The sequence below is a fragment of the Aquarana catesbeiana genome, linkage group LG09, assembly GCF_042186555.1.
Source record: "Aquarana catesbeiana isolate 2022-GZ linkage group LG09, ASM4218655v1, whole genome shotgun sequence".
Taxonomy (NCBI): domain Eukaryota; kingdom Metazoa; phylum Chordata; class Amphibia; order Anura; family Ranidae; genus Aquarana; species Aquarana catesbeiana.
The window spans coordinates 305,730,532-305,953,065 of record NC_133332.1 but is presented as its reverse complement, the minus strand read 5'-3'; the positions used below and the strand labels follow the sequence as shown (position 1 = coordinate 305,953,065).

Below are 222,534 nucleotides of genomic sequence, written 5' to 3'. Positions count from 1 at the left end.
GAACGACCGCTGCCGCTATGATCGTTCTCATGGTGCACAGAATCGCGGGCTGAAAACAAGGATATCTGCAGGCATTATTCAGATATTCACACTGAAAGTCAAAGACGTCATATGAAGTCCTTGGGCTGGAAGTGGTTAAACAATACAAGGCTGAGTGGTCATCATAAGCATTCCAACTTTACAAAGAATGTAATAAGAAATGTAAGGGTGTAATCAGGGAGGCTAAGATAGAACACGAAAGGCACATAGCGGAGGAGAGCAAGAAAAACCCCAATAAATTCGTAAAGTATATAAATTGTAATAAGGGGAGGTCAGAACATATTGGAACCATAAAGAATGATGAAGTAATCTGGTTACAAAAGATGGAGAGATGGCGAAGGTTTTCAATTTATTCTTCTCTGGGTGGGGATTCAGTAACTAAAGCCTCATACACACAAATCGGATTGTTGGCCAACAAAGCGTCAGACTTTACAAGAATCTGGTCTGGCGGCAACTGGAGTATGCTGTCCGGTTCTGGGCAGCAGTCAGGAGGGATGTGCTGGAGCTGGAAAGGGTCCAGAGAAGGGCAACAACGCTAATAAAGGGACTGGAGGATCTCAGCTACGGGGAAAGACTGCAAGCACTGAACTTATTCTCCCTGCAGAAGAGACGCTTGAGAGGGGAATATGATTTAAAATGTACAAATACTGTACTGGTGATCCCACAATAGGGATAAAACTCTTCTGCGCAAGGGGGATTTAAAAAGACACACGGCCATTCACTAAGGTTAGAAGAGAAGCGCTTTAAGCTTAAACTGCGTAGAGGGTTCTTTACTGCGGTAAGGATGTGGAATTCTCTTCCACAAGCAGTGGTTATAGCGGGGAGCATCGATAATTTCAAAAGACTATTAGATAGGCACCTTAGCGACCACAACATACAGGGTTATACAATGTAATATAAACAAAGCACGCACGCACGCACACACACACACACACATGTTGAACTTGATAGACGTGTCTTTTTTCAACCTCACCAACTATGTTACATAAAACTGGCTATTGTCTTTTGTCACATTACACTAGTTTTTGGGTGAATGGGTAGCCCCTACTCATTCACATGGGGGGGTGAGAATGGGATCTGGCCCCCCCTTGTAAAAGGGGGCTTCCAGATTCCTATAAGCCCCCTACCCGCAGTGGTTGTCGGGAAGAGGCTCTTGTCCCTATCAACATGGGGACAAGGTGCTTTGGGGGGGACTCCCAAAGCACCCTCCCCATGTTGAGGGCATGTGGCCTGGTATGGTGCGGGGGGGTGAGCGTTCGCTCATCCCCTCCCTTATCCTGACTTCCAGGCTACATGCTCGGATAAGGGTCTGGTACGGATCTTGTGGGGGTACCCTACATCAATTGTTTTTTGAATTTATATCCATACCAGACCAGAAGGGCCTGGTATGGACTGGGGGGCTCCTACGCTGTTTTTTTTCCTTGATTTTTCACCTATATTGCCGGGAGCTGTAATGTAGTACATTACAGCTGCGAGCAAGTTTAAATGACATTTTTTTCCCCTTTAGAAATATCATTACTAGGGGGCAGGAGGCGGAGCCTATCGGAGCAGACATGCATTGTTAGAGCTCCACACCGCTGAGGAGAGAAGAGAAGGACAAAGCGGAGCCTGCAGGCTCAAAAGGTATCCATTTGAACCTTTTTGCCCCAGGGAACAAACTGTGAAAGTTTGGGCAGGAAATATGGTACTGGGAGGAAACCGTGGCAGAAATAAAAATCACCTCACAAAGAGCTCACAGGCACTCACTGCAGCTGAAGCAGCTCCAGTCACCTCACAAGATACAGCATCAGGGCGCTCTCACAGACAGAAAATGTCACAGCAAGACTCTCCATTTGAGTCAGATACAGAACAAATCCTCTCACAAACTTCTCCACAGGCCTCCTCAGTATCCCCAGTAATATTATTACAATTTGAAAAGATGCTTCATAAGGCTTTAAAACAAACCTCAGACCAAATAACAAAAAGCCTAACCAAAGAAATAAGAGAGCTGGGAAACCGCACCGCAGCCTTAGAAATAAAAATGGATGAAATTGAAATTACAACCCAAGAAAATATAACAGAATTGGAACAATTAAAAAAAGAGAATTTAATACTTCAAACTAAGCTCGAAGAGTACGAAAATAGAGCCAGACGTTCAAACTTGCGCATAAGGGGAATACCTGAAACTGTGACAGACCTGCAATCTACTATTACTGCTCTATTACAAGAACTAAAGCCAGATATCCCTATTGAACGTTTAGAACTGGACAGAGTACACAGAGCCCTCACAGCCAAAAAGAAAGATGGACCCCCACGTGATATAATCACAAAATTTCATTATTACAGAACGAAAGAACAAATACTAATTGCTGCAAGAGAAAAAAAGGAACTTAATTTTCAAGGACACAATTATCAAATTTTTGCTGACCTATCCCAACTTACTATTACTAAAAGACGATCCATGAAACCCCAACTAATGGAACTGCAACGCCACAACATTATGTATCAATGGGGCTTCCCCTTTTCAGTCAGATTTAACTACCAAGGTACAATTTACAGAAGCAGATCAGCAGATGAACTACAACAAACCCTTTTAAAATTAAATCTGACAGAACCCACAAGCAGCAACACCCCCACACGCAGAAGAATGGCATCATCTTCACCTTCAGGCAGCACCCAGAAAATTTCAGAACAAAATGGGAATCATCATTCTCACAAAAGAGACCGTTATGCCACATCATCCATGGACCAAGAAGATTCAATGGACTGACATCCTAATTCCTGATATCTCTTCATTTATTATACTAAGAGATGGTTCTCTATAAAAAACCTATATTTATAACTGAATGTAACTGCATTCTGATAGTCACACACTGTGTGGGATCATGTTACATTCCAGTTATATTTCTTATTACTTCTGATTCATATAGCCTTAGAATATATAAGTGAAATAAGGAAATTCATGTTCAGTTATATATTATCAGGTAATAACAATAGATTTATTACTTTTTAGGACAAATATGTTCAATAATCCAGAAGTAATGGAAGCTTTTTCTTTCTTTTCTTAAAACAAATATATTATTACTTAACTAGTTCCTAGAATTATGTTTTTGTTTATTCTAATCTGAAGCAATACAACCTCAATTTTATGAGTTAACATATCTAAACAGTTACATATGAATAAAATATGTAATTGTTTACTCTAAAAGGGTTAAAATCCCAAAATAATTCAAACTATCTTCATCAATACCAAAGTTATTAACAGTACCTTTCTAACTGAATTATTTAGCCTAGGGCAAGACTAACCATATACAACCACCCTGGAATAAATAATTTCAACAAAAACTATATTCTGCACTCCAATTAATGAGACATCATTTTGATGTCTTTTGACATAGCACTTCTCTCCTGTAAGCGGAAGATCCGTGTACCCCCATTAGCCCTCCTCATTCTCCCAACCATATTATGTGGGAGTGTGACGAAGGCACTTATTCCCCTGAGAGAGATATTTATTCTCTTTCACGGGTAAATTGTGATTACTTGCAAAAAATAATTTATACAATGTATCATCTAATCTCATATGTTTTTTGTTTACTCTTTACTCCAGAATTCACTGGTTTCTTTTCTATCTATTCATCTCTTCAGTCCACACAGGTTGATCTGCGCAGTCAGCTCTGCATAACAAAAAGTAAGTCAAAACTATTTGATCTATTGCCATGGCACCACTGAATATACTTTCCCTGAATGTTCAGGGAATAAATGTCCCTCAAAAAAGGACCAAAGCCTTCCGTACTTTCCATAACAAGAAGGCTCACATAGTATGCCTCCAAGAAACACACTTCACCAAAGATTCTACTCCAAAATATATTTCTCCTTTTTATCAACAAATTTACACGGCTTCTGCCTGTACCAAGCAAAGGGGAACTCTAATTGCATTTCACCGATCCACACCATTCACCTTATCATCAGAAATTAAAGACCCAGAAGGTAGATACCTGATACTCATGGGTTATATAATGGATACAGCAATCACGGTGATTTCCTACTACGTTCCTAACAAACAACCTACACCATTCCTCTCACATATATTACAAGTGATTAATACACACAAAATAGGAACAGTGATAATGTATGGGGATTCGAACCAGGTCCTCCTCCCATTTCTAGATAAATCACCTTTTACACCATCCAAAATAACCTCTAGATTACCTTTTTCTCAACTTCTTTCCAAATACAATCTGGTAGATTTGTGGAGAGAAAGTAACCCAATGAAAAAGAAATTCACTTATTTCTCGCACCCTCATCAAACCTTCACCAGAATAGATCATATTTTTCTAACAATAGGAATGATACCAGAAATTATTGCATCAGATATAATTCCGATTCCGTGGTCTGACCATAATGCAGTATACACTACTATAGCCTCAGCCATACCAAAAGCACATGACCCAACGTGGTACTTACCGGACATAATGCTCAAACACCCACTACATCAGATTGCCATTGAACAAGCTTTAAAGGAATACATATCAATTAATAATACAACAGACATCTCCCCAATAACACTGTGGGAAGCTCATAAGCCTGTCTTGCGTGGTACAATACAAAGACAAATGGCACTATTTAAACGGGAACGCAAAAATCTAGCAAAAAAACTAGAACTCAATTTTAATGCAGCCTACATATCATTTCAAGATAATCCATCTCAGAGTACAAAATCTCATCTGGAAAAATCTAGATTGGAATACAATCTATTTCTCACGGAGTCAGTTGATAAATCCCTCAAACGCTCCAAACACAATTTCTACATGAATACAAACAAACCAGGTACATATTTGGCTCGGGCATTAAATTCAACTAACAAATCTTTCAAACCAATACGTTTGAAATTATCAAAAAATGTTTACACTTGTAATCCAGTTAAAATAGTCCATAAATTTCACTCACATCTCGCAACTTTATACAAGACAAACAATGAATTTAATCCTACAGAGGCTGAATCCTTCTTCTCAAAAATAACCTTACCTGAGTTATCTCAGAATCAAAAAAGCAGTTTGGATGAGCCTATAACTATAGATGAAGTTGCTAATGCCATAAAAGACCTAAAACTTAACAAAAGACCAGGCCCAGACGGCTACTCGGCTTTATACTATAAAACATTCTCAGAAATACTCTCTCCCATTCTCACTGAAACGTTTAACAAACTTCTAGATGGACATTCTTTTCGGCAAGAAACACTAATGGCAATTGTTTGTATGATCCCAAAACCCCTTTCTGATGATACTTCCTGTGTGAATTATCGGCCTATCTCTCTGTTAAACCTCGATATTAAATTATTAGCAAAAATAATAGCAAAATGCCTCAATAGCATTATAGGAAAATTAATACATAGAGATCAAGTAGGCTTCATGCCAAATAGACAGGCAGGCGATAATATACGCAGGGCAGTGTTATTGGCACATATTGCTAAAAAACGGAAAATCCCTTTATGTTTTCTATCTCTCGATATTAAGAGGGCATTTGACACAGTATCCTGGCAATATATGCAATATTCATTACAAAAATGGGGTTTTGGACCCCACTTTTTAACATGGATTAAAGCATTATATAATAAACCCAAAGCCTATATAAAATATGCTGGATACAAATCTGAAGCCTTTAATATCGAAAGAGGTACCCGACAGGGTTGCCCATTATCTCCCTTATTATTTGCCCTTATACTCGAACCCATGGCCCAATACATCAGAACAAACCAAACTATAACTGGCATTGAAGTAGGAGGTATTACACACAAACTATGTATATTTGCAGACGATATATTACTTTTTCTATCATCACCACAGGTCTCTGGTCCTAACTTAATACCAGCTCTTGATGGATTTGCAGCCCTATCCGGCCTTATGAGTAATCCTAAGAAATGCCTAGTGCTTAATATTTCACTCACAAACATGGAATTGATCCCGGCTAGGGCTGCACTCCCATTCACATGGGCAGAAAAATCAATCCCATATCTTGGAATTCATTTAACAGCATCTCATTCTGACTTATTCTCAACCAATTATCCTCCTGTATTAAGACAGATCACAAATCTAATAAAACAATGGTCGCAACTTCCTTTATCCTGGATAGGGAAGATTAATGCAATCAAAATGACTATTCTACCCAAATTGCTTTATCTATTCAGAGTCCTCCCTATTCCAATTCCTTCCTATTTTTTGAGAATAGTACAAAAAAGAGCAACTTCGTTTATATGGGGCTCTTCTAAACCACGTATACCTATACACACACTACATCTTCCCAAAAATAAAGGAGGCCTGGGATACCCTAATTTTACTAACTACTACAGAGCAGCACATTTGGCCAGTCTGTCCAAATACCATGCAAAACAGGAAATCCCATTATGGGTATTTATAGAGGCTTCAGAAAATGACCCTCTATTAATATCAAATTTATTATGGCTTGATCCTAAAGACCGCTTTAAAATTCATAATCCCATAACTAAACACTTCTTATCTCTCTGGGATAAACTAAAAACCAAATATCAGTTACAATCTCCACACAATCCTCTCCTTTCTTTTATCAGAAATCCGGCCTTTTATCCGGCATGGATCTACCCAAATTCTTTTAAAGCTTGGACAACATCAGGCATTCAGACGCTAAATGACTTCATAGCATCTAAATCATTCCTTTCATTCCCATCGCTTAGAGAAAAATATGATCTACCAAACTCTGAGATATTTAGATATCTCCAAATCAAAAATTTCTATACACCATTCCTAAAGGGGGATACACCATTATCCCAATTATCCATTTTTGAATCAATCTGTACAAAAGATCCATTTGCTAAAGGTACAATTTCATCACTTTATAATCAATTATATGGAGTAGCAAATCTTAATAGACTCTCTTACGTTCAGAGGTGGGAGGAGGACCTGGGATGAATTTTAGAAGACACGGACTGGTCTAACATATGGCTCACATCTAAGTCATCTTCACCCAACATCTTAGCACTGGAGACAAATTATAAAGTCCTAACTCGCTGGTACCTTGTACCCGCTAGAGTGGCAAAATATTCACCTAATACCTCAGCTCTTTGTTTTCGAGGATGCCCAGAAATAGGCACATATTTACACATATGGTGGACGTGCCCAGTAATCCAAACCTTCTGGAAGGAAGTCTTCGTGATTGCATCTAAAATATTTAAAAAAATAATACAACCAGATCCATATTTAACTTTACTTAATCTAAAACCGGAATGGTTAACACTCTCTCAATTCAAACTTATGATACAACTAATAACGGCTGCAAAACAAACAGTGGCCAAGGCATGGAAATCTCCTACATTGGTACTAGCAGAAACAATTCACAGAATGAATAATACAATGTCCCATGCTAAGATGGTAGCCATCGATCAAAATCAAATTCCAACATTTGAAAAACTTTGGCATCCTTGGATAAAACAACAGTTCCTGTCAAACTTCAATGACTCTGTCCTGTTGCCATGGTAACAGATTAAATGACTTACAGAGACACCCATTCTAAGGCTTCAAAGAGAACTAAAAAGAATAATAAACTGACGAGCGGGACAACCTTGTGGACCATACCTCTACCTTTCAACCCTTTTTCTTCTTTCTCTTTCCTTTTCTCCACCTTACGATTAAAGCTCATTATCAGAATTTATTTGACCTATATACACTCTACTTGTAAACAATATGTATAGTAGGTATAAATCATTTAAATACCTACAAAAGTAACTAAGGAAATGATATATATCTTTAATTTAGGTTTACGTGAACCCGATGTTTAATATTTGAAATTTCATGATATTTACCTATATAAACCCTACTGTAAAACAATGAGCTTACTTTATAGATCCTTGTAAACTTACTTTATGTATCTTTATAACATTGTATACTCAATAAACTTCTTTTGACAAGGAAATATCATTACTGCGGCACTGTTCTACATATCACACAGATGCACCACTTTACACTTTTTCCAGAGCAACTTCAGCCAGCTAGGGAGACACAAGAACATATCAATAACATATCATAACCATAGTTTTGTAGTACCCGTGTCGAGGTCCCCATGAACTTCATTTATTCGGGTGAGTAACCAGTGCGGTCCTGAAAGACTACAGGAAAGGATATCAGTAAGCGTAACTTTCATTTTCCCCCCAGCGTCTTTTAGGACAGCCACCATGAGAGGATAAGTGAGCACTCACAATTAGGGTGGGACTACGGCCTGCAAGACCTTTCTCCCAAAGCACTGCTCCTTTGCCGACAACAGGTCCACCCTGTAATGTTTTACAAAGGTGGAGAAACTGGACCACGTTGCCATTCTGCAGATTTGCTCTGGCGTTGCTCCAGCCCTTTCTGCCCAAGAAGCCACCATAGCTCTAGTGGAGTGTGCATTGATGCCTTTGATGACGCTTTCAAAGTAAGATTTTTTAAAGAGCATTCCTTCAGGGGTTCAAAGGGCCCCTCCACCAGGGCCTGCAAAACTAAGGACAGGTCCCACTTCGGCAAAGGTGGCCCCTGAACTGGTCTTTGCCTACCCAGTGCCTTGAAGAATCTCACCACCCAAGGGTTGGTGGCAAGTGTTTTTTTCCAAAAAGCCACTTAGGGACGAGACCTGGCTTTTTAACGTGCTTAAGGCTAACCCCTTATCTGCTGACCCACACTGCAGGAATTCAAACACCGCAATGGGGCTGTTCACCTAAAAGGTACTTTCCACACACCAGACAGTAAAGCACTTCCAGGTTTTTTTTTGGTAAATCTCCTTTTTCCTGCTATCAAGCAGAGTGGAGACTAACCTGGCCGAGAAGCCTTTAGCTCCTAATAGCTCCTCAGTAACCAGGCTGCAAGGTTCTGACAAAATATTGGTCCCTGCGAGAGAAGATCCTCCTGGACTGGCAGCATGGGGGGTGGGGGGTGGGGTGGTGATGTTCTGTCGCTATCTTTTTAGCACCGAGAACCAGGGTCTGCAGGGCCAGTGCGGAGCCACGAGAATCAGATTTGTACTTTCTGTTTGAAACTTTCTTAGGACCGCCGGCAGCAGGGCTGGCAGAGGGAAGGCATAGCAGCGGGGAAAATGCCAACTTTTCATTAGAGCATCCACCGCTAGGGCGCCTTCCGTTCTCTTCAGAGAGAAGAAGAGCAGTGCTTTCGCGTTCTCCCTCAATGCAAAAAGGTCCCTCCCATCTCCTGGTTATCAGCCTGAAGACCTCCTGGTTCAAAACCCAGTCGCTCTCCTTTACAGTTGTCCTGCAACTATGTACAGTATCTCACAAAAGTGAGTACACCCCTCAGAGTTTTGTAAATATTTTATTATATCTTTTCATGTAACAACACTGAAGAAATTACATTTTGCTACAATGTAAAGTAGTGAGTGTACAGCTTGTATAACAGTGTAGATTTGGTGTCCCCAAAAAATAACTCAACACACAGCCAATCGTGTCTAAACCGCTGGCAACAAAAGTGACTACATTCCTCAGTGAAAATGTCCAAATTGGGCCCAATTAGCCATTTTCCCTCCCGGGTGTCATGTGACTCGTTATTGTTACAACGTTTCAGGTGTGAATGGGGAGCAGGTTTGTTAAATTTGGCGTTGTCGCTCTCACTCTCTCATACTGGTCACTGGAAGTTCAACATGGCACCTCATAGCAAAGAACTGTTGCTATAAAGATGGCCTAAGCTATAAGAAGATTGCCAAGACCCTGAAACTGTGAGCTACAGCACGGTGGCCAAGACCATACAGCAGTTTAACAGGACAGGTCCCACTCAGAACAGGCCACGCCATGGTCGACCAAAGAAGTTGGGTGCACGTGCTGAGTGTCAAATCCAGAGGTTGTCTTTGGGAAAACAAGCAGACTAAGGACATGGATTACTGGAACCATGTCTTGTGGTCTGATGAGACCAAGATAAACTTATTTGGTTCAGATGGTGTCAGGTGTGTGTCGCAGCAACCAGGTGAGGAGTACAAAGACAAGTGTGTCTTGCCTAAAGTCAAACATGGTGGTGGAAGTATCATGGTCTGGGGCTGCATGAGTGCTGCCGATACTGGGGAGCTACAGTTCATTGAGGGAACCATGAATGCCAACATGTACTATGACATACTGAAGCAGCATATTATCCCCTCCGTTTGGAGACGGGGCCTAAGGGCAGTATTCCAACATGAAAACGACCCCAAACATAACTCCAAGATGACCACTGCCTTGCTAAAGAAGCTGAGGGTAAAAGGTGATGGACTGGCCAAGCAGGTCTCCAGACTTAAACCCTATTGAGCATCTGTGGGGCATCCTCAAATGCAAGGTGGAGGAGCGTAAATTCTCTAACATCCACCAGCTCCGTGATATCATCATGGATGAGTGGAAGAGGACTCCAGTGGCAAACTGAAGCTCTGTTGAACTGAATGCCTAAGAGGGTTAAGGCAGTGCTGGAAAATAATGCTGGCCACACAAAATATTGACACTTTGGGCCCAATTTGGACATTTTCACTTAGGGGTGTACTCACTTTTGTTGCCAGCGGTTTAGACATTATGGCTGTCTGTTGTTATTTTGAGGGGACAGCAAATTTACACTGTTATACAAGCTGTACACTCACTACTTTACATTGTAGCAAAGTGTAATTTCTTCAGTGTTGTCACATGAAAAGATATAATAAAATATTTACAAAAATGTGAGGGGTGTACTCACTTTTATGAGATACTGTATTTCTCTCATTTTAGATGTACTGCCGAGAGGGACAGAGCGTTGCATTTGACCCAGAACTTCCAATGCCAGGGATAACAGGGTTCCGCCCTGCTTGTTTATGTATGCCACTACGAGGAGTTGTCCGACCTTAGTTGAATCTGGTGGCCCTGTAGTTCGTTCCGGAAGGCCTTGAGTTCTAAGGATATCACCCTCAACTCCTTCCAGTTTGACGAACTTAGGAGCTCCTCTTTCTTCCAGGAGCCTAGAGTTTTCAGGGTCCCAAGTGTGCCCCCATCTTCTGCCACTTGTGTCCGTGGTCACCACTTTGGTAACTGGAACAAACCACAGCCGACCCTGTGACAGGTTTCCCGTCGCTCTCCACCACCAGACAGACCTCTTTACCTGTGGTGGTACAATTACTAGGGCGTCCAATGATGACTGATTGTGGTCCCACACCTTCAAAATGAAGGTCTGTAGAAGATGTAGTCCCACCCACAGCACTGCTGGGATATCCGATGTTAATAGCCCCAGCGACGACGTTACCCTCCTTATTGAGACCAGCTGGTTGTCCTGCAGCAATCTCATTGCGTCATCTATTTTCTGCACTTTTTCCTGTGGCAGAAATATTCTCTGTTGTCTGGAGTCCAACAGATACCCCAGTAAGTAATGCACTGAGAGGGCACTAGATAGAACTTTGAGGTTTAACAGCCACCCTAGGCTCCTCAGAAAGTCTTTTGTGAATTCCAGATTCTGCAGAAGTCGCAAAGAGGAGTAAATCGTCCAGGCAGGCAATTATTGAGGTGCCTCTGAGACATAGAATGACCATGGCCTCTGCCATGATCTTCGTGAAAATGCGGGGAAAGGAGGATAGGCCGAATGGAAGAGCCTGAAACTGTAAGTGAATTGCTTCTTCCACGACCCTTACCGCCAGACGGAGGAACTTCTGAAACCTTTCTGCAATCGGGATATCCAGATAGACCTCAGAGATGCCTAAAGAAGCCATGTAGCAGTTTGGGGCAGTAGTGCTCTGACTGAAAAAAAAATTGAGTCCATACGGAACCTTTGGTAGACCACCGACTGGTTCAGGGGTTTTAGGTTTAGAATAAGCCTGTATTTCCCTGAGGGCTTCCACACCACAAAAACGTGGGAGTATAACCCGTGACCCATTTTGTTCGCTGGGACCCGGCATACATTTTTGCTTTCCAACACTCTCAACGACTCCAAAAGAGCCTCGGACTTTTCCGCACACCTGGGGAGTTCCGTGACCAGGAGTCTACGTGGGGAGATCTTAAGAACTCTAGGCAGTATCCTCTTCTTACAATCCCCAGAATAAATTGGCTGGAGGAGACCACTTCCCACTGTTGAAGGAAGGCCTCCCCAATCGTCCCCCCACCTTGGCCGTACCGTTTTGACGTACTGTCAAAATAACGCTCCCCCTCTGCCCCTACCCCTTTGCCCACAGGGTTTATTCTGAGCCTTGGGCATGGGAGCCCCTGTGTGCTTTTGAGTAAGAAACCCCTTTTTTTGCCTAGTTTGGGGGGGGTGCGTTTAAACGGAGACGCCTTCTTATTTGCGGTGTAGTCTAATAAAGCTTCTAGACCAGGACCAAAGAGTAGGTCCCCTGTCATCTGGATGCCACATAACTTGACTTTGGAGGCATTGTCCCCCTGCCAAGTCTTAAGCTATAAGGCTCTTCTGGCCGAGAAGAGCCAGAACAGCCTTATAGCCATCCGTCCGTATGTCGGCCAGATTCTCTGGTCAGCGCAGAGAATCTGGCCGACATACGGACGGACTCCGCCGAAGCATTCGATATGTAGGCCACCCCTTTGAGCAGCATGGGGAAGGAGGATATCGTCTCCTTCGAGGTTCCAGCCTCAACGTGCGCCTGTATCTGGGAAAGCCAATATCCAGGTTACGGGCCACTACCATCACCGCCATTGCTGGCTTCAGATTTTCCATGGACAATTTCCAAGATTTTTTCAGGCAGGGAGTCCATTCTTTTATCTATAACGTCTGAGAGGGCACTCATGTCCTCAAAGGCCAAGTTGGTGTGTCGGAACATTTAGGAAAAAGCTGCGTCCACCTTTGGATTCTTATTCTACACGGATGCAGAATCTTCCGAAAAAGAAAACCTTTTCAGTGCCCATGAAAAGAAAGGTTTCCTTTCTGGGTCCAGCCACTCTTTTTTGACTGCCTCCACCAAGACATCATGGACAGGGAAACTTTTTTCTGTTTGCCCATGCCCTGATATAAATGATCATGGAGCGTCAAAGGTTTTTTTATCTACCTGTATTCCCAGAGTGGTGTGAATCGCCCTTAGGACGTCTTCTACCTCCTCTAGGAAGAGTTTGTACCTCGAGGGCCTGCTGGGCTCCCCGTCCAGTCCTTCCCCCTGTGATCTGCTTGGGAGTCAGAAGCTGCACTGTCTGTTTGCTCCCCCATCTCCTCCCTAGAGACTCCAGGGGTCTCTTCCTCTCTGGCAGGGATGACTGGTTGTGCTAGCAGAGGAGCTGTGACCGACAAAGGGCCAAATAAGGATTACGGTACCTGCAACCCTTAAAAAAAGCATTTTAAAATGATTGAAAAGGTAGAGGAAAAGTTCCTTCACTGAGGCTAAGTTGCTCTCCTGCTCTAAAGCTCGTTCCCTAATTAGCGCTCCCGTGGCCAGAAGCGGAAGCCACGGAACGAGGGGAAGTGCCTGCCCCCACCGGAACTGATGTCACCCGCCACTCATCCCGCTCCAGCTCGGTTGCGGCCACACTATGGGAGGGAATAGGAGGCACTTCCCCTTACACCACCACTGTGGATCTGCCAGCGGGCCCCCGAATTGTCCGCCCGCACTCGGGAGAAGATGGGGTGGCATTTCAGTTGGTTGAGGTCAGGTAAGCCGCCAGCTGCTGGTCCAGTAACCCCTCACCTCTGTTACAGGACCACTGACTGCCTTAAGCCTCCCCGGCTATCTGGCCACGGTCCCTTGCAGTGTCTCCCGCCAGAGGAAACACTAATAACTGAAGGGTCAGCAGGGGAAGCTGGAATTTTAAAGATGGCTGGCGCAGTGTTTCCAGTGGAAGGGAGGAGCCAGGGCAGGGGCGGATCCAGGGGGGGCAACGGGGCAATTGCCCCCTCCGAGAAATGCGGGTGAGTGAGCCGGCGGGCGGCTCCGTAATTGAGAGAGCCGCCGGGCGGCTCGACGGCTCCACAGGTGAAAGAGCCGCCGGGCTGCTCCGCAGAGACAGACAGCGGCAGTGGCGTTGTTAGGTGGGTGCGGGGGTGTGCAGTCCGCACCCGGGTGACACTCGCCAGAGGGGTGACACCAGTAGGTAGCGGCAGCACGCACCGCTAACACCGCCCATTGACCTGATCTGCTTCTCAGGTCTTGCGCTGTGTGCCTCAGCGCAGCGGACTGAAGCTGCCTCCCCCTCCTCTCTGTTTACATTCACACAGGAGGAGGAGGAGCCCGAGGAACATGGCTGTGTGTATCGTCCAGTCCGCGCTGTTCTGAGGTCTATATTAATGGGGGCTCTGCACTGAGGGGGATTCTGTACCAATGGGGGGCTCTGCACTGAGGGGGATTCTGTACCAATGGGGGGCTCTGCACTGAGGGGGATTCTATACCAATGGGGGGCTCTGCACTGAGGGGGATTCTATATTAATGGGGGTTCTGCACTGAGGGGGATTCTATACTAATGGGGGGCTCTGTACTAATGGGGGATTCTATAACAATGGGGGGCTCTGCACTGAGGGGGAGTCTATGCTAATGGGGGCTCTGCACTGAGGGGGGATTCTATACTAATGGGGGGCTCTGCACTGAGGGGGGATTCTATACTAATGGGGATTACAGCATCTCTCTGTTGCCTGTCTCTGGGACACAAGAGACCACCTTAGCAGGTGGCAAGTGACAATCTTCATCTGGTGACAGGCGACGTGGCAAGAGACAATCCGCAACATGTGGCAGGCGACGTGGCAAGTGACAATCTGCATCTGGTGACAGGTGACACACTCGGGGCTCCCACTGATTCTGCATTATGGTGAGTTAAACTATTTAATTTTTTATAACAATGTAATAATAGTAATAATGCGCTTCAATCATCCTGACACCATAACAACCATGGTGCCGTGATGATTGAAGCGCCAACACCAGCCATTTCCCCGATAGATGTACCCCAAAAAAATATATTTTCTGGCAGTGCCCCTCCCGAGACTAGACTCTGGATCCGCCCCTGAGCCAGGGTCTCTCATAGCAGCTGTCCTGAAAGACGCTGGGGAAAAATTGACTGGACAAAAATGATTCATATCTTCTCAAAATTGTGAGAAATAATTGCATTCAAAATTTGTGATGCGTCGTCCACACAGGTTGATCTGCGCAGTCAGCTCTGCATAACAAAAAGTAAGTCAAAACTATTTGATCTATTGCCATGGCACCACTGAATATACTTTCCCTGAATGTTCAGGGAATAAATGTCCCTCAAAAAAGGACCAAAGCCTTCCGTACTTTCCATAACAAGAAGGCTCACATAGTATGCCTCCAAGAAACACACTTCACCAAAGATTCTACTCCAAAATATATTTCTCCTTTTTATCAACAAATTTACACGGCTTCTGCCTGTACCAAGCAAAGGGGAACTCTAATTGCATTGCACCGATCCACACCATTCACCTTATCATCAGAAATTAAAGACCCAGAAGGTAGATACCTGATACTCATGGGTTATATAATGGATACAGCAATCACGGTGATTTCCTACTACGCTCCTAACAAACAACCTACACCATTCCTCTCACATATATTACAAGTGATTAATACACACAAAATAGGAACAGTGATAATGTGTGGGGATTCGAACCAGGTCCTCCTCCCATTTCTAGATAAATCACCTTTTACACCATCCAAGATAACCTCTAGATTACCTTTTTCTCAACTTCTTTCCAAATACAATCTGGTAGATTCGTGGAGAGAAAGTAACCCAATGAAAAAGAAATTCACTTATTTCTCGCACCCTCATCAAACCTTCATCAGAATAGATCATATTTTTCTAACAATAGGAATGATACCAGAAATTATTGCATCAGATATAATTCCGATTCCGTGGTCTGACCATAATGCAGTATACACTACTATAGCCTCAGCCATACCAAAAGCGCATGACCCAACGTGGTACTTACCGGACATAATGCTCAAACACCCACTACATCAGATGGCCATTGAACAAGCTTTAAAAGAATACATATCAATTAATAATACAACAGACATCTCCCCAATAACACTGTGGGAAGCTCACAAGCCTGTCTTGCGTGGTACAATACAAAGACAAATGGCACTATTTAAACGGGAACGCAAAAATCTAGCAAAAAAACTAGAACTCAATTTTAATGCAGCCTACATATCATTTCAAGATAATCCATCTCAGAGTACAAAATCTCATCTGGAAAAATCTAGATTGGAATATGATCTATTTCTCACTGAGTCAGTTGATAAATCCCTCAAACGCTCCAAACACAATTTCTACATGAATACAAACAAACCAGGTACATATTTGGCTCGGGCATTAAATTCAACTAATAAATCTTTCAAACCAATACGTTTGAAATTATCAAAAAATGTTTACACTTGTAATCCAGTTAAAATAGTCCATAAATTCCACTCACATCTCGCAACTTTATACAAGACAAACAATGAATTTAATCCTACAGAGGCTGAATCCTTCTTCTCAAAAATAACCTTACCTGAGTTATCTCAGAATCAAAAAAGCAGTTTGGATGTGCCTATAACTATAGATGAAGTTGCTAACGCCATAAAAGACCTAAAACTTAACAAAAGACCAGGCCCAGACGGCTACTCGGCTTTATACTATAAAACATTCTCAGAAATACTCTCTCCCATTCTCACTGAAACTTTTAACAAACTTCTAGATGGACATTCTTTTCGGCAAGAAACACTAATGGCAATTGTTTGTATGATCCCAAAACCCCTTTCTGATGATACTTCCTGTGTGAATTATCGGCCTATCTCTCTGTTAAACCTCGATATTAAATTATTAGCAAAAATAATAGCAAAACGCCTCAATAGCATTATAGGAAAATTAATACATAGAGATCAAGTAGGCTTCATGCCAAATAGACAGGCAGGCGATAATATACGCAGGGCAGTGTTATTGGCACAATAAAAACGGAAAATCCCTTTATGTTTTCTATCTTTCGATATTAAGAGGGCATTTGACACAGTATCCTGGCAATATATGCAATATTCATTACAAAAATGGGGTTTTGGACCCCACTTTTTAACATGGATCAAAGCATTATATAATAAACCCAAAGCCTATATAAAATATGCTGGATACAAATCTGAAGCCTTTAATATCGAAAGAGGTACCCGACAGGGTTGCCCATTATCTCCCTTATTATTTGCCCTTATACTCGAACCCATGGCCCAATACATCAGAACAAACCAAACAATAACTGGCATTGAAGTAGGAGGTATTACACACAAATTATGTATATTTGCAGACGATATATTACTTTTTCTATCATCGCCACAGGTCTCTGGTCCTAACTTAATACCAGCTCTTGATGGATTTGCAGCCCTATCCGGCCTTATGAGTAATCCTAAGAAATGCCTAGTGCTTAATATTTCACTCACAAACATGGAATTGATCCCGGCTGGGGCTGCACTCCCATTCACATGGGCAGAAAAATCAATCCCATATCTTGGAATTCATTTAACAGCATCTCATTCTGACTTATTCTCAACCAATTATCCTCCTGTATTAAGACAGATCACAAATCTAATAAAACAATGGTCGCAACTTCCTTTATCCTGGATAGGGAAGATTAATGCAATTAAAATGACTATTCTACCCAAATTGCTTTATCTATTCAGAGTCCTCCCTATTCCAATTCCTTCCTATTTTTTGAGAATAGTACAAAAAAGAGCAACTTCGTTTATATGGGGCTCTTCTAAACCATGTATACCTATACACACACTACATCTTCCCAAAAATAAAGGAGGCCTGGGATACCCTAATTTTACTAACTACTACAGAGCAGCACATTTGGCCAGTCTGTCCAAATACCATGCAAAACAGGAAATCCCATTATGGGTATTTATAGAGGCTTCAGAAAATGACCCTCTATTAATATCAAATTTATTATGGCTTGATCCTAAAGACCGCTTTAAAATTCATAATCCCATAACTAAACACTTCTTATCTCTCTGGGATAAACTAAAAACCAAATATCAGTTACAATCTCCACACAATCCTCTCCTTTCTTTTATCAGAAATCCGGCCTTTTATCCGGCATGGATCTACCCAAATTCTTTTAAAGCTTGGACAACATCAGGCATTCAGACACTAAATGACTTCATAGCATCTAAATCATTCCTTTCATTCCCATCGCTTAGAGAAAAATATGATCTACCAAACTCTGAGATATTTAGATATCTCCAAATCAAAAATTTCTATACACCATTCCTAAAGGGGGATACACCATTATCCCAATTATCCATTTTTGAATCAATCTGTACAAAAGATCCATTTGCTAAAGGTACAATTTCATCACTTTATAATCAATTATATGGAGTAGCAAATCTTAATAGACCCTCTTACGTTCAGAGGTGGGAGGAGGACCTGGGACGAACTTTAGAAGACACGGACTGGTCTAACATATGGCTCACATCTAAGTCATCTTCACCCAACATCTTAGCACTGGAGACAAATTATAAAGTCCTAACTCGCTGGTACCTTGTACCCGCTAGAGTGGCAAAATATTCACCTAATACCTCAGCTCTTTGTTTTCGAGGATGCCCAGAAATAGGCACATATTTACACATATGGTGGACGTGCCCAGTAATCCAAACCTTCTGGAAGGAAGTCTTCGTGATTGCATCTAAAATATTTAAAAAAATAATACAACCAGATCCATATTTAACTTTACTTAATCTAAAACCGGAATGGTTAACACTCTCTCAATTCAAACTTATGATCCAACTAATAACGGCTGCAAAACAAACAGTGGCCAAGGCATGGAAATCTCCTACATTGGTACTAGCAGAAACAATTCACAGAATGAATAATACAATGTCCCATGCTAAGATGGTAGCCATCGATCAAAATCAAATTCCAAAATTTGAAAAACTTTGGCATCCTTGGATAAAACAACAGTTCCTGTCAAATTTCAATGACTCTGTTCTGTTGCCATGGTAACAGATTAAATGACTTACAGAGACACCCATTCTAAGGCTTCAAAGAGAACTAAAAAGAATAATAAACTGACGAGCGGGACAACCTTGTGGACCATACCTCTACCTTTCAACCCTTTTTCTTCTTTCTCTTTCCTTTTCTCCACCTTACGATTAAAGCTCATTATCAGAATTTATTTGACCTATATACACTCTACTTGTAAACAATATTTATAGTAGGTATAAATCATTTAAATACCTACAAAAGTAACTAAGGAAATGATATATATATCTTTAATTTAGGTTTACGTGAACCCAATGTTTAATATTTGAAATTTCATGATATTTACCTATATAAACCCTACTGTAAAACAATGAGCTTACTTTATAGATCCTTGTAAACTTACTTTATGTATCTTTATAACATTGTATACTCAATAAACTTCTTTTGACAAGGAAAATTTGTGATGCGTCTGTAATTTGTAATTAACCGGTTCCTGACCGGCTCACGCAGATATACTGCAGCACAATGGCTCTTCTGGGCAAAACCCCATATGGGTACGTCCTTCCCTTTTAGAGCCGCCAGAGGGTGCATGCGCCCACCGCACAGAGGGGGACCCGATGCTCATGGCCGGCGGGCGTGATCGCGTGCACGAGAGCCAGCATGGGGATTTGTATGTGTAAACACACAAATCCCTGTTCTTTCAGGGGAGAGGAGACAGATAGTTTGCTCCTACTAAGTAGGAACAACGATCTGTCTCCTCCCCTATTCAGTCCTATCCCCATACAGTTAGAACACATTCAGGGAACACACATTTAACCCCTTGATCGCCCCCTAGTGTTAACCCCTTCCCTACCAGTGACATTGTTGCATATTTATAGCACCGATTGCTGTATAAATGTCAATGGTCCCAAAAATGTGTCAAAAGTGTCTGATCTGTCCGTCGCAAAAAAAAACAAAAAAAAAAAAACAAACGCAGATTACCACCATTAAAATTATGTGAAGGAAGTGGCTGGTATGTCCTTATTAGATAAGGCACCTCATCCCAAAGGTTTTTTTATGAAGAAAGACAGAGGGAAGGGGATTATTACGGTGCCAAAACAACTCAGTACAAGATTAAGTTAAAAAACTAATTTTATTACATTGAGTTAAAAACCAGTGATCTAAAACACAAATTCGCAAAAAAAAAAAGGAAAGAAGGGGTAGTATCAGTGCTTTTTTTCAGGGGGAACTTGGTGGAACTCTGCTCCACCACCTCTGGCTCAGACCCTTTATTGCCTGCTCACCACAATCATTTGTAAACACAGAAGTCTGGTTTCTATGTTTACAAGTGACAGCTCTGCACTCTGTGTGTAACCCCCATGAACTCTGCACTCTGTATGTAATGCAATCCTGATATTTAATGCCCCTTTAAGACCCTCCTACTGTTTGTGAAATATGACCACACCTACTATTTGATGTAATTTGGAGGGTGGCTGGAGGGGTTTTAGGGGGTCGGAGTGGAGTTCCAGCACCTATTGTTTCAGAAAAAAAGCCCTGGGTAGCATATACTGTCTACTGTTGGCCAAGAAGGTATTGGCTAATTATAGCAGCAGGTCAAGTCTTCCCTACTAGTTTCAGATAAAAAAAAAAAAAAAAGTTAATAAAATGCCATAAATCTTTCCCATAGTTTGTAGACGCTATAACTTTTGCACAAACCAATCAACATACTCTTATTGCAATTTTTTTACCAAAAATATGTAGAATATATATATTGGCCTAAACTGATTAAGAAATGTGTTAAAAAAAAATTATATATGGGGGATATTTATTTTAGCAAAAAAAAATTGTTGTTTTTTTTTTAAATTGTCGCCCTTTTTTTGTTTATAGCGCAAAAAATAAAAACCACAGAGGTGATCAAATACCACGAAAAAAAGTACGTAAAATTTGTTTGGGTACAACATTGCACGACCGCGCAATTGTCAGTTAAAGCAACACAGCACCGAATAAAAAGTACTCTGGTCAGAAAGGGGGTAAAATCTTCTGGGGCTGAAGTGGTTAAACTCACTTCACTATCAATTAAGCCACACCCACATTTCTTTTTTTTTTTTTGGTGCCTAGGGCCCACTTTTTATCTTGCACAGGGTCCGCTGATTTCATGATAAGCCCCTGGGTCCAGAGAGCATTAATTAGGTATTATTCAAGGAAACATGACAACGCCGACCCCTAATATGGGTTCAGATGTCAGGACAGCCTCTCTAGACCAGCATCGCTCCACCCGGGGGGGTGCGCACCTCCCTCCACCCTCAACATGAACTCAACAGTAGCGGGAGCGCGCACTACACTGCCACAAAACCAATATGCATGTGCGAGGCGCGCCCTCTGCTGCTCACATGAGGAATCTACAGGCACCGGTCATTGCTGCTCTCGCGGGATTTGGGAATACGGGAACGCTCGCGAAATGTGTCTGGTTGCCTGGAAACAGAGGAAGCCGAGAAGGACGCATAGAAGTCCGCAGCACCCGGGAGAGCCTCCTGTGTCAGGCTGGAGAATGTGCGGCCAGGACTCGGGTGAGACATGTCAGGGGCCAGGACACTCATAGAACACACACTATAGTATACTATTTATATATTGTAGTGTACAGAAGACCTGGACTTAGTAGGGGAAGAGTAACAGGTTTACTTTCTAGTTGTCACAGTGATGTCCTTACCATCCCCCCCCACATCTCCCTATATAGAATCCCCCCCCCTCTTTATTATACAGTGATCACCCTGTCCTTACCACCCCCCCCACATCTCCCTGTATAGAAGCCCCCCCCCTCTTTATTATACAGTGATCACCCTGTCCTTACCCCCCCCCCACATCTCCCTGTATAGAAGCCCCCCCCCTCTTTATTACACAGTGATCACCCTGTCCTTACCATCCCCCCCCCAGATCTCCCTGTATAGAAGCCCCCCCCCTCTTTATTATACAGTGATCACCCTGTCCTACCCCCCCCCCCCACATCTCCCTATATAGAAGCCCCCCCCCCTCTTTATTATACAGTGATCACCCTGTCCTTACCATCCCCTCCCCCGATCTCCCTGTATAGAAGCCCCCCCCTCTTTATTATACAGTGATCACCCTGTCCTTACCATCCCCCCCCCCGATCTCCCTGTATAGAAGCCCCCCCCTTATTACACAGTGGTCACCCTGTCCTTACCCCCCCCCCTGATCTCCCTGTATAGAAGCCCCCCCCCTTATTACACAATAATCACCCTGTCCTTACCACCACCCCCCACCCCAGATCTCCCTGTATAGAAGTCCCCCTTTATTACAAAGTGATGGATCCTGGTGATGGGAATGGTGAAGAATGGACAGGACGTTCAGGATACATTTAGGCATGTAAATTGCAGCACCTATGAAAAGCGATCACAGCCTGTTTTAACCTAAAAAATGCTGCGCCGAGTAGGCATTGTATGCAGTTGCAGGGCGTTTGCAGCACATCCCCCATTTGATGGAATAGGCCTGGTTACTCTCTGCCAAACCCAACAGCGGTTATAGTTTTGCTGCAGACACAAAGCAAAGCATTGAACTATATGATCACCCTGCTGCCTTTGCAGCTTAAAGCAGTATTAAACCCCAAAAGTAGTATATTGCAGCTTACCAGCCATTAGATGTGATGGCTGCATTCATTTTCCTTTCCTTAGGCTTTTCCCCTCATGATCTAACCTGTAACACACCTCCAGTATCAGGCAAGAAGTAAATGTTCGTACCACTAGATGCACCATCCAGCCACTGCAGCTATTGGCTTCTCAGAGTATGACAGGCTGACGACAGTGAGGCTCATCAGGGCATCTGTGCCTTCCACCATCAATTTACACCAGAGTCCCATGCAAACAGGGCTAAACTCCCAGTGTGCATAGGACCTAAAAGTGTAAGATTGGGGCCATATCTTTTAACAGTTACATAAAAAAATACATTTATCTTGTGATTTTGCAGCTGGTGTAGGTTAACAAATTTCTGGTGTGCGTCTAATACCTGGAGAAATGGCTCTTGTTGGAGAAGTGCATGTGGTGCCCAGCGGTAAAGTCTACAGACAGATCTTCGATGCAGAGGTAGGTAACAATTTGGAGAGTCTTCAGTTAGAAGAAATGTTATGTCAAACAAGACAGTTTACAACTGTCAATTCAACTCATTTATTCAAGAATTCCTCCTTTATGCTGAAACTAAAGTTTATTTTAAATCCCAACTGAACTGTTGGTTCATTCGGCTGGGCTTCTCCTAAGGGTCACAGGAGTGCAATTTGTTTTGCACTCCTGTAACCTGTTTTCAATCAGAGAGCGGTCTGAAGTCCGCTCTCCGCTGACGTCACCAAGTTCAATCCAGGCACCGTGTCACCCCGACTTCAGAAGTCTGGATCCGCCAGCTGCCTGGACTGATGGCAGTCTCCGAGAGGCTGAGATGGCCGCTCTCGCCCCTCCACAGCTCAGCGCTCCAATGAGCGTGGAGGAGCAGAGCAGGAGAGCTGCTGATTGACAGGCAGCAGCTCTCAGCTCGGGGAGCTATTAGAACCGAGCCATCGGCGATGTTCGGTTCTCAGTGAAGAGGCAGCGAGGGACAGATGCAGCATCAGTCCTAAACTGCATCCACTTAGGTAAGTAGGATTATGGGATAATATATATATATATATATATATATATATATATCAGCCAAATACATTCCAGGTGCATAAAAACAATAAAGTTGTTTTTCTTTAGAAAGCAGACAGAGCTCAGGTAGAAAAGTCTGTCCTCTGCCAGCATGCTGCAGATAAATGCCCTTGATCCCCCAGAGGTTTGACTCAGCCCCTGTTGAGTGAAAGCTAGAGCTTGCCAATAAGCAGGGAGTATGATTGCAGAGCTATATATGTGATTCAGCAGGGGAGTATGATGGACCTTTGCAGAGAGACTGCTGCTTTCACACAAAAGTGAAGGCTCCTTCTATCGAGCATGCTGGCAGGGGACAGGCTTTCAGAATAAGACTGTAGCTGCTTTTTAAAGAAAACAAACTAAGTTTTTTAATGGATACGCCTGGAATATATTTACCCAAATAAGGCCTCTTTCACACTGCCCCACTGTGGTTTCCCCACAGTGCAGGTGCATCGTAGTTTACCTGCGTTTTTTTGTGCAGTCTACCCTCATTTTTCAATACACTTACATTTGATCAGGTATTTTTGGTGTGCTTTCTGAAAGTACACTTGAAGTCCTGCATGCTGCGTGTGAAAGTCCATTTAACATTAGTTCCTATGGGTCACATTGACATTTATGCAGTTTCCACCGGTGCGTTTTTTTGGAAAGGTGCAGGGACTTTTTTTCTCCCTTTTTACACAAAACAGTACAATGTGTTTTTGGCTCTATAAATTTCAGTGGAATTGCATCAAAAATGCATGTACACGTGTTTTTTGTGCTTTAGCAACATTAACAAATCCCAAGGTTTGCATAGTCTCAGAAAGTTTCAGTACCTAGATAAGGTTTTTATTGTTTTGCCTGCTGGGTAGGTTTCTCTTCCCTTCCTGCTATAGTGACAGCATTTGTCACCAGGATAGGAAGTTAGGGAAATCCCTTTAAAAAGACAAACTGTAATGTGAACCTGATGTCGATGGTTTATGTAATTTAAGTTGTTTTGGGTACATTACATTAATACGGTATTTTCTCTATAAAGTATTTAACCCCTTCCCGCTGCCCGGACTTTTAAGAACTTCTAAATGCCTGGAGGCAGTGGTGAGCATCCGTGTCATGCGTCCGATGTCATAGCGGTCATATGAGTGGAGAGCTCCCAACCTCAAGAATGCATTAAGTGCTTACTGGGAGGGAAAGAGTAAATTTAAAAAAAAAAAAAAAAAAAAAAGGGGAGAGAGAGAACGAGAGAACGAACGAGAGAGAGAGAACGAGAGAACGAACGAGAGAGAGAGAACGAGAGAACGAACGAGAGAGAGAGAACGAGAGAACGAACGGGAGAGAGAGAGAACGAACGAGAGAGAGAACGAGAGAACGAACGGGAGAGAGAGAGAACGAACGAGAGAGAGAACGAGAGAACGAACAAGAGAGAGAACGAGAGAACAAACAAGAGAGAGAGAGAGCGAATGAGAGAGAGAGAACGAATGAGAGAGAGAGAACGAACGAGAGGGAGAGAACGAACGAGAGAGAGAGGGAACGAGAATGAACGAGAGAGAGAGGGAACGAGAGAACGAGAGAGAGAGGGAACGAGAGAACGAGAGAGAGAGGGAACGAGAGAGAGAGAGAGAGAGAGAGAGAACGAGAGAGAGAGAGAACGAAAACGAGAGAGAGAGAGAAAGCACGAGGGAGAGAGAGAAAGAGAGAGAACGAGAGAGAACGAGAGAGAGAACGAGAACGAGAGAGAGAGAGAGAGAGAACGAACGAGAGAAAGAACGAGAGAGAGAGAACGAGGGAGAGAGAACGAGGGAGAGAGAACGAGGGAGAGAGAGAACGAGAGAGAGAGAATGAACGAGAACAAGAACGAGAGAGAGAACGAGGGAGAGAGAGAGAACGAGGGAGAGAGAGAGAACGAGGGAGAGAGAGAGAACGAGAGAGAGAACGAGAGAGAACAAGAGAGAGCGAGAACGAGAGAACGAATGAGGGAACGAACGAGAGCGAGAACAAGAGAGAGCGAGAGAGAGAGAAAGCACGAGGGAGAGAGCGAGAACGAGAGAGAGACAAAGAGAGAGAGAGAACGAACGAGAGCGAGAACAAGAGAGAGCGAGAACGAGAGAACGAACGTGAACGAGAACAAGAGAGAACGAGAGAGAGCACGAGGGAGAGAGCGCGAGTAAGAGAGAACGAGAGAGAGAACGAGAGAGGGCACGAGAGAGAGAGAGAGCACGAGAGAGAGAACGAGAGAACAAGGGAGAGAGAGAAAGCAAGAGGGAGAGAGAGAGAGAGAACGAGAGAGAGAGAGAGAGAGAGAGAGAACGAGAGAGAGAGAGAACGAGAGAGAGAGAGAACGAGAGAGAGAGCGAACGAGAGAGACAGAACGAGACCGAGAACAAGAGAGAGCAAGAACGAGAGAACGAACGAGAACGAGAGCGAGAACAAGAGAGAGAGAGAACGAGAGAGAGAGAACGAGGGAGAGAGAGAGAACAAGAGAGAGAGAGAGAACGAGAGAGAGAGCACGAGAGAGAAAGCAAGAGGGAGAGAAAGCAAGAGGGAGAGAGAGAGAACGAGAGAGAGAGAACGAGAGAGAGCACGAGAGAGAGAGAGAGAACGAACGAGAACAAGAGAGAGAGCGCGAGGGAGAGAGAGAAAGCACGAGGGAGAGAGAGAGAGAACGAGAGAGAGAACGAGAGAGAGAGCGAATGAGAGAGAGAGCGAACGAGAGAGAGAGAGAGAACGAGAGAGAGAGAGCGAACGAGAACAAGAGAGAGTGAGAATGAGAGAACGAACGAGAACAAGAGAGAGCGAGAACGAGAGAGAGAGAGAACGAGAGAGAGAGAGAACGAGAGAGAGAACGAGAGAGAGAGAGAACGAGAGAGAGAGAGAACGAGAGAGAGAGAGAGAACGAGAGAGAGAGAGAGAACGAGAGAGAGAACGAGAGAGAGAGAGAACGAGAGAGAGAGACCGAGATAGAGAGAGAACTAGAGCGAGAATGAGAGAGAGCGAGAACGAGAGAGAGCGAGAACGAGAGCGAACAAGAACGATAGAACGAACGAGAACGAGAGAGAGCGAGAACGAGAGAGAGAACGAGAGAGAGCGAGAACGAGAGAGAGAGAGCGAGAACGAGAGAGAGAGCGAGAGAGAGAGGGAGAACGAGAGAGAGAGAACGAGAGAGAACGAGAGAGAGAGCGAGAACGAGAGAGAGCAAGAACGAGAGAGAAAGAACGAGAGCAAGAACAAGAGAGAGCGAGAACGAGAGAATGAACGAGAACAAGAGAGAGCAAGAACGAGAGAGAGCGAGAGAGAACGAGAGAGAGCACGAGAGAGAGAGCACGAGAGAGAGCACGAGAGAGAACAAGAGAGAGAGCGCGAGGGAGAGAGAAAAAGCACGAGGGAGAGAGAGAGAATGAGAGAGAGAGAGAACGAGAGAGAGAGCGAACGAGAACAAGAGAGAGCGAGAATAAGAGAACGAACGAGAACAAGAGAGAACGAGAGAGAGAGAACGAGAGTGAGAGAGAGAGAGAACGAGAGAGAGAGAACGAGAGAGAGAGAGAGAACGAGAGAGAGAGAGAACGAGAGAGAGAGAGAAAACGAGAGAGACCGAGAGAGAGAGAGAACAAGAGAGAGAACGAGAGAGAGAGAACGAGAGCGAGAACAAGAGAGAGCGAGAACGAGAGAACGAATGAGGGAACGAACGAGAGCGAGAACAAGAGAGAGCGAGAGAGAGAGAAAGCATGAGGGAGAGAGCGAGAACGAGAGAGAGACAACGAGAGAGAGAGAACAAGAGAGAGCGAGAACGAGAGAACGAACGTGAACGAGAACAAGAGAGAACGAGAGAGAGCACGAGGGAGAGAGCGCGAGTAAGAGAGAACGAGAGAGAGAACGAGAGAGGGCACGAGAGAGAGAGAGAGCACGAGAGAGAGAGAACGAGAGAACAAGGGAGAGAGAGAAAGCAAGAGGGAGAGAGAGAGAGAGAACGAGAGAGAGAGAGAGAACGAGAGAGAGAGAACGAGAGAGAGAGAGAACGAGAGAGAGAGAGAACGAGAGAGAGAGCGAACGAGAGAGACAGAACGAGACCGAGAACAAGAGAGAGCAAGAACGAGAGAACGAACGAGAACGAGAGCGAGAACAAGAGAGAGAGAGAACGAGAGAGAGAGAACGAGGGAGAGAGAGAAAGCAAGAGGGAGAGAGAGAGAACAAGAGAGAGAGAGAGAGAACGAGAGAGAGAGCACGAGAGAGAAAGCAAGAGGGAGAGAAAGCAAGAGGGAGAGAGAGAGAACGAGAGAGAGAGAACGAGCGAGAGCACGAGAGAGAGAGAACGAACGAGAACAAGAGAGAGAGCGCGAGGGAGAGAGAGAAAGCACGAGGGAGAGAGAAAGAGAACGAGAGAGAGAACGAGAGAGAGAGCGAATGAGAGAGAGAGCGAACGAGAGAGAGAGAGAGAACGAGAGAGAGAGAGCGAACGAGAACAAGAGAGAGTGAGAATGAGAGAACGAACGAGAACAAGAGAGAGCGAGAACGAGAGAGAGAGAACGAGAGAGAGAGAGAACGAGAGAGAGAACGAGAGAGAGAGAGAACGAGAGAGAGAGAGAACGAGAGAGAGAGAGAGAACGAGAGAGAGAGAGAGAACGAGAGAGAGAACGAGAGAGAGAGAGAACGAGAGAGAGAGACCACTAGAGCGAGAATGAGAGAGAGCGAGAACGAGAGAGAGCGAGAACGAGAGCGAACAAGAACGATAGAACGAACGAGAACGAGAGAGAGCGAGAACGAGAGAGAGAACGAGAGAGAGCGAGAACGAGAGAGAGAGAGCGAGAACGAGAGAGAGAGCGAGAGAGAGAGGGAGAACGAGAGAACGAGAGAGAGAGAACGAGAGAGAACGAGAGAGAGAGCGAGAACGAGAGAGAGCAAGAACGAGAGAGAGAGAACGAGAGCAAGAACAAGAGAGAGCGAGAACGAGAGAATGAACGAGAACAAGAGAGAGCAAGAACGAGAGAGAGCGAGAGAGAACGAGAGAGAGCACGAGAGAGAGAGCACGAGAGAGAACAAGAGAGAGAGCGCGAGGGAGAGAGAAAAAGCACGAGGGAGAGAGAGAGAATGAGAGAGAGAACGAGAGAGAGAGCGAACGAGAACAAGAGAGAGCGAGAATAAGAGAACGAACGAGAACAAGAGAGAACGAGAGAGAGAGAACGAGAGTGAGAGAGAGAGAGAACGAGAGAGAGAGAACGAGAGAGAGAGAGAGAGAACGAGAGAGAGAGAGAACGAGAGAGAGAGAGAAAACGAGAGAGACCGAGAGAGAGAGAGAACAAGAGAGAGAACGAGAGAGAGAGAACGAGAGCGAGAACAAGAGAGAGCGAGAACGAGAGAGAGCGAGAACGAGAGCGAGAGCGAGCGAGAACGAGAGAGAGAACGAGAGAGAGAATGAGAGAGAGCGAGAACGAGAGAGAGCGAGAACGAGAACGAGAGAGAGAGAACGAGAGCAAGAACAAGAGAGAGCGAGAACGGGAGAACGAACGAGAACAAGAGAGAGCAAGAACGAGAGAGAGCGAGAGAGAACGAGAGAGAGAGCACGAGAGAGCAAGAACAAGAGAGAGCGAGAACAAGAGAGAGCGAGAACAAGAGAGAGGGAGAACGAGAGAGAACGAGAGAGAGAGAGAATGAGAGAGAGAGAGAACGAGAGAGAGAGAGAGAATGAGAGAATGAGAACGCATTGCTCCACTTATTAGTATTTTACAGTGCCAGTCCATCTATTAGTATTAGAAGAGACAAACTATATAACGGCTGAACATTCAACACTTTACATATTTCTTTTAACATAAAGGGGAACCCTGAATTCAAGGTCCTTTAGATTACTGAGCATATGAAGAGAATCCTTTGCAGGAGCTTTAGAGGATGTGTTTCTTAAAAAGGGAACTCCTCAGAGTTGGAGGTTGGGCCATCCTTAGCGGACAGAGCTTTATATTGCACCATATGCACAAACATCCTCGCTGACACTGACAAAAAGCTGCTCGCCCTAGCACCCCTGTAAAGTTTCTAGACACACCTTTGTTTCACCTAAAAATATTGCCAGAGGACATTTCATACTTTGGTGATCACTCCAACCACAATTAAAATCAGAACTTAACCAACTCAGGTATGCAAACAGACACAGGCTTTGGCATCATTAAACATCACATTTCCAGATTTACATTTTTTTTTTAAAGATATTTTTATTGATTTTAGGTCACAAACCAACAAACACAAAACAAACACAAAAACAATACTTATAAAAACAAAAACACACACGACTATTTGATCCATTAAGCATACAAAAGTGGTATCCAATCTGTAATTAGATCACGCAAGGCATTGCAGGCAAGTCATTTTAAAAGGTCTGAAATATTGGTAACAATAACAATCAGATATAGGCACCTTTGCACGACATAACCAAATTAAAAGACCTTGTATTGAAGGACCCTGTGGCGCAGCCCATCAATGATCAATTGTATTCAATTTTGAGAGAGAGTTAGCGGACTAGCCAACCATTCGCCCCAAATTTTATGAAAGGTTTTATTCCGTTTTCGAATTTCAAAGGTTAATTAATAGTGGAATATTAGTTAAATATAGTTAAATATAGTGGAATGGAGTCATTGATAAGTTTTAGCCAGAGGGACTTCAAGGAGGTCTGAGCACCCTTCCAGGACAGTAGAATAGATTTTTTAACATAAAAATAAAGTATACGGAGCAATCTCTTGGCATGTGATGATAGGTGTAAATCTCCAAATATTCTTAACAGGCAGTTCTTAGGGTGAATTATGTTAGGAAGACCCAGCACAGTCGAAATAAAGGCACCCACTTCCTCCCAGAAATCACTAATTATCGGGCAGGACCAAAAGCAATGTAAGAAGTCTGCCTCTTGGCCACATCCTCGGAAACAGACAGCTGATGGTAGGAGACCCATTTTATGCAGTCTGGCCGGGGTGAGGTGGGTCTGGTGAAAGATTTTAACTTGTATGATACGGTCTCGAGAGGAAACGACAGAGGTTTTATATGTGTCACTAAATTCTGACCAATCCTCATTTACCATGGAGATATCCAATGAATCCCATTTCTCTTGAGCTTTGTGGAACCTAGGGTTAGAGTCAGTCATTAAGGCTGCATAGTAAGTGGATACTAATTTAGAGGGTTCTGTTTGCCTAAATAGTCTTTCCAGTGGAGGCAGATCAGTGATATCATCTAAGGTACCAAATTGAGCACGTATGGCATGTCTGAGCTGATAATAATAAAATAAGTGTGATCTTGGTAAGTCAAAATCTCTGCTCAACTGAGAGAAAGTTTTAAAGCCCTGTGTAGTATAAAAATGACACAGATATTTAACCCCCTTTGAATACCAGCGGTTGGCATCTGGAAAAGAGTATAATTCTTGCAGATTGGGATTAAACCACAAGGGGTTATTAGGGGATTTCAGCCAGGAATGTTTCGATATTTTCGTGGTAATATATTTAAACAGTGAAAGGGAGACTGAGAATAGAGAGGTTCCAGGGCGGTCAGGGACCTGGCTTCTATATATTATGTTATGTTAAGTTTCAAGGGAAGATGCGATAGCCCCCTCCGTGGCTGTACAGGCATTGGCTGGATTTGGGTTCATCCAGTCATGTATGTGCACCAGTTGGGATGCCATATAGTAAAGGAAAAAAATAGGGAATGCTAGACCTGCCAAATGAGATGGCAGTCTCAGTGTTTCAAGTGCCACTTTGGGGGATCCACCCTTCCACAGGAAAGTAGTACATATCACGTCTATGCGTTTGAAAGTAGCTTTTGATATTTTACATGGGGAATTAGTAAGAACATAAAGCAATCTGGGTAAATAGATCATTTTAAGAATATTGGCCCTCCCCATGAGGTCTAAAGGCAAATCCATCCATTGTTTAGTTTGTTCCTGGAGGCGGGTCAGCAAAGGATCAAGATTATTAGTGGCATTATGAGATAAGGGAGTCTGAACCAACACTCCAAGATATCTGAAAGAAGACACCACTTGAAGTTTGGAATCCGGGTGTATCTGAGGAGAGTTATTCACATCCAAGGGAAAGAGGCTGGACTTATCCCAGTTAACTCGGAAACCAGAGTAGTCCCCAAAGGTATTGACCTCCTCCAGCAAAGCCTGCAGGGACTCATTTGCATCCGCCAGGTACACCAGAGTGTCATCTGCATAGAGGGAAATGCGCTCCTCTATATTTGCAATTGGGAGTCCTTTAATTCTAGGGGAGGAGCGAATGCAAACTGCAAGTGGCTCCATTGCCAGGGCAAACAACAGGGGTGACAATGGGCACCCCTGTCGCGTGCCCCTGGTGATTGGAAAGGGATCAGTGATAGATTAACCCTTATCCTAGCTGTTGGGGAAGTGTACAGAAGTTTTATCCATGCTATCACACGGGGACCGAAACCATATTTCTGTCACACCTGAAAAAGGTACGGCCATTCCACACTGTCAAATGCTTTACAGGTGTCTAAGGACACTATGACACGTGTAGGAGGGCAGTCATGTGGATATTGCAAATTGTGGAACAATCTGCGAATGTTCATTCTAGTAGACCTACCAGGGATAAATCCACCCTGGTCGCTATTAACCAAGGATGTAACCACAGCATTCAGACGGTTTGCTAATATTTTGGCCAGAATCTTAACATCCACATATAAGAGAAATTGGACGATAAGATTCACAGTGAAGTGGATCCTTTCGGGGCTTTAATAGGAGTACTATCAAAGCCTCCCTCATTGATGGGGGGAGTATCCCATTCTCTAGGGCTTTGTTATAGGTCCATAGAAGGAAGGGGGATAGAAGATCCTTGAACTTAGCATACCATTCAGTCGGGAAACCACAGGTCCAGGAGTCTTATGTGCAGGCATTTGGGAGACCGCTACAGCAATCTCCTCGACCGTGATAGGCTCCTCCAACATGTCCCTTCCCTCGTCTGACAAGGAGGGAAGAGATATGTCAGCCAGATAGTCAGACAACTGAGAATCATCATAGTCAACCCTGGAAGTATACAGCTTTCTGTAAAAGCACATAAAAGAGTCCAGGATATCTCCTGGGTTGTCACTAACAGTACCTTGAGTAGTAAAAATACGTGGTATAGAAATGGGGGAATGGTCAGGTCTGGTTAGGTATGCCAAGAGACGTCCTGCTTTATTACCGTATTCAAACGACTTTTGAGAAACATGCAACATGCGTTTTTGTGTGAGATCTAACAGACGGATTTCATATTCTCTACGGCTCTGTAACCATGTCTCCCTAGTGTCAGAGGCAGGGTTAGGAGGCATAATCAGATTCCGCACATACCATAGCATTTTCTAATTCCTCCGTGCGCATCTGATTATTTTTTCGCAAAATCCCCGTAATAGACATAAAGGCACCTCTCAATGTAGACTTAAATGCGTCCCACTCCGTGGAGGGGTCCACTTTATCTAAATTGTGTTTCCAGTAATTAGAAATACTCATCCTACACTCACCCTGTAACAACTCGTCCTCCAGCCAGTACGAGTTCAAGCGCCATAAGACGGGACCCGATCCTGGGAGGAGGAGGAGGGACACAGACAAGGGGGCATGATCTGAAACTCCCCTAGGCAAATATGAAACGGCGGAGACAACAGGAAGGGGTTCCGTCGGCGCAAATGCCATGTCCAGGCTAGACATAGTATGGAAGGAGTCCGAATGACAGGAAAATTGGCGTTCATCCAGATGTTTCCATCTCCATACCTCAGTCAAGCCATGGACCTGGGCCCAGTCTACAAAAGAGGGAAAAGACCTGCCCCCCCCACCCCCACCCAGGCGGTCCATAGTTAGATCTAAGACTGCGTTAAAATCTCCTATATAAAGCAAAGGGCCGGGGGGCCTATTCAGTAGTTGGAGGGATAATTTAGAGAGTATTTCTACTGAGAAGGGGGGGGGGGGGAATATAAATATTCACCAACGTGAAGGTTATAGTAGAAATTCGTAACGTAAGAACAATAAATCTCCCTTCTGGGTCTGTTTTAACGCTGATCATCTCAGCTGTAAGAGATTTAGCCAGAAGTATAGATACACCCCTTGAATAATTAGTGTGAGTAGCATGGTATAGTTTAGATAGCCATGGGCGCTTTAGGCCCCTTGTTTTTGAACCCGTCAGAGGAGTCTCCTGGAGGCAAATAATGTGAGGGTGACATTTTTTCAACACAGAGAAAACCAAGGATCTTTTCTGAGGTACATTCAAGCCTCTAGTGTTCCAGGAGACTATCCTAAGGGACTGTGCCATAATGAAACATGTAATAATAAAGAAGCATAAGTAAACCTTTGTATTAGTATCAATAGAAGTGAATAGGCCGCACCACCCGAAGCACACACAAGCACATGACAAAAAAGTGCGTGGGTCTGCTTATAGGATAGTATGGGCCGGAAAAAAATTGTTGGTTTAGAAAAACAATAAAAAAATATAAATGACAGCAGAGGCATTAATAAACCACTATAAACGGTGACCTGATATGCTCTTGATGACTCTCCATTGGCAAATGGTATAGGTGTGTTGAAAAAGAAATAAAAAGTAAGAAAAGAAGGAAAAAACAAAAAATAAAAAAAACCATCAACAGCTCCTTTTGAACTTTTTTGCCCCCCACCCCGCTCAGCCATCCCAAACATAGCAAGCTTTGGATCCCTGAACTAAAAGTCCTTCCTAACTAGAAAACTGCGGAAGTCAAAAACTGTACCGTGGCCTCGCCACAAACTGGTAAGGGGGTAGCGTGGAGTATGGTGAGGCTCCCAACTAATGACCGAGGAAAGAAAAAAACAAACAATTTCCCCAATAGACATGTCCTGTTGGAGGATACATGAGTTGATTGTTCACGTGGAAAAAGTTACCCGGATGATTATTATTCCAGTGTGCAGGTTACCATGGGCTGCAACCAATACCAATGCAGGGTGGAACGTAGATATGAAGGCCATGGTAAAATGAAAGGACATGGAGAATGTTAAAACTGTAGCCTGCATAGCAGGGTATAAATCTCTCCAAGCATATTAATGGTGACTTCAGTCTCCTCTGCTTCTGTGTGCTGCACCATAGTGATCATTCAGCCACTTCATGGCCTCTTTGGGGTTGGTATAGAAATGGGCCTTACCATCATGAATAATGCGCAGTTTAGCAGGGAAGAGCATGGCATAGGAGAGGCCTTCCGTGCGCAATCTAGACTTCACTGCTGAGAAGGAGATCCGCTGGCGTTGAACTTCAGCAGAAAAGTCCGGATAAACAGAAATATTATTGCCATTAAATGTAAGCGGGCCTTTTTCTCTTGCCAGGCGTAGGATGGCCACTTTATCTTGAAAACTGAGGATGCGTGCAATGATGGAACGTGGTGGGGCACCCACTGGAGGAGGACGAGGAGGAGTGCAGTGTGCACGCTCTATAACATGTGAGAATGAGGGTGCGTCTTTACCAAAAATGTCCCGAAGCCATGAAAAAGAAACTTTTCAGGTTGGGAACCTTCTGCGCGTTCCGGAAATCCCACAAATCTGAGATTGTTCCTGCGAGAGCGATTTTCCAAATCGTCAATTTTGGCACGTAGTGCCGCCATCTTGCTTGTAGTATCACGTATGGTAACTGACATGGGGTGTACCGTATCTTCTAATGTACTGATCCATTCCTCAGCATCCCCTGAGAGCTCCGGCTCTCAACGACCAGAGTCCTGGTCGTTGACAGCCGGAGCTGTGTGTCTATGCGACTGCTCCCTTCACCATCCGGCCACGCCCCCCCTCCAGATTTACATTTAACTCCTGACTCCCTACTGTACAGGGCAGTGCATAGAGGATAGTTTCTCTCCAGATACACAGTGGATCCCCCAACTGGGGTCACTCCCATACCATACCATGGCAGACAGTTTCACTGTCTCTCTAATAACAGGTTCAGCACTTCCAGATAGTTTCTCTTTAATAAAAGTTTTACTTACCATGGCTGTAGGTATCACCTTCTTTATTTGAGAGCGCTGGGGGTTGCGAAAACTCTGTTGGCTCCTCTTTTCCTTTTTGACCTGCCATTCTAGACGTGCCACAGGTGCGGTCCCTGAGGTTCTGGACATCTGTTTCAATAAAGAAAAGTTCATATGGATAGAAGCTATTTGAGTGGAGAGGGAGGCCTTGCAGTCCTGAATAGCCAGCATAATAGTAGATAATGTAGGCTCAACAGGGGGAGAATCCACAGCCTGACTAAACTCAGCAGATTGCTGTGAGTCTTGTGTCTGCAGGGGTTCTGTATGTGTGAGGAATATAGCAGGAATTGATGCACTCACCCCTGTTACAGAGTCCTGGATGGCTGAGGAGGAGGCCGGCAGCGCGTCTGAGTAATCTGCATGTGTCTCGGCGCCATTTTGTCTCCGGAACCGCGCCAGTTCCGCCGTGTGTGAGGGCCGTGGCGGCCTGTATTTCACCATGTCTGCCAGCCTGGTGGGAGCCCACAGCCGTGGGGAACAGAATGATACCTTCCACGAGGAGTTAGGACCAAGGATAGATGCAGGATGGTCGTTGAGAGCCGGAGCTGTGTGTCTATGCGACTGCTCCCTTCACCATCCGGCCACGCCCCCCCTCCAGATTTACATTTAACTCCTGACTCCCTACTGTACAGGGCAGTGCATAGAGGATAGTTTCTCTCCAGATACACAGTGGATCCCCCAACTGGGGTCACTCCCATACCATACCATGGCAGACAGTTTCACTGTCTCTCTAATAACAGGTTCAGCACTTCCAGATAGTTTCTCTTTAATAAAAGTTTTACTTACCATGGCTGTAGGTATCACCTTCTTTATTTGAGAGCGCTGGGGGTTGCGAAAAATCTGTTGGCTCCTCTTTTGCTTTTTGACCTGCCATTCTAGACGTGCCACAGGGTCATACAGTAGCAGGCGCAAGGTGAACCTTGTCACCCCCTGTCACTGCTGTCAAATGTCAGCACACTGGTACGTGGCAGACTCCCAAACTGGCAGGCTCTGTAGGGGTCACATGTGGGGTTTGCCCAGGTGATGAAATCCTCTCCAGGCAGAGAACTCTCTCTTATTTCAGCAATGTCCTTTTGTTTGCACACAAGCCGCTTACAGAAGTCCACAGCAATTGCACGGTTCCAAGAGAACTGTTACTTTTTACAATTAAGCTTTGCAGGTCACGATGTGCTGGGTCAATGGCTCCTTTAAGCATAGAGCAAAAAAGTTCATTCCACAATTGCACGTTTCAGCAAGGACCTACAGACTCTATAGTAAAACGTGCTGCTCTAATAATATGTGACAAAAATAATATCTGTAGACCTTTACACATTGAGACATAAACATGCCATATACTAATATAACAAAGTGACACATGCAAAATTAAAGTGCAAGGTACATGGGTGAAATGACAGTCCACTTATACAGTGCAGAAGTCACAGTAACTAAATGAAATTATTTTTTGTGCTGATAAAGTGCCATATGAAAAAAATCAAAGTATAAAGGAAAAATAATCCACTTATATGGTATAAAAAGTCCTGATGTTGGATTAAACAGTCCTCCTGTAATAGTGACTGGCAATCATAAACTTCAGTGAAGATTATCCACCACCTTGGGATTGGGGGTAAATGCACTTACCAAAGCTCATGGACCCAATCATTAGCGGTGCTGGGTCAGTAGAGGAATGTTCCCATAGCGACTTCCAAGGGGACACTCCAAATGGCTCCTTTCAAGGCAACAACTCCACCATTATAAACAAGTCAGCTCTCTCTTAGTAGCATATCAACAGTATCCCATCCTTGCACAGAAGTCTGTGGATCTGCAGACGCCACTTTTGCCTGCTTCCAAGCATCAATTTCAGGGTTTTGCATCAAGGGTAGAGCTTTTAATCACTCAGTAAAACTCACCAGCTTGTGTTTAAGGCTTTTTAACCGACTTTTTTTTTTTTCATCAAACAAAAGTTGTTCACAGTGGTTTCAGCATCACATCAATCCAACAAAAACGATTTAGCCTCCTAGCTATCTTTGGTCTACATCGACCAACATTCCATTTTTAAAGCAGACACCCACCATTTCTCTTGGGCAACAGACTCCTTTCACAACGCCTCTCCTTGAGGCCAGATTAGAAGCTCTTCTAGTGTCTTGTTCACACACATTGCTCTCTTGCAGTAACCCAAACTGTCTTCATCAGCTTGGTTAAGGCACCTGTGTCTTTTGTGGGCAACAACCACCTGACAATTAGTGTAACACCTGGCCAGGTACTTCTTGGAGGCCAAATGATGCTTTAAAAATGTCATTATGTGCAACATTACACAGGGGTTGATTTACTAAGGCCCCTTTCACATGGGCACCCATCCATTTTCATCTGATCCGATCCACCAGACAGATGGAAAATAGGACCACCATCCGTCTGGATTTTGCGGGCAGGTTCGGATCGGATAACGGCAGATATCAGCGGACAGTCTGCTGATATCCGTCCCTCTTTAGGGGAGACTACAAGGTCAGATCAGGTCCGCCTGAAAAACTTACAGGCGGACCTGATCGGACAGTCGTATAAAAGGACCCTAAAATAGACTGTTAACTTTGCAAGAGAAGTTGAACTTTTTAAGCGAACGGGAACGTTTTTCCCCAAAACTTAGCAAATGTGGTAAAATTTTATTTTGCAAAGAACACCCAATCACTAGCGAGGTAAATAGAAAAACAGCATTTTGCCTTGCACATAATAGGATGGTGGACTTCCCCAGAGCTTTACCTCATTCACTAAGGCCTGGCGAAAAGTTTGTTGCAAAGTGAACAGTCTATTAGTAAATCAACCCCACAGAGACAGAGGGGGAGATTTACTAAAACTAGTGCACTCTGAATCTGGTGCAGCTGTACATAGTTAGCAATTAGCTTCTAACTTCAGCTTGTGCATTCACTCACAGCTGAATTGCACTGCTTCTGCGAAACGCACGGGGCTGCTATTCATTCCGAATGGCACCCCCACGCATCTCAGCCCGAAGTGCGATCATGGGTGCGTAAACCTCATGCTCAAAGAGAGCATGCAGTTTTCCAGCGGCCGCGTTTTTAAAAAAGGTGCATGCCATACCCAAACACGGGATGCATGGCCTGCACTAGTGTGAACCTAGCCTTACTATGCACAGCTGCACTTGATTCTGTGTGCACCAGTTTTAGTAAATCTGCCCCACAGCGTCAATCTTTCAAAATATGTACTGTATTACCCAGGCATCACAGTAGGTACTTCATACATAGGTTGAATAGACACAAGTCAATCAAGTTCAATATGCTGCAAGCTGAGCTTCAATCTGCATTTTTCCACCTTCCAAGCCATCTGTTTACAGCCTGTTTACACTGGCCCATATGGTAAAACGTTTTACTTTGCAGGCAGCTATCATAGTGAAAGAGGGGCATTGCTGGGCATTTAAGTGTACTTTTTTTTTTCTTCTAACTTTATTGAAATGTCTGTAGCGCCCTGGGGTTTAGTCAGGGAGCTCCTCACCAAATTCCTTGTCAGGAGTAGCTACAGCAGTTAGTTGTTAGAGGTCCATTGATTTTCTCCCTAAGTTTGGACTTGTTGTGCTTTTCTCTTCTGCCACTAGGTAGTTGGGAACTTGGTGGTACTAGATATGAGAAGGGCAACCCAAGGTCAGGTTATAGGTTCTTGAATCCCTTGGCCTGCTGGAAGAACCTATATATTCGGGTGAGGTCAGGTGATCTGTGTTCTGTGCCACCCGGACCGCTGTCTGGGTGGACGGTGTCATACGCCCCGGGCTGCTAGGCTGGAGATTGGGAATATCCCGGGGGAATCTGGCTGCCAGGCTGTGTGAGGGCCCATCCAGAAGTAAGAGAGCACCGCAGGGTTTGGGCTGCAGCTTGCAGTCCAACCAAAAGTGACGGTTCTGCTGGCCGGAGAATTGGCCGTGGTCTGAGGTAGAAGGAAAGCTGAAGCCACTAAGAGAGCAATCGCCTTTACCGGGGACCACAGTGAGTAACTTAAGCAAGTACCATTCTCACCAAACGGGCACGGTTGAGAATCGGGAAACTTCAGGTGGTGATCAAGTCAGGGACCAGCGGAGGTGATGCTTGCAGAGCAGCCTTGTGTGTCAAGCCAGGGACAGAGCCGGTCAGCAGGGGTGAAGCTTGAAGAGTATCTGGAGTGCCAAGCTAGGGACCCAGCAGGGAAGCGTGGGTGACGCTTGAGGGAGATACCACTGCAAAAGCCTTGAGGAGCTCAAGGGATTCAGAGTCAGTGAATCAGAGATTCCAGTGAGGGACTAGGAGCTCAAGGGGCTGGAGAACTACAAGTAGACGTTGTGGTGAAGCTGAGAGAACTGTTAAGTACTGTTGCCATAGGAGACAGCAATCCTGCACGTGCAGAAGTGGCACCTTACTGGGGCCTTTCCCTGTACGGCTGTCCTCCTATTGAAGTCTCGGAGTCTGCCAATTGAAATTGCAACTACTCAAAGGTGTCCTGGCCCTAACCCTCTTTCCCTTCAAAATATAAAAAGGACTGTTAAAGGAAATAAAACCTCTTTTGCATCCAAGAAGTGTCTTGCGACCAATGACTCTCACCAGCTTTTTACCCACTATGCCTTAAAACCCACCACATATTGAAGGATGTCAGCTGTTCTTGACCTTGAAGGTTCTCATTAGACTGGAAGAGGTCAAAGACTTTGCTACATGTCAAAACGACATTTTATTAATTTCTATGCACTACACCGCTGTGGTGCGTCGAAACGAATAGTACACTGAGCCTTCAGGTGAGTTCTGGTCTGTTGCAGAAAAATGAATACAGTGTGCAATTTTTCCATAAATCACTCCTCGGCACACCAAGGCTCCGCTGCTGTGTGAACGGGGCAATAAAAGATAATTGTTTTCTGTGTGCCCTTGCAGAGACTTGCCTTTTTCCAGAGCAGAAAGATGTAGGTCTCTGCACAAGTGTGAACAAGACCTTAGTCAGGATCGGGAGGTGGGAGGAAGGCAAATTTGACTTTTACAAAAAATGTCAAGATTTGCGTACAATTTAGTCACATAAATCTCTGTCTCTGCTGACCGTTTTGTGACAGTAACCACTTCCCCCGGGTTGATGTCGTATGACAACGGGGACTTGAAGTGGAGATATCTGAATGATGCCTGCAGCTACAGGGATCATCCAGATATCTTTTATTTTCAGCCAGAGATTCCCTGAAATGTAAAAGCCATCATAGCAGCTGTTTAGCCACTTGAATGCTTTTACAGGCGGCAGGAGGGGATGCTCCCCCCCTCCCGCAGTCCTCCGGGGATTTTCTGGGCTCGCCCGTGTGACTGGAAGCCAGAGAATGAATCCGGCGGCTGTTTACCATAGAGCTGGTCGTGAACCAAGTGGTCCCTGGCCATCTCTATGACCCTCGGAGGCCTCAAAGCGATGTCATGATGTCACTTTCAGCGCCGGCAGATTTAAACACTGCTGTTTTTTTAGCTGGAAAGCCTGAATATTTTTTTTATTTTAGACTTTTTTTTTTTTAGAGCATAGAGGAGAAATGTGGGGACTTATAGACCCCAGATCTCTCTGTAAAGAGGACCTGTCATGCCCTATTCCTATTAGAAGGCATGTTTACATGCCTTCTAATAGGAATAAAAGTGATCAAAAAATACAAATTTAAAGTGAAAGTGCAAAAAAAAACAAACATTTTTTTAAAGCGCCCCCATCCTCTTGTGCTTGCACGCAGAAGCAAATGCATACATAGGTCGCGCCTGCATATCTAAACGGCTTTCAAACCACACATGTGAGGTATCGCCAATGTAGAGGGAGAGCATAATTTTAGCACAAAACCTCCTCTATAACTCTAAACTGGCAACCTGTAAAAAATTTTAAAGTGTCGCCTATGGAGATTTTTTAAGTAGCGAAGATTTGTGCCATTCCACGAGTGTGCGCAATTTTAAAGCGTGACATGTTAGGTGTCTATTTACTAGGGGTATCATCATCTTTCATGTTATACAAAAAATTGGGGTAAATATTGTGTTTTGTTTTTTCCATGAATCCATGAAAGTGTTTTTTATTCCAAAAAAAGCGCATTTGAAAAATTGCTGCACAAATACCGCATGACATAGAATAATAATAAATAAATAATAATAATAACGCCCATCATTTATTCCCTAGGGTCTCTGCTAAAAATATATTTATAATGTTTGGGGGTTCTGAGTAATTTTCTATTAAAAAAAAATATGATTTTTACATGTAGAAGAGAAATGCAAGAATTGGCTTGGGTGGCAAGTGGTTAACTGACATGATTATATTTTTATGTTTGTCTAAAAAACAATAGATTTATATTAAAGAAACATTTCTTATTTGCAGTTCAGAATAAACCATTCTTGAATTGTTCTCCTATCCTCTTTAAGGTCCAGCTGGTGCGGTCTCTTGGTGAGGCACGGGCTCGGGTGACACAGCATGGAGTTAGCTTGGACAGTGCACAGATTCCTCTGGTGCGAGAAGAGACACAATCAGCTGGATTGCTGTCCTATCGCCAGCGTCAATGGGTGGACAGTATGCCATACGATTCCTACACTGAAAACCCAATTGTGTACAGGTGAGAGGAAAGGGGGACATTTTCCATTAAGCCATTTTTTTTTTACAAGACACACCAGGCTTCTAGGTGTTGAATGGACCTCTTCAGGTGCAGGTTTGAACAGCAATGCATGGCCACCGTACAAAGATGTTGTTGGGTAAGGAAATGTTTTCCTCATTACACTGGTCATTACTGGGCAGGTGCTGCAGCTCCCCAAAATCCCTTTGCAAATACTGACTTTCTGAAAGTCAATATTTGCATAGGGTAGGTATACATTCTCATGTGAAATCACTCACCAGCATCTAATCCTTTCCACCCTAGCCTTACCGTCCCTGGCCTTCTCCTTAATTGGATTTCAATTCTTTCAATCACACAGCATCATGTGGGCATTGCCTAGGGCAACATGCATACAAATACAGCTTGCCTAGTATTGCCCATGCCTCTAAACCAGGGATCTTCAAACTACGGCCCTCCAGTTGTTGGGGAATTACACATCGTTGTAAAACATTCACAGACATGACTAGGCATGATGGAAATTGAAGTTCCTGAACAACTGGGGGGCCACCATAGTTTGAAGACTCTAGACTGACATCCACACAACAATGCATTTTAATATTTGCGCAACTCCTCCAAAAAGCCAGCCTTTGCAAATACTCATGGCGTGGCAAAAATTATCCCCCCCCCCCCCCTCCTTTCATCCATTTGAGGTCGCCATGAATCCCCAGAAAAAGAATGACGAAGGGCAGCAAGAAAAAGAAGAAGCTCCTAAAGTTCACCTTGCACTGCACACACCCCATGGAACATGGCATTGAGGAAGATGGATGCTGCTAACTTTGAGTAGTTCTTGCATGGCCGCATCAATATGAATGGAAACGTTGGCAACCTGGGTAGCGGAGTGGTCACTATTGAGAGAAGCAAGAGTAAAATCACTGTGACTTCAGAGGTGCCATTTTCTAAGAAGTACTTGGAATATGTGGCTAAGAAATACCTGAAGAAAAACAGCCTCTGTGACTGGCTCTATGTGGTCGCCAAGAGTAAGGAAAGTTATGAATTAAAATACTTCCAGATCAATCAACCAGAATGAAGAGGAGGAGTAAAGCAAAGATTAAATGTTGGATCTGGATGTTAATTTTTTTTGTTTTTGTATGGCCCCACAAAAAAAATTTAAAAAAAAGATCCCCCTGTCACGTTTGTCTAAATGGTTCAACACCACAATCATGTAGGCTGCTGTCCTGATATAGAAGGGGGCTCTCTGATACCATTCATTTCAAGGGTCACATCTCCTTCTCCCACATGTGGCTTCTATTATCCAACAGCAGTGTGATTTTTGCTACTAATGTCTCCTCCCTCTAGTTCACCGGCCTTATCATTATGAAGTCCCAATATCACCTTTCTCCCTATTCAGCTAGATTGGTCATTCAGGGATACACAGCCTACCTTGGGGAAAATGACTATATTTAAGCATTTACATTTATGAGAATGAATTGAAGAATATGGGCAAAACTTCGGCTCAATAAAATGTTCATAAGGAACATTTCACCAGCTTGGTGCGTCTCATGAAGAACTTCATTCAAAAATTCTAGACAAAGGAAGCCACTAGTATTGAATCTTGCATATACAGTACAATATACCAACTTTACCTGTATAAGATAGCAGACCTGAGATGTGGAGAATTATCATTGCGGGTAAGAGTTCACCATTTGGCTTTCTACAGGTTGAAGCTCTCTTTCTCTCCGTAGGTAGCTATACAGTCCTTATTCTTGTTGTTAGGAGTATAAGGGTTCAATTCACTAAGAGTTAAATAATGGCAAATAAAATGCGGTAAAATAATACATGCGGTAAATCAGTTGTGAACATTCAATTCACTAACAATTTACCATTAAATACTGAATGCGGTACTTGTTAGATTTAGCGATTTAGTGGTATTTACCCCATTGAGCCAGTTGCTAAGAAGTGGGCCAGGAAGCTGGCTGCCATGTCCTTAATAACCGATGACTCATCAGCTGTCAGCGGGTTCCCCACTGACAGCTGAATGTAAAAAAAAAAAAGCAGACAATTAAAAATGTTGAAAAAAAAATGGCGTGCCCCCCCCCCCCCCCAAATCAATACCAGACCCTTATCCAAGCATGCAGCCCGGCAGGTCAGGAAAGGGGGGGCGAGTGAGCGCCCCCCCTTCCTGAACCATACCTGACCACATGCCCACAACATAGGGGGGTGGGGGCTTTGCCCCCACCCCAAAGCACCTTGTCCCAAGGTTGATGGGGACAAAGGCTTCATCCCCACAACCATGGCCACAACGCGTTGTTATAATCAGCTGTGAGCATTGAAGCCCGCTGACAGCTGATAAATCATTGGTTGTTAAGGACGCTGTGGCCAGCTTTATGGCCCGCTGCTTAGGATTCAGCTATTTGTTAAAAAACAGCCTGGGGGTCGGGGTTTTTTGACAAATACCGCATGTGATACCGCCAGCAAAGCCCTGGTGGTAATTATCACATGCTTTTTTACTCTCTGGTCTGTTTGTGAATTGGACTTAGGAGACTTTTATGCAATATTTACCAGCACATTTTTTTTATTTTATTTTTTTAAATATCGCATAATCGTTATTTTTTTACATTTTTTTTTTGTTAATTGGACTTAATTTACCGCATGCGATAATTTATGCAAATGAGTAACATCATACCCTTAGTGAATTGACCCCTAAGTGTTGATCGCAATGTTGTCTGCCACATTCTCAGTCTTCAGGTCAGTCCTGAACAGTCATTTTCAAGACCTGGGTGCCCCTGGCTGTCAGCTGGACAGTATGTACTTCTTATTTTCTTATTACTTCCAGAGAGTTGTAGATCTGAAGAACAGAGCTTGCCCATTTTACAGTGATAAAGAGATGGCTGCTATGGTCTTAGTTATTTTACAGTATGTGTATGTGCTGTATATGTATAAAGACTATAGTTTTCACAAGTTCTAGGAATTATTTTCTTTGATGTTTTGAACAACACTAAAAGTCTGCTATTTTCTTCAGGGAGAAAACAGCATCAGCTTTAAAGAAGGTACATGAAAGTGAAGATGAGATTGCAGCAAGAGAAGTGAGAGGTCTTTGTGACATTATAGGTAATCGTTTTCGTTTTTTTCTTATAACGCTGCTTAGAAATTTATATTTTTTATGCTTTTCTGGAGTGTTACTGTGTGTAAAACTCAGCTATACTGTAATTTGAAGGCGGTATTAAGCCCAAAAGCAAATATTTATTATATTACAGCTTACCATTTGTTAAATGTGATGGCTGCATTCGTTTTTCTTTTTTTAGGCTTTCTTTACTTTATTTTCACCTGGTGATCTGGCCAATAAATACAGCGGGTAAAATAAGCATTGAACACCTCATCATTTTTCTAGGTAAATATATTTCTAAAGGTGCTATTGACATAAAATTTTCACCACATGTCGGTAACAATCTATGCAATCCATAATTACAAATAAACCAACACAAATAAGTTCAGAAATTAAGTTATGTGTAATAAAATGGAATGACAGGCACATGAAAAAAAGGAGGTACAAAAAGGCATGGAAACCAAGACACCAGCTGAAATCTATCAGTAATTAGAAAGCAATCCTACCCCGGGTCAGTGCAAATTAACATCAGCTGGTTCAGTCTCAACTGATGGCCTATTAAAAGGTGTCTTGTTACCAAGGCATCACACAAGAAACATCTCATGCTGGGTAAAAGCAAAGAGCTATCCCAAGACCTTCACAACCTTATTGTTGCAAAACACACTGATTGCATTGGTTACAGAAGGATTTCTAGACTTCTGAATGTTCCAGTGAGCACTGTTGGTGCCATAATCCAGAAGTGGAAAGAACATAATTTCACCATAAACCGGCCACGACCAGGTGCTCCTCACAAGATTTCTGACAGGGGAGAGGAAAGAATTATCTGAAGAGTTGTCCAAGAGCCTAGGACCACTTGTGGAGAGCTTTAGAAAGACCTGGAATTAGCAGGAAATTGGCCTGAAATTAGTAAAGAAAACAATAAGTAATGCACTCAGTCGCCATGGCCTGTATGCACGCTCACCAGGCAAGACTCCATTGCTGAAGAAAAAGTATGTTGAAGGTTGTTTAAAGTTTGCTGCACAACATTAAGACCCCTTTCACACTGTGCCGCCACCGGCGTCAGCGGTAAAGCAGCGCTATTTTTAGTGCCACTTTACCGTTGTTTTAGCGGCGCTATAACCGCCCCACTAGCGGCCGAAAAGAGGTTAAATCTGCCCACAAAACGCTGCTGGAGCAGCGGTGGAGGAGCGGTGATTTCACCACTCCAAAGAAGCTGCCGGCAGGACTTTTTCTGACGCCCTGCCAGCGCACCGCTCCAGTGTGAAACCCCTCGGGCTTTCACACTGGAGTGAATGGAGCAGCTGTTTTAGGGCAGTTTGCAGGCGCTATTTTTAACGCTATAGCGCCTGCAAAACGCTCCAGTGTGAAAGGGGTCTTAGACAAGCCTGTGAAATACTGGGAGAATATAGTCTGGTCAGATTAGACCAAAATTGAACTGAACTTTGAATGCCATATTACGCACCATGTTTGGAGGTCAAATGGCACTGCACATCACCCCTAAACACCCCCATATCAACAGTGACGTTTGGAGGTGGGAACATCATGGTGTGGGGCTGTTTTTCAGCATATGGTACTGGCAAACCTCATATCATTGAAGGAAGGATGAATGAAAAAATGTACCAAGACGTTCTTGATAAAAGTCTGCTGTCAGCTACCAGGATGATGAAGATGAAACCTGGGTGGACATTTCAGCAAGACAATGATCCCAAACACAAAGCCAAGGAAACTCAATTGGTTTCAAAGAAAGAAAATAAAGCTGCTAGAATGGCCCAGCCAATCATCTGACTTGGATCCAATAGAAAATCTATGGAAATGAATTAAGAATAGGGTTCATAGAAGAGGTCCACGGGACCTTCAAGATTTGAGGACTATTTGTGTGGAAGAATGGGCCAAAACCACACCAATGCAATGCATGCGACTAGTTTCTCCATACAGGAGACGTCTTGAAACTGTAATTACCAACAAGAATTATGTACGAAGTATTAAATAAATTTTAGTTAGCTTATTCAATGCGTTTTTCCTGCGTCATTCCATTTTATTACTGCATTTCTGAACTTATTTGTTTTGGTGTCTTTGTATGTATGGATTGCATGGGTTGTTACCGACATGTGGGGGAAATTTCATGTCAATAGCACCTTTAGAAATATATTTACCTAGAAAAATGGTTTTAAAAAAAACAAGTTCTCTTCTAGATGTAGCAGTTAAGAGGTTAAGACACACCATTCAGCACTGACACGGGTGATTACAATGTACACCTTTTATTTTTTAATGGAAAATCTTTATTCCAAAAGAAAAAAAAAAAACATTGCTGTAATTGCTTATAAAGTGTTGAGCTGGAGTTTTGGCTCCAATTTGTTAGTGTATCTAAATCTGCTAGTACATCTAACACTCTCCCCTCCCCAGACTGACAGTGCTGTTGTCCAGATGTGCCTCTATGCTCCTTCATCCAGAGTGGGTGGCACCTCAAAATAGGAGGTGTGTTACTGGCCAGATCACCAGGTGAAAGCAGAGGGGAATACAGCATAAAAAAGAAAACAAATGCAGCCACCCCATCTAATGATTGGTAAGCTGCAATATATTACATTTTTGGTTTTAGGTTTAACACTCCTTTAAATAGTTGGCTTGAGGCAAGCTAGCCAAAACAAACTTTTTTTTCACGAACAGGTGCACCTGCTGTATAAACTGTTTGTAGCCTCATCTACATATATTATACAGCCTTGTGTTCCAGCTGTGGGATGTAAACATCCCGTTCCACACCAAGCAGAGACCATGACATCATCTACCGACCTCTCCACCTTAGCCAATCAGAGGAAGCTTTGTAATGATTCAAAGAATACAAAGCTGCTTATGAATGGCTGAGCACCACTCAGCCCGACCCAGTTTTGTTCCAGGTGTGGAAGGGGATGTTTGCAAACAGGATGCTTGTGTTCCGCAGACGGAATACAAAGTTGTATACTGAAGGTAGCTAGGGCTACATACAGTTTATACAGCGTGCCTAGCGAGCACACCTGTTAGTGTAGGAAATAGTTTGTTTGAGCCAGCTTGGCCCAAACACTATTTCAAGTGACAGTAAAGGCCCGTACACACGATCGGACTTTTTGACAACAAACATGCAAATTAGCTGTTTTGGAGCAACATCCGACCGTGTGTACGCTCCATCGGACAAACTTTTTCTGTTTCCATCGGTCTTTTGTTGGCTGTGCGAACGGACAAACTTTCCGGCAACAAAAGTCCGATGGAGCAAAGTCCGATCGTGTGTACACAAAAGCATTGGACTTTTGTACAAACTACAGTACGCGGCCACAAGAATGTTTCCAGTGCGGCTGCAATAGGAAAAACACATTTTCCTACTGCGGCGAATGCGAGAGGGAATTCCCCTCTGGGGGCATACCAGGCCCTTAGGTCTGGTATGGATTTTAAGGTGAACCCCCTACGCCGAAAAAACGGCGTAGGGGTCCCCACCAAAATCCATACCAGACCCTTATCCGAGCACGCAGCCCGGCCAGTCAGGAAAGGGGGTGGGGATGAGCGAGCGCCCCCCCCCCGAGCAGTACCAGGCCGCATGCCCTCAACATGGGAGGTGGGTGCTTTGGGGGAGGGGGGCGCCCTGCGGCCCCCCCACCCCAAAGCACCTTATCCCCATGTTGATGAGGACAAGGGCCTCTTTCCAACAACCCTGGTCGTTGGTTGTCGGGGTCTGCGGACGGGGGGCTTATCAGAATCCGGGAGCCCCCTTTAATAAGGGGGCCCCCATATCCCAGCCCCCCACCCTATGTGAAAAAGTGTCAATAAATAAAACACACTACACAGGTTTTAAAATTAATGTATTAGGCAGCTCCGGGGTCTTCTTCCGACTTCGGGGGTCTTCTTCCGACTTCGGGGGTCTCTCAGGCGTCTTCTCCCTCTCTCCGGTGTCGTCTCCGCGCTCTCTGGTTCTTCTCCGGTGCCTTCTTCCTTCTGCCGGGCTCCTGTGCTATCTTCTGCTCTTTTGCCGCTCTTTTGCTAGCAGAGGAGCCCGGACATCTGGCTCGTCTTCTTCCCTCTTCTCTTCCAGAGATGTTGACACGACGCTCTCTCTGGTTGTAATGCTGTCTGTGGGCTCTGCTATGACTTATATAGGCTATGACTCTGCCCCCCTATGACATCACAGTCCCGGGGCATGCTGGGACTGTGAGGTCATAAGGGGGCGTGGTCATGTTATCCTATGACCACGCCCCCTTATGACCTCACAGTCCCAGCATGCCCCGGGACTGTGATGTCATAGGGGGGGCAGAGTCACCGCCTATATAAGTCATAGCAGAGCCCACAGACAGCATTACAGCCGGAGAGAGCGTCGTGTCAACATCTCTGGAAGAGAAGAGGGAAGAAGACGAGCCAGATGTCCGGGCTCATCTGCTAGCAAAAGAGCAGAAGATAGCAGAGGAGCCCGGTAGAAGGAAGAAGGCACCGGAGAAGAATCAGAGAGCGCGGAGACGACACCGGAGAGAGGGAGAAGACGCCGGAGAGACCCCCGAAGTCGGAAGAAGACCCCCGAAGTCGGAAGAAGACCCGGAGCTGCCTAATACATTAATTTTAAAACCTGTGTAGTGTGTTTTATTTATTGACACTTTTCCCTAGGTGAATGGGTAGGGGTACGCTGTACCCCATAGTTATTCACATAGGGTGGGGGGCCGGGATCTGGGGGCCCCCTTATTAAAGGGGGTTCCCGGATTCCGATAAGTCCCCCGCCCGCAGACCACGACAACCAACGGCCAGGGTTGTCGGGAAGAGGCCCTTGTCCTCATCAACATGGGGACAAGATGCTTTGGGGTGGGGGGGGCCGCAGGGCGTATAGCATGCACAGACAAATAACACGCACCCTGATTTTAAGAGGAAAGCTTAAGGAAAAAATGTTTTCACAGCCCCCCCTCCCTCTGCACATTAGAGAGCCCCCCCACCTCTGCACATTACACAGCCCCCACCTCTGCCCAATACACAGACCCCCACCTCTGCACAATACACAGCCCCCCACCTCTGCACAATACACAGCCCCCCATCTCTGCACAATACACAGCCCCCCACCTCTGCACATTACACAGACCTCACCACCTCTGCACATTACACAGCCCTCACCACCTCTGCACATTACACAGCCCTCACCACCTCTGCACATTACACAGCCCTCACCACCTCTGCACATTACACAGCCCTCACCACCTCTGCACATTACACAGCCACCCACCTCTGACAATACATAGCCCTCCACCTCTGACATTACGCAGCCCCCCACCTCTGCACATTACGCAGCCCCCCACCTCTGCACATTACACAGGCCCCCCACCTCTGCACAATACACAGCCCCCCACCTCTGCACAATACACAGCCCTCTGCACTCCCAGGAGACCCCCAGTCTCCTGGGACAGCACTCCAGCATACTCTACAGTTAAGGAAAAATCACTGCCAGACACTTCTACACTGCTCCACCTGTGTCATTGTAAAACAAAGCTTCCAAATACTTCAATTAGCGCCGTTCTTTCACAGGCCCAGTCACATGACTGCTCTCCTCTGACGCTTCATAGATGGTCATGTGACCACTCTTCTCCTGCAATCTAAAGTTACACTCGGAGGAGGAGGCTGAGTGGGAGGAGGAGAGCAGCCAGAAAAAATGGAGCTATTGAGGTATTTAGAAGCTTTGTTTTACGATGACAGTGACACAGGAGGAGCAGTGTATGAGAAGGGGCTGGCAAGTGATTTTTTCTCAACTTCAGACTATGCAGGTAGTGTTGTGCCAGGGCCAGGAGAGACAGGCCTGACAATCCCCCCCCCCATGTATGGCTCCCGGGGTGGCCCGCCCAATCCCCGCCCCCCCGTTGGTAAAAGAAAATATCGGCGTATAACACGAAGGCACTGTTTACCCTCTCTTTTCGGGGAAAAAAAAAGTATGTGTTATACGCCGATAAATACAGTAATTTACTTCCTTACTTTAACATTGTTAACAGGAATCTTTGGGCTGTGGGCACTTCTCTCATTCACTCCTTTTTTTCATATGACACCACTCCAGGCAACTCCACAGCCCCACTGGGCCATAGGTGCAAGGTAGACATGTGCAGGTCGAAAAAATGTGTTTTGTTTAGGTTCGTTTTGATTCGTTATTTAAATAAATGAGTTTTCTTACATTAGTTTTTGAAATTTGTTTAGTTAATTTCGTATTAAAAAAATTTGAGGTAGCATTTGTATGTGGACAATTATTACACAAGCGTGCCACTTTTTAGTCACTTGTTTGATCATCAGATTGGAGCATGTGGCACCGTGCGACCTAATCGCCGGGGCTTTCCCCAGCGGCTTGTAGATTCCCGTCTTAGGCTGGGGGAGAGAGCCTGCTTCAATTGTAATAATTTGCTCGCTATGAAGTGGAGGGATAATAAGAATGTTTTCGTTCTTACCTCCCTTCATGCAGACACGACGGTCCAAATTCCTACGGTGACTGGTGTTGTGGAGAAACCCCTCTATGTCCACGAATATAACTTTAATATGGGAGGGGTGGACCTCAACGACCAGTTGTTGGCACCGTACCTAGTTGCCCGTAAGGGTTTGCTAAATGCTCATTTGCTATACAGAGCTTCAGGACGGACTGGATCCTTCCTTAAATTCCAGGAAGAGATCGTCAGAGCCCTTCTGTTTCCAGACGGTGCTCCACCTCACCTTCCCAATCCAAATGCAGTAAGTCGGCTGCATGAGAGGCATTTTTCCATATGTCCTCCCGAGTACCCCTACCCAACGAGCCCCCCAAAGAAGATGTCGTGTCTGCAGCAAGCGCGGATATAGGCGTGACACCCGCTATTATTGTCCCTCCTGTCCTGACAATCCTGGTCTTTGCATTGGTGAATGAACGCTACCATACACAAGTGGAGTATTAGCGTAGGGTACAGCACTGCACAGACTAGGCACACTTTCACAGGGTCTCCCAAGATGCCATCGCATTTTGAAAGACCCGAACCTGGAACTGTTACAGTTACAATAGTTACAGTTACAAAAAAAAGCGTAAAAAAAAAAAATAACACAAAAAAAATATAATGTAAAAAAAACAAAAATAGTTGTTTTATTGTTCTCTCTCTCTCTCTCTATTCTCTCTATTGTCTGCTCTTTTTTACTGTATTCTATTCTGCAATGTTTTATTGTTATTATGTTTTATCATGTTTGCTTTTCAGGTATGTAATTTTTTTATACTTTACTGTTTACTGTGTTTTATTGTTAACCATTTTTTTGTTTTCAGGTACGCCATTCAGCTGCAGCACGGATTTATTTATCTTGACAGGAACAGCGTTTGCTCCCACGATACATAAAGCCGTGACTCCAGCGCTGTTGGAGGTGATTTCATCACCACAGTTAAAAAAAAGAGCATATATGCCGAAGCATGGGGGCAGCAGGGGTGGAGGAGCGATTTGCTCCTAACTTTTGCGGGCGGATCCCCCCCTGCTTCAGCATATATATATTTTAGGCACAGATTGCGTTAAAAAATGTTTTATTTTTTACTATGTTTTTTTTTATTTGCTTTGCAGGTATGGTATGTCTATCTGTTATATTGTAATGTTACTTTGTTTTATTGTTAACCATCATTTGCTTAGCAGGTACGCCATTCAGTTGCAGCGTGGATTTATGTACCTTGACAGCAACAGCGTTTGCTCCCAAGATACATAAAGCCGTGACTCCAGCGCTGTAGGAGGTGATTTCACCACCACAGTTAAAAACAAAATGGTGCATATATGCCCATCATTAGAAGTGGGTGGATGAAATGAGGTATTCTAATGTTGGGCATACCCACCAATCAATCTCTTTTTTCGTTCAGTCCACAGGCTGCATGAAAAAAAAAGATTACAATATATGCCCAACAAGGACCAGCAACGTACTGGTATGTTGCTGGACTTTGAGTGGTTATACCAGAATGATGCCTGCGTCTTTAGGTATCATCTTGGTATCATTCTTTTTAGCCAGCAGTCGACCTTCATGTAAAAGCAATCTTAGCGGCTAATTAGCCTCTAGAATGCTTTTACAAGCAGTGGGAGGGAATGTCGCTCCCCCCCCCCCCCCGTCTTCCTTGGTTTTCTCTGGCTCTCTTGTCCCAACAGGGAATCTGAGAATGTAGCCGGTGGTTCCGCCAGCTGACCATAGAGCTGATCAGAGACGAAAATGGCACCAATCAACGCTATGGCCTAAGAAACCAGAAGCTATGAGTTAGATTTAGCCGGATGTAAACAGCGCCATTGGGAAATTGGGAAAGCAATTTATCACACCGATCTTGGTGTGGTTAGATGCTTTAAAGGAGCAGAGGAGAGATCTAGGGTCTAATAGACCTAATTTTTTTCCAAAAAGAGTACCTGTCACTACCTATTGCAATCATAGGGGATAAAAAAAAAAAAAGCACCCCTGTCCCCCTCTGCTCGCGCGCAAAGGCAAACGCAAGGGTCGGTCTAGCGTCAAATGTAAACCGCAATTGCACCATGCATGTGAAGTATCACCACGTAGGTCAGATTGAGGGCAGTCATTTTAGCAGTAGACCTCCTCCGTAAATCTAAAGTGGTAACCTGTAAAGGCTTTTAAAGGCTTTTAAAAATGTATTTAGCTTGTCGCCACTGCACGTTTGTTGCATAGTTTTAAAGCATGTCGTGTTTGGCATTCATGTACTCGGCCTAAGATCATCTTTTTAGTTTCATCAAACATTTGGGCAATATAGTGTGTTTTAGTGCATTATAATTAAAAAAAGTGTGTTTTTTCCCCAAAAAATGCGTTTGAAAAATCGCTGCGCAAATACTGTGCAAAAAAAAAATTGAAACACCCACCATTTTATTCTGTTTAAACAGAGACAGTTCCCCTAGTGGACTTTAAAGGCACATATGAAAGGACGTATAAGAGAATGTGTAATAAGTAGACAATAATTTATTCGTTACAAAAATATCATAAAAGCATCAAACATATAACACCAATAGAAAGGAATGCGATTCATGCATCTATACACATGTAGCTATTGATACCAATGTGCTTGCACCCGACGCGTTTCGGAGTTGTTTTAGCCTCCTTCTTCAGGGGTGGTTGTAAGCTTTAGCAAAGGTTTATTGGTATATGAGTAGAATAGCTACGCATTCCAAAGAGGTTTAAAAGCAAAAGGTGCTGACACTGTCTGCCCATCCAGCGTGTTTCCCAATTGTGATAAATAGGAGTTGTTTGGTATGCCCAGAGTGTTAGTATTTCATATGTAGAAATGAAAGTAGCTGGGTATGGATATATAGGGTAGTTTTACTTCCTTGTGGTAGGAAGAAAGGCCCATCAGTCGAGGGCATACAGATATTTTGGACCTGGAATCCCACTGAGGCCGAATGCGGGTCCTGATGGACCTACTCTAAAGGGCTCAGAGAGAAACAACAGAAGATGATGGATGTAAACCGAATGAATCTCGGATAGTATGTGTTGCAGCAGCTCACACCGACAGCGTCCTGCCAACAGCAAAGGACATTTTATTCTGTAGGGCCTTTGCTTTAAAAAAAATATATAATGTTTGGGGGGTTCAAAGTAATTTTCTGGCAAAAAAATTTTTTTTTCATGTAAACAAAAAGTGTCAGAAAGGGCTTTGTCTTCAAGTGGTTAGAAGAGTGGGTGATGTGTGACATAAGCTTCTAAATGTTGTGCATAAAATGCCAGGACAGTTCAAAACCCCCCCAAATGACCTCATTTTGGAAAGTAGACACCCCAAGTTATTTGCTGAGAAGCATGTCGAGTCCATGAAATATTTTATATTGTGACACAAGTTGCGGGAAAAAGACAATTTTTTTTTTTTTGCACACTTGTCACTAAATGATATATTGCTCAAACATACCATGGGCATATGTGAAATTACACCCCAAAATACATTCTGTTGCCTCTCCTGAGTACGGGGACACCACATGTGTGAGACTTTTTGGGAGCCTAGCCGCTTACGGGACCCCGAAAACCAATCACCACCTTCAGGCTTTCTAAGGGTGTAAATTTTTTATTTCACTCTTCACTGCCTATCACAGTTTCGGAGGCCATGGAATACCCAGGTGGCACAAACCCCCCAAATGACCCCATTTTGGAAATAGACACCCCAAGCTATTTGCTGAGAGGTATAGTGAGTATTTTGCAGACCTCGCTTTTTGTCACAAAGTTTTGAAAATTGAAAAAAGAAAAAAAAAAAAAATTTTACTTTTCTTTCTTCATTTTCAAAAACAAATGAGAGCTGCAAAATACTTGCAGGTGTGTCTACTTTCCAAAATGGGGTCATTTGGGGGGGGGGGGGGTTGTGCCATCTGGGCATTTTATGGCCTTTGAAACTGTGATAGGTAGTGAGGAGTGAAATAAAAAAATTACGCCCTTAGAAATCCTGAAGGCGGTGATCGGTTTTCGGGGTCCCGTACGCGGCTAGGCTCCCAAAAAGTCTCACACATGTGGTATCCCCATACTCAGGAGAAGCAACAGAATGTATTTTGGGGTGCAATTCCACATATAACCATGGCCTGTGTGAGCAATATATCATTTAGTGACAACTTTTTGTAAATTTTTTTTTTTTTTTTTGTCATTATTCAATCACTTGGGGCAAAAATAAATAAATATTCAATGGGCTCAACATGCCTCTCAGCAATTTCCTTGGGGTGTCTACTTTCCAAAATGGGGTCATTTGGGGGGGGGGTTTGTTCTGCCCTGCCATTTTAGCACCTCAAGAAATGACATAGGCAGTCATAAACTAAAAGCTGTGTAAATTCCAGAAAATGTACCCTAGTTTGTAGACGTTATAACTTTTGCTCAAACCAATAAATATACACTTATTGGCATTTTTTTTTACCAAAGACATGTGGCGGAATACATTTTGGCCTAACTGTATGACTAAAATTGAGTTTATTGGATTTTTCTTATAACAAAAAGTAGAAAATATTTTTTTTCAAAATTTTCGGTCTTTTTCCATTTATATCGCAAAAAATAACAGTGGCAGAGGCAATCAAATACCATCAAAGAAACAGTAAATAAGGGATAGGGGACTTTAAAGGTACATTGTGTGTAAAGGAAGAAAAAAAGAATTTGTATATACCAAAATCTAAAAAATTATTTATTTAAAAAAAAGTCTAAAAACTAAACTACTACTCTATTACTCCACTACTCAATTACTCTATTTGTGGGAAGAAAAGGATGCAAATTTAGTTTGGGTACAACATTGCATGACCGCGCAATTACCAGTTAAAATGACGCAGTGCCAAATTGTAAAAAGTGCTCTGGTCAGGAAGGGGGGTAAAACCTTCCGGGGCTGAAGTGGTTAAATTTGTTACTACTGTAATTCGGATACATCCGAATTTCCAAATAACGAAAATTCGTCTGAACATGTCTAGTGCAAGGATCTCTGGAATCCTCTCCACAGAATGTATATACATATAATCCGCACTCTGCTTTGCCTTTGTTTTGCTAGTTTGCACTAAATGTCACAGACCCCCGGATTGTATGTTTATACTTCGCTTTTAAGTCTGGGTTCACACTATTGCGAATTGGATGTTTCTCCGCATCCAATTCGCATAGCAGGAAATTGTGACCGGCTCTCTATGGAGCTGGTTCACACATCTCCGGAGCGGCTCCGGTGTGAATTTCACAGAGGTCCTGTGCGTCTTCTAGTCCGTTTCTGGTCCAAATTCAGCCAAAAATTTGGGCTAATATACATGAGCCTTAGAAAATAGCCTCATGCATGGCCACTCCATCCATAGCCTCTCTTACTGATTGGGGGAAAGAAAGCATGTGATCTATATAAAAAAAAAAAAAAAAAAAGACAAATGAAAGTTGAAGCCTAGTCAGTGACCCCACAACCAATATCTCCACACTGTCGAACTAATATATGCAGCATTTCAAAAAAAGAATTTCAATGCCCCAAATACTCATTAAATCTGTGGTTACATGGTCCCAATTCTTCTCTTTTCTGGGCTTCAGAGTGGGAAGATACTTCTCTGGATGTCCATGTTAGTGCCTGGTGATGTGGCTACTTCCTATTGGTTATCCATCAGCAGGGTCCTCACACATCTTGAATATAGCAAGAGTAAGATTCTTTTTATGTGGCTTCAAGGACAACATTAGAAAACACCACTCCTTTATATTACATGCCTTGAATAGTACGACCTTCATGGACAGCTTTACCAAAATTGTAGTCTGACATTACGTATTCTGGATTTGTAATTGATTTTTTACTTTTTTGTTTAGCTCGGCTTAAATACAGCACCAACCCTTTCATTTCAACTTGAAATAAGGCTTTTTTAGGTAGGTTGAGCTGCAACACCTAACTTTTTTTATCAAGTGGATATAGGCCTGAAATAAGCTGTGGAAGTAGCATTAACCACGTCCCGACCAGCCGCCGCAGTTATACTGCGGCAGTTTGGCTCTCCTGCGCAAACTGTCGTAGCTGTCTTTAAGACGCTTTAGCGTGTCCCTGGAGCCGATGCGCGTGCCTGAAGAGCGCGATGACCGATGGGCACCCGCGATCGCTCATGACAGAGTGAGAATCGTGATCTGTGTGTGTAAACACACAAATCCCGGTTCTCTCAGGGGAGAGGAGACAGATCGTGTGTTCATACTAATGTAGCGCCCTGCTCCTTTTAACCAGGCGCTCGCAGGTAAATTTAGTTTTTGGCTGAGCTGTAAACAGCTCAGATTGAATGAATCTAATTTACGGGATCTGTTCTGGAATTGACTTGGTTGTGCAGTTCCCATTGTTGCCAGTAGGTGTCACTGGTACCACAGGACAGTGCCCGAATAACAACCTAGTGAAACTTTAATAAATATACTTCTTTCAGAAACAGCCCAGTAGGAGGTTCCTGCCGCTGTGCATTCTGGGAGAGAGTATTTATGGGACAGATGTCATGTGCGTAGGAGAGTTCTTACCTCGTGGCCCTCCAGGTCTGCGTCACTGCAGCTGTGCAAGTAGGCCCAGAAGCCTGTCTGGGGCCTACTACCGCAGAGGTGGTCCTTAGGCTGTCTTGCCTGCTGGGAAGAAGCAGAGCCAAGCTGAGGAGATCCAGGGGAGGACCCTTGCTGGAGAGAGCCAGGATGAAGGCTGGTCTCTCAGAAGGGCCTGGTGACTTACTTGGAGGACGCACCTATCTCTAACCTACCCTTACAGTACTGCCGGGTCGGCTTAAAGGTTCTGGTACTGTGAAGACGCTGCTCTACAATTTAAATCAAGGTAACTAACTGTCTGGCTGCTAAATGTGTGAGAGAGACTTGTCCAGACATCTTGCAAGTTGCTAGGTCTGTGGCAGAGATCTACCCAGCCATACAAGATTTACAGAGAAAAAGCTGTGTTTTGTCCTCTATTCTGAAGAGTCTGTAAGTGATCTGCTACAAAAAGGTATCTGCAACTCCCCTTCAACCTCTTTACTGCTACTTCCTTCAAGTTGTCTTGTAATAAAGCATTGGAAAAAGAAATAAGTGACTGGTGCATACATTGGTGGGCGCAAGGCCCAATATAGACTCTAAGTTCCTGATGTGGTGAAACTACAGGTAAGGGGTGATGGCAACAACCCAATTTAAATCAGCAGCTCCTTCAGGGGTCAGTGCTACACTAAGTAGGAACATATATATACATCAGGAAGAATGAAGGGATTTTAACGGTGCACATACACAAAAGCTGTATAACTTTTCTCTTTTAAAAAGACACGATTTATTGTTTACAATCAATTAAAAGAAAACATAGATGTTGTATGGAATAACAAACATTTTTCTTATTACAGCAATATAAAAACAAGGTGGTCAAATAGGGTAGAAAAGTGTGTGTTATGTATTAACAGATGGTAATTATTGCATACTAGCCCGACATGTTTCGCATTGTTGCTTTTTCAAGGGATATGCAACTGGTTAGTGAAACATCCAACACTTTTAGTGATTCTGGGAAAATAAAGAAAAAAAGGGATTTTTATATACAAATACAAGTAGTGTTCAATGTTAATACAGCATTGAATACATTAGAAAACACGTGCTGTCAATCTGAAATGTCCGTAGTGGCTTACCCCTAAATTGACCTCACAAGGTCTCGTCAGAACCGGCAAGTACAGACCCAACCAGACAGGGTGGCGGGGAGGCTATGGTGCAACCACAGGGAGCAGAAAGATGAAGCTGTTATATGGATATTCAATGTTTAGTGTCAATGAAGTTGTATGCAAAAGGGTTAATAGGGTTAAAAAACCAATAAGTTAACACTTACGCAGGTGGTTAATTAAGGCTATACCCAAAGATGCAGATGATCATCAGTATCAGTAAGATAGTAGTTATAAGGGATATTTAGATGGTAATCAAATGAAGCTGAAAAGTTGAATACAAAAACAAAAAGTGTTTTACTAAATAAAGGGATGCTGAACTAGATACTTCAAACTGATTAAAACGTCTGTAAATAGATAATGAAAGTTTGCACATGTATTGTAGTGGTATATTTAAACTCCAATGGCAAGGACGTACTGTCTCAAGAACTTCCTACTATATCAGCAATATGTGCATATATAATCAAGGATCTGCAAGGGTACAGTAAGTAAATAGAGAGTAGATAGTAAACATATGAATGTAGAGCAGAGTGTGGTATACTCACCAGTCACTCACACTGCTGAGATCTTAGGCTTGCATCTTCCGGCACTGGCAGACGTGTCTGTCAGATGTGCCGGTTGATATACTGCTCCCCATCGAGCCGGCTCGATGCGGACGTGATGGCGCCAGTGCGCATGCCCGAGGGACCAAATCCCCGTCCAGACTCCAAATCCCATGAGGCGCAGCAACAACAGAGGGAGCCGACATGCGCAATACAGTGCACGGCGGCTCCTCCCGCATGTAGGTCGCGTCATGGGGCGAGGGGGCGGGGGAAAGGACAACGTCAGTGCCTTACGATGGAACTGGTCCATCGGGGAGGCACGGCGCGGAGTGGGCACATCTCAAGGATGTGCCCCGGGCGTCCGTGTGGATGCGGTAGCCCCTCCTAAATCCCAGCATAGATTGAGTTGGAAGCGGTCTGACAAGGATGGGCTAAAGGAGTAGCTGATCGAGCAAGGGGGGACCACAAACCTCCCAATCTCGATCGACAGATCAGAGGGACAGCACGTTTACATAGAAAAAATAATATATACAATTGCAACAAAGACAAAAATGCATGTATGAAACTAAATTACATTTGGCTGCACATTAATCAAGCTTTAATAAACAGGTATAACAAATAGATACTTATATCATGGAAACAGGTCATTTAATATAAAAATGACAAAAAGGGGAAGGAAGGGGAAATGGGTAAACAGAAAAAATGGTGTCAGATGGACAATGACACCTTGAGATCGGGTATAGGGCAGCTACACATTTAGAGGAAGGGCCTGTAACTCAGGCTTTCGTTCAGGCCTGGGAAATGAGTGGCTTTGAGGGTGTAGATCCAGCGGGCTTCAAGCTGGAGCAGTGTCCTGTCGACACTGCCCCCTCTTTCGTCCAGCGGGACATGCTCCAAAGCTCGGAACGTGATGGTTCTGGGATTAAAGTTGTGGTATAGACCCACATGCCTAGCAATGGCTGTATCCATTTGTTTTTTAAGGATGGGCTTTATGTGGTCTCTAATTCGTTTAACAAATGGTCGTTTAATTTTACCGACATAAAAGCCGCCACAAATGCATTGAGCTAGATAAATTATACCCGGAGTCTGGCAAGTCGCATTGAATTTGATTGAGTACCATTGGCCATTGGGAAGTAAGAAGCGTGATGTATTTTCTACATACCGGCAAATGTCACATCTGCCGCATGGAGAAATGCCTGTATAGGGGGGCTTTTTGTTGACAAATGCATCTTGAAAATGACTGTGAACTAGGCGGTCCCTCAATGAGGGAACCCGTTTGAAGGTTATCTCAGGGGATGAATTGATGTATTTGCTGATTGTTGAGTCAGCTGATAGAAGGGGCCAAAATTTGGTTACAATGCTTCTGATTTCACTATGTTGACTGGAGTAGCGAGTGATCAGTCTAACAGTATCAGATTTTTTAAAAGGTTTTATTGAAAATAATAACGAATCTCTGTTACGTGTTTTAACCCTGTTGTATGCCCTTTTGAGGCATGAATGGCTGTATCCACGGGATAGTAGTCTTTTATGTAGATCTTTAGCTGCTGACTGGAAGTCTGCGTCCTTGCTGCAATTGCGTTTTAATCGCAAGTACTGACTATAAGGAATACTCCTGAGCAAGGGGCCTGGATGTGAGCTGTCCGCGTGGAGGATAGTATTCCCGGCCGAGGGTTTTCTGTATAGTGATGTATCTAATTTTCCATTAGCGTCAATGGAGATGGTAAGATCAAGGAAATTGATCGCAGTTGTGCTATATTCCATAGTGAAATGAAGATTAAAATTGTTAATGGAAAGCAGTCTGAAGAATTCTTTTAACTCTGTTTCAGAGCCAGCCCAGAAAAGCAACACGTCGTCTATGTAACGATACCAAGAGACAACCTTTTCCAGCAAATGGGTCAGGTCGTCTCTAGAAAAAACATCTTTTTCCCACCCCCCCAGGTACAGGTTGGCATACGATGGGGCACATTTGGTCCCCATCGCAACCCCCTGCACCTGGAGGTAGTGGGAAGAATTAAATATAAAGACGTTATGTCTCAGAATGTAATTGAGAAGCTCCAAGACAAATTCGTTGTATTTCTCGAAAGAAGGACCTCTCTCATTTAGATGATTACTCACAATTTCAATACCCTTACTGTGGGGAATAGTATTGTATAAACTTTCCATGTCCAGTGCAACTAAACAGGTGCCTGGTGGGAGTGACATACCTTCGATAGTTCTTAATAAGTCTATGGTGTCTTTAATATAGGAGAAGAGAGAGGTGACGTGAGGATATAAATAGCTGTCTACCAGACTGCTTGCATTTTCCAGATATTATGGGACGTCCTGGAGGTTCCAGGATGGATTTATGTACCTTCGGTAGGGCATAGAAAGTAGGGATCCGTGGGTCAATTATATTAAGGTAATCCCAAGTGTTTTTATCTATAATGCCTCTGTGGTATGCTTTGAAAATGATGTTGTAATATTCAGTGTTGAAATTTTGTATTAAGGTTCTGGAAATAGGACGGTACCAATCTCGATTGGATAGAATCTTGTTACACATGTTAATATATTGAGATGTCTCCATAATGACCAAGTTCCCGCCCTTGTCGGCAGGCTTGATTATTATCTCCTGGTTAGATTCAAGGGATTTAATGGCCGCTTTTTGGTCAGCATTCAAGTTGGAGGATATGGGAGGACGGAAATTAGACTCTTCAATTGCTTGAGAGGTTTGTGTAACAAAAGCCCAAATGTTGGGGTTGGTACTTAATAGATGGAAATTCCTTGACTTGGGTTTGAAGGACTGTGGGGGGGGGAAGACACACCAGCGACAGACAACTCAGGTGGGTACAAACGGCCGGGGACGTCATCGTCAGTGTGTCCCTCTTCCCAAAGTGCCACCAGATCCTCAAAAGCTTGCTGTTCCTCCAAGTTTAACTGGAGGTTTAAAGTTTTGTCATTTGGGTATATGTCTTGTGTAGGTTTATCAAAAATGACTTTATATAAAAGTCTACGAGCAAAAAGGTGAAGATCCTTGATGAGATGGAATTTGTCAACATGGGAATCGGGACAAAAGGTTAGACCCAGTTTGAGGACCTGTTCTTCATGTTCAGTTAGGGTATAGGAAGAAAGGTTAATAATGGATAATTCTGATAAATTAGATGTTGAATTAGGGGTGCATGGGATTAGGTCAGACTCTGGGCTTGTGTTAACTCCTGATCCTTCCCTAAAAAAAATAGGTGCTAATTTCATGTCAGCTGTTACAGGTGTACCTAATGGAGAAATAATTTGTTAGCATTGCTTACCTTGGTGACCGTGTTGGGTTGAAGAAGAGGGGCAGTGACCGCCATAGAAGGTGCTGTGGACATAATCGTGTGAGTGGCCGTCGTCTGAGGGCCGCGTGGCGTTTGTGACGTGGAGTGAGGTATACCGGAGGTGCGAGGTGGTGCCGCTTTAGGGTGATTGGGCTGTGAACGGCGAGGTATTGGAGTACCCGCTTGATTTTTAGGGGACTCCAAGGAGGCAGTGTCAGAGTTGCTTTTTCGTCTTTTTGGCAGTCTATCTCCAGACAAATCTCGGTATACCGTCGATTGGCTAGATGATAGGGAAGAAGAGAGTGATAAATTAGTCATGTCATTGCCATTTTTAGTGTTGCGATGGTTAGTGGATCTGTACGATCTCGTGTTCGTATTCTGTGTCCATTTATAGGCTGACCCATTTGAATGTAGGAACACCGATCGATCTCCTCCCCTGGTCAGTCCCACCCCCCCTCATCCCACAGTTAGAACATACCTAGGGAACACAGTTAACCCCTTGATCACCCCCTAGTGTAAACCCCTTCCCTGCCAATGACATTTATACAGTAATAAGTGGCTATTTTTAGCACTGATCGCTGTATAAATGTCACTGGTCCCAAAAAAGTGTCCGATCTGTCTGCCGCAATGTCGCAGTCACAATAAAAATCGCTGATCACCGCCATTACTAGTAAAAAAAAGAAATAATAAAAATAGCATAAATCTATCCCCTATTTTGTAGACGCTATATCTTTTGCGCAAACCAATTTTATAGATGATTATTGCCATTTTTTTTTACCAAAAATATGTAGAAGAATACATATCGGCCTAAACTGATGAAGAAATTAGTTTTTATTTTTGGGATATTTATTATAGCACAAAGTACAAAATATTGTGTTTTTTTGTAAATTGTCTCCCTTTTTTTGTTCATAGCGCAAAAAATAAAAACCACAGAGGTGCTCAAATACCACCAGAAGAAAACTCTATTTGTGGGGAAAAAAGGACATCAATTTTGTTTGGGAACAACGTCGCACGACCACGCAATTGTCAGTTAAAGCGACGCAGTGCCGTGTCTCAAAAAATGGCCTGGTCAGGAAGGAGGCAAATCCTTCCGGGGCTGAAGTGGTTAAGAGATCTAAAAGCATTAGAAAGGTTTCCTCCTAAAAAATATCTAAAGGGCTGTCTGCATCCTAGCAACCAAAGTTGCTAGGCATCACTAGCTGCCTGCATCCTAGCAACCTACAAAGACAGGCAGCAAGAGCCACCTGAATCCTACCAATGCAGGATCTTATGTGGCAAGATGTGCCTGCATCCTAGCAACTTAGGACACCAGCGGCAGGAGCCACCTGGAGGACAGCAGGCTGCAAGAATTGCCTACACCTTAGCAACTTAAGACATAAGCAAAGTAAGATGCTCGGTGGCAGTAGCCGTCTGCATCCTCGCAATGAATGACAATAGGCAGAAAGAGGCGCCTGTGTCCCAAAAACCTAGGAATCTAGGAGGCAGGGGCCGCCTGCGTCCTAACAACATTGGATGCTAAGCAACAGAAGCTGTCTTTCCTAGCAATCAAGCATGCTACCCACAATCACAAATATATTACTATACAGTAAATTAAAAAACTCCACAATAGAAACAAAGTCCATCCAGAAGTGAAGAAGTGCTGATTGGAAACCTGTGGGTGGACTTTGTTTCTATTGTGGAGTTTTTTCCTTTGTATTAATACACAGATTTGTTTCTGATTGTGGGAGATTATTTTATGCATTTTTAGTCACTGGTTTATTCACCAGTATATATTTTTTGGCATATTATGTATTGAGTTATGGTATATTTTGGTTATCTATTGCTTTTTTGCTGGGTTATATATTTTTAAAGGGGAAGCACAACAGGTTTTATGTATATACATTCTTCTGTTGTTTTGTATTCGGACAATCACTAAGTGCTGCTTCTGTACAATTTTGTACGTTTTTATTTTAGTTACCATCCCTAGCACAGATATGTTTTGTTTATCTATAATGATTATGAAGTATTGACTGTCAAGTATATTTGATGGGTAGATGTTGAAGTAGATACACTCCTATCTTTTGAATGGCACCAGTATTCTTCATGGTTCAATATAACAGAGTAGACTATTGTGATATGATTTCATCTGGCACCATGAAAGTTTCTTGTTGCTGTCTGTGCTTATATTGCTTCCACAATTATATTCATTTTCATTTTGAGTATAATTTTCCTCCTGTCGCAGTTCCTGAGAAGAGAGACAGTAACATATTGCAGCGAATCACCACAAACAGACAGGAACAGCATGAGAAGGCGACTTCTGATCTGCATAGAGAGTTAGCTGACATCAGCAAGGTGAAGTAATGAAGGATTCTGGGCAAGCTCTCTGATATGCTTGTTTTACACTTTATAGTCAAATTTCGCTTTTTTTTTTTTTTTTTTTAGGAAATGGAGGCCTTAGTTCTGGAGGCTGGAAGGACTCTCCAAAAATATATATCAGTGTCTGATAGAAAGATTGACTTGTTATTTCAGCAGTGTGAAGAAAGGAAAGACAACAGGTCCCTCACAATGGTGGTAAGTATGGCCTTCACCTTTACAGCAGAGGCATTGTTAATAAACTGCTCTGCAAAACTGAACCTGATGAGCAATTAGGTTTCATCTTTTAGGCGAATCTAAACTAAAAAACAAAACTGGAATAAATTACAGCTTACCAGTCCTTAGATGTGGTGGCTGCATTATTCTTCTTATCTTAATTGTACAGGACACAAAGGCAAAGTATTCACAGGCCCTGGGTAATAGGCTTGTAGGTGCTTGGACACTGGCAAAACTTTCGAGGACACGCCCCCTGTGTGCTTCCCCTATAACACTTTTTTTCCTTTTCAACTTTTTGCTGACCGTATAACACAGATATACAATGGCTAGGTGGCTCGGCTGTGGCAGATCACGTACCTAGTATGTGATCTGACACTACCAGGTAGGGGGGCGTGCGCACGCCGTGCTGTAATTAAACACAGCAGATGTTGATCACTGAGTGCCGGCCAATGGATAACCGCTGGCACCCAGCGATCATCGGGAATTTAAACAGGACAGAGCCCTGCCTATGTAAACAAAGCAGTGCCTTGTCCTGTCAGAAGAGAAATAATAGATTTTCTTTCCCCGCAAAGCAGGGAATAAAATCCATTATTTCCCCTAGTAAAAGCACCTCACACAGTACACCAAAACACTAATTAGGCACACAGTTAACCCTTTGATCACCCTAGATGTTAACCCCTTCCCAGCCAGTGTCATTAATACAGATCACTGTATTAGTGTCACTGGTTCCCAAAAAGCGACAGTTATTGTCCGAATGGCTGCAGCAATATCACAGTCCCGCTATAAGTCGCTGATCGCCACCATTACTAGTAAAAAAAAAATAAATTATAGTATATATCCCATAGTTTGTAGACGCTATAACTTTTCCACAAACCAATATACAATTATTGGGATTTTTTTTTTTTACCAAAAACATGTAGCAGAATACATATTGGCCTAAATTCATCAAGAAATTAGATTTTTTAAAATATTTTCATTGGATATGTTTTATAGCAGAAAGAAAATACCTTACTTATCGGAGTATAACATGCGCCGGCGTATAACACGCACCCCAATTTAAGAGGGAAGTTTCAGGAAAAAAAACTTTTTTAAAAAAATAAACCACTTTGAAGCAAAACAATGGTCAGTGAGCATCAATGAAGCCTGATCAATGCCCATCTGCAGCCTGATCTGTGCCCATCTGCAGCCTGATCTGTGCCCATCTGCAGCCTAATCAGTGCCCATCTGCAGTCTAATCAGTGCCCATCTGCAGTCTAATCAGTGCCCACCTGCAGCATTGCTCAGTGTCCATCTGCAGCCTTGCCGAAATATAGGCTGCCACCGAGGAGAAGGAGGGTACAAGAGCTTCCGAAATAGAGCCTGATCTCCTGTGTTCTCGGCTCGGCGTCACGCCCAGTCCCGCCCCTTGGCCCGGAACCTGTGATGGACAAAACGCCGGTCCAATGCCGGGACTTTAATGCTAGGAGATGTCTAGGGGGGCGGGACTGATCGTGACTGCGAGCCGAACCAAGTACACAGGAGATCTGGCTCTATTTCGGCAGCACTCGTCCCCTCGGTGGCAGCCTATATCATCGTATAACACGCACACACAATTTTCCCCCTATTTTAAGGGGGGAAAACGTGCGTGTATTACGCTGATAAATACGGTAATATTGTTTTTTTTTCAAAATGATCAGTCTTTTTTTGTCTATAGAGCAAAGGAAAACTATTTGTGGGAAAAAAAAGGACATCGATTTTGTTTGAGTAGAGTGCGCAATTGTCAGTTAAAGTAACGCAGTGCCGTATCGCAAAAAATGGCTTGGGCATGAGGGGGGGTAAACCTTTCAGAGGTAAAGTGGTTAACTTCATCTGATGATCCTGCCAGTAACACACTTCCTAGCCTGGGGTGATAACACTGACTTACTAGCTATGTCACCCTTGGCTGCTCCTCTGATTTTGACTACAAAGCCATTTTCCTTTCTTCATGTCCATTCCATAGCAAGGAGTTATTCTGTAGTTCACAAAAGGTTGGAGAACTTATAAGATTGTTTGATATATCAGTTCATTGCACAGGAAGTTACAAGGACGCTGGAATTCAGGCAAAACAGGAGTTTTTCTGTACTTGCTGGAAGCAAAAAAAATGGCTCCACCCAAAATAAACACACATAAAATGTCTAAAATAAAAATACAAACTAAAAATACAAAGTGAATGGAATAAGAATCTAAAATTTACCGTGCCTCTGAAAGGCACCAAAAGGTTCCCACAGCCAGTGAGAGAAGGGAAATGTTGACTCACCCGCCGCTAGTAGACCTTCATCCAATGAGTTTAACAGACAAGGTTCTGGGTAAATAAGATATTCCATCACCAACACTTACCTTTTAAATATAATGGATACGTCCCCCAACTAAAGTATGTATCACCACCACTGCTGCTAAAAAGTCTCATCACCGCAGAAAATGGTGTCTAACCTCAGCCACGTTTCAAGTCTAGCACACAATAGCAACAGACTGGGGTAGCAAACATGCGTGGAACATACAGTATACACAGGGTAAAGGTTTGGTGCATCCGATCTATACATTCAGCAGTCAACAATATACCAGAGATGGCTCGGAAAATGCAAACATTGCCATGTTAGTGCTTTTCCTGCTTTTCTATACTTCCGTATACTAGCTTTTTATTCCCTTTTAGTTTTTACATGAATTTTGGGATCATGTGGTTGAGGAATCCTCTTACAGAAAGGAGTGGATCAGACGCACAGAGAACACTTTGTTTTATCTAGAAGAGAAACGTGCAGATCGGGTGAGTAAATACTTCTGACTTCTTTAGGAGGTTCCATTTTGATTATATTAAGGAGAGTGCCTCAGTCTAGATAGGTAGATAGAAATAGGGGCAGCTACCGTTATCCTTGTGCTTACAATTATGAAGTTATGGGGGATGTCAGGAGCTACTCCAAAAAACGCCCCATGACAAAGAGAAAATTAATGGACTATCTTGGTACCCAAGGAATGGACAATTGAATATAAAAATATATATTTTATTGTAGAAAACAACTTGATACACATTAATACAAACAATATATAAAACGTACTCCAAGTATTGATGTACCTAATTTGTAATAGTATAATTTTCCCCCCTTTTTCTTCCCCCTTCCATTTAATATTTTGTGATCAATTTAATTAGAAGACTGTATTTCTCCATAGATGTAGGTCAATGCCTCCTGAAGAAGCAAATTAATTTGGGAAACATGTAGAGGATCACATTTTGGACCTACATCTCTGGAGGCTCCACTATCTTGTTGGGTTCCCATGTTTAAGTCTGTATCACTTTGCTATTGTATGCAACCATTGTTTTATATATTGCTTGTATTAATGTGTATCAAGTTGTTTTCTACAATAAAATATATATTTTTATATTCAATTGTCCATTCCCTGAGTACCGAGATAGTCCATTAATTTTCTCTTTGTCATGGGGCATTTTTTGGAGTAGCTCCTGACATCCCCCATGACTTTATCACTTTGATTATATGTAATAACTGTTCGAGGGCAGTGGCCAAAGATGTGATCTCCGTAGAACAGTGATTCTCAAACTGTGTGCCACGTGACAGTTGCGGGTGTGTCGTGGGAGTTTTGAAAAGCATTTAAAAATGCTAGCGTTTTGAAACCTTGAACATATCGAAAATGAAATGGTAAATCAATGTCGCAAAAATTAAAAAAGTAACTTATAGAAAAACGCAATCTCTGTCAGCCTGTCATTCATTGGTTCCTTTTCGTAACGCGAGACTTATGTGAGATCCTGGGAGAACTTGATCGCTCTAATTATATTATTATAATGATAAAGACCATTCCATTCCAACTTTTATGCTTATATATATAAAGTTTGTTCACTGCTTAGCGATGGATAAACACTTAATTAAGTCTGGAAATGCGCGCTTGTTTGTTGACTTTGGAACCTCGCTTCAATTCGATTTGCTCTTGAAAGCAGACACATCCTTCACATTAAATTTAAAATGAAATATATGTAAAAATAAATAAGTTCTTCGCCACAAAAATTGTTAAATCTTTTCAGGTGTGCTGTGAAAATTTTTAGATCTTTTTGGTGCACCGCAAGACAAAAAAGTTTGAGAAACACTGCTGTAGAAGGTGCAGAACACAAGTAACACTGGCTGAATCTCCTTTCATTAGAGATCACAAGACCAACATCATAAGCTTTTGGTTATGTAACCAAGGGGGGCTTTCAGCAGCATTTTTACCATGAAAGGTTTTGCAGCCTTTCTGTAGTTATTCATCCCAGAAAGACTGTTAACAAAGCTTTATGTTAATATGTCAGTAGTGGTCAGTGTTAAGGAGATTGTAACCCTTAAAAAAAATGTTCCTGTTTCTTTAAAGCACGATAAAGAGCATAGTGCTTCTGCAGTGTAACTTGCCCCTCTATATGCTGTAAAATACCTGGAAATACCTGGTTGATCCTGCCTTTTCCTGTGTCCCTGTGTGTGAACTGACCACGGTAATCATGGCTGCTGATCCATGATACTGTGGTCAGTTTACGTGCCTCCTTTATCCCAATGTCTCTCCTCTCCCGGTCTTCCCCTCCCTCCCTGCCTGTCAGCACGGTAGTCTGTGTGTGTGTGAGCCATCTCCTCCCTGCCCCTCCCCTCCTGTCGCTATTCTGCTGTGGCTGTAAAGTCACTGATCTCCAATCCTGGAATCCCCTCTGTTTCAGGAAGATAAACAGTGCAGTGTCTGTGTTTTTTAAAAATGATACAGCTAAATACCTTAATTTAAAGCGCCGCTGTTCGGTCACGTGACCACCCGACTGATGTCAGAGGGGAATCTCGGCCCCTCCCTCTGTAGTTCTTAGATCGGTGAAGGAAAGCAGCGGGAGGTAACGTGACCGCACAGCGGTGCTGTAAAATGAAAATTGCTGTTGTTTCTTTTTTAGGTGCGGATGTTAACACATAGGTTAACTATGTTTATGTTTTTAGATCGCTGATGTGTTGAAGAAATTCACAACACTTTTGACAAAGATTTGCTATTTAATGCCTTCTGATGTACTAAGGTTTATTCATAAAGAAGCTATGGTAAGTAATTAAATGGCTGGCGGTAAATTTCAGGCAACAAATCAAATCATTTTGGTCATCTACTAAAGTTATGCACGAGAAAAATTACAGCTGTACTCAAAGTCAAAAAGGTAATTCAATATACAGTATATCTCAATGTGGTATACAGTTTACATATTTTTAGTGGGGACGGAAAGTATTCAGACCACCTTAAATTTTTCACTCTTTGTTATATTGCAGCCATTTGCTAAAATCATTTAAGTTCATTTTTTTCCTCATTAATGTACACACAGCACCCCATATTGTACACACAGCACCCCATATTGTACACACAGCACCCCATATTGACAGAAAAACACAGAATTGTTGACATTTTTGCAGATTTATTAAAAAAGAAAAACTGAAATATCACATGGTCCTAAGTATTCAGACCCTTTGCTCAGTATTTAGTAGAAGCACACTTTTGATCTAATACAGCCATGAGTCTTTTTGGGAAAGATGCAACAAGTTTTTCACACCTGGATTTGGGGATCCTCTGCCATTCCTCTCCAGTTCTGTCAGGTTGGATGATAAACGTTGGTGGACAGCCATTTTTAGGTCTCTCCAGAGATGCTCAATTGGGTTTAAGTCAGGTCTCTGGCTGGGCCATTCAAGAACAGTCACGGAGTTGTTGTGAAGCCACTCCTTCGTTATTTTAGCTGTGTGCTTAGGGTCATTGTCTTGTTGGAAGGTAAACCTTCGGCCCAGTCTGAGGTCCTGAGCAATCTGGAGAAGGTTTTCGTCCAGGATATCCCTGTACTTGGCCGCATTCATCTTTCCCTCGATTGCAACCAGTCATCTTGTCCCTGCAGCTGAAAAACACCCCACAGCATGATGCTGCCACCACTATGCTTCACTGTTGGGACTGTATTGGACAGGTGATGAGCAGTGCCTGGTTTTCTCCACACATAGCGCTTAGAATTAAGGCCAAAAATTTCTATCTTGGACTCATCAGACCAGAGAATCTTATTTCTCACCATCTTGGAGTCCTTCAGGTGTTTTTTAGCAAACTCCATGCGGGCTTTCGTGTGTCTTGCACTGAGGAGAAGCTTCTGTCGGGCCACTCTGCCATAAAGCCCTGACTGGTGGAGGGCTGCAGTAATGGTTGACTTTCTACAACCTTCTCCCATCTCCCGACTGCATCTCTGGAGCTCAGCCACAGTGATCTTTGGGTTCTTCTTTACCTCTCTCACCAAGGCTCTTCTCCCCTGATAGCTCAGTTTGGCCGGACGGCCAGCTCTAGGAAGGGTTCTGGACGCCCCAAACGTCTTCCATTTAAGGATTATGAAGGCCACTGTGCTCTTAGGAACCTTAAGTGCAGCAGAATTTTTTTGTAAAATTGGCCAGATCTGTGCCTTGCCACAATTCTGTCTCTAAGCTCTTCAAGCAGTTCCTTTGACCTCATGATTCTCATTTGCTCTGACATGCACTGTGAGCTGTAAGGTCTTATACAGACAGGTGTGTGGCTTTCCTAATCAAGTCCAATCAGTATAATCAAACACAGCTGGACTCGAATGAAGGTGTAGAACCATCTCAAGGATGATCAGAAGAAATGGACAGCACCTGAGTTAAATATATGAGTGTCACAACAAAGGGTCTGAATACTTAGGACCATGTGATATTTCAGTTTTTCTTTTTTAATAAATCTGCAAAAATGTCAACAATTCTGTGTTTTTCTGTCAACATGGGGTGCTGTGTGTACATTAATGAGGACAAAAATGAACTCAAATGATTTTAGCAAATGGCTGCAATATAACAAAGAGTGAAAAATTTAAGGGGGTCTGAATATTTTCCGTCCCCACCGTATATACAGTAAAACCTTGGATTGAGAGTAACTTGGTCTGAGAGTGTTTTGCAAGACAAGCAAAATGTTTTTTAAAAAAATAAAAACAATCAATTCTCTTCATACATTTTGGCCAAAAATGTATTCTGCTACATGTCTTTGATAAAAAAAAAATCCCAATAAGTTTATTACATAGTTACATTGTAGGTGAGGTTGAAAAAAGACACAAGTTCATCAAATCCAACCTATGCTGTTGACTGGTTTGTGTAAAAGTTATAGCATCTACAAGCTATGGGATATATTACTGGAATTTTTATTTATTTATTGTTATTTTATACTACTAATGGCGGTGATCAGCGACTTATAACCGGAATGCGATAGTGCATTGGGTCACGTACTAGGTATGTGACCCAATGCAGGAGAGCAGCTCTGCTATTGTATATGTAAGTTATACGGTTGGCAAGTGAGCAGTTTGTGTTTGGTCTTGTAGATTGTGTCTTGATTTCACTGACTTTCTGCTTCATACACCTAGATGATAAATCAAGCCGTACTTGCCAACCAAAGAGCAATTGCCAAGCTGTCTCTGAATCTGATGGAAACAGAACTAAAAAGAGAGGGGACTCAACGCCTTCAGTGGCAAGACCTGATAAAAGCCTGGAAATCCCATGAAAAAGAAAGAGTGATAACTGAATTCAGGTATCTTTTTCAGAAAACACATAATCCCTTACTAAGCTATAATGAGAGCTCAAAATAATGATTGTTATAGCAAAAAACATAGAAATTTAAAGGAGTATTGTGGGATTTTTAGGGTGCACAATTACAAAATCAAAATCATTTATAAAAAAGTAGAAATTTATTAGAACATTGTTAAAAACAAACAACCAAAGGGTAGGTATTGATATTACAGTACTAATACAATTGCAGACTGATATTCATCTCTACATGTTTCGACTTGGTAATTGGCTTCTTCAGGAGAAAACAACAATTGGTCATATTGATTACCTGTATGTTCAAAAACTATTTGTATGTAAATTGAGGCTCCAGAATCATAGGGATATGAGAAATCAGATCATCGGGTAACTAAAAAGAGAGGGGGCACAACGCCTTCAGTGGCAAGACCTGATAAAAGCTTAGAAACCCCATGAAAAAGAAAGAGTGGTAACTGAATTCAGGTATCTTTTTCAGAAGACACATAATCCTTCACTAAGCTATAGTGAGAGCTCAAAACAATGGTTGTTTTAGCAAAAAACATTTTTAAAGCTTACTAAATTGAGACTATGTTGACTTTGGAGACCACATTCTAGGTCATTAATGGCTAACCTGTGCTTGTGAAACTGTTTTTGTATATATGATCCCTTATATGCTGTACAAATAATCTAGGTTACATCATGCCTAATAATGATACTTTGTTGTTTTGCAAGCCTGCAACTGTAACCTCTTCATTTGGACCAATGATGTGCAATCTATGGTTACGTACTCCTAGTGGAGTCTCAGTAGTACCTATATTATTAACTGTGGCTTTCATTTGTATTTGTTTTGTTTTTTTAATCACTTTTTCTGCTCCATAAAATAGCTGACTGTAAAAAAGAAAAAAGAAATGTGCAAAGTTGACCTAAAAGATGAAATCAGTTCAGCCCTATGATATCTTATTTTGGTCAATGGACAAGTACATCTCTCTTCTATTATTTGTTCTACAGGCTGCTTGCAGAGAAGGAGATGGAGGAGATGCCTAGTAGTGTCAAGAGGGAGGTTGACCTGCTAACAGATCAGCACCAGTCACTCCATAGCAAGAGGCTTCAGCTGCTGTGTTTGGTCAGGTACAGTAAGTGGTTCTCATGTAGCACAGGAACATGTGCAGAAAGGGCTACCAAGCACATTTAGCCATAAAGGAAGTATTTGCTGGAAAGGAGGACGTTAGAACACTGTAGAGCATTGCCTTTTGATCAGTTTAGTATATTTAGGTGTGGCCACAAACCCCACCTCCTGTACCAAATAGACCCAACACATAACTCTTATGCCTCGTACACACGATCAGGTTGTTGGCCAACAAAACCGTGGAATTTTGTCCGAAGGGCGTTGGCTCAAACTTGTCTTGCATACACACGGTCACACAAATGTTGGCCAACAATTACGAATGTAGTGACATACTGGACGTACTACGTGGTTTTTCAGCTCTTTAGCGCCACCCTTTGGGCTCCTTCTGCTAATTTCGTGTTAATAGGAGTCTGGTGAGTGTTGATTCGCGCTTTTCTTTTTGTGTTTATCATTTAGCTCTTTTCGGTTCGCACTTTTCATTTCGTGCTTTTCAGTTCATTTCTGAACGGCCGTTCGTCAACCAGACATGTTGCGGAATCAGAGGAGATAACATGTTATTTATTATTGGCCTTGGAGTTATTGCTTTTACATTATTTTTTTCGGTTGAATAATGATTTGATTTGGTATACTGTCTATATTTTTGGATGCATAGAATGCACTTTTTGGTTAAGTTCTATTGGCAGATAGCATGTCTAATTTTATTTGTTTTCTTTTTTTAATGCACAATAAAAAGATTGTGGAGAATAATACTTGGCTATGTGTTTTACTTCAAATGAAAGTTTGGGAGTCGGCAGTTAAATTTAAAAAAATACAATGTAAAATTGACAAGGGACACCAACATAGTTGTATCTTTGATCTTAAAAACTACGGGATAATGGTGTTGTGGTAACGTGCCCCAAAAAAAAACAAAAAAAAACATAATAATATTATTCTTGATATCACTAGAAAAAAAAAGCCATTGAAAATTAGTTCGCAATAACTCCATCAGTATCACCAGCAAAGCAGCTTCAGTATCCTATTAAAGAAGAAGAGAAATGTGCGCTGCATTTGGAGATTTCATAATTTGCCACATCACGAATGTTAATTCTCCATTATGAACGCTAGTTTACAAGACCGACCGCTTCTGCTTCCGAGCATGTGTGTTTGTACTTTGGACTTTTGTCCGACAGACTTGTGTACACACGATCAGAAAATCTGACAACACACATTTGTTGGCGGAAAATTTGAGAAAATGCTATCCAACATTTGTTGGTGGAAAGTCTGACAACAATTGTCCGATGGAGCGTACACACGGTCGGATTTACCAACAACAGCCTGTCATCACACATTTCCCGTCGGGAAATCTGATCGTGTGTACGGGGCTTAAGTTCAGGAGAGAGGTTTGGTAGGGGTTGGGTCAAGGCTGCCTTCCACAGGAAAAGTTGAAATTTGGCTAAAATTTTAGTTGCATAGATCTCTGAATCTACTAATTATCTTAATATGCAATGTTCACAGATGGTGAGCTCTGCTTATACATTTTTTTTTGCTCAGTATGAGTTGCTTATTTAAAGTTATACTAAATACACACAGTTTTGTCCTGAGATTGTCCCTGAGATCGCAACCGGGACTTCCCGGGACTCTGGATCTCTACCATGCCTTCATACAGTTTTTGGATACATACCACAGACATTAGGTTCTGTTATTGTGATAGATGATGGATAAGTATTATGGCCATACCTTTTATTTCTCTGTATTGTTATGTGATGATCTGAAAAATGACGCCAATCTGTCTATGTGTCTGGTTATTCTGAACTTTGTTATTCTTTCACGAAAAATATTGAAATATAAAGTTGTACTAAATACACACAGTTTACTTTACATTGTCCCTTCTCATTATGTATATGGATGATGGCACTGTAATTATTTTAATACAAAAATAAATCTAAATACCCTACTTTCTAATCGATATACAGCTGTCACATGACCCAGCTTTTTCCCAGCCTGTCTGCAGGGAAACAGTGGCAGGAGGAGCTTGTGGTTCGTTGCTGCTGGTCACACGTTGAAAAAAGAAAAAAAAATGCCTTTTGATTATCGAGTAAAAATATATAATTCATATCAATAAACTGTTTTAAAGTGTCATACAACTATGTATTTAAAATCAAATCTTAATTATTTTGGGCAATAATATAGTGACTGAGTGAGTATGAACAGCATGTAATACAGCATTTATTGATAGTTTTTAATGACTTGGGTTTAGTGACACTTTAACCTCCCTGGCGGTATGATTATTTTGGATTTTAGGTGCTGAAAGCGGTACAATTATTTTGCATGGAAATTTGGCGTTTTATATTGTAGGCCTGTAATCCTTAACAATAACACACTTAAATCTGTCCAAACAAGAGTTTCTAGATATCCCGGGTATGATGAAGTTTGAAACACAAAAACATAAATTATAATATAATAAATAAATATAAATAATTAAAAAAAATAATAATATAATAATAATAAAATAAATTTCCCCACGATTCACTATCGCTCAATTCTGCAAGTGTTCTAATTTACTATCATTGTTTTCTAGCTGATCTAAAGCCACTTTTGACATAAAGGGACACTTTTTGGTTGCTATGGACAATCTCCAGTTTCCAGGTAGAAAGAACAGTATATATCATGTAAAACTGCATGCAGGGCATGGGCCAAAGCACTGGGGACAAAAGGGATGTGAAGTAATTTCATACAGTACTGTAATCTGTAAGATTACAGTACTGTATGTGTTATGATTTTTAAATTTTTTTGAATTTGCCGCCAGGCTCCGCCCCTGTGCGTCGCGCCGCTCGCAGGGAACGGAGCCCGGCACAGAGAGGCTTCAGAGGAGACAGAGCCCATGGACACTGCGGGGGACATCGCAGTTGCATCGCATTGCAGGATCCTGCAATGTAATCCCGAGTGTGGCTCGGGGTTACCGCTAATGGGACTGAAATTTAACCCCGAGCCACACTCGGGATTACCGTCAGGGAAGCTACAGCTCAGATATTGCGGTGAAATAATTTGTAGATCGGCAAGTAAAGACCAACAATCTATAAAGCATCTTTGAATTTGTGACTCTAAACACAGTTTTCCTTTTCTTAGTGATTTCATACCTGAGACCTGTACAAAGACAGCAGTGGCTGAATGGCATAAATCTCTTCTGGACGTGAATAAGGAGATAGGTAAGAAAAAACATTGGGGTTCATTTACTAAATCTAGAGAGTGCAAAATCTGGTGCAGCTCTGGATAGAAACCAATCGGCTTCCAGTTTTTTTTTTTATCAAAGCGTAGCCACCCTGATTATGTCAGATTTTTGAATCTCAAAGTGGTACATTGTTTTGCGTAGAAATTTGGCGTTTTATATTGTAGGCCTGTAATTCTTAGTAATAACACACTTAAATCTGTCCAAACATAGACATTCCAGGTATGATAAAGTTTGAAACACAAAATCATAAATTATCATATAATAAATAATTATAAAAAATAATAATATAATAATAATAAAATTAATTTCTCCATGATTCACTATGGCTCAATTCTGCAAGTGTTCTAATTTACTATCGCTGTTTTCTAGCTGGTCTAAAACCACTTTTGAAGTAAAGGGACACTTTTTGGTTGCTATGGACAATCTCAAGTTTCCAGGCAGAAAGAACAGTATATATATAATATAAAAGTGCATGCAGGGCACTGGGCATAACACTAGGGACAAAAGGGATGTGAAATTATTTGATACAGTAATGTAATCTGTAAGATTACAGTATACTGTATGTGTTATGTTTTGTGTACATTTTGAATTTGCCGCCGGGCTCCGCCCCCAATGCGTTGCGACGCTCACAGGGAATGGAGGCCCGCACACAGTACATCGGGCGGAGTACACAGCCCGCAGGCACAGCGGGGGGACATCGCAGGATCCTGCAATGCAATCCCGAGTGTGGCTCGGGGTTACCGCTAATGGTACTGAAATTGAACCCAGAGCCACACTCGGAATTACCGCCCAGGAGGTTAATTAAATAAGCTGAAGATAATTGGCTACCATGCACAGCTTGAGCAGATTTTTCACTCTCCAGTTTTAGTAAATCAACCCCACTGCTCTGTGTAAATACTGGAACTATAGTTTCAGTTGTCCTTCCCTTCTTATTTCCTTTGTTCCATTGCTTTCTCTCTCTGCTTTCTTCTGCCCTCCTCTCCCTTCTTTTTCTTCCCATCTCTCTTCACCTCCCTTCTCTTTTTCTCTGCCACCTCTCTCTCTCTCCCCCTGCTCTCGCCTCCCTTCTGTTTTCGTTCCTTCTCTCTCTTTCTCCTTTTCTCTACTTTCTCTTCCACACATCTCTCTTCTTTCTCTCTTTCTCTTCCTTTCTCTCGTGCTATCCCATCACTTCCCCCCCCCTTTCCCTATAAACTAATTCAAATAAAACTACAGCTGCATACTGGTTCCTATGGACTATATAGAAGATTTCCTTTCCTGCTCTCAGTACATGATTTCTATTAGGCTGGGTTCACACATGTCCAGCCGCGGTTTCAGTGTGGGAGTCCGGTGTGTTTCTGTTCACCAGTTCAGGTGCGATTCAGATGCAAATTTTTACCTGAAATCGCACCTAAACTGGACCCAAAATTGCACAGGACTCTTTATAAAACTGCGGCTGCCCCGCATGTGTGTGAACCGGCTATATTAAGAAGGCTGCCGGTTGACATGCTATGCAAATAGGATGCGGTTAAAAATGCATCCACTTTGCATATATGTGAATCGAGCCTTATGCCGCGTACACACGACTGGACTTTCCATCAGAATAAACTCTGACGGAGTTCCGACGGAGTTACGCTGAAACGGACTTGCCTACACACGATCACACCAAAGTCCGTTCGTTTAGAACGCGATGACGTACAACAGGACTAGAAAAGGAAGTTCAATAGCCAATAGCTGCCCTTGCGTCGTTTTTGGTCCATCGGAATAGCATACAGACGAACGGTTTTCCCGATAGGAATTGATTCCGTTGGAAAGATTTAAAACATGTTCTATTTCTAGGTCCGTCAGAATTTAAAAAAAAAAAAAAGTCAGCTGAAGCCCACACACGATCGGAATGTCCAATGGAATGATTCCGTTGGACCATTTCTGCCGGAAAGTCCGGTCGTGTGTACGCAGCATTAGTCTAGTTACTGTGGATAGTCATGTTTACGGAATTATTGCAGATTTTTATACACTGAAATAGTCCCTGTGCCATTTAAAGCTGAGCTCTGGGCACAAAAACTTTCATTTAAACATACACTATATTACCAAAAGTATTGGGACACCTGCCTTTACACGCACATGAACTTTAATGGCATCCCAGTCTTAGTCGTTAGGGTTCAATATTGAGTTGGCCTTTGCAGCTATAACAGCTTCATTTCTTCTGGGAAGGCTGTCCACAAGGTTTAGGAGTGCGTCTATGGGAATGTTCGACCATTCTTCCAGAAGAGCATATGTGAGGTCAGGCACTGATGTTGGACGAGAAGGCCTGGCTCGCAGTCTCCGCTCTTATTAATCCCAAAGATGTTCTATCGGGTTGAGATCAGGAATCTGCACAGGCCAGTCAAGTTCCTCCACTCCAAACTCGCTCATCCATGTCTTTATGGAGCTTGCTTTGTGCACTGGTGCGCAGTCATGTAGGAACAGGAAGGGGCCATCCCCAAACTGTTCCCACAAAGTTGGAAGCATGAAATTGTCCAAAATGTCTTGGTATGCTGACGCCTTAAGAGTTCCCTTCACTGGAACTAAGAGGCCAAGCCCAACCTCTGAAAAACAAACCCACACCATAATCCCTCCTTCACTAAATGATTTGGACCAGTGCACAAAGCAAGGTCAATAAAGACATGGATGAGCGAGTCTGGGGTGATTGACTGGCCTGCACAGAGTCCTGACCTCAACCCGATAGAACACCTTTGGGATGAATTAGAGCAGAGACTGCGAGTCTGGCCTTCTTGTCCAACATCAGTGCCTGACCTCACAGATGCGCTTCTGGAAGAATGGTCAAACATTCCCATTTGCACACTCCTAAACCTTGTGGACAACCTTCCCAGAAGAGTTGAAGCTGTTATAGCTGCAAAGGGAGGGCCAACTCAATATTGAACCCTACAGACTAAAGCCTCGTACAAACGGTCAGATTTTAGGCCAACAGTCTGTCATCACGCAATTCCCAGTGGAAAATCCGATCGTGTGTATGAGGCTTAAGACTGGGATGCCATTAAAGTTCATGTGCGTGTAAAGGCAGGTGACACAATACTTTTGATAATATAGTGTATTCCTAAATAGCCTCAAAGACTATTAATCGACTTTGTAGTCAGAGTCTTCAAGTGGGAAATGCGATACACCTAAGAACCAAGCCCTGAGGTGTGCCATGGTCTAGCTGGTCAGTATGCCTGAAAAGAGGGCATACCATGAATGTATGAATAAGAAAAAGTACTATGAATATGTATGAAGGCTGGGGGAAACGGGTGGATGACAACCCAGAAACACCGACAACACCGGCCCTGACAGATGAGGAAGATTAAATAGTCCTCTCGGACTCCTCCCACAAATGCAGGCTAGCCTCCAGCCAGCCTTACACTTGTAGTCAGAGTCTTCAAGTGGGAAATGCGATACACCTAAGAACCAAGGCCTGAAGTGTGCCATGGCCTAGCTGGTCAGTATGCCTGAAAAGAGGACAAAAATACACAAATTTAGGTGAAGAAGGGAAGGTAACAATCCATCAAGTGGAGTAGCGTGCACCCGGATGGCAACAGTATGTATCCGATAAGTATCCGGTGTGACAGGAGAAACCCACTGACTCCTGACTTGGTGATGAGAAGGAACCCCCTATAGAACCTGCGAAGCCACCCAGAACCCAACTGAACGTCCCGTGAAAGATTGGATTGAGCCTGATGCCCGAGACAACCCAGACATGAGAATGAACTGCTTGTGAATGAGAGGATACGTGGGGGAAAGGGAGCAAGGGCTGGCCCGAGGAGCCCCTGCAAAATGATGGCCGAGAAGATTGAAATACTTCAAATGGACACCAGTGAAGTAGCTCAGTGAAATGCCCCCAACCCCTGGCCTACCCATACTTGGTATGGGGAAGTGAGAGGATGAGTGCAAAAGGACAACTGGCAGGAGTACGAAATGCTGGATACCTTAAGGATGTGATGGAGTAGGCGGATAAGGCCCAATTGCGCTATGGCAATAAGCATTGTCAAACATGGAGGAACCATGCCAGACACAGAACACTGGTCCCACCTGATTTGATCGGGTCATGCTTCAGCCTGTGACCTAACAACCGAGTCTGAATCCTTAACCGAGGAAGGAGGGCCAGACTCCATCCCGGGGAAGTAAGACCCATGGCATGATACAGTCATACCCAAAGTGACTGAAGCCCCCCCTACCTGGAACAGGCTAGGGATCGGAAAAGATGACTGGACTAACGTCCCTGAGCAGTTCTCCAGGCAACATCCTAGACAAGAGAACAGAGGCGAGAGTGGAATCCAGAATCATGATGCCGTTTGCCCAAACCTACCATTTAAGGACCGTCAAGGCGCACACCCTGAGAGAGACTATAAATCCCTGGGCGGTAACCAAGGCCTCTATGCAACAGGACGTCAACTGAAAGAAAATTGAGGACTGTTTCCGACCCAAGGGTGAGCCCAGTGGCGAAACGACATCTGCACCAATCAATTAGCCCTAACAACGGGCAGGACTGATGGAAGTGAGTGCAAGCATGGTTGATATTGGTATGGATGCCAATACAGCCCAACCTGAGAACACAAACTATAGAAATGACAGACAACCAGACATTAGAACAACAACGCCCCTCTGTGCCTACCTAAGAATGAGAACATGAGCAGAAATGTCAAGACCACTGCGCGTGAATGAACCTAATAACGGGCCCCCCCTCCAACCTTGGGTGAGGGGTAAGTGAGCCCGAGTAACCTGTAGCGCAGAGACAGGTAATTAAACTGAAAACTCAGGGCTAGTGTACCCACAGACCGTGGTGGGTGATCGTACAGGTGTGGTGAATGAACATGAAATGCAAGGACAGCAACGCTATGGCAAAAATGCTGAAACTGAACGCTGAGGCAGAAACGTGATGACAGAAATCCTGGGGCAGAAACGCTATGACAGAACGCTGAGACTGAAACGCTGAGGCAGAAATTCAATGACACAAATCCTGGGGCAGAAACACTATGACAGAAACGCTGAGACTTGAACGCTGAAGCAGAAATGCAATGACAGAAATCCTGGGGCAGAAACGCTGAGGCAGAAATGCCATGACAAAAATCCTGGGGCAGAAACACTACGACAGAACGCTGAGACTGAAACGCTGAGGCAGAAATGCAATGACAGAAATCCTGGGGCAGAAACACTACGACAGAACGCTGAGACTGAAACGCTGAGGCAGAAATGCAATGACAGAAAGCCTGGGGCAGAAACGCTATGACAGAAATGCTGAGACTGAATGCTGGGGCAGATCACTATGACAGAAATGCTGGGGCAGAACGCAATGACAGAAAACGCTATGACGGAAACTCTATGACAGAAAAACGCTGTGACAGAACTCCTGGGGCAGAAACGCTATGATAGAAACACTGACCAAAGAAAACAAAATAACAAAGTAAAAGCAGCAGTGTATGTGGTTTACATCCTCCCTGTCTTGCCAGCCTCCCAGGTATGCCAAGCTCTGCTGACAATGAATGTGACCTTATGTGCTTGAGAATGACATGCGACTAAAACCACAGTGATACTCCAGCATGGTACATCTCCTACTGCAAGCCTTGTCAGACCCGTCACCTGCCGTCTGGCCGTTGCCATTACTGCTGTGTGTAGGTCTGATGTCCTTGACTGTGCTGCAGCAATGCCAATTGTGGGATGAGAGGAGCAGGCGGGCGGGTGTCCCATTCCCCCATGTGAGCACTGGGAGAAACAGGTGGGCGGCCCCCTCGTGGAGCCAGATGTGTATGAGGAGAGGAGCAGGCAGCTGTCCAATTACCTCCCCCCCGCATGAACACCCGGAGAAGCAGGCCCCCACATGGAGCAAGATGCGCATGGGGAGAGAGGAGCTGGCGGGCGAACTGCTTGTGAATGAGAGGAGCCGATCACACCCCCCGGTGGGCGGCTGGCCGATCACCCCCCCCCGCGTGAACACCAGGCGCCCCCCTCTTAAGCCAGATCTGTCCAGGGAGAAAGCTGGTGGGTGGCCGATAGCCCCCTCCCTGGTGTAAATACCGGGAGAAGCGGGCGGCCCCCTCGTGATGTGAGATGTTCCCAGGGATAACAAGGTGGGTGGGCAGGCAGTTCTCCCCGGTGGAGCCTGGTGTGAGCACCGAGAGAGGCACCTCCACCACAGTTGCAACCGACCGTAGCTCAGCACGGACCTGGAAGTGACGTGTGTCGGCCCCACCCCCTTCTAAACCCAGAAATGTCGACAACACTGGCCCTGACAGAGGAGGAGGATTAGATAGTCCTCTCGGACTCCTCCCACAAATAAAGCCTAGCCTCCGGCCAGCCTTACACTTATGTGCACCAAATGCCTTTAGAAATGCCGATATTTGCCTTGTAAAAATGGCAGTGACATTATCACTGGGTTGTACCTAATCTGTGCAGAGAGCAGAGTTACAGGATTACAATTACAGGAGGGGGGCAGATACAAGACCTGTCACCCTACACAAGAAGAGAGCGCAGCAGTGACTGGTCTTTAGTACAGGAAGGTCCTGCACATAGGATTACTGCACAGATCTGAAAGAAACACACAATGCACACCAAGATTCAAGTAAGAGTACACAAGCCTCTTTCATTTACACAATATTCAGCTTAAAGTTCTGGATCAACTTTGCATAAAAAAAAAAGCATGAATTGACTTTAGTGAGCATGAACGTCTTGATGGTCACCTTGTTTCTAGTATATCTATTGTAAAGCACTTTTGTTTCCGTTGTCTCCATGCAGAATCTGTGAACACACAGTTTGTAGACAGACTTCACAACCTCCAGAGAGACACCATCCATCGATGTACAACAGCAGCAGAAGCATGTCAAGTGAGTACTCTATTACATTTGTTAATTTTTGTCATTCAGCGCTGTAAAGCTTAACCTGCATTATATATTTAAAGCATTCTGGCCGCTATTGGACAAACATTCTATTCTGTGGTCTTTTTTTACTAGCGATATTCAATCTCACTGTAGATAGCACTCTGCAATGCTAGAAATGTATGTGCGGCACAACCTTGTGGGAAACATATGCTCCTACTTGTAATGGCTGTCAAGGGCAGGCGCTAGAGGGAGCATGTTAGACCCCTTTCACACACACAGCGTGGGGGCGTTAGCAGTAAAGCGGCCCTAGTTTTTGCGGCACTTTACCATAGTTTTAGCAGCACTTTTTGGCCACTAGAGGGTCTCTTTTAACCCCCGCTAGCGACTGAAGAAAGGGTTAAATGCACCCGAAAAGCGTCGCTGCCAAAGTGCTTTGCAGACGCTTCGGCAGCAGTGCCCATTGATTTCAATGGGCAGAGGCAGTGGAGGAGCGGTGTTTACAGAGCTCCTAAATTGCGCCAAAGTTGCTGCTTGCAGGACTTTTTCTAACGTCCTGCAAGCGCACCGCCCCCAGTGTGAAAGCACTCGGGGCTCCCATACTAGGACTGCAGGGGAGGCGTTTTTTAGGCGTTTTACAGGTGCTATTTTTAGCCCTTTAGCGCCTGAAAAATGCCTCCAGTGTGAAAGGGGTCTTAATGTAACCTGTATCTCCAGGAGGGCTTCCCAAAGCTACATTGTTTATTCCACCCATTTCTGTGTTTATTAAAAGTCAGAAGCTACAAAAAGTGTAGCTGCTGACTTTTACTAAACAGACACTCACCTGTCCCACGGTCCAGCAATGCGGCCGCCTGAAGCCTCGCTTCTCTCCTTCTCCTCTCTGCGGAGCCGGCATTGCAAGTTTGGGTACCCGGCTGTGACAGAGTTGCGCACTGCGCGTTCTGAATGGCTGGGCATCGTGAGCGAAAGTGGGAGCTGGTACCTGTTAAACTAAGTACCCACCCCAAAAAAAAATGACATACCAAATGTGGCATGTCAGGGGGTCAGGGGTCCTTAAAGCAGAAGTTCCATTTTTGGGAGGAACTTTGCTTTAAAAAGGCGAAGACAACATTATGAATGGGCAAGTTGTAATCTTGTAAGGGCTCATTCACATGATTGTACCAATCCATATGTCCATGAGAAGGGGCTGTCTTCACTCATGCATGAGGCATGGGTGTGTTGTGCAGACCCCTGCAGGCAAGAAAAAGCAAACAAAGGGGGCGCCTCCATCTAAATGCAAACTATATATAAAAGTCACATAATAAATGAGAATATTGCACTCACATCGGTGGCTTCCGGGTTCGCACAGCCGTACAGCTTGAACTCTAGCTCCTAGCACCGCTGACAGACTGACATCCAGCCTCTTCCAATTGCAACTCTGCTTGCACCGACCGCTGACTTGCTGATCTCTGCATCTCCCTGGAGGTTTTAGGATGACATACACACTATCATCTTTCCCAGAGTGAGTGCAATATTCTCATTTATTATGTGACTTTTATATACAGTTTGCACTTAGATGGAGGCGCCCTCTTTGCTTACTTTGTGAATTAGGTATTCAGGACCTGATCTAGGGAAGCAGCCACCATCCAGCCAATTAATTTGTTATTTTTAATTTCCACCAAACACCCCCCCCCCCCCACCCAGCTGTCATTGGGGTCGTCTCAGGAGCGCCATCGTTTTTGTTTTAGACCCCTGTTAATTTTAATGACAGGCAGCAGGGTGCACGGATCCCCACGTGCATCCCAGGGTGTTTATTTGTGTGAGTCTGATGCACGGATCAGGGCGCAGTCTAGCTGTGTTCCGATCTGTGCAGTAGACACACACAGATGTGCACTCCAGGATTCGAGTGTAGATCCATACAGGTCAATGCAGCTGGCTGCTTGCCATTGATTTGAACAGATTTCCAGCATGGATCTGTATGGAATACCTGCACATCCCGCACAGGTGTATAGATCAGTACGGCTGTGTGATTGAGCCAATAGTCCAGGAAATAATCCGGCATTGCAAATGGTATGCTGGTGTTCCCATAGCATTCAATTTTAGTATTTTTAAACCAAAGATCATCCTTCAGCTAGCATCCAGAAAAAAAGGTAATTTTTTTACCACTATGCCTTGAAATTCCAAACTTGTAAGGAGCTTCCTGTTTGCAAATCAGAAACCAGTTTATGGCATTACTGTAATGTGCATAGAAGGATGCCTCTGACGATAGGCGTCGCCAGGGGGTGGCTATCGAGGCTGTAGCCCCGAATCTGGAGCCCATAGCCCCGAGCCCCAGTGGGTCACCGCTGCGGCAGGCAGGTTACATTAGATAGATATACTTTATTGTCATTGTATACATACAACAAAATTTGTGTTTTATTGCTCTTTACAGCAGCAATAAAACATTTCTCAACAAAACCACACATACATACTCCTAGCACATGCCCACATATCTATTTAAATATATCAAAATATAAAATGTTATTTAAAAATAAATAAAAGAATATTAGAATTCTACATAAAATTCCTAAAGCACTGTACCTGATGGGATTATGGACAATGCGACCCTAGGGAAATAACTATGCTTTAAGCGATTAGTGTGCGTTTTAAGTGTTCTTTATCTTTTCCCTGATGGCAATGGGACAAACACACCATAACCTGTGTGGGTTGGATCAATACTAATAGCTTTTGCCCGCTTTTTTAATCGGCTGGCATATGCTGTGTCCAAATTTGGTAGCTCTGTTCCTATGACCCGCTGTGCTGTTTTCACCACATGAAACAGGCACTTCTTATCCTCCCCCCTGCAGCTGGTATACCACACTACAGTGCAGTGGAGAAGAGAGATAAGCGGGCGGACGAGCAGAGATGACATCATCTCTCCACCCGCTCCAGGTCACCACTCTTCCACACTCACAGCCGTGCCACTTCAATGTGGGAGCGATGTGCGGCGGGGGGCAGAGAGATGACATCATCTCTCACTGCCTGCCACACATCAGCGCTCTTCCGCCTTCACAGCGCGGGCCTCTTCAATGTCGGAGGTGCAGCGGGGAGCAGAGAGATTATATCATCTCTTACTGCCGCACCGCATCTCCGCTCTCCTGCCCTCACTAAATGGACCAGTGCTGCCGGCCTGCCACCAATGCAGCGACAATACACATGTGGTGGCACTGGCTGCCATGGCAAGTGAGAACCCACATCTAGTGGCAAGTGACAATCTACAAATGGTGGCAAGTGACGTGGCAAGTGACAATCTGCAAATGGTGGAAAGTGACAATCTGCAAATGGTGGCAAGTGATGGTGGCAAGTTAAAAAGCTGCATCTGGTGACAGGCGACGGTGGCAAGTGACAAGCTGCATCTAGTGGCAGGAGATGTGGCAAGTGACACGCCCAGAGCTCCCACTGATTCTGCATTATGGTGAGTTGAACCACTTCATTATATATTAGAATTTAACAAAAGAAACAATGCTCTTCGATCACCCTGACACCATATCAACCATGGTGCCATGATAATTGAAACGCTAACACCAGCCTTTGCCCGCCAAAAAATTGCTTACCACCAGCAGTCACCAACCGCAAAAAGGTTGGTGACCGCTGCTATGGGCTCTAGCCTCAGATCTTTTGCAGACCTAGCAACACCCTGCCTCTGACATATACATATTATAAAAAGGACAGTATTTTATCATATGCAAACAAGATATTGCCTTTTATTCAATACGGCCAGGTACAGAACCTGTTTTGTTTCTTATTTCCAGGCCCAGCTGATGAATTTGAACATCTGCAGCAAAGACGAGGCCGAGACAATCTTGACGAAAGAGCTTTCCCCAATTATTGCACAATTCCAGATGAAATATGACAAAGAACAAAAGCTCTTCTCTGTATGTCTTCTAGTACAAACATTTGAAGAATTTGCAGAATAAACTTTTTTGTGGAGACATTGCATCAGATATGCAAAATTGTTCATATTAAAGTAGAACTAAGGGCAAAACTTTATAACATTATAACCCCTGTCAGTTTTTTGGGGGTTTTTTTGCCATCTGTCTCCCATTGGGGAGATTTGTATTCCCTTCCTGCCCCATAGCCAAACAGGAACTGAGAGGAAATCCCTCCAAAGTGGGGGAATCTCTAGTTGTCTCCAGAACTAGTGTCCCCATTGGAAGATTTCTGATCTCTTCCAGTTCCAGTGACAACCCAAAATGTGGGATTTTTACTTTCACTCTCAGTGATAATAGTAAATAGGACAAATAGAGAGGGTAGATCTCCCTAACAGGCGCACAGGCAGCAGTAAAACTTTGACAGGGGTTCTAATAACCCTCTCCACTCTATCCAAAAACTAAAAAATAGTTTTGCCTTTAGATATACTATAAAAGGCATATATGCTAAATAAAATGTTACTGTAACATTTCCAAATATGTATTACCTCCCACAAATCTCACAGTACTACCCCTAGCAATGCTTTTATCTGAACAAAGAGAAAGATCTTTTCGTGCTTCGGCCTCAATCTAAAAACAGCTGCTAGCACTACACTTTGGTGGAGTATTTTAAAATTATATAGAAAAAAACGTGCAGCACTACAAATGATATGTATTAAAACTCAAAGTGCATACAAGTACAAAAATAATAATAAAGTGCTGTGCAATACAGTGAAAAATTCCAAAATCACTACAAAAAGTCTTATGCAGTAATCAGTAAAGGTTATGCATATACAGTTGTGCTCATAAGTTTACATACCCTGGCAGAATTTATGATTTCTTGGCCATTTTTCAGAGACTATGAATGATAACACAAAAACTTTTCTTTCACTCATGGTTAGTGTTTGGCTGAAGTCAATTATTATCAGTCAACTGTGTTTACTCTTTCAAAATCATAATGACAACAGAAACTAGCCAAATGACCCTGATCAAAAGTTTACATACCCCAGTTCTTAATACCGTGTATTGCCCCCTTTAACATCAATGACAGCTTGAAATCTTTTGTGGTATTTGTGGATGAGGCTCTTTATCTTCTCAGATGGTAAAGCTGCCCATTCCTCTTGGAAAAAGCCTCCAGTTCCTGTAAATTCTTGGGCTGTCTTGCATGAACAGCACGTTTGAGATCTCTCCAGAGTGGCTCAATGATATTGAGGTCAGGAGACTGAGATGGCCACACCAGAACCTTCACTTTATTCTGCTGTAGCCAATGACAGGTGGACTTGGCCTTGTGTTTTGGATCATTGTCATGTTGGAATGTCCACGTACGTCCCATGCACAGCTTCCTGGCTGAAGAATGCAAATGTTCCTCCAGTATTTTTTGATAACATACTGCATTCATCTTGCCATCAATTTTTACCAAATTTCTTGTGCCTTTGTAGCTCACACATCCCCAAAACATCAGCGATCCACCTCCGTGTAGGAATGGTGTACCTTTCATCATAGGCCATGTTGACTCCTCTCCAATGGTTTATGGTTGTGGCCAAAAAGCTAAATTTTGGTCTCATCACTCCAAATGACTTTGGGCCAGAAGGATTGAGGCTTGTGGTATTGTAATCGGGATACTTTGTGGCATTTGCATAGTAATGGCTTTCTTCTGGCTACTCGACCATGGAGCCCATCTTTCTTCAGGTGCTTCCTTATTGTGAATCTTGAAACAGCCACACCACATGTTTTCAGAGAGTCCTATATTTCACCTGAAGTTATTTGTGGGTTTTTCTTTGCATCCTGAACAATTTTCCTGGCAGTTGTGGCTGAAATTTGAGTTGGTCTACCTGACCATGGTTTGTTTTCAACAGAACCCCTCATTTTCCACTTCTTGATTAGAGTTTGAACACTGCTGATTGGCATTCTCAATTCCTTTGATATCTTTTTATATCCCTTTCCTGTTTTATACAGTTCAACTACCTTTTCCCGCAGATCCTTTGACAATTCTTTTGCTTTCCACATGACTCAGAATCCAGAAACTTCAGTGCAGCACTGGATGAAAGATGCAAGGGTCTGTCAGGAGTCCAGAAACTCGTTGACCTTTTATACAGACACACTAATTACAATCAAACAGATCACAGGTGAGGATGGTTACCTTTAATAGCCATTCGAACCCCTTTGTGTCAACTTGTGTGCATGTTATCAGGCCAAAATCAGGCCAAAAACTTTTGATCAGGGTCATTTGGATAGGTTCTGTTGTGATTATGATTTAAAAAGAGTAAACACAGTTGATTGCTAATACAGTGGGGACGGAAAGTATTCAGACCCCCTTAAATTTTTCACTCTTTGTTATATTGCAGCCATTTGCTAAGATCATTTAAGTTAATTTTTTTTCCTCATTATTGTACACACAGCACCCCATATTGACAGAAAAACACAGAATTGTTGACATTTTTGCAGATTTATTAAAAAAAGAAAAACTGAAATATCACATGGTCCTAAGTATTCAGACCCTTTGCTGTGACACTCATATATTTAACTCAGGTGCTGTCCATTTCTTCTGATCATCCTCGAGATGGTTCTACACCTTCATTTGAGTCCAGCTTTGTTTGATTATACTGATTGGACTTGATTAGGAAAGCCACACACCTGTCTATATAAGACCTTACAGCTCACAGTGCATGTCAGAGCAAATGAGAATCATGAGGTCAAAGGAACTGCCTGAAGAGCTCAGAGACAGAATTGTGGCAAGGCACAGATCTGGCCAAGGTTACAAAAAAATTTCTGCTGCACTTAAGGTTCCTAAGAGCACAGTGGCCTCCATAATTATCAGGCCCAAGCACAGTCACATGATAAACGTTACTGTATTTTTTAAATGATAAAGTGGCTGTATATTATGACATATAGTGAATTTATTAAAACAGACTTCTAAATTATTGGAACGTTTGCTTTCATTTACTTCTTCTTGCTTAACATTTTAGGATGCAATGATAACTGTCTCAAAGCAAATGGACTCACATACAAATAAATTATTTAAATATGCCAAAAAAGCAGTTCATCTTTGGGATGTCTTGCAAATCGGACTCGCCCAACAAGAAAAGAACCTGCAGAAGAATTTAGATTGCTGTCGCAAGAAGCATGATGCAGAAAATCAGGTACGATCGACTCCTGTATTGTTCTTGTCTCCTTTCCTCTAGGGTAGATATCAGTTATTACCCCCCCCACAGACTGATCTTACCCCCATTGCCAGATTTATGACTGCACAGTACATAGGTTTTATCTCCATGTTCACTTTATTGTTTCAATCCAAGATTCATTTGAAACGTAATGACAGCATGCCATCCCTGCAAAGTGCATTGTGCCAGCCTATTTGTCCTTCTACAAATACAAGGATCCCTTTCTTCTCTGTTTTTATTGAAGCTATACATAAAGTGCTAAAGAGATAAAGAATGACTGTATTGCCAACCGAACCAGTCAGTTTTTTGCTTTTAACTTGAACTTAGAAAAAAAAGAGCTGTAACCTAATTGGTTTGAATGATTAACTAGGCAAATTAATCCAGTTTTGGCTAGTGATAGCTACATCTCTGTGATTTTTATTGGCTCTACTTTATTCCTGTTTTTTTTTTTCTTACATCAAAACTGAGGGGTTTTTTTCCTACCCTTTTAGACATGTTTAATAAACAAGTGCAGATACCTATGGCATACAATAAGAAAGAGCAATCAGATTTCTTATTAGCTCCATTTCAGATCAGTGGAAGATGATTTCTGATTGGTTGTTGTAGATCATTTTAATTTATTGATATGATATTATTCCCAGCATACTGACAGCCCTATCCTTTCCACACCCAGAAAAAAGAAGCCAATCTTGACATTATTTTGGACAGTCTGCGGCAGGGGAGCACTGTGGAACAAATGCGTGTCCTCATGGACAAAGCCCTGGCATGTTTACAGGACATTAAAGCTGGGTAACCATCTGATCATTTCTAACCTATATGTTTGTAACTATTCTTCTTCTTTTTACTAGGAAAATATACCCATTTCTTGACTGGTGCAGGTTCACTCTATTTGTTTTTGATGGTAAGGGTGTAAGTGCGGAAAAGATGATCCGCTGATTGCTCTTAACCACTTGCTTACTGGGCACTTAAACCCCCCTCCTATCCAGACCAATTTTCAGCTTTCAGCGCTGACGCACTCTGAATGATAATTGTGCGGTCAAACAACACTGTACCCAAATACAATTTTTCTTCGCACAAATAGAGCTTTCTTTTGGTGGTATTTTTTGTTAAAAAATGTAAAAAAACTAAATTTAAAAAAAAAAGATTTTTTTTTATATTTTGTTATAAAAAATTTAAAACAGGTAATTTTTCTCCTTCATTAATGTACGCTGATGAGGCGCAGCGATGGGCACCGATAGGTGGCAGTGATGGGCACTGATGGGTTACATTGATAGGCAGCACTGCTTGGTGGCACTTATTGGCACTACTGGTGGGCATTGATAGATGGCACTTGTGGGCATTGATAGGTGGCACTTGTGGGCATTGATAGGTGGCACTTGTGGGCACTGTTAGGTGGCACTGTGGGCACTGTTAGGTGGCAATGGCAGGTGGCACAGGTGAGGCTGATGTGCCTATTCCACTTCGGGCCTGATGTCCCTCGCAGCTGAGCCGGTGATCGCCTCTTTTTTCTACTCACGCCATCAGCGTGAGTAGAAAAAAAAACGATTACCGATTCTTTTGTTTACATCATGTGATCAGCTGTCATTGGCTGACAGCTGATCACATGGTAAGGGGCCGGGACCGGCCCCTTACTGGGATTGGTGATCACCCGAGTCTCAGTGACTTAGTGATCACAGCGCGCTCATATGACGGCCTCCCGGAAATATAGGTGGCCGTCATTCGGCCTTAGCGCGGGTGTCAAGCGGTTAAAATATGTTGTATCTATTGTCAAGCCACAGTGACCAAACGCAAATGAGAACAGTTGACACGTTTCAGCCTATAAGGCCTTAGTCATAACCACCAAGGGTGTAAGTGCCTAAAATTTGTATTGGATTTCAGAGTCCATATACTTTATTTAAATGAGCCAGGTTTAAAATGTTTCCAAAGTGATAATCATGGTGAGGTGCCAACACCTTAGTGTTTGTCAAGTCAATCCCAGATCAATCCTTGTGGAGCTCCCTTGGGTTCTGGATCCACACTGTACATGGGGGACTGCACAAGCTTAGATAAAACTTCTTCCTTTATAAAACTAATGCCACGTACACACGAGCGGACTTCTCGTCCGCCTGAACTCCAAAGGATGTTTCAACGGAGTTCCGACGGAGTTGCGACGAAACGGACTTGCCTACACACGATCACACCAAAGTCCGATTGTTTTGAATGTGATGACGTACAACCGGACTAGAATAAGGAAGTTCATAGCCTGTAGCCAATAGCTGTCCTTGCATCCTTTTTTTGTCCGTCGGACTAGCATACAGACAAACGGATTTTTCGATCGGACTCGAGTCCACCGGAAAGATTTGAAACATGTTCTATTTCTAGGTCCGTCGGAATTTTCGACAGAAAAGGTCCGATGAAGCCCACACACGATCGGAATGTCCGATGGAATCGTTCCGTCGGACCTTTTCTGACGGACAGTCCGCTCGTGTGTATGCGGCATAAGTCTCAGTCTTTGTTGTTCTTCTGTCAGATGCCAAAACGTCTTCTGCCAACTGAAGTTCTGCCAGTTGACCTTTTAAATATGCCAGGATGAGCAGGGATTTAAAGTGACACTAGATTCTGGTTAAAAAAAATAAATGATAGATATATTTCAAGTGTGTATTCTTAATTAAAAAATTACCTGAGCCCATCCCAACCAACAATGATAGCTCCTGCCGCTTTCTCTCTCCTCATTAGACAGATTGATAGCAGCGGGAGCGATTGGTTCCTGCTGATGTCAATCAGATCCCATGGGGCGGGGCCGAGTCCTGCTGTCTGTGTCACTTTACGGCTCCTTCTAAAACCTTGATCAGATGAGCCCCACAGGGATACAGAGATCAGTCTGAAGCCTAACAACGTTTCTTTTAGACACCACAAGGTGACAGTGCATAAGGCTGAACTCCAGTTTAAGTGGAAAAAAGAAAGTTGCAGTGCCCCCCTCTTCACTGGAGGGAATAATTTAGGCGTATCAAACTGGCGGCCCTCCAGCTGTTGCAAAACTACAAGTCCCATCATACCTCTGCCTGTGGGAGTCATGCTTTTAACTGTCAGCCTTGCAATGCTTCATGGGACTTGTAGTTTCACAACAGCTGGAAGGCCACCAGTTTGAGACCCCTGGTATGCTCATTTAGTCTATGGGTAGAGGAATAATGAGTTAGGCAGTGTTGCCATCTTACCAGATTGAAATTTACTGACACGACAACCAAGACTTACTAGCACAGCCAAGTTCTTACTGGCATTTTCAACAGTTACAAAATTACAGTTTTAAGTGAAAATTTCAGTATTTAGGCTACAAACAAGTACAATATGCAATTAGCAATATGATTTAAGGTAGATATTAAGGCACGCCGGCACCGCCCAAACACACTGTAGCAGGCTCCCGGATGGTCTCAGCTGACTCTGGACTGGAACTGCGCATGTGCAGTTCCGAGTCAAGTGTCACAACCATTTTTTTAACTGGCTAACTTTTCCTGTCACTGGCATTAACTGGTAGGAGAAAAGTGCTCGTTTTTTACTGGCTGCCAGTAAAAATACAGACGGTTGACAACACTGTCCCTCAGCTCTCCAACAGCTGGAGCTTTCCTCCCCTTACCGACGCTCCGGTATGTTGGTGGACCCTCTTGTACAATGGTTGACTGCTGGTTCTACATTGTAAGGTATATACCGTAATTACATTGGAATGCCTGTGACTAGTTGAGCTGCTTTGGGAGACTGAATGTACAGCAAGAAGGAAGCACATGAGAGTGATAAGTAAGGCAAGTATAGCGGTAAGTATAGCTGTTTACTCCTCTACCCCTAGACACAATGAACATGTAACTATCAAGTACGTGAGGGAAGGTCTGCAAGGGTCATTTTTACATTTAACCCTGATTTCAGAGTCAGCCATATTCATATATAACTGAAGTGTTCTGAGTAAACCACAGACTTTTTTTATCCCATGGGGGGGATATCAGTAATGAAATCTTCCTGCCATACATCCTGGCTCTGTTCCAATCAGACTTGTAGTACTTGTTTCCTTGCATGAACTGCAGTAATAGAAATATGGTGCAGCAAGAATGTAAGTATGTGACTGTAACCTCTGTAATTATATGAAATTATGTATATAGTTGAAAAGATTTTGATCATCACATAAATTATTGTGAGAGACTGTCAGTGCTGCTTATATCAGTAATCAGATTTTATCCAACAACTCTTCAGTGACATTATAACTGAAAATGTTCTATGGCCTTAAGGCAACGCATACACTTTCCCCGTCCTTTAGTCACTATACATGTCTCTGCTGGATATTCCCTGAATGTTATGAATTATTCTGTCAATCAACAGGTATGTGAAATTTCATCACGATCAAGTCATTGTCACAGAGTCCTATCCTGCGATGGTGCTGAGTGAATTAATGTCATATAGCTCATCTGTAAGCAAATTCTTTCATGTCCAGGAAGTGTACGGAGAGGTGAGTCAATCATAAAACAGAGTTGTAAGTACACTCACCGGCACCTTTATTAGGTACGCTTTACTAGTACCGGGTTGGACCCCCTTTTGCCTTCAGAACTGCCTTCATTCTTTGTGGCATAGATTCATCAAGGGTGTTGGAAACATTCCTCAGAGATTTTGGTCCATATTGACATAATAGATGCTGTAGATTTGTCAGCTGCACATCCATGATGCCAATCTCCCGTTCATCCACATGCCAGAGGTACTGTATTGGATTGAGATCTGATGACTGTGGAGGACATTGGAGTACAGGGACCTCATTGTCATGGTCAAGAAACCAGTGGTGAGATGATTGGAGCTTTGTGACATGGTGCATTATCCTGCTTGAAGGAGCCATCAGAAGATGGGGACACTGTAATCATAAAGGGATGGACATGGTCAGCAACAATACTCAGGTAGGCCGTGGCGTTTAAATGGTGCTCAATTGGTATTAAGTGTGCCAAGAAAATATCCTCCACACCATTACACCATCACCACCAGCCTGAACCGTTGATACAAGGCAAGGTGGATCCATGCTTTCATAATATTTACTCCAAATTCTGACCCTACCACCTGAATGTTGCAGCTCAAATCAAGACTCATCAGACCAGGCAACATTTTTCCAATCTTTTATTGTCCAATTTTAATGAACCTGTGCGAATTGTAGCCTGAGTTTCCTGTTCTTAAAGTGGTTGTAAACCCTGGTTAAAAAAAACCCTGCAAGACAAAGACATAATGAGCTTGTGTGCATAGCATACTAGCTATTTATGAATTACTTACCTGAGAACAAAGCCCCCACAGCCGTCCTCGTCTCCCCCTCCGGCCGGCGATATCTCTCCCGGGGGTTACTTCTGCGTAACGCGGCTCCGGCGCTGTGATTGGCCGGAGGCACGATGGCCGCGCGGGAGCCGCCGGTAATGACACACAGACTGAAGCAACAGCACACACGTACCATTGCTTCAGTTTGCCCCAGTGCGCATGTGCCGATGTCATCAGCACATGCAGGGGACAGGGGATATCTCCTAAACCATGCAGGTTTAGGAGATATCCTGGGTAGCTACAGGTAAGCCTTATTATAGGCTTACCTGTATCATAAAGTTGTTGTAATGGGTTTACAACCACTTTAAATGACAGATGTGGCACCCTGTGTGGTCTTCTGCTGCTGTATCCCATCTGCTTCAAGGTTCGATGTGTTGTGCGTTCAGAGATGGTATTCTGCATACCGTGGTTGTAATGAGTGGTTATTTGAGTTACTGTTGCCTTTCTTTCATTTCAAACCGTTTTATCCTATTTGCGTAATTACCATGCATTCTTTATTTTTTTATTCATTTTAAATTCTACCTGTAGATTCTAATAATATATAAAAAAATATCCCTCAAGTCTGCTTATAACAGTTATGGAAAAACAAACTACAGATGCACTGCTCAGACCAAGCAGCATCTGTGGGCCATTTTTTTGTGCTGCTCTGTACCTGTATTCTCTCCCATCTAAAGCAGAAATGTCACCTCTGTGTCAACCTATAAGGCACCAGTGGAGGACAACCTGTCCCCTTCCCATCTACTGTCCAGGTGGCTGGGAGGAGAGTGAAATTGACAATGAATAAAAGCATTGTTATATGGCCATTTTGTAAAATGTTCCTAACCAGAATTGAGTTCATTTAAAAGATGCAATAGATTGCCTGACCTCAAACTTCTTTTGTAGAGAGAGATGACAAGTAAATAATTTAAAATTATGTAGGAACGTGCCTGTGTTATAATAAAAACTCAAGAGTAGGAACTCAAATTACTATAGACACTGGTGATGGCCAGTTCACTTTATTTACTTCCTTCTCCACCATCTCATAGTTTACTGCGGCTGATTCTTTGGGGTCAAAATCCACTTTTTTTTAACTGCACTAGGTGATATATTAAAAGTATAACTAAGGGCTCTTTCACACGGGGCGGATCAGTGATGATCCGCACCGTGAACACCCGCTTGCTCAGCGGGGATCGCTCCGCCAATCCCCGCTGAGCAGGAAGATGACAGGTCCATCGCTGCACACTGTACAGCGACGGACCTGTCAGAGCGCCGCTCTCCCCTATGGGGGATCGGATGATGACGGACCGTAGTGTCCGTCGTCACCCTATCCGATCCGAAAACGGATGGAAAAGTAGGGTTTTCCTCCGTTACACTTTTCGGATCGGAGCGGGTCGGATGTCAGCGGACATGTCACCGCTGACATCCGACGCTCCATAGGGATACATGTATGTCCGTTTTTCATCCGAAAACGGAAGGATGAAAAACGGACATACAGATCCCTCGTGTGAAAGAGGCCTTAAGGCATTTTTTTGTTTTTTTTGTTTTGTAGAATTAGAACCCCTGTCAGGTTTTGATTGCTGTCTCTATCCCTGTTGTGGAGATTCATCCTCTCTATTTGTCCTGTTTACTGTTATCACCAAAAGTGAAAGAAAAGCCCAAAGGTTGAGTTGCTGGGGAAATCTTGCAATGAGGACACTAGTTCTGGTGACAACTAGGGCTTCGCTCACTTTGGAGGGATTTCCTTTCATTTCCTGTTTTGGCTATGGGACAGGGAGTGAAAAGAAGCCTTCCCAATGGAACATGGATGGCAAAAAAAAAAAAAACACTGACCAGGATTATAACCCTCTATTACTCTATTTAAAAATAATAAAAAAAAAAATTGCCTTTAGTTTTTCTCTAAATAGTACATGATGCCTGTAAATTCCAGACATGCACAGTGTAGCTCACAAAAGTTTTAGGAGTGAAACAGTGCCTGCAGGGAGGTCTATGTTTTGTTCCACCTAGCTAATACCAGAGAACATTTTGGAAGCAGATTCATGTAACAAATTAAAATTAGTGTCACAGTCTGGAGTGAGGTTCGGAGACCAGTAGCTATAGCAGTAGAGAGGCACCCACTGACCAGCTGGATAAGTACATGAGTAGATCACCCTGGTGGATGACACAGACTACCTGATGTCCACCAGAGCTCCTGATGGTGGAGATGGGTTTTGTCGCATGTTAATACAAGTTCGCAGTCCTCAGGATCACCCCACCAGAAGGTGAGCAAGCGGGGATCCAGTAGAAGATATAGCAGGTAGGGATAGGCAGAAGCATAGTCGGTAAATAAGCCAAAGGTCAGTAACGAGTAGTTGCAGGTTGGGATCAAGCAGAAGCATAGTCGAGGAACAAGTCAAAGGTCCACAACGAGAGGTAGCAAAGATACGAATGACAGCGGGAGTGACAGGAGCTAGATTTTGGCTTGAGAGAGCACAATCATCTGGCAAACAGAAAGTGCAGAGATATGGCTTAACTCAGGAAGTTCATGAGAAAAGGAAAGTTCAAGGTTCAAGAAAAACAAGGTTCAAGGCAGGATTATTCAAGGAATTGTCCAGGGAGTTGTCCAGCATCCCAGATGGCTCAGAAAAAAGAGATATCACCAGACAAAGCAGAGTTTGCAGATTAAGACCTGGGTCCTGACAATTAGAAATGTTTACATAATACATAATACATGTAATTGAAGGAATAAATGTGTTACTATACTACAGAATCGAAGTTTTGCTTTAAATGCCTCTTCCATCAAGTGCCTTATGCAGGCAGCATGGTACCACTGGCTCAGAATTTTGTGCACTCAGTTGCAAGAACTGTTATGACTTGTAGATTCTTTGCTCTGTATAATGTAGCTTTTTTCTTCTTTTACACAAGGCTCCTCTGATAATTAAAGAATCGGATGGTAAGAGCTGCAAAACCATGTCCCAGGAACCTGGCAAGGCTGATGTGGAGGAAGAGCCTATAGCAAAACCAGACTATGCATCACAGGCTATTGATGACAAGTCTGGCGTTATATGGGATCACCCTATAGAGAGTACTGAAGTGAAGACACCTCAACCACCTGAAGTATTAATCAAAGTGGCTGATGAAGGAGAAGTATCTGCTCCGGTGTCAGAAAAGAATGAAGATACTGTAACAACACACAGTTCTGAACATCATGAAATTTTGGAAACTCCTGGCAACACTCAGATCGAGGTGTGTAAGTTTGAAAAATATTCCCCTGTGTTCTGGATTACATAATGGTATTTGGATGCTGAAAATAACATTGTAATTTCCTACCCCCTGCAGAAACGGGGTACCAGCTCAGAAGGCCACCTGCCATATGCTTATACATTTTGGTATGGCACTAGCTACAAAAGACAACTAACCATATTCCCTTTATTCCAGCTGTCACCAGCAAGAGAGCACATGGAAGTCCCAAAGGTAGTTGAGAGCTTTGTAACCTCCAGAGGAGACTCATACACTGTGCTGTCACCCAGCAAAAAGCAAAAGAGCACATCTACTGTGATAGACCAACCAGTGACAGAGAATGTGTTCTTCACCGAGGCTGTCATAGAGGAAAGCCCTATCAATATAAACCTGATGCTGGTACCGGAGAAGCTGATTACTAAGCTGAAGAACAAGTGAGTCTCATAGACCCATCTCATGAACCCCATAAACCCATAGAGGTGGCCGAAATTGGCTTAGAAGAAAAGCTGCTCAGCTCTGAAATTGGAGCCCCATTGACTTCAATAGCTTTCCAAACCAGTTTTGCCTCAGCACTTTTCCCTATAGGAAAAATATAATGGCTTATATCAATCTCATTGCAAATTATTTTATATCTGTTTTCTGCCATTTATACAAAAAAAAAACATTCAAAATGGATCTTAAGGAGCATTTTGATTTTTCCAAAGAAACAGCACAAGAATAAGAACTCTCTACCCACTCCAATACATTTAAATACAGGCATACCCCACTTTTAAGTACACAATGGGGTTTATTTACTAAAGCTGGAAAGTGCAAAATCAGGCTCACTTCTGTATAGAAACCCCATTGTGTACTTAAAAGTGGGGTATGCCTGTAAGTGATGCCCCCCCATGGGTAAAGTTCTCTTACATTGTTAATGATTATTTCCTTTTATTTTCTCGCTGTCAGAATTTAAGTGTATAAGCTCTCTTTCCTCCTGCCTGAGCTGAATGTTGATCACAAAAACTAAATAAACCTTTATATAACCTTCATATAACAAACTGAAGGGTTTGTTATCTGATAGCTTTGCTCTTCTCTAACAGTCCTGTTAGCCCTGAGCTCAGATAGGATACAGGTCAACATCTGTGGGAGCCTTATAGCCTAATGCCCCGTACACACGGTCGGATTTTCCGATAGAAAATGTCCGATCGGAGCGTGTTGTCGGAAATTCCGACCGTGTGTGGGCTCCATCGGACATTTTCCATCGGATTTTCCGACACACAAAGTTGGAGAGCAGGAGATAAAATTTTCCGACAACAAAATCCGTTGTCGGAAATTCCAATCGTGTGTACACAAATCCGACGGACAAAGTGCCACGCATGCTCAGAATAAATAAAGAGATGAAAGCTATTGGCCACTGCCCCGTTTATAGTCCCAACGTACGTGTTTTACGTCACCGCGTTCAGAACGATCGGATTTTCCGACAACTTTGTGTGACCGTGTGTAGGCAAAACAAGTTTGAGCCAACATCCGTCGGAAAAAATCCTAGGATTTTGTTGTCGGAATGTCCGAACAAAGTCCGACCGTGTGTACGCCCTATAACACTGAGCTGACATTTCTATGGAGAAAATACAACTGAATAACAACACTCAAACCTGTCCCTGAGAGGTAAGGCAGCTTTCTTATAGCAGCCTATAGTGGTAATTCAAATTCTTATAAATGTCCATTTATGATTGAGTCTAAGCTTTTTTGCTAAAGAGCTATTTGTTATCTACCTGATTGGTTGCTGTTTCCCATGCAGATGCTCTCTTGTTCTGATTGGTCTGTTTACTGTTGTGACATTATGATAATCTTGTTTCCACTGTCCTCATTTTCAGTATTCGGCTTGGCTTCTATGAACACCTGGAGGGTTGGTTTGATGAAATGGTGTCCAATTCTTATAGTATTGTTCTGGCCAAGGAGGAAGAGCTGAAGTCTGAACTGGATTTGCTCTGTCACCTTCATGAACCCAGGGGGCTACGCATAGAAATGGACATCCACAACGTTAGGGCAGGTACAGTTCTTTGACACCTGTGTCAAACTTCTAAGTAGACATATGAAATACAAGTAAGCATTATTAAACTGTCATAAGAGATGTAAAATAATGCACTTACCTTAATAATCCCACCACCTATTCTGTACCATGGAATAAGTAGGGTGGCACATTTTTTAGGTCTTGCAAAGCCCCACTTCCTTCCTATTTTTTTGACTTACAATAAATATGGTTATAAACCTACACATATATCTTTAGGGACAAACAGCTCATTGGAAACTCCTCAGAGAACATGTAAATCTACATTTATATGTCTATGGCCAGTTTAAGAATATATAGTAATATCCGCACTCACAAGTTATATATTACGGCCATAACAAAACAGTCTCAGATGGACACAAAACACAGCAACCAGCATAAACATTGTTGAGTAATAGTAGAAAGTTCATATGCAGCGCTGCACATGAACTTTCTACAGTTTAAGAATATATCAGAACGTTGTGTATTGGCAATAGGTGGAATATTATCAATCAACAGCCAGTCCTGTTTGCTACATCATTTTAATTTTACGCATACCTCTGAAACAAGATAATTCTGATTCCCTTGTAGCTGAATTGCTCCTACACTCAGAACGTGTGGACCGGCACTGCGAAGGGGTGAATCAAGCACTTAATGATTTAAAGGAAGAGAGCACTTTACTGATTGAGAAAATGAAAAGTGAGACTGAAAATTTCCGCAGTAAAATCATATCCATGGAAAGCACATTCCTGAATGCCAATAAGTCTGATAAGTGAGTATATGACCAATTACTACAACATACCACTATATCAATAATTTCTCTTTTCATGTTTACTAATTGATCCCAAAGATGTGGAGCTGCAAACTATTGGAGGTACAGTAAGTCCACCCATATGGGACATGATGGGGGACATTTTTTAAAAGTGGAGCAGACAGAATCTAGAGCACTTGTGCATGGCAGGAGAAAGAAAGAACAACAGAACAGGGTGGTCATGTTTCCAAAATGTCGTCCAATGGGACTTTCCAAATTGGCCCCCTAATGTCAGTCACATGGTCCCTAATTCTCTGCCAAAATTTCCTTTGCGTTTTTCCTACACAAAAGGCATCGCATCCTCAGGTTACAGTGTAAACAATAAAAAATGCAGTGCTCTGAAAGAATGATCAAATAAATTCCAATTTAGTACTGTATGCATAAACAGTGCTATTTATTCCATAAAGTTAAAAAATGGTTGAACAGTCAAAGTTTAAAATGAATGGTAGTGAACGTTACCAGTGATCTCAGAGTGGATAAGGGGGAAACAATCATGCAGGAGGCTTGCCTGGAGATGGTTTGAACATCAATCACCATCCAAGCAAATGGAGGGGAGAAAATTCAGTTCCCAGAGGGGGGGAGCGTACTGGCTGGTGGCAAAACCTGCCAGCTCCAGGTGGATGCCACGGCTGGATGGTTTGACAAAGCGCATGCGCACAAAACATGTAAGTCGAGGCAACAAATCAGTGGACGCTTACACAACTGATTTCAGGACACCTTTCCCCTTCATCTCCGTCACAGAAGGCACATAGGCGCGCTGAGAATATCGACCCTGCTCGGCTTGGTTGTTCCCTCTGGGGCAGTTTACATCACACAGGTTGCCTTTTTATCCATCCTGCTGACCACCATCCAGCCGTGGCATCCACCTGGAGCTGGCAGGATTTGCCAGCAGCTAGTACACTCCCCCTCTGGGAACTGAATTTTCTCCCGGATGATTGCTTCCCCCTTATCCACTCTGAGGTCACTGGTAACGTTCACTACCATTCATTTTAAACTTTGACTGTTCAACCATTTTTTAACTTTATGGAATAAATAGCACTTTTTATGCATACAGTACTATGTTGGAATTTATTTGATAATTCTTTCATAGAGCTGCATTTTGTGTTTTTTCTTTGACTGTCACATCTCTTTCCATGCTGTGCTGGCTGCACTGGGTCTGGTCCACTTATCTGATTACTCCTCATTAGAGCACTCTACTTGGCTCCTAGACGCGCAACACTCCAGGTGTTCTGTGGTTTTTTTTTTTACTAGGTAAACAATGCCCATAGTCTCACAGTTAACAAAATGTTTGGGAGTAAAATTGTACACGTCTATTCTCACTGAGTCGCTTGAGACCCGTATGAATCTACAGTATGAATAATGGCCACACTTAAAGGTACCCCTTGGGCGTGACTCACATGGGTCACGTTCCGGTTGTCTCTCAAAGTGGCTCTTGACCAACATTTCTTTAAATAAATATCCACTTAGGTGTGGATAATCATCAACAAAAGAAGCCTGTTATATGCAAATATAAGTCCTGAAAAAGCGGCTTGTGACTGCGAAAAGCGTTGACTGTGTAAAATGTGACATTAACTTATGTAACAATGCATTTTTCCTTTTTATGGCAAGTGATGTATTTTGCTCTTTACACCAATTGGTTGGGAATTGAGATTTTAGAATTTGTAGTTTTTGATTTATTACTAATGAGCCATCCTAGACCACCTGTTCTGTTTTTTCTTTCTCTTGTTCTCTTTTGAATTGATGACTTATGGGTAAAAAAAATATTGGATCCCTTCTACTAATATATTTGCATTCCATTTGTGCATGGCAACCAATCAGCTTCTGTCTTCAGCTTGCTTGATTAGGCTTTGAAAATGAAAAATAGAATCTGATGTCTTGTCTTACACAACTGCTCCAGATTCTGGCTGCTGCATTTCTGATACCCCCCCCCCCCCTGATGTGTACTTGTATTCTCCCTGACAGTCTGGTGCCATTTTATTGTGGCAGTTTGACTTGTTCAGCCTACTCATGTCTCTGCAACTGTATTCCCCTAAGGAGGGATAGTGATTTTTTTTTAGCAAGCAAAAATGCTGCACAGGAGAAGAGTAAGAGAAACTGCTTGTCTTTTTTCTTTTGTGAATGTTTCAGAGTATATTTAAAGCCTGTTTAGGGCCCTCTTACATCTTGTTTTCCTGTCAACACTAGGAGGTTAGATTATGGAAAAGGTAGGTGTGATTTATTGTGGTGTACCAAGAAGTTGCTTGAAAAATATAAAGGCAAATAAAGAAAAATTACTAAAAAATAGATAATCTATCTGGTTCTTCAGGACCAGTTATTGGCTAACTGAGTAGATTGTAGGGCAAGCTTTTGAAGCACGCTGGCTTCTTCCACATTAGAACTTTGGAGTGAAGGTGGTACTATTTACTGGCTAACTAGATAGATTGTAGGGTGCTTGGAAATTTTGCACTATACTCTATTTTAGTTAGCCAATAAATGGTATCGCCCTAAATCCAAACTTCAATTTTTGTTAATGGCTAACATGATACAATACTCTGCTGCTAATACAAAGTAACAGATGATGTTTAGTAAATAATTATTCATTATTTAAAGCAGCTCTAAAGTAAAAATAAAATCATATTACTGCAATGAAAAAAATGGCATCTACAGCCCTGAAATTCTTACCCTCACACTGGTATGGTTTGCTGTCTACAGCCCCGAAGATGTTACCCTCACACTGGTATGGTTTGCTGTCTACCGCCCCGAAGATGTTACCCTCACACTGGTATGGGTTCCCATCTACAGCCCTGAAATTCTTACCCTCACACTTGTATGGGTTCCCATCTACAGCCCTGAAGTTCTTACATCCACACAGGTATGGGTTCCCATCTACAGCCCTGAAACTCTTACCCTCACACTGGTATGGGTTCCTATCTACAGCCCCGAAATTCTTACCCTCACACTGGTATGGGTTCACATCTACAGCCCTGAAATTCTTACCCTCACACTGGTATGGGTTCCTATCTACAGCCCTGAAATTCTTACCCTCACACTGGTATGGGTTCACATCTACATTATATTTTTGTCATAGCTATCAATTTCCTAATAAAGTTTATGCAATTTTTAGTTTTTGGGACATTTTACTTGCTAAATATCTCATGTTCAGTTCAAATTAATTCTACATTTCAGACTGGTAGCCCTGTGTAATTCCTTATCATCCATTCTGGATAGCCATAACAGTGGGGTCCAGACTGCCATGAGGAACTACCGCCAACATGTGGAGGAGATGCTGGGAAAGCTCTGTGACACCAATTCTGATTTCATTAAATCTTTTAGGTAAGCACAAGACCAATATTTAATACCAGATCTTGATGTCCATTGACTGACCTGCCTAACTTTCTGTGAAAAATCACTGAAGTTCTTATGTATAAGTGTTTTCTTACTGAGAGCCATCAATCAGATAATTAGGGCAGGTTTGAATCTGGTGGCTGAACGGAAGTAAATAGAAACATAGAAATGTGATGGCAGAAAAAGACTGAGTAGTCCATTGAGTATGCCCATTTTCTTTCTTTTTTTTTTGTTTTTTCTTAATTAACCTCATCTGACTCTAGATTTATGTTAATCCCAAGCATGTTTGAAGCTATTTACTGTTGACTTTCTCACTACCTCTGCTGGTAGTTTATTCCAATCATCATCCATCCTTTCAGTAAAATAATCTTTCTAAGATTAGTTTTGAACTTTCCTCCACTTAGTTTGAGGTCATGTCCCCGTGTTCTTGATTTTGGCTTCATATTAAAAAGACCGCCTTCCTGAAACGTATTCAACCCCTTGATGTATTTAAAGGTTTCAATCATGTCTCCCTTATCCCTTCTTTCCTCCAGACTCTATATATTAAGTTCCTGAAGTCGCTCTCGATATGTTTTATCCCCCAAACCTTTCACCATTTTTGTTACCCGTCTCTGGACTCGTTCTATCCTATCAATATCTTTCTGTAAGTGAGGTCTCCAGAACTGGACACAGTAATCCAAATGAGGTCTCACTAAAGATCTATATAGGGTAATAAGGACTTCCTTCCTCCTACTGGTGACCCCCTCTAGTGATGCATCCTAGAATTCTATTCCTTTTTTCCACTGCCTGGTAACACCGTTTGCTCATTTTGCAATCATCTGAAATAAGCACCTCCAAATCCTTTTCTTCTGTAGTGCTGGCCAACACTGTCCCCCTCAATGTTCTCCAATCTCTAAGGGTATTATTTTACCTTACGTGCATTTTTTTACATTTAGAAATATTTAACTGCAGTCTCCACTGCTTTGACCAATCTTCCAGCAATGCCAAATCATGTTCCATGTTACAGACACCTCCAGGTATATCAACTCTATTACACACCTTTGTGTCATCAGCTAAAAGACATACCTTGCCCAACAAATCTTTAGTTATATCACTTACATATATGTTAAATAGAACAGGACCGAGTGTAGAGCCTTGTGGTACACCATAGTGACTGGTCTCTGTTCTGAGTGAACCCCATTTACAACCACACTCTAGGATCTATTCTTTAGCCAACTGCATATCCACTGAACCACCCATGGGTTAAGTCCTGACTTGTACAACTTTTGTGTTAGATCATTATGTGGAACTGTATAAATGTCTTGCTGAAATCAAGATATGCTATGTCCACAGCACAGCCCTGGTCCAAAATACTGGTAATATAGTCAAAAAATGAAATCAGATTAGTCTGGCATGATCTGCCCTCTGTAAAGCCATGCTGTTTTGGGTCCAGCAAGCTATGTATTTTTAGGTGATCAATGCTATTTCTTTTCATGAGTGATTCCATTACCTTGAATACAATTGATGTTAAACTTACTGGCCTGTAGTTGGCAGCTTCTACCTTGCTGCCCTTCTTGTGGATAGGTACAATATTAGCTGTCCACCAGTCATGGGGAACTTCTCCTTGTTCTTAGTAAGAGTACATTGATACATCAGACCAGGAACGTGCGGTGAGGTCAGTGGCTGGTGAGGCACTGGCTAGTATCATAGCCAGATACACATAGGTTACATACACTGCGATCATTAGAGCGAGAGCAATAATCCTAGCACTAGACCTCCTCTGTAACTCTAAACATGTAATCTGTAAAAAAAATTAAAGCGTCGCCTATGGAGATTTTTAAGTTCTGCAGTTTGGCGTCATTCCAAGAGTGTGCGCAATTTTAATGCTTGACATGTTAGGTATCTATTTACTTGGCATAACATCATCTTTCACATTATACAAAAAATCTTGTTATTTTTTTTTTTTTATATGTTCATGAAAATTTTTTTTTTAAACGCGTTTGAAAAATTGCTGCGCAAATACCGTGTAACATAAAAAGTTGCAACGACCACCATTTTCTTCCCTAGGGTGTTTGCTAATACAATATATATAATGTTTGGGTGTTCTGAGTAATTTTCTAGCAAAAAAATATGATTATTGCATATAGGAGAGAAGTGTCAGAATTGGCCTGGGTGGCAAGGGGTTAAATACCATAAGTAATATACAAATAATTATTATATATTATTTTTAAGGTAATTTACTTTTTTTTCAAAAACTGTACTCAAGCAGGTGGCTTAACGGAGAAATTACTGAAGTTTGAAGTTATAACTCAAACCAGTAATTTCACAGTAAATAGATAAATAATAAATTATTATGTTATAACATATAGCATATAAATATATGATTTAGCTGGATTATAACAGTACCTTTCCAACAGCAGCAGATTCTCATTCTTCCTATTAACTGTGTAAGAAAAACATGGGATTGTGGGTAAATCTTATACCCATAAACCCATGTATTTCCTTGTAGTTAAGAGAGCTAGGCTGGAAGAGAGCATTTGTCTTTTAGACACATGCCCCTTCTATGACACTGCAGTGAGAGGCGTGCCTCCACTGCAGCATTTTTATTGGACAGCTGGGGCTAATGGTACTTTACCATTGGTCCAAGACTCCAAGCTGTCCATTGAGCTCAGTGCCTCTGACAAGAAGTGAGGAGAGGCACTGTGCGCTCATCCTCTCAGTCTGCTGCATGCAGAGTGTGTCAGCTTGTATTTAAACTGGCCGTTCTGTATGTAGCATCTGACAGGCTGCGCACGGAGCCCCGTATCTCTGGAACCACCGGTCATAGGAGCCCCACATTTTTACCAGTGGTGGGGTAGGACTTAGGCTACCTACCCCCCAAATTGGGGTCTCTGTGACCTTAGGTCGCTGAGCCACAATCCTTGAAGCTCAAATTTTTTTTTTTAAATGTTCATTCCTCTGCCTCACCTGCCTCCCCTGACTGCATGTCCCTGCATCAAACCTATATTGTTTATGGGGTCCCATGCCTTAAGTGGTATTAAACCTTCATTTTTTTCTCGTACATCATGGAACACAGAGCCTCAGTAATTACTGATGAGTTATAGGGTATCACTAGGTGATTGGACACTGACACACCATAGACAGGAAGTTCAACCCCCTATATAACCCCTCCCCTTACTGGGGATACCTCAGTTTTGTAGCAAAGCAATATAAGTGTATTAGAAGAGGGGAGGGACCTCTGTGTCCCGTGATGTACCTCAAAAGAAAAGGATTTTACAGGTAGGATGGGTTGGGGGGTTTTCTCCTTAAGGATTCTCCCCCCCATGGCTTAGGGGGGCCGGGGTGGCCTGAGCAAGCAGCAGTAGTATACCGTACCACCCGCCACTTCAGTTACCGCCATTTTTTTGGCAGGTTCCCATCCACCGGCCCTTCTCTCCCCTCCACCCCAGCCTCCCCTCCATGCTTGTCCCAAGGATCGGAGCCTCGGCTTGCGCGGGAAAGCACATGTTTTTGAAAAAAACGAAGGGGGGGGGGCGGGAGGGGTGGTCGGTGGAGGGGGGCGGGGCATTAACGCGACATCCGGCGTGATTAAACACCCACATCGCTAGCTATACAGGCTATAAAGTGCACTCTCTTTCAGGTGCACGCAGCCTATGGAGGGACACAGTAGCTGACGGGCGCATGTGAGGTGGGACACAGGCATTCTCCCAGGCAGCATTTACTTAAAAACACCAGACTGAGCATTGGTAGCAGCGGCAGTTGCTGAACTACATCGCTCAGCAGTCAGTGTTTTTTTGTGGTACCTCCACCTTTGTGGCTTGGCACTATGGGTAGAAGAGGTACAAATACCCCAAAAACCAGAGGCTCTAGGGGATCTCCCTCAGGCTCTGAGGACCCCCCTTCTGCAGCACCTTCCCCCCCTGAAGGAACTGGGATGGATGGCCAGGGTGAGCCGTCGGGGTCAGAGGCTGCATCTGCTTCTGGCACTTCAGCCCCTGTATAAATTACGCAGGAGGTTTTTTCCTCAACCATTAATGGATTAGAGGAAAGACTAATGGCCTTAATCGCATCTTCACTCAGCGGAAGAAAACACACTAGGTCTCCCTCTGTTACCCAGGACCCTCAAGCAGAGGAACTCTGGGAAAAAGGAGAGAATCCCTCTCAGAGGATCGGGATGAGACTGATGATTCCTCTTCTGAGGAATCAAGTGGAGAAGGGCCCTCTTCAGCTTCTCAGGATGAGAAGGTGTTAGTGCAAATTCTTGCTGGATTGGTCCGCTCCACATTTAAGTTACCCGTATCTGAGTCAGTTAAAGAACCCTCCTCTTCTTTGGGTTCACTGAAGCCTCCTCAAACAACACATGCTTTTCCTGTTCATAGTTTACTAGAAAAGCTCATTTATTCTGAGTGGGCTCACCCAGATAAACATTTTTTTCCGCCTAAAAAGTTTTCAACACTTTATCCTATGGAGGAAAAATTTTGGAAAATGTGGGGTATACCAGCAATTGACGCCGCCATTTCCTCCGTTAATAAAAGCCTGACTTGTCCTGTCGACAATTCTCAGATGCTTAGGGATCCAACTGATAAAAAAATGGAATTCCTGTTAAAAAATGTTTTTTCCTTGGCAGGTTCAGTAGCTCAACCTGCAGTGGCAGCAATCGGAGTCTGTCAATACTTGAGAGACCATGTTAAATAGGTCCTCAAAGGTTTACCCGAACAGCAAGCCCAGGGGTTGGCCAACCTTCCAGCGGCTTTATGTTTTGCTGTTGACGCAATCAGAGATTCTATCATCCAAACCTCTCGCTTTTCGCTTGGGTTGGTGCATATGCGTAGAATCTTATGGTTGAAAAATTGGTCAGCTAAATCACCATCTAAGAAGCTTCTGGCTGTATTTCCATTTCATGGTGCAAGGCTGTTTGGAGAGGATTTGGACGATTATAATATTATATTATATAAGATCTCTAGTGGAAAAAGCACACTCTTACCAGTTAAGAAAAGGAGTAAACGCCCCTCTTTTAAACAGGCTCTTTCCCCAGTACCAGGAGCATCAGCCTCCAGGCAGTCGCGACGGCCTCCTCCGTCAGGCTTAAGAAATAAATTTCAGAGTCGACCCCAGGGACTAAAGAAGTCCTGGGGGAAGAAGCCTACTAGACAAGACGCTAAAGCCTCTTCATGAAGCAGCGCCCCCGCTCGCTCGGGTGGGGGGAAGACTGCTACAGTTCTCAAAGCTCTGGCAGGAAGATTTCCAGGACAGATGGGTGATCTCCATGGTAACTCTAGGTTACAAACTGGAGTTCCGAGTATTGCCCTCTCCTTGTTTCCTCAAATCAAATGTCTCCAGAGATCCAGAAAAAAGCAGTCTCTCCTTCTAGCATTGGAGCGGCTATTGTCGCAAAAGGTCATCATGGTCGTTCCTGCGGAAGAGCAGGGATTAGGGTTTTATTCAAACCTTTTCACGGTTCCAAAACCAAATGGAGATGTCAGACCCATTTTGGATCTAAAGGATCTAAACCGATTCCTAAAGATTCGATCCTTTCGCATGGAATCAATTCGATCAGTAGTCTCCATCCTACAAGGAGGAGAACTTCTGGCGTCAATAGACATCAAGGATGCGTACCTGCATGTACCCATTTTCCCTGCTCATCAAAAGTACTTGCGTTTCGAAGTAGAAAAACGCCACTTTCAGTTTATAGCCCTGCCTTTCGGGCTAGCCACTGCACCTCGGGTGTTTACAAAGATCTTGGCTCCTCCTCTGGCCAGATTAAGGGCCCAAGGTATAACAGTCATAGCATACCTAGATGACCTGCTCTTGATAGACTGGTCGGTAGCCTGCCTGGACCAGAACTTGGTCACCACAGTCAATTACTTGGAATACCTAGACTGGATACTCAACTTAGAAAAGTCTTCCTTAAAACCAGTAAGAAGACTAGAGTATTTGGGCCTGGTCATAGATACAAACCAAAAGAAGGTATTTTTACCTCAGGCAAAGATCAGTGCCTTAAAAGAACTGATTCAGGTAGTCAGGACAAAAAAGGGTCCTTCCGTTGCCTTTGTATGAGGCTGCTGGGAAAGATGGTGGCTTCATTCGAAGCAGTTCCCTATGCTCAGTTTCAATCGAGACTGCTGCAACACAGTATCCTGTCTGCCTGGAACAAGAAAGTGCAGGCATTAGATTTTCCGATGCGTCTGTCTCCTACAGTGCATCAGAGCCTCAGTTGGTGGTTAATACCCGAAAACCTGCAAAAAGGGAAATCCTTTGTACCGGTTACCTGGACAGTGGTAACAACAGATGCCAGTCTTTCGGGTTGGGGAGCAGTTCTGGAACAGTCTGTGGTCCAAGGGGAATGGTCCAAAACCGAGAGGACCTTACCCATCAAAATTTTGGAGATCCGTGCGGCGTATCTAGCCCTAAAGGCCTGGACTCTCAAGCTACAGGGTTGCCCTGTCAGGATCCAGTCCGACAATGCCACAGCAGTGGCTTATATTAATCACCAAGGAGGCACCAGGAGTCGTGCAGCTCAGGGAGAAGTGAACCAGATTTTGGTCTGGGCAGAAAAGCATGTGCCATGCATATCGGCAGTTTTCATTCCTTTGGGTCATATGCCAAAGATGGGGGGTTCCAGATGTAGATCTCTTTGCATCCAGGTTCAACAAGAAGATAGACAAGTTTGTGGCAAGAACAAAGGATCCTCTTGCATGCGGGACAGATGCGTTGGTGATTCCGTGGCATCGGTTCCCACTGATTTATGCATTCCCTCCTATTATGCTACTGCCACGACTCCTTCGCAGGATCAGGCAGGAAAAGAAGTTGGTACTTCTGGTGGCCCCAGCCTGGCCCAGGAGAGCTTGGTATGCAGAAATAGTAAGGATGACAGTAGGTTCCCCGTGGACCCTACCGTCACGTCCAGAACTGTTATCACAAGGTCCAGTGTTCCATCCTGCCTTACAAACGCTAAATTTGACGGTTTGGTTTTTAAAACCCACGTTCTGAAAAATCGTGGGCTTTCAGGTCCTGTGATCTCTACCTTGATGAATGCAAGGAAGCCAGCTTCCAGAGTAATTTATCATAGAGTCTGGAAGACTTATGTATCCTGGCGTGAAGCCAGGGGTTGGCATCCCAGAAAATATGTAATAGGTAGAATTCTTGACTTTCTACAAATGGGATTAGAAATGAAGCTGGCCTTGAGTACCATCAAGGGCCAGGTCTCGGCCTTATCAGTATTATTTCAACGGCCACTTGCTTCACATTCTTTGGTCCGAAAATGTACGCAGGGGGTAACGCGTCTTAATCCTCCGGTTAAGGTGCCCCTAAACCCCAGGGACTTGAATTTGGTTCTCTCAGTTTTGCAGAAACAGCCTTTTGAACCAATATGTCAAATTCCCTTGGTCTTGTTGACAAGAAATTTAATTTTTCCTGGTAGTCATTTCTTCTGCTAGAAGAGTGTCAGAATTAGCAGCTCTTTCCTGTAAAGGGCCTTATTTAATCATGCACAAGGATAGAGTGGTATTGCGCCCTCATCCTAGCTTTCTACCGAAAGTGGTTTCAGATTTTCATCTAAACCAAGATATTGTTCTACCTTCCTTTTTTCCAGATCCCTGTTCTACGGAAGAAAGGTCACTACATTTTTTCGATGTAGTAAGAGCAGTCAACGCCTATCTGGAAGCAACTGCTCAAATTCGCAAAATGGATGTTTTTTTCAAAGTCTACCATTTCAAAATGGATTCGACAAATGATTGTTCAAGCTTATGATTTGAAACAGAAAATTCCACCTTTTCAAATCAAGGCACACTCCACAAGGGCTATTAGTGCTTCTTGGGCGGTGCATCACCGGGCCTCTATGGCTCAAATCTGCAAGGCCGCAACCTGGTCTTCAGTCCATACATTCACCAGATTTTATCAGGTGGGTGTGGGAAGGCATGAGGATATCGCCTTTGGGCGTAGTGTGCTGCAGGCAGCAGTACGAGGTCCTCAGGTCTGATTACACCCTACTTTGTTGTGGTCCCCTCCCTTCAAATAGCATTGCTCTGGGACATTCCATCAGTAATTACTGAGGCTCTGTGTCCCGTGATGTACGAGAAAGAAAATAGGATTTTTATAACAGCTTACCTGTAAAATCCTTTTCTTTTGAGGTACATCAGGGGACACAGAGGTCCTGCCCCTCTTCTAATACACTTATATTGCTTTGCTACAAAACTGAGGTATCCCCAGTAAGGGGAGGGGTTATATAGGGGGTTGAACTTCCTGTCTAGGGTGTGCCAGTGTCCAATGACCTAGTGTTACCCTATAACCCATCAGTAATTAATGAGGCTCTGTGTCCCGTGATGTACCTCAAAAGAAAAGGATTTTACAGGTAAGCTGTTATAAAAATCCTATTTTTTTTCTTAAAATAAAAAACATGTCATACTTACCTGCTCTGTGCAATGCTTTTGCACAGAGCAACTCTGATCCTCCTCTTCTGGGGTCCCCTGCTGGAGCTCCAGGCCCCTCCTCTTTGGCAGGTACCTCCACAGAAAGCTGCTCTCTAGGGGGGGACCCGTACAGGCTTTCTCCCGAGCCCCACTTCTGTGTCCATTGACACAGACAGCGGGACTTGGCCCCGCTCTCATGTCACAGCATTTGACAGCAGTGGGAGCCAGTGGCTCCCGCTGTTATAAATCTACCCAATGAGGAGCGGGACAGCATCGGGAGCTGCTGCACTCATGCACACCCATAGATTCGATGGGCTCAAGTAAGTAAAAGGGGGGGTGGGGAGCTGCAGCACATAAGGTTTTTAAGGAAAAACTTAAAGTGGTTCTAAAGTCTTAAGGTTTTTCACCTCATTCTATGCATTAAGGTGATTAACCTTCTATGCTGCAGCTGCCCCCAAGACCCCCCCCCCCCCTTTTCCTTACCTGAACCTGATCTGATCCAGCATCATGCATTTCTCTCTCCTTATTAGACAGATCAATAGCCGGAGGGGCCTGGAGCACATCAGGGAGTCCCCAAAAAAAGCTTTATAACCAGGCTTTAAAACCACTTTAAAGGGTAAATAAACTCTAAAAATTAACTTCTTTGATTTGCTCCATTTTGATCTGCTAAATATACCATTGAAAGTGTTTTATTATATCTGTTCGATAAGTGAAAACCTGTTAATTTTGCCATTAATCCTGCGAGCTGATAACTTCCTGTGCCCTCTGCCTGTGCACGAGGAGGAGTTATGGAGACGAGGCAGAGGGAGGAGATCAGGAGAGGTCTGTGTCCTTTGTAATCTATCAAAAAGGAAGTGGGTAGGGCTGACACTATGTGCTAAGGATTTCAGAGGTGAAAATACATGCGTGTTGCTATTGCAGAAGAAGGTAGGAGGACATTATATTCCTGGCATCAACATGTGTTTTTCTGTACTTGCAATGTCTTCAGAGATGCACTAAATGTTTTTTTTTTTATTTTGCCGGGAAAAGCACTTTGAAATTAAATGTCAAAAATGTGCAAAAATTTAAAACAAAATACAGTGGCAGCCTCTCCTTCTCTTCACCACATTATAACGAAAAAGGTGAAATCCAAAAAGGGTTCTCCTTCAGTGATGCCTTTGGAGCTTTCCCACTTCACTCTTAGCTTTGTGATCAGTTTGCATAATGCAGAAGAATGATTGAGCACAGACATACAGTTAGTAAGGTTGACCAGTACTGGTCTATTATCTTCTCACTCTGCCAGGAAAGGAGATAAAATTTTAAATGGTTTAGCTCTGACTGATTTCAAATCTGTATCCTCCTTTTCCATTAGATTGGAGTTCTTCTAATATAAATTAGGTAGTAAAACTCATGTGCTGAAAATAAAAATTGAGTGTTTTATTTATCTGATAACCACTGCTTTTGTACAGGTTATTTTCAGAGGGTGGGAATTTTTCTCCTGATGAGATCGAAACTCTTCGTAAGAGGCTGCATAAAGCATCAGCCACCATCGCTTCATTTGAGGGCTCCATCATGGTGGACCTGGAGGGGCTGGAGTCGTTGTGCTTAGAACAGGTAGATCTGGAGTAGTTACACATTTGGATGTGGAAAGATGGGGTCCTTGTCAGCTTGCTCTTATACACAATGCTCCTTATTGTCTGGCAGAATGTAACCTCCAGAGATAAAAACAGGAATTTAAAAAATTACCTACACTTTATTACCAAAAGTACTGGGACGCCTGCCTTTACACACGCATTAACTTTATTTGCATCCCAGTCTTCGTCCGTAGGTTTAATATTGAGTTGGCCCACCCTTTGCAGCTTCAACTCTTCTGAGAAGGCTGTCCACAAGGTTTATGAGTGTATCTATGGGAATGTTTGACCATTCTTCCAGAAGCGCATTTGTGAGGTCGGGAACTGATGTTGAACGAGAAGGCCTAGCTCACAATCTCCGCTCTAATTCATCCCAAAGGTGTTCTATCGGATTGAGATGCAGACCAGTCAAGTTCCTCCACCCCAAACCCACTCATCCACATCTTTATTGACCTTGTTTTGTGCTCTGGTGCGCAGTCATGTTGGAACAGGAAGGGGTCATCTCCAAACTGTTCCCACAAATTTGGGAGCATGAATTTATCCAAAATGTCTTGGTATGCTGACGCCTTTACTGGACCTAAGGGGCTAATCCCAACCCCTGAAAAACAACCACACACCATAATCCCCCCTCCACCAAATGATTTGGACAAGTGCACAAAGCAAAGTCCATAAAGACATGGATGAGTGAGTTTGGGGTGGAGGAAATTTACTGGCTTGCACCGAGTCCTGATCTCAACCGATAGAATACCTTTGGGATGAATTAGAGAACAGATTACGAGCCAGGCCTTCTTGCCCAACATCAGTGCCTGACCTCACAAATGCGCTTCTGGAAGAATGGTCAAACATTCCCATAGACACACTCCTAAATCTTATTCACAGCCTTCCCAGAAGAGTTGAAGCTGTTATAGCTGCAAGGGGGGGGACTCAATATTGAAGTTCAAGTGCGTATAAAGGCAGGTGTCCCAATACTTTTGGTAATATAGTGTATCACTTTCAACTAAGACAGATGTCACAGTAGATGGAATCTCTTGGTTGAATAGCCCATTAGTTACTTGAATGTCTCTCAAGAAATCTATTGCCGAATTCCGTGAAGATAAAAATCTAAGTTCCCAATTTATCCCACTTCATGGAGCCTTTCAAAAAGTGTCTCACTCTTCATATAGATTATATTACAGCAGTGCTAGTGTTAGACACCAACCTGAGGGGGACAGAGTGGACTTCTTTACCATGGATGAAATGATAGGAAATGCTGCAACATCTTTGGGAAGACTTTGCAGACTTTGGGAAGAAAGTAGTAGAAAGATTGCAAATCCAAAAACTGTCAGGGAGATCTTACTGCTCTGTGATTTTGTCCAACCAACAGTAACTGTATGAGTTACTTTTTTGTGAAATATTTTTTTTAGATGATTTTAGTATTAACTTTAAAACAGACAAATGCAAGCCAATAGTTTATTTGGTTACTTCCATTAAGAGTTTAAAGGTGAATTCCAGGAGCTCCTTTGTAAAATGTAAAGGCACACTATAAGTTAAGTCCAAAGAAGGTGCATGACACCTCCTGGGCTTATCGCTATTATTTATATCTGACAGTTTATCGCACTCCCGGAAGACGGCTATCGCTGTATTTATGGGAGCTTGACGCTTATGCTTTAGGTCTAAGCATCTTCAACATTAGAGTCGGTGCAGCTGCTATGCCTGCCCCTCCCCTCCTCCTGCCCAATCACAGAAGTCTTTGTATTATGTGAACTAATTCGCAAAATACAAAGGCTTCTCTGAATAGGCAGCAGAGAGGAGGGGTGGGCATAGCTACTCTGTGCACCTTTCTCTCCTCTTGTACAGCCCCTAGTGTCAGTGTATGCTCTGACAGAGCCATAAACCTGTCAGATATAAATGATAAAGATAAGCTTAAGAGATCTCATGTATCTCCTTGGACTTAACCCATAGTGTGCCTTCACTTTTTATAAAGTGACTGAACTCCTGGAATTCAGCTTTAAAATAGGTGCCCATCTTCGGCTTTCCTTTATTCTGTCATTTTCTTGAAGTTGTTTGTATTGTTTGAGTTCCTCTGCTTCTTAGATGTAAGGCTGCTCAGACAAGTCCCTTCTCCTAATGTGTCATGTCTTCGTGCCGTATTTGCCTGTAAGTTTTTAATTGACATTATTCATATTTAATGTGCAAGTACAGCAGAATATCTGGCTGTTGTATTGATAAAGGATACTAGCAAATACTCAATGGAATGTCAATGTTTTCTTATTCTTTAATGTCTTCTTTTTTTTCAGGCCACAGAAGTTGTTAAAAAGCATGAAGACAAATTCCATAGTCTAACAATGGACACGATCTTCCTAGAGAATATACAGAAATTACTGACTAATCTGCAGGTGAAGATCAAAGCACTGGTAAGTGAGGTTATTATATTGACTGCAAACAATGAGAGGGATTTCCTAAGACTGGAGCAGACAGAATCTGGAGTAGCTGTTCATGGCAACCAATCAGCTTCTGGCTTTTATTTTCAAAGCACAAGCTATAAGCTGGTTGGTCACTATGCACAGTTCTAGATTCTGTCTGCTCCAGTTTTAGTAAATTCCCTCAATATATATATATAGATAGATATATCTATCTATATAGATATAGATGTATCTATATCTATATATCCATATCTATATATATATCTATATATATATATATATGTATATATATATATATATATATCTATAGATAGATAGATATATCTATATATCGATCGATCGATAGATAGATCTATATATACAGTGGAACCTCAGATAGCGAGTAACGTGGTTTACGAGCGTTTTGCAATACAAGCTTTTTTTAAAAAGAAATCCTGACTCGATTTGCGAGCGTTGTCTCGCAAGACAAGCAGGATTCAAGCCGCTGGGGTGTGCAGTAGCGCATTTGGCCGGAGGTGTGACACTCGGAGACACTCGGAGATGCTCAGAGACACTCAGAGACACTCGGTCCCCGAATGTCTCCAAGTGTCTCCGGCGCCCAGCACCTCTGCATACACCAGCAGTCACTGTGGAACGAATTATCTGAATTTCCATTGATTCCTATGGGGAAACTCGCTTTGTCATACAAGTGCAAAATATATATATATATATATATATATATATATATATATATATATATAAAGTTTTAGAGGGCGGACAACACTAGCAGGAAAAAGCAGTAATCTATGTATATAACCAGATGTGTCCCCAAAACCACCAAAGCAGACAAAATACAGGGGGGTTAGAGCATGGAGAGTATGATTTATTGCTGCTATTAAATCCATGCCCATTTAATCACTGGTCTGCATGCTGTAGAAGTGTAGATATGTCTGTGCTCAAATCCTAAATGGCTTGCATACAACTCGATATGCTAAACAGGTGTACCTACATGCTAACACTGAAAGTTAATACTCTGCACATGAACACGTTAAAACTGGCTTCAAATCTATTCTCTTTGTGCTGTGTATATGTATATTTACATGGTAATATATATATAAAACATGCATTAGTATGATCTGATTGTCTGTAGGTTGTGACCAGCAATTCTCAGAGCCAGCAAATTAACTCTTACCTGGAGCAGCTACGGATGAAGATAGATGCCTGCACTAGTCCCAACATGGATAAAGAAGTATGTTGTCAATATGCCTTTCTAATGACTTAAAGGGGACTGTATGCCTTGGACCTCTGTATAGCGTAAGGAGCTCATGACTTCCTACAACCTCTGATAAAAAGCTACAACAACCTTTTGTCTTCCCCTTGACCAACTATCACTATTGAGGATGCAGTGATTTAATATTGACATTGACAGGAAGGTGTACCAGTGGCTGCACTGTTCTGCCTCACTGGGGCGTCTGCACACTTTGGTCACAGACATTCCAATTCTGCCCAGAATCTTATATAAGTAAGTCAACTGGAAATGATTTCAGATAGAAAGCTTTGTAATACACAGATAATAAATAAATGTCCCTCAACGTTAATTAGGGGAACTGTTAGTGAATTTTAAAATGAAAGCGTTGGAATACACAGATAAAAAATAAATGTATTAACATAACTAAGCAACAAAAATATCTTTATTGGGGTGACTACAGATCAATCTTTTTTTTCCAATCGAACAATAAGGCCTCTTTCACACGGACTGTCCGTTCAGGTCCGCCTGTCAGTTTTTTAGGCGGACCTGAACGGACCCTCCATAGACATCTATGGAGCGTCGGATGTCAGCGGTGACGTGTCCGCTGACATCCGACCTGCTCCGATCCGAAAAAGTGTAACGGAGGAAAAACCTACTTTTCCATCCGTTTTCGGATCGGATCGGGTGACGACGGACTCTACGGTCCGTCATCACCCGATGCCCCATAGGGGAGAGCGGCGCTCTGACAGGTCCGTCGCTGCACAGTGTGCAGCGACGGACCTGTCATTTTCCTGCTCAGCGGGGATCGTCACTGATCCGCCCCATGTGAAAGAGCCCTAACTCAACTTGACAGGATTTGTGCAGATATGCAGCAGAGTTGATTTACTAAAACTGGAGAGTGCAAAATCTGGTGCAGCTGTGCATAGTAGCCAATCAGCGTCTAACTTTGGCTTGTTCAGTTAAGCTTTGACAAAAAAAACCTGGAAGCTGATTGGTTTCTATGCAGAGCTGCACCAGATTTTGCACTCTCCAGTTTTAGTAAATCAACCCCTATGTGTTTTGTCAAAATTCTAATTTGAAGACGAGAATGTCTTTGAAAATAAACTTTAGATTAGATGTTCTTCCTAAAATCAGATTTAGAATTCTATTTAAGTGTAATGTTGTCTGTTTTAATGCAATTATATTTGTATCCACAATAATTTTTTACCTTTTAATGGTATATTTGCTACAAACTTTTTTAATAGGTGGTTACGAGTCAAGATCTATATGACTTTGCTAAAATTATTATGGAAGAAGTCTCCAAGAGGAGCTGCTACTTGTCTTGTCTTCTGGTACGTCCATGCATTTAATAGCCAAACAGCAATACAGTAGCCAAAATGTATACTGTATATGTTTACTGTTTTACAGTGCCTTGAAAAAGTATTCACACCCCTTGAAATGTTCCACATTTTGTCATGTTACAACCAAAATCGTAAATGTATTTTCTTGGGATTTTATGTGATAGATCAACACAAAGTGGCACATAATTGTGAAGTGGAAAGAAAATGATAAATGGTTTTCCAAATTTTTTACAAATATGTGAAAAGTGTGGGGTACATTTATATTCAGCCCCCCGAGTCAATAAATGTAGAACCCTCTTTCACTGCAATTAAACCTGCAAGTCTTTTTGGCCATATCTCTGCCAACTTTGCACGTCTAGAGTGAAATTTTTGCCCATTCTTCTTTGCAAAATAGCTCAAGCTCTGACAGATTGAATGGAGAGCGTCTGTGAACAGCAATTTTCAAGTCTTGCAACAGATTCTCAATTGGATTTAGGTCTGGACTTTGGCTGGGCCATTGTAACACATGAATATGCTTTGATCTAAACAATTCCATTGTAGCTCTGGCTGTATGTTTAGGGTCGTTGTCCTGCTGGAAGGTGAACCTCCGCTCCAGTCTCAAGTCTTATGCAGACTCTAACAGGTTTTCTTCTAATGGCGCGTACACACGAGCGGACTTTCCGACAGACTTGGTCCGGCGTTCTTCCCGCCGGACTTTCCGGCGGACTACTGCCGGACTTTCTAAATGGATGGACTTGCCTAAACCCAACTGGACTTTCCGGCAGGCTAGGTCCACCCGTCTTTCCGACAGACTTTCGCCGGAGTTACGACGGACTTTACTCGGACAAGTCCGTTCATTTTGAACGTGACTCGGGTACGACGGGACTAGAAAAGGAAGTGAATCTCGCCACTTTTATCGGCGAGATTGACACCTTGCGAGCCCCGTCGCGGGGCATACCAGGCCCTTAGGTCTGGTATGGATTTTAAGGGGAACCCCCTATGCCTAAAAAACGGCGTGGGGTCCCCCCTAAAATCCATACCAGACCCGGCCGGTCAGGAAAGGGGCTGGGGACGAGCGAGCGCCCCCCCCCCCCGAACCGTACCAGGCCGCATGCCCTCAACATGGGGGGTGGGTGCTTTGGTGGAGGGAACGCCCTGCGGGGCCCCCCCACCACAAAGCACCTTGTCCTCATGTTGATGAGGACAAGGGCCTCTTCCCGACAACCCTGGCCGTTGGATGTCGGGTTCTGCGGGCGGGGGGCTTATCGGAATCCGGGAGCCCCCTATAATAAGAGGGCCCCCAGATCCCGGCCCCCCACCCTATGTGAATAAGTATGGGGTACATGGTACCCCTACCCATTTACCTAGGGGAAAAGTGTCAATAATAAAACACACTACACAGGTTTTTAAAGTAATTTATTAGACAGCTCCAGGGGGTCTTCTTCTGGCTTCAGGGGTCTTCTTCCGACTTCGGGGGTCCCTCCGGTTCCTCTTCTCCCGGCGTCCGGTTGGTTCTTCTCCGCTCTTTCTGGCCTCTTCTCTCGGTGTTACAGTTCTTCTGCCGGCTCCTCCGCTATCTGCATGCCGCTCTTTTGTTAGCGGGGGCCCAGACTTCTGGCTTCTGGGCTTCTTGGCTTCTTCTCTTCTTCTGATGTTGACACAACGGTCTCTCCACCTGGAATGCTCTCTGAGCGCTCCGATGTGACTTATACAGGCGGAGACCCCACCCCCTTATGCCGACACAGTCCCTGGGCATGCTGGGACTGTGACGTTTTAGGGGAGCGTGGTCACCGGGTGATGTTGACCACGCCCCCCTAAAACGTCACAGTCCCAGTATGCCCAGGGACTGTGACGGCATAAGGGGGTGGGGTCTCCGCCTATATAAGTCACATCGGAGCGCTCAGAGAGCATTCCAGGCGGAAAGACCGTCGTGTCAACATCGGAACAAGAGAAGAAGCCCAAAAGCTAGAAGTCCGGGCCCCCGCTAACAAAAGAGCGGCATGAAGATAGCGGAGGAGCCGGCAGAAGAACTGGAACACCGGGAGAAGAGGCCAGAGAGAGCGGAGAAGAACCAACCGGACGCCGGGAGAAGAGGAACCGGAGGGACCCCCGAAGTCGGAAGAAGACCCCCGAAGCCGGAAGAAGACCCCCTGGAGCTGTCTAATAAATTACTTTAAAAACCTGTGTAGTGTGTTTTATTATTGACACTTTTTCCCTAGGTAAATGGGTAGGGGTACCATGTACCCCATACGCATTCACATAGGGTGGGGGGCCGGGATCTGGGGGCCCTCTTATTATAGGGGGCTCCCGAATTCCGATAAGCCCCCCACCCGCAGACCCCGACAACCAACGGCCAGGGTTGTCGGGAAGAGGCCCTTGTCCTCATCAACATGGGGACAAGGTGCTTTGTGGTGGGGGGGGCTCCGCAGGGCGCCCCCTCCTCCAAAGCACCCACCCCCCCATGTTGAGGGCATGCAGCCTGGTACGGTTCAGGAGGGGGGGTGCTCGCTCGTCCCCACCCCCTTTCCTGACCGGCCGGGCTGCGTGCTCGGATCGGGGTCTGGTATGGATTTTAGGGGGGACCCCACGCTGTTTTGTCGGCGTAGGGGGTTCCCCTTAAAATCCATACCAGACCTAAGGGCCTGGTATGCCCTGCGCTCGCCGCAATAGGAAAATGTGTTTTTCCTATTGCAGCGAGCGCGAGATGCAGTACCCTGCCCTTGCGTCGTATCTGGTCCGTCGGACCAGCATGCAGACGAACGGGCTTTCCGTCAGGAACTGAGTCCGGCGGACTTACGACGGAAAGATTTGAAACATGCTTCAAATCTAGGTCCGGCGGACTTTTGGGAAAAAAAACTCAGCGGGAGCCTACACACGATCGGATTGTGCGGCGGACTCTGGTGCGGCGGCTCTTTTGTTAGCCGGAAAGTCCGCTCGTGTGTACCCGCCATAAGATTGCCCTGTATTTGGCTCCATCCATCTTCCCTTCGACTCTTACCAGCTTTGCAGTCCTTACTGAAGAAAAGCCTCCTGACAACATGATGCTGCCACCACCATGTTTCACAGTGGGGATGGTGTGTTCAGGGTGATGTGCAGTATTAGTTTTCTGCCACACATAGTGTTTTGCTTTTAGGCCACATGTTTGCTGTGTCCTCCACATGGCTTCTCGCAAAGTGCAAACAGGACTTCTTATGGCTTTCTTACAACAATGGCTTTCTTCTTGCCACTCTTCCATAAAAAACAAATTTGTGGAATGCACGACTAATAGTTGTCCTGTGGACAGATTCTCTCACCTGAGCTGTGGATCTCTGCAGCTCCTCCAGAGTTACCATGGGCCTCTCGGCTGCTTCTCTGATTAATGCTCTCCTTGCCTGGCCTATCAGTTTAGGTGGACGGCCATGTCTTGGTAGGTTTGCGGTTGTGCCATATTCTTTCCATTTTCGGATGATGGATTGAACAGTGCTTTGTGAGATGTTCAAAGCTTGGGATATTTTTTTATAACCTAACCCTGCTTAAAACTTCTCCACAACTTTCTTCCTGACCTGTCTGGTGTGTTCCTTGGCCTTCATGATGCTCTTTGTTCACTAAGGTTCTGTAACAAAGCTCTGATGGCTTCACAGAACAGCTGTATTTATACAGAGTTTAAATTACACACAGGTGGACTCTACTTACTAATTAGGTGACTTCTGAAAGCAATTGGTCCCACTATATTTTAGTTAAGAGTATCAGAGTAAAGGGGGCTGAATACAAATGCACACCACACTTTTCAGATATATATTTGTAAAACCATTTATCATTTTTCTTCCACTTCACAATTATGTGCCACTTTGTGTTGGTCTATCACATAAAATCCCAATAAAATACATTTACGTTTTTGGTTGCACCATGACAAAATGTGGAAAATTTCAAGGGGTATGAATACTTTTTAAAGGCACTGTACCTGCAGAAAGATTTGTAAATCTGTTCAGCCAGTCCTGTGACTCAGCTTGGACACATCTGCCACATCACATTTGTAGACATTTGACATATGTATGGCCTGGTTTAGCAGTGCAGTTCCTTGTGTCACAGTTCTATCTCCAGCCTGTCTACTGGGCACAAAAGCAGGACTTAATGAGCAGGCAAGTTATGCAGCAAAACAGTAAAGTCGAATCAGGAAAATGTAAAACTGAACCAGATTGTAGTAAAGCAGAACCAGGGAGGTGTAGACTGATCTTCCCTGCTACATAGCGTGGTAGAGGTGTATGAATTAGAGGACTGGCAAAATAAAATGACAAATCCTCTGGCCTGTAAACATATGTGTGTTTCCAATGTGTATTTATCTATTTGCCTAGATTTTTCTTACATGTGAAGACTCTTTGTCATATTGCAGGAGCCCAGTCCCATGCTTCCAGACGTCCCACTACAAGGCCCAATTGCAGCAGCAGCAGCTCGTGTAGATGCCCCATTGAGACAGGATGGAAAATTGGCATCTGGGACCCCTGACAGCCTGCTGAATCCTAGCAGAATAGGAAAACTGGCCCTGGACGATGCAGCACTGGGTGTGATAAAGAACATCATGAAGTAAGTGCAAATAAAAATAAAACATCAACTTCGGCCCTTGTATAGGAAAACAAATTTGATTGTTCATCTAGGTATAAGCCAGCATGCCTGTACTGAGGTTCTGATCATTAAAGTAGAACTAAAGGCAAAACTTTTATTCTTTTAATTTTTGAAGGGAAGGTTATAACCCTTACAAAACAACAAAAAAGTGTGGCGCTAAACAATGTCACATACAACTGTAAAACCAGTCAATAAGCAATAAGAAGGATCAATTGTATCTGCTTTGAGCAAGTAGTCCTCATGTAGACATTAAAGATGCGTAGTCTATATGACAATATATTATAAACAGAATATTGAAGGATTATATAGACATCTCGACTAAAAATCCGCTCACTACCACCAAGAGTTGAAGAGGCTTACCAGATGAGGTGGACCCAATGGAGCATACGCCGGATTGGGTCGGACAAGGCTTAGGTGGTAAGTGGCTGTGTATACTCCGAGAAGGATGTGGTCTCGCGGGTTTGCTATATTCCTCCAGATAATACCAGGAACTTGAGAGGTGTACGCAATCTCCCGGATGTGGGAGGTCATGTAGATCTTAAGGAAGTGGTGGGGTGTTCCGTAAGTAAGCCCCTCAGAGCAACATTCCACGGACCAGAAAATGATGTGGTAAGATAAGGAAAGAAAAGAAGGGCCACATAGTGTAAATCCAAAAAACAAAAAGTATTTATTTGAAATAAAATAGATGTACACTCACATGTAGATCCAAAACATAAAACAGCGCTGTGAGAAAAAGTGGCGACAATGGGGTCCTGCAATTTGTTCCAAGACGTGAGAGGGAATCCCTCCAAAGGGAGAGAATCCCTGGCTGTCATCAGAACTAGTGTCACCGTTGGAAAGTTTTCCCCTCTGTTCCTGTTCTAAGGACAACCCAAAATGTGTGATTTTCTTTCACCTTTGGTGATACCGGTAAAAAGGACAAATAGAGGGGGTGACTCTCCCTAACGGGGACACAGACAGCAATAAAAACCTGATAGATGTTTTAATACCGCTCCACTCTGTTCAAAATGAAAAAAACTTGTCTTTAATTATACTTTTAGTATCATGTCACATTAGGTCTTACCCACCCTGCTGGATTTTTATAAAGCAGGATTTCATTATTGGAGAGCAAAAACTGAGTTCCAATTTTGAAACCAGAATCGCGAATATGTTCTCCAACCTAAAGAGATTTTTACTTCTGCTTTCTGTGTAATATAAATGAAAAATCCAACAGGTGGAGTGAGAGCATAGTGGGCAGACCAAAACAAACTGCAGAGACCTCAACAATGATATTACTGAGAAGCTTAAGGAGGGTGTGTAATTTGACTGTTCCTATTTGATTTGTGGAATTGTGGAATTTCCTCATTAATTCTGTTCTGGTAATCATTATGCACCCATGTTGCTAACCTGGATAAGATCACAAATTCTGTTTTAGTTTCCACTTTATCTGAAGGCATAACTCCCAGAAAGTAACCATCACGCAGCCACTTTAAATCAGGAGTCATGTATGTTAGATGGTACCCATGTTAATGTTGAGTAGTTTCAAATGAATGGCAATTACCTTAGAATCCAGTAATGGCTACCTCCTGGGGACAGCATTGGGCAGCTATAGGATATGGGCAGTAATCACATAACACTGTACTCACCATTCATTGCCCATAGTCAGAAACGACAGGATTTCCAAAGAATCATGGTGCATATAGCTTGCTGAAATGACATCAGCACACTGGAACTTCCTCCCAGTGTGTTGAACCTGCAAGAGGCTCTAGAGCGAAGTGATGACACCACGCTTCCTGGTGACGTTGTGAAGACGAAACGTACGTCAAGGCGCATCCCGGTCATGTTACTTCCAGCCACTTCCGGTTTCTGTCTTACGTTCTGGAACAGTCACAACGCAAGCGGGACAGCTATTCCTTCCATTTACCTGGTGACAGATGCTTTATACCAGCGGTTCTCAACCTGGGGGTCGATTGCCAATTTGCCAGGGGGTCACAAATGCTGGCCGAGGCGGAAAAAAAAAACCCAGTGTGGGGGGGTTCCCCCTTAGTCCATACGAGGCCCTTTAGGGTCTGGTACGTTTTTAAGGGGAGCACCACGCCAAAATTTAAAAACAAAATGGCGTGGGGTCCCCCCCACAAATCCCTACCAGACTCTTAGGTCTGGTATGGATTTTGAGCGCCCCCCCCCCCCCAAATCCATACCAGACCCTTATCCCAGCGTGTAGCCTGGCAAGCCAGGAAAGCCCCCCCCCTCCTGAAACATACCAGGCCACATGCCCTCAACATGGGGGGGATCCTCTCCCACCCCAAAGCACCTTGTCCCCATGTTGATGGAGACAAGGGCCTCTTCCCACAACCCTGGGCTGTCTACAGGAGCATTGGACTGTGGAAAACAAAAAAATTGTTGATCAGCCACATGATAACCCTCCTCTACCCAGCATGTGTTTTTTTTTTCTTGCTTGGGTCCTAGGAGGATGGATGTCTTTTTTCAGCTCTACTGAGAAAAATCAAACAAAAGTTTGCTAGCCTTTTTTCTTGGGATTTTCCTACCATTTACTTCAATCAATATTCTTAATTACATTGATGCTTAAGCTGATCTCTGCATTTCAGGAGTCCAGATTGTTCTTTTTTCAGCTTGACTTTGCAGTAGCACACCCAGTCCTAGTTTGACTGGACTTTGCAGGCCTGGAATGTGGCCTTCGGTACTGAGTTCCACCTGTGATGCTTGCCAGACATGGAGCGCTTTTCAGGTCCAGAGCCATGGCCTTGCCTCAGTCTTTGAAGACTGAGTGGGCCAATCAGGCTGAGCACCATAAGCTACCTGTAAAAATATTATCAGACACTACCTCACTTTTTGTAATGCTGGGCTCCTTTCAAAATTTCCACTACCACTGATTTTGCTGTATAAAAGGTTTACACTGAGAGACTGATCGCTGCTGTTCTTACTTTGCAAAGCAACACATGGAATTACGATCTCCAGTCTGTTCCTTCTGCCCAGCTACAGTGACCTGGTCACCTCTCCCCATTTTACCCTCAGCAGTCACCAGCTGCCAGGGTTTGTAAGTACTTGAGATCTTGCACCTTGGGCCTAGTTGCTTCACTGTCATGCAATCACAGAGTCTAAATTTTAGCACTTCCCCTAACAATTACCATGTCCTAGCATACGTAATTCCAGAAAAGGGCACTGGCATTACACATACCTGACTTTTCTATGATAGTAAGGGCTGTAAATCACATAATAGCATAACTGTGAATCCATGGAAAGTTTGACGCTTACTTAAACATCACATAAAATAAGGCAGGAAAATAATTAAGCACATTTTATCACTTCCTTCCAGGACACAGCAAATTAATGGAGAGTCTCAACAGGAACACAGTGATGGGAATCGACAGTCCAGCCTTGCAGGTATGATGGATTTAGCAAAGGGGATCAGTATTTCTCAGTGTCTGCTAACAAAGTATATTTTCTACTACTCTTATAAACTAATAAGTGGCTCTTTAAACCCTTTACTACTGAGCAAATCTGTGCTTCCAACTGGAAGACTAGAAAACAAATTGTTAGCAGCTATTGAGGACCAGAATGGAGAAATAGGGGTTGATTTACTAACAGCAAATAGACTGTGCACTTTGCAAAGTGCAGTTGCTCCAGAGCTTAGTAAATGAGCAGGAGCTTTGCTGACTACAATCATCCAATCATGTGGAAGCAAAATGCATTTATTTTCCTTACGTGTGATTGGGTATTCTTTGCAAAGTAAAGCTTTACATCATTTACTAAGCTTTGGAGCAACTGCATTTGCAAAGTGCAGTTTGTTCGCCTTTAGTAAATCAACCCCATAGTGTGTCAGACAGAGGTCACTTATAGATGTGCAATATATATATATATATATATATATATATATATATATATATACATGCACTGAGCAAAATTATAAACGCAACACTTTTGTGTTTGCCCCTATTTATCATGAGCTAAACTCAAAGATCTACGACTTTTTCTACGTACACAAAAGGCCTATTTCTCTCAAATATTGTTCACAAATCTGTCTAAATCTGTGTTAGTGAGCACTTCTCCTTTGCCGAGATAATCCATCCACCTCACAGGTGTGGCATAAAAAGATGCTGATTAGACAGCATGATTGTTGCACAGGTGTGCCTTAGGTTGGCCAGCTGTGCGAAGTTGCTGGATGTTGGCAGGAACTGGAACACACTGTCGTATATGCTGATCCAGAGCATCCCAAGCATGCTCAATGGGTGACATGTCCGGTGAGTATGCTGGCCATGCAAGAACTGGGATGTTTTCATCTTTCAGGAATTGTGTACAGATCCTTGCAACATGGGGCCGTGCATTATCATACTGCAACATGAGGTGATGGTCGTGGATGAATGGCACAACAATGGGCCTCAGGATCTCGTCACGATATCTTGATATCTCTGTGCATTCAAAATGCCATCAATAAAACACACCTGTGTTCGTTGTCCATAGCATACACCTGCCCATACCATAACCCCACTACCACCATGGGCCACGTTGACATCAAAAAGCTCACCCACACTACGCCATACACGCTGTCTGCCATCTGCCCTGTACAGTGAAAACCGGGATTCACCCCTGAAGAGAACACCTCTCAAAAGTGCCAGACGCCATGGAATGTGAGCATTTGCCCACTCAAGTTGGCTGCGACGACAAACTGCAGGCAGGTCGAGACCCCAGTGAGGGCAACAAGCATGCAGATGAACTTCCCTGAGATGGTTTCTGACAGTGGGGGGAGAACCTCTGGCGGAATCTAGGATAGAAAAGGACCTGGGGGTCCTAGTAGATGATAGGCTCAGCAATGGCATGCAATGCCAAGCTGCTGCTAACAAAGCAAACAGAATATTGGCATGCATTAAAAAAGGGATCAACTCCAGAGATAAACGGATAATTCTCCCGCTCTACAAGACTCTGGTCCGGCCGCACCTAGAGTATGCTGTCCAGTTCTGGGTACCAGTCCTCAGGAAGGATGTACTGGAAATGGAGTGAGTACAAAGAAGGGCAACAAAGCTAATAAAGGGTCTGGAGGATCTTAGTTATGAGGAAAGGTTGCGAGCACTGAACTTATTCTCTCTGGAGAAGAGACGCTTGAGAGGGGATATGATTTCAATATACAAATACCGTACTGGTGACCCTACAATTGAAATAAAACTTTTTCGCAGAAGAGAGTTTAACAAGACTCGTGGCCACTCATTAAAATTAGAAGAAAAGAGGTTTAACCTTAAACTACGTAGAGGGTTCTTTACTGTAAGAGCGGCAAGGATGTGGAATTCCCTTCCACAGGCGGTGGTCTCAGCGGGGAGCATCGATAGTTTCAAGAAACTATTAGATAAGCACCTAAATGAACGCAACATACAGGGATATACAATGTAATACTGACACATAATCACACATAGGTTGGACTTGATGGACTTGTGTCTTTTTTCAACCTCGCCTACTATGCAACTATGTAGTTTGTGCAGAAATTCTTTGGTAATGCAAACCGATTGTTGCAGCAGCTGTCCGGGTTGCTGCTCTCAGATGATCTTAGAGGTGAAGATGCTGGATGTGGAGGTCCTGGGCTGGTGTAGTTACACGTGGTCTGCGGTTGTGAGGCCGGTTGTATGTACTGCCAAATTCTCTGAAACGCCTTTGGAGATGGCTTATGGTAGAGAAATGAACATTCAATTCAAGGGCAACAGCTCTGGTGGACATTCCTGCAGTCAGCATGCCAATTGATTTGATTTGATATGGGATTTGTACTGCGCCGAATGCGCTCCATTAGGAGCGTGTCTAGAAATAGGGGTCATAAAAAGATGCTGATTAGACAGCATGATTGTTGCACAGGTGTGCCTTATGCCGCGTACACACGGTCGGACTTTTCGTCTACAAAAGTCCAACGGACGCTGACGGACTAAAGCTGGCTGGTAATCCGATCGTGTGTGGGCTTCTCCGGACTTTCAACGAACTTTTTCAGCCTCAAATCCGACGGACTTTAGATTTGAAACATGCTTCAAATCTTTCCGACGGACTCGAGTCCGGTCGAAAAATCCGCTCATCTGTATGCTAGTCTGACGGACAAAAACCCACGCTAGGGCAGCTATTGGCTACTGGCTATCAACTTCCTTATTTTAGTCCGGTGTACGTCATCACGTAAGAATTCGACGGACTTTTGTGTGATCGTGTGTAGGCAAGTCTGTTCGTTAGAAAGTCCGCCGCAAGTCCGTCGAAAGTCCGTCGAAAGTCTGTCGGACAGGCTGTCGGACTTTTGTAGCTGAAAAGTCCGACCGTGTGTACGCCCCATTAGGCTGGCCACAATAAAGGCCACTCTAAAATGTGCAGTTTTACTGTATTGGGGGGAGTCTGGGGGGTCAGAAAACCAGTCAGTATCGGGTGTGACCACCATTTGCTCCACGTAGTGCCACCCCTATTTCTCCACTCTGGTCCTCAATAGCTGCTAACAATTTGTTTTCTAGTTGCACGCTCCCTCAAAACTTGCGACATCTGTGGCATTGTGCTGTGTGATAAAGCTGCACATTTTAGAGCGGCCTTTTATTGTGGCCAGCCTAAGGCACACCTGTGCAATAATCATGTTGTCTAATCAGCATCTTGATATGCCACACCTGTGAGGTGGATGGATTATCTCGGCAAAGGAGAAGTGCTCACTAACACAAATTTGTGAACAATATATGAGAGAAATAGGTCTTTTGTGTACATCGTGTGATCTTTGAGTTCAGCTCATGATAAATAGGGGCAAGCACAAAAGTGTTGCATTTATAATTTTTCTCAGTGTGTATATATTAGGGTTGCACTGATACCGATACTTGTACTCGGGCAAATGCTCCCGATGCTTCACCTGATACCTTTCACATGAAGAGGCTCCCGGAACTCAATGGACAGAGAGGGCGGAGCGCAAGTCCTGGTAGCAGAGGGTAAGCTGGCTGGGGCAGAGGTGTGGATCGCAGCCGCATGTGCCACGCGTCAGAATCAGTGACTCGGGCTGTCAGAATCGTTAACGGAAGTGCCGCCCCGTGTCTCCGTCAGAGACTGCACACAGCGACGCTCATCTTGGTACACCCTGCACTCGGCCTCAGTAAGCCTGCAGTCAGAAGGCGGCAGCAGACATCTAGTTACACCCAGCCCATATAGTTCACTAACTATATGGGCTGGGTGTAACAAGATGTCTGCTGCTGCATTCTGACCAGGCTTACTGAGGCCGAGTGCAGGGTGTACCAAGATGTCATATCATGCCAAGCTGCCAGTAATTATAAGTGCTGCATTTCAGTGTCACTGCCTACCAATGAGCTCCACCTATCATTGCCCATAAGTGCCACCTACCAGTGCTGAAAATCAGTGCCACATACCAGTGCTGCAAATCAGTGCCACATACCAGTGCTGCAAATCAGTGCCCATCAGTAAATGCCACATATCAGTACCCATCAGTGCCAGCCATCAGTGCCCATTAGTCAGTGCCACCTAACAGTGCTGCAAATCAGTGCCCATCAGTAAGCGCCACATATCAGTGTCACCTATCGGTGTCCATCAGTCAGTGCCACATATCAGTGCTGCAAATCAGTGCCCATCAGTAAGTGCCACATATCAGTGCCAGCCGTCAGTGCCCATCAGTCAGTGCCACCTATTAGTGCTGCAAATCAGTGCTCATCAGTAAGCGCCACATAGTGCCAGCTGTCAATGCTGCAAATCAGTGGCCATCGGTCAGTGCCACATACCAGTGCCGCCTAACAGTGTCAGCTCTCAGTGCCAAAACTGTCACTTGACTTTAAAAAAAAAGTATTGGTAATCGGTATCGGCGAGTACTTGGAAAACAAGTATCAGTGCTTGTAATCGGTCTTAAAAAAGTGGTATCGGTGCAACCCTAGTGTGTATGTGTGTATATATAGATAGATATATAGATAGATATATCTATCTATATATCTATCTATCTATCTATCTATCTATCTATCTATCTATCTATCTATCTATCTATCTATCTATCTATCTATCTATATATATATATATATATATATATATATAAAAATACTGCCATCTACTGATAATTTTAATGCATTGTCTGCACATTAGTAAAAAAGGGTTGATTTGCTGCAACAGCAGTTGCTCCATAAATTAGTGAATGAGCAGAAGCAAAATGCAAGCAAAAATGTTGTTTTTTTATTTTCCTTCCATATGATTGGGTATTCTTTGCAAAGTGAAGCTTCATCCCATTTACTAAGCTCTGGAGCAACTGCACTTGCAGGGTGTAACTGCACTTTTCTAAGTGCACAGTCTATTTACCTTTTAGTAAATCAACCCCATAGTTTCTTGCAGAAGGAGGACAGACCAGACGAGTTATATTTACATCACAGCTGCCCACAATGTTTTCAGTGTACTCAAAGGAGTACTAGATCTACTAGAGGTAAATGGACTGTTCACTTTGCAAGTGCAGTTGCACTCTACAAGTGAATTTGCTCCAGAACTTAGTAAATGAGGCGAAGCTTCAAGTTACAAAGAATACCCAATCACATGCAAGGAAATTTTTTTTAAAAAAGCAGCATTTTTGACTGTACATGATTGGATAATGGAGGTAAAAAGAGCTTCCCTTCATTTACTAAGCTCTGGAGAGAATTCCCTTGCAAAGTGCAACTGCACTTGCAAAGTAAAAGTCTATTTCCCTTTAGTAAATCAACCCCAAAGAATCGCTAGTAAATTTAACCATTTCAGCTCTCACACCTGTGTTACTTGTTTGTCGAGCAATAAATTTCCATAGCAACCAAAACTGCCCCTTTACATCAAAAGCGGTTTTAGACCAGCTAGAAAACAGAGATAATAAATTAGAATCACTTGCAGAATTGAGCGATAGTGATTTGTGGGGAAATTCGTCATCAAACACTGAAAGTAACGACAGTGACAATTCTGCAACTGAGCAAATTTCAGTGTTTTTGATTTGATTACATTATTGAATAATGTTTATTATTATTATATTATTATTTGTTATAATTATTTATAGTTATTTATTATATTATAATTTATGATTTTGTGTTTCAAACTTTATCATACCCGGGCTCTCTACTAGACTCTTGTTTGAACAGATTTAAGTGAGTTATTCCTAAGAATTACAGGCCTACAATATAAAACGCCAAATTTTCATGCAAAACATTTTACACTTTGAGCATCAAAAATCTGAAATAATCATACCGCCAGGGAGGTTAATGGTACTTTTTTTTACTCATAACATTGCATCAAAGGCTTGTTTACGCTTGTGTTGGCCCTCTAAAGGGCATTCCACCGTGGATTGCTCTTTAGAAGACATTTGACAGTTGGTGAGGAGGCAATATGTCGTAATACCCAAAAGCCCGCACCACGGGGCCTCAATTGTGTATACTTCACACAGTTGCGGCACAGCCCCCATTCACAGTACTGTCCACCGAACCCAACAGCGAGGAAAATTTATTGCAGTCACAGCATGTGCATACCACCATATGGCTGCCTTTGCAGCTTAGGTTGGGGGCTTAAAAATGCCTCTCAACGTTGTGTTTTTACCTCAAAGCTCATCACTGTGATCTGCAGTTGAAGGAAACAGAATAGATACAAAAGTAACAATATTATCACACTGTGTTAAGGGCAGAAGGACCATTTTTTAAATTTATTTTAAAATGCATTAATAATTATATCTTCAAATTCACTAGAAGCATCTGATGATTACCATTTTTGTGCACTCTGTTATAGTGTTACGTCAAGGGCAGTCCCTGGCACCACGTCCGCCATCACGACCGAGCAGTGGGAGTGTAACCAAGAAGAAGTCTGGTACAGGAAATGGGGAAAATACCAAGTTTGCAACCCCAAGGTAAAATATATATACAGTATGTACAATATATATAAATATATATATTCTATTTTGTAACTTGATCTGTGGTGTTGGGACTAATATATTTCACATATAATTCTGTCTGAGTGAAGAGTTCAAAACAACACTTGGTCCTTTTCCAGTAGCCAGTCTCTTGTTAGGAACCCCAGACGCAATTACAGTGCCTTGAAAAAGTATTCATACCCCTTGACATTTTCCACATTTTGTCGTGTTACAACCAAAAGCATAAATGTATTTTATTGGGATTTTATGTGATAGACCAACATAAATTGGCACATAATTGTGAAGTGGAAGGAAAATGATAAATGGTTTTCAAAATGTTTTACAAATAAATATCTGAAACATGTGGCGTGCATTCAGCTCCCCTGAGTCCACCTTTCAGAACCACTTTTCGCTGCAATTACAGCTACAAGTCTTTTTGGGGATGTCTCTACCAGCTTTGCACATCTAGAGAGTGACATTTTTGCCCATTCCTCTTTGCAAAATAGCTCAAGCTCTGTCAGATTGGATGGAGAGCGTCTGTGAACAGCAATTTTCAAGTCTTGCCACAGATTCTCAAATGGATTTAGGTCTGGACTTTAACTTGGCCATTCTAACACATAGATAGGCTTTGATCAAAACCATTCCATTGTAGCTCTGGCTGTATGTTTAGGGTTGTTGTCCTGCTGGAAGGTGAACCTCCACCCCAGTCTCAAGTCTTTTGCAGACTCTAACAGGTTTTCGTCTAAGATTGCCCTGTATTTGGCTCCATCCATCTTCCCATCAATTCTGACCAACTTCCCTGTCCCTGCTGAAGGAAAGCATCCCCATAACATGATGCTGCCACCACCATGTTCCAGGGTGATGTGCAGTGTTAGTTTTCTGCCACACATAACGTTTTGCTTTTAGGCCAATTTTGGTCTCATCTGACCAGAGCACCTTCTTCCACATGTTTGCTGTGTCCCCCACATGGCTTCTCACAGCTGCAAACAGGACTTCTTATGGCTTTCTTTCAATAATGACTTTCTTCTTGCCACTCTTCCATAAAGGCCAGATTTGTGGAGTGCACGACTAATAGTTGTCCTGTGGACAGATTCTCCCACCTGAGCTGTGGATCTCTGCAGCTCCTCCAGAGTTACCATGGACCTCTTGGCTGCTTCTCTGATTAATACTCTCTTTGCCTTGCCTGTCAGTTTAGGTGGACGGCCATGTCTTGGTAGGTTTACAGTTGTGCCATACTCTTTCCATGATGCATTGAACAGTGCTCCGTGAGACGTTCAAAGCTTGAGATATTTTTTTATAACCTAACCCTGCTTTAAACTTCTCCACAACTTTATCTCTGACCTGTCTGGTGTGTTCCTTAGCCTTCATGACGCTGTTTGTTAACTAAAGTTCTCTAACAAACCTCAGAGGGCTTCACAGAACAGCTGTATTTATACTGAGATTAAATCACACACAGGTGAACTCTATTTACTAATTTGGTGACTTCTGAAGGCAATTGGTTTCACTAGATTTCAGTTAGAGGTATCAGAGTAAAGGGGGCTGAATACAAATGTATGCCACACTTTTCAGACATTTATTTGTAAAAAAGAAAATTAAAAACCATTTATCATTTTCCTTCCACTTCACAATTTTGTGCCACTTTGTGTTGGTCTATCACATAAAATCCCAATAAAATACATTTGCGTTTTTGGTTGTAACATGACAAAATGTGGAAAATTTCAAGGGGTGTGAATACTTTTTTAAGGCACTGTATATCACAACTATGACATTATTATGAATATTTAAGTGGTAATTTTACTCACTTTTTGAAAAACTCAGTGGTAGCATCCATTTTTTTGGTTTGCCAGGTCAAAGTGTATGCATAGGTAACTTTTTTGTGTGTGAGGAAGGGTTTTTTTTTATTGTTATCTATATTGCTGCTGCATAGATTCACTCCTTTTATTTCTCCCGATTGCTACTCTCAGCATGACAGAAAGTGGCGGAAACTCCAAAATGAACCCTTTTGCTGCAGCCATCGTAATGATTACGTAGGTGTCAGCACCTTTTTAAAGTGAGTTTGGCTAGCTTGTAGAAATAAAACTACCTGATCCCTTCTAAAATGTACAGTAACTTTCCACCCCTTTTCTTCCCTGTCTGACCCCCATCTTTTCTTCTGCCATGTTTCCTGAGCTTACCTGTCCCTCTTGGATCCCTGGGGCCTCATCGTGGGTGTCGGGATGGAGAACAACCGTTCATTGATCTGCCCTGTAAGGAGTGAACCTAGAAGTGTTTGGTTCTTAACACTTTCAGGTTCAGAGCTGTCAATCTCCAGGTGTTCTGGTCAGTGAAGAAGCTGATCTATGTCTATGCTTGATTGGCTTCAACAGAGTGCAGAGATGACAGGGGTTACTCTCACTTTCTGTTGCATCGCCAATCAAGTGACCCTTCCCTACTCTATCCAGGAATAAAATGAAAACATTTTGCCTATACATACACTTTACATGAAGATTCAATTCAACAAAACTAAAATCGGTGGGCAAATTTCAATGATCTGCAGTGATCAGAATTGATCTTCCCTGACCTGTCAGAAATGAACTGAAATGTAATTGGTTGATCCTGGTTATTGCACTTCGCAGTTCCTTATTCAATGAACCAACATGGCTCCAGGAAGCTGAAACCTCTGATATTCTTTATTCTTCCTCAGTGTCCGCAAGCTGGTAAAACCCACTCGGTTTGACAAAAAATACCAGGTGTTTGGGGAGAAGAAAGAGGAATCTGAGTAAGTTACTGCAAATGTAGTACTGCAATACGTATGTACTGTCTGTGTCTGCAATTGTCACCTAAAAATGGATCTATTCAGCACCTTATCATTGTAATTTTATTCTCCAGTAATTTTACAGGGATCCTGATGTCACTTCTGTGGGAGAGCAACAATAACCTGCTGTACTTGGCGGAGGTAAATTTTACATTTTTATTGGGCAGATGTACTTTACTAACAGATTAGTTAGTCCCAGCATTCCTTGTCGGGTGCTTGTAGTTGTCGGTGCAGGGTCTGTTTTCAGTGCAGAAGGCTTTTGGTGTAGAAGGTGACCATGCACTACAATGGGTTAAGTACAAAAGGGAAAGATAAAGCTGGGTAGGATTAAAGTGACAGTACAAATAAAAACAGCTAGCCATGGATTGTGTGTAGACATATAGGAAACACAAAGACACTGGCATATAATGCAATTTATTACAACAATTAAATTACACAAGCAGAAAATACTGCACAGCATAGAACATGTCTACTTTTGATTCGTTTTGGATGAAAAAGTTCAAAAAGATTTCACATGCAGACTCAACGCATTTCAAATTTTCTTCTTTAGAGTACATGTGAATAGAATCTAAATGATGCAACCCCAACACTTTTTCTTAAAATACACCAACAGACAGTATGATGCTGGAATTATCATTCAATAGAAAACCTCTATCCCATAGTGAAGGAGTTGCGGGGTAGACTATTGTTCGTCAAATTATGTAGTCTCCAACAGAGTAATCACATAACACCAGTCACTAGATAGTATGTGTCAGATCCTGTGGTACGGGAGATCAGTAATCCACAATGAATCTTCATACAACTATAGGTTTCAAGGAGTGCATCCCCAGCTACCCCTCCATACACAAGAGGCAATAAGTCTCAAGGTAAACTCAAAAGACACCGCGCTTGCTCTATCAAAGCAGCTCACACACAAAGTAAGGAAATTTGTAAACAGTATGGATATAAATAGTGTAGCGCTAGTATTAAATCACAAAAAAAAGGTAAGAATTGCAAGAAGCATAGTATCCAACTTGGACCACCATAAATTTAGAGAGTGGTGCCAAGGAGGATTTGGATAGATCTCTATTCCCCTCACAGAAATCTATAAACCAATAACGGATCAGATTCCAATGGTAATGTCTATGCACCCCATAACTAAATTAAATGAGGTAGTGAAAAAAAGGCAACAAAGAAAATATGCATATAACTATTTGATTCATAACACCATATATCCTAAATAGTACCGGAAAGAGTCTCTATAAATGTCTATTTAAATAGAAATTACAGGTTAAAAAGTCCAACATAGATGTTGATGTTTGTACGCCACATAGGTTGAGAGGAGATGGTATACAATGATGGAGGCTTACCGGAACCGTTGGACTCACAGAGACATATATCCCTTGAGTCAGAAAAGCTTGTGTTGCCACCGGGCAATAGAATGAAGTGTCACGCTAGACCAATACGGAATCCGGATGCTGTATCCAAAGCTCCCAACGACTTTCTTTCTTGTGTGACCAAATTACGTGATGGCTCATAGAAAGTAAGAAAGGGGCCACATAGTATAATACCGTTTAAGAGAGATAAAATTTATTGTGGTAGAAAACTTACATGTTCCATGGTAAAAAAGCGCTTAATTTAAAATTGATGGCAGGCAGTGGAGTCCCGACGCGTTTCGTCTCATTAGACTTCCTCTGGGGTACCTTACCACCGCTGCCATACTTACTTATATATCTACCAAGACCCCCTTTGATGAGAATCCGGCGTGTGCCCCTTGTTTACTTGCACTTCCGGGTGTCGCCAAAATGGCGGCCCCGCGTGCGTTCCAAGCCTCTTTCCACTGGCTTCTATGCGTTCCAACCATCCCTTATACAAAAATAGGGAACAAAAATGTCCATTTATTATCAGGTGGTTGAGTCCTACAGACAATTAATGCCACCAGTGTTGTATAGAGGTAAGGAATACTAATATACTTTGAAGGAAGAAAACCGGATCTCCCTCGGGAAGAGGTTAAAACCGGATGTCCACTCCTCATGACGTGTTTGGCCTCGACTTCCGTCCATATGGAGCGCAAGCTGGATGGCCGTTCGCCGTATGCGTACCACGCCTCAGTGTAGCGGAGGCATGGCGCGATGTCGTCATTGGCGGTACGCTCTTCAACGCATGCGTACCACGTCTCAGTGTAACGGAGGACGCGATGTCGTCATTAGCGGTCCCCTTTCTTAACACGCCTATCGTTTAAACAAAGGTGTTCTAATTGTAAAGTGCGTGGTGTGTATTTAAGGTGTTGACAGCAGTACATAAAGTAAAATATTCATGTTTAATCTTTACTATAGGGCTGTTTGTGCTAAACGTGAAAGCATAACAATCAAATAAAAGTGCAAAAGAAATAAAATCTTAAAGTGACAAGTGTTGATGTGTCCGCATTATTCATGACAGATGTATACATTACACTAAAATGTATACATTACACTGGAATGTCATTAACATCCGCCAAATGGGTGTAATTGATATGTGCTATGTGAATTGAGGGAAAGGGCTGGGATTTTCGACCGATGGAATAATACTACACATAAACCATCTTTTAATTTGTGGGTCTAATGTAGAATTGTGTAAAAAATCAATGTGCAATGTGAAATGAGGGAGAAGCTAGGTTTTAGAACTAATGGAATAATGTTAAATATATACCCATCTCCCAGACTCATGAGTCATAAATATGTAAATATAAAAATCCTGTAGGTTGTAAGAACACAAAAAAGGGGGGTTTAGGCCCAAGACGGATTCTCAATAGGGGGTCCATATTGCACAATTAATTGCACTCAAACATTATAAGATGTACATCCCAAAAAAAAGGAAAGTGTGAAGAATATATATCCAAAAATAGTTAGACATGAATGCAAATACATATTCATGCGTGTAATATATAATCAACTCCCACCAGCTAATAAGCCTTAAAATTAGTAAAAATATTTCAAAGAATTGGGTAATAACTATTCCCTATCCTCTAAAGTGTAATCTAATTAGAACTTCATTATTAACAGCCTTGTTTCCAGAACTAGATATAGTCGTGTTCATTCTACGATTCATTAATAAAGGCGTTAATGTCTAGATCCACATTCATACCCCTTGGGTGAAGAGACTGTAATTCGTGGATCCAGAACATTTCTAAACGGGAAACACCTCTAGTTAGAGCCCCGCCTCTCCATGGGGGGGTGTATTTATCGATTATCATAAACAGTGAGCCAGTAGGGTCACTGTTATGAGCCTCTTTATAGTGTCTCGGGACACTATGTTTTGAATCTCGACTTTTGATGAGGCTAATGTGTTCACTCACTCTTTTCGTGAAGGTTCTGGTTGTTCGACCCACATATTGTTTGCCACATGGGCAAACAATTAAATAAACGACATATCTGGTATTGCATGTGCAGAAGGGTTTAACAGTATACCTCTTCCCTGTGGATGTAGAAGTGAATTCAGTTAGTTTTCTTCTTATTGGTATGTTGTGTCGACACACAACACACTTTTTGCAGGGGTAAAACCCCGTCCAGTCATGGAAGAAAGAAGGACGTACTGGAGGGTTAATGATGTTGGGTGCTACTCGTCCCTGTAAGGATGGTGCTCCTCTAAAGATAATCCTAGCTTGTTCCGGCACTATTTTTCCCAAGACATTGTCTTGTTTCAATACTCCCCAATGTTTTCTCATGATACTCTTGATTTGTTTGTGTTGTATTGAGTATGTAGTTGACAATGCCCATTTATAAGTGGTATCTGGATCTCTTTCTTGTTTGGTTAATAGAAGGGTATTTCTATCTATATTGGTCACTCTTTGCAGCTCAGTGTCAAGATCTGCTTGGTTATACCCTTTATCCAAGAATCTCTGTTTTAAAACCTCAGCTTGTGAAATGAATGTATCCACATCAGTACAATTCCTACGAAGCCTTAAGAATTGGCTCCGAGGAACAGCATTGAGCCAGGAGCTGTGATGACAACTGTCTCTGGGGATAAAACTGTTCCGGTCCGTTGATTTAAAGTAGGTGTTAAACTTAAATTGACCGTCAACAATTTTGATCTCTAAATCTAAAAAATGTATCCCCGTTTTGCTGGCTTCATAAGTGAGGGAGATGCCTCTATTATTCGAGTTCAAATCTTCAAAGAAGTCAGCTAAAGTTTCAAAGGTGCCACTCCATAGGAGGAGGATGTCGTCTATATATCTTGCCCACAGCACCAATGATGTGGTATGGTGGGCATAGACGACATCCTCCTCCCACTTCGCCATAAAGAGGTTCGCAAGGCTTGGAGCGAACTTTGCTCCCATGGCTACACCGCGCTGTTGCAGATAGTAGCGGTGGTTAAACCAAAAGTAGTTGTGTTCCGTTGCGAACTCTAGAAGCTCTATCACGTAGTCACTTTGAAATGATGCTAAAGACTGTTCTTGGTTTAAAAAATGTCTAACTGCTTCTATACCTCTTTGATGTGGTATGCATGTATACAAAGATGCTACATCTGCTGTAGCTAAGATGTAGCCATCCTGTATATTGATGCTCTCCAGAAGTTTAATTGTAGAACCCGTGTCCTTCAAAAAGGAAGGTGTTTTTTTGACTATAGGTTGCAAATAAAAGTCAATGTATTTGCCAATTCGTGAGGTAATAGAGTTGATACCACTCACGATGGGTCTACCTGGAGGGCAGGTCGGATTCTTGTGGATCTTTGGCAAAAAATAGATAGTGGGAATTCTAGGTGCTTTGGGTATCATGAATGCTTTTTCTTTTTTATTTAGAATTCCACAATTATATCCTTTATTTATCAATTTCAAAAGCTGTTTTTTATATGCATTGGTGGGATTATTGGTAAGTTCAGTGTAAGTGCCTGGTTCGTTCAGGATCCGGTACATTTCCTCCTCGTATTTGTCTTTATCTAAGATCACTATACCCCCTCCTTTGTCTGCCGGGCGGACAACTATATTTTTCCGTGCGCACAAAGACTGCAACCCCTTTTTTGATATTGGGGGATGTCTTATGCGTTTCTCGGGTAGTTTTGCAAGATCTTCCAATACCAGATCTCTAAAGATCTTAACAGCAGGTGCCATAGGAACAGGGGGGGTTAAACAGAGAAGGATTAGAAAGTCCGGAGTGCACAGTCCCTGAAGTGGCTGCTGGGTAATCCGTCCTCATGGGGTTAGTGACAAGATATCTCTGTATGTTTATTTTGCGTATATATTTATGAACATCTATGTATGTATGAAATTTATTTAGTTTATTTGGTGGGGCATACTTCAAACCTTTGTCTAGTACTGATATTTCTCCTTGGGATAGTGGCTGGGTACTCAAATTGAATATACCTTGCCCTGCTACACTTTTTTTCTCTTTCCTCCTCTGTAATTTCCTGCCTCCCCGACATCCTCTCTTTGGTCTGGACCTCGTTTTCTGGGGTAGCGGTCTTCGTGAAAACCCTGATTGTCATAGGAGTTGGAACCATATGTGTATGAGTGATCTCTATAGTTACTCCCTCTATCTCTAGAGCTATGTAGGTCTCTAAGAGGTGAATACCGATTATGGGTGGGGAGTGGGGAAGGAGGATAGTGGTAATATGAATTTTCCCTATAATTGGGATCATGCCATGTCCTTTGTCCTTCCACAGGGCGACGGGACGACTGGTCCTCGTAGTTTTGGCGAGGCAGGCTATCGTATTCACGACGCGAATGAACATCTTGACGTTGGTTGTCTCATCAAAAGTCGAGATTCAAAACATAGTGTCCCGAGACACTATAAAGAGGCTCATAACAGTGACCCTACTGGCTCACTGTTTATGATAATCGATAAATACACCCCCCCATGGAGAGGCGGGGCTCTAACTAGAGGTGTTTCCCGTTTAGAAATGTTCTGGATCCACGAATTACAGTCTCTTCACCCAAGGGGTATGAATGTGGATCTAGACATTAACGCCTTTATTAATGAATCGTAGAATGAACACGACTATATCTAGTTCTGGAAACAAGGCTGTTAATAATGAAGTTCTAATTAGATTACACTTTAGAGGATAGGGAATAGTTATTACCCAATTCTTTGAAATATTTTTACTAATTTTAAGGCTTATTAGCTGGTGGGAGTTGATTATATATTACACGCATGAATATGTATTTGCATTCATGTCTAACTATTTTTGGATATATATTCTTCACACTTTCCTTTTTTTTGGGATGTACATCTTATAATGTTTGAGTGCAATTAATTGTGCAATATGGACCCCCTATTGAGAATCCGTCTTGGGCCTAAACCCCCCTTTTTTGTGTTCTTACAACCTACAGGATTTTTATATTTACATATTTATGACTCATGAGTCTGGGAGATGGGTATATATTTAACATTATTCCATTAGTTCTAAAACCTAGCTTCTCCCTCATTTCACATTGCACATTGATTTTTTACACAATTCTACATTAGACCCACAAATTAAAAGATGGTTTATGTGTAGTATTATTCCATCGGTCGAAAATCCCAGCCCTTTCCCTCAATTCACATAGCACATATCAATTACACCCATTTGGCGGATGTTAATGACATTCCAGTGTAATGTATACATTTTAGTGTAATGTATACATCTGTCATGAATAATGCGGACACATCAACACTTGTCACTTTAAGATTTTATTTCTTTTGCACTTTTATTTGATTGTTATGCTTTCACGTTTAGCACAAACAGCCCTATAGTAAAGATTAAACATGAATATTTTACTTTATGTACTGCTGTCAACACCTTAAATACACACCACGCACTTTACAATTAGAACACCTTTGTTTAAACGATAGGCGTGTTAAGAAAGGGGACCGCTAATGACGACATCGCGTCCTCCGTTACACTGAGACGTGGTACGCATGCGTTGAAGAGCGTACCGCCAATGACGACATCGCGCCATGCCTCCGCTACACTGAGGCGTGGTACGCATACGGCGAACGGCCATCCAGCTTGCGCTCCATATGGACGGAAGTCGAGGCCAAACGCGTCATGAGGAGTGGACATCCGGTTTTAACCTCTTCCCGAGGGAGATCCGGTTTTCTTCCTTCAAAGTATATTAGTATTCCTTACCTCTATACAACACTGGTGGCATTAATTATCTGTAGGACTCAACCACCTGATAATAAATGGACATTTTTGTTCCCTATTTTTGTATAAGGGATGGTTGGAACGCATAGAAGCCAGTGGAAAGAGGCTTGGAACGCACGCGGGGCCGCCATTTTGGCGACACCCGGAAGTGCAAGTAAACAAGGGGCACACGCCGGATTCTCATCAAAGGGGGTCTTGGTAGATATATAAGTAAGTATGGCAGCGGTGGTAAGGTACCCCAGAGGAAGTCTAATGAGACGAAACGCGTCGGGACTCCACTGCCTGCCATCAATTTTAAATTAAGCGCTTTTTTACCATGGAACATGTAAGTTTTCTACCACAATAAATTTTATCTCTCTTAAACGGTATTATACTATGTGGCCCCTTTCTTACTTTCTATGAGCCATCACGTAATTTGGTCACACAAGAAAGAAAGTCGTTGGGAGCTTTGGATACAGCATCCGGATTCCGTATTGGTCTAGCGTGACACTTCATTCTATTGCCCGGTGGCAACACAAGCTTTTCTGACTCAAGGGATATATGTCTCTGTGAGTCCAACGGTTCCGGTAAGCCTCCATCATTGTATACCATCTCCTCTCAACCTATGTGGCGTACAAACATCAACATCTATGTTGGACTTTTTAACCTGTAATTTCTATTTAAATAGACATTTATAGAGACTCTTTCCGGTACTATTTAGGATATATGGTGTTATGAATCAAATAGTTATATGCATATTTTCTTTGTTGCCTTTTTTTCACTACCTCATTTAATTTAGTTATGGGGTGCATAGACATTACCTTTGGAATCTGATCCGTTATTGGTTTATAGATTTCTGTGAGGGGAATAGAGATCTATCCAAATCCTCCTTGGCACCACTCTCTAAATTTATGGTGGTCCAAGTTGGATACTATGCTTCTTGCAATTCTTACCTTTTTTTTGTGATTTAATACTAGCGCTACACTATTTATATCCAATAAGTCTCAAGGTAATTACATTTAAAGTGTTCTTAAACCCACAGCAGTAAAATCAGACTGTATATGCAGTAAAGCATGCTATTACATTATATTATTATAAAATTATTACACTTCCATGTTGTCTGTACTGTTGGAGACCAGATATAGTAAATGCAGGGTCCTGGGTTTGGTAACACTTTAAGAATGGGATTAAAGTGAACCTCTGATTTTCTATGCAGAACGAAAAAACAGGTTCATTCTCTCTCACCCAACCAGCAACACATAATTATATTTCCTTTGCTCCTCTGCCACCTCCTTCCAACGCTGGGAGAAGAAGAAGCTTGTGACATCTCTAGTGCTTGATGATTGGCCTAGCACTGTTGCATAGAGTCACAGTCTCCTCCATACAGTATATGGGGGTATTAGGTGTGTTCTTCTCCGAAAGCCAAATGGGGCATTGAGAGAGCACAAGAAAGGTGAGCACATACTGCTTACCAGGGCTTTTTTTCTCAGAGAATAGGTGCAGGAACTCAACCATGCCCGCCACACACATATACCTGCCAAATGGCATCAAATAGTAGCTCTTCCCTCTGCATACAACCACCTCCCTCCACTGCTCTCATCTTCCCCCCCTCCTTAAAAGCTCCACCATCTGTCATATGTCTTACCTTTGTTGCAATATTAAGCTGAAAAACCTATCCGGCTGTAGTACCTCCCAGCATACTATACTACAGTCACTTGCAAGGGAGATTATGCAGTAGGAGCATCAACAACTGGTCACCAGGGAAAAAAATGGAAACCACAGAGGGTGCAGCCTACCACGCACCCTCTCTTGCCCATGACTACACTGAACCCTGGGCACCTGTTCTGTATCTCCCTTGTCTCTGTCTGGCACTGAGTGGGATATGCGCAGATCTGACCTGTGGGAGCTACTGGCAGATAAGCTATGACTCGTTAACACAGAAGCTGGACTTCAGTCCAAGTTACATAGTTGCATAGTTAGTCAGGTTGAAAAAAGACACAAGTCCATCCAGTTCAACCTTAAAAACAATAAATAAATAAAATAAAAAACATCGTACAATCCAATATACCCAATTGTATACCCTCAGTTGATCCAGAGGAAGGCAAAAAACCCCAGCAGAGCATGCTCCAATTTGCTACAGCAGGGGAAAAAATTCCTTCCTGATCCCCCAAGAGGCAATCAGATTTTCCCTGGATCAACTTTACCTATAAATGTTAGTACCCAGTTATATTATGTACATTTAGGAAAGTATCCAGGCCTTTCTTAAAGCAATCTACTGAGCTGGCCAGAACCACCTCTGTCGGGAGTCTATTCCACATTTTCACAGCTCTTACTGTGAAGAAACCTTTGCGTATTTGGAGATGAAATCTCTTTTCCTCTAGACGTAAAGAGCGCCCCCGTGTCCTCTGGGTTGACCGTAAAGAGAATAACTCAACACCAAGATCACTATATGGACCCCTTATATATTTGAACATGTTGATCATATCCCCCCTTATTCTCCTCTTCTCAGGAGTGAATAAATTCAGTTCCTCTAATCTTTCCTCATAGCTGAGCTCCTCCATGCCTCTTATCAGTTTGGTTGCCCTTCTCTGCACTTTCTCCAGTTCCCCGATATCCTTTTTGAGAACTGGTGCCCAAAACTGAACTGCATATTCCAGATGAGGTCTTACTAATGATTTGTAGAGGGGCAAAATTATCTCTCTCTCTCTCTAGAGTCCATACCTCTCTTAATACAAGAAAGGACTTTGCTCACTTTGGAAACCGCAGCTTGGCATTGCATGCTATTATTGAGCTTATGATCCACCAAAACCCCCAGATCCTTCTCCACCATTGATTCCCCCAGTTGTACTCCCCCTAGCATGTATGATGCATGCATATTCTTAGCCCCCAAGTGCATAACTTTACATTTATCAACATTAAACCTCATCTGCCACATAGTCGCCCAATCAGACAGTGCATTGAGGTCGGCTTGTAAATTGGAGACATCCTGTAAGGACGTATAGCTTGGTGTCATCTGCAAAGACAGAAATGTTACTTTTGATCCCAGTCCCTATATCATTTATAAAGATATTAAAAAGTAAGGGTCCCAGCACTGAACCTTGGGGTTCACCACTGATAACCTTAGACCATTCAGAGTAAGAATCATTAACCACTACTCTCTGAATTCTGTCTTTTAGCCAGTTTTCTATCCATTTACAAACTGATATTTCCAAGCCTGTAGACTTTACCTTACACATGAGCCGTGTGTGGGGAACTGTGTCGAACGCTTTTGCAAAATCCAAGTATACCACATCCACAGCCACCCCTCTATCCAAGGTTTTACTTACCTCTTCATAAAAAGAAATCAGGTTTGTCTGACAACTTCTGTCTTTCATGAATCCATGCTGTCTGTTGCTTAACCACTTGACGACCGCCTCACGCCGATGTACGTCGGCAAAGTGGCACGGACAGGCAAAATCACGTACAGGGTACGTGATTTGCCTTCCGCGGGTGGGGGGTCCGATCGGACCCCCCCCCGGTGCCCGAGGCGGTCGTCTTTTGTCCAGCGGCGATCGGTGATGAGGGGGAGACCATCCGTTCGTGGCCCCCCCCTCGCGATCGCCGCCGGCCAATGAAAACACTCCTTTGCTGCTGTATGCTAAACAGCAGCAAAGGAAGTGATGTCATCTCCCCTCGGGTCGGTATTTTCCGTTCCGGCCCGAGGGGAGAAGACATCTATGTGAGTGCACAACACACACACACACAGTAGAACATGCCAGGCACACAAAACACTCCGATCCCCCCCCCGATCGCCCCCCGATCCCCCCCCAATCACCCCCCCCCCCCTGTCACAAACTGACACCAGCAGTTTTTTTTTTTTTTTCTGATTACTGCATAGTGTCAGTTTGTGACAGTTACAGTGTTGGGACAGTTAGTATTACCCCCCTTTAGGTCTAGGGTACCCCCCTAACCCCCCCTAATAAAGTTTTAACCCCTTGATCACCCCCTGTCACCAGTGTTGCTAAGCGATCATTTTTCTGATCGCTGTATTAGTGTCGCTGGTGACGCTAGTTAGTGAGGTAAATATTTAGGTTCGCCGTCAGCGTTTTATAGAGACAGGGACCCCCATATACTACCTAATAAATGTTTTAACCCCTTGATTGCCCCCTAGTTAACCCTTTCACCACTGATCACCGTATAACCGTTACGGATGACGCTGGTTATTTCGTTTATTTTTTATAGTGTCAGGGCACCCGCCGTTTATTACCAAATAAAGGTTTAGCCCCCTGATCGCCCGGCGGTGATATGCGTCGCCCCAGGCAGCGTCAGATTAGCGCCAGTACCGCTAACACCCACGCATGCAGCATACGCCTCCCTTAGTGGTATAGTATCTGTACGGATCAATATCTGATCCGATCAGATCTATACTAGCGTCCCCAGCAGTTTAGGGTTCCCAAAAACGCAGTGTTAGCGGGATCAGCCCAGATACCTACTAGCACCTGCGTTTTGTGCCTCCGCCCAGCCCACCTAAGTGCAGTATCGATCGATCACTGTCACTTACAAAACACTAAACGCATAACTGCAGCGTTCACAGAGTCAGGCCTGATCCCTGCGATCGCTAACAGTTTTTTTGGTAGCATTTTGGTGAACTGGCAAGCACCAGCCCCAGGCGTCAGGTTAGCGCCAGTACCGCTAACACCCACGCACGCAGCATACGCCTCCCTTAGTGGTATAGTATCTGAACGGATCAATATCTGATCCGATCAGATCTATACTAGCGTCCCCAGCAGTTTAGGGTTCCCAAAAACGCAGTGTTAGCGGAATCAGCCCAGATACCTGCTAGCACCTGCGTTTTGCCCCTCCGCCCGGCCCAGCCCAGCCCACCCAAGTGCAGTATCGATCGATCACTGACACTTACAAAACACTAAACGCATAACTGCAGCGTTCGCAGAGTCAGGCCTGATCCCTGCGATCGCTAACAGTTTTTTTTGTAGCGTTTTGGTGAACTGGCAAGCACCAGCCCCAGGCAGCGTCAGATTAGCGCCAGTACCGCTAACACCCACGCACGCACCGTACACCTCCCTTAGTGGTATAGTATCTGAACGGATCAATATCTGATCCGATCAGATCTATACTAGCGTCACCAGCAGTTTAGGGTTCCCAAAAACGCAGTGTTAGCGGGATCAGCCCAGATACCTGCTAGCACCTGCGTTTTGCCCCTCCGCCCGGCCCGGCCCAGCCCACCCAAGTGCAGTATCGATCGATCACTGACACTTACAAAACACTAAACACATAACTGCAGCGTTCGCAGAGTCAGGCCTGATCCCTGCGATCGCTAACGTTTTTTGGTAGCGTTTTGGTGAACTGGCAAGCGCCAGCGGCCTAGTACACCCCGGTCGTAGTCAAACCAGCACTGCAGTAACACTTGGTGACGTGGCGAGTCCCATAAGTGCAGTTCAAGCTGGTGAGGTGGCAAGCACAAGTAGTGTCCCACTGCCACCAAGAAGACAAACACAGGCCCGTCGTGCCCATAGTGCCCTTCCTGCTGCATTCGCCAATCCTAATTGGGAACCCACCGCTTCTGCAGCGCCCGTACTTCCCCCATTCACATCCCCAACCAAATGCAGTCGGCTGCATGAGAGGCATTTTTATGTCCTCCCGAGTACCCCTACCCAACGAACCCCCCCCAAAAAGATGTTGTGTCTGCAGCAAACGCGGATATAGGCGTGACACCCGCTATTATTGTCCCTCCTGTCCTGACAATCCTGGTCTTTGCATTGGTGAATGTTTTGAACGCTACCATTCACTAGTTGAGTATTAGCGTAGGGTACAGCATTGCACAGACTAGGCACACTTTCACAGGGTCTCCCAAGATGCCATCGCATTTTGAGAGACCCGAACCTGGAACCGGTTACAGTTATAAAAGTTAGTTACAAAAAAAGTGTAAAAAAAAAAAAAAAATATGAAATAAAAAAAAATAGTTGTTGTTTTATTGTTCTCTCTCTCTCTATTCTCTCTCTCTATTGTTCTGCTCTTTTTTACTGTATTCTATTCTGCAATGTTTTATTGTTATTGTTATTGTTATTATGTTTTATCATGTTTGTTTTTCAGGTGTGTAATTATTTACACTTTACTGTGCTTTATTGTTAACCATTGTTAACCATTTTTTTGTCTTCAGGTACGCCATTCACGACTTTGAGTGGTTATACCAGAACGATGCCTGCAGGTTTAGGTATCATCTTGGTATCATTCTTTTCAGCCAGCGGTCGGCTTTCATGTAAAAGCAATCCTAGCGGCTAATTAGCCTCTAGACTGCTTTTACAAGCCGTGGGAGGGAATGCCCCCCCCCCCCCCCCACCGTCTTCCGTGTTTTTCTCTGGCTCTCCTGTCTCAACAGGGAACCTGAGAATGCAGCCGGTGATTCAGCCAGCTGACCATAGAGCTGATCAGAGACCAGAGTGGCTCCAAACATCTCTATGGCCTAAGAAACCGGAAGCTACGAGTATTTCATGACTTAGATTTCGCCGGATGTAAATAGCGCCATTGGGAAATTGGGGAAGCATTTTATCACACCGATCTTGGTGTGGTCAGATGCTTTGAGGGCAGAGGAGAGATCTAGGGTCTAATAGACCACAATTTTTTCAAAAAAGAGTACCTGTCACTACCTATTGCTATCATAGGGGATATTTACATTCCCCGAGATAACAATAAAAATGATTAAAAAAAAAAAATATGAAAGGAACAGTTTAAAAGTAAGATTAAAAAAGCAAAAAAATAATAAAGAAAAAAAAAAAAAAAAAAAAAAACACCCCTGTCGCCCCCTGCTCTCGCGCTAAGGCGAACGCAAGCGGCGGTCTGTCGTCAAACATAAACAGCAATTGCACCATGCATGTGAGGTATCACCGCGAAGGCCAGATCGAGTGCAGTAATTTTTCCAGTAGACCTCCTCTGTAAATCTAAAGTGGTAACCTGTAAAGGCTTTTGAAGGCTTTTAAACATGTATTTATTTTGTTGCCACTGCACGTTTGTGCGCAATTTTAAAGCATGTCATGTTTGGTATCCATGTACTCGGCCTAAGATCATCTTTTTTATTTCATCAAACATTTGGGCAATATAGCGTGTTTTAGTGCATTAAAATTTAAAAAAGTGTGTTTTTTCCCCAAAAAATGCGTTTGAAAAATCGCTGCGCAATTACTGTGTGAAAAAAAAAAATGAAACACCCACCATTTTAATCTGTAGGGCATTTGCTTTAAAAAAATATATAATGTTTGGGGGTTCAAAGTAATTTTTTTGCAAAAAAAAAAAACTTTTTCATGTAAACAATAAGTGTCAGAAAGGGCTTTGTCTTCAAGTGGTTAGAAGAGTGGGTGATGTGTGACATAAGCTTCTAAATGTTGTGCATAAAATGCCAGGACAGTTCAAAACCCCCCCAAATGACCCCATTTTGGAAAGTAGACACCCCAAGCTATTTGCTGAGAGGCATGTCGAGTCCATGGAATATTTTATATTGCGACACAAGTTGCGGGAAAGAGACAAATTTTTTTTTTTTTTTTTTTTTTTTTTGCACAAAGTTGTCACTAAATGATATATTGCTCAAACATGCCATGGGAATATGTGAAATTACACCCCAAAATACATTCTGCTGCTTCTCCTGAGTACGGGGATACCACATGTGTGAGACTTTTTGGGAGCCTAGCCGCGTACGGGACCCCGAAAACCAACCACCGCCTTCAGGCTTTCTAAGGGCGTGAATTTTTGATTTCACTCTTCACTGCCTATCACAGTTTCGGAGGCCATGGAATGCCCAGGTGGCACAAAACCCCCCCAAATGACCCCATTTTGGAAAGTAGACACCCCAAGCTATTTGCTGAGAGGTATAGTGAGTATTTTGCAGACCTCACTTTTTGTCACAAAGTTTTGAAAATTGAAAAAAGAAAAAAAAAAAATGTTTTTTCTTGTCTTTCTTCATTTTCAAAAACAAATGAGAGCTGCAAAATACTCACCATGCCTTTCAGCAAATAGCTTGGGGTGTCTACTTTCCAAAATGGGGTCATTTGGGGGGGGGTTTGTGCCACCTGGGCATTCCATGGCCTCCGAAACTGTGATAGGCAGTAAAGAGTGAAATCAAAAATTTTCACCCTTAGAAATCCTGAAGGCAGTGATTGGTTTTCGGGGTCCAGTACGCGGCTAGGCTCCCAAAAAGTCCCACACATGTGGTATCCCCATACTCAGGAGAAGCAGCTAAATGTATTTTGGGGTGCAATTCCACATATGCCCATGGCCTGTGTGAGCAATATATCATTTAGTGACAACTTTATGAAAAAAAAAAAAAAAAAAAAAAAAAAGTGTCACTTTCCCGCAACTTGTGTCAAAATATAAAATATTCCATGGACTCAATATGCCTCTCAGCAAATAGCTTGGGGTGTCTACTTTCCAAAATGGGGTCATTTTGGGGGGTTTTGTGCCACCTGGGCATTCCATGGCCTCCGAAACTGTGATAGGCAGTGAAGAGTGAAAGCAAAAATTTACACCCTTAGAAATCCTGAAGGCGGTGATTGGTTTTCGGGGCCCCGTACGCGGCTAGGCTCCCAAAAAGTCCCACACATGTGGTATCCCCATACTCAGGAGAAGCAGCTAAATGTATTTTGGGGTGCAATTCCACATAGGCCCATGGTCTGTGTGAGCAATATATCATTTAGTGACGACTTTTTGTAAATATTTTTTTTTTTTTTTTTTTTTGTCATTTTTCAATCACTTGGGACAAAAAAAATAAATATTCAATGGGTTCAACATGCCTCTCAGCAATTTCCTTGGGGTGTCTACTTTCCAAAATGGGGTCATTTGGGGGGGTTTTGTACTGCCCTGCCATTTTAGCACCTCAAGAAATGACATAGGCAGTCATAAACTAAAAGCTGTGTAAATTCCAGAAAATGTACCCTAGTTTGTAGACGCTATAACTTTTGCGCAAACCAATAAATATACGCTTATTGACATTTTTTTTACCAAAGACATGTGGCCGAATACATTTTGGCCTAAATGTATGACTAAAATTTAGTTTATTGGATTTTTTTTATAACAAAAAGTAGAAAATATCATTTTTTTTCAAAATTTTCGGTCTTTTTCCGTTTATAGCGCAAAAAATAAAAACCGCAGAGGTGATCAAATACCATCAAAAGAAAGCTCTATTTGTGGGAAGAAAAGGACGCAAATTTCGTTTGGGTACAGCATTGCATGACCGCGCAATTAGCAGTTAAAGCGACGCAGTGCCAAATTGGAAAAAGACCTCTGGTCCTTAGGCAGCATAATGGTCCGGGGCTCAAGTGGTTAAAATGTTTTTTTCCAGCAAGAATTCGTCTATGTGGTCTTTTATTAAACGCTCCAGTATCCTCCCGACTATAGAAGTTAAACTAACAGGTCTATAGTTACTTAGTAACGACTTTGATCCCTTTTTAAATATAGGCACCACGTTCGCCCTGCGCCAATCCAGTGGCACTGTTCCCGTCATTAATGAGTCCCTAAAAATTAGATACAATGGCTTTGAAACTACAGAGCTCAATTCTTTTAGGATCCGTGGGTGGATGCCATCAGGTCCATATGCTTTATCCACCTTTATTCTGTCTAAATAATTCTGGACCATATCACTTTTGAGCCATTGTGGATCATTCGGGGCTGTGTCACTACCACCCCCATTATGGACATGAGCTCCCCCATGCTCCTTTGTATACACAGAGCTGAAAAAAGTATTTAATAAATTTGCCTTCTCTTTGTCCCCAGTCACCCACTCTAGATTATTTTGTAAAGAGCCTACATGCTCAGACCTGGCCTTTTTACTATTAATATATTTGAAGAATTTTTTGGGGTTTGTCCTACTATCTTTTGCAATCTGTCGTTGGTTTTGAATTTTTGCATCCTTGATTTCCTTTTTACATGTTCTGTTAAATTCTTTATAACAAGTGATAGTGGTAAGCAGGGAGCAGAAGACCTGAGCCAGAGGTGGTGGAACTGAGTTCCCCTAGTTCCCGCTGAAAAAAAGCCCTGCAGCTTACAATCTGTTTTGAGGCAAGTGCATCAAAAAAAAATCTGCAAACACCTTACCCCTAACATCAAAGATTCAGCGTAATATTTACATTACATAAAGGGGTACAGTTGTCTTTTACACACCTTTCCTCCTCATGAGGCCTAATATCATACCCTCTGATTTATTTGTTATTAACAAACATCTCAGAAATGAGAAAACAACATTCCATACATTTATTGGCCAAACAGGGAAAATGAAGCCTGTTTCGGGCAATATGGTGCTTGTCTGAGGCCAGGCTAGCAGTTGGAGATCAATCCGAATCTTCATTGTCTGCTAATGCAGATCACGAGCAACCTAAAATTGAAAAAAAAAAATACAGCCTGCAAAAGAAAACAGTTAAGAGGGACCGTATGGAAGGCTGTGTAGTCATGTGACTGCTATATAAAGCTCAAAAAAGAGGTATTAAAAGATTACATTTTATGAAAATCAATACAGCTGTGGTACATAATTACTATTTCATGTATAAACACGTACTCGTGTTGTAATGCGTTCTCATATACTTTCATGTAAGATTTGGCCTAATGAATAACTATTTAATGTTGTAACTATCCTGCTGATCTGTGGATTTGTGCCATGTTCTATTTGTATTTTATGTGTTTTAGGAATTTTATAAAAAGAAGGACCGTCGTTCGGTAGGACGCCCAGACTTACTACAGGAAACGTTTGAGGACTGTGCGGACATGTTGGTGCTGAAGCTTCAGACTTATGAGAAGCAGGCCATGGAGTATCACAACAACTGCTTGCTGGGTAAAATGGCTTTTGAGTGCATTTTTAACTGTACAGCAGTCGTAAATTTAACCTGTGTTTTGCCTATCTGGGGAAAATGCAACTGGTTCATTTACTATACTTTCCTACCTTTCACTCTCCTGCTGCTCCATGCAGCCCTTGGGAGGAAATAAGGGGAACCCTGTGTCAGCTCTAGGTTAGGACTTGGAACTAACACAGAGCTGAGGATTCCCTATGTGTCATTGCTAGCTGCATGAGCAGCCAATCACCCAACACCAGCACTAACATATGGGAGAAAGGGAGTGAGTCAAATATTCCCTCCGGACCAGAAGTACCAAGTAGGCGACTTTGCTATCCCAAGGTCATGAAGCCACAGGAAAGCAAAGTGATGGTAAGAGTAAGCATCCAGTTGGGTTTTCATTAAAATGAATCCATTGCATTTCCCTGCATGGGCAAATCACAGGTGCATGTAAAAACAGTTCTGAAAGCATTCTCTCAATGGTGGACCATGCCTCTGTAGTGTGTTCATCTAGCTACCTATAGTGTTCACCAGAGGTGCCAATGCAACAGCTTAATTAAGAAACAGTTGTCAACCCATAACAGAAAGTGTCTGACCAAAAATCTTCATGGCTGGGTCACCAGGTATTTTGCTTGCCTCTATCTAGCAAGGTTACTCTTTGGTATAAGCAAGGAAGCTGAGATTTCTGCAGTGTGTAAATGTGCATTACTATACAAAGATGCTGTACATACAAAAAACTATTACAATATTAGGAATACAATACAAGACTGACAGATATCTATAACAAGCAAAATGCCTAGCAAACTGAACAGCCTATGGTCTATAATAGTATGAATACACTTAAAGGTTACTTATCTTCTGTTACTGTATGTTCGTGATCTCCATTGGCAACGATTCTCCTGGAGCATCAGACAAGTTTCTTCTATCATGAGTGGCGTCAGATGTTACAGCATGATAGTGTGTGTGTCTGTCCCTACTCACCCCTTTTATGTGTCAGGCTGTTTACCATAGTTACCAAACAACAGAAAACATACCTGTTTACTGTAGCTGTAGAAACAATGGACTGTTGAAAACTGTCAATTGAATACAAAAATGGTATCTACGTACCATTGTCTACTCAAACCAAGACAGTAATTTAACAGTCATTCTTTCAGTTTGAAAGCTGAAAGAATCTCAAACAAGTAATGTCTTACTTGTTTACTGTAGCTATAGAGACAATAGCCTGTTAATTGAACTGTCAATTGAATACAGCAATGATATTTACCCCCATTGTATAAAACAGCATTTGTTTGAGAAATCTACTCAAGCCAAAAAACTGACAGTAATCTGACCAACGCACTATTGTAATACAGTACTGTCCCATTTATCTTATGTCTGATTAATATAAACAAATCATATTTTTAACAAACGCAACACACCAGGTGTAATTATAATGAATGCTACATATTTAAAAATATTTAAGCAACCTTTGAAATACATTAACATGGTAAAGCTTGAAAGAGATTTTAGTACTTAGCTTTAGATCTTCTCTAATGATTTCATGGTGGTCATCTTTTGCTTTCGCAATATACAGTACAGTGACTATTATATGCTGTATTATGAAGATTACCATCCACTAATATGACCCTTGCATCATTTCACTGATATTACAACATGATTGATGATCCACCATGTCAATGTACCATTGTTCTATTCTGTCCTCTGAAATGTACACAAATGTTTGGTAAATTTTTCTTTCTCTCAGAGTTTCGGGAGCAGCTGGAAGAGTTTGAAAAGCTTTTATGCAATGTACCAAAGTTAGTATTAGAGAGCCTAAGACAGGAACACTTGGAAGCCATGGAAGTGAACATAAAACAAATACAACAGCTTTTCAAAAAAGAGCTTGATAAATGGAACCAAACCAAGGTATTGTCTATGATGCTGTGTATCCGGGCAAAACAAATAATACTTTACAGAATTACTTTTATACGGTTCACATAGGATATTGCTTGCTTGTCTGCCATATTGATCCTTTTACTAAAAGCTTTTGTTCTAGTAATGTTAACTTGTTTTGTACAAAAATTACAATTAAAGAAATATTTTTCATTTTATTTCAGTAAATAATGCATATCAATATGTTGTATTCTCCTCTGAGCCAGCGGGTGGATCTTAGGCTCCTTTCCCTATGTGTTCCAGTAAATCCTTTATTGTAAAAAGTTAGTTGTTTACAGGGATCAGTAGTTCAAGCTGAGATTTATACACACAAATCAAGAGTAGAGCAGTCCTCCATACCTCATCCATTTTAACAAGAGACAGCTGGGTCTAAAGGAGACAACTACTGCTATACTATATTCTCTGCTTGAAAGGTCATTGTGCTCTGGGATTCCTTTGTCATGTATCAAATAGTTATTATGCTGTATAGTTACATAGTTAGGCAGACTGAAAAAAGACACATGTCCATCGAGTTTAACTTTTGTAAAACAAAAGTTGTATATATGGTATAGTAAAAAAAAAAAAACTACATGGATATATGACTACAGGCAATATCTGGGTTATAAACAAGATTCAAGGTTCTGTAGGTTTGTTCTTAAGTTGGATTTGTATGCAAGTTGTTACAGGTGCATTCTTTAAGTGTAACTCCAGCCAAAAAATAATTTTTACGTTTTGGATGAGGTGAGCAGCAAGTTGGCCGTCTGGTGGTGTTACGTGATGTTACGCTACAACGCTCTTAAAGTGGAAGTCAATGACAAATTTAAAATCCCTGCATCTATAGACACCAGGGATCTAACACAAATTTCTCTATCCCTGTAAAGAAAAAAACTAGTATACATACTTTTTTGGAAGCCGATCTGACCCACTCTGACCGGATCCCACGCTGAACTGTCAGCCGTGACTTGACTGTGTAGGCGGGTGCAGAGGAGACGGAGGACAACGGAAGCCCCATAGTAACTCTATGGGTGATGTCACTTCCCATTCATTTCACAGCCGTTGCCCTCCGTGTCCTTTGCAGAGCTTCCAGTGCTGGAGATCGGGTTGGAGCAGGTCAGATCGGCTTCCAAAAAGGTATGTATACTCATCGTTTCTCTACAGGGATAGAGAGGTTAGTGTTAGATCCCTTGTGTCTATAGATGCAGGGATTTTAGATTTTGCATGGACTTCCAATTTAGGTATGAGTCGTGTGTAAGTTGGATGTTTGTAACTTGGGGACTGCCTGTATATAATATATATACAGAATTGTAGATTCTCTTCCAGTGAGATCTGGGCAGTTTGCACCCTTTTTGAGTATTTGGAAGATATGACTTCTAGTGGGGACATTGTTTTCAGTCATCCGGGCAGGCTGTTAGACTTGTATTGTTTAAACATGCATTGGGAGCAGGGCCGTCTTTAATATTGATTGGACTCTGGGCAAACATTTTCTTGGGCCCCTCCACTCCCCATGCAATTTCACTCTCCCCCAAACATCCCAAAAAACCAACATGCACTTAGACTTGTCTCAAAAAACTTTAATAATGTAAACATAAAGAACTAATCCATACTCACTGATTTGTCCAGGTTCATTAATTGGTTGCTAGAGGTTACTGCAAATACTTACCACTCACTGATTGGTTGCTAGAGGTTACTGCACATCATTGCTGCACACTGATTGGTTGCTAAAGGTTACTGCACATCATTACTGCTCACTGATTGGTTTCTAGAGGTTACTACACATCATTACAGCTCACTGGTTGCGAAACATTATTGCACATTATTACTGCTCACTGATTGCCTGCAACCCACAAATTACCGATTTGCAATCTGCTCCAGTCCTCCTGCTGCTTTAATAGTTCCCCCCCCCCCCCTATTGACAGGAGAAGGGTGAGGGAGAAGAATCTACACATGCAGCCTGCTCTTTGCGTCTTTGATCTCTGCATTGCTGCCTGGAGAAGGGGGGCAAGCAGGGGCACACAGAGTCACTCTGCCTGACTTCCTGTCACAGCTCCGGTCCTGACAGAGGGAAAAGCGGGACGATTGGGCTCTAGCACAGGCAGCCCACAGCTTTGCTTCTCCCCTGTCCCCTATTTGCGGGCAGCTTGGGCTCACGGGGCAGCTGCTTTGGGCCCCACAACAATTACTGGGCCCAGGGCAGATGCCCCTTTGGCCTGTGTTAAAAGACTGCCCTGATTGAGAGTGTAAAAATCAGCATATGTGATGAACAAATATGACTGTCTGCATGTACAATACATGAATAATTAAAATCCATAAACACATTTTTAAAAGATATGAAAACATACCCTTAAAAGTATTTGCATTATGCCTTTTAAAGCTCACTTGCAATCTTTTTTTTTAATAAAGAGTGTAAGGGTGAGAACCTCTGTCAATTTCCTGTCTATGTCACTGTTTTGGAGATTTCTCCTTACTTGCTATCTGTTTGATGGGTGTCTGATATAACAGGACAGATATAAATTAAAAACAATAACTCTGTAGCAGGGTGAGGAAGGTTTAAAACCTTGTCGTGTCTGCATGAGGGAGATTTCTCCACTCTTTCTGTCCCAGTATTGATCATAACATGAAGTAAAGGGAAATTTCTTCAGCCTGGACACATATCAGAAATATTTACTTGACAGGAACATGGGCATCAGTGACAAACATCTAAGGGGGGTTCTAACACTTCCTCACTCTGTCCATAACTAGGACAAATGTTTTGGCTCCATGTGAGGTAAAAGGATAATATGATGTTAGAGCTGAAGCCAAAATGTGAACATTCCTCTGCCTATTTTCCAGGAGGAAATGAAGAATCTGCTAAGGCCAAGCCTGGGACACCCAGATAACTGCAAAACTCTGGAGGACATCTACCAGAAGGAGGAGAGGAGACAGCAGGAGGAGACAGAGGGAATAAAGCGCAATGCTGAACAGCTACAGGTGAGACAATGTACTGACTCTTTTCTTTTAAATTTAGTACACAATTAGAGAAGTACTTTAATTAAAGAGGATCTATACTCACCTTCAGTCCAGCGATGCGACATCCAGGAGCTCCCCGCCAGCCACTAACATCTTCGGGCGGCTGGCTTCCCAGGTATCAATTGCCAGCCATTTTCATTGACCGTGCTGATATCACATCAGTCCCGTGCATGCATGGGAGTTCAGTCAGCTTGGCATTGCCAAATTTGTACAATGAGCAATACATGCACAGCTCACTGTACAGAGGTGGACAGGCAGGTAAGTCTGGACAGGCAGGCTTTAATGCAGAAGAGACATAGCATGTCTCTTTTGCATTCAAAATCCTACCTGTTCGTCCATTTTAGATTTATGCTATAAAGGTCCACTTTACAGCCAAATTTCAGGCAGATGTAAAAGACACAGTGCAATCCAGTTAATCATGACTTAATCAGACTGGGAATAGAAGGGAAAGCCCTGTGCACCAATCAGAGCTCAGCTACATTGCCCATTGCTGTTCATCTAACAGTAGAAAAGTCCTGAATGCAGGAAAGAGCAGAGTGCTGGCCTCATCAGTGTGCTGCTCTTTCTTCATTGTCCACTCACAAGATGGAGTAGGTCCTGGATCAGACACTAGGGGGGGGGAATTACTAAAACTGGTGCACACAAAATCTGATGCAGCTGTGCATGGTGGCCAATTAGCTTCTAACTTCAGCTTGTTCAATTAAGCTTTGACAATAAAACCTGGAAGAGAAAGTGGCAGGGTAACGGCCCAGATATAAATACCTAAATGTTCTAATGCTGCACCTAAAATTAGTATCAACTAATAACTCATAAAATAATTTTAAAGGGCGCAAAAGACAAATATTAAAAATAAAATAAAAAATTACATTTTTATTTTATGAATAAAACCTGGAAGCTGATTGGTTTCTGTGCAGTGCGGCACCAGATTCTGAGTGCTCCAGTTTTAGTAAATCTCCCCCTATTGCTCAACTGCAATGTAGTTAGCAGAAAACTCTCAAGGAAATCCAGCACCCACCTGGCTGTGCTGCCAAGATCCAACAACAAACTGACAGGTTAAAAAGGGCACATAAATTATAGTTGAACTGTGTGTTTAGCTGTTGAGTTCAGCTTTAGGATCATACCACATGTCAAACTGCATGATAGCCCCTCTGCTTCTTTAGTGCTAGCCATGTCTGCCAACATACCACAAGCCTAGAAGGAAACTGGGTGGATTTTCTTTCTCCTATGCAGTCAGAGAAATATCACAAATAGCCTTGACATGCTGCAGTTAAAGTGATACTAAACAGTGTCCTTATTCTCCAAAAATAAACCGTACACATCCACTACCTAATAGCCATGTACTTTATTTTTATATTTTTTAGGCCTATTATATTCTTCCTCACTTCAGAAAAATTGGAAAAATGCCTGTTATGTATGATTAAAGACTGCAGGAACTGTAAGAAATAAATGTTTATAAAAATGGTAATATGTAAATGAAAAAATACTTAGTATCTTCTTGTTTTCAGGACTGTGCTTTGCAGAGCATGCAGCGTTTTGTCACTTCCTTGGCATCACTTGCAGAGAGCATCCTACTGGAGCTGGATGAGGTGCTTACTGTGGACGATGTCCTACCAGCCCGTGAGTGACAATGACACAAACAGGACAGAAGTGAGAGGCATAGCGGGAAGGAGCTTTTGGAATTCTTGCAGGGGCAGTGATTGAGACCTTAGTTCCGATCAGTGGCGGCTGGTGAAGTTTTAGGATAGGGGGGCGTCAGACCCTGCCCTTCCTTTTTGACCCCTCCCACTTGGTGAAAATAGGCGTGGTTTCAGCTAAATGGTGGGCGTGGTTCTAAGGTGGTGTGGTTAGCGTCTGAGAAAGGGAAAGCAGGCCCAAATCCTACACAACCATAGAAATATTTGTATTCTAGAAAGTTTAACTATCAGCAGATAAAGATACTCCAAACACCTGGTGTTAGCACTTCAATCATCCCGGCACCATGGTTGTTATGGTGTCAGGATGATTGAAGCGCATTACTTCTATTATTACATTGTAGTATAAAATGAAATCATTCAACTCACCATAATGCAGAATCAGTGGGAGCCCTGAGCGTGTCACTAGCCACGTCGCCTGCCACCAGATGCCATTAGGTGTCCCCAGCGGAGTCCCTCCTTACATGCAGCCTGTGTCCCATCAAATGCAGCCTGTGTCACATCAAATGCAGCCTATGTCACATAAAATGCAGCCTGTGTCACATAAAATGCAACCTGTGTCACAAAAAAAGGAGCTTGTGTCCCATCAAATGCAGCCTGTGTCACATAAAATAAAGCCTGTGTACCATTAATAGCAGCCTGTGTCCCATTAAATGCAGACTATGTCACATAAAATGCAGCATGTGTCCCATTAAATGCAACCTGTGTCCCATTAAATGCAGCCTGTGTCCCATAAAATACAGCCTGTGTCCCATTAAATGCAGCCTGTGTCACATAAAATGCAGGATGTGTCACATAAAATGCAGGCTGTGTCACATAAAATACAGCCTGTGTCCCATTAATTGCAGCCTGTGTCCCATTAAATGCAGACTATGTCACATAAAATGCAGCATGTGTCCCATTAAATGCAGCCTGTGTCACATAAAATGCAGGCTGTGTCACATAAAATGCACCCTGTGTCCCATTAAATGCAGCCTGTGTCACATAAAATGCAGCCTGTGTCCCATTAATTGCAGCCTGTGTCCCATTAAATGCAGCCTATGTCACATAAAATGCAGCCTGTGTCACATCAAATCCCCCTCCCCCCTTCTCCATGAGAGCACAGCGGTACTTACCTTGCTGTGTTGTCCTCTCCTGCGGTGTCTCCTTCCACTGGCAGCGGCAATGGAGGAGTCCGCTCCTCATACTTCCGGTTTTCTTTCTCTCTGGAGCACTGGGAGAGAGAAAACAGGAAGTGACATCTAACTCAGATGTCAATCAAACCGCCCGGCCGTAGTAATAGATACTACGAGTGTCGGGAGGAAGCTACTCGGCGCTTCGGAAAGCGCCGCAAGGCAGGACAAAATCCCGCAAATGAGGTGCCGTGTCTGCAATCTCGTGATTGCATAGACGTGGTGCTTCCCATAGTGCACTGTGTCCGGCGTCCGAACACAGTGCACTTAAGGACCTTTTTTTGTATTTTTTTTTTTTTAAAGGGCCAGTTTTAAACTTTTTTTTTTTTTTGTGACTGTCTGGAGGGGGGACGGGCCGCCATTGGTTCCGATTGACATCCTCTAGAATTACACTATACCCACAGTGTGTGGGCAGGCTCTTGGGAACCAAGACAGCGCCATTGTTTTGTTGGTAAAGAAATCAATGTATGTATTTGAAGTGGAACAGAGAGGGGTAGGGGAATAGAAGGAGTTCTGTAATAACACACTTTTAGATTTTGGTGCAGCAAATGCACTGTGTTTTCAGCAAAAACAGGAGGTAAGGAGCTCACTGGATTTTTTTGCACAGCTTTTTTAAAGGGATAAAACATTTGCAAATGTGCACATTTTGCAGGAGCATACTGAATATTTTTTCTTTGCCCTGACATACACTTTAAAGTGCAACTAACATCCTCCCCACCCCCTTGATCCCCACTGTATTTACTTCTGCGGGTACTGAGCTGCCAGTTTCTATGCAGCTGATGTAGCGGTCCAGAGATTTGAAATCTCTACTCTTCTGCCTCTTCTTTCAGCAGAGCTTCCAGGATGGATCAGAGCATTTCTGATTGGTCAGTGCTTGCACAGAACATTGCTCTGATCTGCCCCAGGATCCAGTAAAAAGAAGGGAAAATCCCCAGACTGCTACACTGGCTGTGTGGGTACTGACAGCTCATCACCCATGGAGGTAAGTATAGCAGGGACCAGGGGTAGGGAGGCTGTAGGGTGCTAGTTCACCCTTTCGTTTTTTCTGAAAAGTTGAACTAACCCTTTAATGTCCAGTTTAGGTACACTGCAATGTACACTAGATGCTGCCATAACCCATACCTAAAAATTTTGGCAATCAAAACTAGCTTTACACTTGCAGAATTGGAAATCCCAAAGGAGAAGCTGCTGACACTGGTTAGACGCAAGAAAGCTGGCCTGCCCCTGGAAGATACAGAGTACCAGCCACTGATAGAGCGTGGGAGCAGGTAAGGCTTTCAGTGAACTACAGTACTTACCACTGCAACAAGGTTTAGACATTCCAAATCAGTAGTTTATGTTACTGTGAGATATACCTTAGTCAGGCGTGAAAAATGAACCTCAGTCTAGTAAGTATGATGAACCAATGGACACTATTCTGTACTCCTGGACCTTTCTGCTGCCTTTGATACAGTTGACCACCCCCTCCTCCACAAACAACTCCACACCTTTGGTCTCCGTGACTCTACTCTTCGCTGATTCTCTTCCTACTTATCCAACCGCACCTTTAGCATTATTTACAATTCTATTTCCTCCTCTCCTCTTCCTTTCTCTGTTGGGGTCCTCCAAGGTTCTGTTCTTGGACCTCTTCTATTTTCAATCTACGCCACCTCCCTGGGTCAGCTGATAGCTTCCCATGGCTTCCAATACCATCTCTACGCTGACGACATCCAAATCTTTTTCTCTACCCCTCAGCTCAGTCTCCTCGCATATCACTAATTTACTAACAGATATATCAGTCTGGATGTCACACCACTTCCTCAAACTCAATCTATCCAAAACCAAACTTAGAATTTTTCCTTCCCCACGTGCCCCCTCCCTTGATCTCTCTGTCAAAATCGATGGCACAACTATAAGCCCATTCCCGCATGCCAAGGTCCTAGGTGTAGTCCTGGACTTTGAACTCTCCTTTAAGCCCCATGTGTCCAATCACTGTCCAAATCTTGCCACCTCAACCTCCGCAACATCTCCAAAATACTTCCCTTTCTAACCAATGACATAAAAAAGCTCTTAATTCACTCCCTGGTCATCTCTCACCTCGACTACTGCAACTCGCTTCTCACTGGCTTACATCTACATAGTCTATCACCTCTTCAATCCATCATGAATGCTGCTACCAGACTCATCCACCTTACCACTTGCTCAGTATCTGCTGCACCTCTCTGTCAATCCCTCCACTGGCAACTACTTACAAAGCCATCCACAACTTAGCCCCCAGCTACATCACGTGCCTAGTCTCAAAATACCAACCTAATTGTTCTATTCCTTCCTCTCAAGACCTTCTGCTCTCTAGCTCCCTCATCACCTCCTCCCTTGCTCACCTCCATGACTTTTCCAGAGCCTCTCCAATCCTATGGAACTCGTTACCCCAATCTGTCTGATTATCTCCTACTCTATTAGCTTTTAGATGATCCCTGAAAACCCTCCTCTTCAGAGAAGCATATCCTACCCACACCTAACAACTGTATGTCTATTTTCTCCATCAGCTCATCGCCCACAGTTATTACCTTTTGTTTCACTTGACCCTCCCTTCTAGATTGTAAGCTCTAACAAGCAGGGCCATCTGATTCCTCCTGTATGAATTGTATTGTAATTGTACTGTCTGCCCTTGTGTTGTAAAGCGATGCGCAAACTGTTGGAGCTATATAAATCCTGTATAATAATAATAATATAATGTTTTAGGATTGTAGTTGGTTCCTGTAGAATCTGTAAATTTAGCAAACATCCATTGCAGCTGCTTTAACCTGTTTTGCTACACCATTCTTGCTAACTGCTGTGACATAGGACAGCCATCCTCCTCTCATAGAACAGAAATGGCTTTCTGTATGATAGTTCTGTCTTCCTATATAGAAATGACATATCATGATATTCTTGGCTGATAAAATAAACTGTATTCTATATACTGTATGGCTTCTGTTTCTTAGGGTCTGGCCAGGAATTAGTCTCAAGAATTCTGTAGACTTGATGCTCAGCAACATAACTGATGTCATGTCCACAGCATCTGTGACCACCGCCAAGACTACACTGAGCCATGTGTCCACAGTTGAAACCAGAGACTCGTCCTACCTGGTTTGTTTATTATTTATTTTGAAAATGTACCTCCAGCCAGAAAGAGTTTTTATAACTCTTGAAAAGAGTGGGGAAGCCTATAGGTGTGATAGGACCAGTTGTCATTCAGCACCTCAAAACATCATTGTAGGTTATACCAAGCTTTTCTACAGTGCCTCGCAAAAGTCCCCCCCCCCTTTGGCTTTTTACCTTTTTTGTTACATTACAGCCTTTAGTTCAATGTTATTTTTAATCTGAATTATATGTGATGGATCAGAACACAATAGTCTAAGTTGGTGAAGTATAATTAGAAAAATATATACATAAAACTATTTTTCAGAAGTAAAAAACGGATAATTGTCATGTGCGTATGTATTCACCCCCTTTGTTATGAAGCCCATAAAAAGCTCTGGTGCAACCAATTACCTTTAGAAGTCACATAATTAGTGAAATGATGTCCACCTGTGTGCAATACAAATGTCACATGATCTGTTATCACATATACACACCTTTCTGAAAGGCCCCAGAGGATGCAACACCTAAGCAAGAGGCACCACTAACCAAACATTCCCATGAAGACCAAGGAACTCTCCAAACAAGTAAGGGACAATGTTGTTGAGAAGTACAAGTCAGGGTTAGGTTATAAAAAAATATCCAAATCTTTGATGATCCCTAGGAGCACCATTAAATCTATCATAACCAAATGGAAAGAACATGGCACAACAGCAAACCTGCCAAGAGACGGCCGCACACCAAAACTCACGGATCGGGCAAGGAGGGCATTAATCAAAGAGGCAGCACAGAGACCTAAGGTAACCCTGGAGCAGCTGCAGAGTTCACAGCTGAGACTGGAGTATCTGTACATAGGATGACAATAAGCCGTATGCTCCATAGAGTTGGGCTTTATGGCAGAGTGGCCAGAAGAAAGCCATTACTTTCAGCAAAAAAACAAAATGGCAAGTTTTGAGTTTGCGAAACGGCATTTGGGAGACTCCCAAAATGTATGGAGGAAGGTGCTCTGGTTTGATGAGACTGAAATTGAACTTTTTGGCCATCAAAGAAAACGCTATGTCTGGCGCAAACCCAGCACATCACATCACCCAAAGAACACCATCCCCACAGTGAAACATGGTGGTGGCAGCATCATGCTGTGGGGATGTTTTTTTAGCAGTCGGGACTGGGAAACTGGTCAGAGTTAAGGGAAAGATGGATGGGGCTAAATACAGGGATATTCTTGAGCAAAACCTGTACTACTCTGTGTGTGATTTGAGGCTAGGACGGAGGTTCACCTTCCAGCAGGACAATGACCCCAATCACACTGCTAAAGCAACACTTGAGTGGTTTAAGGGGAAACATGTAAATGTGTTGGAACGGCTTAGTCAAAGCCCAGACCTCAATCCAATAGAAAATCTGTGGTCAGACTTAAAGATTGCTGTTCACAAGTGCAAACCATCCAACTTGAAGGAGCTGGAGCGGTTTTGCAAGGAGGAATGGGCAAAAATCCCAGTGGTAAGATGTGGCAAGATCATAGAGACTTATCCAAAGCGACTTGGAGCCTCAAAACGTGGCTCTACAAAGTATTGACTTTAGGGGGGTGAATAGTTATGTACATTGACGTTTTCTGTTATTTTGTCCTATTTGTTGTTTGCGTCACAATAAAAAAAAAAAACATCTTCAAAGTTGTGGGTATGTTCTGTAAACTAAATGATGCAAATCCTCAAACAATCCATGTTAATTCCAGGTTATGAGGCAACAAAACACGAAAAATGCCAAGGGGGGTGAATACTTTTGCAAGGCACTGTATAAAGCAACTTATTAGAACACCCAAAACTCAGCTAGGGGAGCTTATTCTGCTAAATTTGACTTTAGGCCAGGTTCACATATGTGCAAATTGGATGCGGGTTTCCCAACAGGTCTTTTTCTAAGATTGCCCTGTATTTGTCTCCATCCATCTTCCTATCAACTCTGACCAGCTTCCCTGTCCCTGCTGAAGAAAAGCATCCCCACAACATGATGCTGCCACCACCATGTTACACGGTGGGGATGGTGTGTTCAGGGTGATGTGCAGTGTTAGTTTTCCACCACACATAGCGTTTTGCTTTTAGGCCAAAAAGTTAAATGTTGGTCTCATTTGACCAGAGCACCTTCTTCCACATGTTTGCTGTGTCCCCCACATGGCTTCTCGTAAACGGGACTTCTTATGGCTTTCTTTCAACACTGGCTTTCTTCTTGCCACTCTACCATAAAGGCCAGATCTGTGGAGTGCAGGACTAATAGTTGTCCTGTGGACATATTCTGCTTCCTGAGCTGTGGATCTCTGCAGCTCCTCCAGAGTTACCATGGACCTCTTGGCTGCTTCTCTGATTAATGCTCTCCAGCAAAGCAGCTCCATTATTATCCCATTAATGAAGAAGAGAATTGTGCGCTGTATTTGGAGATTTCATAATTTTCCATGTCACGAATGTTAATTCTCCATTACAAACGCTAGTTTACAAAACCGACCGCTTCTGCTTCTGAGCATGCGTGTTTGTATTTTGGACTTTTGTCTGACGGACTTGTGTACACACGCTTGGAAAATCCGACAACAGACGGAAAATTTGAAAACCTGCTAGCCAACATTTGTTGGTGGAAAGTCGGACAACAATTGTCCGATGGAGCGTACCTGTCAGTTTAGATGGACGGCTATGTTTTTGTAGGTTTGCACTTGTGCCATACTCTTTCCATTTTCGAATGATGGATTGAACAGTGCACCAAGAGATATTTAAAGCTTGGAATTTTTTTTTATAACCTAACCCTGCTTTAAACTTCTCCACAACCTTATCCCTGACCTGTCTGGCGTGTTCCTTGCCCTTTCTGATACTGTTTATTCACTAAAGTTCTCTAACAAACCTCTGAGGGCTTCACAGAACAGCTGTATATATATATACAGATATTAAATCACACACAGGTGGACTCTATTTACTAATTAGGTGACTTCTGAAGGCAATTGGTTCCACTACATTTTATTTAGGGGTATCAGAGTAAAGGGGGCTGAATACAAATGCATGCCACACTTTTCAGATATTTATTAAAAAAAAAAAAATTGAAAACCATTTATTATTTCCTTCCACTTCACAATTATGAGCCACTTTGTGTTGGTCTATCACATAAAATCCCAATATAATACATTTACGTTTTTCATTGTACCTTGCCTGTCATATACATGTTCCTACCTCCTTTACATTATGTTTTCAACATGACAATTGCACTCTAAAATGTATCTTGTTTAAAAGGGATTCCTAATAGCATCCTTTCTTTTTTTTGTTATATAGAAATTCCTGCAGGACGCAGAGTTGGCATTGGCGAGCATCAAAGAAGAGCAGAAGCAACAAAATCTGGCGGCTCAACGCTGGAAGCAGTGGTGGAGTCAGTCCTTACTCAAAATTAAGGAGCTGTATTTATGAAACCATACTAACTGTTAATTTCGGCAGCCTTGAGTGGACGTATAGGACCTTCCATATAAAAAAGTTTCTTTGCTGTCAGCAATCAGATACTTTTATTAATATGCACTACAAATAAAAACTGGAACTTGATTTGTCTCTATGAGCAACTCGATAAAGACATTTTTAAGTATTAGATGATTTTATCACAAGCCGTTGTATACAGGTGCTCTTGACTATTATTGGTGTAGATTCTGTCTACCAACAGAATGGGTAGATAGGTACTTTATAAGAGGTGTATTGTGGTTTTTGTATATGTTTTCTTTACCTATTTATCATTGTCTAATACAAGATGGCTGTGGCTGCCAGAGTCTTGCAATGTCTCATGGAACTTGTAGTTCCATAACAGCTGGGGTGTCAAGGATGCCTGACTCTGGTCTAATAAAATGAACCATTACATAGGAATACTTTCTTTGTACTTTAATATGCAACCAACAGACACAACTCTATTCTCCTTTACACACATTTACAAATCAACTCTAAGCTGCCTTCTTGGAAAAAAAAAAACTGTTGTTTAGAGAGATCATTCGCTCAACTTGGCTGAAGGAGTCAGAAGAGTAAAGCCCCTTTTCCTTATCTTGATTGCTCAGAGTGGGATGTCTGAGGTTAAAGAGAGAGTCTGAAATGAAGCTTCTGTTGTGCATACTTATTAGAAAACTCATCATAATGAAGAATAATTCATGTCAGCTAGCTATAAGAACTTCTAATTTGAAAATCTTTCTTCATATATTGAGTTATCCCGTAGACTTAAACCTTGTACACACGATCGGATTGTTGGCCAACAAAAACCGTGGAATTTTTTCCGAAGGGCGTTGGCCCAAACTTGTCTTGCATACACACGGCCACACAATTGTTGGCCAACAATTCCGAACGTAGTGACGTACTAGAAGTACTACGTGGTTTTTCAGCTCTGTAGCGCCACCCTTTGGGCTCCTTCTGCTACTTTCGTGTTAGTAGAAGTTTGGTGAGTGTTGATTTGCACTTTTCTTTTCACATTTTTCATTTAGCGCTTTTCAGTTCGTTTCTGAACGGCCTTTCATCAACCAAACATGTTGCGGAATCAGAGGAGATAACCTGTTATTTATTATTGGCCTTGGAGTTGTTGCTTTGACATTATTTTTTGGTTGAATAATGATTTGATTTGGTATATTTTTGGATGCATAGAATGCACTCTTTGGATAAGTTCTATTGGCAGATAGCATGTCTAATTTTATTTGTTTTCTTTTTTTAATGCACACTAAAAAAATTGCAGAGAATAATACTTGGCTATGTGTTTTACTTCAAATGACAGTTTGGGAGTAGGCAGTTACATTTTAAAAAATACAATGTAAAATTGACAAGGGACACCAACATAGTTGTATCTTTGATCTAAAAAACTACGGGATAATAGTGTTGTGATAACTTGCCCAAATAAAAAAAAGAAAGCATAATAATATTATTCTTGATATCACTAGAAAAAAAAAGCCTTTAAAAATTTGTTTGCAATAACTCCATCAGTATCACCAGCAAAGCAGCTTCATTATTATCCCATTAAAGAAGAAGAGAATTGTGCGCTGCATTTGCAGATTTCATAATTTGCCACATCGCAAATGTTAATTCTGCATTACAAATGCTAGTTTACAAGACAGACCACTTCTGCTTCCGAGCATGCATGTTTGTACTTTGGACTTTTGTCCGACAGACTTGTGTACACACGTTCGGAAAATCCGACAACAGATATTTGTCCACGGAAAATTTGAAAACCTGCCATCCAACATTTGTTGGCGGAAAGTCCGACAACAATTGTTCAATAGAGCATACACACGCTTGCATTTGCCGACAACATCCTGTCATCAAACATTTCCCGTTGGAAAGTCCGATGGTGTGTGCGTAGCTTAAGAGCCAACCATTAGCTGAACCAGAACTTTTTCTTTAATTTCATATGTAAGAGGATGCCATTTAATTAAATTTCCTTTATGATGCCCAAAGATAGCTTCTTTAAGTCTTCTGGTGTCAAAATACAATCCTACATATGGACTTATCACTTATTTCACCCACAAATGACTGATTGGTATAAGTAATCCTCCACCAATAAGAGTCCTGGTCCTGTGCCAAAACCTTAAGGCCCATACACACGATCAGAATATCATACAAAAAAATACTGCTTTTGAGCAATCGTATGATAATCTGATCGTTAGTACACAGCTTTCGTCCGAAATTATCCTAAGGATCAAATTGAAAATTTTTCTCATATGATACCAGATCGTATGATTTTCGTTAAATCAGTACAGCTTTCATCTGAAAATACAATACAAATACATTATGTCACTTCCAAATAATAATAATAAAAGGAACACCCCAACAAAAATGTCCCACGATGGATAAATCCACCAACAATCACGATTTCCAGTGATGTAGATTCACATCAATCATGATGCCTTTCATCCTGTGGGATCCCAGTGATGTCATTGACCATATACATCACCTGGAAGACACTGCCCCTTTCTATATACCGGTACTTGTTGTCATCCACCAAACCTATCATTAGGAGAGAGTGAAACAAAGGGATCAGGCGTGTGTTGTTGAGCGGATTTTGTTTCTTTTGGTAACTTGGAGGGTATTGGGCCTCTTGATTGACACGGAACTACATAGCTGAATGATGTAATTTACAGTGAATGTATATTGTGGGACTTTTTTTTTGTTTTTGTACAGTTTAAATTTTTTGGGAATGAGTAGGGGTATGATGTATCTCTTCCTCATTCACATATGGGGAGAGGGTAGTATCTGGAGCCGCCTTCTTGTTAAAGAGGTCTTCTAGATTCCATTATGCCCCCCACCTACAGACTCCACAACCAAAGAGACCAGGATGAAGGGAATATTGATATCATCAATATGGGGATAAGGAGACCCCCTATGTTGAAGACATCTGGCCTGGTATGGTTCAGATGGGGGGGTGCATGCTCCACCACCAGGCTGTATGCGTTTAGTCGACCTTCTTTGGTCATGGCACCCTTTAAGAGTTTGCAAAATCGCAAGGCACCTATTCCGGAACTATATTTATTGGGCTGAAGGACACCAACATCTGTACTGGATGAAGATGTCACTAACTCTTTGGGTTCTCTAGTCACATTAGCATTTCCCCTTAACATCAGAATCCCCCATCACATCAGCCAGTCCCCTTCACATCACAGTTCACCCATCACATCAGTATCAGCCCCCTTCATATCAGAGTCCCCCACTCCATCACATCAAAGTCCCCCCTTCACATTAGAGTCCCTCACTCACTCATGTTAAAGAATGGCGATTCTGCTCTGAATTCAGAAGCAGTGCAGCATCATTGCCACACCATCCCAGGAAGTTGCATTAGCACACAGCAAACATGGACATAAGTCCAGCACAGCAGGAGTTAAGTCCTTAGCCCAGGGCAACATTCCGAACCCACAGCAAGCATGGGCAGGGGTCTGACACAGCTGGGGATTTGTTCATAGCACAGGGCAACAATCCAAGCACACAGCAAAGATGGACAGAGGTCCAGCATGGCAGGGGTGAGGTCTTTAGCACAGGGCAACAATCCAGGCAGACAGCAAGGATAGACAGGGGTCCGGCACAGCAGGGGTTAAATCCATAGCACAGGACATTAATCCAGGCACAACCAGGACAGGCAGCAGTAGGCACAGCAGGGGTTCAGGTACTCACCAGCCAACAGCAGCCTCAGAGGAGGTTTTCCAGGCAGAGTGGCAGGGAAAAGGAGGCCCAGAGGGCAGAGGTCCTTCACCAACCCATTGCGGGTCCCTGGAGGGCTGTGTGTCCTGGCTGCAGCTTTGGGACCACACAGGCAGCGGTTGAAGGAAAAGCAGAGGACAGAGTCCAGAAAGCCACACAGACAAGGCAGAACTACAAGTCCCAGGAGTCCAGAAAGCAAAGCACAGCCCATATGGAACTATCTGTCTCAGCAGTTCCATACATCTTCTAGCCTTCTTCTAGTGAGAGCTGCAGCCATGAGCTCCTCTGTCCATCACTGAAGTAAGTCTGACATTCTTCTTTGTTATATGGTACTTTGAATTCAGCGACAGATCTCAGCTCCAATCTGTTGGTGCCGAGGTGTCTGGTTCACATCCCGGTATCCTGGTACAGGTTACAATAACTTGCTACCTGCCTAATGCAGACTCATCTCCTACCCTATGTGGGGCACAGGAACTCACAAACCAAATATGCAGATAAATTGACATAACACACTGCATCTGGATTAAGCCAATCATACATGGATCGAAATTCAGCCGGTTCAGCAGGGACTGGCCAAATTTCGATCAATGTATGGGCAGTCTGATTGTACCCAAGTCGATCATTTGACTTGGGTACAACCAGCCTGTCGGATTATTCTAAATGCGATTACTGCCAGCAGCTATAGCAGATAGCAGTAATCATTATATTCTGTTGGCCGGGAAGGCTCTCCTTTCCCCCCACCAGCAAAATACAATAGAGCTGTGGAAGGCAACTGACTGTGTTGATGGGGGAATCAAGCTATTTTCTTTGGAAGGAAAGAAAATCAATTTATCTATGGCTTGCTTTAGAGATCATCAATTTCTGACCTCTGTTACATGCAAACAAAATTTTTAAGTACTTTCGAAAGACATTCGTCAAGTTTTCGAATGTACTGGGAAGTTTGTTTCAAAATCTACTCATGTATGACCAACTTTAGCCTCAGGCTCGATTCACACAGGGGCAACACGACTTCAGCGCGACTTTGCACAGCAACTTCAACGCGACTTCAACGCAACTTCAGCGTGACTTTAAACAATTTACAACGCGACTTCAAGTCGCCTCCAGGACAGGCGACTTTGGCTGTGGCCAATCACAGAATAATCAGCTCTCTGGGAGGGAGGGGTTTGCCTGGGCAAACTAATTTTTTTAACTGTAAAGTCGCTTCAGTATAGATGGAGATCCGACTTGGAGGCGACTTCCATTGAATTGAATGGTACAAGTCGCCTAGAAGTCGGATCCAAGTAGTACAAGGAGTACGCTCTGAAGCCGGAGCGACTTCAGTAGTGTCAATTAAGACGCTCCCATTAACTGTAATGTAAATCTCTTCTTGGGGCGACTTGAGGGCTTACAAGTCGGATCCCAAGTCGTCCTAGTGTGAACCGACCCTCAAAGCGATATTAATCCTTGTTTTAAAAAGAAATAAAATAATAACAAACATGTTATACTTACAGTGGGGACGGAAAGTATTCAGACCCCCTTAAATTTTTCACTCTTTGTTATATTGCAGCCATTTGCTAAAATCATTTAAGTTAATTTTTTACTCCTCATTAATGTACACACAGCACTCCATATTGACAGAAAAACACAGAATTGTTGACATTTTTGCAGATTTATTAAAAAAGAAAAACTGAAATATCACATGGTCCTAAGTATTCAGACCCTTTGCTCAGTATTTAGTAGAAGCACCCTTTTGATCTAACACAGCCATGAGTCTTTTTGGGAAAGATGCAACAAGTTTTTCACACCTGGATTTGGGGATCCTCTGCCATTTCTCCTTGCAGATCCTCTCCAGTTCTGTCAGGTTGGATGGTAAACGTTGGTGGACAGCCATTTTTAGGTCTCTCCAGAGATGTTCAATTGGGTTTAAGTCAGGGCTCTGACTGGGCCATTCAAGAACAGTCATGAAGTTGTTGTAAAGCCACTCCTTCGTTATTTTAGCTGTGAGCTTAGGGTCATTGTCTTGTTGGAAGGTAAACCTTCGGCCCAGTCTGAGGTCCTGAGCACTCTGGAGAAGGTTTTCATCCAGGATATCCCTGTACTTGGCCACATTCATCTTTCCCTCGATTGCAACCAGTCGTCCTGTCCAGTGGCGGCTGGTGAAGTTTTAGGATGGGGGGGCGCCAGACCCCGCCCTTCCTTTTTGACCCCTCCCACTTGGTGGAAATGGGCGTGGTTTCAGCGAAATAGTGGGCGTGGCTCTAAGGTGGTGTGGTCAGCGTCTGAGATGAACGAGGGATGGAGGGAGAGGGCGAGGGAGAGAGGGACAGCAGGCCTAGAGCCTACACAACAAAATAAATGTGTATTCTACAAAGTTTAACAATCAGCAGATAAAGATACTCCAAACACCTGGTGTTAGCGCTTCAATCATCCCAGCACCATGGTTGTTATGGTGTCAGGATGATTGAAGCTCATTATTACTATTATTACTTTGTAATATAAAATGAAATCGTTCAACTCACCATAATGCAGAATCAGTGGGAGCCCCGAGTGTGTCACTAGCCACGTCGCCTGTCACCAGATGCCATCAGGTGTCCCCAGCAGTCCCTTCTTACATGCAGCCTGTGTCACATCAAATGCAGCCTCTGTCACATCAAATGCAGCCTCTGTCCCCTTACATCAGAGTTACCATCAGTGTCCCCCCACAGCATGTGTCCCCATCAGAGCCCCCACAGCAGGTGTCCCCCACAGCAGGGTGTCTCCATCAGAATCCCCCCACAGCAGGTGTCCCCATCAGAGTCCCCCCACAGCCGGTGTCCCCATCAGAGTCCCCCCACAGCAGGTGTCCCCATCAGAGTCCCCCCACAGCAGGGTGTCTCCATCAGAATCCCCCCACAGCAGGTGTCCCCATCAGAGTCCCCCCACAGCAGGTGTCCCCATCAGAATCCCCCCACAGCAGGGTGTCTCCATCAGAATCCCCCCACAGCAGGTGTCCCCATCAGAGTCCCCCCACAGCAGGTGTCCCCATCAGAGTCCCCCCACAGCAGGTGTCTCCATCAGAGCTCCCCACCAGAGCCCCCCACAGCAGGTGTCCCCTATCAAAGCCCCCCACAGCAGGAGTCCCCAATCAGAGCCCCCCACAGCAGGTGTCCCCTATCAAAGCCCCCCACAGCAGGTGTCCCCCATCAGAGTCCCCCCACAGCAGGTGTCCCCCATCAGAGTCCTCCCCACAGCAGGTGTCCCCCATCAGAGTCCTCCCCACAGCAGGTGTCCCCCATCAGAGTCCCCCCCACAGCAGGTGTCCCCCATCAGAGTCCCCCCCCACAGCAGGTGTCCCCCATCAGAGTCCCCCCCACAGCAGGTGTCCCCCATCAGAGTCCCCCCACAGCAGGTGTCCCCCATCAGAGTCCCCCCCACAGCAGGTGTCCCCCATCAGAGTCCCCCCCACAGCAGGTGTCCCCCATCAGAGTCCCCCCCACAGCAGGTGTCCCCCATCAGAGTCCCCCCCACAGCAGGTGTCCCCCATCAGAGTCCCCCCCACAGCAGGTGTCCCCCATCAGAGTCCCCCCCACAGCAGGTGTCCCCCATCAGAGTCCCCCCCACAGCAGGTGTCCCCCATCAGAGTCCCCCCCACAGCAGGTGTCCCCCATCAGAGTCCCCCCCACAGCAGGTGTCCCCCATCAGAGTCCCCCCCACAGCAGGTGTCCCCATCAGAGTCCCCCCACAGCAGGTGTCCCCATCAGAGTCCCCCCACAGCAGGTGTCCCCATCAGAGTCCCCCACAGCAGGTGTCCCCCATCAGAGCCCCTCACAGCAGGTGTCCCCCATCAGAGTCCCCCCACAGCAGGTGTCCCCCATCAGAGCCCCCCCACAGCAGGTGTCCCCATCAGAGTCCCCCACAGCAGGTGTCCCCCATCAGAGCCCCCCACAGCAGGTGTCCCCCATCAGAGTCCCCCCACAGCAGGTGTCCCCCATCAGAGCCCCCCCACAGCAGGTGTCCCCATCAGAGTCCCCCAACAGCAGGTGTCCCCATCAGAGTCCCCCACAGCAGGTGTCCCCATCAGAGCCCCCCACAGCAGGGTGTCCCCATCAGAGTCCCCCCACAGCAGGTGTCCCCCATCAGAGCCCCCCCACAGCAGGTGTCCCCATCAGAGTCCCCCAACAGCAGGGTGTCCCCATCAGAGTCCCCCACAGCAGGTGTCCCCATCAGAGCCCCCCACAGCAGGGTGTCCCCATCAGAACCCCCCACAGCAGTTGTCCCCATCAGAGCCCCCCACAGCAGTTGTCCCCATCAGAGCCCCCCACCAGAGCCCCCCCTCAGCAGGTGTCCCCCCGATTCTCCACACAGCGGTACTTACCTTCAGTCTCCTGCGGTGTCCTCCTCCTCACACTGGCAGCAGCATTCTTCCTGCTTCCTCTCTCGGGCGCAATGAGAGAGAGAACCAGGAAGTGACATCTGCCTCAGGGCAGATGTCAATCAAATCTGAAGTGCCAAGTAGCTTCCGCCCGGCGCCTGTAGTATGTATTGCTATGGCCGAGCGGAAGCTACTTGGCGCTTCAGAAAACGTCCCAAGGCGGGCTAAACGCCCGCAAATGCAGCGCCACGTCTGCAATCTCATGATTGCATAGACGTGGCGCTTCCTATAAGTGCACTGTGCCCGGCGTCGCACTGTATCCGGCGTCCGAACACAGTGCACTTAAGGACCTTTTTTTTCCTTTTTTTTTTTTTAAAGGGCCAGTATTAAAAATTTTTTTTTTTTTTTTTTTGCTGCCTGAAGGGGGGGGCGGCGCCCAGGCGCCCCCTATGGACGGGCCGCCACTGGTCCTGTCCCTGCAGCTGAAAAACACCCCCACAGCATGATGCTGCCACCATTATGCTTCACTGTGGGCTCTCATGTGTCTTGCACTGAGGAGAGGCTTCCGTCAGGCCACTCTGCCATAAAGCCCTGACTGGTGGAGGGCTGCAGTGATGGTTGACTTTCTACAACTTTCTCCCATCTCCCGACTGCATTTCTGGAGCTCAGCCACAGTGATCTTTGGGTTCTTCTTTACCTCTCTCACCAAGGCTCTTCTCCCCTGATAGCTCATTTTGGCTGGACGGCCAGCTCTAGGAAGGGTTCTGGTTGTCCCAAACGTTTTTCATTTAAGGTTTATGGAGGCTACTGTGCTCTTAGGAATCTTAAGTGCAGCAGAAATTTTTTGTAACCTTGGCCAGATCTGTGCCTTGCCACAATTCTGTCTCTGAGCTCTTTAGGCAGTTCCTTTGACCTCATGATTCTCATTTGCTCTGACATGCACTGTGAGCTGTAAGGTCTTATATAGACAGGTGTGTGGCTTTCCTAATCAAGTCCAATCAGTATAATCAAACACAACTGGACTCAAATGAAGGTGTAGAACCATCTCAAGGATGATCAGAAGAAATGGACAGTTAAATATATGAGTGTCACAGCAAAGGGTCTGAATACTTAGAACCATGTGATATTTCAGTTTTTCTTTTTTAATAAATCTGCAAAAATGTCAACAATTCTGTGTTTTTCTGTCAATATGGGGTGCTGTGTGTACATTAATGAGGAAAAAAAATGAACTCAAATGATTTTAGCGAATGGCTGCAATATAACAAAGAGTGAAACATTTAAAGGGGTCTGAATACTTTCCGTCCCCACTGTACCTGCTCTGCCCTCTTCTTCTCGGGTCCCATGCTGACGCTCCTGACTCCTCCCTCCAGCCAGGTTCCCCCACAGCAAGTAGCTTGCTATGGGGGCACCCAAGCAAGTGTGCTTTCTTTTAGTGATATCCATTCACACACGGAGCTGTGGCTTTGCCCGCCCCTTCCATCTCCTGATTGGCTCACTGGCTGGATATGATTGACAACAGCGGGAACCAATGGCTCTCGCTGCTGCCAAAAGCAAATCAGGAGTGCGAGTCCGCCAAGAGGCAAGGCTCTCATGGACATTGCTGGATCGAGAGGGGGCTCTGGTAAGTATTGGGGAGGGGGGCCTTGGGAGGGTGTATAGAATGCATTAAGGTAAAACCTTGTGTCCTTACAACCACTTTAAATAATTATCTTCACCCAATTGTCACATTGTATGACCTTTAAAACATTTCATTCTTTAACACGTAAAGGAACATTGCAAGTGGTTTAAAAACCACACTCTTCTTCACAGCAATTTCTACTTGTAACTTGTTTACTGTGCATAAAACCCACATTTATCTTATATGAGTATAACATTTCCTGCATATAAATAATCTAGATTGCATGGTGACAGTTTTAATAACTGGGTTTATATTTGATATGTCTGCTGTAAATTTGTATTCTTCGCTATTATATAGCCTAGCACATCAATGGCATGGTTCATGACTAGAGTACCACAGATGTCTCCCCCTTAATACGTGGTACCCCCCAAAACCTCCCAAACATTTAACCCTGAGAAAATAATGACTAACACCGATCTGTAGAAAATTCAGCCAGTTTTGGCCATTTTTTAACAAATGAACAAAATAATATTTAACCACTTGCCTACTGGGCATCTAAAGGAGAAGTCCAGCCTGAGCTTGTTTGGCTGTACTCCTCCTATGGGTCACAGAAGTGCAATTAGTTTTGCACTCCTGTGATTCGTTTTCAGCAGAGAGCGTCTGAAGTCCGCTCACTGCTGACGTCACCAAGATCAGTCCGGGCACCTCGTCATTCCAACTATGGAAGTCTGGATCCGCCAGGTGCCTAGACTGATAGGCATCTCAGCCTCTCAGCGAGCCGATGAGACGGCCGCTCCCCGCCACTCCACAGCTCAGCGCTCCAGTGAGCGTGGAGGTGTAGAAAAGGAGAACTGCTGATTGACAGGCAGCAGCTCTCCACTCTGTGAGAACCGAGCCATCGGCGATGTTCGATGGGTCGATTCTCAGTGAAGAGGCGCCAGGGGACAAATGCAGAATCGAACCGATTCTGCATCCACCTGGGTAAGTATGAATGGGAAAAAACAAACAAACCCATACTTCTCTTTTAAGTCCCCCTCCTGCCCAAAACCAATTTTAACTTTCAGCGCTCTCACACTTTGAATGACAATTACTCATGCAACAGTGCACCCATATGATTTTTTGTCCTTTTTTTCATATAAATATAGTTTTCTTTTGGTGGTATTTAACCACTTAAGGACCGGAAGGATTTACCCCCGTAATGACCAGGCCATTTTTTGTGATACGGCACTGTGTTGTTTTAACTGACAATTGCGCGGTCGCACCACGTTGTACCCAAAAAAAATTTATGTCCTTTTTTTCCCCATAAATAGAGCTTTCCTTTGGTGGTATTTGATCACCTCTGCAGTTTTTATTTTTTGCGCTATAAACAAAAAAAGAGCGACAATTTTGAAAAAAAAGCAATATTTTTTACTTTTTGCTAAAGTAAATAGCCCCCAAAAAATATAAAAAAAACTAATTTCTTCCTCAGTTTAGGTCAATATGTTTCCTTCTACATATTTTTGGTAAAAAAATCGCAATAAGCGTATATTGATTGGTTTGTGCAAAAGTTATAGCAGCTACAAAATAGGAGATAGATTTATGGCATTTTTATTGTTATTATTTTTTTTGTACTAGTAATGGCGGTGATCAGCGATTTTTCGGGGGACTGCGACATTGCAGTGGACAGATCAGACACTTTTGACACTTTTTTGGGACCAGTGACATTTGTACAGCGATCAGTAATATAAAAATGCACTGATTACTGTATAAATGACACTGGCAGGTAAGGGGTTAACACTAGTGGTGATCAAGGGGTTAAATGTGTTCCCTGGGAGGTGTTTCTAACTGTGGCTAGAGTGTACTGACTGGAGGAGAGAGATCGCTGTTCCTGATCACTAAGAACAGACGATCTCTCTCCACGCCCCTGTCAGAATGGGGATCTGTTTGTTTACATTGACAGATCCCCGTCCTGGCTCTCTGTGGAGCGATCGCGACAGGCTGGTGGACATCGCGGCCGCTGGTCACATGAATCAGCTCCGGCGCTGTGGGCGCGTGCACGCACCTCCAGCACCGTGCGTGTGCCCACTGTATTTATTGCATGAACCGACGTACAGCTACAGCGATTCACACAATAGAGCGAACCTGCCACAGTATAATGATGGTGGCTGGTCGGCAAGTGGTTAATCACTACTGTGTTTTTTTAGTTTTTGCACTATAAATGAAAAAAGACTGAAAATTTTGGAAAAAAAACAACATTTTTCTTTGTTTCTGTTATAAAATGTTGCACATTAGTAGTTTTTCTTCGTAAATTTTGGCCACAATTTATACTGTTACATATCTTTGGTAAAAATAACTCACATTAGTGGGTATTAAAGATATGGTGCTAATCACTAATACCAAGGATGGGGCACCATTCCTCACACTAATACCAATAATGGGTCAACATTCATCCCACTAATACTAATGATGGGACACTGTTCCTCCTATTGATATAAAAGATAAGGCACTATTCCTTACATTAATATCAATGATGAGGCCAGTATTTCTACTGATCACAAGCACTGGGGAGGATTTACTAAAACTGGAGCATTCAGAATCTGGTGCAGCTATGCATGGTAGCCAATCTGCTTCTATCTTCAGCTTGTTCAATTACGCTTTGGCAATAGAACCTGAAAGCTAATTGGTTTCTGTGCAGATTTGCACCAGATTATGCACTCTGCAATTTTAGTAAGTAACCCCCAACATGTAATGTTTTTTTATCTCACTGACTACCAAGCCTGAGGCGTTGACAATTCCACTCTTATGCCCTGTATACACAATAGAATTTTCCGACAACAAAATCCATGTTTTTTTTCCGACAGATGTTGGCTCAAACTTGTCTTGCATACACACGGTCACAGAAAGTTGATCGGAAATTCCGAACGTCAAGAACGCGGTGGCGTATGATGAGCCGAGAAAAATGAAGTTCAATAGCCCAGTGCAGCTCTTCTGCTTGATTCTGAGCATGCGTGCCACTTTGTGCGTCAGAATTGTGTACACACAATTGGAACTTACGACAACAGATTTTGTTGTCGGAAAATTTGAGAACCAGATCTCAAATTTTGTGTGACGGAAATTCCAATGGAGCCTACACATGGTCAGAATTTCTGACAACAGGCTCCTGTCAAACCTTTTCCGTCGGAAAATCCTATTGTGTGTACGGGGCATTACTGGGGCAGTTTCTACTCTCACCAGCCACAGATCGGCCCCCTTAAAGTCTTAAAGATAGTAAAGTGGCCCTTTGATTAAAACATTTAGAGACCCCTGATCTACATGAATGTGTGCAGATAAGAATGTGAAATTTTATTTTCTAAAATCCTAACAACAATATAAATAACCTCGAAAGGATTTTGTCCCTTCGAAATAGCTAAAGCTCAAAGTATACTTACCCTTCCTGTGAGGTCATGAAGATGATGGGTTACTTCCGACAGATCTCCCTGGAAAGCACTGTCTTCAACATTTCCTTTGGGGTCTTCTGACATATGAAGAATGAGGGTATGCGTTCAGTCATCACGTATAGTTTTACCCCCAATAAAAAATAATCAGCCATGGTAAAGTATGGATCGTCTCGAAAGACCTGTGGAAATATAAGGGAGAGAAAGAAGTATGAGAATGTTTTCGGGTCAGGCAGAGGACAGACATGACTCCATGTTGGCATATGTGATGAAGGAAGCCTTCCAGGAGTTCCAAAATCATGATCAAATGACCTCAAACTGGGGCAGAGCTTGTGAATATTGGAGGTGGGGCTTAAAGTGTATGCATAGACAAATCTTTTTGTTTTTGTGTTGGATGGAGTAGATAAAATAAATTGACAGTTTTATTTAATTGATCTATTAGGGTTCGGTCAGAACTTCCAGGTTCTGACTGAACCCAAGTTCATCCCTGGTCAAAATTACAATTGGAGAGGATGAATTTGCTCTTTGTAAAGGTATGTTGACCACAACAGCTTAGTGTTCACAAGCCTCACTATGTTAAAGTGGCTTTGAAACCCACTGAAAACGACTGGCTGGGGCATCCATGGAAAAATTCTCCATTTACTGAAAGGGTGTTAACACCCCTTTAACTTTTTTAAATCTCCAATAATGATATTTGGCATATCTGAATAAAGATAACCTAAGTCAGATGGGTAGCAATTTACTTACCTCTGGGGCCATATAAGCCAGACTCCCAGACAATCCTTTCACTTTTTTGTTGCTCGGCGTCATTCGGTAGAATATTATCTGGCTTTAAATCTCTGTAAAGTAAAAGAGGGAGTGGTGAGCCATGCTTATTCGTCAGGTTTATTAAACATGGAAAAATACAAATTATCTATCTATCTATCTATCTATCTATCTATCTATCTATCTATCTGATATATTTATGGCTAGGTACTGGTTTCTTTTAAATTTGCCTTTAGTAGGATCTCTATTACTAAGTTCTAAGCTCCACCCACCTGCTATATTCATTATGAGGAACTCTCACTCCTCTTCTTGACTTTTTTTATTAATAGATTGTGTCATGAGCCCTGGGACTTCTGTAGCAGATGGAATAAGTTATCATGGAAAGCTGAACAACTGGAAACTCTGATAGAAATTGTCCTGATTCATAAAAAATTAAAAGAAACCAATGGATGATTCTTCCAGGATTATTTACCCATAACTAAAAATAATTTAGATGGAGTGGCTCATTATATACTCATTGTTAATTAGCTGATTTGATCATTACTTTTGCATGATATTCTTAGAATGCAGGAACTCCAGGCCGTGTAGTATTTCCACAGTGAGATTTCTGATGGAGAAAGAAAAATTTATTAGCATTTAAAACCATCACAGTCCTATTAAAGATAAAGTTGAAGGGACTTCTTCCTATAGATCATAGGTGTATGGATGGATGGGGCTAAGTTGGAAGGACCTGACTACCTCACTGCCTGTCCTCAGTGGCCAGCTACCCTCAACTCTAGCATGACTCAGATTGGTGTCCTCAGGAAGTGGAGCTGAATGCTTGATCATCTTCTTGAGATCCCCTCCGCTCATACTTTCCGTTACAAGAACAACGTGGTCTTGTGTAAAAAAATAATAATCACCAGACAGACAGAGAGAGATACAGAGAGAGAGAGACAGAGAAACAGGCAGAGAGAGACAGAGAGACAAACAGAGAGAGAGACAGAGAGAGACAGACTGAGAGAGATAGAGAGAGAAAGACTGACAGACAAAGAGAGAGAGAGAGAGAGAGAGAGACAGACAGACAGACAGAGATAGAGAGAGACAGAGATAGAGAGAGAGACAGGAAGAGGGAGACAGAGCAAGACAGGGAGAGAGAGAGACAGACAGGGAGAAACAGACAGACAGAGAGAGAGAGACAGACAGAGAAACAGACAGAGAGAGGGAGACAGACAGAGAGGGAGACAGACAGAGAGAGGGAGACAGACAGAGAGTGAGACAGACAGAGAGAGGGAGACAGACAGAGAGAGATATACAGAGATAGAGAGAAACAGGAAGAGAGACAGAGAGAGATCGAAAAAGAGACAGACAGACAGAGAGAAAGAGAGAGAGACAGACAGAGACACAGAGAAACAGACAGACAGAGAGAGACAGAGAGAAACTGTGACAGACCCACCCAGGGTATAGGCTTTTGGGAGGGGGACTGCAGGCTAGCCTCTTGCCTACTGACTATGGGTCCTGGCTTTTAAGGGGACACTACTCTTTGTGAGGTGTATGCCTGGGGAACCCTTGGAGTAATGTTACTTTGGATTCAAATCCATGTCTCCCCAAGACACACAGACTATGGGACTCTAGGCCCGGGGTCCCTGTTTAGGGCGTAGCTGCCCCATTACCAATTCTGACTGTTTCACACTGTGAGGCTCAAAGCAGATGTTGATGTCATTAGCTCAAGCCACCTGTCTGGGGTCGCCTGCTATAATGTGTTTATTGTAAGTAAGTCCAGTGTGCCTCCTAAGGATCTTTCACCCATTGTTAATTGTGCTAATTAACTCACCTATTGTTTGCTAGTTTTGTGTCCCCTCCACCTAGGCTGGGTTATATGACTAGTTAATTAGCTCAAGTTAATCAATCACTGTCAGGTATTAGTTGCTAGATGGGGAGTGGCATAGTTTATGTTGGCTGTTCCTTAACCACTTCAGCCCCGGAAGGATTTACCCCCTTCCTGACCAGAGCACTTTTTACAATTTGGCACTGCGCCGCTTTAACTGCTAATTGCGCGGTCATGCGATGTTGTACCCAAACGAAATTTGCGTCCTTTTCTTCCCACAAATAGAGCCTTGTTTTGATGGTATTTGATCACCTCTGCCGTTTTTATTTTTTGCGCTATACACGGAAAAAGACCGAAAATTTTTTAAAAAATTGATATTTTCTACTTTTTGTTCTAAAAAAAATCCAATAAACTCAGTTTTAGTCATACATTTAGGCCAAAATGTATTCGGCCACATGTCTTTGGTAAAAAAAATGTCAATAAGTGTATATTTATTGGTTTGCGCAAAAGTTATAGCACCTACAAACTAGGGTACATTTTCTGGAATTTACACAGCCTTTAATTTATGACTGCCTATGTCGTTTCTTGAGGTGCTAAAATGGCAGGGCAGTACAAAACCCCCACAAATGACCCCATTTTGGAAAGTAGACACCCCAAGGAAATTGCTGAGAGGCATGTTGAGCCCATTGAATATTAATTTTTTTTGTCCCAAGTGATTGAATAATGACAAAAAAAAAAAAAAATTACAAAAAGTTGTCACTAAATGATATATTGCTCACACAGGCCATGGGCATATGTGGAATTGCACCCCAAAATACATTTAGCTGCTTCTCCTGAGTATGGGGATACCACATGTGTGGGACTTTTTGGGAGCCTAGCCGCGTACGGGGCCCCGAAATCCAATCACTGCCTTCAGGATTTCTAAGGGCGTACATTTTTGATTTTACTCCTCACTACCTATCACAGTTTTGAATGCCATAAAATGCCCAGATGGCATAAACCCCCCCAAATTACCCCATTTTGGAAAGTAGACACCCCAAGCTATTTGCTGAGAGGCATGTTGAGTCCATGGAATGTTTTATATTTTGACACAAGTTGCGGGAAAGTGACAAATTTTTTTTTTTTTTTTTGCACAAAGTTGTCACTTAATGATATATTGCTCACACAGGCCATGGTCATATGTGGAATTGCACCCCAAAATACATTTAGCTGCTTCTCCTGAGTATGGGGATACCACATGTGTGGGACTTTTTGGGAGCCTAGCCGCGTACGGGGCCCCGAAAACCAATCACCGCCTTCAGGATTTCTAAGGGCATGAATTTTTGATTTCACTCTTCACTGCCTATCACAGTTTCGGAGGCCATGGAATGCCCAGGTGGCAAAACCCCCCCCCCAAATGACCCCATTTTGGAAAGTAGACACCAAGCTATTTGCTGAGAGGCATGGTGAGTATTTTGCAGCTCTCATTTGTTTTTGAAAATAAAGAAAGACAAGAAAAAAAATTTTTTTTTTCTTTTTTCAATTTTCAAAACTTTGTGACAAAAAGTGAGGTCTGCAAAATACTCACTATACCTCTCAGCAAATAGCTTGGGATGTCTACTTTCCAAAATGGGGTCATTTGGGGGGGGGGGGGGTTGCCACCTGGGCATTCCATGGCCTCCGAAACTGTGATAGGCATTGAAGAGTGAAATCAAAAATTTACGCCCTTAGAAAGCCTGAAGGCGGTGCTTGGTTTTCGGGGTCCCGTGCGCGGCTAGGCTCCCAAAAAGTCCCACACATGTGGTATCCCCGTACTCAGGAGAAGCAACAGAATGTATTTTGGGGTGTAATTTTACATATACCCATGGCATGTTTGAGCAATATATCATTTAGTGACAACTTTGTGCAAAAAAAAAAAATTGTCTTTTTCCCGCAACTTGTGTCACAATATAAAATATTTCATGGACTCGACATGCCTCTCAGCAAATAGCTTGGGGTGTCTACTTTCCAAAATGGGGTCATTTGGGGGGGTTTTGAACTGTCCTGGCATTTTATGCACAACATTTAGAAGCTTATGTCACACATAACCCACTCTTCTAACCACTTGAATACAAAGCCCTTTCTGACACTTTTTGATTACATGAAAAAATTATTTTTTTTTGCAAGAAAATTACTTTGAACCCCCAAACATTATATATTTTTTTAAAGCAAATACCCTACAGATTAAATTGGTGGGTGTTTCATTTTTTTTTTTTCACACAGTATTTGCGCAGCGATTTTTCAAACGCTTTTTTGGGGGAAAAAACACACTTTTTAAAATTTTAATGCACTAAAACACACTATATTGCCCAAATGTTTGATGAAATAAAAAAGATGATCTTAGGCCGAGTACATGGATACCAAACATGACATGCTTTAAAATTTCGCACAAACGTGCAGTGGCGACAAACTAAATACATTTTTAAAAGCCTTTAAAAGCCTTTACAGGTTACCACTTTAGATTTACAGAGGAGGTCTACTGCTAAAATTACTGCCCTCGATCTGACCTGCGCGGTGATACCTCACATGCATGGTGCAATTACTGTTTACATTTGACGCCAGACCGACGCTTGCGTTCGCCTTAGCGCGAGAGCAGGGGGGACAGGGGTGCTTTTTTTTTTTTTTTTTTTTTTTTTCTTTATTATTTTTTTGCTTTTTTATCTTATTTTTAAACTGTTCCTTTCATATTTTTTTTTTAAATCATTTTTATTGTTATCTCAGGGAATGTAAATATCCCCTATCATAGCAATAGGTGGTGACAGGTACTCTTTTTTGAAAAAATTGGGGTCTATTAGACCCTAGATTTTTCCTCTGCCCTCAAAGCATCTGACCACACCAAGATCGGTGTGATAAAATGCTTTCCCAATTTCCCAATGGCGCTGTTTACATCCGGCAAAATCTAAGTCATAAAATGCTCGTAGCTTCCGGTTTCTTAGGCCATAGAGATGTTTGGAGCCACTCTGGTCTCTGATCAGCTCTATGGTCAGCTGGCTGAATCACCGGCTGCATTCTCAGGTTCCCTGTTGAGACAGGAGAGCCAGAGAAAAACACGGAAGACGGTGGGGGGGGCATTCCCTCCCACTGCTTGTAAAAGCAGTCTAGAGGCTAATTAGCTGCTAGGATTGCTTTTACATGAAAGCCGACCGCTGGCTGAAAAGAATGATACCAAGATGATACCTAAACCTGCAGGCATCATTCTGGTATAACCACTCAAAGTCGTGAATGGCGTACCTGAAGACAAAAAAATGGTTAACAATAAAGCACAGTAAACGGTAAAGTATAAAAAATTGCAGACCTGAAAAACAAACATGATAAAACATAATAACAATAAAACATTGCAGAATAGAATACAGTAAAAAAGAGCAGAACAATAGAGAGAGAATAGAGAGAGAGAGAACAATAACACGACAACTATTTTTTTTTATTTTATATTTTTGTATGTGGTTTTTTTTTTGTTTTTTTTTTTTTTACACTTTTTTTTGTAACCGGTTCCAGGTTCGGGTCTCTCAAAATGTGATGGCATCTTGGGAGACCCTGTGAAAGTGTGTCTAGTCTGTGCAGTGCTGTACCCTACGCTAATACTCAACTAGTGAATGGTAGCATTCAAAACATTCACCAATGCAAAGACCAGGATTGTCAGGACAGGAGGGACAATAATAGCGGGTGTCACGCCTATATCCGCGCTTGCTGCAGACACAACATCTTTTTTGGGGGGGTTCGTTGGGTAGGGGTACTCGGGAGGACATAAAGAAAATGCCTCTCATGCAGCCGACTGCATTTGGTTGGGGATGTGAATGGGGGAAGTACGGGCGCTGCAGAAGTGGTGGGTTCCCTATTAGGATTGGCGAATGCAGCAGGAAGGGCATTATGGGCACGACGGGCCTGTGTTTGTCTTTTTGGTGGCAGCGGGACACTACTTGTGCTTGCCACCTCACCAGCTTGAACTTCATTTATGGGACTCGCAACGTCACCAAGTGTTACTGCAGTGCTGGTTTGACTACGACCGGGGTGTACTAGGCCGCTGGTGCTTGCCAGTTCACCAAAACGCTACCAAAAAAACTGTTAGCGATCGCAGGGATCAGGCCTGACTCTGCGAACGCTGCAGTTATGCGTTTGGTGTTTTGTAAGTGACAGTGATCGATCGATACTGCACTTGGGTGGGCTGGGCCGGGCTGGGCGGAGGGGCAAAACGCAGGTGCTAGCAGGTATCTGGGCTGATCCCGCTAACACTGCATTTTTGGGAACCCTAAACTGCTGGGGACGCTAGTATAGATCTGATCGGATCAGATATTGATGCGTTCAGATACTATACCACTAAGGGAGGCGTGTGCTGCGTGCGTGGGTGTTAGCGGTACTGGCGCTAATCTGACGCTGCCTGGGGTGACGCATATCACCGCTGGGCGATCAGGGGGCTAAACCTTTATTCGGTAATAAACGGCGGGTGTCCTGACACTATGAAAAATAAACCAACTAACCAGCGTCTCCCGTAACGGTTATACGGTGATCAGTGGTGAAAGGGTTAACTAGGGGGCAATCAAGGGGTTAAAACATTTATTAGATAGTATATGGGGGTCCCTGTCGCTATAAAACGCTGACGGCGAACCTAAATATTTACGTTCCTAACTAGCGTCACCAGCGACACTAATACAGCGATCAGAAAAATGATCGCTTAGTGACACTGGTGACAGGGGGTGATCAAGGGGTTAAAACTTTATTAGGGGGGGTTAGGGGGGTACCCTAGACCTAAAGGGGGGTAACACTCACTGTCCTACCACAGTAACTGTCACTAACTGACACCCTGCAGTAATCAGAAAAAAAAAAATACTGCTTGGTGTCAGTGTTACAGGGAGGGGGGAGGGGTGATTGGGGGGGATCGGGGGTGTTTTGTGTGCCTGGCATGTTCTACTGTGTGTGTGTGTTGGTGCACTTACATGTCTTCTCTCCTCGGCGCTAGAACGGAAACTGCCGAGCCGAGGAGAGATGACATCACATCCTCTGCCTGTGTGTAATATACACAGGCAGGGGATGTTCCTCATTGGCTGGGAGCGATCGCGAGGGGGGGCCACGATCGGATGGTCTCCCCCTCGTCTCTCATCGCTCCTAGCCAAATGCCGACCGCCGTTGGCACCGGGGGGGGGGTCCGATCAGACCCTCCGCCTGCGGGAAGGAAATCACGTATGGGTATGTGATTTTGCCTGCCCGTGCCATTCTGCTCACGTATATATGCGTGAGGCGGTCGGCAAGTGGTTAATTATGTTAATTTAATTTCTGTATACAATTTCCTTTGCATACGATAATGTGAACAGCCTCACCTGATTGTGTAGTGTAAAAAAGGCTGTATTTTTCTCAGTATTGTTCTCAGTCTGCTTGGAACGGTTTGGAGGGCAGGAAGCACTGTTTGGCAGACTGAAGCACCTAGTCGGGGTGCACAAGCAGTTCCGTCACAGAGACAGACACAGAGACAGAAAGAGAGAGAGAGAGAGACAGAGAGAGAATCCATAGTTAAAGCACACTGCTCTCTCTTCTCTCACAGAATGGCTGAAATAGTTAATCATACTTGATTTGTAGACATTTGGGAGGGTCTCCTGAGGTTATCTTAAAAAAAACCCTTCTAACCTCAAATGCTCATAACTGCTGCTAAACTCAGTATGTAAAAGCTGTAAAATGGACGTTTTTCCACTGCCGGTTATCAGCTGTCAGTTTCCAGCATTCAGAAGAGGTTTCAACTGCCCTATGTACTTACTCCCTCATTATCTCTTGCTTTGACTATTGTAACTGCCATCTCATAGACCTACCTCTATGCAGGCTATCCCCCCTTCAGTCTATCATGAGTGCTGCTGCCAGACTCGTCTTCTTTACCAACCGCTCAGTGTCTTCCACCCCTCTCTGCCAATCCCTCCACTGGCTTCTGATTCCACAATGAAGAAAATAAAATAAAAATACTGACAACTACATGCAAAACCTTTTACAACTATACATCAAGCTACATCACCAATTTTGTCTCCAAGTATCACCCAAACCCTCCTCTCCACTCTTCCCAAGACCTCCTGCTCTCTAGCTTCCTAGTCTCCTCCTCCCATGCTTGTCTCCAGGACTTTTCCACAGCTTATCGCATCCTCTTGAACTCTCTACTCCAATCTGTCCATCTTTCTCCTACTCTGTCAAATTTTAGGCGATCCCTGAAAACTCATCTCTTCAGGGAAGCATATCCTAGAAAATAAATAAGTGCGGGACGATGAAAAAAAGGTAAAATTTTTATGTAATTCAAACATATATGTGACAAAATGACACAAACTCTAACATAATAGATGTGAATGGATATTAAGCAATGTGCTAATATAGTGAATGCACTACACACAAATGTCCAAGTTGAACGAAATGATGAAATACAGTCCAATTAGGTTTGTGATCCAATACACATGTGAGATGTTCCTGGCATTCCTGGGAACCTTGGAGTGAAAAAATGGAAGCAAACACCACCACTGTGAAAAAGGGAGGAGGCTTACCAGATAATATTGACTTGGCGGGGCATATACCACCCAAGTCAACAAGGCTTGTTGGGTTCAAACCACCCAATGGGGGACAGCAGATCCTGGAACTCCGTCAGTCGATCAGCCTTAGACGGTCATGAGATGTTAGCTGGAGGCTCCAGGAGTCTTGGGGAGCATGGAAACTTATTCTCACAGGAAGGGTATCATGTAATAGAAAAAGGGGGCAGATGACGACTGTGCAGTCGAAATGCGTTGGGTGGACCTTCCGCTAACATCGCCTCATGCTTTTACATGCTGTGTCAATTTCTTCCAAATGTGAGTGTTGAATTTATATTTTTAATAAACCACCTCTTTTTTAAACGGTATCACGCTATGTCAGCCCCCTTTTTCTATCACATGTTACTCTTCCTGTGACAATAAGTTTCCATGCTCCCCGAGACTCCTGGAGCCTCCAGCTAACATCTCATGACCGTCTAAGGCTGATGGACTGACGGAGTTCCAGGATCTGCTGTCCCCCATTGGGTGGTTTGAACCCAACAAGCCTTGTTGACTTGGGTGGTATATGCCCCGCCAAGTCAATATTATCTGGTAAGCCTCCTCCCTCATTCACAGTGGTGGTGTTTGCTTCCATTTTTTCACTTCAAGGTTCCCAGGAATGCCAGGAACTTCTCACATGTGTATTGGAAACCTAATTGGACTGTATTTCATCATTTCGTTCAACTTGGACATTTGTGTGTAGTGCAGTCACTATATTAGCACATTGCTTAATATCCATTCACATCTATTATGTTAGAGTTTGTGTCATTTTGTCACATATATGTTTGAATCACATATGTAGCGCTGGTAGATTTCTAATCTACCGCTTATAGGTAAATTTAATGGATCATCTGTGTTATACATTGTTCAGGTTTAATCTAAGGTTAGTTTAGCCTCTGTTCCAGCTTGGCTGTGTTGCCTGCAGTTTCACATTGTGCCTGTGGGTGTCGTTGTCATCGTGGGTCAATGTTGGAAAGCAACAAGCTGAAGTGTATGAGTGCTCTTCTGTCCCGGAGATAACTCGGCGGAGGTGGTCCTCCAAGTTGCATTCTGGGATAGGGGAATTTATGGGGCAGACGCCATGTTTCGGGGAGCTTTTTGCCTCGTGGCCCTCTTGGCCTAGAGGTATGTGTCAGTGAGTGCTATCTCATAGCCCTCTGGCTTGGAGGGTTACCCCGCTGCAGCCGGGTGGGTAGGCCCAGAAATCTGTCTGGGGCCTGCTACTGCTGGGATGGTCCTGTGCTGTCTGTCCTGTGGGAAGAAGCCAGACAATTGAGAAGAATCCAGGGGAGGACCCGTCTTGGAAAGGACAATGTGGAGCGCTGGCCTGAAGAGGGGCCTGGTGACTCAATTGGAGGATGCATCCTAGATTGCCCTACCGCACAAGTACTGCCGGGTCGGCTTAAAGGTTCTGGTACTGTGTTTGCTGTTCATCGAAAAATACTACATCCTGTGGCAGAGGATCGTATGAGTTTGTCCCACCAAAGTCTATGGCAGAGACTTTTTTTTCGTGCTGCGTTCCAGCTGCTAGGTTAGTGAGAGAAACCTATCCAGGCGGGCAAAAGATTTAATCCTAAGTTGAGGATACATTCATCTTAAAGATTTAAATTCCTTGACGCTACGCCAAGAAAAGGTATTTGAACACCCCTGCAACTCTCCTTCTACCTCTTTCCTGCTACTTCTTCCAGTTATCCCCATTAAAGCATTGAACAAGTACTTAAGTGACTGGTGCCTACATTGCTTCGAAGTAAACTCAACGGAGACCCCTAGACCCGGTGTTGGTGAAATTACAGGTAACAAGGTGATGGTAATGGCCCGCTTTAAACCAGCAGCTCCACTTTTAGTGCTACATGTGGGGGCTCGTCCGGGATTGTTAGCCATCAACCTCCCGCAGCCCTGAGAAGTATTTCACCAGGAGTTTATGTTAAAAGAGGTTTCTGGACTTTGTCATTTTTTCCAGGAAGAGAAGGGGTTAAATTGCAGGACTTTATTTCTGACTGCGTAGACTGTGGGTGAGAAGTAAAAGCCCAGGAGCTACGTGACCAGAGGAACAAGTGGGAGGAGCCTAATCTACTTGTTGCCGCGTGGGACGCGTGTGTGTGTTGGCGCCAAGGGAGAAGAGAGGCCTTGTGATCGTGCTGAGAGGATCGGAGTGCAGCCCTGTCTTCTTTCCCATTGGTACCGCCAATTGTGGGGTCCAAGATGTTCCCTACGAGTACCGCTGCGAGTGCTATGCTGACTGGAACCCTGCTTACGGATACCGGCATTCGTTTGAAGCCGCAGGGGCTCGTTCGTACTATACACTGTTGGAGATATCGAAGGGCTGGGCATGCTTTGCCATAAGTGTGAAGGACTGGCCATACTTCTCCGTCCATTTGTCCGATGTTTGCAAAGCGGAGAATATTTGTTCACTGTGGAGCAGCCTACCATGTCACCCTGTGCTTATCGTGTGGATTGGGCTACAGGAATTGCCACAGCAGAGACTGTTGCCATTGCTGCTGGAGAGCAACAGGCCGTGAGATAAAAAACCAGCAGCTCCACCGTGAGTTAGTGCTACACATACAATTTTTCCCTTTTTTTGCAAACATAGCGCTGCACTTATTTATTTTCTACCTTCTTAGCTCTTTGTCTACAGCCGCGTCTGGATTGTGGGGTCACAGCGCAGTATACACTTTTCATTATTCACTAGGGAAGCATATCCTGCCTTCAGCTAACAACTGAATATTTTATTTCTCCCATCAGCTCATCCCCCGCAATTATTATCTTTTGTTCCACTTGTCTCTCCCTATTGGATTGTAAGTTCCCAGGAGCAGGGCCCTCCTAACCCTTTTGTATTGAATCGTGTTGTTACTGTGTTGTCTTCCTTTATATTGCAAAGTGCTGCATAAACGGTTGGTGCTATATAAATCCTGTATAATATTAATTAATAATAGTAATAGTGATTCTAACCTGATTATTTTAAATTGTATTCTGTTGCACATGGCCCTGGTGTCCTATAATCTACACACAAAAACGGTATAATATCCATCTGTCAGTAGTTCAGTCTGATGTCAAAGGACAGAGTCTCTGTTCAGCAAAGCCACCACTTGGTTGGTCCTACGTCACCATCTGATGGGAGGTGGTAGGAGCTGGTGGTAGCCCAGAGTTTTGTAACAGATATTATATAGGTTTTTGTGATTAGAGTAGGTAGATTAGACAGTTTTCCTCTGTATGGAAAAGACAGTGGAAAGTAACATTGTATTATACTGTATATATTTATTTCTACAACCAACTAACAGACTGTGCTTAACAACCTTATTTTTACTTTTGAAATAACACTGGATCCACAGTACTGTCAATAATAAATTGTGGCACAGACAATTATAAGTTCAGTATTATCTGTCTGTCTCCGGAGATATTTTAATAGGTAAATAGATAATTAGCCATGGAATTAAATTGCCCTCTCGGGAAAAGTCACATAAACAGGATGAGTCGTCAAAGGGCGAGAGGGTTCGGTGGTCCATCGCCCAATTCTTCAGGGATCCTATTGTATCAGCTGTGTTTGCCTGATGATTGTTTCTAAATTGTGTTTATTAATCTCTTCATGATCAGGGACATTACGTGCCGTTGTGATCACAATAAAATGGAAATGGATACCAGCAGCAACTCAGTTATAGGCTAGGATACAGTGAATATGAACATGCATAGATGTGTGCACACAAATGTATACCTTTCAGTATGGGCACTCATAGATGTGCTCCTTCCTATTGGCATACTTACATGTTTGACACAAAATGCTTGTATCCTCTTATAGAGGCCTCATGCACACTGGACATTTTTTCCTGCCCCTCCTAGGTGCAACTGGCGTTTTTTTTTGGCCTCTTAACTCCCCTGCATGTTATCCTATGTGTCCATGCACACATAGGCTTTTGGAGGAGTTTTGTGGCAAGGGCATTTAGAGGCAGAAAAAAAAAAAACACTGCCAGTGCGTCCAGGAGCTGCATCGTTTTGGCACAACGAAACACGCGTAAAGGCGTCTAAAAGCGCATTAACACTAGGTGTGTTTAGCGCTTGAGCATTACTTAATTTCAAAGACTAGAATAAAAAAAAAAATTTGGCCAATGAAGTTTAAAAACACCCAAATGCTTGACACGCCTAAATGCATTTCGCACATTTACAAGTGTAGAACCCCCTAGCGTTGCTAGAGTTATTTTTTTGTTAGGATAAGTAAATGTGTGCAAGCTTGGCTGGCAGCCAAGCCTGTGTGTTTTTCCTGGGTTGGGCAGAGATCCGAGGAGGGCTGGGATGGAGATAGATGGAGATAGAGTATTAGGCTGTCAGAGGCCTTTGAGAGTAGGCCCCTAATCTGGGGGGGTTTGAACTCAGGCCCGGGCTCGGGTGCGGAAGGGACCCCCCCTTCAAGACACACAGGAGGATCCTAACCAGGAGGCATTGAAGCAAGGTGAGGACAGAAGGAGGACACTGCTGGGTAAATCTCCAGTCAGGGAGACAGCCAGGTTGGCTGGTGAGTGCACAGTCAGAGGATTGAGAGGCATACCTGAGAGGACTGGGTGGAAGTAGTCTGGGATGGATGCAGAGTCAGTCTTGGAGGACTGTGTAGTCTTAGCCAGGAGGGCTAGTGAAAGGGGCAGCTGCAGCCAGGTGGGCTGGCAGTGCCTGAAGAGGTGGTGCTAGGATCAGTAGCCACAGAAATAGGACAGCTAAGCACTGGGACTTCTTTTTTCTGCTACACTACTAAAGGGGCCCGCGGTCCCTGCCTGCAAAGGGTACTTGCTCTGGATCTAACTGAGTCTATGTTGGATCAATTTGTCAGTGCTAGCTGGTCCTGGGATATGTAGTTCTACAAGCAAAATTGTGCTGGAGGTAGAAGTGTATAGACATGTGCAATTTGTTTTGTTCCGAAAAGTTTTTAACAAATGTCGACAAATTCGTTAATTTGGAAATTTCCGAATTAACGAAAACCAATTTTTTCTGAAAATTTCGAAAATTCGTAAATTTGAAAATGCAAAAATCTGAAAATTTAAAAATCAGAAATAATAACTAACTAATAATAACTTAACTAATACTAACTATTAAGTTATACATTATATAGTATTGGAATTTCCTTTCAAATTTGGGTGTTAGTGAACGTAATGAATACGAATTTATCCTAAGTTACAAATCATCCGAAATAACAAATGCCGTATCTAAACTAATGGAATGTAACAAATTAATAACAATAAATAACAATAATATATATTTTTTATTATTATTATTTATTATTAATTTATTCTGTTCCATTTGTTTAGATGCAGCATTTGTTATTTCAGATAAATTAGTATTCGTTACATTCACTAACAGCCAAATTCGAAAGGAAATTCCAATACCTATAATTTAATAGTTAGCTAGTAAAACAATGGTAAGTGCAGCACAAAAAATAATGTAAATAAAAGAAAAGAAAAAAAAAGTCCAATACGGATAAATGAACTCCAATAACCAGACAGATGGTATAATAGGACCCCTCGTGAAGAAAGTGGGAAAGTCCTTCCAATATTACGTGACAATACCTCCACCACATAAGCCCAAATACGCTTACCAGAGTTGGTGGACCTCCCTATCACAGAAGGTCAAAAGCGCATTTATCCCCACAAGGATGTTGTGAACCTCACATACGGCTTGAGCGGTCCTCGATCCAAAAACATAGGGCTCCTGTCCAGCAGTGCAATCCAACAGCAAAAGGAGAGATCTCAAAACGGTGGTACCAATGGTGTCAAAATCGTCCCAAAAAGAAAAAAGGGGAACACTCTAATGCCCCGTGCACACGGTCGGACTTTGTTCGGACATTCCGACAACAAAATCCTAGGATTTTTTCTGACGGATGTTGGCTCAAACTTGTCTTGCATACACACGGTCACACAAAGTTGTCGGAAAATCCGATCGTTCTAAACGCGGTGATGTAAAACACGTACGTCGGGACTATAAACGGGGCAGTAGCCAATAGCTTTCATCTCTTTATTTATTCTGAGCATGCATGGCACTTTGTCCGTCGGATTTGTGTACACACGATCGGAATTTCCGACAACGAATTTTGTTGTCGGAAAATTTTATATCCTGCTCTCAAACTTTGTGTGTCGGAAAATCCAATGGAAAATGTGTGCTGGAGCCTACACACGGTCGGAATTTCCGACAACAAGGTCCTATCACACATTTTCCGTCGGAAAATCCGACCGTGTGTACGGGGCATAAGTGTACTCCGTCTTTTTATTAAAATATGAGAGTATAAAAATAAAGCTCTCACTAGCGCAATGGTGAAAAAATGGTAATGTTACATGACAATAAAACATGATCTGCAGATCAATGCATAGAGGTGGCAGCGGGTGATATCCGTGCAACATGCTCCGCCCCCCGTACGCGGCGTTACGTCCCAACTGGACTTCGTCAGCAAAGGATGGAGCTAAGGAGTCACCGAACAACTTTAAATAGAACGGCTGGTGTCTGCAAAAGAAGCCGTGAGACCGGAAGTCTGAGATGCTTCTAAAAGCGGACAATTCACCCAGCGGAGACACCAGCAGAAAGAACAAATAAGTAAATATATAAGTAAAAGACAAGATAATTGCCAAATGGCAATACCAGTCCAAATGATCAATAAAAAACGGACAAAAAATACCCGCAGCCATCTCTTTTACAAATTATAACAAAGCCATAATACACTATATGGGACAATCAAACAGCAGAAAAAATATATAGATAAGAATTATTCATGTATATGCAAAATATAATACCAGTGTTATTTATCTGATATAAAACAGTTGAGGTCAAATTCAACATTTAATGCCCTCGGGACCCTAACCTTAGTTTCATGAATCCACAGGGATTCACGTTGACTCAACTGCCTTATATATTAACTTATATATTACCTCCTCTCCAATGTTTATTTACTTTTTCCAGACCCCAGAACTGCAAGCATCTCGGGTCCTGATTATGGAAAATTTTAAAATGCTTGGAGACATTGTGTGATAGGAGACCCCTTTTAATGTTATTTACATGTTCAGCTATGCGGACACCCATAGGCCGAGAGGTTCTCCCTACATATTGGAGTCGGCAATCATACTGCAACATGTAGACAACTCCTACTGTATCACACGTGATGAGATTTTTTATTTGATATTTCTTATTAGTCGCCGAGGCAGTGAACTCTTTCCTCCTTTTAAGATTATGTTTACACTTCTTACAGGCTGGGCATTACCCACAAGCATAGAATCCTGACAGAAAATTGAAAATTCTATTTTCTTTGATTATTGAAGGATCCACCATGCTTTGGGCTAACATATCCCTTAAAGTAGGCGGTGTCCTATAAACAAATCTCGGACGTGGAGGTAACACAGAACCTAGTATTTGATCTCTTTTCAGAATTTCCCAATGCTTCATGATTATCTTCTCAAAATTTCTTATGCTGAATATTATAATCTAAAATGATTTTATGCTCAAAAATATCCTGCTTCTTCCTACTATTATCCAAACCTGTGACTAAAGTCACTCGGTCCATACTCCCAACATTGTTAATATCGCTGACTATCTGATCTCGGGTATATCCTTTTTGTAAAAAACGATTGGCCAGTACATTGGCCTGTGAGTAATAATCTGAATCCAAAGTACAATTACGCCGTAAGCAAATTAATTGACCTCTGGGTATATTATATAGCCATGAATGGTGGTGGCAACTGTCCAAAGATATATATCCGTTTCGATCAGTTGATTTAAAATAATTTCTGGTCTTAAAAGAACTAACTTGCTTGAAAATGTCTAAATCCAGGAAGGCTACACATGAAGCATCAGCGTTCCAGGTTAAGCGTATATTCTTATTATTCCCGTTAAGCTTAGACATGAAGAGCTGAAGACTAATAAGATCACCCTCCCATATCAAGATCACATCATCTATATATCTTTGGTAGCAAACCAACTGTGTTGGTCTGCTACCAAAGACAAACTCCTCTTCCCATAGTGCCATAAAAATGTTGGTGACGCTTGGCGCAAAACGAGCGCCCATGGCAACTCCAAGTATTTGTAAGAAAAACTTCCCATCATGCCAGAAATAATTTCTGGTCAAACAAAAATCCAAGGTTTTCAATAAAAAATCTATGAGAGCAGACAGCAAAGTAGACTTATCAAGAGCCCATTGGACCGAACTAAGAGCATCATGATGTCCTATAATCGTGTATAATGAGCTAACGTCAGCTGTTACAAGGAGACTGTTATCTCTACAGGGAATGTTTTATAAAATCTGCATAATGTGCCTCGTATATTTCAGATAAGCTGTAGTAGTGCAAACTAAAGGTTTGAAAAAATAATCTATATATTGGCCCAAACGTGCTGATACAGAGTCTATACCGTTAACTATAGGTCTGCCTGGAGGAGATCGAGAGTCCTTATAAATAATGCCTCCTTTTTATTTAAAACTTCCTGCGAGACACCAAAAGAAATCAATGATTGTAAATCATTTTTAAATTCAATGACAGGATCATTCCTTAAAATCTGATAAGTATTCCTGTCTGATAACAAACGTTCCATTTACCCTTTGTAATATGATTTGCTCATAATCACCACACCGCCCCCCTTATCTGCAGGGCGGATAACAACTTCTTAATTTTTCTCCAACGAGCTGATTCCTTTTTTAAGATAAGAGGGGTCACCTACTTTTTTGATCTTCATATCCTTCATAAACTTCAATATGCCTATGTTCATTTTTTGGAGGATTAAACACTGATTTATTTGTCAAATTGGAGTGGTGCACAGAAGGAACCCTCACCCCTGTTTGGCAAAACCTTTCTCCAGGTTTAGAAAGAAAGTACCTTTTAATATTCAAGGTCCTGATAAACTTTTGTAGACTAATGTATGTCTGGAGTTTGTTAAAGTTACATACTGGGGGAAGTCCTTTATCAATGAATGTTGAATTGCACTGCTGGACAGGAGCCCTATGTGTTTGGATCGAGGACCGCTAAAGCCGTATGTGAGGTTCACAACATCCCTGTGGAGATAAATGCGCTTTTGACCTTCTGTGATAGGGAGGTCCACCATCTCTGGTAAAGCGTATTTGGGCTTATGTGGTGGAGGAATTGTCACATAATATTGGAAGCACTTTCCCACTTTCTTCACGAGGGATCCTATTATTCCATCTGTCCGGTTATTGGAGTTAATTTATCCGGATTGGACTTTTTCTTTCTTTTCTTTTATTTACATTATTTTTTGCGCTGCACTTACCATTGTTTTACTGATTACTTCGTAGGTGTATGTGATTGCCTATAGTGTTCAGCTTGCATCTTTTCACCTTCTTGCATTGTGTTTGCGCTGATTGTTTTTTGCTTTTTGTATTTGTTTTTTTATCACATTCCTTTCAGCAGCATTCATGGAAGTATTTTCTTTTTTAGAACAGAGATGTTAAACTTAATGAAGTTTTCTCTGACACTCAGTCTCCTAATGTGTCAGGTGTTTTAGAAACTTGGGATATATTTTTGAAAAAAAGATCAAATCATGGTGGGACATTGCATCTTTTGAACATTATTTAAAATGCAAATTAGTACCCAGGAGACTCAGGTGGGATTTTCCACTTAATGATGGTCTCACTGATGAGGAGTCAATACATGAATAGTATAAGGTTTTCAATGATAAAGGTCAGGAATTAATGGAATTATTGTTACTTAGAAAACAGAAAAAAATGAAAATGTTGGACCAGCAAATAGTTGATTTAAAAAGCAAAATAAAACCCTTTCAAGATTTACCAGATTTTCCCAAATTTCTGGTGATTTAAAAATTAAAATGATAAAATGGGATAGAGAGGCACAAGATAAAGAAAAAAAGTAAATATATTAGGGACTCTGGAGATTATTCTAGGGGGGAAGTTTTCAAATGGCAGTCCAAAGTGCAGGCTTCTGAACCTGCTTCTGGTAGTATTTCCATACAATCAGTACCCCCTAGACCTCTTCCAGGTACCCCTGTTATCTGTTCTCAACCCCCCTCTTAAGGAGCCATTTGCAAAGTCTATACACATTCTAATATTAAAGGGAGAGGTAACTTTACTAGGGGAGGAAAGGGTAAAGGTAACTATCATTATCCATCCTCTCGTAACCAAGGATATAGAGATGATCATTGGAGTCCCTCACATTCCTCTAGAGGTAGGAACCAGAACAATGTAAGTAATAGGGACCAATATTCATATAATGATCATAATCAATCTAATGGAGATAGGAATTTTCAGTATGACAGGGCACATGTTCCCACTCGGAATAGATTTACCGCACTTTATAGTGAAGAAGCTTCTCAGGGAGAAGGTTTTTTAGGGAACCCTCAGCTCCAGTGGCAGGAACCCTGGAGCCACACTCCTACTGGAAGCAAGCAGGGAGGGAAAAGAAGGGTAAGAGAGGGAGACAGGGCTGGACGAAAAACAAAAAAGACAAAAGTCCCATTAGGAACAGGAATTTATAACATTAGTGGTATTGATCTATCAGAAGACGAACTGAAAGTTTTTGATAAAGGACTTAAGTTCGCCCCAGTACGTAACTTTAACAAATTCCAGACATACATTAGTCTATAAATGTTTATCAGGACCTTGAATATTAAAAGGTACTTTCTTTCTAAACCTGGAGAAAAGCTTTGCCAAACAGGGGTGAGGGTTCCTTCTGTGAACCACTCTAATTTGGCAAATAAATCAGTGTTTAATCCTCCAAAAAATGAACATAAGCATAAACATGGTCATTGGGGATTTAGAGGATATGAAGATCAAAAAAGTAGGTGACCCCTCTTATCTTAAAAAAGGAATCAGCACGTTGGAAAAAAATAAAGAAGTTGTTATCCGCCCTGCAGATAAGGGGGGCGGTGTGGTGATTATGAGCAAATCATATTACAAAGCAGAAATGAAACGTTTGTTATCAGACAGGGATACCTATCAGATTTTAAGGAATGATCCTGTCATTGAATTAAAACAATGATTTACAATCATTGATTTCTTTTGCTGTCTTGCAGGGAGTTTTAAATAAAAAGGAGGCATTATATTTGGACCCTAGTGCCTGCAGGAGACCGATAGTCTATTTTTTACCTAAGATTCATAAGGACTCTCGATCTCCTCCAGGCAGACCTATAGTTAACGGTATAGACTCCTTTTCAGCACTTTTGGGCCAATATATAGATTATTTTTTGAAACCTTTAGTTTGCACTACAACTTATCTGAAATATACGAGGCACATTATTCAGATTTTAGGAAATATTACCTGTAGAGATAACAGTCTCCTTGTAACACCTGACGTTAGCTCATTATACACGATTATAGGACATCATGATGCTCTTAGTTCGGTCCAATGGGCTCTTGATAAGTCCACTTTGCTGCTTGCTCTCATAGATTTTTTATTGAAAACCTTGGATTTTTGTTTGACCAGAAATTATTTCTGGCATGATGGGAAGTTTTTCTTACAAACACTTGGAGTTGCTATGGGCGCTCGTTTTGCGCCAAGTGTCGTCAACATTTTTATGGCACTATGGGAAGAGGAGTTTGTCTTTGGTAGCAGACCAACACAGTTGGTTTGCTACCAAAGATATATAGATGATGTGATCTTGATATGGGAGGGTGATCTTATTAGTCTTCAGGTCTTCATGTCTAAGCTTAATGGGAATAATAAGAATATACGCTTAACCTGGAATGCTGATGCTTCATGTGTAGCCTTCCTGGATTTAGAAATTTTCAAGCAAGTTAGTTCTTTTAAGACCAGAAATTATTTTAATTCGACTGATTGAAACGGATATATATCTTTGGACAATTGCCACCACCATTCTTGGCTGTATAATATCCCCAGAGGCCAATTAATTTGCTTACGGCATAATTGTACTTTGGATTCAGATTATTACTCACAGGCCAATGTACTGGCCGATCGTTTTTTACAAAAAGGATATACCCGAGATCAGATAGTCAGCGATATTAACAATGTTGGGAGTATGGACCGAGCGAATTTAGTCACAGGTTCGGATAATAGTAGGAAGAAGCAGGACATTTCTGGGTATAAAATAATTTTAGATTATAATTTTCAGCATAAGAAATTTTGAGAAGATAATCATGAAGCATTGGGAGAACAGATCAAATACTAGGTTCTGTGTTACCTCCACGTCCGAGATTTGTTTATAGGAGACCGCCTACTTGAAGGGATATGTTAGCCCCAAGCGTGGTGGATCCTCCAATTATCAAGGAAAATAGAATTTTCAATTTTCTGTCAGGATTCTATGCTTGTGGGAAATGCCCAACCTGGAAGAAGTGTAAACATAATCTTAAAAGGAGGAAAGAGTTCACTGCCTCGGCGGCTAATAAGAAGTATCAAATAAAAAATCTCATCACGTGTGATACAGTAGGCGTTGTCTACATGTTGCAGTGTGATTGCTGACTCCAATATGTAGGGAGAACCTCTCAGCTGAACATGTAAATAACATTAAAAGGGGTCTCCTATCACACAATGTCTCCAAGCATTTAAAAATTTTCCATAATCAGGATCCGAGATGCTTGCAGTTCTGGGGTCTGTAAAAAGTAAATAAACATTGGAGAGGAGGTAATTATATAAGACAGCTGAGTCAACGTGAATCCCTGTGGATTCATGAAACTAAGGTTGGGGTCCCGAGGGGGTTAAATGTTGAATTTGACCTCAACTGTTTTATATCAGATAAATATTGCACTGCTGGACAGGAGCCCTATGTGTTCGGATCGAGGATCGCTCAAGCCGTATGTGAGGTTCACAACATCCCTGTGGGGATAAATGCACTTTTGACCTTCTGTGATAGGGAGGTCCACCAACTCTGGTAAGCGTATTTGGGCTTATGTGGTGGAGGTATTGTCACGTAATATTGGAAGGACTTTCCCACTTTCTTCACGGGAGATCCTATTATTCCATCTGTCCAGTTATTGGAGTTCATTTATCCGGATTGGACTTTTTCTTTCTTTTCTTTTATTTACATTATTTTTTGCACTGCACTTACAAATGTTTTACTGATTACTTCGTAGGTGTATATGATTGCCTATAGTGTTCAGCTTGCATCTTTTCACGTTCTTGCATTGTGTTTGCGCTGATTGTTTTTTGCTTTTCGTAGTTATAGTTAGTTACTCTTTCGGATTTTCTTTCTTATTTTTGAATTTTCGAAATTTTCAAATACGAATCTATGAATTTAAGAATTGCGATCATAACGAATGACCCGAAAAACGGAAAAAAAACCCCCTAAAAAACGAATGAAACAAAGAAATATTTCTGTGCTGATCAAGTGGGCATCCCATAATACCCTATCCAAGTTCAACTCCCCTAATAAAATACAAAAACAAAGCTTCAAGGACTGATTCCTGACTCAAGTGTGTGTGGAAAATCTGTGTGCTTGGCTGTGCAGGGTGGGAGATACCCATATTCACCAGCGGCTCTTGCGGGCGTAGCGGTACACAAGCGTCAAGCTTTTCTGCCAAAACGCTGCTGCAGGAGGAAAGGAAGAGTTGTAAAAACATCCAGTGTGCATGAGGCCACAGTGAGAAAGCTGGGTGGGACAATTCACAGAATATTATAATGTGCCAAAGCCAGCAGTTGATCCAGCTAACCTAGCACAGAAAACAGCGGTCTTCATTACATACATTTGCAATTATATGTGAAGCCACCAGACAAATCAAGGCATCTCTGCAAGCATGGTACCTACAGTGCCTTGCAAACGTATTCACCCCCCTTGGCTTTTTACCTAATTTGTTACATACAGCCTTTAGTTCAATGTTTTTTAATCTGAATTATATGTGATGAATCAGAACACAATAGTCTAAGTTGGTGAAGTAAAATTAGAAAAATATATACATAAAACTATTTTTCAGAAATAAAAAACTGATAATTGGCATGTGCGTATGTATTCACCCCCTTTGTTTTGAAGCCCATAAAAAGCTCCGGTGCAACCAATTACCTTCAGAAGTCACATAATTAGTGAAATGATGTCTGCCTGTGTGCAATCTAAGTGTCACATGATCTGTCATTACATATAAACACCTTTTTGAAAGGCCCCAGAGGCTGCAACACCTAAGCAAGAGGCACCACTAACCAAACACTGCCATGAAGACCAAGGAACTCTCCAAACAAGTAAGGGACAATGTTGTTGAGAGGTCAGGGTTGGTTATAAAAAAAAATATCAAATCTATCATAACCAATTGGAAAGAACATGACACAACAGCAAATCTGCCAAGAGATGGCCGCACACCAAAAACGGACCGAGCAAGGAGGGCATTAATCAGAGAGGCAGCACAGAGACCTAAGGTAACCCTGGAGTAGCTGCAGAGTTCCACAGCAGAGACTGGAGTATCTGTACATAGGACGACACTAACCTGTTGGGCTTTATGGCAGAGTGGCCAGAAAAAAGCCATTACTTTCAGCAAAAAACAAAATGGCACATTTTGAGTTTGCGAAAAGGCATGTGGGAGACTCCCAAAATGTATGGAGGAAGGTGCTCTGATCTGATGAGACTAAAATTGAACAGTGAAACATGGTGAAGCATCATGCTGTGGGTCGGTGAAACAGTGAAGCATCATGCTGTGGGGATGTTTTTCAGCAGTCGGGACTGGGAAACTGGTCAGAGTTGAGGGAAAGGTGGATGGTGCTAAATACAGGGATATTCTTGAGCAAAACCTGTAGCACTCTGTGTGTGATTTGAGGCTAGGACAGAGGTTCACCTTCCAGCAGGACAATGACCCCAAACACACTGCCAAATCAACACTTGAGTGGTTTAATGGGAAACATGTAAATGTGTTGGAATGGCCTAGTCAAAGCTTAAACCTCAATCCAATAGAAAATCTGTGGTAAGACTTAAAGATTGCTGTTCACAAGCGCAACCATCCAATTTGAAGGAGCTGGAGCAGTTTTGCAAGGAGGAATGGGCAAAAATCCCAGTGGTAAGGTGTGGCAAGCTCATAGAGACTTATCCAAAGCGTCTTGAAACTGTGATAGCCGCAAAAGGTGGCTCAACAAAGTATTGACTTTAGGGGGGTGAATTGTTATTCACATTGACTTTTTCTCTTATTTTGTCCTATTTGTTGTTTGCTATACAATAAAAAAATACATGGGCATGTTCTGTAAATTAAATGATGTAAATCCTCAAACAATCCAAGTTAAATACAGGTTGTGAGGCAACAAAACACGAAAAATGCCAAGGGAGATGAATACTTTTGCAAGGCACTGTAACTGTAAACCACATGGGAACCCATTTTTTTTTCTTATCATTCAGGTCACAGTGTCAAAAATATTTTTTGAAGTGTATAACATATAAAGAGGTTTTAATTCATACAAAGTTTTCTTAAGCACTTTTTTTTCCAATGACTTTTAGTTGAAAAGGGTTTAAGACAAAATAAAGTACTTATACAAATAAATGTTGTCAAACAATGGTGTTACAATGGAGATTATCAGAGCCATCATTATATATATATATATATAATTCATATATATGAACATGAGAAAGATAGGAAGGGGAGTAGTATGACAAAAACTCTTTTGTCCCTACTTTTCCTATGGATCAGTTTGTTCTGCACTCATAGTTTCATAGTTACATAGTTAGTATGGTTGAATAAAGACACCAGTCCATCCAGTTCAACCTGAGTGAGTGTGGGTGTGTGTTTACAGTTCTCCCTATCCCTGTACATTGTGTCTCATTAAGATGCTCATTAATTATATTATTATTTATTTAAGGTACCCATATAGTGCCGTCAATTTACACAGCGCTCCACACATACATTGCACCCTACCCTCAAGGAGCCCACAATTCAAGGTTCCCAACTCACATTCATACATACTAGGGCCAATTTTGGACAGAAGCCAATTAAGCTACCAGCATGTCTTTGGAGTGTGGGAGGAAACCGGAGTACCCAGAGGAAACCCACGCAAGCACAGGGAGAACATGCAAACTCCAGGCAGGTAGTGTCGTGGTTGGGATTCGAACCAGCGACCCTTTTTACTGCTAGGTGAGAGTGCTACCCACTACACCACTGTGCTGCCCTGACACCACTCCTATAACCCATTTTCAGCCGACAGCAGGCTAAAGTCTACTGTTGTCTGATGTCACTCACCGGGTCAAGATGCTGGATCGATCCCGACTTTACACTCTGAATCCACCCAGATACCTGGACCGGCAGCTGGCTTAGCCTCTCGAGGAGCTGCTGGGAGACTGAGCCAGCCACTCCGGCTCCCTGCACAGCCCAGAGCTCCAGTGAGCAGAGCAGTGAGCCGGTGACTGACAATCACCACTCTCTACTCAAAGCAGAGCAAAGAACTGAGTGATCAGCAGTGTTTAATCACTCAGAGGTGGCTAGGGACAAATGCAGCATCAGATTGATGCTGCATTCACTTACTTGAGTATTATTTTTTTATTCTGAAAAACCCATACTTTTCTTTTAGTGTCAAATATATTTTTATTAACAATATCAAAGAATATTTATACACAAATATTGGTAGTCAGTTATTGATGACAAAGACATCATTGAGTATTTCTTAGTCCAGTGTACAATATTTGATTAAATCTTGCGTGAAAGGGGACTATCTTCAACCAGCAATATGATATATTAATACTGTAAACTGTCTATAAAGACCTATAAATTAGTCTAGGAGAGACTGTAATCACTGACTATGAGGTCATATTAGAGTTCAGAAAAGCAAGGAGAAAGAAAAGAAAAACTGAAGGAAAAAGGAAAAGAAGGATAGGACACAGGGGAAGGGAAGGGGCATGGAGCAGACCTCGGCACGGCAACATATGTAAGGAGTATTAAAGATGAACAATTGTGTCTAATCTTGAGTGGTCAATAAAGTTTTCAGGGCGTCTGACGTTGAGTATTCAATCCAGATAAGCCATAGTGTTTTGAATTTATCAAAAGTATCGTTATCCAAGGCCAACCTCTTCTCCATGCGCATAATGTCATACTTTTCTTTTAAAAACCACAGCAATACGCTTCACAAATATGTATCGCACACTGCTCGTTTCGGGAGTTCTAGGCAAGCAGAGCACAATGATAAATTATTGAAACTAAAGAAAACAGGTCTCTACACAGAGCTGTAAAATACAGGCCTTAGTGTGGAAATTCTATCTCTTCTTCCAGTGAAAGCACTCTTATAGTACACTTAAACACTGGTTAGGCACACTGTCATTAGTACAGTGACAGTGCATATTTTTAGCACTGATTGCTGTATTAGTGTCACTGGTTCCTAAATAATGTTAATGTCAGAATGTTCACCACAATATTGCAGTCCCACTATAAGTCGCTGATCGCCACCATGACTTGTAAAAAATAAATGAATAAAAGTATCCGAAGGTTTGTGGATGCTATAAATTTTGCGCAAACCAATCAAAATATGCTTACTAGGATTTGTTTTACCAAAAATATGTAACAGAATACATGATTGTTTCAGTTACATACTTTGATTGTTTCATTTTTTTATTGGATGTTTTATAGCAGAAAGTAAAAAAAAAATGTTTTTTTCAAAATTGTTGGTCTTTTTTTAATTATATTGCAAAAAAATAAAAAACACAGAGGTGATCAAATACCACCAAAAGAAAACTCTATTTCTAGGAATAAGGGAATACATTTTATTTGGGTACAGCATCGCACGGCCATGCAATTGTCAGTTAAAATAACGCAGTGCCGTTTTGCAATAAAAATGGCCTGGTCAAGCAGGGAAGTAAATCTTCCAGAAGTCAAGTGCTTAATAAAGCACTGCTGAATGATTTACAAATGTAACTAGTAGTTAGTTACTTTCAACTGGACTTGTTGCGTAATGCTGAAGCTTATCCAAGCCACTTCTTCAGTTCCATTGAGTGTCAGGAACATATACCAGCATATACTGTATATCCATACAGTTAAGCTGGCCATACATTATACAATTTTCTTCTACAGCTTTCCTTTAGATTTACCAAAATCATATAACATAACTCCCAACAGTCCCAGATTGGGCAGGACTGTCCCACATTTTCACCTTTGTCCCGCAGTCCCGGAGTACAGAGGCTTTGTCCCGCATTACTCCATTATACGGTAACAGAAGAGCAGGACCTGCACCAGTCTGAAGTACATCTAGCACAGCCAGGGATTGGCTGGGGTACGGCTGGGCCGGAATGAGAGAAAGTAGAGCTGTCAAATTCAGCTTATGGTGTTGGGGATGGGCGGGACGATACCCGTTTCAGGTGTCCCGCCCCCTTTGTCAGGCAACCTGTGCTCAAACAAACAGCCTTCTGACACCCCACAAACAGAGCGCCACCCTGCCCCTCCCTGACCCCGCCCACCACAAAGGGTAACCCTGCTCCTCCTCCTGTCTCTGACCACCACAGAGCGGCACCCTGCCCCTCCTCTTGACTCCACCCACCACAGATCGGCACCCTGCCCCTCCTCCTGACTCTGCCCACCACAGAACAACACCCTGCCCCTCCTCTTGACTCCGCCCACCAAAGAGCGGCAGTCTCCCGGTGACATGAGGGTCCAGTAAGGTTGGTGCTCCTCAGTGGGCTAAAGAGGTTGGACACCGGGGGCCCCCCAGGAGGGTCAAGAGTAGTGTGGTGACGGAGGCCCCTGCGGTGCAGAGCCGGATCCTCACCCTGTAGTCTATTAACCCTAGGTGCTGGCGGTGGAGTACGCTGTGATGGGGCCTACCATCACCGCGGCTGAGGACTTTGAGAGGGAGCTGCAGAGGGTGTGTCAGGAAAGGTTTCACCTGCTGATGGCGCTGTCTCTCCCAGACCTGTGGGCCGCAGTTCCGGTGTCCACCAGCGGGTGTCTCCCGGCAGTCTGGAACCAACATCATCTCCTGCAATCAGGCATCACCTGAGACTGATTGCAGGAGGTGTGTATATATACCCGGCAGATGCTTACACTGCGTTTGTTATCCTAAAACCTGCATTCCTGAATCCTGTATCCTGTACCTTGTATCCTGTGTTCTTGAACCCTGCATCCATCCCTGGACTCCTGTCTTGCAGAATTACAGTATCCCTTCTGCCTGCTCTCTGTCTCCTGTTGTCCTCTCCCTGTCCCGTTCTGCTCCCTGCTGATTGAACTCCCATGTATGACCCTGGCTTGTTCACGATTATGATTGTATCTTGTACCTGTATATGCGTTTGGTTTGGATAGTTATTGTTGTGTGTCACAGTGGTTGGTTGATGGTATATTTTATTGTTTGTCATATTAGAGTTGTGTTTACTTTTGTGTATTACTTATCCTTTTAATAAACCATTTATACTTTACATACGCGTTTGGTTCACTATCGCAGTCCACACATTTCTGGTCGCACGGGTCCCTGACATAATACCAAGGCCATCCCTGACCAGAAGTGGCTGCTCAGAGGAGCCATCTTGGTTCTGATGTTTGTGCTAAAATGCATCCGGAATAAGTTGTCTGTTTCTTCACTGGTGACAGAGGATAATAATTATTGCCGTCAGATATTAAAGGAGTGCGCTGGAGATCAAATTTTACAATGTATCCGTCTTGCTCATTTTCTAGTTGATAAGGGCAGTATGCTGTTTGAAAACGTTCAGCCTTTGATTCAGGTGTGTGCAGAGCTAGCTTTGTCCATAATTCCTAAAGGCAGTGATGACTTTTCTCCCGAATTCAGTATGGCTCAGGTAGAATCTTTAAGCCTCGTACACACGATCGGATTGTTGGCCAACAAAACCGTGGACTTTTGACCGAAGGGCGTTGGCCCAAACTTGTCTTGCATACAAACGGCAAGGAATTGTCGGCCAACAAATACGAATGTAGTGACGTACTACGTTGTTTTTCAGCTCTCTAGCGCCACCCTTTGGGCTCCTTCTGCTAATTTCGTGTTAGTAGAAATTTGGTGAGTGTTGATTCGCGCTTTTCATTTTGCACTTTTCAGTTTGCGCTGAAAAGAAGAAGAGAATGTGCGCTGCATTTGGAGATTTCATAATTTGCCACGTCACAAATGTTAATTCTCCATTATGAACGCTAGTTTACAAGACCGACCGCTTCTGGCTGGTCCTTGCTTCTGAGCATGCGTGTTTGTACTTTGGACTTTTGTCCAACGGACTTGTGTACACACGCTCCGAAAATCCGACAACACTCATTTGTTTGCGGAAAATTTTAAAACCTGCGATCCAACATTTGTCCGCGGAAAATCCGACAACAATTGTCCGATGGAGCATACACATGGTCGGATTTTCTGACAACAGCCTGTCATCACACATTTCCCGTCGGAAAATCTGATCGTGTGTACGAGGCTTTAGTGTGGCTTTTGGAGGATGACTTTGCATATTTCTTTGAGCAATATTCAGCATGTTCCCAACAGCTGCTATGTGTTATCGCAGTACAGGCTCTTGTCAGACAGGCAGCATGTAAACTGAACTTTGTTCAGCCATTACTAAAAGCATCATCAGATATATTGCACTCAGCCTCAGTCAGCTTGCAACAACCCATTCCTGCTGCCAGACACCTGCCTGCTGAAATGTCTCTCTCTCCATCACCCACGGCAACCAAAGTCTCAGCCCAATATACCCTGCTACCAACTAAGTATCAGTACCCTGTTTCCACTTGCTGCGCCTGCCTTTAACCACTTCAGCCCCGGAAGGATTTGTGTCCTTTTTTCCCCCCACAAATAGAGCTTTCTTTTGGTGGTATTTGATCACCTCTGTGGTTTTCATTTTTTTTTCCGCTATAAACAAAAAAAGACAGACAATTTTGAAAAAAACACAATATCTTGTACTTTTTGCTATAATAAATATCCAAAAAAAATTAAAAATTTCTTCATCAGTTTAGGTCGATATGTATTCTTCTACATATTTTTGGTTAAAAAAAAACGCAATAAGCGTATATTGATTGGTTTGCACAAAAGTTATAGCCTCTATAAAATAGGGGATAGATTTATGTCATTTTTATTATTATTATTTTTTTTTCACTAGTAATGGCAGTGATCTACAATTTTTATCAGGACTGCATCATTGGCAGACAGATCGGACACTTTTGACACTATTTTGGGACCATTGACATTTATACAGCGATCAGAGCTAAAAATAGCCACTGATTACTGTATAAATGTCACTGGCAGGGCAGGGGTTAACACTAGGGGGTGATCAAGGGGTTAACTGTGTTCCCTAGGTGTGTTCTAACTGTAGGGGGGATGGGACTGACTTGGGGAGGAGACCGATCGGTATTCATACTTAGTATGAACACATGATCGGTCTCCTCTACCCTGAGAGAACTGGGATTTGTGTGCTTACACACACACACATCCCCTTTCTCGTTCTGTCACAAAAGATCGCAGTTAGCCTGGCAGGCATCACGCCCACCGGGAACGCGCATCGGCTCCGGGGACACACCTGCTATGACATCTTAAAGGAGAAACGTACAGCTACGGCGATTTGCGCAGCTGTGCCAACCTGCCGCAGTATAACGGCGGCGGCTGGTGGGCTAGCGGCTAACCCATCTGCCTCGTCTCTGCAGCCTGCAACAATCCCACAAAAATTGCTCTTAGCCACTGCTCCCTCTTTTTAACCGTACTCCAGCTCTTCTCTTCAATCAGTTGCACCCCCTTCTTACAGCTCTGCAGTCCCTTCTTACAGCCCTGCTAAACCAAAGAAGAAACTGAAGTTTTTCCCAACTCATACAATCCTGCAATTATCCCATCCTGCCTCCACGCCAGCCGATCTGCTCCAGCCTGCATCCACGCCAGCCGACCTGCTTCAGCTTGCCTCCATGATTGCCAATGTGGTTAGGCTAGCCTCTGATGATCCTGAACCTGATGACCCACCTAACCCTGCCAACCTTCTGCCTGTGGTCCAGCCTGATGTGCCGGTGCCCACGGTCCAGCCTGATGTTCTGGTGCCCACGGTCCAGCCTGATGTTCTGGTGCACACGGTCCAGCCTGATGTTCCGGTGCCCACGGTCCAGTCTGATGTTCCGGTGTCCATTTCCCAGCCTGATGTTCCAGTGCCCATTTCCCAGCCTGATATTCCAGTGCCCGTTTGCCAGCCTGCTGAGCCAGTACCCGTAACCCAGCCTGCTGAGCCGGTGACTATTACCCAGCCTGCTGAGCCGGTGCCCATTACCCGTAACCCAGCCTGCTGAGCCGGTGACCCTTCCCCAGCCTGCTGAGCCTGTGCCCATTACCCAGCCTGCTGAGCCGGTGCCCATTACCCAGCCTGCTGAGCCAGTGCCCGTTACCCAGCCTGCTGAGCCAGTGCATGTTACCCAGCCTGCTGATATGGTGCTTGCTAAATCGGTTCCTGATGCCCAGCTTGCCGCTGCTGCTTTCCAGCCTGCTGCTCCAGTACCCGCTGTCCAGTCTGATGATCCAATGCCCGATGCTCAGCTTGATGATCTGACGATCTTGATGATACGGTGCCTGTTTCCCAGCCTGATGTTCCGGTGCCTGTTTCCCAGCTTGATGTTCCGGTGCCCGTTTCCCAGCCTGATGTTCCAGTGCCCATTTCCCAGCCTGATGTTCCGGTGCCCGCTTACCAGCCTGCTGAGCCAGTACCCGTAACCCAGCCTGCTGAGCCGGTGACCATTACCCAGCCTGCTGAGCCGATGCCCATTACCCAGCCTGCTGAGCCGGTGCCCATTACCCAGCCTGCTTAGCCAGTGCCCGTTACCCAGCCTGCTGATATGGTGCTTGCTAAATCAGTTCCTGATGCCCAGCTTGCCGCTAATGCTTTCCAGCCTGCTGCTCCAGTGCCCGCTGTCCAGTCTGATGATCCAATGCCCGATGCTCAGCTTGATGATCTAGTTCCTGATTTCCAGCCTGATGTTCCAGTGCCCGTTATCTGGCCTGATATTCCAGTGCCCGCTGTCCGGCCTGATGTTTCAGTGCCCGCTATCTGGCCTGATGTTCCAGTGCCCGCTGTCCGGCCTGATGTTCCAGTGCCTGCTGTCCAGTCTGATGATCCAATACCCGATGTCCAGCTTGATGGTCCAGTTACTGATACCCAGCCTGGTGTCCTAGTCCCTGCTGTCCGGCTTGATGTTCCATAAACTTTTGTTTATTACTTATCCTTTTAATAAATCATTTATACTGTACGTACGCGTTGGGTTCACTCTATCGCAGTCCACAAATTTCTGGTCGCACTGGTCCCTGACAGGGTGAGTGGCTACAACTGCCAGCATGACCAACTGACAGGGGGACTGCAACTGCCAGCATTACCTTGACAGGGGGACTACAATTGCTAGCATGACCATGACATGGTGACTACAATTGCTAGCATGACCATGACAGGGGGGCTACAATTGCTAGCATAACCATGACAGGGGACTACAACTGCCAGCATGACCATGACAAGGGGGACTACAACTGCCACCATGACCATGACAGGGGGACTACAACTAACAGCATGACAATGAGAGGCGGACTGCAACTGCCAGCATGACCATGACAGGGGGACTACAACTGTCAGCATGACCATGCAAGAGGGACTACAACTGCCAGCATGACCATGACAAGGGTGGCTGCAACTGCCAGCATGACCATGACAAAGGGGACTGCAACTACCAGCATGACCATGACAAGGGGGACTACAACTACCAGCATGACCATGACAAGGGTGGCTGCAACTGCCAGCATGACCATTACAAAGAGGACTGCAACTGCCAGCATGACCAAGGCAGGGGGACTACAACTGCCAGCATATCCTGAGTTACAGGGAAATTAGAAGTTCCTGTATGGATGGGATAACAAGGGACTGTATGTACGAACTGCACTCCTGAACCTCGCACTCTGTACAAAACACACTCCTGAATATTGTACTCTGTACGTAATGCACTCCTGAACCTTGCACTCTGCAAACCTCCCAACTTTTTGAGATGGGAATGAGAGACACCTACTAGCAAAAGTATCTAGATATAGGACACACCCCATGCCATGCCCCCTTTAAAGAGAATTAAGCCTGAAAAAAAGAAAATTAAAACCCACAAGTGCTTTTTTACCACTACTATTCCTTTATATTGATTTTTGAATTTTGCAGATGCAGCAATTTATGAATTGTATGAAAGGTTTAGCACTGGGAGACACTTTTTGAAAGATAAATAGTGCATTTTATATACAACTATACAGTTCAGACCAAAATGAGGGACAAATGAGGAGGAAAGAGGGACAGAGGGATATTGCTCCAAATCAGGGACGGTCCCTCTAAATCAGGGACAGTTGGGAGCTATGCACTCTGTACAAAACACACTTCTGAACCTTGCACTCTGTAAGTAATGCACTCCTGAACCTCGCACTCTGTACGTAACGCATTCCTGTACCTTGCACTCTGCATGTAATGCACTGCTGAACCTTGCACTCTGTACATAACACACTCCTGTACCTTGCACTCTGTACGTAATGCACTCCTGAACCTTGTACTCTGTACGTAAAGCATTCTTGAACCTTGTCCTCTATACGTAATGCACTCCTGAACCTTGCATTCTGTACGTAATGCACTCCTGAACCTTGCACTCTGTACATAATGCACTCTTGAACCTTGCACTCTGTACGTAACTTATTCCTGAACCTTGCACTCTGTACGTAAAGCACTCCTGAACTAAATCCTCCTTGTAATCTATCCACCAATCACTGGAATGTCACCATGTGAGTCACACTCCCCTACACACAGCGTACACACGAGCAGACTTTTCGACCGGACTGGTCCGACGGACCGAGTCCGGCGGACAATTCAACCACGTGTGGGGTTCATCGGACCTGCAGCGGACTTTTTCGGTCGAAAATCTGACGGACTTTAGATCTGGAACATGCTTCAAATCTTTCCGAAGGACTCGAGTCTGGTCGAAAAATCCGCTCGTCTGTATGCTAGTCCGACGGACAAAAACCGACGCTAGGGCAGCTATTGGCTACTGGCTATCAACTTCCTTATTTTAGTCTGGTCATACATCATCACGTACGAATCCGTCGGACTTTGGTGTGATCGTGTGTAGGCAAGTCCAGTCGTAAGAAAGTTTGTCGAAAGTCTGTCGTAACTCTGTCGAAAGTCTGTAGGAAAGACAGCCGGACCTTTGTTGTCGAAAAGTCTGACTGTGTGTACGCGGCATAATGCCGCGTACACACGGTCGGACTTTTCGTCTACAAAAGTCCGACAGCCTGTCCGACATACTTCCGACGTACCTTCGGCGGACTTGCGGCAGACTTTCTTACGAACGGACTTGCCTACACACGACCACACAAAAGTACGACAGCCTAGTACGCGGTGACGTACACCAAGTCCGACGAGACTATAAAACGGAAGTTCAATAGCCCGTACGACACCCTTTGGGCTCCTTCTGCTAATCTCGTGTTTATCTCGTGTTAGTAGAAGTTTGGTGAGAGACGATTCGCGCTTGTGAGACTCGTATTTTTCAGTTCGTTTTAACTGTTGTTCAGCCTGTGCTTGTGAGGTTTGTATCTGCTTTTCAGTGCGTTTGGTCAGTTGGCATTGAGAAATCTTTGTTTTATTGGCCGCTCGTTCCTGATTTTCAGGTCGTTCTTCACAGGCCTTGCTGTTCTTCAGTGCGTTCTGTTTAGTGCGTTCTGACCAGCCGACCGTTTTGAAACCATGTTACCTGTACGTACTCGTCGTAGAGCTCGTGCATTGTATGTGCTTGGTGCTGTAGTTTATTCTTCAGCCCAAGACCAGTCCATGAACAGGGCGAGGAGGAGTTCATGGACCAAGAATTGGTTGCTTCAGCGTGACCAGTTCTGTCACATGCCTTTGCTCCGTGAGATCCGTGAGAATAATCCTGAGGATTTCAGGAACTTTCTCCGGATGACGGACCCCGTTTTTGACCGTTTGTTGGCTTTGCTGACCCCCTATATCAGCAGGCAGGATACCTGCATGAGGCAAGCCATCACTCCGGAGCAGAGGCTGGTCGCTACCTTGCGGTATTTGGCCACAGGGAGAAGCCTGCAGGACCTTAAGTTCTCGACAGGCATCTCCCCCCAGGCTCTGGGGATCATTATCCCAGAGACCTGTTCTGCCATCATCCAGGTCCTGCAGAAGGACTATATTAAGGTAAGATATTTTTCTTTTATTAGCATCACATGTTCTTTTATGTAATCTTTGATAATGTAATGTATTTCTTGCTTCAAACACTACTTACCATCATTGCAATATAGTGTGAATGTCCCCTTTTTATCCTCACACATGCTGGATTTTTTTCCTGTTATTTTTTGTCATGCATGTATATTTTCCTTCAATAACCTTCCCAGCATGAAGTGATGGGAACATATCCACCTAGTCTACTCATTTTGAATATATTTTGTTTGAGTGTATTTAGTGTGCTTATAATTAGCAATTAGCTAGATTTCCCAACCCCCCCACCCACCCCCACCTAAACTCACTCCAAATAGTGTGCTGCTAATTAGCAATTATCTAGATTTCACAACCCCCCCCCACCCTCGTAAAAATTTGCTTGAATGTTCTGTGGTGTTGATTTGTCTAAAGCAAATATATGTTGCAGTTTGCAAAATGCATGTGCACTCTACAAGTGCATTTGTTCCAGTGCTTTAGTAAATGAGCAGAAGCTCTGCTGATTTCCATCATCAAATCATATGCAAGCCTCAAAGTGTTTTCATTAATTGCCCTTGCCTGTGATTGTGTACTCCTTGCAACATGAATGCCTTTTTACATTACCTCATTTACTGTAAGCTGGTTAGCAACTGCACCTGCAGAGTGCGACAACTGCAGTCTTGTAGCCTTTTTAGTCCCTAAATTCCTGCGTGTCCTAAAAGTAATCTTTTTTAGGGATTTCACAACCCCCTAAAATGTAATCAATGTTCCATCAGAGGGGGTGAGCAATCTGATAAGTGTGCCTTTCCATATTAGTTATTCCAGAAGAATTAAATTATTTAATGTTATACTGATGCTGGGGAATAATGTTTTTAATTGTCTAATTTTCTTGCAATGTTAGCTTCCAAATTAATTGATTTTGGTTTTCTTGTTTGATTCCCCAGTTTCCTTCAACGCCACAGGAATGGCAGACTGTGGCATCCCATTTTGCCAGCCGTTGGGACTTTCCCAATTGTGGAGGGGCTATAGATGGGAAACATGTCCACATTGTGCCACCACCCCATTCGGGGTCATACTATTTTAATTATAAGGGGTTCCACAGTATTGTTTTAATGGCGGTGGTGTCGGCACACTATGATTTTTTATATGTGGACGCGGGGAAGAATGGCCGGATGTCGGATGGAGGAGTATTTGCCCAGACGGAGTTCTGCCAGCGTCTCCAGAGTGGTGGCCTGGGATTGCCACCTGATGCGGATAACGTGGAAGGACTCCCCTTTGTCTTCATTGCCGATGAAGCCTTCGCTCTCAGCAAGCACCTCATGAGGCCATTCCCCCAAAGAACCCTCACCCCGGAGAGGAGGGTTTTTAATTACCGGCTGGCCAGAGCTAGAAGAGTGGTTGAGAATGCGTTTGGAATTCTGGCCAGCCGGTTCCGCCTGTTTCAAACAGCCATTAATTTGGCGGAATACAAACTTAATTTTATCATTTTATCGTGCTCCATTCTGCACAACTTTTTAAACAAACATTCTCCGAATTATATAGGCACAGTTGGGCCTGAGGCCGGACAAATAGATGCCAACCTTACGGGCCTGGATACTGTCCGTACTGGCTTGGCCCCCCAAAGTGCCCGTCAAGTTAGACAGCAATATGTTAATTATTTTATGGGTAGGGGGGCCATTGCAATGGGCCAGGATATATAATTTTTTACAATAAAAAAAATATTGAGGAAATCTTGCATTATATTTATTGCTTGCCTTTCTTTTGGGCTGTGTCCTAGGTTATGGTCGAGCAGTTGTAGTGCCAACTGTATTTTAATTTTAAATGTCTAAATAAGCTCCATTGCCACTGTAAACAACTTTTTTACAATTATAACCAAACTGATACTGAGCCTTGAAATAACAAACCACACATTTATTTAATTCCTATAAGGAGATGTTTTTATTAATGGTTGTTATGCATTCAGTTCTGCATTTAGTATAAAATGTTCATAGACAAAAATATAATGATATCTTAATAATGTAGAAAAATATAATTATATTTAAATATTTCTACCTAATCCACAAAAAAATATTTTTGGCTTTTTGATTTTCGCAAACAGGCTTTTTTTGTTTTTTTTTTGAAAATCAAGTTTTGTTATTTTTTTTGTTTTTTTAAAATCAAGTTTTATTTTTTTTGGTTTTTTAAAATCAAGTTTTATTTTTTTTGTTTTTTTTTTGAAAATCAAGTTTTGTTATTTTTTTTGGTTTTTTAAAATCAATTTTTTTTAATTTTTTTTGTTTTTTTGAAAATCAAGTTTTGTTATTTTTTTTGTTTTTTTAAAATCAAGTTTTATTTTTTTGTTTTTTTAAAATCAAGTTTTTTTTTTTTTTTTTTTTGGTTTTTTAAAATCAAGTTTTATTTTTTTTGTTTTTTTTTTGAAAATCAAGTTTTGTTATTTTTTTTGGTTTTTTAAAATCAATTTTTTTTTTATTTTTTTGGTTTTTTGAAAATCAAGTTTTGTTATTTTTTTTGGTTTTTTAAAATCAATTTTTTTTTTTTTTTTTTGGTTTTTTGAAAATCAAGTTTTGTTATTTTTTTTGGTTTTTTAAAATCAATTTTTTTTTTTTTTTTTTTGGGTTTTTGAGAAAATCAAGTTTTATTTTTTTGTGGATTTTTTAGGTATTTACGAGAAACAGCCCTCCTTTTTTAAATTAGGTTAAACAGCCATTTATGTTCAGCCAAAAAAAGAAAGAGAAGGCCCAGAATGGGGTCAGCAAAACAGGAAATGAAGGACATGATTGATGTTTTGGGGTTTAAAAAAGGGCATTTAGATTCGACCCAAAACATCAATCATGTCCTTCATTTCCTGCTGCATACGATCCAGCCGATTACGCATTTCATCGATGTCTTTATTCCAGGCCATTATTTGACCAATTAGCCGTTGGGCACTTTCAGAGGTGAAATAGTCACTTCTTGTTGTACCTAAAGTGGAATGAAACCAAAAAATGTCTTTAGAAATATGCACACATACATAGTTTACCTTACCATAATAAAGCTGTTGTCTCAGACACTGACCTGGTGGGGTGCCCATGTAGCATAATTCCTCCACATCCTCGGGGGTGGCACTGTTGCTTGAATCAAGCACAACCAGATCCCCTAAAATAGAGTAGACAAATTACATTAAACAAAAGGCAGCCATGCATAGATTACCGTAAGCTGGTGTGTCAGACACTCACCTGGTGGGGTGCCCATGTCGCCCACCTCTCCTTCCTCCACATCCTCAGTGGGACTTGGGCTGATTTCCCAATCATGTTTGGCTTGGGGTGGACTGTCTTCTTGTTGGCTGAGTGATTTTTCCCCTATGTGAAACAAAAAATTATTAATCTACTTAGCACTCAGATATTTTAGTACATAGTAATTTTCCAACATTTGTAGTGAAGTGGTTTGTGTAGAGTTCCTATTTTACCTCAATATTTAAAATTATAAAGACATATCGGATAGATAGATATCAATATCTCAAAATATAGTTAATAATCTTTTGATCTCTCTCTCTCTATATCTAGAACAAAATCTCTAAATATCTAACTAAATGTAAAGAAAAAAAATAAAGATAACTTAAAATATTCAAAAAGAATGTTTTACATTTCTATATCTATCTATCTACCTATCTCTATATTTCTCTCTCTCTATATATTTCTCTCTCTCTCTCTCTATATCTATATATATATCTATATCTATATCTATATATATATCTATATATCTATATATCTATATATATATCTATATATCTATATATATATATCTATATATCTATATATATATATATATCTATATATATATCTCTATCTATATCTATCTATATATATATATATAGATATATATATATAGATATATCTATATATATATATATAGATATATCTATATATATATCTATATATATATAGATAAATCTATATATATATCTATATATATATATATATATAGATATATATATATATATATATAGATCT

General features: G+C 43.0%; 1 protein-coding gene across 1 annotated transcript; it reads left to right on the top strand.

The window, feature by feature from the left end:
* The first annotated feature begins 21,312 nt into the window (after nt 1-21,312).
* CCDC180 (coiled-coil domain containing 180) lies at nt 21,313-171,608 on the top strand. Its single transcript, XM_073600566.1, has 37 exons — nt 21,313-21,438; nt 22,850-22,965; nt 41,844-42,031; nt 45,027-45,115; nt 65,215-65,324; nt 65,415-65,543; nt 68,230-68,340; nt 70,523-70,618; nt 72,952-73,115; nt 74,117-74,236; nt 77,340-77,419; nt 84,184-84,272; nt 88,034-88,156; nt 91,156-91,329; nt 92,024-92,139; nt 95,692-95,818; nt 99,538-99,858; nt 100,051-100,286; nt 101,706-101,881; nt 102,470-102,650; nt 105,855-106,001; nt 115,849-115,993; nt 118,287-118,403; nt 119,542-119,640; nt 120,885-120,971; nt 125,329-125,519; nt 128,875-128,942; nt 135,270-135,387; nt 138,074-138,148; nt 138,259-138,325; nt 155,903-156,047; nt 157,790-157,950; nt 160,786-160,923; nt 162,468-162,579; nt 164,988-165,093; nt 166,789-166,933; nt 170,224-171,608. The coding sequence occupies exons 2-37, from the start codon at nt 22,897-22,899 to the stop codon at nt 170,353-170,355; spliced, it is 4,752 nt and encodes a 1,583-aa protein (XP_073456667.1). The 5' UTR covers nt 21,313-21,438; nt 22,850-22,896; the 3' UTR covers nt 170,356-171,608.
* The last annotated feature ends 50,926 nt before the right edge of the window (nt 171,609-222,534 follow it).

Coding starts and splice junctions, on each gene's coding strand:
- CCDC180 (XM_073600566.1), top strand. CDS start 22,897: ATGGCTCTTGTTGGAGAAGTGCATGTGGTGCCCAGCGGTAAAGTCTAC. Junction 70,619..72,951: donor TTATTCATAAAGAAGCTATG/GTAAGTAATTAA, acceptor TCATACACCTAG/ATGATAAATCAAGCCGTACT. Junction 156,048..157,789: donor TCACAACAACTGCTTGCTGG/GTAAAATGGCTT, acceptor TCTTTCTCTCAG/AGTTTCGGGAGCAGCTGGAA.